This window comes from Rhyacophila brunnea, unplaced genomic scaffold (genome assembly GCF_057557595.1).
Source record: "Rhyacophila brunnea isolate RB1 unplaced genomic scaffold, BYU_Rbru_1.0 scaffold_1, whole genome shotgun sequence".
In the NCBI taxonomy this organism is placed as follows: Eukaryota; Metazoa; Arthropoda; class Insecta; order Trichoptera; family Rhyacophilidae; genus Rhyacophila; species Rhyacophila brunnea.
The window spans coordinates 7,405,805-7,649,597 of record NW_028232751.1 but is presented as its reverse complement, the minus strand read 5'-3'; the positions used below and the strand labels follow the sequence as shown (position 1 = coordinate 7,649,597).

The 243,793-nt window shown below is 33.1% G+C and overlaps 1 protein-coding gene across 1 annotated transcript; it reads left to right on the top strand.

Moving 5' to 3' along the window:
• Positions 1 to 11,329: 11,329 nt before the first annotated feature.
• Positions 11,330 to 172,050, top strand: LOC147079441 (proton-coupled amino acid transporter-like protein acs). The gene is made up of 8 exons (XM_085941074.1): positions 11,330 to 11,687; positions 125,147 to 125,202; positions 131,468 to 131,602; positions 136,320 to 136,592; positions 161,782 to 162,142; positions 165,487 to 165,668; positions 167,723 to 167,892; positions 169,835 to 172,050. Exons 1-8 carry the CDS (start codon positions 11,652 to 11,654, stop codon positions 170,080 to 170,082), a joined length of 1,461 nt encoding a protein of 486 aa, XP_085797200.1. The 5' UTR covers positions 11,330 to 11,651; the 3' UTR covers positions 170,083 to 172,050.
• Positions 172,051 to 243,793: the final 71,743 nt, after the last annotated feature.

Below are 243,793 nucleotides of genomic sequence, written 5' to 3'. Positions count from 1 at the left end.
TATTATTATTATGTCAATACTCAAATAATTATTCTTAAGCCGACAACTAACCATAATTCAAGTGGATGTATTAATAAATACAAAAAATCGCTAAACATACAGTCAATACCATTAATGTTACCTCGAACACCATTTAAAAAACGCTATTTTAGAGTAAGTGGGGTCCATGTTTTGGTGTATAAATTGTTTTACGTGTGGTGTGCCGCGGAATTATGGGAAGACCTTTAGTGTGCCGTGGGTGAGAAAAGGTGCGGAGCACTGCTCTACTTCTTCGGCTCTCACATATAAACTCGCCTCGTCTGCCGCACAGCCATAAATCAAACCTTCTAGGAACGTCGCAATGGTGTTGCATACGACGACCGCGCACATCTACCTAGCGATAGTCGCGCGTAACTTCTCGAAACGTATATACATTTGGATGCGGCGACTGACGAGCCAGTATATGAATGACCGATTTGTAGGTGTCTGTATGCGTTCTGGCATCTTCGAATCGCAGCCCGAAACGCATACGATTTGTTGGTAGCAGCACTAGATGTTTATTCAAATTAAAAAGTTGCATTCGACCAATCAGCGGAGCTCCATCTGGCAACGTATGTTTTGTGAATAACGATGACGTTTCATCGACTTATTCGATACGCTGCAGACAGATGAGCTTAGATGTGCGAGCCGGCCTTAATTTAGTAGCGGCAATATACGGAGAGAGGTTACCTATATTTATATTTGGGTCGTATCGGACGAAAGGTATCAATTTTTTTTGACATCACTACCATTGCGTAACTAAAAATAATTATATTGAAGTAGATACATAAATCAGTGGTATTTAAACTATTTGTAAAAATACAACCGGATAAATTTACAACCAATACTCATTCAATCTCTTGCCTGATATTATATTATAATAAAACATTACATATTGTGATTTTATAAGTGTTCTAAGTTCTTGATATTGTGTAATATCACCGCCATCTTTAGATTAATAAAGCCTGAGCATAACTTTTTGCAGAAGCAACGAGTGGTCCACTTTTCAGCTGCCAAAATCAGATCCCAGATTGCTTGACATATTTATTCGCCCTTTCTCGTTTCAAATTGAATTATAAAAAATTCTCACATCAAATATATTAACTATCAGTGTTATTAATATATAATATACATTCCTGTTATTCATCAGCTGTCAAAGTCAGACTAGTCCTTCACACAAAAACTGGTGGTAATATTGATTTCCAAAAAATATGTAGCATTGACCTATGCATTACATTTTGTATAAGGTGTGTTAATGCTAGTATATTATTTATCATGTAACTCATTTATTCAAATCAAAACATTCCGTGTAAACACGACATACGCGTCAGTATGAGCACTCTATAGAACAATGACAGGCAATGACAGGTCATCCATCGACAACAACGGGAGGGGTGGAAAAAGTAGGACCAGTCGTTGTGAATGTATCGGCTTTCTACTTGGGTCGGCAATGGTTATATTCAATGTTTTGGAAAAGTGATTTTACTTAGAATTAAAAATGATTTTCTCAATTTAAGCTATCTCTACAAATCATAATATCTATTTATTTTTCTTACATGTGACAAAATCTACGATACACAAAAAAGAGCCACATATAGGTAATAAAATCTTAATTTCAGTAAAACTGCGACTTAGGAATTTTACCCTCCAACGACGGATTTATCAATCTATTGTACTTGTCAGTGACGAAAACTCCTTCCTAGGCGATTGATTAAAGCCCGCATTAATAAAAAAATCTTATATGTTCAATTATATCAGTAACTGACTAATCGATACGTAATATACATAATGTAATATACATACAGGTGCACTTTGTCAAATATTAACCATCGATAAACATGGAGTGAAAGGCTGTAATGGTATAGAATATAGTGCACTAGAGTTTAATTAAAGGCTTTTCATTATGAGCTTTCAAACAAATACGGCACATAGAGCGGCTGCCACGATTTCAAGCAAACATCCGCTACGCCATAATTGTAGAGAAAGCTGGATCGTACATATAAACGTGTCTCGACTGCAACACGTCGAATACGTCGATATGATTTTGTTGGTATTCATAAAACACATGTAACTTCCAGACACAGCTCGAATGCGGTATTTTAGTTAGTGGTTGGGCCAATTATACCTCAAATCCTTATTTATTATTGTCGCAATATCAAGACGACCAGCAGTTACGGGTCACGAGACGACCGTGATTGCGACTAACATTTGGTTAGCTCGAGTAACGTCAAGAAAGCGGACGCGTGCAGGCTTGTTATAGTTTAGCCGTCGCTAACTGGAACTTGTGATTTGTTCGTAGACCGCTGTTCGTATAAGGTGATTCGTCCATCGAGTACCCTTACGACGTTATAGGTAGTTACATCCAGAAAGCAGACGCGTGAAGGCGTGTTACAGCTAAGCCGTCGTTAACTGATTAATTCGATTTTCCAGACTGATTCAGAAGTTGTTCATGGACCACGGCCGGGTCAGCTTAGATATAGTGTGACCGTCATCCAAGCTAACTTCTGAATACCGAGCAAGCCGTGATACTGGCTTTCATTATTCATACAAACCTTCATCATCATCATTCATAAACACAAGGGAAAACGTGAGAGTGACATTCCAAACCGACGGTTTACAAGTGCGTGAACACCGAATCGGTTATAGCGCGCGTCAGCCCTCTTAACATAAAATGTCATTGTCTGGCATCCTGTGTAACTCCCCCCCCTAGATCCGTAAACCACAAGCATCTTCGAATTACAGTCCACTGCAAAAGCGCTACCAGTTGGAAAGAATGACTTATCAGACAATTCTATCGAGGTGTATTCAAGAGACGATTGACACTCTGCATAAGAATTCGTCTCGAGTTGACTTCAAAATTAATATTACGTGCAAAGAATCCGTCCAGATCGACATTTCATCATGACCAGCGACAGGCAGAACGTCGAGAGTGTCAATAGTTTTAAATACCTTGGAGCATACATCACGGGAGATCGTACTTCGCAAATAGAACTCGCTATCCAAATGGGAATTAATTATTGGCGCAACATTAATTAATTCAATGCGGAATTGTAAGTTAATCTATTTTTTCAATCAACGAATTATTCAGAAGATTTAAGAAATATTACATTCATTACATGTTTAACATACACAATTAGTTAATTTTGGCGTAATTGTGAATCTATTAGTTTGAGAGTGAATATTTCTTGAATTTGATGCTATTGTTTTCCATTAATTATATATATTAAATAATATCATAATAATATATTAAATCTAGCTTCGTTTGTTAGTTAAACAGAATTAAACCGGATGATGATTGGCTTAGGCAGGGTTTAATTGAATTTTAAAAAAACTAACCAACAATATCTCGCCACACGAAAGCAACAATGTTATGAGTAAAAAATAACAGTTTCAAGATAATTTAACTTCAATGTTTGTGTCAAATAAATCAGTGGCAAAGAGTGGAGGTAGGCTTTTAAGATCCGACATAAATTATTTCAGTCAAACATAATAATATAATATGTTTTCATTAAACTAATAAGCAGATAGTGTTTGGTAGTTTTTAAAGTTAAATTAAACCCAGCCTATTCTACGTCATAGAAGATAATCAGAGTAAAATATTCATGTATCTATAAAATATGTAAAATTGTGCCATACCATAGATCATTTTAAATATTTTATAGATAGAAGAATATTTTTTATCGATAATGGTTTGGTTAAGGCAGGGCTTAATGAATTAAAAAAAACTAACCAACACCATCTGTAATATGTATTCTTAATTTAACGATAACAAATAAGTGTACACTATTTTTGTCGGATCGTACATAGCATAGGTACCTACACTATTATGGTTTGATTTAGACATGGTTTAATTGAATTTTAAAAACAAACCAGTACCATTTGCAATTTGTATTCTTAGTTCAATGCAAACAATAGGTATGACTGACAAAGTTCAGTGTGCACTATTTATGTCGAATCTTAACAGCCTACCTCCACCCCTCGCCACTGATATCAATGTAATAGTTGTATATGATAATATATATACTATACTATCGTCTCTGTTCTGGCAGAACACACTAACTGGAGAATATTAGTTTTGAGTAATTTGACTTTGAAGTTGTTAAAATGTTTGAAATGGTCTATTATGTGAGTTTATTAAGTAATCGTAAAAAGGATGACTTTAAAATAAAGACTGTTTGTTTATTAAGAAGGTTTCCAGACGGTAAAGTTTGAAATAAGCAACATTTTGGTATAACTAACTCAATATGTCATTTTTTCGAATTAGTGTCTTCTGCCAGAACAGTGACGATATTATGTTTATTTTGTTTTTTTTTTGCGGTTGACAATTTTAGGATTTTTTTTTAAATTCCAGTATTAACAGTGGGGTATCTCAGTTACAATTGCTTTGAAATTACAGGAAAATTTTTATAAATGCAATTTTTATTTTTTTAAATGAAGTATTACAGTTTGTCTTTTAAATCGCAATGATTCATCATGCAGGTATTGCTTTCAGCAATCGATTGGTATAATAGTAGTTATGTCAAAATCGACTTTTTTCACTTTATTACTGTGTGCTTGTTGCTTTGAGGTAGCGATTTCAACAATTTTACAACGTTTTTATTATCTCGTATTCTTGTTTTTCCGGTGGTTGTTTGTCCAGTACAAATCTTGCAATTGATTTTTAACTAACTTCCCGACTAGCTAGACATTTGAAACTTTAAAAATATATCATAACACGATTACAATGCATTCTTTTAATACTTTTAGCCATCTTTAAGCAGAATTGAATTCATTTTCAGTTAATTCTGTTTTGTATGGAAAGTTATTTCAGAAAAATCCGTAAAAATGAAAACACTATTAATGGTTGCTAAGGGGGTGGTCCTAGCAACTAAATTATTAATATATACGTGCGTTACTATGTAAATCAAAATGAAATGTCAAAATGACATTTCAGTATTCTATATTTGTTTGTTTTTTATTTACTTCATATCAAGTACAAGTTTAAGGATATTGTGCGTAATAATTCAACAGAAAATTTTAAAACGTTGTATATAAAAAGTTCTTTTTATCTTGTAATTATTGTATATGTATTCTTAGTTCAATGAAAACAAATAAGTATGACTGACAAAGTTGAAAAGTGTGAATTTTTTATATCGGAATTTCCACACTTTGCCACGGATGTGGTATGGTTGAAGCATTGTTTTTCTTTGTAGTGATAAACTCAACATGTAAAAAATAGTTATCTGATATATATATATATATATATATCTATGGTGGGTACTATATAATGTTAACCATTATAATATTATATACTTATATCTTATGGCATTGGTTAATTTGCACACCAATTAAATAACTTAATCAGACTTGAAGAAATACAAATAGTTTTAAAACAAATTAATTATTATTACGTCTTATAATTATTATTTGTCAGGATACCATGGCTGAGGATTGTGACCAGGATGATTTGGCTATCGAACAGCCTATAAACGGATGAGTTTCATGAATAAATAAAACATGAAGAAACAGAACGATGAAAAAACAGAACAGCGATAAACAGAACTATGTCATTTCCGGAAAATTATAACATTTAATATTGAAATTGTCGTATGTCTATATTATATTGTATAGATTTTTAATAACACAGGTTTTCAATACGCCGTCAAAAAAAATCAATATAATATAATTTGTGCATTTCTAATCGCTAGAAAGCCTCAATTAAACGGGACTCAACTCGGTGTTGCCAGCAAGCTAGGTATATCTCGTCTTACACAATCTAATATGTTCAAAATGCTTGGGTTACTATGTACAACGAAATAATGAGTTTATGAGACAAAAAACTACGAAGATCACCTCTCTTTCCAATTAGAATATGGAATCATTTTGAAGACTACAAATTGTTGTGAAGGTTTTTACAACGCCTTAAACTCATTGTTTCATGTAGTCATCCAAGCATTTGGAACCTATTAAAAAGAAGTAATATAGTAAGTAAAAAAAAGTAACATAATTACAAGATAAAAATAACTTTTTATATACAACGTTTTTAAATTTTCTGTTGAATCATATAAACTTGACATACTTACTTATGTATTAATAATAATTAATAATTATACTATGTATTAATAATTTAGGACAAATAAGGCAATTGTCAACACATCATTTTTTTGCTATTTTGTTATATTTACAACAAACAAACAAATATAGAATACTGAAATGTCATTTAGATTTCCATAGTAACTAACGCACGTATATATTAATAATTTAGTTGCTGGGACCACCCTCTTAGCAACCAATAATAGTTTTTTTTACTTTTTACGGATTTTTCTGAAATAACTTTCCATACAAAACAGAATTAACTGAAAATTAATTCAATTCTGCTTAAAGATGGCTAAAAGTATTAAAAGAATGCATTGTAATCGTGTTATGATATATTCTAAAAATTTCAAATGCCTAGCTAGTCGGGAAGTTAGTTACTAAGATTTGTACTGGGCAAACAACCACCGGACAAACAAGAATACGAGCTAATAAAAACGTTGTAAAAATGGTATGAGATCCTTTGTAATCGAGTGGCAATAGTTTTGCATGATTATCAAAATCAAGCAGATAAATTGAGGTTTTTACGCCAAATCGCCGACATGCAGTGATTACAATGTCGACCGTGTTTAGGAAAAAGGACGTAACCCTCACTGAACAAATTTTACAGGAGAGGCAAAAACGTTTTTTGAGAGTTTTTAGTTATGATGATTGATGATTTGGTGTAATATATTTTCGATCTAATAATAAATTAAAGAAGTTATTACAGAAAAATCATTAAAATTGAGGATAAATGCTTTTTTTTTTAAATTAAAAATTAATTAATCTCAATTAAAACCGGAATTTAGACAATAATTCGGCATTTGCGGCTTTCTTCCTTTTTATAGAACGTGTATTTAGTTGTATACATTGTTAATATCTAATAAAGCACTTTTCGAAAAATCGAGGGTTACGCCCCTTTTCCTAATCACAGTCGATATTATAATATATCAAATATTTTATAAGAATTAAATAGGTTAATTAATTAATAGGAGTTAAATAGGTAGGTACGACAAAAATGAATGTTTTATTTTTCCACTGGCTGTTCTGTTTTACCGGGTGGGCTCCACTCTTGCACTTATAATAATTATGAATGCCCCGGACGAATTATTCGTCCGGGGCATTCAATGTTTGCGTATGTCTAAAAGACCAGACAGCGTGGACGATACAAACGGACATTAACTATCCTAATAATTATGACCGTTAAGCCATAAGGGTTCGTCAGCTGGCAATAAGTCTTAAGTGAACACCCTTATTTATACATTCAGCCAGGTGTTTATCGATAGATTCAAAGTATTAATATTTTTATACAAAGTATAGTAGCAATAGACATCTGTTGGCAGCCTTTTCCAGGTCTCCGGCACCCTCTGCCTTTCTTCGCTGATCGCTGCCGTAATCAGTGTCAGGTTGGCCTCCGGGGAATGAGGGCCGAGTTTTTGAAGTTTTCATTTCATGAAGGTTCATTAAAAGTACAAATTTAGTCATCCAGTGGTATCCTAGATGTACAAAACGTCAGCAAGGTAGGCCTAGAGGTCGCTGGATCGATGAAATGATAAAGTTCTGAGGGTGAGTTTAGGTGGGCACTATTTTATAAATTCTTAAAATAGGGTCTCCTTAGCTAACTCGGTGTACTTTTTTGAACTACTATAGATGTATAATTGTATTTTGTATTATGTTGTATGTTTATATTATGTTCTCTTTTTATATTTTCATTTTTATCCCTTTTATTACTTTTCTTTTTCTTTCTTCTTTATAATACTGTTTCATGGCATGTTGTGAACGTCTTAAACTTTTAATTTGTAATGTCCATAATATGTAAAATAAATAAATTGAATTGAATTGAATAAGAACAAAATATTGCATTTAAAATATTGTTTTTTATTATTTAATTTATGGTGACGGCAGGGACTTATTCCGACTTATACGTGGTGTCAATGAGAACTGTGAAATCCTTGAAATGTTCTGTAGTAGTAGTATAGTTGGTTGTTTCCCTAAGGTGTATAATTAATCTGCATTAGTGATGTCAATTGGGAGGGTGATGAGTAGCTATGTTCGAACCAGGGAACACAAAAATAATGGGAAGTGGGTTGCCTACTGCGTGAGGGTGTACGAGGTTGAGTGTGAAAAAATGTGGGATAAACTTAAACACGTGTTAAATATATGTTATTTTCAATAGTTACGTCTGAATTATTAGAATATTAATTAAAGTTTGTCACGTAAACGAGACCCGCATTCAATTTTGGTAATATTTTTAGACAGTTACGTGCAAATATTTCTTGAATTATATGTAATGATAGTCATAAAGTAATAATCCGAATCCGGATTCAAAGTCTTGATACAAAGGCTTCCATATTTATATATTATTAATCTATTCTGCGGTTAGAATAAAATTATTCGGTTATCGATCGGAACGGCGTTCCAATAAGCGGTCCTTTTTCTTGAGTGTGCAATTTAACAAGATAATTAGGGGATTTTGTTTTTTTTGTTACGCTAAAGAAGTATAACTTTTTTTTAAATTTACATAGTAGGTACTTAATTTAAGACTTCATAATGTTATATTATTTATTATAGAATATAAACGATTTTGAAAAACTTAAAGAAACAATACGTCTATTAGAAAAATCCTAACAAAAAACGTTAGACTGATTGGGACTTCGTCTAACCACAGGATCGTGCATTAGATGACTAGCGTTAAAATGTGTAGATTTAACCAGGAGCGGATTTATAAGTTCTATGTGTGTACACAGGAGCAAGGATTCGTACTGACAAATTAAAGAAATGTTTAAAATAATATGTTAATGCTGTTGTTGTTAATGAATGTAAGTATAATTATTATCTTATCTCAAAAGATATCTAATGACGAAAGAATTTTCGAAGCACTGTAAAAGATTCACTGTCTTAGAATAGGTTTGGAGATAATTAAGCGTTTTCATTAGCATTTTTTGATGCTTTCAACATCTTTAAATGTGCTGAAACTAAGCTAGATATTTAGTATATTTATTCAGATATTTAATACATTGGACGCTAAAGACGTGCCTAGCGCGTAACGATTATGTGGCCATTCGATATAATTAACATGATATTTAAATGTGGTAATTAAAAAGTAATTATCTAGTCAGCAGTCAATGTGTTGAGGGTAGGTCGGTACTTGTGAAATAAAACAACACAATGAAACAATAGGAGCATTCTTGGTGTTATAGTGATATAATGATATCAGATATTATAATTTAATGTGTGCTTAGGCATGTGGAATCGCATTAACGATTATCAGGGATTGTACTCTCTGGAATTACCTAATTATTGCTTATCATAGATTGTTAGATTAACTAAATATTTTTTGTCGATTTTGAAATGATTTTCTGGGAAAATGTGGTGTGATTATTTTTGCAGGCTTTTTTCGACAGGCAAAAAAGGGTACCTACTTATTGAAATTTTATTTTCACAAAATCTTGCATTTTTTCCTGCCAAATAGCTTGATTTCTTAACCCGTCTGGCATGTTTTTGTCAACTACTGCATGACATATTGTAATATGTCAGTAAAGTTGTGCAATTTCAGAAGTGAAGGGAATCAAATAAATTGGTATTGGAGCTATTGATTTACGTAATGCGACCATTAAAAACTAAACCTCCCAGCCCACGATGACCGAACGGTGACGTGTTGGCTTATAATGTCGTGGGTCCCGGGTTCAATATATGTTTGGACCCAGAGTATGGATTGAAAAGTTGAGCAAATAACTAAAATGCATTTCGTTTAAAAACAATAATCTGTTAAAGTAGATAACCTCTACTCTATGGAGGTCCACATGATCCTGTGAGGATCGAACATGGTAACGTATTAATTTATTACATCCGTTTAAAATCTGCATTTAAGAATTGATAATAATTATGGAATACAGTTGTAACTAGGGCCGTCATATTGAAAGAAAACGTATCGATACCTACCAAAACTGTTGAATATTACAAAAAAGGCAATGTTTTTTTGACAAACAATATTATTTTATTATTTTTTATTTTTCCATGTCCGATCCTCATAGGATCATATGGGCCTCCACAGAGTGGAGGTTTGTACAGATTTTGTTTTTACGAGAAATGGATGTCAGCCACTTGCTCAACCTATTAGGTCCATACCCTGACTCATACACAAATTGAAAAACAATATGTGTACTTGCCAGACCCAGGATTCGAACCTGGGACCCTCGGCACCACATACCGGCGCTTAAGCCACGCGGCCATCGTGGGTGCAACAATATTCATGATATAATATTAAATTTATATAGTCGTGCTGGATTGACTGTTTAACAAAATTTTAGGGCAAAGTTTTGAAAACAGCATTAGTTTTATCTCACTTTATTTTAAGATACATATTTCTTTATTTATGCATTAAAAATAGTTATAAATAATTACAAGATAAAAAGAATTTTTTATATACCTCGTTTTTAAATTTTCTGTTGAATCATATAAACTTGACTTGACTAGCTTAAACGATCAAAAAAAATTGTATTTGATAGAAATAATACCGAAATGTCATTTTGACACTCATATTGATTTCCATAGTAACGCACGTATATAATAATAATTTCCTAGCAACCAATAATAGTGGATTGGGTTACGGATTTCTTTCGAAATAACTTTTCATACAAAACAGAATTAACTGAAAATTAATTTAATTCTACTTAAAGATGGCTAAAAGTATTAAAAAAAATGCATTTGCATCGTGTTCTGATATATAATAAAAGTTTAAAATGTCTAGCTAGTCGGGAAGTTAGTTAAAAATCGATTGCAAAATTTGTACCGGACAAATAAGAATACGACCTAAGAAAAACGTTGTAAAATGTTACCGATCAGACTCAGTTAAGTTTGCTTAGATAATACTCAAAACAACTGTCAACTTGGTAATCACTTAAATTTCATTTTGTATTTAAATATTCTAACAGGGAAAAATACTGGTATATCTGAAGAAGAATATCAATAACGAACTTCTAACGCGCGTAGTTAAGTACACACACCGATTTTTTTTTCTATGAGGCATTCAATTGATGCTGCAAATAAGGCCTCCGTATAATTAAATTCACCCCTGGACTTAGTAAACCCATTGTTTAAATTAAATACTAATGGATTGGAAAGTTCCACACTGTGTGTGGTTTGAAAAAATGTAGCTACGTTTAATTATGGTGACGTGATAACAGATGTCGCTTCTCATGTGACGCGATGTAGTACGGCGTCCGGCAAAGAGTTGGCAAATTTTCCGATCGGCAGCACCTCAGTCCATTCTTGTATCGGCCGCTAAGTGGTATATACCTCTGATTCGCCGCCGTGCCAAAATCAGTCCCGAGCACATCCGGAAAACTAACGCAACAGTCAGCACCGGACAGTTACTTGTGTCGCATCAGTGGGACATTTCAATTCGAAATAAAAACCAAAAGCAGTGTTCGGCTATTTATTTACTGAAGTTTATTTTATTCAATACAATATTATTATCGCTTTAATAAGTTTCCGTTGTGTTTTCATTACTTTGTGAATTCGGAAGTGAAGGCTGAAATTTTTCCTGTTTTAAACAAAAGCAACACAAGAATTAACTAATCATGGATCACAAACAGCTGACCCGAAGAGATGATCTGGTAAGTAACTTTTTTCCTTTATCCACATAATATCTTCACGTTCAACATTTTTAATATACTTACATTAAAATTATGTTTTCTACCAAAACTTCAGTCACATAATAAATATAACTAAAAACATTTTAAATATTAAATATTTCGTATAATTAAAATAACAAGATTTTATGATCGTAGTAGATTTTTGGGTTTCCATCGTGTGCCTTTCTTCCTTCTTTCCTCGACGAAAGAAGGAAGAAGGACACACGGTGGAAACCCAAAAATCTGCTACGAAAAAAAAACAACCGTGAAAGCCTCAAACATTACACAAGATTTTATTATCATAACTTTTAATTTAATTTAATTTAACTCACATTTGAAATATTTTTCAATAAGTGTTCTTTGAAACATCATATTAAAGTTAATTATTATTTATATAGACACATTTATGCATCATTATTTTTATCAATAGTCCTACTAAAATATGATATATATATATTTATATATGCAAATAATGCATAATTTAAATACATATGTTGTTTCAAAGAACTCTCTTTTAAAATATTTCAATTGTAAGTTAAATTAAATTAAAAGTTTAGAATACCGTTTTTGATAAAATGTATTATTTAAAATGTTTTTAGTTATATATGTGACTGAAGTTTTGGTAGAAAACATAATTTTAATGTGTATAGTTCTGCATTCAGCCGACGACTTGCTTTCACTGCATCATTTTTTTTTAATTTTGGTAATTAAAATTATTGCATTCTAGAATTGACATAATATAATATATTATTGTACATCGGTATCATAATGAAACAGTTTTCTATCGTCTATGATAAATAATAAAACTATATTTTAGTATCAATAAAAAAGTAAACATTTCTAATTGTTTTCAACTGAGATGTACTCCGCTTAGTTTTATTTGTATATAAATACAACAATTGTAGGACACTCACACAAGTTTAAAAAAAAACAGTTCATGCAATATGCTTAGTGATAATCTCATCCGGCCGTTGACGAATGGTAGCCGATAATGATCTTGCATACTATTAAATAAACCAGTTTAGTGACTATCTTATGTTATAATGAGGTGTGGATTCTTTTTTTTTAATTTTTTATTATACAAACTTAACTGCGCCCAACTTCTGGTAACACAATTTTGAGAATCATTTCTCATGCCAATATTATTTTGTTCACTTTTATTTTATGATAGAAATAGACTTACGTATATTTCTCGCCAGCGTTCTCACATAATTTTAATTGTTTATTTATTTACGTTAATTTTATTTAAAATCGAAGGTGTAGTACAATTAAATATATTTATTTTAAAATATATATAAAAGAAATATTCAACAAATCTTCGTCGCGTATTTAACTGAGCCATTATTGCTGTTTTGTTACTTTAAGTGACGCAGGCGTTTTGATTGCAAATATTTCAGTTAATAATATGCACTTCAACTTCTTAATATTTTAGCTATTACTAGAATTATCAATATTATATCTACATACAATGTTATCATTTTAAAAATCGATGTCATTATTCATTAAAAACTTTCCTACTACATTTATCTCTTATTTATATTATCAATCTCGTACGGCAACAGAAAGTGACGATGACCGAAATGGATGGATTTTTTTTAGGACAGTAAAGGAAATGTTTAAAACCTGCTAATGCTAATGGCCGGGTGGCTTATGCGCCGGTCTATAGTGTCCCAGGTTCGAATCCTGGGTCTGGCAAGTACACATATTGTTTTTTCAATTTGTGTATGAGTCAGAGTATGGACCTAATAGGTTGAGTACGTGGCTGACATCCATTTCTCGTAAAAATAAAATCTGTCAATACAAACCTCCACGCTGTCGAGGCTAATATGATTCTATTAGGATCGAACATGGTCGAAAGAAAAGAAAAAGAATATATGTTTGCAAAATTATACAGGAGAGGCAAAACACATTGCGAATTTTAATGACTGAGTCCAAGAACAGAAATATTTTTTTAAACAATTCTTTATGGATAAACACACTAAAATTTGTGATGTTTTTTGTCTCCTTATATAATATAATAAAGTCGGTTTTCAAGATGCATCAGCTAACTAGGTATTATGTTTGTTTTATGAAAATTTTATATACGAGGGTGGGTCAATAATTCCTTAGAAAAAAGCATTAAAACCATAGACTATAGATACATATAGACGCCACCCGTTGCATTGCTAAATGAAGCTACGTGCCGTGCGTTTGGTTTGTGGGCGAGCGAACGCATTCGCCTATAAATGTTCGAGACCATAGACCATTTCGCTAGTGCTCGCCCAAAGTGCTCGCACTAGACGCTCAGAATTAAAATATAATTTTCTGTTTTTTTACGTTATATAGTATTTTTAAGCGGTCAAAATGCAACCAATTAGGTAAATATATCCATAATTTAAGTTATTTTAAAGAAACACTATGTCACTGATATTAAAATAAATAATAATATACAAATAAATTGTCACGAACATGTATCAACTTACCTATGAAACGTAATACCGTCTTCTTGCTTATCAGTACGGCTACCATATTTTAATACAACATGCAGAACCACCTTTCCTACTTAATTAACTAAAAATATTTACCACTGACTTTATGTTTAACACAAAAAATAGCAAATTTAGCAACACGAACAACACGCTACGTGAAGCGATTCAGCACGATTTACCGGCGATATTTTTGGAAACCAACTTAAAAATATGTAGACCTTTTATCTTACTCTAGCGCGTGTCGCAGAGATTATAAGGGTGCCGAATACTTTCTCACTCGCACTCATGCATCGTTTTTGTTCAGGCCTTGATTAAAACAGTTTTTATTTTTGTATTTTTTTTTTATTTCTCAACATAATCTCCTTGGAGCTCAATACACTTGGTTAGACGTTTCTCAATTTTTTTTAAACCGTCAGAAAAATAAGTTTTCGGAAGGTCCTCAAAATAAGCATTTGTCCGATCGATGACTTCTTCATTTGAAAAAAAACGTTGTCCACTTAGCCATTTTTTTAAGTTTGGGAAAAGGAAAAAGTCACTGGGGGCTAAATCTGGCGAATACGGTGGGTGGTCGACCAATTCGAACTTCAATTCTTCAATTTTAGCCATTGATCGTAAACATGTGTGAACACGGGCATTGTCCTGATGAAAGAGGATTTTTTCCTGTTTAAATGAGGCCGTTTTTCTTCAATTTTGTTTTTTAGCTGGTCCAATAAAGATGCATAATAATCCCCTGTTATTGTTTTTCCTTTTTCCAAATAGTCAACGAAAATAATTCCACGTGCATCCCAAAATACAGTAGCCATAACCTTACCAGCTGATTTTACGGTTTTCGCCTTCTTTGGACATGGTTCGCCTTTCGCAATCCACTGCTTTGACTGTTCTTTCGTCTCGGGAGTATAGTGGTGTATCCATGTTTCATCTACAGTCACAAAGCGACGAAAAAATTTATCCGGATTGCGTTGCATGAGCGACAACAGGGCTTTAGAGGCCACCACCCTATTGCGTTTATTGTCGACTGTGAGCAAACGCGGCATCCATCTTGCAGAAATTTTTTTCATGCCCAATTTGTCATGTAAAATAGAAATGACGCTACCTTTTGAGATCCCTGTAACGTCAATTATCTCACTCAACTTTAATCTTCGGTCACTTAACACCATATCGTGGATTTTATTGATCATTTCTGGTGTAGTCACCTCTACAGGACGTCCTGAGCGTGGTTCATCCTTTGTTGATGTACGACCACGTTTAAATTCATTTAACCAGTTATAAATAGTTGCAAGTGAAGGAGCAGATATGCCGTGAACTAAATCCAACTCATTTTTTATTTCCTTTGCTGTTAACCCTTTTATATTAAAATGTTTAATAACAGCTCTAAGCTCAATTTTCTCCATTTTCCATTTTTCCATTTTCCACAATTTTTAAATGTACGAGAAACACACAACAACCCGACCAATCTGATTGAAACTTCGCAGCATACTGAATCGGTAGTGCCGCTGCATGAGAACAAACCGCTTACAGTACTAGTCGCGCCACCTGTCGGCTTTTCTAAGGACTTGTTGACCCACCCTCGTAACAATAAATCATGATTTGTTGTCAAATAAGTGCCGATAAAGATAATAGACATTCTACCATTAATAGGTTCCTCTTAAATTCATTGGTATCGTCGGGACGTCATCGTCACCACGCCATACCGCTTCCAGTGGGATTCATGCCTTAGGATTTTATTATCAAAATATCTTATAGCCTCACGATGGTAATTTGGATACAGAGCAGATCCATGTAGATGCTTTCCGTGATTGTTAGATTTGCGACATCTCAACTGACCCACAAATCAACCAATTATGTCACAGCTGTTTACTTGTCAAAAACCATAAACTATTTTTGTTTTTCAAGGAATAATTCACAAGATTTTAAAATGAAACATTATATTTATTGATAATTAAAAAAACACCTCAGATTTACAACTACTATGTAATGGTTACAAGTCCCGTCGGGTGTCATATTTTGTATCTGCGCATCTATTCTATAGGTACACAAAAATGCCATCGGCAGCTATCGGCGACTATCGAGGGTAGTTCTTCATATTTTTGTATTAAAGTATTATAATTTTTACAATAAGTAAGTTATATTAATACTATCGACCGAAGGTACTTGATGGAATTTGAATTTAAATTCAAATGGATTTGTGTTTTGTACTATTTCATTCGAATCGTTTTTTTGCGACCCGGGTTTCGCCTTTTGGCATCTTCAGGCGCAGTGTACACTCACCAAAGGCAAACACACACTGGCATGGTCAGTTCAGAACACGATTACAATGCATTCTTTTAATACTTTTAGGCATCTTTAAGCAGAATTGAATTCATTTTCAGTTAATGCTGTTTTGTATGGAAAGTTATTTCGGAAAAAAATCGTAAAAAGTAAAACACTATTATTAAATTAAATTATTAGTATATACATGTGCGTTACTACGGAAATATATGAAATGTCAAAATGACAATTCAGTATTCTATATTTATTCAGTATTTCTATCAAGTATATAAAAAGTATTTATTAATACATAGAATTGTCAAGTTTATATGATTCAACAGAAAATTTAAAAACGTGGTATATAAAAAGTTCTTTTTATCTTGTAATTATTTATATATTTATTTTTGTTGTCTAATATAATAATCATTAATATTGCTGGATTTTATAAAGAACATACTTATTTATTAATTTATTCTAATAACCACGATTCTTCTTATCATACCATCTACCAACGGACGTCGGCCACTATCAGGGCGATATTTCCTATCATTTGCAACCCGTAAGGCCCGTTTCAGACAAGACACCGGTGTCGCGCTCGATATAATATAGGATGCCTTTGTATTATGTTTATGAACGCCCCAGAGATAATGAGTCAACGCGTGTCCGGTACACTTTTCCGTCGCCCGCTACATTCTCAATACACTTGTTTTTACTACCGCAGCCAGTTTTATGTTCTAATTTATAACGCGAAATTATACGTTGACTCATTAGCTCTGAGGTGTTCATAAACATAATAAAAAGGCCCATTTATTCGAATTCAACGGCCTCCTATATTATATCGAGCGCGACACCGGTGTCCCGTTTAAAACGGGCCTAACAATAATGATCTCTACCAAAAGAAGTATAACTTCAAAATAATACAAATAACGAAACGTTTTTTAAATTGAATATCGTAAAATGAATCGGAATACATTTAAATGAAGACTGTTTGAATCTTTGTAAATATAAATCGTGCGCGTTAATTATTAATGCTCATTTATTTGTCAATAATAAAGAAGGATTTTCAAAATTTTAAATATGATAATTAAAAAAAAACAATAAAAGTGATATTTTCATTACAATTTTATCTTTACAGCAATAATTAACGTAAGCACGTTTTTTCTTATCTATACTAAATACATTTATTTTACTTAAGTAAGTATTAAGTTTCGCGTATTGAAATACTTATGTAAATGCAAACAATAAAAATTACTATTGTTTTGTTATATAATATGCACTTCTACGTAATATTGAAGTCTTTAGGCCCTAACTAGAACCCTTTGCATTAATTTAGACTATTCATCAATCACCCTTTTCAGTTGTTGGCATTTTTCGTTGACATTCTTTCAGCGACTATCTATGTTTATAAACGTATATTTTCAGATCATTTGTGATCTTAGAATCAATTAATGAATTATAAATTTAAGACACTCACAACATGAACAAGAAACAAACAAAGAATTACTTAACATTATAATATTTTTTTATCAGTAAACCGAAATATCATAAAAGAGTACATGGTTCAACCTCAACAACGTTCACCTTAACTCATTTCAACGCAGGTAGAATGTACTTATCAATATCCGAACAAATTCGTTTGAATAGTTACTGCCACCCCAATTGGCATTACGGATAACAGATTAATTCTGCACCTTAGAAGAAAACACAAATATTACCGATACTCCTGATTTCTACGATCGTTATTGGGGATACAGAGGTCAAGAAAGGCAGAGTTCTTATCAAGTCGGAAAAAATACGTGGCCAAAGATGTCTTCTACAGTCTAGACTGCAGAATGTAAGCATAGTAATAGAAAGTCAGTCGGATAAAACCACGGGTGGAAACTATCCGTGGTATCCTCAAATGAGAGTCTCAAAATATTCTTTTGGTCCCTCTCAACCACAATTCCGCACTTCAACTGATGCGGGACCCGAATAATAAACCCATACTCAAGCCTTCTTCGAGCCTGTTGAGCATGCAGCTCATTTCACACGACTGATTAATTATTACAAGTAAACTTCGCACTACTATCGTTCACTTTTCCAGAAAACCGATTACATTCTAATACAATATTGATTAAATAAACTATTTCTTTTATTCAACGAATAAGACACAAGATTCGAGATTAATATTATGACGCAATTCGATAAGCAATTCACTTAACAACTACTGGTTAAAATCGTCCTAATTTAGTAAGATGCCCGTAACTTAATTGTAAAAGCACACTGGCGCAAATCCACCAGATACAGATTCAAGTCCCGTCGGGTGTCGTATTTTTTCTACATTTTTTTTTCTTGTGTGTATAGGTATATACCCCTACGATGGCCGCGCGGCTTAAGCGTCGGCCTATAGCATCGTGGGTCCCAGGTTCGAATCCTGGGTCTGGCAAGTACACATATTGTTTTTCAATTCGTGTATGAGTCAGAGTATGGAATTACTAGGTTGAGCAAGTGGCTGACATCCATTTCTCGTAAAAACAAAATCTGTTAATACAAAACCTCCGCTCCGCAGGGTCCCATATTATGATCTTATTTGGATTGGACATGGTCGTATCCGATCGGTGGTGTATTTTCAGTTAGATTCAATCGAACAGTCAATTTTATACATTATTAAATGTATTTCTTTCTTTCTTTCTTTCTTTCTTTCGACCATGTCCGATCCTAATAGGATCATATGGGCCTCCACAGACTTTTTACGAGAAATGGATGTCAGCTACTTGGTCAACCTATTACGTTCATACTCTGACTCATACAGAAATTGAAAAAAACAATATGTGTACTTGTCAGACCCAGGATTCAAACCTGGGACACACGATGATATAAGCCGTCGCTTAAGCTGCGTGGCCATCGTAGGGGTATATACCTATACACACAAGAAAAAAAATGTAGAAAAAATACGACACCCGACGGGACTTGAATCTGTATCCGGTGGATTCACGCCAGTGTGCTTTTACAATTAAACTACGGGCATCCTACTAAATTAGGACGATTTTAACTAGTAGTTGTTAAGTGAATTGCTTATCGAATTGCGTTATAATGTTAATCTCGAATCTTGTGTCTTATTCGTTGAGTAAAAGAAATAGTTTATTTAATCAATATTGTGTTAGAATGTAAACGGTTTTCTGGAAAAGCGGACGATAGTCGGACTCATACACAAATTGAAAAAAACAATATGTGTACCTACTTTTAAGACCCAGGATTCGAACCTGCGACGGCCGACGCAATAGGCCAACGCTTAAGCTCCTCGGCCATCGTGGGTGTTATGTTATGTATGTTATATTTCCAAAATAAACGCTGAAACTTATCGTTATTATGCGAGTATGGTTTTATTAATTGTATACTTGCGAATTATAGTCAAGCCGGACTAAAATTGAAACATTCACAATGAACATTTAGTTATATCCGAAAGGGCAACCTATTGCACATAAATATACATTCAAATACACATAACCATTATTATTTATTATAATACTGAAATATCGAAACCACTGCATATGCTAGTGGCTGTTATAAAATATAATAGTATATTGTCGCCATATTATTTCAATAGGCCAAGGTCCAAATTTTTTGTTGTTACTTCCGACGCTGCAAAATCTATATAAAATATAGTAATACTAAAAATGTACGAAACTATAATATTACAGTCCAAACACTGACTCGTGATTTATTAATTACAAGATAAAAAGAACTTTTTTATATACCACGTTTTTAAATTTTCTGTTGAATCATATAAACTTGACAATTCTATGGATTAATAAATACTTTTTTTGTACTTGATAGAAATACTGAATAAATATAGAATAATGAAATGTCATTTTGACATTTTATATTGATTTCCATAGTAACGCACCTATATATTCATAATTTAGTTTCTAGGACCCCCTTAGCAACAAATAATAGTGTTTTACTTTTTAAAATTTTTTTCCGAAATAACTTTCCATACAAAACAGAATTAACTGAAAATGAATTCAATTCTGCTTAAAGATGACTAAAAGTATTAAAAGAATGCATTGTCGTCGTGTTCTGATATATTCTAAAAGTTTCAAATGTCTAGCTAGTCGGGAAGTTAGTTAAAAATCGATTGCAAGATTGGTATTGGACAAACAAGAAATATTTGTACTGGATAAACAAGAATACGAGCTAATAAAAACGTGGTAAAATCGCTATTATTACCATGTATTTGTGGTTCATGTATACAGATGTAAATTATTTTTGTTTTTTTGATAACTTTGACTGTGCTTATATTGCTATCGTATTATTATATGCTTTTGTTTCACTGTATATTATTTACTTATTAAGTACGTTATTAGTAAATCACCATTCTTACATATAATTTATTATTAGTAATGAATTATTGAATAAAACAAACTGAAATGACTAATAGTATGCATAATATATGGTAATACTTTACTTACTGATTTTTAAAGTGTATTTCATGACATAATGACAAATTTAAGCATTCATTTTTATATCTACCACAAATGAGGATATTGGTATATAACCTTTAGCCGGTATATACCTATACGTAATGAAATTTTCGGTAGTTCACTTCAGCAGGTAAATCTTTTCATAAAATTAAGGAAAAATCAAAATATACATACTGACGCAGATTTTTATTTTCTTATTCCAGTGCTATTCAAAGTATGCGCTGATGCCGCAGAAAAAATAGTCCTGAAAAATCTTAATTCAATACACGATTACAACGATAGGTTCGTATGTGTTTGCACCTATCTTAAAGGTTACCTAGTAACCATTTTCACACGGAAGGCGTGATATAAAATTTACTGTCTATCTAAATAATATATATATATATATATATCGATCTTCCAGTTAATTAGTCAGACAACTCCTAGTTTTGAGATAATAGCAAAAGCAATATTCTAATGGTCACCAAAAAATCAAATATTATTGATTTATGCCCGAATTTTATATATTTTATCAACAGGCGTTTAAAGATTAGGCACTTTTAGAGACATTTAGAAATATTCTTTTAATGAACCAGACAATATCAACATTTCGTTTAATTCTTTATAAGTTTATCAGCATTAGCATTTTTTTGGTAGAATTTTGGATATATCTGAGTACTGAACCAGGTGGAATGTAAAATATTACACAAAACTGCATATTTAACTCAAATTTATTTTTTTGGAGTTGTCTGACTAATGAACTGGATTCGATATGTTGGAAGCTTAAAAAAGTGTAGTATAGATTTAAGTACTTAACCATTAATAATAATGAGCAGGTGGCAATTTTTTTTACTATGTTTTGAACAAATTTATTAGAAAAATGAGACAAGATTTGAAATTAAAATTAAAATAATCAGGGAAAAAAATAAATGATTTAGTCTTACTTCACCTTGCAACACAGGAGAGAAAGTATCGAATAACCTCCCTGGTGCCGCGTTGTTGATCCCTGGTTTTAAAACTATTTTCAACAATATATGGTCAGTAGAAGAAGAGAGGCTAATCTATCTTGCGAAAGTACACTAAAAAAAACGTACTCATATGGAAATAAATGCGTTTTGGTTATCTTATCAGTAAAGAAATTCGGTCCGATCCTCAGTTGGATCGGTCGGCCATTGCGACTTTAAAAAATTTGCGGCGTTTTACGGCGAGTGTGAAGGTGTTGTAAATTGAAATAAAAAATGACCGTAATACATTATATAGAAGTAGGAATTACGCACACTATAGTGCACGCCAACCAAGGTCTTAGTAAGTTGCTCCTGGGACACTTTCGGCATGAATTTGAAGAGCGCCTAATGTTCATTACGCCATGGTATACGTCTGCATAACGGGTGTGGAGACGTGGCGGGTGGTGGATGGAAAAGCAAGTAAGGCCCGTTTCAGACGGGACACCGGTGTCGCGCTCGATATAATATAGAAGGACTAAAATTCATCTAATTTTAACTGCGTGTGTGACAACTTTACTAGTCTGATTCCTTGATATGAGAATGGCTTCAAATAAAAATGTTTGTAAACCACTGACTTATTCGATAAAAAATATGTCAACAAAACCACATACTTAGTGCAGGAAATAATATAGGAATCTATTATTACAATTTATAATGTATTCGCCGATTAAGCTATGACCAGTTATTTAATTTTATTGTATTTCCGATGCTCTATAGATAACGAACGCTATATTGTTGGAAACAAAATCAAGGCTGGTTTAAAAGACAAACAAGAATTCAATTAAAAATTAAATGCATTGTCACGTGATATACCTACGTATGTGTGAAAAAAAATAAGTTGAATTGGTCTAAACGCGTTTCCCATGGCGTTTGTTTATTGTGTCCTCACCGGATTTGGAAATTATATTCCCAAATTACTATTTTATTGAAAAAATTGGGCATAATTACGAATTAAAATTTTATACCTACTTAATAAGTTATATTTTCTTTGATTCTCGTAAAAAGAACCTGAAGTTAGGCGCTATTCTTTTACAACGTTTTTCTTAGGTCGCATTCTTACTTGTCCGGTACAAATCTTGCAATCGATTTTTAACAAACTTCTCGACTAGACCCGACTATTTGAAACTTTTAGAATATATCAGAACACGATACCAATGTATTTTTTTTTAAATACTTTTAGCCATCTTTGAGTAGAATTGAATTCATTTGTAGTTAATTCTGTTTTGTATGAAAAGTTATTTCGATACCATTATTGGTTGTTACGGGGTCCTAGCAACTAAATTATTAAATAATATATACGTGCATTATTATGGAAATCAATATGAAATGACATTTCATTATTTAGTATTTCTATCAAGTACAAATATATATGATTCAACAGAAAATTTAAAAACGTTGTATATAAAAAGTTCTTTTTGTCTTGTAATTATTGGTTTTTATTAAGGCTATACTTCAGCTGAGGCATGGTCTAAAAAGATCGTGACTAAGCGATGCGCGGATTGTGCAAATGACGCGAGACGAACGAAAAATAATTTGTCATAAAAAAATCAATATGCGACCTTTTAATGTTGTTCATTATTATATTCGTAATAATAATAGTATATTCATTGACATGTTTTCTTTTTCAAGTACATGCGGAACGTTTTTTAGTCATCAAAGGTAACATACGATATTTGTGATTACCAAGTTTCGTAGGTGTTTATTTTTTGGTTGTGTGAGTAAAGGAATTTATTATTCTTACATTTTTTCTGCCATCTAACTTATTTTCTTACCCTATCTGTCATAATTATGTGAATGATACTTGGCAACACTGCTACAAAGAGAGAATACGTATTTACATAATTATTGTGTAACGATTACCTTGAAAAATAGTTTTATTACACGCATTTATACTTAATACAATCCAAAAGCCACGAATTAGTACCTGGATAATTGACCGTACAGATAATTGCACGCGTGGACATTCACATTCACATTAAAAAAGTATTATAACTTCTTTTTTTTTGACCATGTCTAATAAGATCGTATGGGTGGGTCTTCACAGTGTTGAGGTTTGTATTAACAGAATTTTGTTTTTATGAGGAATGATTGTTAGCCACTTACTTAACCTATTAGCTCCATACTGTGAGTCTAAACACAAATTGAAAAATAATATGTGTATTTGTCAGACCCAGGATTTGAACCTGGGACCCACGACATTATAAGCCGCCGCATAAGATGTTCGGCCATCATAGGTTACATAACTAGTACATTACTAACCACTATGACATTGTTATACGATTATGTACTGTGTATTGCCCATTAGCCATTATATTTTACGACTGATAACAGTAATTAGTGATAACATTTAATAATGCGGTTTCCAGTGTCTCCTTTAACGTGTTGAGTAATAATTCAAGTTAACAGTCAATCAAATGAATTACACTAGTGAATTTTTAATCCATTTTTGAAGAATGTAACAACCCACGTGGTCGTATAAATCAGTGCTCCGCAACCGGTGTGCCGCGGAGCATTGCTTCTAAAAAAAACACAAATAATTTTGTATATTATTATACAATACTTACTTAATAGCCAAATTTGCGTACATGGCTGGTAATAAATACATTTGAGCACCTGCATGAACTTAATAAAACAATGCAAGGTCAGAATGAAAATATATTGACGTGATCTGATAAATTAGAAAGATTTAAGACAAGGATCTCTACAAATGTACCAAAAGACCTACCAGACCACCAATGAAAACAAGAAATTCATTTTTTACCCGTCTCAAAAACATTTAACTTTGCTTCAAAAGAAATTTCATCATTACTTTCATACAATCAATACGACTGGATTCGAAACCCTTTTGCAACCAATGCCAAAAATTCTATAGAACCTCTTATGGTATTTTCTGGATTTCGGTTAATAAAGAATATCCTCGTATTTACTATTTAACACCTCGTATTTCTTAGTTAGGCTACAAAACTAACTAAGTAAGGCTAAAAACTTGTACGATTATTGAAACAAGCTATTTATTGATAATACCAATACATGGGAATAATAATGTACATTTGTTTCTTCGTCGTGTGATATGTTTATTTAATTATTTATCAAATAAGTAGCTATGTAATGTAATGTTCAACGAAGAACTCGTCATTTGATAAAATGTTATACGAACTCATGTTTCACGTACTGCGGCGCACGAATAAGTCTCCTGCGGTGAATTGTTAACGTGCAAAATTCCGGATAGGATTCAGCATAGATTATCTCATAAATGATTTAAATAACTAGCGACATTCATAATTCGTCGATTGTGAATCTGTGGTCAGTTTGACGGTCACATGGGCTGGAAATCAATTTCGATAATTTTTAAGTGTCAATTTACATTAAAATATTTTACGGAGCTGTATAAATCGAAATGAAAGTGTTAAAAAATCAACAAGCAGCGTTTAGATTTAAAAAAAAAGTTAGTTTACTATTCGAAACATCTTAGGGCCAAAGCACACTGCGAGTAGCCTTGTGATGCGCACATGGCGCGAGAGGCGTACAAACATTTGCTTTGCGCACAGCGAAGTATTGCATAATATTACTTATTATAGACGTTGATAGTGATATTCAGTCATTTATACGACCACGTGGGTTGTTACATTCTTCAAAAATGGATTAAAAATTCACTAGTGTAATTCATTTGATTGACTGTCAACTTGAATTATTACTCAACACGTTAAAGGAGACACTGGAAACCGCATTATTAAATGTTATCACTTATTACTGTTATCAGTCGTGAAATATAATGGCTAATGGGCTAATAAGTGTCCCACGATGAATTGCATACGTACAACTTACATGTAACCATGCTGAATAGTGTATGCATATCATGAAAATGAATAATTATTGCCAAAGTCGATCATTGTTGTAAGAAACTCCTACACGTCTTTTAACCGCTTTTGGATTATTATCAGGAATACGAATAAGTCCGAATATAAAAAATAATATTCCGAGTTGCTTGCCATATGCACCTACATACACTGTTGCTTTTAGATTAAGTATTTTCTCTTATTTGTTTTAATTGTACCGAACATATTATTTTTGCTATATCTTCCAAATTATTACAACGTTTCTCTTAGCTCATATTCATTTGCCAGGTGGTTGTTTCTCCGGTACAAATCTTGCAATCGATTTTTAACTAACTTCCCGACTAGCTAGACATTTGTAACTTTTAGGATATATTATCAGAACACAATGCCAATGCATTTTTTTAATACTTTTAGCCATTTGTAAGTAGAATTGATTTCATTTTCAGTTAATTCTGTTTTGTATGAAAAGTTATTTCGGAAGAAATCCGTAATCCGACCCACTGTTATTGGTTGCTAAGTGGGTCGTAGCAACTAAATTATTAATATTGATATATACGTGCGTTACTATGGAAATCAATATGAAGTGGCAAAATGACATTTCAGTATATTTGTTCAGTATTTCTATCAAGTACATTTTTTTTTTGATCGTCTAAGCTAGTCAAGTCAAGTTTATATGATTCAACAGAAAATTTAAAAACGTTGTATATAAAAAGTTCTTCTTATCTTGTAATTATTATAACGGTAATTTCATTGTAAGCACAACAAAACATTTACTGTCACAAATTGTATGTAATTAATTTAGTCTAGTTTCTATCTATTTTATTTAGAAATGTGATATATTATAAATCTGGAATTCTCGTAAAATATTGTCAATGTGAATTTATATATAACTAAGAAAATCTTTTTGATTCCATTGTAAAAACAATTCTCGAATGAGACGTTATCTGTCAACAATACATGAAATGTCTCAAGTTGCATGCTTCGTATTTTTCTTGATTCTGAAAAATCCTTGATTGCATTGTCAAAACAATTCTCAAATGATAAGTCAGTTATCTGTTAAATGTTCAGTTACAGTTATCAGTTATAGTTATGTTAGGCCAGGATAAAATTAATAAAATAACATGGATTTTTATCACAGCTAATTATCTGTTCTCCATAAAACTTAACTTAATAAAACCTATCTAAAGTCAATTTATTTATTAGCTGTTTATAATAATTGAAGACAATAATAATTATTATGTTTCATCACAAAAGCTAATGTCACGTTTCAGTTAAACCGTTAAATAGGCTATGTTTTACTTTTGATTTGTAATAAATTATTATTGTTACCTAACGAAAATAGTTGTACAGTCATCTGTTTAAGCAAAGATGGTCGAAATAGCGGTTTGCTAATTTTTTCAAACACAGGTTTTGAGAATTTGTTTTTCCAAAGTAGGTAGATTCTGCAATAATATTTTGTTTTGTTACGCCAAAGAAGTATAACTTCTAACGCGCGTACATAAGTACACACACCGATTTTTTTTATTGCCGTGTTTTATCTGAGGTTGGTGATCAAAGTTTCAATACTTACATCCCCTATCCTGGACTAGTCATATCAGATCACCGACGACTTGCTAAGCTACTTCCTTAGGTTGCATTGCCGAAAAAAATCTCCTTTTGCTCACGCTTCTCTAGCTTTTCTTGCATTTTGAGCTACAGTAAATAGTACTTTTCACGTCGTAAAATATTACCAAAGTGTGTTGCATTTCTGCGTTTGATAATGGCGATAAGTTCTCTTGGCTTACTGAGTCATCTTTAAACCTCGTTGATAATGTAATCACCTCAGGAAATCGTCATCATACGTCGATACATTAAAGTAAATAATGGTGGAAGAGATGTAGTAGCTGGTGGAAGGCTTCATCCAGCAGTGGATCAACCCCAGCCGATGATATGATGATGATGACAATGATGACATAATAAGATTTTTCAAATGTGCATAATTCTTTTAATTTTTTACCGCTACTACATAATTGCAAAAAAATGATATCGTCTAAATCTACATAATAATAGATTTTAATGTAGGTGCAAAGAAGTTTTTTGAACTTGGACGAGTTTTTCAAAATAGCCACCGATAATGATGCTACAGAAAATAAACATTCAGAAATAACAATGGAGGCTTGACCATGTCCGATGGAAGGTCACCGGCTCGTCTGGTCGATTTCAGTGATTGAAAAAATAATGTCAGTCTTTATTTTTTTTATTTTATTGACTAGGTTTTAAATTTTATATTATTAATTCCCGAGGTGGCTTATTGACAAAACTGTCTACTCTACAATATGTTGTTTTTATAATGAACTAATCACATTCCTAACGACCATTTCTTGTAAGTAATCTGTTAAGAAACCTCATTTTTTTTTAAATTGTTGTGAGCATCAATAAAATAATTGGTTGATAACCTAGATTGACCCAAAGGCTTTCCTTAGTTTTTGTTATATTCAATAACTATTTCGTTTTATTCTCGTACCATCCCTTATAGGCAGTCGACCACCATCAGGCTAACTGTTTTCAAGCCGGAACAGTCCGGTTGAGTTGCACTCGTACCAGTCACGGAAGTTATTAAGCGCATTAAACGCGGCGTCGTCCAATGGTGCATTTACTGTTGATATTTCCTTGCATGACGAGTGAGGGAATGCTGTTCTTTTTTTCTCTCATCATCTGGCCGAGGTAGGTACTGTAGTGTCCTGGTTTTGATACTACACAGCACTTCTTTTGAGTACGTCAACATAATATGTCAACATGTGCAAGGAATGGTATCAACAGGAAAGAAGTTAATGTTAGTTCAATCCACCAGTATAAGTTGTCCGCTGAGTGAGGGCGCCACATGCTAATATTTGACATGTCACTCAAAAAAAATTATCCTGTGATGATCTTATGCATAAAGCCCACCAAAAAAGCGCTCGACGCGCTCACTACTGAGTAGGCCCCCTCCCACCCGCGCATTACCCTTCACCTATGTAATAAGGGGCTCAAGCAGTACAAAATAATTATTATTATCAGCGTCTCTCATAACAAAGCAATAAAAATATTATTAAATTTCTTGGGGCTTGTAATTAAAATCGGACACACAATAACTAAACAAAGAGTTCGCTGTTCTTAAATAATGGCTTCTTGCCCGTCGCATCGACGACGCTTCGAGGAGCGTGATTTTGCTCGCCGTTTTCAATGAATGGATACGTTGTATTTTTGTTCATTCGTATCGCCGAGAAGCCAAAAAACGATGACTCATGGGGCGGGCGCGCATAATGCGTCGTCAAATCCAGTGTGCGCTGGCGTATTTGATTATGTTGTATTTTCGTTGATTTACGCGCCACTTGTGAAATTTTGCGCGAGAGCCCCACTTGCTGCGTTAAGTGGGTTTTACGCCTTAGTTCTAAATTCGAACACCTGACGATTTATGATGGTATATCAGTATTTACTGATATATTTTTAGTTCCACTCTTTGACGCCGCATAGCTATTCTTATTATTTAACACGGTAATACGTTTTCTTTTGAAAATGTAATACGTTTTCTTTTCTTGATCGAAAATAAAACGGATATCACTATGGAGCAATTCGTATACGAGGCGGTTATCTACAAAGCGGACTAAGGGCCGTTTCAGACGGGACACGGGTGTCGCGCTCGTGTATAATAAGCAAGCCTTTGTATTCGAATAAAGAGGCCTTTGTATTATGTTTATGAATGCCGAAGAGCTAATGAGTCAACGCGTGTCCGGTACACTTTTCCATCGGCCGCTACATTCTCAAGCCGCCGATACACTTGTTTTTATTACCGCAGCCAGTTTTATGGTCTAATTTATAACACTAAATTATGCGTTGACTCATTAGCTCTAGGGCGTTCATAAACATAATACAAAGGCCCCTTTATTCGAATACAAAGGCCTCCTATATTATATCGAGCGTGACACCGGTGTCCAGCCAAAAGGCATTGCTTTTCTAAATGCATCTGGTTAGAATCGCCAATTGGGATTTTGGTTATCAATATATAATTTATTGTCATTACATCTCGCTCTACAATATATTAATAGTTCACATGGTTATGACTGTTATAAGCGACCGTGTCAAAAAACATCGCGCCCGATTGTTTACAACCCGGGATAATTAACTGTCTGAATACGATACAGCATATTCATCACATTTTTATGGATTTTGGGATTAAATGATATGTTAGAATAGCCCTGCTTATCATGATCACTGATCATGTGCAATACTAAATGATAAACACAAGAATATAATATGTGTATTCGATTCGCGTTCATCTAATAATTCCAATAGTGATATTTTAATCAAAAACAACTAAACTTTGGCTGGTGGTGATTTTAATGATGAAATAATGTCAATGCTTATTCAATGCAAAAATTCTATGCGTTCGTGAAAGTAGTTTTAATATTTTACAAAAAAATAAACATTCGTCTATCAGCTGATAGATATTTCGGAATAACCAAATGTGAAAGTGTAGACATTGCGAAAACGTAGCGTAAACTTACTTGCACTGTCATGCAAAAAAATATTGTTCAAATTATCACACAGAAGTATCCGTACATTTACTTGTTAATGTGCATAGACATTTTTTTGTTCAATGGTGTATTTATACATAATAAAATGTCTAATTTATTTTAATATATTTTTCTAATTAATGAGACATTGAAACACCACTAATCGTAGAGGTACTTAAATAATAAACAGTGGGACATAAATTACTAGTTGATGCTATCCAATTTTTAGATTGGTTATTTATAAATAATTACAAGATAAAAAGAACGTTTTAAAATTTTCTGTTGAATTATTATGCTCAATATGCTCAAATTTGTACGTGCTATGAAGTAAATAAAAGACAAACAAATATAGAATACTGAAATGTCATTTTGACATTTCATTTTGATTTCCATCTTAGACTATATTATATACAATTTCCATAGTAACGCACGTATATATTAATAATTTAGTTGCTAGGTCCACCCCCTCAGCAAAAAATAATAGTCTTTTACTTTTTATGGATTTTTCTGAAATAACTTTCCATACAAAACAGAATTAACTAACTGAAAATGAATTCAATTCTGCTTAAAGTTGGCATCGTGTTCTGATATATTCTAAAAGTTTCAAATGTCTAGCTAGTCGGGAAGTTAGTTAAAAATCAATTGCAAGATTTGTACTGGACAAACAACCACCGGACAAACAAGAATACGAGCTATTAAAAACGTTGTAATTATAATTCTTCAGGGATACACAGATTATTTATTATATTTGACAAGAATAATTGATTTATGTTATGAGTTATATTAATATTATTAGCATATTATATTTCATACTTTCCAAAAAATGAAGCCTGAAATGCGCACGCAACCACTACGTAATTCCAATTTCAAAAATATTTTGAAGTTAAATTATGACAGATGAATAAAATAAACGAATACAGCTTTACTGTAATTTACATTACGCACTGAAAAAAAATAGTAGTTATTACAATATAACGAATTATGTATGTTGAATATGAGGCAGTGGCGAAGGGTGCAGGTAGGCTGTTGAGATCTGCCATAAATAGTGCACATAAAACTTTGTCAGCAATACGTACTTGTTTTTATTGAAATAAGACTACAATTATTTACAGATGGTTTTGGTTAGTTTTTAAAATAATATTAAACCCGGCGAAAACCAAGCCATAATAGATAATAGTCAAAAAATACTCATCTATCTATAAAATATCTGAAATTATGCAATTAAATCATACATAACTTTGGATATTTTATAGATAGAATAATATTTTTTATCAATTATAGTTTGGTTTAGGCAGGGTTTGGTGAATTAAAAAAAAAATGAACCAACAATATGTGTAATATGTATCTATTCTTAATCCAATGAAAATAAATAAGTATGAATGAAAAAGTGTCCACAATTTTGTCGTATCGCCTAAAATATATCAAAACTATTATATTTTAGTTTTTAGTTGAATTGATTTTTAAAAACTAATCAACACCATCTCTAAATTATTATAGTTTAGTTCAATAAAAACAAATACGTATGACTAACAAATTAAAGTTAAAGTGTACTATTTATGGCGGAACTTAACAGCCTACTTACACTCTTCGCTACTGCTATAAAGAATTTTACATTATATTTTCAAATCGTGTGAATCATTTTTTGAATAAAAGAAATAGTTTATTGGTAATCACTAAATTCAAAACAAGCATTTTTTCTATGATTAAAATGAATGCAATTTTTTTTTGTTAGCTGATAAATTCTACGAAGAATATCATCAACAGGGACACCAATATAATAATAAAATATATGAGCACTATTAAATTCCACGTTTTCACCTGAATGTGTTGGCATGCATGATAAATCTGTTAGCAATGTTAGTGTGCTGTGAGTGTAGTCACATTTTTTGTATTCACTGTAGTTGAAAATCTCAGAAGAATGTGGAAAATGTAGTTTTCTGAAGAAATCATATCGCTCAATTGATTCAGTAGCGAAGGGTGGAGGTAGACTGTTAAGATCCTCCATAAATAGTGCACATTAAACTTTGTTAGTCATACGTATTTGTTTTTATTGAACTAATACTACAATAATTACAGATGGTGTCGGTTAGTTTTTAAAAATCAATAATTAATACCTGCCTAAACCAAACAATAATAGTTTTGGTGTTTTGGGCAATACGAAAAACTTATGCACACTTTTTTATTCATACTTATTTGTTTTCCTTGGATAAAGAATACATATTGTTACCTACACATATTAATGCTTGTAGCGCGGGACCTCTTGCTTGCACCGAATACTTTCTCCCTCGCACCGCGGCCGTCGTCTACGGTCCACACGGGCGCCTCCCATCGAGGCGTTCCCTTCCTGCGCGCGCCGGCGTCTCGGCTGGACAGCGAGGAGAGGGTCGCCCGGATGAGAATATAAGGCGCCACACGGCCTTGAACAAATCAGTGAACCTTGGGCCAGCTTGGCCCTGACTTAGCATACTAGTCTTGCTTGGTTCTGAAAAAGATATACACGGCTTTCCGTAAACTCTATCAGACCACAGTGAGCTATACTTGCTGAACCCTGCTCAACGCAATAGTCTTGTTTACACTGAAAATGGTATAAGCGGCTTCCCGTAACCCTATCAGTGTACAGTGAGCTATTGTGGTGAGGTAGGTACGAGTTCAGGTTTTGCCATAGTTATACTTTCAAAGAATACAACGAACCCTTATAATATTTATTAAGGAAGTACCTACACCTACCCTTATAAATTGGCGCCCAACTAGTGGCTGAAAAATGAAAATGGCGTCCGTAAATCTGACAAGCGATCAGTTTAAGGATTTGATAAAAGAGCTGACAAAAGACGCAAAACATGGAAGTTTTGCGCAGTGTACAGCAAGATATGATGGGACCAACAATAGCAGCCAAGTGGAAGCATTCATCGCAACTGCGACTGTGTTCAGGACGATCGAACACATCGACGAGTATAATTCACTGATTGGATTACAGCTTCTATTGGAGAAACATGCTGCTACATGGTGGATGGGAGTGAAAGATACCATCACTTCCTGGGAGGATGCAATGGCGGGGCTTAGGCACGCTTTTGCACCCAAAAGGCACGCGTACAAGGTATACACAGAGTTATGCACGATCAGTCAGAAAGCAAACGAACTGACTGATCTATTCATCAACCAGAAAAGAGTTCTGTTAGCAGAACTCCCAGCCCCGGCACACGCGGAATCAGTGCAGATTGACATGATATTTGGTCAATTGCACATAAAGATTCGCGATGGAATGCCGCGAAACACTGTCAAAAGTTTCGACGATCTCATCAAAAGGGCTCGAGAGATCGAGGACAAGCTGAGAGAAAAATCACACAAGATGCAACCAGATAAGAATCACCACACGCCAGCTCCATTCTGTTCGTTGTGCTACAGGAAGGGCCATCAAGCTGATACATGCTGGAAAAAGATACAGCATAACAGTAACCCAGCCGAACAGAACATCGATACACGCATAGCCGACAAGTTTGTATGTTACGGATGCGGCAAGCCTGGCGTAATGAGATCCAACTGCCCAAGTTGCCAAAAACAGCAACCATCATCACCGACAAAGCTAAGTTTCTATGCAGTTAATGCACAAGGACTATGTGACACCGAGGCCCGTTGCCGACCAACAACCGCAGACACTCAGATGGCGATGGCCGACCTCTCAACAGAGAAACCAATACCCAGTGAAGAGTTTGGAGTATACGGACCGGACATTCTCCTGAGCCCGATAACCGGTACTCCACAACATCAAGTGGACGCAACAACCTCAAATCTGCTCAAAACTGATGCAAGCAGTAATGCATCAGGAGCTGTTTCACTCCAGGGGGAGGGAAAAGAAGAGCAACCAGTAGAACCTGCTGGTCGTCTCACACACGCAGAGAGAAACTACTCGTTAACGGAGTCAGAGAATGTTATACCCGAGATAGCGTCGAATCTACTCCAACTCACCGACCTCTCAACAGAGAAACCAATACCGAGTGAAGAGTTTGGAGTATACGGACCGGACATTCTACTGAGCCCGATAACCGGTACTCCACAACGCCAAGTGGACGCAACAACCTCAAATCTGCTCAAAACTGATGCAAGCAGTAATGCATCAGGAGCTGTTTCACTCCAGGGGGAGGGAAAAGAAGAGCATCTAGTAGAACCTGCTAGTCGTCTCACACACGCAGAGAGAAACTACTCGATAACGGAGTCAGAGAATGTTATACCCGAGATAACGCCGAATCTACTCCAACTCACCGGAAGTCTCAGACGCACTAGGGTAGTACATGACAATAAGCATGATATCAGGAAGCAATATGCCGACCACAAACGTAGGCCAGACCCTGACCCAGACCCGGAAGACACCGTACTGAATGCGTCACATGCACCCAGCAACGCATCGGAAGGCTTCAATTCCAAGCTTTCCCCTAGTCGCAGACGTGGAAGACCGAAGAAAAGATCAACTAAGAACCAACATCAAGAGACAGATTCTGGATCTTCAGCGGGGCGCTTATCAGATCCAGAGGGGGAGATTGTAGCGCGGGACCTCTTGCTTGCACCGAATACTTTCTCCCTCGCACCGCGGCCGTCGTCTACGGTCCACACGGGCGCCTCCCATCGAGGCGTTCCCTTCCTGCGCGCGCCGGCGTCTCGGCTGGACAGCGAGGAGAGGGTCGCCCGGATGAGAATATAAGGCGCCACACGGCCTTGAACAAATCAGTGAACCTTGGGCCAGCTTGGCCCTGACTTAGCATACTAGTCTTGCTTGGTTCTGAAAAAGATATACACGGCTTTCCGTAAACTCTATCAGACCACAGTGAGCTATACTTGCTGAACCCTGCTCAACGCAATAGTCTTGTTTACACTGAAAATGGTATAAGCGGCTTCCCGTAACCCTATCAGTGTACAGTGAGCTATTGTGGTGAGGTAGGTACGAGTTCAGGTTTTGCCATAGTTATACTTTCAAAGAATACAACGAACCCTTATAATATTTATTAAGGAAGTACCTACACCTACCCTTATATGCTTCATTTTTTTTAATTCATTAAGACCTGCCTAAACCAAACTATAAAAGATAAAGAATATTATTATATCTATAAATATCCAAACGTTATGTATGATTTAATTGTTTAATTTTAGATATGTTATAGATGGACGAGTATTTTTTGACTTTTATCTATTACGGCTTTGGTTTTCGCAGGGTTTAATTGAATTTTAAAAACTAACCAACACTATCGGTAACGTGTAACTTTATTTCAATAAAAACAAATACGTATAACTGACAAAGTTTAGTATGTACTATTTATGGCAGATCTTAACAACCTACCTCCACCCTTCGCCACTGAATTTGATATTAACATTATTTTCATTTTAAAACTATTTTTGGCTGTCACTACATTTCGCATGATTCATATTCTGATGATTTAATCTATGAATCGATGACCTTCTCACTCGTTTATAAAACATAGAGATTGTCCCTCGTGGCCTATTGGTAAAACCGAGAATCGGACTAAAGACGTATAAAAACCACATTAAATACAAATTACATAATTCTGAGGTATAAGGATGTAATGTTTTAATAATTTAGACAAGGAAATAGTGTTTCTAAGATAAAACGACAATATTCGGTTTATATGTACATTATTCCAGCTTCGTGTATTAATTACCACATTTTCGCATGTAAATTTTCAAAATTACAAGTTGTTTCACGTTTTGATATTCAAATCGGAAAATATGCACTTACTATGATTTCACAGTTTTACACTCACGGTGCGAATGAGGATATTCTTAGAATTAATAATACAATAATATAAAATCATTTATGGTAAGTACATTCATAATAATCAGCACAGCACAGATAATAAATAGAATACCGATAGCTTAGATTATAGAAAAATACCGATAGGCTATATGCAATACGCCGCGTGGTGAAGCAGGCTTTTGAATGTGTGAGTGTCCTACGAAAATGAAGCACGCATTATGCACGTGCAATAGTGTGTGTAAAACATCAACATTAAATGAGCGTAAATGCATAAACCGAGAGCAGTTTTCAGTATTCGACGTAAAACTTATTCTAGACACTTGTTTAAGTTTAACCCGTATTCTTCCTTACTCGAGTCGGTTACCTGCTATCGCCTTACCCGTTGTGTATTTTAGTTCCCATTATTTCTGACTTCCCTGATAATCAGTAATATTTTAGGTGTACTTCATGTACATACAGGGAACACAAAAATAAATAAAGCGGATTGTCGTCTGGGTGAGGCAGTAAGAAGTTGAGTGTCTAAGTAATTACCTAATTGGTGTTTTCGCCGACAACATTAAAAAAGTATCCACGCATATGGCGCTTCATAACAATAAAGAGCTTATTATTATTATTAGTTATGAATGCCATCTTGTTTCGGGGATTTTTACGATGGTTTTCAGATTTTTTATGTTATATGCTTAAATAGAAGGTGGCGCGAAAAATGTTATATAACGATATAACGAGCAAATTCAGTCGGTCCCATCTTCCTCGAACCAAGTTCGACTGTATTCATTTAGTATTCGTCACTGAATTACACTAACTAAGGTTAACAAAACTACTCTGTCAGTGACGTCCCTAGACAAAATGCCGCCCCTAGGCAGCGTCAAAATGCCGCCCAATTTTTATATTAGTATTTTTTATCATTTTTTCATGACTCCAATATCGAAGAAATGTGTTATATGGATGCATTACTAACAAAATATTATATACCAAAAGTTAAATCTATACATACTTTCCCCCATTTTTTGATGTGGGTAATACTGTGGCTTCTTACATGTCATCGTTGCGATACAAAGATTTTGGCATAATTAAATTGATTTCTGTGGGTCTATTCTATGCTTATCGACCGCTAAAGTGATAAAGTGAAAAATATTATCAAACTTAGGGTAGGTTTGTATCAAAATATTAGCACTTATTGTAACAATTACACGAAGCCGGTTTTTATTGTTGCAATAAGTGCGATATTTTAACAGCAGCAAGATAGGTGCTGTTAAAATATCGCACTTATTGCAACAATAAAAACCGGCTTCGTGTAATTGTTACAATAAGTGCTAATATTTTGATACAAACCTACCCTAAGTTTGATACTATTTATCAATTTAGTGTTCGATAAGTATAGAATAGACCCACTGGTCACCAAGAACGTCGAAGGATAACGGAAGTAAACTAGACATCGCAAACCTGTCTGTCCTGTTAAACCTTGTATGTTTATTAATACATTTTATGTGAACAAGTGAGCTGATTTTTTTAATGGAAAAATATTTTCGTTATTACTAAGTTTAGGTAGCTATTTCTATATTTATACCAAATGATTTTCCTCGATTTGCCGCCCTTTCAGTAACTGCCGCCCCCGAGCGACGCTCAATCTGCCTACACTGTCACTGTACTCTGTAGTAGCAATAGTCGGTATCACTTGGCCACGTGCCAGGTTATCGGTGCGCCAAAAATCCTCTACTGGTCACGATTGTTTCGCGGTAAAGCTCGATTCATACTTGAGCCATGCGATACTGTCATCACAAGCATCGGGCAGTGCCATCCAAAATTATATCCGGCAGGAAATAAACCAAGACTCCACCAAGGGCGCGCATACTCAGCCAAGAAACGGCGCACGTACCTACCCACTCAGCGTACACAAAAGTATGCTTAGCAATATTTAATTAAAATGTGTGAAATGAACTTAACTATTCATTAGAATTGTTCGATTCTGATTGTAAAAAAAAAATTATATGTCCTCTGCCATTAACAATACATTTTGATAGATAATATTATGCAAGCGCGCACACACGGGGGCGGGGGTGGGTGAGGTTCGGGTCCGGATCCACCTCCAGAAAGGAAAAAAAATCGGTGTGTGTACTTATGTACGCGCTTTGGAAGTTATACTTCTTTGGCGTAACAAAACAAAATAAGCCGTTACCTGAGTAGATATATTAATATTACAGTGGATTAGGTCAGTGCTCCGCAACCTTTTCTCACCCACGGCCAATGACATTATTAATGGACTACGCACTCAGTACAGTAGCTAGCAAGTAAATTCGAACATAGTGATATTCGCACATGCATAGGTAGACGTCACGAAATTTCCATTATGCGATATCCACGCATCGGGAATTTATAGCAATATCACCTTTATTGTAAATGGCGTTAGAACAGATTATGCCATTCGGCAGACCCGACAAAAAAGTGAGTGTCATTTTTTTTTCCAGATGCTTCGTTCATATTAATGTCATTGCCCACGGCACACAAAAGGTCTTCCCAGAATTCCACGGCACACCACACGTAAAACAATGTATATACCAAAACATGGACCCCACATCCTGAAGGGGGACCCCAAGCCAGGATTTTTGGCGCCCCCCTACCTATCGCTAAGGTTAAAGACAGTATGATACTCTAAAATAGAGTTTTCCATATGGTGTTCGAGGTAAAATTAATGGTATTGATATATCAAATGCAGTAATAAACATAGATATTGGCTATTAGTAGGCCGCCACCATCCTAAAATATATTAATTTTACTCCGGCTATCAAATCAAGATCACCAGCGTTTTAAGGCGATGTCTTTACCTACCAGCGGGTTTATTCAATACCCAAATGCCGCTAAAGTGATAAAGTGAAGTATTTTTACGGCTAACTACGGTAGATTTGTAGGGAGTTATTAGCACTTATTGTAACAATTACAAGTTGGTCGATATTGTTGCAATCAGTGCTATATTTTAACAGTGCATCTCTTGGCTGTGATAAAATTTAGATCGAGAGTGAGAGAGAGACAGTTTTGACTGATGAGACGGCTTACTTATTGTAACAATTATAATACCTCAATACATAATGTATGTAATAAATACTATCACTTTATCACTTTAGCGGCCTTGTGTATAGAATAGACCCCCAGAGGCACCTAGCGGAAAATATGAAGCTTGCGATTTGAGACATTTTTTTGATAATTGAAAATTTTAGCTAAGTATATTAATTAATACATATTATTTATCAGAAAACATTAAAAATAAAAAGATTTTTTGGTACTGTTCGGTTATCAGGAATACAGCGGAAAACACATTTTGAAAATACCCGATATACTGGACTATTTGTTAGTTTGGGTTAGTTTAGGTTAGGTTAGGTTGGGTTGGGTTAGGTTAAGTTAGGTTTGGTTAGGTTAACCTAACAAATAATCCAGTTTATCGGCTATTTTCAAAATGTGTTTTCCGCTGTATTCCTGATAACCGAACAGTACCGATTATTTTATTTTAAGTCAAAGATAAACTTACAAATGTATTTTTTTATAAAACGTGAATTTGTCAAAGAACTTTTTCTTATTATTACATATATTTTATGATCATAATATGTATTATTAAAATTTAGTTTATTAAGTTTTCTATGCTCTACCTGAGATTTTTTACTAATTCATAGTTTTAATATTTTTTATATTTATTCCTTTTTATTTATATCAAATCGAAATCGAAATGAAGCTTTCTTTTGTACGATGCACTGTATTGCATAAAGAAGATAAATAATGAATAGTTATGGCACAGCCCAGTGCGCAACATTCATAAAAGCTTCCCGTTCTTTCTGTGACGCTCCCAAACAAACTTTAAAGGAAGCTTTTCGTGTATTACACCATGGTATTAGGTACAAATACCTGAAAGGATACTCACGTAATGATATAGGTGGTAGAGGAAAGCGTGTCTAATGAACAAGACCGTCAGCTGAATGCAGAACTTTACTATTCTAACTGACATTTGAAATATTTTACAGAAGTGTTCTTAGAAACATCTTATTTAAATTATTTATCATTTATATAACCAAATTTATGCATCATTATTTGCATCATTAGTCCTACTTAAATATGGTGTATACATTTATCTGTGAAAATAATAAATAACTTAAGTAAGTTGCTTCAAAGAACTCGCTTCTTTCTTAAAAAAGATGACATCGTCTGCATACTTCCAATGTTATGAAAATATTTGTGTGAAGTCGATAGCAGGTGTGCAAAACAAATGAAAATAGAGTTTCTGTGATTTGCATTGCGACATGAAAAAATATTTATTAATTAAATTATACATGCAAACATTTTATTTATATAACGCGGCGTTTCCTTAAAATAATAGCGAATATTTTGCAAAGCATGAAAAAGATTTGTTAGATTTTTTTAGAAGAAATTCTGCCCGCTTAGACGACTTATTTATCTAATTATTAATTTTGTGCATATTTTCGACCATTTCCGATCCTAATATGATCATATGGGCCTCCACAGAGTGGAGGTTTATACTAATATATTTTATTTTTACGAGAAATGGTTCACTTGTTCAACCTATTAGGTCCATCCTCTGACTCCAAACACAGATGGAATAACAATATGTGTACTTGCCAGACCCAGGATTCGAACCTGGAATCCACAACGATAATACACAAGACAATTTTTTTTTGGCAATCGTAAATAATTCATGATTATGGGATTTGGTACCAACTTTATAAGGGGATTTATCTTTTATCTTTCCTGTTATTTTACATGCGGTACGTTCCTAATTTATACATGCCAGAATATAAGTATAAAGTTCATAAAAATTTTAGATATTTTACCACGTTTTTATTAGCTCGTATTCTTGTTTGTCCACTACAATTTTTTTCATGTTTGTCCAAGTTTTGTATTGGACGATTGAAGATTTTTAACTAACTTCCCGACTAGCTAGACATTTTAAACTTTTAGAATATATCAGAACACGACGACAATGCATTCTTTTAATACTTTTAGCCATCTTTAAGCAGAATTGAATTCATTTTCAGTTAATTCTGTTTTTTATGGAAAGTTATTTCGGAAAAAATTCGTAAAAAGTAAATTTACACTATTATTGGTTGCTAATGAGGGTCCTAACAACTGAATTATTAATATATACGTGCGTTACTATGGAAATCAATATGAAATGTAAAAATGACATTTCAGTATTATATATTTATTCAGTATTTCTATCAAGTACAAAAAAAGTATTTATTAATGAATAGAATTGTCAAGTTTATGTGATTCAACAGAATTTAAAAACGTGGTAAGTATATAAAAAGTTATTTTTATCTTGTAATTATTTCCACATATTATCTTAAATGGGTTTTCCACCTACTATACATATTACGACATAGGAGTAATAATTACCATAGCTTTCAATGTTTTCGCGAAATGTATTTAACTATATTTAGAACCTATGTAGGTAGGCAACGAATTTATTTAATATGCCTACACATTTAAATATATATTATCAACCTTTGAAGATTATATCGTCATTGTTCTGGCAGAAGACACTAATTCAAAAAATGACATATTGAGTTAGTTATACCAAAATGTTCCTTATTTCAAACTTTACCGTCTGGAAACCTTCTTAATAAATAAACAGTCTTTATTTTAAAGTCATCCTTTTTACGATTACTTAATAAACTCACATGATAAACCATTTCAAACATTTTAATAACTTCAAAGTCTAATTACTCAAAACTAGTATTCTCCAGTTAGTGTGTTCTGTCAGAACAGAGACCATATATGGTTCTCAGAATTATGTCTTACTACTATATTTTTTATAAAGATCGTCAAACAGAAATATTGTAAGTAACATAAAAACTATACCTACAATACTTGCATAATACGTATGCAGTCGGACTCGGTTATTGCGATCTCGGACATCGAGATCTCAGATGTAATGAGGAAACATTCGTTGACATTTTAGTTTATGATTTTCTCCATACATTTATTCACTGTTATAACGAGCAACTTATCGAGCTAAAATATCGACAAAAATTTTCTTAAAACTGTTAATGTGTCAATCGTTTAAAAACATTTAGACTCTAAGCAATAACATCCAACCAGTCATGATGCCGCCGGGATCGCATTACGTTTATGACACTAGTTAAGTGTCTATGTACGCACCTATTTGGTGTTTTCACCGACAATATTGAAAAAGTATCCACGCATATGGTTGAAATAAGTAAAAAATCTAAGGTTTGTGAAGTCAGTAGGTACCTACCAGCGTTCATTATAATAAACAACTTATTTTGTAGTTTATGAATGCCATGTTTGTTTCGGGGATTTTCACGATGGTTTTCAGATTTTTTATTTTCGACTTTTTGTGTTATGTGACCGCTCATTTAAAAATACATATTCTCTGATATCACGAGTAACGCTTATAACGAGCAAATTCAGTCGGTCCCATCTTCCTCGTAATAACCAAGTTCGACCGTATTTCTAGGGTTAATACCAGCTGTATTAAAAAGCTCGGGACAGTTAGCATTTTATGTATTATCAAGTTTACCCAATTCTTCGTCTACAATATATAGCAGAGGTATTTTACTGTGTCTTCCATTCCCGCCCAATCCTGCTTCGCTTTATTCTTGTGGATTTATTTCCAGGATATTGTTGATATCGTCGACCCATCTTGTTCGCTAAAGGCCCGATGACATTGAGCTACTGTACAAGCTGCTAGTCGGCGAGTTTAAAATCGGGCGAATCAACTAGTGCGATAGTGATGATGACACACAAAACTTTCCACTCGCTCAGAAACCAATAAGCTAGCGAGTTGAAACCACATGTTGTTTCTTTAATTTGCGGTGAATGTAAATAAAAATGTTAATACAAGTTCATTGGGATTTACGCCAGACCCCAATATTGAAAGGGTACATAGGATATTATACTTTAGGTATCTTAAAACGTAATTTTTGGTACTATTTGACATTTTTTAGTATTGAGTAGTTCGTTTTTTTTTAACGGCTGGTTCGCCACTATCGCTCTACTCCACAGACGTATAACGGCCCACATGCCAGCGAGTAGCGAGTAAAGTAGCCCGGCTTTCAACTTTTCTCGGTAGATACTACAATCTGCTTGTTCGCTAGTTCGATGACGACACTGGGCGAGTTTACTTGCAGATTGTAAATTCGCTGGCTTGTAGCTTGTAAACTAGCTCAATGTCATCGAGCCTTAACAAAGTCAAGGCTTTAACCGTGCACCTTCGTAGTCAGCTTTTATCGACTTACTAGTGGATGCAGCATCTGAAGAACAAAAAGTCCATTGTAAATGACCTCTCTCACAAACTTCCAGTCTACTAATCCAAAATTCATTATTGGGTCATAAGTAGTGTGTATATGGCAAATTCACGTTCATGCCTTTACATTATTGTTGTCCTATTCTGCTACCATATACTTAATCTCAGGGCTCGAAATGGAGCGGAACGCACCGGAGCGCCGTTCCGGTTCATAAAATCCCCAAAACTATCGCTCCTTCTCGTGGAAAAATTTATTCGACCATTTGAGCTAGATAGGCCATATAAAAAAATTAACACAGTTTTTATATTATAAAATACATATAAAATTAAATAACTATAATATTTTTGTCAAGCGCTCCGGTTCATAAAATTTCCCATTTCGAGCGCTGCTTAATCTTAAATATTGTCTCATACAAAATACAATACATCGATGGTTTAGTGCAGATATTGTATGTACAGTTTTTGTCGAAATTGAGTTAACATACACAAAATGTTCGTCTGTATCTTATCTTTATGCTGTAAAAATATTGTACGTTCAAATACGATATTTTAGAAGATACTGTATCAATAAAATGCACAATATGTCCATTTCTCATGCATCTCAAATTTTAAACTTCGATTTTCTCAAAACATACTAAACTGGACATACAATATCTGTGCACTAAGCCATCGACATATTGTACATGCGTAGTTAATTAAATATTAATAGATAAGTGTGCAATACTTCAAAATTAATTATGTTTTTATTGCAATCGGGGTGCATGTTGCAAATTCGCGTTCACCTCTTTGACTTACTCTGCTAACGTGTCCACTTTAATATCGCGATTTTTGTGTTTGAATTAGTGTCCGTTTACAACTCTGGTATATATATATATACATATATCTACAAGGCCGGTAACCATGGAGACGAATAAAATAAGCTATTGAAATTACGGTAATGCCGATGAGATAATACTGTTGTTTATTGATTACGCAACAATAACAACAACATTGAACTCATGAGAAAATAATTGTTTTAAAAAAAAAGTTTCTGACCGAATTATTATCAGAGCATTAAGTACGCCCATGTGTTAAAAAATCAAAACTTCAATAGAACACTTATTCTGATCCGACCTTGGCAAAAAAAATGTTTTCAAATATTTAATTTAAAAATGTTTTCGAACTGCACGTAATACAAGCTGTTCAGGATTTAATGTTACGCTTTAATATTATTATATCTCTTTAATTAAAGTATCAACAGCTAATAATAAGTGTACCATAAAATATTGTTTCAAATGCATATAAAATGTCGCCATTTTTTCGTCTTCAATGTGGATCACGCGTTGTCTTATATCAGTAATATTTCACTCATACAGGACCACAGAACAGATTAATAAATATAATTGAACGTAGTTATACAGAATATAGCCAGTCCACAATAATGTCGAGCTGAGACAATGGCACTTTAGCAACAACATGATATTAAAATGTGTGTAAAATTGTTAATAGTATTTTATTTCAAGAATATTTTTTTTGCGGTTTGGCTATTTTCAGCAGAACGTAGAGAAAACCTTCTCGCATCTGATCTATATAATATCTCATTTATTTTTTATTTTTTGTGTACTGGTTACTTTCTGCATAACTATGTCCAATTCAGATAGGATATACCCCAATACACTACATTTTAAAACAGGGTTTTGAATGTGTGAGTGCCATACGAAAATTAAACATATATTTTATACGTGCAATTATTGTAAGTGTTTCAACCCTCAAAAACCGAAAGCAGTTGTCAGAATGAAGAACAAACTTAGAATGACGTATTCTTGATACGTGTTTAAGTTTATCCCATATTCTTCCACACTCGAGATCGGTTGCCTGTTAGCTGTCTGGTATTTCAGTTCCTATTAATTCTGTGTTCCCTGTACAGGACACTCCCTTATATTCTTGCAATGCAGGTAGAGTGTATTTTTCTAGTCTACCTATAATACAATATGACACCTGCGCATACGTTAGTAGAATATTATAATATCATTGTAAAGACGTGGATGAGAAATATCATTTATTGCAAACTAGGTAGCGTGTAGGGAGTAGTGGTTTCAACAAAAATTTATAATGCAATTATCTTTTTACTTAAGAATTAAACTTGTATGAACTTTATCAAATGTCGTTTGTGAAGGGCATTTTATTTTTCAAATGCCGCTTTTATCAGTAAGTTTTTAATTAATATTAACGTATCCGCTTGGTAAATCGAGGGTCTCGGATAGTCAATGTCTGTTTGGACCCGTAGCTTGTACCTAATAAGATGATTATGTAAGTAGCTAACACGTGTTTCTCGTAAAAAAAAGATTTACAATTTACACAGTATTGTAGAGTAAAAATAAAAAATAAAATAATATACCATATCATAGGTATCTATGAGGATTATTTTACGGGAATTGGTCGATGGGCATTAGCGAAACTATTGTACAACAATATTGATTAAAATGCACACATATATTAGGGAATTAATATATAGCTACACAATAATATCAATAAAAGAGTAAAAGAAAATCACCCACGAAATCATCACACGAAAAAAACGCACTAGATTGGATTCGAACCACCGATTGTTCGGTTATCAGCGGAACGCACTACCTTTACCGTTGATACTGAAATCGTGACAATTATACAGTATAATATTATAGTTTAGAATTGTTACGTTGCCTAGGCAGCGAATTTTTTATTGTCGGTCATTTACAATTCCTTACGAAAACAAACGATTAAACGTCAGAGTGACAGTTGGTACTTAAAAAAAAAACGAGAAACCATTATATAATTCAGTAATATAAGTTAAAGTGTATAGAAATAAACCAACGGCGCTCAAATAAGCAGTCATTTTTCTTGAGTGTGTAATTTAACAAGAGCTAGTCAAAGAATCTAGTTTATCACAAGTTTTGTTTTTGTTTTGTTACGCCAAAGAAGGATAGCTTCTAACGCGCGTACATAAGTACACACACCGATTTTTTTTTGTTTAAACGATATTATTTTTAATTACTATTAAGTAACTACTGTGGTTTATATAAATATTATTTTAATAGTTAAATAAACATGGATTATTTTATTATTTTAAAGAAATAAAATAACCCTCATAATTAACAATTAGCATTTTTCTAAAATTGTTAGAGAAGATTTTCTTTGCAGTTTAGCAGTGTTCTTTGTACTTATCTGATATATTTTACGTTGAAAAATATGTATGTTTTTTTATCGGTAGTCATAACATTATATAATTATATAATTATGGGTTAACGCAAATTGACAATTACACATATATTTATTCTTTATTAATGTACGATATATCTATCTATAATATTAACCAAATTTAAATTATTGTATAAGTACATAATATACAATGACAAACCACAACGCTTCCAAAATACACCTGTCACTAATTTCCACTTTTCAATGCCAATAATTTATCGTCCTACACGCAAACTCTGGTACTTTGTTGTTTGGCATTTTTTCACTTCATCAAAAGACTTCTATCTTTATTTAAGCCATCTCAATTCTAGATAAAATATCAAATAATACATCAAAGAATTTTTCGGATGAAGAGAATATTATTCAATACACACCATTTATGGACACGTTTAATTTTTACCTACTGGGGTGAGTTGAATGTAGAATAAAATTATTATAACATTCATCATTAACTCTATGAAAACTTCACTAACTTAAATGGTGGTCAGTAGTATCTATTGAGATAGAGACCGATACTTAAGTATATATGTTTGTATGTAGATGGAGTTGGACGAGATAGAAGTTACATAAATGAAATATTACTGGACGCGAACGTGAGATTATGATCGCAGATAATGATATACATTAATTTTATTAATGAACTGAGAAACGTAATTCAGGTGGAATAACGGATGTACTATGTCGAGTGAAGAACTCGTGACAACAGTAGTACGTCTCGTGATGGACTCGATGAGTTGAGTGAGGATTCATAGATTGTCCGCATAGATTTAATATAACTCAGATAGTCATGTCTCAGACGGCCATACGAAAAAATGCAACCTTTTCCTTTGTCCTCCCCAATCTCGTGTCCCAAAGCGACCGTGCTTGACATATGAGCCCGGCATGCTAAATCATTACTCAATTATAATCGTATGTGCTACCCGCTTGATTGTCCGTCTTATTTATATTAATGCAGTAGAGTCTGTCTTCTATAAGCTGGCGTGCGGTTTCCCTCGCTTCAGAATCCAGCACTGCATTCCCTCTAGTTCCCTCCCATTGAAAACTTCAACGGTCGAACGCGATGGCACAATGCTTTCCGATCGCGAACATCGTGACGTGAACGCGAGCTTATAGAATATGAACTCTACATAATATATTACAATAGATATTGTCGTAATTACCAATCAAAACACACGCTACTGATCTAGTTATAATTGAGGAAACGCTGACAATTATTAGTGCTCTAATGTTTTGTTTTAACAACAAAACCTACATATTAAGATGTGTCATTCATTTCATGGTGAGTAGTGTGATTGCTACATATGTATATAATATATATTACTTACACACTCCGACCTTATGATCCGCAGTGAAAAATGCTATTTACTCAAATGTATGTAAAGCTGGAGTGCGACAGAGGCGTAGTAGACATGGATAGATTCTCTTGGCTATGCAATCTTGTTAAGTAACTCAATTGTTATTTATTTGCATATTGAAAGCATATCCACACTTGTGACTAGACCAGTGCTTCTTAACCTTTTCGAAGTCACGGTGCACTTTTGACCAAAAGAAAAAAATGCGGTGCGCCAAAATCAAATGGTCATAAAACAAAGAAAATATGCGAACATAACTGTTGTTATAAAATTAACAGATTACAAAACAGTCAAAGAAAAAAATATTAATGAAAAGATATATTATACATACATGGAAGAACTGTAACTAAAGTTACCCATAATGAGCTTGTCGGATCAGAGATTATGTAGAATTTATCTGATATAGCTACCCACAATATTTCTTCGTCTAAATTCGTGTCTTTCTCGTTTTTTTGTTTTATATCAGTTATTGTTGAGAAACCGAGCTCACACAAATGTGTCGCTACATTTCAAAATCAGCTAAGTCCACCTTTAGGTATTTTTGACTTTTTTGTGAATTGCTGAAGAACTACTGCTTTCTAACATTTCTACATTATCAAAATGTGGAATTTATTAATTTTAAATATTATATACTCGAAATAATATAAACTTTCACCCTTGTGACTGTGTATTTGAGAAAAAAAAGAAGCTGTTTTTCTCCTATTCATCTATTATGGACTTGGCTGATTTTGCCAAACAAGATTTTCAGTGTACTTATGTACAGAGCTGGATATTCGTCTTGGACATGAATCCAAAATTTCTCCATAGTTATTTAAATTTAATTTGTAGAGTACGATCCGTTGACAAGGGGACTAATTCTTCTTCTTCTTGGTACGAAAATTCACAAGTTGATGTATCAATCGTAGCAAATGGATCTCGTATCCAGTCATAATTTTCTATATTTAAAGAAGGACAGTAATATGCAATCTTTTCTTCCAATAAAGTTAAATGTTCTGATATAGCGGAAATAATTCCCTCGGCAATGTTTATCACAATTTTTTCGCGGATTTTTCTGCTTTTATAATTTTTTTCGCGGTGCACTTGCAACAAGATAGCGGTGCACCGGTTAAGAACCACTAGGCTAGACGAATGCGTGGCAGCATAATATGTGATGCAAGGGCAAAGGTTTTCCCGAAACCAGTTCAAGGTCACTGTTTTTATTGACATGTGCTTCCACCACCAGTGGATTTCTTTTAAACATTTTGTGCAATTTTACGTATGCGTTGCCATCCGGATGATTCCACGAAAATTGTATACTTAATACTAAGTTATATTATAATTGTATGCCAAATAATTCAAAATATAAACTTAAGAATTGAAAACAAAAAATGTTCTGTGTAATATGTATATTTTTTTTACAGAAATATTTTAGTTTTTCACCTTTTTATTACAATTAGCATTGAAGAAACGGCAGCACTGCTTCACGCTTATACTCTTGAAAAAAGAATGCGTCCAATCATTGCCCACTGAAGAAGAAAGCCGATACAATATACGACTGGTCCTACTTTTCGCCCCTCCCGTTGTATATGGGACCTGTCATTTTATATAGAGTGCTCATACTGACGCGTCTGTTGTGTTCACTTGTTGGAGTGTTCTTTCAGATTGTTTTAACGTATTTATCGGATTTAGTGGTTCTATGTTATTAATATTTGGAAGTAACGATCAAAGTAAGCCTAGACAGGGAATGGTTTTTTTTTTATAATGGGATAGATGAGTTAAATGATACATAATACACTTTCTACAAATGTAATGCATAGATCAATGTTAATTATTTTTTGGAAATCGATATTATTACCGGTTTTTGTGTCAAGGACTAGTCTGACTTTGACAGCTGATGAATAACAGGAATGTATATTATTTATAAATAGCACTGATAGTAAAGTTAATATATTTGATTTGAAAATTTTTCATAATTCAATTTGGAACAAGAAGGGGTGAATCAATATGTCAAGCAATCTGGGATCTGATTTTGACAGCTGAAAAGTGGACCACTCGTTGCTTGTGCACAAATTTATGCTCAGGATTTATTAATCTAAAGATGGCGGTGGTCCAACGTATGCAATCTAATGCATGAATTAAACTACTGGGTGTTAAAAAGCGGAATTTAAAGCTGAAACTAAATGTGAACATAGCAATATAATATATAATATAGAATACGGCACTAACAGAAGAAGAGGAAACATAAATTAAATAATAAATACCGTAATCTAAGGAAATTAAAAATTTACCGTTTTGAAAGTTGACTCATATAATTATTATTCAGAATACTATGTAATAATACTTCTAACATTGTTTAAAATAACACGTTTTGCTTATACAGGTGTCAAAACAATAACAAAATTGTTATTTCCGCATCCGAACATTTTATTTAAATTTAAATATTTAATTCCTTGTCATTGGACAACACGAATATCTTTAAAAAGGGCTTGTTAAAGCTACTTCCACTCTTATCGGTCCCTAGTTATTCAGTGATGCATTCATCCACCGAAGTTCATGAGTTTGTATATCCAGGGGGTTTTAGGGCGTCTCTGTGCTCGTTTAGTGCCGCTTGGGTATGACGGCACGTCCACTCGAAGAGCGACATAATAATATTATACTATATTATAGTCTATCCCCAATTCACTCTTTCATGCCACGTTGTGCTACTTGTATTTCTCTCACATTCTTCTTATTCTTTCACCCTGTCACCATCCAGTATTGAGGAATAGGGCAAGCACAAGTTCGCGCCACTTCCCTCGATCCATCGCCAACTCTTGCGCCTCCCGCCATTCCAGACCTGCAGTGCGTAGATCGCTTTTGTAGCACCACTGCAGGGTGAGGGACGGCTGCCACGACGACGGAACCCTTGAGGCTGCGCCAAAAGGGTACGAAGTGTCGCACTCTTTGGCGGCATCCGGAACACATGTCCCAGCCCAGTAAAACGTCTCTTCGTGATTACGTCAATCACCGAAGGTAATATAAGGCAATGTCGAATACGAAGCTTGCAATTTGAGACATTTTTTTGATAATATACAATATTTCAACTGTGTTAATTAATAAATATGTAGGTATGTAAGTATCTGAAAACATTACAATGAAAAATATTTTTAATTTTAAGTCAAAGATAAACTTAAAATATTGTAATAAAATGTGAATTTGTTGCAGGACTTAATAGGAGACCTTAACAGGAGATTAATAAATCCTGAGCATAAATTTGTGCACAAGCAGCGAGTGGTCCACTTTTCAGCTGTCAAAATCAGATCCCAGATTGCTTGACATATTGATTCACCCTTTCTCGTTCCAAATTGAATTATGAAAAATTCTCAAATTGCAAACTTCGTATTTTTCCGCTGGGTGCCTCTAGTTCTAGTAGGTAGAGGTATCGCCTGAAACTCCTTAAAGCCTCACCCGGAAGGTAACAAAGTAACGGTAAAATGTGCATGTTGGTATTTTTGTTACTTACTAATTCTTGACCTAGGTCAAAACAATATTGTTAAGCCCATTTCATTATGATAGCATCTATATGGATTTGCATTCTGTGAATGAATCAAAAGTGCCATTCACACGTACATAAAAATGTTAAGTAGTAATTTATTTGCGACACGCACAGGACGTGAATCCTCGATGCGGCGAACTGTAAACAGACTGTCCTTAACCCACTGGCCATGCCAATCTGTTGTAACGTTGCAATGAGAAATTTTCCCGTGCACACATTAACACACTCACTATAGGAAACTCGCCAATGCCACAAGCCTTGATATTTTCTTCTGTTGAAGCCTTCAAATGTGAAATGTAGTTACGTATCTGTTTTTGAGATTGAATATACATACAAATGATTACGTATATAACATTATTTTTATTGGTAGATAAATAGTTACAAGATAAAAAGAACTTTTTATATAAGTACAACGTTTTTAAACTTTCTGTTATGAATTATTATGCTCAATATGTTCAAACTTGTACTTGATATGAAGTAAATAAAAAACAAACAAACAAACAAATATAGAAATACTGAATACTGATTGATGTCATTTTGATTTCCATAGTAATGCACGTATATATTAATAATGCTTTCTTCCGAAATAACTTTTCATACAAAACAGAATTAACTGAAAATGAATTCAATTCTACTTAAAGATGGCTAAAAGTATTAAAAGAATGCATTGGCACTGATATATTCTAAAAGTTTCAAATGTTTAGCTAGTCAGGAAGTTAGTTAAAATCGATTGCAAGATTTGTACCGGATAAACAACCACCGGACAAATAAGAATACGAGCTAATAAAAATGTAATCCAATCACCTCAAATATTGTACATATTTTACTTTATTTTTAGATGATTACGATATAACAATGGCTTCAAAGTTTTTTTACATACTTCTATTCTATATTAATAAACTGATGAAATATTAGATATAATTTATTTTAAAAAAAACCTGTGCGTGTACTTATGTACGCGCGTTAGAAGTTATACTTCTTTGGCGTAACAAAACAAAAATAAGAAAACAACTGCTGGCCAGGTGCTTATCACTAAACTCAAAGTGTCTGGGTGTGGGGAATGTACCCAAAAAAAAATCAAGGATCCACGGTTGAAGACGCTATAAATAGTTGGTGAGGTAAATGTTGAGTCAGTAGCACCTGCTAGATTTTGATAAACTCGCCCCCTTCCGCCGCCTTTAACAATCACTATTAAATTATTATGGATATTTTTTTTATTGGACCCCCCTTCACACTATTATTCTGTGTTCGCGCTTGGATTTACAACATACACGTTCATTTCTGAATTTCTCTAATACTGATCAAGTTTCATGTGCAAACGCGAGCACTGGAAACACACTTCGGTTAAATACACTGCGCTCGAGCAGAATGCGACGTATTGCTTGAAAATGACGTTCAGACGTCTGAAATATAATACTATTGAATTTTTGAACGAGGTTCCTAGCTTTATGCTGTCTAAGATTTCTGTTTTGTTTGTAAACTATAAAATCTACACCATACTTACATGACGATCTTTCAGTAATACGATGTACGTGTGCAATGGTGCAACGACAGTATTCTAGAGCAGTGCGTCACTGTTCTGGCAGAAGACACTAATTCGAAAAAATTACATTTGAGTTAGTTATACCAAAATGTTCCTTATTTCAAACTTTACCGTCTGGAAACCTTCTTAATAAATAAACAGTCTTCATTTTAAAGTCATCCTTTTTACGATTACTTAACAAACTCACATGATAGACCATTTCAAACATTTTAACAACTTCAAAATCAAATTACTCAAAACTAGTATTCTCCAGTTAGTGTGTTCTGCCAGAACAGAGATGAGTGGTTCTCACGTGAAATTTAACTGTGGCCGCACAATCGATATTGACAGTTCTATGGAAACGTCTGGTGGCCGAATTAAAGCTAAATTTAATTTACTAAAAAATGAATCAATTTATTTATAGATAATTCCATTTAATAAAATACATTTGAACATTTTAGTACATATCTATTTATTTAAAAAAAAAATGCAAATGAAAATTCCTCAATACTCCTTTTTTCCAATGCGAACCGCATGGCTGTTTCTCTGTTTATATATTCTGTCAACTGGCTTCGATATTTTTTTAAATTAGTGCATTATACTGAATGAATTTTCACAGTATACAGTAGTAGGAAAAACCGACAATATTAATAAAGCAATAATTGTTGCCAATTCTTTGAATTGACTTGATTCTTGGTCAACGTATATCATCGACCAAAATTTTTCAACCGTGGTATTATTAAAATGGTTTTTAAGTACTTGGTCATGACTCATTTCCAAAAACGAATATTTAACGTTAGCCCAGTTAATTAAATTAAATACTGAAAATGATGTTAATCTTGTTTGTGGTCCAATGAAATTTTCATTTGTCATCATCTGAAAAGGCGAAGTTGTTATTCGAGCGTGGAAAGAAATTTAAGAAAAGTCATATTGTGTATTCAACCAATTTCATAATTATACAAATAAATTCTTGAAATATTATTCTGCAAGGCGCTGGTAGCCGCACATGAGGACCACTGTTCTAGAGTATTATATAGTTTCATGTATATTATTGAATATTCCTACTATTTCACAGTAACGCATTGTACCTATATTACTATAGCAAAAATAGTATCGCTTCTCATATCAATGCACCTATTCTATACACAAGGCTGCTAATGGCGGTTATTAAGGGTAGTTTATCATGTTAATGTATTGATGCGGTTAATTGTTACAATAAGTTAAACGTACGAACTGTTAAAAAGTGTTATATTTTAACACCACCTTTCTTGGCTGTGTTAACGTTTAGAGTAACATAGAAAGTTTTGACGGTTTAGAGCAGGGGTAGTCAACCTGGTCCCTGTGAGCGGTAGGGGTTTTAAAACATTTTCATTATGTTTTCATAAAATTCCCCGTAAAATAATTTAATAAATTAAATGTAATTTCATCAGACTGTGCTTCTATGTATGCAAAGCATAAATAAAAAGATAGATTTAACTAGGTACAGTAAGTTGTTTTATAAAGATTTATTCCGCCAAATTTAGCAAAAGTCTGACATGAAGTATTTGGTACCTAAGTAATTATGTAATATTAGATGCTTTAACTTGCTGTAACTAACTGTTATATAAATTTTATAAAATAAAGTTACTTCCCTAGGTACTTTATAAATCACCATTAATAATAAAATTAATATAGTAATCATTACGACCAATGTTCGGATCTGCTTCTTTTTTTAAAAATTTCGTTTGAAAATTAAATATCGAAAAAAATGTGACATTACTCATTATTTACATTTAAATTAATTTTTCAATGTATTTGCTACCAATAGACGTATATTAAAAATAATTACAAGTGAAAAATAACTTTTTATATACCACGTTTTTAAATGTTCTGTTAATAAATACTTTTTTTTGTACTTGATATACTTAATAAATATAGAATACTGAAATGTCATTTTGACATTTCATATTGATTTCCATAGTAACGCACGTATATATTAATAATGATAGGACCCCCTTAGCAACTAATAATAGTGTTTTACTTTTTACGATTTTTTTCCGAAATAACTTTCCATACAAAACAGAATTAACTGAAAATTAATTCAATTCTGCAGATGGCCAAAAGTATTAAAATAATGCATTGTCGTCGTGTTCTCATATATTCTAAAAGTTTCAAATGTCTAGCTAGTCGGGAAGTTAGTTAAAAATCTTCAATCGTCCAATAAAAATCTTGGACAAACAAGAAAAAATGTGTACTGGACAAACAAGAATACGATCTAATAAAAACGTGGTAATAATAAATGAACTGCGCCAATATTTTTTAGATAGTTTGGTACGGAAAGCAAAGTAAACCAAAACTTTGTAAAATGTTCGTATGTAGTCTCTGTAAACATTATGTCAACGATCAATACGATAACATGTAATGCTTTTTTCATGTCAAAAATTAGCATCAATCGAAAACATGTTATTGAAAAAATGAAGCGCTGATAAAGATGTACACATAATAATTTTGAAATCAACATTATTAACACAATATTTCGACATATTATTATATAATATGTAAGTATACTAAAGATTATTAATTTATGAATCCAATTTTTTGCACAAATATTTCAGCATTATTAAAATTTACGATTTAAATATTTTTTTTCGAACATGTCCGATCCTAATAATATCATAAGGGCCTCCACAGAGTAGATGTATGTATTAATAGGTTTTAGTTTTTACGAGACATGGATGTTAGCCGCTTGCTCAACCTTTTAGATGCATACTCTAACTGAAACACAAATTGAAATTATTATGTGTATTTGCCAGATCCAGGATTAGAACCTGGGACCCATGACATTATAAGCCGACGCTTAAGCCACTCGGCCATCGTGGGCATCGGGTATTTACGATGGATTTTAATTATTGGCTAACATTTAAAATGTAAGTATTTTAATTAATTTAGACAGTTCTCAAATAGTGCTATGCGAGAAATGACTGTACGTGGATAATTTATACAATAACACAATATACAAATTTTACTATTCAAAAGTGGTGCGTATTTTCACTGTTATCTTGCAAAATTCGCCTTAACTCTATTAAACTGGGTTGAATTGGGTACAGTGTGAACATATATCCAGTTGCCAACAGACGATATCGGTTTTTTATTGGGAACAAAATAAAAAATATAGTCTTACACATGAAATAGTTTGATGGAGCGCAGTATGAAATTTATGATTTTCGGTGTGTTGATTTGCATTTATGAATAGATTGAGAGCCGCTGATTTAAGTATTCCGAGACTGTGATGGTATATAACAGTACTACCGAACCTATGGCACGCGTGCCACGCGTTTGAAGAGAAAAAAACCCATAATGATATTAAACGACAGATCGCATTGTATAAAAAAAGCAGGAAAGTACTCTTCAAGAATAAGCATTACGTTTAATTTAAATATATAATTGCATATGTCTGTCCTTAGATTTTATGCGTCACATATACTATTATCGCACTAACCTCATCAGGCGGCGGGGAATGCCGCGCCGCGAATCTCTAATTTTGATCGATTTACAATGCTTGAGACCGCTGTAGCGAGTAAATGCCTCATCTGATCGGAGCAATATTCTGCTGTCAATATGTCCGTAAGTAGCCAAACTAATTAATACATTAACAAACAATTAAATTTCTACCCACAAAAAAATACTGCACCAAATAAGAAACAATAACTTGATGAACGTAGGACTTAGTAGTAATTCTGGAAGGCCGTTTAAAAAAACTATTTTTCCCACAAACTGCTCGGTACGTCAGACAGTTGAAAAATAGTATTCGGAAAATTTTGGCACACGTACGTAAAAAGGTTCGCCAACCCTGGTATATAATATAATCTATTCAATGAATGGAGATTTCTATTGGCTTTGACACTTTTAATACAAGGTTGGTTTTCTTATTAATTTATTTTTTTTAGTAACGGTTGTTTTACACCAAATCAACATTTTGATCATTTTTAAATATAATATGTATAGTTTTATATTATTATGTGTTCATTCATAATACTACATATAGAGGTCATAATAGATATAGGTGTACAAATAATAGATGCAATGTGACTTTATATTACAATAAATGTTTTTCTATGAATTTCGTTGACCTCAAGACAAGTTTTTTTTTTACATTTATTAATCATTCTACTATGCGAAATGCATTCGCAAACTGTTTCTTAGAATTATAATATCAAGGCGATCATATAGATAGACTATGAAGTTTTATTATTGAAATATTGTGACTTTAAAAAAACTCAATATGAATGAAGACCTCCGAATTCTTGACAACCTTCAGTTTGTAGGTAATAAATTACATAGATATACATCGTAAATGTAGGTCATCACTCTAGTATGCGAGGATCAAATGGCGGTTACTCAACGCATTTGTACGCCTGTAGGCATTGCCGCGGCGGACAGGGCTCTAGCCTAGGGGACCGGCGTGGCGAGTCGACCAGATATGTGAGTTAAACACACATCACAAATTATCTTTAATAGTGAAAAAAGCGCTACCGTAGATTGGGGTGAATAGAGACTGTGGGGTGAAAAGAGACAAGAACATGGTATGAATTTCAACACAACTTTATTAAGTATCCTACGTATTTATCATGATTATTTATTTATTTATTTATTTATTTATAAAAAAGAGTATTACGGCATTACAGCTTTTGGCCAATGCGCCATAATACATAATACATACAAATATATAAAAATATCTTAATTACAAATAACAATTAATATGACAAGAAAGAGGAAAAGACAGCATGTGTAAATATTAAAGAAATATGATAATATATACAATTATAAATTTATCCTATTTAAAACGTCTACAAACATTATATAATTAATAAAAAACAAATCAACCTTTATGGTGCCATCAAATAAGCTTGATAAATTTTTGACTGCTGGTAATTTCATATTTCGGATGACAACACCAAAGCAACTCTATAATCTGTCAAAATTTAAACAACTGCGTTAGACTTCGGTGTCCATGAATCATACATTTACAGCAAGTGTTTTTTATACTATAAACACAAAGTTTGTATAGTATTTCATCGAATTTTGGCATTATTGAGTTCTTTTTACAGAACTTGAAATTTTCACATATTTTGGGGTGAATAGAGACGACAAGGGGGTGAATAGGGACAGCCTGTGGATGAATAGAGACAGTGATGATACAGAAAACTTAAGTTTAAATAGTTTGAAAAGTGACTATGTTTGGTATAATATTTCTTCTTTTTCTTTTTTTAGAAAGATCACTATACAATATAAACATGCCACGTGTTTTAAACCAGATCCCCGAAGCACCAAAAGACACCTAAAACACAACCCATAGGTTTTGAAGAATGCTGTACAAGCTATTATATTGGAAAAACTTTTAATAATACTAACTAATGTTAATAACTAAATAATAATATTTTTATTAATTGATAAATATCTTTTTAAATAGTGCACATGTAAAATTAATAATTTCATTTATTACCTAAACTCCATAGATTTGAGCATTTTTAATTTTCAATTACCTACGCATCTACCTAATAAACTCACAATATTAATTTTATGTAACTAGATACCTACCTATATTATAATATTTTCATAATTGATTGATAATTATCTTTCAAAAAGAAACCTAGTGCAATAATTGTAAAATAAATATTTTGATTTTATAAATTCCATAAATATATGTAAAATTAGTGTAAGGAAACGAAATGCTTATATTTATATATTGATAAATATTATGTTTTATAAAATTGGACTTGTAACATTATAATTCGATTTAATAATCTCAAATGTATGCATGTTTATAAATGACCTACATCTACCTACCTCCCTATACATTTTGTCTCTATTCACCTTCCAAGTCTCTATTCACCCCAATTCAAGTTAAATAGAGACATCGAACAAAATTGGCTGTTCTTTAATAACCTTAAAGGATATTTGAAAAATATGTCCATAAACATGTAGAAGGACTATAAAAACAAGTTTTAAGCTAATCGTTTTGATATAATTTGGAATAGGTATGCAGATACATTATCGTCAAGGGAAAAAAGTGTCTCTATCCACCCCATTCTACGGTATTTTACTTCAATAGTGTTATATTAAAATATATTATGGTTGTGTGATACACATTTTCATTATGTGTCGATTTGGCAACTCCATAATTAAAATGGGTGTATTAAGAAAATACACCCGAATTTTACTGAATACACAATTTAGAAAACACTACTGTAAAGCGTCACACCCACTTAGGAGGGCCCGCTTCAGGATGTGGGAGCCATGTCTGTAGGTATTCCTGTATGCAGACACGCACGCTAGGAGGGGGTTTCAGGTCTGGATACTGTCATAATTACAGAACAGATAATAAATAGAATACCGATAGGCTATATTTATTCAATACGCCGCATCTTGATGCAGGGTTTGTAATGATAGTGTGTGTAATACACCAACATTAAATGAGTGTAAATGCATAAACCGAGAGCAGTTTTCAGTATTCGACGTAAAACGTATTCTTGACACGTGTGTAAGTTTAACCCGGATTCTTCCTTTCTCGGGTCGGTTACCTGCTATCACCTTACCCGTTATGTATTTCAGTTCCCATTGTTCCCTGGTCATAATAGTGGTTGATACCCAAGTGGCACTAAACGATCACAAAGATGCTCTGAAACCCGCAGGATGGATGAACTCATATAATTCGTGGATAGTGTGGTAGCGTAGAGCTAGGGACCGGGAAAAATTTACGGAGCTAGGGGAGCTTTCATCCAGCCCTCATCGACCCCGGCTGATGATGATGATATAAAAGTTAGATGATGTTAAGTCAGTTAAGTTTACCTATATCTAGCAGCAGGTTCCAGATGATCAATTCGGGTTGAGAGGGGGGAGATTGAAGTTAGAGCAATGTGTTGCAAGTAATTTAACGTATATATGTAAATAATTCCAAAAGATCCACATATCTGTTATTTTGGAATCAATTACTACAAAATTTTGTTGTATTCATAAATAGGTAATACGATTCAGTTTAATTTCCGTTTTATAGTTGGGTGAAGAATATACTCTCAGGTATATATTTGTTTACTTAATGGATGCAGGTTAGAGTCTTACCCGGCGTTTCTGATGTACCTATGTATTTCCAAATTATTTTACATTCTCAAATCTTGTGAAATATTCGTTGAATAAAAAAAAAAGTTTAATAAAATAAAGTGATTTCTGCTCTTACATAATTCTAGTTTATCTATACCAGTGTTTCCCAACCTTATTTGTGCTATGTCCCACTTCAACGCTTCAAAAATCTCCATGCCCTATCAAAATTTCATGTTTAACTAACAAATTCTGAAAAAAATGAATTGCTTCAAATAAAAAAATGTACACAGGGAATACTATTTTTAATTTAACTTTTGTTAGTAAGTGCATATGTATATTATATTAGATGTACATTTCGGAAGAAAATTAGTGCGATCCTTATGCTAGATGTGAGCTGCAAAGTGTTTTTATGTGAGGTACTAATTTGGTCAATTTCAATCTTAAATCTCCACAATTCGTGATGGGAAAAGGATCTCTTTTTTTCAGTAACAAATCGCGCCATGCGAAGTATAACTTAAAAAAAATATAATATATTGTAACAATGTAGAAAAAATGACGGGTCATTATAATAACGGGAGAAAGCACGTAATCGGGTAGGTAAGCAACATTTGTATTCACTTTTAAACATGCTTAAACTGTGGTGGCACCCTGTTGTCATTATCCAGAGTGACAGTTGTAGATACATGAATGTAAGTACACGACAAGTTGTAAAACGCATTTGAATGGATAGTATGATAGCAATCGCATAAATATTTACTTACTGTCAAATAGGTCTATTATGTAATATTGAAAGAGTCATTAAAGCTAACAAATAATATTTGACAATCGAAAATAGTTTCCTGCAAAGTGCCATCAACTGTCCCGGGCTTCTGTTTTAAAAGTTGTACGCGTATATAATGTACATTAAAACACGGTCTAATTTTATTTATTCGTTTATAATTGAATAATTCGCATGACCTCTTTCGGTTTGATTTCCTCCTATCAAAATAATCTGCATATGACCCGATGGAAATACGAATGGGGACTTTCATACACTGGCGGGTGGTTAATATACTGATATTTAAACTGGTCGTGGTTATGTCCGTGGAGCAGTATCTATATAATGCTATACATAAGTCCTTGCGTAGAAGAAAAGTGTGTGAAAATAATTTATTAATTGATCTGGCGTTTACATGATGGAAATACATTCAAATAAACTTAATAAAAACAATAAGATTTTTGCAAAACAAATCTGCAGTTTTTAACAACGTTTTCAATTATTTTTTATTTCTATTCTTCTTCTTGGTCGTACACTTATGGGTGAGGATCGTGACCAAGTTTGAATTTCATCATCCTTTGAGCGACCAAGATCGATCTTCCGCTTCTCTCAGGGAAGAATGGATGGTGAATTGAATTGATGGACTCATTAGCTCTGGGGCGTTCATAAACATAATACAAATGCCTCATATATTATATCGAGCGCGACACCGGTGTCCCGTCTGAAACGGGCCTAACTTTGACAGCGAGTCAAAGATTTTAGAATGTTTGAATTGGTAAATAGAAATTTTAATATTCTTCATATTGATAGATAACCTAAATAAAATCAAAATGGATACCTGCCGTTATCATTACTGGTTATTTACAGACTTACATGATAGTCCACTCAGTGTGTCTTTCTTCCTTATTGTAGTATTCATAACATAACAATAATAATTATAGGGGTATTGAATTGTTATATAGATTCTTATTTATGTTATTACCCATTCATTATCAAGTGAGTAATTGAGTGAGTGAGTAATATCTAATAGCTTAAGCTCTATTTTATTGCGAAAAACTATGATAAATAAAATTACGAAATATATCGTCTCTAGAAATCATGTAATTGGTAGAACTGCAGTAAATTAATGATAAATGCATTATTAATAAATTATAGCCCTCATATAAAGTATAAATGATTAATTATCTTCCACCAATTGTAAATAACTTCCTCTCAATGCTAGAATAGAACTATTTAATTAACATAAATTATTAACCATCCAAGTACTACACAGTGTTGCCAAGTGCTGTTGACAAAAATATGCCAGAACGGGTAGAAAATAGGCTAGTTAGCAGGAAAAAACACTGGTTTTCTTATAATTTAATTAATATTGTCTATAAACTACAGTGACGTCCCGTGGGGGTAGGCAGATTGAGCGTCGCTTGGGGACGGCAGTTACCCGAAGGGCGGCAAATCGAGGAGAATCATTATTTATATAGCAATAGCTACCTAAGCTTAGTAATAACGAAAATATCGTTCCATTAAAAAGTTATTGGTGAATAGCAATAAGACGTGCAGATTTGCAAATAATATTTGAATTATAGATAGGTACATACTTACGTAATTTAAAATTTATCCAAATTTAATATGTTTGCTAGTTACTCACGAGTTTTGGAAGTTGTCTGGCTATTTTTAAAAGTACATATTTGAAATCGTAGACATTGTCTATTGAAGCAGATATGGCATTTAAATTAGATTTAGTGGTTGGTATATATCGTCACTGTTCTGGCAGAAGACACTAATTCGAAAAAATTACATATTGAGTTAGTTATACCAAAATGTTCTTTATTTAAAACTTTACTATCTGGAAACCTTCTTAATAAATAAACAGTCTTTATTTTAAAGTCATCCTTTTTACGATTACTTAATAAACTCACATGATAGACCATTTCAAACATTTTAACAACTTCAAAATCAAATTACTCAAAACTAGTATTCTCCAGTTAGTGTGTTCTGCCAGAACAGAGACGAATTATCATGTTAGTAATGTATCCACCATTCAACACATTTCTATAGAAAAGAAGAAATCACATTTTTGAACATAGTTTTATGAGAATAACACATATTGAAAAAGAATTAAGTATCTAATTGTTTCGCAAGTAATAAATCCCTCAGTCATACAATCAAAAAGTTTTCAGAGACAAAATTTGGTTATCACTTAGGTGAATATTATACATTAACATTATAATATATTGGTAAAAAATTATAAGGCACAAGAGGCGAGCATGTTGATTTTCAAGGAAATTTGTGTAATATTCTAGTTTTTTAAAACATAATCAAAGTGTATCATAAAAAAATGTACGTACTTAAGAGCGTACTTCAGTGAAACGGCAAATAATTTTCAACAGTTAGTAGGTGCGACGAAATTTCGCACTCGTCGCCAATCGGAGACCGACAGTCGAGGTGTGCGTACGTCGATTTATTTTGTCATGGCGTCGGATGAATGTATTCTTAAATCGTGTAAAGATGACTAAAAAACTTTACGTATGTATTTGAAAAAGAAAACATGTCAACGAATATACTATTAGTAATATAACAATAAACGTAACATTAAATGGACGCATGTTGATTTTTTATGACAAATTATATTTTTTTCGGACGCGTCATTTGCACAATCCGTGCATCGCCTAGCCACGATCTTTTTAGACCATGCCTCAACTGAAGTATAGCTTTAAATGTATGATTAATTTCATTTTAAATTGAAAATAACTGTACAAAGAAATTGATAATAACGAAATAACGCCTTCGATATGGATCGTAATTCGAATAAATTGTTTATACTACCTGCCTTCTCATAAAGGCTATAAAATAATATTTTGATTTCTCACCGGCCTTCACCTGTAATCAATAATTGCTATGAAGCATTTAATATTATTCATATTGTTTTGAATGCCAATAACACGTTATATGTCTGTACATTTTGGTAATATTCTATTAAAACACAAAGATTATGATGCAATTATTTTTTCATTAAACTATCTCAAGATCATCCGCAGTCGATGCAATGTTGGATGAAGGCCTCTAGTAACCCTTTCCACTCTTCTCTGTTATTATTTCTTCGCATCCACGTCTATTCGCCGATTTTTGTGAAACCCAGCGGGTTTTATAACGTTTAGTGATACCACTGCGTGACTATATTCCACTCTTCTCGCTTCCTAGTATTTCGCTGCTACATATATTCACCGAGCTCGTCTATCCGGCAGGTTTTAAGGCGAGTCGTTTAGTGCCGCTTGCGTATCACTGTATGGCGGCATTTGTCCAACAGTTGTCTACTCGCCGATCGATATATCTAACCCATGGCCATTTCATCAGTTTGATAATCTTTATCACATCGCCTACTTTTACGGAGGTGTATATGACGAGATTGATCGAAGAACTAGCTGTCATTGGGCCCTTTATAGTATCTTCAAAGGTGACCTCTAATTGTGCCGAGAGCGTGTAAGTGCATGTTGGGCATAAAAAATATTTTACTTTTATTGCAATCCGCGAAGCGATCCGAAATAATCGACTTATTTTATGTCTATTTCCACCCAGCTTATTCAACTCAGTGTAGGTCTCCCATGGGCCCCACATCGTGAAGCGAGCCCCCAGGCTAGGATCTTTGGCGGACCCCCCTACCTATCTATTATTATTATTATTATTATTATTAAACTGGCGCTAGGGGCCGTTCAGGTCCATGGCCGACTGCACAACGTTTTTCCAGGCATCTCTGTCCAGCGCTCTCTCTTCCCAGTTGACTATCCCCAGCCTTTCCGCATCCCTTTGAATGTTGTCCGCCCATCTCCGTCGAGGGCGGCCAAGAGGTCGAGTGCCAGCTGGTGTGCCTTTGTAAATCCTATAGAGAGTTCTAGATCGTTCAGATCGTACAACGTGGCCCGCCCATCTGAGCCTTCTTGACCTCAGAATATTAGTGATTCTAGGTTGGTATCGGTCGAAGAGCTCAGCGTTTGTGCGGATGCGCCACCGGTGGTTCTCATTGACGGGTCCAAGTATTCTCCGGAGGATTCTGTTTTCAAACACTTGGAGCGCCTTTTCTTGTTTTTCTGTTAAACCCCACGTTTCACATCCATACATGACGATTGGCTTGATGACCACGTTATACACCCGGAATTTCGTTTTGATGGACAGCATTTTGGACCTGAACAGACGACTCAGCGCGAAGTACGCTGCATTTCCACTTCTCAGTCGGTCAGAGAGCTCTAGGGACATTTCATTTTTAGAGGTAATGTTGGAGCCCAAGTACTTGAAGAGAGAGGTTCTCTCGAACGAGGAGTTTCTTATTCCAATGTTTCCAGAGGGTTCAATGCCTATCGCCAAGGATAAAGGCAGTGTGACGCTCTACAGTAGCGTTTTCCAAATGGTGTACGCGGTAAAATTAATGTGTACCTATATTTAGTGTTTTACATATACACAATTAAAAATTGTATCGTACAACCACATAACTTTAAATAATAATATTATTGAAGGAAAATATCACCGCAGGCGACTTTTTTTTTTACTATTAAAGTAAATTTTTGATGTGTGTTTATCTCACTTATCTGGTCGACTCGCCTCGCCGGGCCCCTCCTGAGCCCGGGCTCTCAGGCCAAAGCCCTGTCAGTCCCCCCTTGTGGGGGCCATGAGGTCTACCATCACGCCCTTTTCTCCGGACTTATTGCAAGGAAGCCTCTTGGATAGCTGATTTTTGATTTTAATACATTACAATATAATATATTATATAGTTCGTAGTTATACTTCCTCCCATATTACCATGCGGAAGAATGAAATCAGGAAAACTTAGAAATAATGGGAACTGAAATACGTAACGGGTGTGGAGAAACAGGCAACCGATCTCTAGTGTGAAAGCATATGGGAAGACAACTGCTCTCATTTTATGCACCGATGCTCATTTAATATTGGTATATTTGAAATTGGAACACACACTATTGCACGTCTATAATATATGGCTTATTTTTGTAGGACACTCACACATTCAAAACCCTGCATTAAAATATAGTGTATTGGGTTATAGCATATCGGAATTATATTTATTAATCTGTTCTGTGATTGAAATCATTGAAACAAAAATAATATCGAATATATATTATAACCTTGTGTATTTTCTGAAACACTAAATTGTAATTGTGTGGATAATAATTTATTTAAATAGGTACGTATATTATTGGTCCCAGGTTCGAATCCTGGGTCTGGCATGTACACATATTGTTTTTTAATTAGTGTATAAGTCAGAGTATGGACCTTATAGGTTGAGCAAGTGGCTGACATCCATTTCCCGTAAAAACAAAATCTGTTAATACAAACTTCCACTCTGTGCAGGCCCATATGATCTTATTAGGATCGGACATGGTCGGAGGAAGTTGTTTTCACGTCATTACCTTTCCAACTATGATAGCCGATGGGTATTATCGTTATACGTGTTAATTTTTCCCTTTTCCATGATGTAAATGATTACAGTTTATAATAAATTTAGATATCCCCAAAGAGTTAAACTATAACTAGTGTGAATCGTTTGAAATATAATATTACAATACTCGATGACGATTACCCAACCCACGTTTAATGAAAAATATTGAATATTCCACTTCTATGAGATGAGTTTAAGCGGACTCTATTTTATATATTCTTAAAATAGGTTTTACTCAGTTAATTCAGTGTATTTCCATATACTTTTAATGATTTTTGTATTTATTCTTCTTTTTTTTGTTAATATTGCTTTGTAATACTGTTACATATTTCCTTGTTTCCCCCCCATGCCATGTTGTGAACGTCTTAAATTTATAATTTGTAAAGTTTACTATAACCAAGAAAAATGAATAAATAAGAATTCAACATTTAAGTTTGTACATAGTGGGATAGATTTTTTATACTTCTTTGATAGACTAAAAGTGTTTATTGTTTATTGCGGTTGAATTGGTAATGCCTGAGCATTAATATTATGTACGTCGGTGCATTAAAAATGACGCTTATAAATAAAAGTATAAGGCTTATTTTGACGTTTTATAGTTGTGTATAATATTTCACTTTCACAACTGTAATTGTTCATCTGATTATTTTAAATAATGACAGTTATTCACAAATTCGGTTTAAGTTTATGGCAATATGTGCACATTTAATACATATAATTTGTGAAATTGATTGATTGAGTGAATCTAAAGAGAGCGATAACTATGTGATGTGACTTGCGGCTAATTTAATCATTCATTATTTATTTATTTAGAAAAGAGTATTATGGGCATTACAGCGATTGGCCAATGCGCCATAATACACAAAAAAATACAAATTATAAAAATGACTTAATTACAAATAACAAACCAATATAACAATAAAGTATGTACTTATGTAGATATTAAAGTAAAATGATAAATACAATTATAAATTTAATCTATTTAACACGTCCACAAACACGATATAGTTAATAAAAAATAAATCAACCTATATGGCGCCATCAAATAAGTTAATCGCATGATACACAGCATCATGAAACATCACATCCGTCCTGCGACGGGTTATCATGAAGACCGTAGAGTTACGAGTGATATTAGTGGGAACATTAAAATTATTATTTGCCAGTATATACGGATTATAAATGAACCCACGAAGAAGTAAAAAGAAATGCTTTAAAAGAGCAATCACTCTTCGGGTGGACAAGGATTGCATTGATAACATACCTAGAAGAAAACTAGTCGGAAAATTCATTTTATTATCATTATCATAAGGAAAGAAACCGTATGTCCTTAAGTAGAGAAATCTAAGAAATCTATTGTGGACTCGATCCAACTTAATTGCGTGGACGGACCTGAAATAATGCTGGCATATTCAAGAATACTCAACACAAATGATACGTTTATTTTGTTAACTGTTAATTCATGGTGGAACTACATTGTATTATTTGATTGAATAAAGCGCATTTTTTTGTAGTACTTATTCCACTTTTAATCAATAAATTAGGACCGGTTTCGCCTGCCTCAGAGTTGAAAATGTCCCTCTGAGCCGGACAAAACCGGTCCTAATTTATTAATTAAAAGTGGAATAAGTACTACAAAAAATTGCGTTTATTAAATCAAACAATACAAATGTTACGTATAATGTACGTAGCACTCGGACGTTTTCAAATGATCTTGAAACCCTCATAACAAAAGCAAGCATTTTACTAGATCTAGTACTGATGTTAGTCTCAGTAGATGCATTGTCGGTTTTATATACGTCCGTAGCGCAAACTGGTTTATACGGCATAACTCGCCACTGACTTAAAAATAGTTATTTTGTTTGATTTTTTACACTTCGATAAATGTTTGGCTTAAAACGGATCTTTTTAAGATTTGCATACTTTTTGATTAGGCGATCGTGTCACCTGCGTCATGAAACATCGCCACTGAGTACATTCACTTTCATATATTTAGGTGGATGCCATCTATATATCGAAGGGTTTCTTCAACACCTTTGAATATCCTCCACATTGCTTAGTCACGTTCGGTTAACGGGTTCAGCCACTAGAAACGTTTAAAATTCGTATTCTAACATCTAACGCAACTGAATCGTTGTGCCTACCTATGTAGTATAGAGGTAAGTACCTATATGTCTTAGAACTAGTTTTTGATTCTCAATAACTGGTATTTGCGTCACTGTATCCTTGCGTCGTATAAAGAAGTAATCAAATGATTTGCGAGCCAAGTAGCCAACCGTAGTCTTACAAACCAACTATCTACGTTTGTAAGCAGTGTTGCCAACTGTCGTTACCTAAAATATTCCAAACAACATAAGAAAATGGTTATTTGTCTGATAAATACTAAATTTTTCAAAATTATTAAATTTACTAGAAAAACTTCTTCTTTCAACCATGTCCGATCTTAATAGAATCATATGGGCCTCCACAGAGTGGAGGTTTGTATTAAAAGATTTTATTTTTACGAGAAATGGATGTCAGCCACTTGCTCAACCCATTAGGTCCATACTCTGACTCATACACAAATTGAACGACAATATGTGTACTTGCCAGACGCAGGATTCGAACCTGGGACCCTCGACACTAGAAATAAGCATTAAAAAAACGGCAGTGTTAATAATACCATGAGAAAAAAGATTGAAATCAAATCAAAAAATCAAAATCAAAAAATGGTAAGTCTCGAAATCATGTTATGGAGTAAATGCAATTTGAAGTCTGCACTATAAAATCTGCATAATTTATTTATATTTTATGTGCATTGTTTTACATATCGGATGACCTTGATTTCTTTTCTAGCATACATATTTGTATATAGACACATAATCCATTCTTAACTCTAAATAAACAACATAAATTATCGACTTAACAACTTTTGGCAGCAAACACACGAGTATTGTTTCGAAATTAATAAATAAGTAATATAACGAATTAATCTCGTTGTCTTATATTGTCCGATTCGTTAAAATCATCGAAAGGTAAAAATGACTATGAATGAAATTAATTAATTAATTAAATAAATAAATATCCTAAGGGAACGAAAATTAGTATGTTTCCGTTTTCGATCGCACAGGGTAGAGTTTATTTATATTAATATGATCTTTTACGTTGAATGGGTGTTAGCCACTCACCCAATCAATTATATTAAATTATCTTTCAGATAGACCCTTTTAAAGATTCCCTATTAGAAGTGACGTCCCAAGACAAAATGCCGCGCCTAGGCAGCGCCAAAATGCCGTCCCATTTTTTATACTTACCGTATTTTTTATCATCCTTTCATAACACCAATATCTAAGAAATATATACATTACTAGCAAGACGTATATTCTAATTTAAATGCCATCTCTGCTTCAATAGACAAAATATTGCGAGTCCACGGTTTCAGATAGGTGAATTTTAAAATACATGTAACAACTTCCAAAACTCGAGAGTGACTGGAAAAATATTTGGATACATTTTAAATTACGTAAGTATCTACGTCATCGCTGATCATCAAGGATGCGACGTACAAGGATAACGGATGTAAATTAGACATAGCGAACCCGACAAAAAAATTACAGTCCTGTTAAGCCTTTTATAGTAATTAATACACTTTGTTTCCAACCAGTGAGCTGATTTTTTTTAACGGAAAGATATTTCCGATTATACCTAATCATTCTCCTCGATTTGCCGCCCTTCGGGTGACTGCCGCTCTCAAGCGACGCTCAATCTGCCTACCTCTACGGGACGTCACTGCCTATTAGATTCGTGAAGCAACATCCAGTTTGGCGTAATTGTCAAGTGACAAACGAACAACGAATAGAGTACTCGTTATATTGTTTGTCCTCTTTATTTTTGCTTCACTTTCGTCATTATGTTTAACATCTCTATAGAATAAGAGCAGTGACGTCCCGTGGGGGTAGGCAGATTGAGCGTCGCTTGCGGGCGGCAGTTACTCGAAGGGCGGCAAACAGAGGATAATCATTTGGTATATTAGAAATAGCTAAAATTATTTTGTTTACATGTTGTACAATAACAGCATAGTAAAAATGTGTCCGAAATATCCACCGAATAGAACCTCAGACTCTGATGATTTGAGTAAGTGTTCTCTTTTTATATCTAAATTTAATTTTGTATGTTTTAGTGGTATATATTTTATTAGTAATGTATCCATACAATACATTTTATTAGCTGATATTGGAGTCATGAAAGGATTATAAAAAATACCGTATAAAAAATGGGGCGGCATTTTGTCTAGGGACCTCACTGAATAAGGGCTTCTTCAACATATGTGCGCCCAAGCCACAGGATCCTTGCACTGGAATAAATACATTGAAAAAACAACATGCGTTATTTGGTTTGACCCAGCAATGTTTAAATTTCCAGCATGTTTACGTTATCAATAAAATATTAGATCGACCGCCATATGCCAGGTGCGTATTTTGCAAGCTATATGCCTATTCAAAAATACTAGACCTGGCAAGAAAAACTATATGCTGGCAACGTTGTTAGAAAGTACTTATGTGTAAGCGATTAGCCGAAACATATTCAAGGCAAACCATTGATAATACAACTTATTAAATTAACTTGTATCGTCACTTTCCTGTTATTGTTATCTACGTTTTTTTTTTACCTGAAGCGTTGCAATTAATAATAATTATAACGAGGTACATAATAATATTATAACATAACAATGGATCGAATCACAAATTGTACGCCCTTGATTGCCGTAGGTACTATTTCAAATATTCTCAAACACACTTGAATTAACTATGAGTCCCGTCGGGTGCCGTATTTTTTCTACAAAATGATTTTTTTATATTATGTATACGCATGCGATGTTTTCAAATTATCTATGTTAAAACTATGTACCCATAGAATTTATTATAACTAGATATTATTATGAACTTTTTGCATTACCTACAAAATTTGATGGTTATTTTATTACTTATGCCAAAAATTTAAGGTGGTTGAATTAGTAGACATTAAGCAAATGGTATTTTCATTGTCTCATTGAAATAATAATATGTCAGCCTGTTTTGACATCTGATTCTAATATTACATAATCTGGCATGCTGTTGTTTGTTTTTCTTCATCTAAATACGAATGGTACAGCACACATTCATTTATAACAAATTCATGGAATTACGTAGGTTTATATTGGCATAATTTTATTTTCACTTTTATTAATTAATGGATTAATACGGTTTTGACACCGATAACAAGGTTCATTTGGTAATTTAACCATCTGTCTAGTTATCTTTTTCCGTTTTTGTTTCATATATATTACGCAGGGTTTATACTTACATATAAGGCTTTCTAGAATCGAGAACGTCTTTGAATATGATAAATTAGAAATGTCATAAAAATATAACAACCAAAGCAATTTACATAACAATATATTGTTGTTTTTCATTTTGTGCGGTGATTATTTAATTAAATCTTAATGGGTTCATAGTAGATTCAAATTTCAGTGTTTACTTTGGAAATATTTCCACATTTCATATAATTTATAAAGCTTACTACATTTTTTAGTGTAAAGCTTTCTGCAGATACGACCAATAACAGTATAGGTAGATGTAGTGTGTAGCAAATGAATAATTAGCTTCAGTACCATTTTTTTCACGTATGCTTATTTTATGGTTAGTGCTGAGCTCAAACCAGTACCTATCAGAGATTATTGAGCCAGGAGGTTCTTCTTCAATCAGGCCACAAATAGATCAACCCTAATATAATAAAATAATAAACAAATAAAATAAATATTTTTCTTGTTATTTAAGTAGGTCTATTACATAAATATCCTCCAGTTGGCCTCTTGGACATCGACGTCTAAAACATTTACTATTTGGCCCTTCGTTTTACAACCCCTAGTTTAAAACGACATAAGAGGCCAAGCTTCCAATTGAGACGAAGCTCCATTTATGAATAAGAAAAAATATTAGTCACATAAACTGTATGTATACCATAAAATTGATAACCAGTTAAAACGTGTTTTAAAATAAAACGAAAATCATTAGTTAAATGTATTAATTAAACTTATCTAAAACTTCTATTCTATTTTTATGATTAGTAAATCCGTGTCCAGAAACTTATACATATGCAGTTCGCCGTATCACACTTCATCGTGAAATGTTGTATTGGAAATATAATGGCCGTATATTAAAAACCGTCTAACCTCTTTGGGCCGTATAGTACTGACATAAAATTCATGTCTAAATAAAACACGGTTCTTGTCAGTTTACACTTTATAGGAAGTCAGCAGCAAACAAATTTAAAAAATAGTCGATATACTAGATTATTTGTTAGGTTAGGTTAAGTTAAGTTAGATTAGGTTAGGTTTTCATTTTTGAATTCATGATTTTTGCCAAAATCAGCTATGAAAATTGAATTAATATTCATATTGAATCTAATAAAATTGGACACCGTATATACTATATAGTATAGGTCATCTTTTCCTGATAAGAAAGCTCATGGCGAACTGTGCAACGGTGAAATGTTTTACGTACAATTTACATGTAACCTTTTCTAATACCGAAACAAGATTATCATAATATTAACTATGTGCATGTGTATTATCATAAATTAATTCATTGATATCGTGAGAAAATTATTTCCTTTATTTCGATTGTATACAATTTATCTATATATATATATATATATATATATATACCTATATATATATATATATATATATATATTTGGTTTGATTACTTCAGAATCGAATACTTCCTTTCTTTATGATGCTGCCCTGATACTTTATCAGATTTCGTGACGCGATTTTAGGCCTCTAAGTTTTACTTCAAAAAGAGATTCGCGAAGGGATTCCAGGTAGTGAAAACACCTAAACTAAACCTTCGATAAAATCACATATAATAATATACTATATACTAAATTCGTTCGCAAAAAATCTTAATAGCTCGTTTTGTTATAATTTCACCTTGAAGTCGATGAGTCAAATACCCGATGCCACTTTATATATTTTGTTTACATATTTAAGTTTGTCGGACTTTACATAGATATATTTTTTTAGTACATACATAATATAAAGTATCGTTTTTATTTAAAGTATGCCTACCTAATACCTTACTACAGGCACCCACACATAACCGTTTTTATCAAGCCATCTTATATTGATATTTATCTTAAATATTTATCTTAAATAAAGTAAAAGTAAAGTAAGTATAACCCGACGTTCAAGCCGCGCGGCGTTCGTCACAGATCGTCGTAGATACACAGGCATATATTCTTAATTGAACATTATCATCACTTATAAGAAATTTTATAAAGATTTACATGAATTTCTTAAATTTTCAGCAGTTTATTATCATCATACTGCAGATGTATCATATCCAATTGAACATTAGATTAACCCTGCTCAATTATACAGAAAAACAGATTTTTAAATATGAAACTGGTTTTTGGACTTCCATAAAATACGAAAAAACATCGCTGGAAATGCAGTTTGAGGTCAGAAAATAAATCCGCTGCAAATTGTGTGTGAATGCAGATTTCATAGTATAGGAAATGCACTAAGTAGCTTCGCATGATTTGGGCCGTACATAAACAGTTTGAGGGGCGGATTTACCGACCCCTGCTCTATACAGCCTGATTTTATACAGCCAAGTCCTTGACGTTGTACCGGATCGTTGCATCCCTCTCGACAATATCCGCCGAGCGCATCCATGCCTGTTTTCCTATTTTTGCTCACCGAGTGCCTATCATACTTTTATATTTTAGTATCTGAAATAGATAATATTTTTCAACGTTATTTACTTATATCCACACTACTCACAATAAATAGTATTTATTTTTCTTAATAATCTTAATATATTCAAATAATTTTACAGTTTTCGACATTGAGGAAATGTAACATTTGAAAGATATATTATATTGATTTTCCATTTATAAACCACCGATTTGATAAAATATTTTTGCATGATTGTTATTGCATATCACATAAATATACGTATTTCAAAGATATACTTACTATTAAATTATATTTATGTTTCTTGACAATAATTATTGAAATATTATATTAAAATACGCTTTTAACTCAGTGGAAATTTACATATTATATTGTGTATGAGTGGAAATGTGGCATTTTGAAAGATTATTTAGAGTGCCCGAACTATTAGCAACAGGAAAAAACTTACTCAAAAAAACTATCTTAAATAGGTCCTGGCCTCCTCCAACAGCTCACTCCACCTGTCCCTATCCAGTGTGGCCGCTTTCCAATTTGGTACCCCCAGAATACGGCAGTCACTGGCAGCACCATCCAACCAGCGAATCTTTGGCCTCCCTCTTCTTCTACGTCCTATTGGATTGCTGGACATCACTCTCTTTGCCGGTTCATTGTCATTCATATGGTGCACATGACCTAGCCATCGTAGTCTTCCAATCTTAATTGATTGAACTGCGCTGCAATCTTCGTACAGCCCGTAGAGCTCAGCATTATATCTTCTCCTCCAATTGGTGCCATCCCTGATCGGTCCATATATACGGCGGAGAATTTTTCTTTCAAATATGTTCAGGGCTCGTTCATTTCGCAGAGCTAATGTCCAGGTTTCCGATGCGTAGGTGAGCACTGGCTATACAAGTGTCTTGTAAAGAGTGCTTTTAGTTCGGCGAGATAGTATGCGAGACTTAAAATGTCTTAACAGGTCAAAATAGCATTTATTCGCAGACATGATTCTCTTGTTGATTTCTTCTGTAATATCATTATGTCGAGTTACAAGAGATCCAAGGTATATGAAATTGTCGACCGTATCAAACTTGTATGCACCAATATCTAACTTTGGTGCGACTTCTCGTAGTGTGACATAGACAGGCATGTATTTAGTTTTTGCCTCGTTTATTTGTAAACCCATTCTTTTGGCAGAGGCTTCTAGTGCTTTGAATGCCTTTTTCAGTGCCAATTCTGATATGGGAATGATAATGATCTTAAATACATACTCACTGCAATGTTGAAAAATATTAATAATCACTACGACATTATGCAGCATTTTGTTTATCCACAAATAACATTTTAATAAACTACGTCTTTTATTCAACGAATAATTCACAAGATTTTATCCTGTCGTGTGTCGTATATTTTTCAAAAGACATTTTTTATGAGGAGTCTTCAAGTTATGTATATTCAAATATCGTTTTATTACACATTGTAATATTGCGTCCTTTGGAATTTCCATTATTTTGAGTGGTTGAAAAACTAAATTAATTTTACCGGTTAACTGTTTTTTCCTTTCACGAATAATATTGTAACCACAATGGATCATTTAAAACAAATTCAATATTTAATAAATATGTTGTTGCGTGAATATAAAATTATTTTTGAATGCTTGCAATTGAATTTAATACTATTTCCTGGAATATGTTTGAATGCGGAATATTTACATATTTGAACACGAGTGCATAGTAAACAAAAATATATTTGAATTTTCAACATAATTGTTTCACAGAGCGAAAACGTGTTTTGGTACTATACGATGCATGCCTTTTTGCCGTTTTAATGTTTGCTGATTCCACAAAGCACGTGTCCCTGAAAATCAGGTATTAGCACTGGTTTTTGTTTGCTGGTTGCGGTTCACTACCATTTGGAGCAAATTATTGGAGGATCCATTATCCGGCTGCCATCACCGTAATCCGTATTGAACAGCGCACAATATTCGTAGAACAATACTGGAGACTATCAATGGAATTATTATCGTTGCCGATAAGCTCGAAATAGATGCATAATCTCTGCAGAGGGAAGCTGTGCAATTCGGTCAGCTAATCATCAATATCGACCGACGGTGATTTATTGCCGCTAAGTTAAAATTCTAATGCATATGAAATGCGCAATTTAAATAAAGTAGCTAGATTATGCAAAATTTGTTAACGAAGGTAAATTTGGTGTCGAATATTGATTGACTGACACAACTAGTTAGTGTTGATAGGTACTAGATCCATGACAACAATTTTAATGAACATCGTAAGCGTATTAAATTAAATCATTTTTTTTTGTCTTAACTGAAAATGTTTTGGAATACCACAGTTTATTTTTATCATATTCAATAATTATCAATGAGTATAAAAAAGAATTTATTAATTGATTGACAAATATAACTTAAAATACAAATATACAAAATACACAATAATAACAACAAAAAAATGAAAATATGAAAAATATTTTTACATATATTTAATATAATGTATAAATAGCCTCCGGATTATTTTAGGCCTAAATCCAGAAAAATATATTTTTTCGTTTGCTCTTGCTCTTAAATGTAAAAAAAATGCATTTTTAGGCAATGTAAAAATTCTTTTCCTATCATTATTCACTGAGTCAAGTAAGCATCATCACGCTGTAAGATTTATTTATTTAAGAAAACAAAATATTGTGGACATAACAAATTAAAATTCAGGACGTTCACAACATAAGATTTACATTATAACAATAATATTACTGTCAGAGAGAAGAAGAAAAAACAATTTTATACAGTAAAATAAAGTTTTAAAAACAAAATGTATATGTCTTTATGGATCGCATTGACTAATCTTGCACCCCTTGCTTATATAATAATATGGAAAGTGAGAAATACGATTGTAATTGATTTGTGTTTACGGCTAATTATTGAATAAACTGTACAAGACGTATAAGGAAACAGACAAGGGCTTGCGATGTAATAGACTTCGCTAAAAACCTCAAATGGAAATTGACTGGCACATTGCTCAAAGAAGGTATAATTGTTGGACAAATCTAGTCATCCAGTCGTACTCAAGAAGTACAAAACGTCCGCGAGGTTGACCTAGAGACCGCTGGATCGATGAAATGATTAAGTCCTGCGGAAGTATGTGGCAACGCAACGCACAGGAACGAGACAAGTGGATTCAGCTTGGAGATGCCTTCATCCAGCAGTAGATAGATTCAGTCCGATGATGATGATGATACAAGACGTGAATTTATTAAAAACCATTATTGAATAGTGTAGCAACCAAAATTAAACAAAGCAATTATTGAACAAAAAATGGAATTAAAATAATAGGAGACACTAAAATGTACTTTCTATGTGGCGATCAATTTTCCTTGAACGAATAAATATATCTGTAATAATAGTATAATTTGATATTATGTAAAGCAAACCACTAATTAAATGTATAGGTAATTTAAATAGTGAACTACATGACTATTATTTAATATACTCTGTCATAATTACCTGTCAAAGGATTGTTAATGTTCTGCACAGGTAAGCTTAATTGGGAAAGCGATAGTTTCAATATTGAAATATTTCAAATATTATGCAACGTCAATTTCACATACTATTTCCAAAATCAGGCTTTACATACAATATTGATCAGATGGTAACAAACCGCTAATGACCAGTGTGTTAATGGGAAAGTGCATTTATAATGGAAATTCAAAATAATATTGCGCAATACATAATACATATATGTACGTATTATTATTAATATAAGCCCAATACTAGTGGTAAAACTCCCAGGCTTGAGGAATTTACATATTAGATTATGTAAATATATTTGACCTCACTGGGAATCAAACCCAGAACTCCGTGATGGAAGGCCAGCGCCTTATTTGTACTTATTAAAACTAGTAAGTACAAATAAAAGCATGGAAGTACCCACAGTTATTAAGATTCTATGAATTTATTTTACAATGATAATAATTAGATCGATGAAATTCAAGCTAATTAATATATCAGAGGCGAGGGGTGGAGGTAGGCTGTTAAGAAGTGCACACTATGCTTTGTCAGTTATATTTATTTGTTTTCATTGATTTAAGAATACAATTTGTGGATGGTTTTGGTAAGTTTTTAAAATTCAATTAACCCATGCCTAAGCCAAACCATAATTGTATAGCTCAGGGGTAGTCAACCTTTTTATACCTACCGCCCACTTTTGTATCTATGTTTAGTAGTAAAAAAAATTAAACGCCCACCGGTTCCACAGTAATATGATTTATAACAGTATTTAATTATATAATAATAAGTAACTTTACTTTATATAATTTATAAAGTAAGTACAGCAAGTTAAGTTAAAGCATATAATAATAAGACTTATCAAATATTTTATGTCAGACTTTCGCTAAGTTTGGCAGAATAAATCTTTATAAAACAACTTAATGCAGTTTTTTTGTCTTTTTATTTATACTTTGCATACATAGAAGCATGAAGTCTGATGAAATTAAATGAAACTTAAGCGAGGGCGATACAAATAGTATATTTTCTGAAATTTAAATTGTCACGGGGAATTTTATGAAAACACGATGAAAATATTTTTAAAACCCCTACCGCCCACCATGAAAGCTGGAACGCCCACTAGTGGGTGGTCGATCAGGTTGGACCAGGTTGACTACCCCTGGTATAGCTGATATGCTATGGGCACACTTCTTCAGTCAAAGGTACTTTTTTTTTAGTATTATTAATAACCATGACCTTGCTTTTTCGTACACTGTGGTTGGTAGTAATTTTGAAAAATCACAAACACCCAGGCTTTGAGAAAAACACATAAATATTGTGTCCTGATTCTTTAAGTCCTGCCTAACCAAACCATAATCGAAACTAAAAAAATATTCTCTCTATAAAATATCTAAAATGATGTATCTGTCCAGCGCCATCTTTAGATTAATAAAGCCTGAGCATATCTTTTTGCACAAGCAACGAGTTGTCCATTGTTCAGCTGTCAAAATCAGATCCCAGATTGCTTGACATATTCATTCGCCCTTTCTCGTTACAGATTGAATTACTTATAAATAATATACATTCCTGTTATTCGTCAGCTGTCAAAGTCAGACTAGTCCTTCACACAAAAACCGGTGATAATATCGATTTCCAAAAAATATGTAGCATTGATCTAGGCATTATATTTGTAGAAAGTGTATTAATCCTAGTGTATTATTTATCATGTAACTCATCTATCCAAATCAAACCATTCCTTGTGTGAACACGACAGACGCGTCAGTATGAGCACTCTATAGAACAACGACAGGTCATCCATAAACAACAACGGGAAGGGCGGAAAAGTAAGACCAGTCGTTGTGAATGTATCGGCTTTCAACTTGAGTCGGCAATGATCTGTCGCAAACATAGAATTTCGAAGCTTAGAATACCGTTGCTCTGAGCCTTCATACTGTCTTACATCATACATCAGTGGGAAAGGGTGGAGGTAGGCTGTTAAGATCGTTTAAATATTTGTTTATCTATAAAATATTTTAAATTATACCATCATGTCATTAAACCATATATAATTTTAGATGTTCTATGGATATAAGAATATTTTTTGTCGATTATGGTTTGGTTAGGAAGGACTTAATGAATTTTATTTATCATTATTAGGTAATAGTATGTATTCTTAATTCAACGAAAACAAATAAATATTACTGAAAGTGTGTGCACTACTTTGTCGGATCGCTCATAGCATACCTAAACTATTATGGTTTGGTTTAGACAGGGCTTAATTGAAATTTAAAAACTAACCATTACCATCTTAAAATTATTGTACTCTTAATTCAATAAAAACGAATAAGTATGATTGACAAAGTTTAGTGTGCACTCTTTATGTTGAATCTTAACAGCCTACCTCCACCACTCGCCACTGCTGTCGATTTATACTAAAGAAAAAATATACTAAATCTACGCACATTTGTTATGAATATTAGAAATTAAACGTACAACAGGATGACGAAAATGAATAAAATTGTATAGTTAAATTCTGTTTTACATAATACTATCAGTACTCTCGGCTTTAAAAACTGATAAAAAAACCTCTTTGGGAGATCGTTAGGATCCACATTCGATTGTAGACCCGATGAAAGGTGTATTAATTTCCAATATTTTATAAATTTGTGGCAGCCCTAACAAGTAACACCTTGATGTGCGAACATTACAATCAAAATCGAACCGGTGGTCAATAAATTTGTTCCCAGGGACTAATCAAGCAGATAGGGTGGCCCGGAAAGTTATTATTTTTCATAGATAATAACATAAATACTCACGTTATAAAGGTGGATATATAGTCGTTTTGTTGTCATGCACGTGCAGTGTTGCCAACCGTACTATATACTATACGGTATAAAACAGTTCGCCCAAAATACTATAATTTTTAAAATTGGAAAAAATATGTAAAAAGTACTAAAATTTCGATATTTCCGCTCGATAAATTCGTGTAAATTACTATAATTTCGCAATATAAGAAGATTTGGAGAACTTAAAAATAAAAAAGCTCGAATAACGTAAAAAAATCCCTTGACTTTGGTTTAAAATGAAATTTCTTGAATTATTCGGTAAGCATTTTAGGTCGGAAGAGATACCTAAATAAAAAGGGGTCTCGGAGTCTCTCAAATTCTCCGTTATTTTTTTTTTCTGAGAAACAAAAAACTAATACATTTTCAACAGATGACAACGCGTACTATATTTTTTCCCCAAATACTATAATTTTGGAGGCTCTGTACTATATTTCCACTTTGAAAAGATGGCAACACTGTACACGTATGACATACGCAATTTCTTATGATTATTCATCTAAATACTGTAAATAATTATGGTTATGTATATTTCCTGTATATCTATAATTAATGTCCACTAAAATGAATCCTCTTTTTTGATTTGAGCAGGAACCGACTTATGATAGTCTTATAATTAAAATTGCAGGTGTAATAATTAAGATTTAATCTGTATATATGTAAAAATATAACAGACTACTTACTGAGACAAAATGTTCTGACAGTGAGCCATTCTGAGACGACAACTTTAGGAAGAAGGGAAAGAAGTTCCGGGTTCTATCCCCGAGTCTGACAAATTCACATGCTGTTTTTTAATGTTTGTTTGCGTTGGATTAAGTGGCTAAAATTCATTTCTTGGCCCGCGTGATCATTTTTTTTACTTTATGACATTTTGTGTAAAATTATTACTTAGCAGCAGTGTAACAATCATTGAAACACACAGGTTTTCGAAAGACCACACGAATGTATCGTAACTTAACTGAGAATCGAACTCGAAGCCCCGTATAAAAAAAACAAGTGCCTTATGTATTGAATTACGACAAATGAATTGTCATTAAAGCAAATATAATATTCTGTATGTAGATCATATTGATAAAATTCTTTTAATAACCGTCATATTTGGCAGTTGTTTGACGTTTCATTATTATAACGTCCCGGATTTTTTGCGATTGTTTATGTAAATATTCTAAATAATGATTATTCAATGTATAAGGCTGCCTAGCTAATATAATTGACGCAGTATATCTTTTTGGAGTTAGTTAGAGCTACATATGTATATTATTATCTTCTTTCATCTGAATCTTTTGGTTCCTGTATAAATCGACATCGTCAGTGTCTGTACATTTCATATTTTTTTGGAATCAATTGTTTGAATGAACCTAAAATTGAGTTGTATTGCATTGCATTCGGTTTTTAAAGGTTTGCTACAAATTTGCAATGGTAAATTGCTTAAATTTAATTTAATCGTTAGTTGCAATATAATATTATCAATATTTACAATTTCAAATTTTAGGCTAAGTTTTCCATAAAACTATTTTTTAATGACTTTGAAATCTAACATTGATCGTAATAATGAATTCGGATTCAAATTCGGATGGAAATTTTCCAAATTCCTCAATGAGGGGGAAATTTCACTTTTCGAATATATATGGAAATATTCTATAAATGGGTGGGAAGATTATTCATCGTAGATACTTTTCTTTTGTTTCAATATGTATCGTAAAAACAATCTAAAACAAATCTAAAATAACAATCTAAAACAATCAATAATTACAAGATAAAAAGAACTTTTTATATACAACGTTTTTGAATTTTCTGTTGAATTATTATGCTCAATATGCTCAAACTTGTACTTGATATGAAGTAAATAAAAAAAAGCAAACAAACAAAGAATACTGAAATGTCATTTTGATTTCCATAGTAACGCACGTATATATTAATAATTTAGTTGCCAGGACCACCCCCTTAGCAACTAATAATAGTTTTTTTTACTTTTTACGGATTTTTCTGAAATAACTTTCCATACAAAACAGAATTAACTGAAAATGAATTCAATTCTGCTTAAAGATGGCTAAAAGTATTAAAAGAATGCATTGGCATCGTGTTCTGATGTATTCTAAAAGTTTCAAATGTCTAGCTAGTCGGAAAGTTAGTTAAAAATCGATTGCAAGATTTGTACTGGACAAACAAGAGTACGAGCTAATAAAAACGTTGTAAAAATGACCACACCTTCGAAGGGAGAGTGCATCTTACACAAAACCCACCACCACCCTACACGGTTATAATATTATTGTTACCATCACACGGATAAAGTTTCTGCGCACTCAGTGTGTATTATAATAATGTGTAATATAATATTACATACATAATTGAAATCGGAAGGTAATTATGTCACGAAGGTTACTGAAATGCTTTTGCTCAGTTTGCTAGTACACCATATGTACATATTACGAGTATTATACCTTTATTTACCACTTGCCTAACTACTTAGTTGTTTGATTAAATACCTTGCAAGTGAAGTGCATGAAATTATATTCGTTGGCATAGACCAGGGGTAGCCAACCTGTTGCATACCATGCGTCAATTTTCTTCACAGACGAGTTCAGATGCGCCATACAACTCAAGCAGCTTTTCTACCTTCTTACGTTCACGGCTGGAGTTGGAAAATAAGGATCGGATCTGCTTCGCTTAGAGAAGGAAAAAGAATAACGCAATCACGCAATTAAATTTATTAATTGATGCCAGTTCAAAAAACACACGTTTATTGGAGAACCAATCTACAATATTCAGAAATGATCACTTGGACGAGATGGTGCTACAGCTGCCGGAGAGTCTCGTTTGGTGAAGATAACTCTGGACCACAGTTGTTACGTGTGCTGAGAGAAAGAGAGAGAGAGAGAGAGAGAGAGAGAGCTCTGAGCGGGATGGAGCACTGGGAGCTTCAATATCAGCGTTTGGATTTCACTAGTTTTTCAATGTTCGGTGTTAAATTTGTTGCTGATAGCAGCAGAGAATTCTTCAAATTTGAATCAGTTATTCGCGATCTTGTTTTGCTTTTAATCAATTTCATGGATGAAAATGCTTGTTCACATCTGTATGTCGATCCAAAGCGACATATTATGTATTTTTGCAAATTTTCTTATCTCTGGGAAATGTTCACAGGGCAATGAACGCCAGAAATTATTTATGTCAGAAGCATTTTGATCTGGAAAAATCTCATCAAATTTAATTTTCAATGATGAATTTGTTTTAAATCAATCCCATTTGCATGTTACTAGGCATCTGCATTATTTTTTTTTTCACTAAGTGAAAATGGGTTTATAAATGCGAGCATGCAGTTTTTTTCTTTATCAAAATCATGAAAACCACTTTCAAATGACCCCTGCAATATTTTGATATTTTCAATATATTTGGTCAAATTGCTATTATCCGCAGCACATTCTTTCTGCTCTTGCAAGTGTAGAAATTGACTCAAACCTCATTTTCTAACTGAGAGATGAACAGTTTTAATTTCATTTTATTCCTACAGTTGTAAACTGTCAAAAAATGTGACGAACTGATGAGTAAGAAGGCTACGTTAAAGTTTCCACCAAAGAAGTGATTATAAATGCTCATTCCGTCCCGAGACGGAGCCGCACGGTACTGATGCTGCAACCACGCACCGTAGTGCTTAAAGAAGAAAATTAAGAAAGAATTTTTTGTTTTTGTTTTTTGGACTGGCTCTGCTGTCCGCTGACGTTAAGCACTTTGTGTACCTGCATACTTAGTGTCACGAATTGAAATGGATGAGTCTACAGAAGAGTAGGGACTATCCCGCTCCCCATACGATGCTGCAAATTTCTCGAATGCCGCAAAGTTGGCCTCGGTTGCTATCAGATCTCCATGTCCAATTGGGCCCGTGTGAGGACGGACCCTGGCAAACAGCTCCGCTCGTTCGAGTTCCATAAGCGGGCAATCCCAGAGGATGTGTTCAACATCTTGGTGGTCATGCCCACAGGTACAACCCGGCCCATCTACTATCAAGCCAAACTCGTGGAGTCTGGCGACGAAGTTGCCATGGCCGGTGAGGAACTTGTTAATCCAGTGCGACGTATGACTTGAACTGAGAGCACTCAGGTGTTGAAAATATGAAGATTGATTCAGTTATGACGCCTATTTCAGAATAATAAGTAGGCGCAAAGATGCAATGCGCCACGGTTTGGCCACCCCTGGCACAGACGTAGCCATAGGGCTTAGTGCACTATCGTCAAGAGAATGCGTCAAACTATTGGACGACGTGTCTACGAATAAATTTAATTTATTGTTAGTATTACATAGTATTGATCGAAATATAAAATAGAATAGTATGACTGGAAGACATTTTCGTTGCCATCATCACAATTTGAATTAAGTAAAAATGGCATCACACAACAATTAGCAGTTGCCAAACTATTTGAGTTATTACATTTGGTTCAGTTCCAAACAAGTGGTATGTATGGCTTTACATTGCATTTTTAATATTAATAATTAGCCATTGTTACCGGTGATCGTAATCCCTGACAGAAATTTCAATCATGGAATAAATATATTTTTAAACCTGGAAATCTATAACTGAAGAAAACACAAACAAACTGCCATTGTCGGCAACTGCAGGGCGTAAGTCGCACCATCGCAACTAAACTACCACAATCCAAGAAACGTCAAACGTACTACTCCCTATTTCAATTATATTTTGTCAATTTATGGCTACGGCCGTATGTTGTAGCCTAACCACTGGGGAATGACAAAAGAAATGGCGTATTTCAAAAAAACACTACCTGATTTTTAGGTCAATAATTATTATAAAGCAATCATTATTCATAAGATGTTTATCACACTTCAATGGTCAAAAACATAGCTTATAATAAGTATCTTTAGTGTGAGGCCTCAGTGCCAGCGTTCGGCGCAGCGTTGAGCGTTTTGCGCAGCTCAAACGTATAACCGTGTGTGAAAATGTTCGTAGACAATGTCTTTTTTGGTTATACATTTATACGGGTATACGTTTGAGTTGCGCAAAACGCTCAACGCTGCGCCGAACGCTGGCACTCAGGACGTTTAGACTCATCTTCAAATGTGTTAATCTTGCCGATTTTTTGAATAATAAAATGCCTAATTCTTGTCAAATTTGGGATCACAGAGATTATCAATATATTTTTTTATCGTAAATATTTTACTAAAATTATCTCGTCATAAATTATACTAATGGTTTTATAAATGCGATTAAAAATTAATAAATGTAAAAAATCTTAATACCACTGCACATTCATGTACCGAAATATGACTATATTCTAAAACATTAGAGCGAGAGGTTTAAAAGAATACTATGTTATGTAACAAAAATACTTTATGCAGTCATCAAATGTTTGAAATAAATATAAAGGATAATAAGGCTTCAAAATTATATAAATAGATTATCTACAACGTTTAAGGAGTGTCCAGGATCATTGTTTGAAAATACAGTTAAAACTCAATTTTGACCTACGACGAGCATGTGGGCCGTTAAGAGATATGAAATTTTCGGTACACATACTATGAACGATAGACAATGAAACATAGTAATTAACTCAAAACACGTAAATTTGGACTTGTGGCGGTTTATTTGCGAGGGTGCGAAGTATTTGAACCTGGTCACCAGCTCTACGGACTGGCCGAAAACCCGCAGAGTATCGGCGTCAATGCATGCAGCACGGTTACATGTAAATTGTACGTAAAACATTTCACCGTGGCACAGTTCGCCGCGAGCTGTCTTATCCGAAAGGGATGACCGTGTACGATACGGTCTCCAATTTTATTAGATTCAATATGAACATTAGTTCAAATTTCATAGCTGATTTTGGCAAAATTCATGAATTCAAGAATGAAAACCTAACAAATAATCCAGTATATCGGCTATTTTCAAAATTTGTTTGCTGCTGGCTTCCTGTAAAGTATAAACTGACAAGAACCGTGTTTTATTTAGACATGAATTTTATGTCAGCACTATACGATCCAAAAAGTTTGAACGGTCTTTAATATACGGCGATAAATTTCCGATACAACATTTCACGGTGAAGTGTGATACGGTGAACTGCATACGTACAAGTTTCCGGAGGTCAAATGTCACAAAAGACGAATGAGAATTCACTCCAGACTCATGGACTGAATCAAACTTGTATTTAATTATCTACAAACGGCGCAAGTGCATTAGAAAGTCAATTTATAAATTCCACAGGTTTCCACTGACAAGCCCTGCGTGGCGCTAAACCAAGCCATGGAAATGGCTGTCACATTATGGCCAAGTCATCCTACTCACAATCCTCAGTCATAATTACCAACGAAGAAGCTGCTTATCACAATAATTCAGGCGTCTTGAAAAAATATCCATAATATTTTTTATTGTTTTAAAGCGGCTGGAGAAGTGGGGTTAACAAAATCTAGCAAAGCGCCTGTAACAAAAACACCTCTCCCCCGCAGAATACTGCATTTTTTCAGACACATTCCTCATACCCAGATACTCTGCACATTGAGTCTAGCATACCCCCCCGTTATGTGAGCGCCAGCAAAAAATATATAAAATCTCATTCCGAAAGCGTTTTTGCAATTGTAAGGATTGGCGGCTCTCGTGGTGGTGCAGTGGGTAAGGCACTGGCCTTCCGTCCGAGAGTTTTGGGTTCGATCCCTGGTGAGGACACACTATTTATGTGTTTTTCTCAAAGCCTGGGTGTGTTACATTTTTTTACTATTAGTGCATGTTTGTGATGTGTGTTTATCTCACTTGGCTGGTCGATCTCTCACGCCGGGCCCCCCGTAAGCCCGGCCTCCCAGGCTTGAGGCCTGTCAGCCCCCCTTGTGGGAGCCATGACCTATCTAGATACTTGACGTCATAAACATCAGTGGAGATTGATCATCACTCGCCTTTCAATATGAAGTAGATTCTTTAATTATTTTAGTTTTACTTATTTTACTTCCACTTAGTAGAAGATCTTTAAATGTTTTGTAGTGTATAAAGCCTTTCCAAATGGTCACGGAACACCTATTCAGGTTCGGCGGAACATTGGTGTTCCGTGGAACATAGTTTGGGAAACCCTAACTTAGGTAATATTATGATTAAATGATTATATATTTACATCACTTATGTATCAAAATAAATTTGAATATAATTCGAATAATTAGGCTACAAAATTTTGTACCTAACGCATGTCAAGTTGAGGAAAATTTCTTATTTTAGTAATGTTTAAGGAAAAACATACACGACATTATTCTGAAAAACGAATTGGAAAATCTGTCATTAATAAACGAAACCTAAAATCAAGAAGTCTGCCTGTTTTTTAATTATTTTGATGATTCATAATAATAATATTGTTCCGTAGCGCTCAGTTGACCACACAAAATAATACACACACACTAATGACAACATTCCGGTCGCGTTTTGGAGGTCATCGGTAAAAATAATTAGACAAACGTACCTACATAGTTTATGTCTATTAGAATAAAATGCTCGAATGTCGAGTAAGATTTTATGTAATTTGTTTCCGATGTACAGTGGCGTAACTACCAACCGACAAAAGGAGGTACACGTCATGCAGACACGCTTTATCCCAGATCAGGCATATCCAACTCAACGTCGCGGAATGGATTTTGATCGATCACACGTGTCGATAGTCATGACAATATTTAAAAAAAAAAACCTTGTACTTTTATTTGTAATATATTATGATTTTTTTACGATTTTGAAGGGTAAGCATTAACCATTTCTATACAGTTTGCATGAAAGTCGTTTTTAAATTAACTATGATGAAACTCGCGCGACCTCGTCGTATCACTTGATTTGTATTGCATCACTTTTTTCTTGCGGCAGATGTGAGAGAAAGAGAAGATGTGAAACCTGGCACTTAAAATTAGGGCATAGTTTTACATTACCGTCACGCAGTAGGCTCTTTGCACAGAAAATGAATACTTTGATGATACGTACAATGAGTGCCAACGTGAAACCGTTTATTTCATAGGTCAAAAATTTCACCAATAATTATATTCTTCAATTGTTTTCATGACACCATCTCTATATATATAAAAATCTCGTGTCACGATGTTTGTGGTCGAACTCCTCCGAAATGGCTCGACCGATTTTTATGATTTTTTTATGTATATTTGTTAGGTATGAGAATAGGTCAACAAGTATATTTCATACCGCTAGGTGATCAGGGTATCTCTATCCAGAAAAATTTTCTTTTATTTTTTTTGACATTTTTTTTTATTTTTTTTATTATTTGGCATAAAAAAATACCTATAACCCCAAATTTTCACCCTCCTTCCCTTACCCTCCCATTTTTTAATCGCGATTTTATTATTTTTGTATGAACAAATTTAACCGTCGTTCATATTTCAAACAGAACGAAATTGTTTATGTTGTTGAATGACAGATGGCGCTACATCCGAGAAGAATTCAAGAGAAGCGTCGCGTCATTTTGACATTTCATTCGGCATATCACAACGCAGTGCGTGCAAAATTTTGTACGATTTATTTTAATTTATCTATTTTTATGTGCGTGTATTACAGTGCATAATGCCAGCAAGACGCAAGGGGGGCCATTTGGGCCGTCGAACGAATAAAGCAACAAACATGCGAAATAGTAGAGCAGAAAGAACAAACGAACAAATCCAACAAGATAACAAAAACGTGCGTGTAAGCATGTCGCAATTGCGTGCATCTCAACCACAAGAGGCACGAGCTGAACGAAATCAACAACGACAATTGGAACGGAGCCAAGCGCGCCGGTTCGTAGTTAACACACGCAGAGCAAATGACCGACAACGCCAACAAGTACATCGAACATTTACATCCGCTTCGTTCCTTCGTCTCGCATTCGAGTACGAGCCAGATATTAAATATACCGCTCATCCGAAAGTGCTGATTGGTGCTATGGACAAAGAATGTCCCCATTGACATGCGCTCAAATTCAAACATGAGTCAGCCGGGATGTGTTGCGCATCAGGAAAAGTGCAACTACCAGATATTGAGATACCACCAGAACAATTGAACGGCTTGCTCATCGGCACGGTTCCAGATTCAAACCTGTTCATGAAGTCCATTCGCATATTCAATTCATGCTTCCAAATGACTTCGTTCGGAGCAACAGAAATAGTTCACAATACTGCGGCAAATGTTCAACAATTCCATTCTACGTTCAAAATCAAAGGCCAAGTATACCACAAAGTAGGCTCATTGCTGTCAATGCCAAACGAACCACATAATTTTTTACAAATCTACTTCATGGGCGGTGAAGACATCAATCATGTGGATGCACGTTGCGGCTACAATAGCCTCAATTCGCCTAATGCCAGGCGCATCGTCGGCGAACTATACGCCCTGTTGAATGAGCACAATGAATTATTGAAATTCTTCAAAGCACACATGCACGAATTGCAAAGTGACAATCACGCTATTGTCATCAATCCTGATAAAACACTAGCTGGAGAGCACGTGCGTCGATTCAATGCGCCTGTTGTTGACGACATTGCTGGAATCATGGTTGGCGACCGCACATCGACGCGAGAAATCGTGATTCGAAGAAGAAACAATAATCTGGAGTTCATCGCTGACACACACCGTTCATACGACGCTCTCCAATATCCGCTAATTTTCTGGAAGGGACAAGACGGATATTGCATAAACATTAAACAACGAGATCCTGTCACAGGTAATTCATTCATTATGAACATCATTACTCATTTTGAATTGAGAAAGTGAATGATTGATGTTTTTTTTGTTTTTATCGGCGGTCATCGTCTACAGCGCTCTATTCCTCTTTCTGTCATAGATCCCATCCCCACACACTTACGATACATTCGTTATTTTTTATTTAACAACCAAAGTATTCACTAGAAATAATTTATATGGCAGAACAACGTTTGCCGGGTCAGCTAGTTTCTTCATAATATTTCATAATTATTGTAGTTCCTACATATTTCAAAAAAAATAAATAATATAAATAGAATTGCAAGTTTATAATTAGTATGTTTGGAAATGCACAAAATGCGCAGACGTTGGCATTTATTGGTCGTTCCGTACACCCGAACCTTACACAATGTCATTATAATAACGTTGCATTTTTCTGGCAAAATGAAATAATACGAATAAAAAAATCATGCATCACCGAAACTGTTCACAATAATCAATTTGCAACTATTGCAACATAATATAATATTTTGTCACAATAATAATGTATTGGTTTCAATTCAGTGGCGAAGGGTGGAGGTAGGCTGTTAATATCCGACATAAATACTTTGTTTTTATTAAATTAATACTACAATTTACAGATTGTGTTGGTTAGTTTTTAAAAATCAATTAAACCCTGCCTAAGCCAAACCTTAATAGTTTCGGTATACTATGGATAATCCGACCAAATAGTGCACACCTTTTCATTCATTTGTTTTCATTGAATTAACAATACACAATGCACAGTGTGTTGGCTAGTTTTATAAAATTTCTTACACCCTGCCTGAACCAAATCATAATAGATAGAAAATATTATTATATCTATAATATATGCGAATTTATGTATGATTTAATGTCATAATTTTAGATATTTTATAGACAAATGAACACCTTTTGGCTATTATCTATTATGGCTTGGTTTCGCAGGGTTTAATTGAATGTTAAAAACTTACCAACATCTGTAAATATTGTAATCTTACTTAAATGAAAATAATTACGTATGGCCGACAAAGTTTAATGTGCACTATTTATGTCAGATCTTAACAGCCTACCTCTACCCTTCGCCACTGGGTTTCATCGATATATTTTTCACTAATCTCCTACTACATAATGTGTTGTAACATCAAATATCCTTGACCGTAGTTAATGGACAAGACGCTTTAAATTAAATTCTACACACTATAAATAGGCAGGTGTTTCTTCGTCAATACATCATGACTGGATCATGACACAGACGATTTGAACGTCTGACAGCCATCTTCACAGTTTTTCTCTGTCAATATGAAATATGTAGCACTCTTAATATGGTGTGTCCAGTTGGAGTGAGGTTTTCCTCACCTCCTCCGAGCTCTGATTCGGCCCAATATCACGAGATTTTTCAGGTTATCATATTCTCTGCGGGTTGTATGACTAAAAACTCAGACGAAGCTAATCCGTGTCGAATCGTGATTTTCGTGATTATGGAGTTGTCGGTAGGTTTGAACATATAATAGATTCTCAGCATCCGCCTCTAGTTTCTGCATTTCGCTTGTCTTTACCGTCCAGTATAAGTCCAGTCCATCTAATCTATACACAAGACTGCTTCCGGCCTTTACGGCAGCTAAATAGGGTAGGAAAGTATCGAAATATTAACACTTTATTGTAACAATTACAATAAGTTAGCTGTCTGAACTGTCAAAACTGTCTATCTCACTCTAAAATTTATTAAGCCAAGAGAGGTGCTGTTAAAACAAAGCACTTATTGTAACAATTACAACTAACTTATTGTAATTGTTAAAAGAAGTGCTAATACTTGGATACTTTCCTACCCTAGATAGCGGCCGAAAGCAGTCTTGTGTATAGAATAGATGCGCAGAGACATTAGCGGCGAAGGGTGGAGGTGGGCTGTAAACTTCAGCGGTAAATAGTGCACACTAAACTTTTTCAGTCATACGTATTTTGTTTTCATTGAAATAGGACTAAAATTTACAGACGGTGTTGGTTAGTTTTTAAAATTCAATTAAACCTGTCTAACCAAACCATAATACAATAATAGTCAAAAAATAATCGTTTATCTAATTTTAATCTAATCTAATTTCTATAACTATGCCATTAAGCCATACATAAATTTGCATATTTCATAGGTAGAATAATATATTTTATTTATTATGGTTTGGTTTAGGCAGGGCTTAATATAAATTCTTAATCCGATGAAAACAAATAATTATGAATGAAAAAGTGTGCATTATTTTGACAAATCGCCCATAACATACCAGGGTTTAATTGATTTTTAAAAACTAACTAACACCATCTATCTGTAAATTGTAGTCTTAGTTCAATAAAAACAAATACGTATGACTAACATATTTTAATGTGCACTATTAATTGTGGATCTTAACAGCCTACATCCACCTTTCGCCACTGAGAGACATATTATTATAAAAAATCGGGACCTTACCAAACGCATTTTAGTCGTTATGGTAATACTTTTTTTTCTCTTCGAAATTGGTTGCAGCTACGGCATAGTATTTTTTGCTATTTCTCGCACTTATATTTTTCAGATATGCTCGACAAAATGGGTAAGTAGCCCCTTAATTCATATATTATGCCAACATATTCTAGAGCCCAATTTGACTTATCAACACCGATTTTTATCAAATACGTAACATCAGTCTATTATAGTAAGTAGTTGATTAATTATTCTAAATCATTAACATTTTTCTATTGACTGCGAATAGCTAAAAAAATATCTTGCATCAGTTGCCTCGTGTTGCAAATTCTGACACTCTATCAATTGTTGTTATGCACTTTAAAAGAAAATAAACACACGGAAGGTCGATAGTTAGCGAGAATGCAATACCTATGCTCTTTTGTTGTCTTAGACACTATATTATTTGCAGTTGTGACCTGTCGCCTCCTCGGATCAATCGATAGAGTGCTATCTATATACCAGTGCTCCGCAACCGGTGTACCGCGAGATGATGCCAGCTGTGCCGCGGTGCGATAGCCAAATTTGCATACATGGCTGGTAATATATTAATTGAGCACCTGCATGAACATAATAAAACAATGCTAGGTCAGAATGAAAATATATTGACGTTGTGTGATAAATTAGAATAATTCAAAAATATACTCGAACTTTGGCAGAAGGAGTTAAGACAAGGATCTCTACAAATGTTCCAAAGGAACTACCAGACCACCATTAAAAACAAGCAATTAATTTTGGATCCGTCTCAAAAACATTTAACTTTGCTGCAAAAGAAATTTCATCAGTACTTTCATACAATCAATGCGACTGGATACGAAACCCTTTTGCAGTCAATGCCAAGAATTCTATAGAAGCGCCTTTCCTATAATTTCGAGAGGAATTTGTTGAATTGATAAACGATGGGACGCTAAAACTGAACGATGTTCCATTGGCTATTTTCTGGATTTCGGTTAATAAAAAATATCATCAGATTTCTGACAAGGCTATCGCAGTTCAGCTCCCATTTTCGAGTCAAAAAAAGTCTGCGTCCTGCGGCGCTATTTTACTACGCTAATATTAATATTTGAAAACATGAGATTGTAAAATACAATTTATTATTATTGTGTCAATACTCGATAAATAATAATTATTCCTAACCCGACAACTAACCATAATTATATTAATATAATATAACGATACAAAAAAATCGCTAAACATAAAATCAATACCAATAATTTTACCTCAAAAACTATTTGAAAAACGCTATTTTAGAGTATCACACTGTCTTTAACCTTGGCGAAAGGCAGGAAGGCCCGCCAAATATCTTAGCCTGGAGTCTCCCTTCAGGATGTGGGGTCCATGTTTTGGAGTATAAATTGTTTTACGTGTGGTGTGCCGCGGAATTCTGGAAAGACCTTTGGAGTGCCGTGGGTGGGAAAAGGTTGCGGAGCACTGCTTTATACAATGGTAAATAAAGGGAATGGTTTCAAATTATCAACGGAGGCATACGTTTTGAAAATTCCGTGTAGAAACTCCTACTGGGTCTTTGTTTGCCATCTTCGATTGCGAGCTGAGTGAATTGTTTACATTCGATATGTCTATTATGTGACAGAGTTTCTTTGCTACAAAACAACAGGTGGTAATTAAGGCCATGCATTAGTTGAGGCACGGTCTAAAAAGATCGTCGCTAGGCGATGCGCGGATTGCGGGTGGCGGGTGAAAATGACGCCTGTCAAACGAAATATTAATTGTCATATAAATCCAACATACGTCCATTTTATGTTCTGTTTATTGTTCTATTAGTAACAATAATAATATATTCATTGACATGTTTTCTTTTTAAAGTAAATGGGTAACGTTTTTAGTCATCTTTACACGATTTTAGAATTAATTGACCCGTCGCCATCACGCAGCAAAGTGACGTGTTCCTGGGTCAACATTCTCTCAGTGAATGGCAGCGAGTCCAAAATTTCGTCGCGCGTACAGTTGAAAATTATTTGGCGTTTCACTGATGCGTCACCTTAATAATAAAAGTACCTATTGGCACAAGTACTAAATAAATAAATAAATGGACGATATAGTAATTTACGTGTAGGAATGTAGGTATTTATGCGGTTTGGCATCAATTACAATCTTCAATATTTTGCGTGGAAGTGGTCAGCAGAAAGGATAAAAAGGAGGAGCACAAATGTTCAATATGCACCTTTATTTCAATCTAACATAGTAATTCATTTTTCAATCATGTACGATATAAATTATTATATAATATGGTATTTACATCATTCGGAAACACCTGAGAAATATACATACGTATTAGAAAATAATTACAAGATAAAAAGAACTTTTTATATACTTACAACGTTTTTAAATTTTCTGTTGAATCATATAAACTTGACTTGGCTACCTTAAACGATCAAAAAAAATTGTATTTATAATACTGAAATGTCATTTTGACACTCATATTGATTTCAATAGTAACGCACGTATATATTAATAATTTTGTTGTTAGGACCCTAGCAACCAATAATAGTGGATTGGATTACGGATTTCTTCCGAAATAATTTTTCATATAAAACAGAATTAACTGAAAATGAATTTAATTCCATTTAAAAATGGCTAAAAGTATTGGCATCGTGTTCTGATATATTCTAAAAGTTTAAAATGTCTAGCTAGTCGGGATGTTAGTTAAAAATCGATTGCAAGATTTGTACCGGACAAATAAGAATACGACCTAATATAAACGTTGTAAAATCTTGAAAAATATATGGTGTCGAGCGGAATCCGAAGCCGCATCCATCGTATTCCAAAGAACGTGCTTTACAATCTAACCTAATTGCATACCTAATTACGGCGAATTTAACTAAAAGCTATGCAACTTCTTAAATATCGCGAATATTGGCGACTCGCATTTGCCTTTCGAATTAAATCAAGGAATCAATAATAAATGCATAACTTGATTCCTAGTTTTTATTACAAGATTTAAGAATTTGACATTCTTTATTGACAGAGTGGGTCTTTTGTTTGGGCACCTTGTCAGTTGAAGTATGGCCTTATGGTTGAGAGGGCTCAGAATAAATTCTTGAGACTCCTTTACTTGAGGTTATATGGATACTATCCGTGGCTTTATTCAACTGACTTTCTCATAGGTATGTTTACATATTGCAGTCTGCAATTTAGAAGAGATCTTTATCTAGATACGTATTTTTTTCGACTTATACGAGGTATAATTGAGAACTCTGCCATTCTGGGCAGTGTTGACCTGTGTGTCCTTGATAACTATCTTAGAAATAGGGAGCATCAGTCGTTTATTCTCCCAAGGTGCAGAACCAACCTGCCAATGCCTGTTAGGAGGGCGATAACTATGTTCAACCAAATTGCTTCGGGTATTGATATATTCCACTTTCGTGAGGATGAGTTTAGGTGGACGCTATTTTATAAATTCTTAATTTTCTATTCGGTCTCCTTAGCAACCTCGGTGTACTCATTTGAACTTCTATAATATGTATAATTATTGTATTTTCACTGCTTTTGTATATTATGTCCTCTTTTTATATTTTCATTTTATCCCTTTTATTACTTTTCTTTTTCTTTCTTCTTTATAATAATGTTTCATGTCACGTTGTGAACGTCTTAAACTTATAATTTGTAATTTCCACAATATGTAAAAAAAAAAAAAAAAAAAAAAATAAACAATACGTAATTTAGAAACACCTCAAAAACATATCATTTAGGCTTCGGCCACACCGAAGTGCTTCGCTTTGTGCTATGCTCGTCTACTAAAAACACTACTGCCACATTGCACGCTACGTGCTTAGGTACAAATTCAGTTGACATTTGGGAGCGCTCAAGTCAACAACGATGTCACTGTCAAAAAGCTACTTCTCACAGAGAATTTAAGTTTAAAATTTCGAAAATCTCAAATTCGAATTTGTTGGGTGCATAATGTCAAATCATCTAGCTAGAAGTACTCTTGGAGAGTTTCAACTTCTTAGTTATTTGAGGATGAACCAGGAAACATTTTGACTTATTGTTGGGAAAATTAAAAGAGACATTACAAAAGTAAGATACGCATTTCAGATGTTTAACAACCGAGGAGCAACTTTATAATATACTCTATTTTATAAACTGCTCCTATTAAAACTTCCTCCATCTTAAAAAATCACTAGGTGACACAATAAAACTAACCAACACATTTGTTCACCGGTAGACTCACTAGGTGACTAATAATGACGTAGTGAGGCTCGAATCGTGCAGTGTCGCCATTGCGATAGTATAGTCTGCGTCTGTTCACTAGGATATTATGTCACCTAGCACGTAGCGTAGCACTAAGCACCAAGAAAGGCACCTACCTATGTGGCATCGGCCTTAGAAAATAATCTTGAAACAAATATGCTACAACACAACAGACAATGGATACCTTTCTGACTGTTTTGAATTTTATTAAGCCACGGGGTCTTTTTTTTAGATTTTTATTTTCATACATTTAGGCTCCATCTACATAGAAAACGTTTTCTACGATATCTTTGGTTTAGCTAATAATTAGCACGTTTTCTGGAAATAATTCAAACTAACAAAGTGAATGTGTACTCGCTGTCATGCGCATTCATTCTACCTACTTTCGAAACTAAACTTTAAAGTTTTTTTTAAAAACTGTTTCAATTGCTTTACTTTCATGTTTAATTTCAAGAAAACTATTTTTGAAAAAGTTTGCGATTAAATCAGACTACTCCCGTATAAAATGTATACACGAAGCATACATAAAGCATAATATAACACTACTTACAGGTAGCCAAGAATTAATTTTATTCATTCATGTTGGCAGACAGGTAAGTAGGTACATTATTTGCTAATTTAATTAAATTAATTTTATTGTTAACAGGATTAGGCTAAAAAGCAATTAAAAACAATTAAGTTTATGGTTAACTTAACATAATATATTAACAATACAATGATTAGTGATTGTTGACTGATTGATTATGATTATAACTACTTATTAAACTAACAAGGCAAGTCAGTATGATAAAATACATCTTTTTATTTCTTTGTCTACATTTAGTCCTTAATCGGAGCAAATATCTATATACTAATAACTAAATAGTGTCTCCGATAGTAATCACTGTCATTCGCAAAATTTATTGCATATTCCCAGGTCATGCCTACAAACACTCTATGGATGATCTATGCGGCCTTCCATAACTTGGAGACTTTTCAGGACGTGTCTGAGTCAGGTTCAGCATGGCTTCTTAGATGTAATAAGAGGCTGCATGGTATATTAATTCTCTTGACCTGTCCGCTACATCAGTCAATTCTTGGCTGGCCACGGTGAATTCGCTGCCAAACTCTTTGAGCTTCGACTTATCAGCCGACGAACATGTCCATGCGGCGGCGAACTATAGGATGCAAACCACATCCTCTGGGAATATCCGAAAATGTGTTCCAAAGGGGAAGAGATGCTCAAATCGGTCCAACCAGCTGTTGCCCATCCCGTCGTACCTGGTCGCCACAAAAGTGAATTTTGTCGCGTTAAAAAAATGCGGCATCTTATTGTCCAATGAACATTTATTCACTTAGTTTCATATGTTCGTATTGCTTTTTTTGTACTATGTATTTATTAATTAGAATCTTTTATTTTTGTTAGCTCACCCTCTCTGCCATGTATACTTTTCATTAGAAAGTCTCTGCAAACTCAGTCAGTCTCAACATTGTCTTCGTGCTGATTTTCAACTCAATGTGAGTTAAAACTCATTTAGTGCTAACATCGCAACTGACGCGTTTGGAGTAGTTGGCGATTAGATATAATTAACATGATATTTAAATGTGAAAATTAAAAGTTATTTAAAAGGTCAGCAGTTATTGTTTTTAAAACGTTATATAACCTATCGATTCTCATGAATGCACCTGCAGCTTTGTTCAGTACACCCACCGCAAGTTCAATCTACCACACTGAGATTAGCCTTGATTACTCAACGCAATTTGAATCCGTGGCACGGTAATCCATCGCACCATTAACGCAACAGGTTAATTAATATTATAATTATCTAAATAATTGTATTAAAATATATTTACGCTAGTAACAGTAATGAAAACATTATTTTTATCCCAACGCAGCTCTGTTAAATAAATCTCAGTACATAAGTGTAAAATTTGCTACAAATGAATATGCAATGCGAAATGACTTATGACTGATTTAATCAATAGCTTTAGTAACAATATATATACAGACCCATTTTAAATTTGTTTGTCTTCATAGAAGGTTTACTTTAAAAATTTTATCTCATCAATTTATTGTCATTTCTCGATGATTCATAATATAGGTGTGAATACATAAGAAAATATCTATCCACGGGTATTTACCGGTCCATTAAACGTGGAATAAATAAGCATATATGCTAATTTTGTTTTTGTCTGTGGTTTTTTTTCTCAGAATTTGAAGATCATTGAAAAAAACCGTTTTCAATTAGGTGCCTAGTTAAATAATATTTGTTTATGTTTCTTCTAGAGATTGATCAATTACAAAAAAATGATACTGGTTGCAAATTCAGTTAGTTACTCGACAGTTTTTTAATCAGAGATATTGAAAAAAAACCAACAGTAAATAGTGTTATACAAAGGATTGTAAATAAAATATTCATTAGATGCAAATGTCGTAATTTGTTTTGATAGTCATTGAACTGACGCATACTATAAAAGCACTTAATGAACGAAATTCTGTAAAAAAAAAACGTACAGACTTTAAAACTAATACCCTCAAATATTGAACGAAAATTTCTTTTAAGTTTTAATAAATATAGACAAAGTTATTGTTTGCTTTTTTAGCAGTGGTGCACAATCCACCGTGTCAATTATTATGGCTACCTGATTAAATAATAATTACTGCATGTATTTTTTTCCGACCATGTCCGATCCTTATAGGATCATATGGGCCTCCACAGAGTAGAGGTTTGTATTTACAGATTTTTGTTTTTTTACGAGAAATGGATGTCAGCCACTTGCTCAACCTATTAGGTCCATACCCTGACTCACACACAAATTGAAAAACAATATGTGTACTTGCCAGACCCAGGACTCGAACCTGGGACCAACGGCGTGATAGTCCAACGCTTAAGCCGCGCGACCACCGTGGATGTATACCTATATCTAAACTAAATCAGCGAAACTACGTCAAATGATTTTCATTGTTAAGATTATGTTAAGGAAGGTAGGTAGGTACTTGATGGAATTTTAATTTAAATTCTAATGGATTTAAGTTTTGTGCTATTCCATTCGAGTCGTTTTTTAGCGACCCGGGTTTCGCCTTTCGGCATCTTCGGGCACTATGCGCACTCACCAAAAAGTAAATACACACTGACAATGAATACAATTAATCAGTGTGTCCTTTTGGTGAGTGCACATGGTGTATGAAAATGCTGAAAGGCGAAACCGGGGTCGCAAAAAACGACTAAAATGGAATACTAAAAAACTTAAACCCATTAGAATTTATCTAAATATCATTGATATACGTACCTTATATATATTATATGATGTATGACTGAGTTGTAATAGCAGGACGCTATTTTCTTTTTTGTTTCCAAACAATATATTATTCATAATATTTATATAATATAGACATCGATTTTTTTAAGTAATAACATTGTCTCTGGTTGAAATCCTTTCAAAATAACTAAGTACATACGTTACCTTATTCGAATTTTAATTCCGAGGTCCCAGTGTTAGTTTCTCACCACAGTTATAAGTACGTCATCAAAAGCTTGTCTAGTAAAATACTTTCATTGCGTATTAAATAGTGAAATTGACTAGGGTTAGTATTTGTCCAATGATTTATTAATTTCATTAAATTGAATCTGTCAATCAAGAAGTTGCATACATAAGAGGCGCGGGATGGTCCTTAGTTGCGAGTAGGATTCCAATCCCGGGATCCCGGACAATTATCGATACATATTATGAATCCCGGGATTCGTAAACATAATCCCGAAACTTTTGGTATTGATTTTTTAAACAATCAATTATTGGTATTGCAGGCATAATAAATTAGTGATAAGTATGCAAAACAGTATTTGTCAATGAAGATACACACACACGACATTTTTTGATTATAATATCACTGACTGTAAGGATTCATTAAATATTCTCATACAATTTTCCCACAAATATAAATATTATGTAAATGGTCTACAGGTTTAGTCACAACATGGTTGTCCCCTTGAAATTTGCCTATTCAGTAACACTATAATGTTTTATTGTTTTTATTTGTATTTATATATATATTTTTTAATATGAATAAATAAAACCGTTTTATTTCCACATTATTATTTATATTACAATATTATTTACTTCATTAAACCTATGTATGTCCAAGAATTGAACGAACATAATATTAACAATAGATGTCTTAAATAGCATCAATTATACCTACTAGACATTTTTGACTGGCTTTATTCAACGTTATTTGTACATATCATCATCAGCCGGGGTCAATCCACTGCTGGATGACGGCATCCCCTAGTTTCCTCTAACTCTCTCGGTCCTGTGTCGTTCACTGCCACGTATTTCCGAACATTATCAGTTCGTCAATCCAGCGGCTTTTAAGGCGACCCTGTGGCCGTTTCGTGCCCTTTGGGTACCATTAGATGACAGCATTTGTCCAGCGGCCATCCTTTTGACGAGAAATGTGCAATTTGTATTATTATGTAGAAATTTAATATTAACTATCGAAAACAATTCCAATCCCGGGGTCGTCAAATTTTAATCCCGAAATCCCAGGATAAAACTTTTGACTAGGGATTGGATTCCCTAGTTGCGAGATAACAGGTATATAGTATTATGTATCCAGCCAATTGATATAATGATAACGTGGTTACTGCTGCCGCTGTCCGTGAAATGACTTGATTCGCAGGATGTCTGCTGTTTAGTCACTCATAGGTGATTGGGACTGCAATATTGCCGCTGAGTCCCACACAACATGTTACTTATGTGCCCATGTATCTTCATCAGTCACATAATACACGCATATTGAAATTAATATAATATATTATTTAATTATATTGCAACATGGTGTGAGCCAAAGATAGTAAAAGAGTTATTGAAAAAAAAAATAACGAAAATTTATTTGAATTTTATTATTTATTTATTTAAGAAAACACAAAATATTTTGGATATAACAAATCTAAATTCAAGACGTATACAACATTACTACTCTCACAAGACAGAAGAGAATAAGTGCCTATATAAAGTAATAATAATAAAAAATAAAATGAAAATAAAAAAACATAAAAATTTTATACAGAAAAATAAAATTTCAAATACATAGCACGTCACTGAAAATATCTACGTCTTTGGGGATCGCATTGACTAGTCTTGCACCCCTCGCTAATGGCTTGACACGAGGAAACGGTTCCGATCCAGAATAAATCATGGCTGCGACCATATAGATAATTGAAAGGCGCATGTAAATTCAAATTCATTAGGACACCAGGATTGGAAACCATCCCTCGCGATAACAGGCAAAAGTGTGAAGGTTTAAAGTGACCTTTGGAAATATGTAGGCTATGGGAATCATTTACGTATGGATTATTACAGCTTTTGAATGCATGCATAATAAATGGAGATATTATCGTGATTAACATTTCATTTTGATTTGTATTCTTGCTTCTGTTGATAAATTGATAATATAAAATTGATTTTTGCTAAGGTAGGCTCTTAATTAGTTTAAATAATGCCTAATGAGGAGACTTCGCCACTTAACTAAAAATAAAAATGATTTCAAGTTATACCTACACATTTATATTTTTTATAAAAATCGATGTTTTTAAAATAGATATAAAAAATATTGAAACTATGAATTATAACCATAAAAATAATGTAATAATAATGAAACCTATGTACCAAATATGTGACAAATTCATTTTTTTTACAATGGCAAGTTTATCTTTGACTTAAAAAAAAATCTTTTTAATGTTTTCAGATACATATTTATTAATTAATACAGTTGAAATTGTAAATTATCAAAAAGAATTATTCTCAAATTGCAAGCTTCGTATTTTTCCGCTAGGTTCTCTGTTGGCATATATGATCCCCCATAAATTTAACCGATATTAATAATTGATATTTTTTCTTTCGGTATGGCGTCCCTACTCACGACTACTCACGAGACAACTTAATGGGGGATTTCTTTATTTTTGTTTGGGAAAAACAAAATTAAAACTATCGGGGGCGTGTGGTCTGACGCGAGCAAAATAATAATTTAGTACATAATATGCGATACGTACGGTACAGTCTTTTTTAAATACCGTCATTGTTTTTATTTTTAAGTTTTCTTATTTACGACATGCTGATTTACTGTTATTGAATAGTGTTGCCAAAAGTGGACACACACATGCCTACAACATTATTCCATAGATAACCTTCGTTTTATTTTAAATTTTTTTAATTTTCCACTGGCACGAGTAAAATATGAGCTTTATTTAATGATCAAAGTGTTCACTCTAAAAAAACCTACGCATTTGGAGTCCCTTATAAAGAAAGGGTTTGAAAAGTTTGGAGAAAAATATGCGATGCCAATGCATTTTTTTAATACTTTTAGCCATCTTTAAGTAGAATTGAATTCATTTTCAGTTAATTCTGTTTTGTATGAAAAGTTATTTCGACACCATTATTGGTTGTTAAGGGCTGGGGTCCTAGAAACTAAATTATTAATATATACGTGCGTTACTATGGAAATCAATATGACATGTCAACTACAATTTTTTTGATCGTTTAAGCTAGTCAGTTCAAGTTTATATTGTTCAACAGAAAATTTAAAAACGTTGTATATAAAAAGTTCTTTTTGTCTTGAAATTATTTTTATTTAATTTTATTATATTATAAATATATTGTCATAATTTTCGTGAACTTGGTACTTAGCCACTTACCCCTTATTTTGGCAATGATGCGAAAAAAATTTGGAAAATACCAGACTCAATTTCAAATTTAAAAAAAAAATGGAAATCTGATGTCTGCAAACCCACCCACTAATTTTTCATTAGAGAATCTCCCACGCGACATTTTACATCACGTTTTAAATTATATTAGTATGTTATTATAGAATATCTACTAACATGATTATGTATGATATGTTTATATTGTGCATTTATCCTCCAATAGATATCAATACATATGCAGTCACTGCAGTAGCGAGGGGTGGACGTAGGCCTTAAGATTCTACATAAATATTCCACACTAAACTTTGTCAGTAATACTTATTTGAGTACAGTTCGGTTATGAGGAATAGAAATTTTCAAAATGTGTTTTCCGCTGTATTCCTCATAACCGAACTGTACCACACCGTCGTTTTTTGTACTATTTTGACAGGACGTATTGAGTAGTTCGTTTTGTTTACCGGGAAGTCGTTACTATCGCTCTACTACCACACGCCAGCGTGTAGCGTGTAAAGTTGGCCGGCTTTCAACTTTTCTCAGTAGATTGTTTATAATCTGCTTGTTAGCTTGTTCGATGATGACACTGGGCGAGATTACAAGCAGATTGTAAAGTAGCTCAATGTCACTGAGGCTTAAGCTCGCATCGAGCGTAGATGTTCACAATTATCTAATTTCAGAAATCACCTAAAACTTTGCTCCAGTAAAATAGCCTTGAAATTTACGCCGTGTGACATAATGAATAATGATAGTTTCCTGCGAATTATAAACATATTATGCGTCTCTTCCCGTATCTGCTAGGATAACCTTGCAGAAGCAGCACGCGAGCGTTACTATACATACATCCAACCATCTTTAATCTTAATATCAATCATCCTACATCCTAATCATCGCCACCAAGATCCTTCAATCGGTTCTAATCGACTTAGCTGACTCCCCCTCCCGCCGTATTTTGGTTCCGCCAAGCCCACAATCCCGCAAATATTCCACTTGTTTCAGAAAAGCGTTTCACAAATAACTCAATTGACGTCGAAATTGTGAGTGCCAACACAGCATACATTACGAGGCGAATTTTTTTTTTTGAAAATAAGTCGCGCTAAAAAATTGCCTTGGATGCGGTCAGGATTGCGTAGACGTAGAGGTAGATGGGTCTCATGATATCCGTAGGTACATAACACGGTGTTCACGAATAATTGTTTTTGCAAACAATATTAAATATCCACCAATAATTTTACAGCAGCTTTATTATACATTTTCTTCTTCTTTCGACCATGTCCAAATTCAGTTAGTTACTCGACAGTTTTTTAATCAGAGATATTGAAAAAAAGCCAACAGTAAATAGTGTACAAAGGATTGTAAATAAAATATTCATTAGATGCAAATGTCGTAATTTGTTTTGATAGTCATTGAACTGACGCATACTATAAAAGCACTTAATGAACGAAATTCTATAAAAAAAACGTACAGACTTTCAAACTAATACCCTCAAATATTGAATGAAATTTTCTTTTAAGTTTTAATAAATATCGACAAAGTTATTGTTTGCTTTTTTAGCAGTGGTGCACAATCCACCGTGTCATTTATTATGGCTACCTGATTAAATAATAATTATTACTGTATGTATTTTTTTTCCGACCATGTCCGATCCTAATAGGACATATGGGCCTCCACAGCGTAGAGGTTTGTATTAACAGATTTTTGTTTTTACGAGAAATGGATGTCAGCCACTTGCTCAACCTGTTAATAATATAAATTGAAAAACAATATGTGTACTTGCCAGACCCAGGATTCGAACCTGGAACCCATGGCGTTATAGTTCAACGCTAAGCCGCGCGGCCACCGTGGGTGTTACATTGTAATACATTTATTATATTAATATTTAAAATCATTAAAACTATCTACTATAAAGTAATCATGTAGCTTATTCGTATCCGAAAATTTGTACGTAAACAGTTCACCGCAGGACACTTATTAGTGTGCCGCAGTACGTGACCTAACCTAACCTAACCTAGTAAAGACATCTCATAAAATTCGCCACATGTAGCATACGTACAAATGTACTCCACGGTGAAATTTTCAACGAAGAACTCATCATTTGATTAAATGTTATACGAATGTTTCACGTACTGCGGCGCACGAATAAATGTCCCACGATGAACTGCATACGTACAACTTACATGTAACCATTTATCTATACAAACAATAAATAATTTAAGTAAGTTGTTTCAAAGAAGTCCCTTCTAAAATATTTCAAATGTGAGTTGGAATAGTAAGTTCTGCATTCAGCTGACGAGGTGTTCATCGCTCGACCCAAAACAAAGTGTGGGTATAGATCGGAAAATTATGGGGTCCACGGTTGAAGCGACGAGAAGCTATAATTAATAGGTGGATATATTAATTTGTAAGTTAGTGGTACCTGCTAGATTTTGTTAACCCCACTACCTCCCGCCCGCAAATTATTGTTGATATTTTTTTGGAAATGGACCTCCTCCATACTGTGGGAGTTTTTCTGTGTTCTGCGTTCCGGTTTTTCTGTGTGCGCGCTTGCCTCACTGTATTTCCATATTCTTTTGATTTGATGATCAACCTTGATTATAAACACAAAACATTTCACCACGATAGATTACTCACTTTTTTTAAAGCGACCTAATTGAAAGAGCAAAATTTAGCAATATAATAATTCCTATTTCTGAGAAAGAAAACCACAGACAAAAATAAACTGCATATCTACCTACAACATGCATTTATTTCACCTTGAATGGACCGGTGAATACGTATGAGCAATTCTCATATCTATTATAATATCTAATGTCTTATTGAATAAAAAAAAAATTAATTAAAAATCTTACGATAAATTTTAAATTATCTACAATTATTTATTATTCGCGAGTTCAGTTCAGATAGTGAAAGACGCGAATTGAAATCTAACTCGATTCAAATAATGTATATTATGACCTATTATATTACCAATGTAAATATTTTTAGAATATAGAAAACCACCTGCATTACCACATACAGCATACCTAATACTTAATTGGCAGCATGAGAAGAATCCATTAGTCTCTTAAACTCTTCTTCGCCATATCCGCTACTTGGTTGGGCATATGGACACCATGCGGCGCCTCCAAGAATCCCTGTCGCTCGCCAGTCTTCTTGCTTCGTTCCAGGTCAAACCAGCATCCTGTATAGATAGTATTTAACGGCTTTCCAGGGCGCCGGAATCCGGTTGTCTTGAAGAACAGGCAAGCTAGGCTGAAGTTCTTTTCTGGCATCCGCAGTAATTGGCCGAACTAGATCAAACGTCGACTTTCACACTCATCGTGATGAGAGATGATCTGCCCGTTACTCCTGAATTCATACCACTACACACCCAGTACCTATCCGTCACAAACATCTGTTTTCGAAGCTCAGTTTACGGTTGCTCTGAGCCTTCGTAAAGTACAAAAAAACTCTAGGTTGGTAGATATTAATATTATATGTAGCAACTAGTTATCTCCATAATCAAAAGTCACTGCACGTCATTAGTACCTACTACCTAGGTACGTATTTTTTGAGATTTATCAAAATGATAATAAAAATAAACATCTGTACTTCAATAAAATTTGGAAAACATAATATTTTCATTGGATTTAGGACGAAAATTTAATAATAAAAAAACATCCGGAGCAGTTGAGCATTATAAATTTTCGGTTCTCCGGATAAACCCCCATTGCTCTACTGCTCCGTGCTCCAGTGGCGAAGGGTGGAGGTAGGCTGTTAAGATACGCCATAAATGGTGCACAACAAGCTTTGTCAGTCATACGTATTCGTTTTCATTGAATAAGACTACAATTACTTACAGCTGGTGTTGGTTAGTTTTTAAATTTCAATTAAACCTTGCGAACATCAAGCCATAATAGATAATAGTAAAAAAATACTCGTCTATCTATAAAATATTTGAATATTTTATAGATATATTAATATTTTTTATCTATTTAGAATTTAAAAAAATATGTGTAATATGTATTCTTAATCCAACGAAAACAAGTATGTATGAATGAAAAAGTGTGCACAATTTTGTCGTATAGCCCAAAATATACCAAAATTATTATGGTTTAGTTGAGGCAGGGTTCAATTGATTTTTAAAAACTAACCAATACCATCTGTAAATTGTAGTTTCAGTTCAATAAAAATAAATACGTCTCACTAACAAAGTGTAATGTGCACTACTTGCGGCGGATGTTAACAGCCTACCTCCACCTTTCGCTACTGCCATGCTCCTGCTCCGAGCTCCACTCCAATGCTCTGATTGAAACTAATAATATTGAGTGACAGATGCACGTGTGCGTTTCTATTTATATACACGTCTACAGTGCACAACGAGATAGATAGATCGGTATATAAATAATCGGTTATAAAAACTAAACACGGAATTCCATGATTTTCTTTCCCAGAATTGCCAACCTAAAAAAAACGCTTTTTGGGGTTTTTTGGACACGATCCTTTAATTACGTTTTTATTATTAGGCTTACCATACGTCCCGGTTTCACACATTGGTCCCGGCGTCCGGTTTGGCATTTTGTCCCGGCTGTTGTTCCGCGTTCAATAATAAATTGTCATTGTTGTGAAAATATATAAATATTTTCATATCACAAATCGAGTATGTTGTCAAGTGGGTCCAATTATTCAAACATTTTTAAGAGCAACACATCGATGTAACCAATCTAGTAAAAGATATTCAATAGGTACAATATTATGTTATGTCTATCAAGAAAGTCCGCAGCTTTGAAGCGTGCTCGATCGCAAAAATCATTTGGTAGTGTGACCCAGGTCGCATGCAGGAGTCTACGGTACGGGTGGTACTGTACTGCAAACAATGACTGCAGATTGAACTTTTTTGTGAGAAAATTAAAAAAAATCGGTGTGTATGTTTATGTACGCGGGTTAGAACTTATACTTCTTTGGCGTAACCAAACAAAATAAACCGTAACCTGAGTCTATTAATATTACAGTGGATTAGGTTGATGAAAACGTACGCGATTCATATGTGTCTCGTATAGCACATGATAATTGTAATTTATTTATTGTATTGGACCAATACTCATCTTTGCCATACAGCGGCTATAATCGACTCAGAAGTGCCCACGATGAATTAATAAAAAATCAAATTTTAATATTTTTTTTTGAATTATTTACCAACATTCATAAAATTTATTTATTTAGTGATATATAATTTTACTCATAAATAATACTTACATAAATATAGCCTCAAATCTTGATACACAATCTTTACAATGAAAAATAAATAATATACTGACAGAACGCATTAACTCAGTTTTTGCTGTTTTTCTGTTTTAAATGCCAAAATGTATACAATTTTATGCTCTACGTCCTGGTAAAACGCACAAAGGCATAGGATATAATGGTGAGAAAATAGAAACATTATTAAATCATAATGTTATTTTTTTATTCTGATAGAAAGCATGATAATGACCTAATGCGTTCTGCGTATACAAAGTACAGGACTTGTAACATGTCGTATATTGTGTTTGCCAGAAAGGTTAGTCTTTATAATGTAGAAAAAATGTTTTTAAATCATAAAAAAATCTACATGGGAGAACGCTTTGGAAAAAAAATTAAAGTCCTTTTTGCGATTATCTCAGAACTTCTTTTAATGACTTAATGCTTTCTGTCAGTATACCCTCGATAATATACACTCCAATATAAATAAAGTTTTAACAGTGTAGAATGTTATTCTCCGGAAATTTGTTTATAAACATAATTTATTATGACACAATATTGGTTATGTTTACAACACTTGCACTTTACTTGTAGTGAACGACTTACTAAATGACACTATGCGCATTCGCATGTACCCTTAAGACTGAAATGAATATAATCATAATAATAAATTATGTATTGCATCGGCGCGCGCAACTTCGTCTCACGCCAAAAGAAGTATAACTTCAATAATTAAAATTTCTGCTTTCTTCTTTTGTACATAATTTTAATAATACATGGTTAAATTTGTTTGTTTTCCCTATCTCCCGTTCTTGTCCAGGTTTAGAGTTTCATAATTATGGTAGGCCTACTTATTATGGATCAACCTGTATGTAATCGCGCTTTAGTAATGCCAGTAGTCTCTTCCTCGCTACGTCATGGACGCGCGTATGCAGTAAATCTGGCAGTGCCAGTGGCACGGCGAGGTGGTGTGTGGTTCAGGTTAGACAGTCGCCACTAGTGGTTGAGTACGATTGAACAATATGAATGCTGCCAATTTTTTTCGCGCCCACTGCCAGAAATAGCGCGCCGGTGAAAATGTCTCATGTCCGATGTCCGCTCGATGATGCGATAGAAAGCTCGTGACGTAACACCCCGTCTCGCTCACGGCGCTGCTGGCCACATGGAAAACAATAAATTCATGATCACACTGTTTTCGGCCATATTATAAATACCGAACAGCTGATTGGTGGATTTACATTCTGGCCGCGACATATTTAAAGTAAATCAAAATATCATAATAATACATGTGGCATATCGTCACCTCAACACGTTGTCACCATTATTATCCACTGCTTGATAAAGGCCTCTCCCATGCGATTTCACTCTTGTTCTCTAAATTGCGTTACCAATTAATCAGACGTAAAAAAGATAGAAATGCGTTTACAATAATTTAGTTTTACGACTTAATGCCGGCCAGGCCATAAAACATAAGAAATAAAGTCCGCGAATTTTCTCAAATATTACCAATTTTGAATGCGCGCTTCGTTTACGCGACAAACTTTGCAGACACAAATATTAAAAACAACATATTCTTTAACACGTATTTACGTATTTAATTTTCTCCCATATTTCTCCACACTCAAGAATTGTTTCTTCTTACAGCCACACTCAGATGGTGACAATATAACATGTTTATCATCAATTCTTGGCCTACGTCAAAGCAATATTGTTTAGGCCGTGCCATTATCATAGCATCTATATGAATTTGCATTCTGTGAATGAATCAATAGTATCATTCACGCGTACATAAAAATTGGTTAGTATTTTTTGCGACACGCACAGGACGTGAATCCTCGTCGAGGCATAAAACGTAATAAATACAAAGCCCGCCTGAATGTTCTTAAATATTACCAATATTGAATGCGCGTTTCGTTTACTTACTAAATTTTAATGCATATAATGATGAGACGTAACTATTAAAAATAACATATTCCCTGCTGAGAAGGTTACAAGATATACAGGTACAAATCGATACATACGTAATTATCAATGCCCTCGAAAATAAATGCGGCAGCGCTGCCTGGGTATGCACGTGATTTAGTGAATAATAATAACAATCATAGTGGATTAATCCACTGCTGGGTGAAGATCTCTCCAAACTGATTACATTCATCTCGGTTGTGTGCGTTGAATTGCCACATATTTCTGCAATACTTATAATACGTAATATATTCAGCCGATTCTTAATCTAAAAACACTCGCCATCAGTGTTGCCAACTGCCATTGACAAAAACATACCAAATAGGACAAGAAAGTCAGTTAGTTGGTAGAAAAAACGCTTAATTTAGTAGTTCGCTTAGTTCATACTTTAAAATATGTCCAGAAACTTGCATAGCAAAAAATAAATTATAACAAAACATACTGAAGAAAAATCCAAAAATAAGCGGGTACAAAATTAAATTAAATTTTACTTAGATTTCTTAATATATTACAATTCTTGAACATACATAATTTTGCAAAACACTTTCTGAGAATATATATACCTAATAACAAATACTTTTTTCAAAAAAGATTTTTTCTATTGGTTATAATATATTTTTTCAGAAAGTGTTTTTCAAAATTATGTATGTTCAATAATTAGAATGGTACATTCTTAAAATCTTGTGAATTATTCGTTGAATAAAAGAAATAGTTAATTATAAATTATTAGCATGTTCAAGTAAGCTACATCATCAAAAATATTGGAGAAATCCACGACGTCGGTTAGTAATTGAAGTAATAGGTATCTACTTTGATTTAATAAACAAAAACCGATTGCCAAAGTAGCTTGATTTAGAACAGGGGAGGGCAAACTGCGGCCCGCGGGCCGCATGTGGCCCGCCGGGTATTTTTTTGCGGCCTGCCATCATTAATTGTACTTCTGATTACGAATAACTTTTTTATATATTTTTTAAAAAATATTGACAATAGATTAAAATTTGAAGAATTTGTTGTTTCATTAATGTATTATCTCAGTATGTCTTCCTTGCGTCTCGTCTCACACTATGTAACCACTATTTTCTATGTTGAACATCGTGACACATTTAAATACTTTTGACTCTGCGTTGCAAGGAAAAAAAATATATGCCCACGATATGGTGAAGAGTTTGAATGGATTTCAATTAAAACTCAAGTTGTTTCTTCGACAAATATCGAATAAGAACGTGGACCACTTTCCAAATTTGAAGTTGCTGAATATACCAGAATATAAATTTGAAGAATATGGTAAAATTATTAAAGCTCTGAATGACGATTTTTTACAAAGATTTGGTGACTTCCGAAAAATTGTGACAAGTTTAGCAACAGTAGGTACGCCATCCATTTTCAATAGATATTGATAGTGTACTGACAGAGCTACAACTTGAGATTATTGGTCTGCAGTGTGACACTGATTTAAGAGAATTGCATCGTCGTGAAGATATATTCAAATTTTACAATGCCCTTAATTCAGACAAATTCGAACAACTTAAAGATTATGCAAGAAAAATGTTCGTTGTTTTTGGATCAACCTATATATGTGAACAAACATTTTCGATCATGAACCTCAAAAAAAAATTCTTTACGATCAAATATCTCCGGTGCCCATTTACAAGCAGTTTTGAAAATATCAACTACAAAATTAACACCTGAATTTGAAAAAATGTACAACACTTTCATTCTTCTCATTAATTTTTTTGTAATGTTTATTTTTCGTGATAATAAATAGTGTATATCTAAACATGGTATTTTACTTGCGGCCCGCCGCTCATTTTGAATTCTTGAATTTGGCCCTCCATCCAAAAAGTTTGCCCGCCCCTGATTTAGAAGAACGCTGATGAGTGGGTATTAAAAAGGCCAATAGTTAAAATTTGTCGCAATTAGTATGTCACCTTTTAGCATAGAGATAATGCACGGACGGGGCGGGGCGTAAACACAGGAGATGCAGGGTTCGATTCCCTGACGGGCTAGCTTACTTTTTTCAAAAAAGAATTTTTCTATTGTTTATAATATATTTTCTCAGAAAGTGTTTTCAAAATTATGTTTATAAACTTGCATAGCAAAAAATAAATTATAACAAAACATACTGAAGAAAAATCCAAAAATAAGCGGGTACAAAATTAAATTAAATTTTACTTAGATTTCTTAATATATTACAATTCTTGAACATACATAATTTTGCAAAACACTTTCTGAGAATATATATACCTAATAACAAATACTTTTTTCAAAAAAGATTTTTTCTATTGGTTATAATATATTTTTTCAGAAAGTGTTTTTCAAAATTATGTATGTTCAATAATTAGAATGGTACATTCATAAAATCTTGTGAATTATTCGTTGAATAAAAGAAATAGTAAATTATATATTTCAATTCATTTAAGTATTGGTAAGATATTTTAAAGTACAAGAGGCCAGCATGATGATTTGCAGACAACTTGGTGTAGTATTCTAGCTATTTGTTAAAAATATTAAGCGGTCTGCGGTGTCGAAAAACGCTAGATTTAACGCCATACGTATTGGTATTAAAAACAATGCGAGATCTGGCAAGAAAAACGCTAAGTTAGCAACACTGCTTGCCATCCACGCCGGCTTCTTATTTACATACATTTAAGTGTGACGCATCATACATAATGAAAAAAGTGGAGCCCCGTAACCAACCTACGTTAGCATGCACATTGATCGCATTCTTTTAGACCAGTGCTCCGCAACCGGTGTGCGATGATAGGTGTGCCGCGGTGCATTGCTTCCAAAAAATAAAATATTTTAATTGAAATAATTGTAAGTATTGTAGATTATACAAAAAAATTTGAATATATCGTCGGTGTTTTGTCAAAAGGGCGAATTAACGAAAATGCCACTTTACAGGAGGAGGATTTTTAACTTTTGACATTTATTTGTTTTTTACCTGTAGATGATTATAAATATCTAACAAGTTTATAATAAAGCTTAGAAAGAATACTGTCATTATAATAGGTATTATTATATAATATTTTAAAAGGTCCAATATGTCAAATTTGCTTTTTATTTTGTAATTTTAATTAATTTAATTTTAGTTGATTATCGTTTTTAAGTGCTTTCCTGTGGAGATAAAAATTCGATGTTTTTACACAACAAAGCTAGTGGGGTACATAATGTATTTTTATTAAAATCTCGATTTCGCCAAAATGGTTGATTCGCCCTTTTTACAAAACACCGACGAATGTACAGTACTTACAAACAATAGCCAAATTAGCGTACATGGCTGGTAACATATTTTAGCACCTGAATGACCTTAATAAATAAAACAAAATGCAAGGTCAGAATGAAAATGTATTGACATGCTCTGATAAATTAAAAAGATTCACAAATAAACTCGAAATGTATAAATGTATAATTAAATATTATATGTACATATTATATTTAATTTTATTATTTATCAAATAAAATATTTAAGCCCTGACGGCTAAAATTATTAAACATGGAACAAGCTTTGCCTACTGATTCTCTGAATGCTGGTTGTCCAAATTCGAAAGAAAATTTATTTGTCAAAATAACCGAATCCAAAGGATTCAAACAATTTTACTTTTTTGAAAATTATGTAATTACAATAATAAAACTAAATAAGTAATAATAACAGACGAACACTACGTCGCACGATACTTTAGAATATCACACTGTCTTTAACCTAGCGATAGGTAGGGGACCGCCAAAGATCATTGCCTGGGGGCCCACTTCAGGATGTGAGCTCCATGTTTTGATGACACATGTGGTGTGTCGTGGAATTCTGGGAAGAAGTTTTGTATGCCATGGGTGAGAAAAGGTTTCGGAGCACTGCTCACTCACTCACAGTTGGAGACAACTCGTCTCAATCACCTCTTTTAGTCTCGCTCATATCCTAGTGGCTGAGGATCGTAACGGCGGAGACTTTCACGTCTCACAGTCCTCTGCTTCTCTTGTGATGGAGTCACAGTATGATTGTTTACTTGGTATCTCTTGCGAGCCGTCACTTCTCGTCTTTGTCGGCTTTCTATTCAAAACTACCGAATTTTCTGATCGACGGTGAGCGATATGATGTCTGAAGAACTCCAGAATGCGTCTTACACATTATACATTGACAGCCGTTATTTTATTTTGAGTCTTTGGATGACCGGTTGGTTCGTTCTGTACTTTGTCCAAAGAATTCGAAGCATTCGGCGCCAACACATTTTGAAGGCGTAAATTGACGTGCGATCATTTAGATATTTATTAATTAAACTTTAGAAATATATGAATTAACTGTGTAATGCGTAGTTAATTATTATGTCACACAAAAAATGTTTAATTATTTTAATGTTTAATGTGGCATACTACAGTAAAGAAGTACCATATTTTAAATGTTGCTGAAGATCACTGTAAGTGCTTATTTTTAATTAATATGTACATATCTAAAAACATTAAAAGCAGGGAATTCAGAAATAATGGGAACTGAAATACCTAACGGGTGTGGAAGAATATGAGATAAACTTAAACACGTGTCAATAATACGCTTGCCTTCGTTCTGACTACTGCTCTCGGTTTATGCACTGTCGCTCATTCAATATTGGTATAATTGAAGGCTGCAACACACACTATTATGTGTGGCTCATTTTCGTAGGACACTCAAGATTCAAAACCATGTATCAACAAAATGTGTATTGGGGAATAGGTATAATATGTGTAAATGCCCATCTGAATTTTATTTATTATTAATCTATTCTGTGATTAAAAGAAAAATACTTATTGTATACCAATAGTATATATATATACACGATAATATATACGATTAAGTTCAAAGGAAAACCAACAATTAAAAGAAACCGTTAGAAAATGGGAAATCGTTAAAGGATCCTATTTTTTAATAAATATTATTTTATGGTTAGTTTTAGTTTATCTATCATTCAAATTCAGTTTATTACATTTTCTATAAATATATAAATACAACGAAAATATTGTTAAAAGATTTGTAGTTTTAAAATATGTTATATTTATTTTAAAAACATCCATTTTTATAACTCGAAATTCTTTTGAATTATAGCAAACTTCAATGTAGTAACCACACCGTTACAATTTTGTTGATTGTATTTTAAAAGAAGCCGAGTCTATGTTGCAATAGTATAATATGCAATATGCAGGTGTCTTTGGCAACCCTAAATCTGGTAGGTGCATATTGTACAAGAATATTAATTTTTTTGGTCAAAAAATAAGACGTGGATCATATTGTCAGCACACACAAATGACAGCAAAAAATAGCACAGCTCGTATTGTGGTTAGCATAAATGATATTCAAAGAGACAGTAATTCATAATAAGCTGTTGACATTCGTTGGGCGTTTCATGTATCTAGCGGGAATATATATGTCTACTAGGACGCATGCTAATATTGTGTTATTAATAGTCTGACGCCAATGGGAGACAAAAAATGGATGCCTGCTTCACCACCGCCTTTTACACTAATGGTTGATCCCAGACATGGCCCCCACATCCTGAAACCGGCCCCTAGGGTAGGATTTTTGGCGGGTCCCCCTACCTATCGCTAAATATAAAGGCAGTGGGATGCTCTACAGTAGCGTTTGCCAAATGGTGTAGGCGTTAAAATTAATGTGTACCTATATTAAGTGCTATATCGATATACAATTAAATCGACCTTTTTTACTAATAGAGAGAATTTGTGATGTGTGTTTATATAACTTATCTGGTCGAGTCGCCACGCCGGGCCCTTCCTGAGCCCGGGCCCCCAGGCTTGAGCCCTGTCAACCCACCCTTTGTGGGGCCCATGATCCCAGAAATAAAAACTCTTCCACTTTTTTCTAGATCTCTAATTGCAATTGCTCCAAGTATGAGGTTATCCCGATCGATAACCGTTAATTTGATATTTTCGTTGTGGCTTTTTTCCTCTACTCGGTGTAGCAGCTTTGTAAGTTCTCTTTCATCAGACGAAAAGCCTTCATTCTGTAATGGATTGATCCAAGCTGATGATAATCATGATGTTCCATCAATTTTGGATTTAGTACAATATTATCGACATTATAATATGCACATCGTCATTGTCCATAATCCAACTTACCGAAATTCAAATTGTGCAGAAGAGATAAAACAAAAAAAATCGGTGCGTGTACTTATGTTCGCGCGTTAGAAGTCACACTTCTTTGACGCAACAAACCAAAAACAAAACTTGTGATAACCTAGATTCTTCGACTAGCTATTAATTTTATTATCTTGTTAAATTACACTCAAGAAAAAGGGCCGCTTATTAAAGCGCCGTTGGTTTATTTTTATACATCTTAACTTATACTCAATTATATAATTATTTATCGTTGTTTTTATTTTTAAAGTAACAACTGTCACTCTGCCGTTTAATCGCTTGTTTACGTAAGGAATTACAAATGGCCGACAATAAAACACCTAACCTAACCGATTTTTTTTAAACGGTACATGTTCAAACACGCGCGTTAACATCATTTTACTCCCTACTTCAATTATAGTTTGTCAATTTATGGACACGGCCCTATGTTGTAGCTTAACCACTAGGGAATGCTAAAAGAAATGGCGTATTTCGAAAAAACACTACCTTATTCTTAGGTCAATAATTATTATAAAGCAATCATTATCCGTAGGATGTTTATCACACTTGAATGGTCAAAGACATATTATCATATAATGCGTATCTTTATAATTATCTTCAAATGTGTTAATCTTGCCCATTTTTTGAATAATAAAATGCCCAATTCTTGTCAAATTTGGGATCACAGAGATTATCAATATAATTTTTTATCGTAAATATTTCACTATAATAATGTCGACATAAATTATACTAATGGTTTTTTAAATGCGTTTAAAAATTAATAAACGTAAAAAATCTTAACACCACTGCACATGTATGTACTGAAATATGACTATATTCTAAAACATTAGAGCGAGAGGTTTAAAAGAATACTATTTTATGTAATAAAAATACTTTATGCAGTCATCAAATGTTTAAAATAAATATAAAAGATAATAAGGCTTCAAAAATATATAAAAAGATTATCTACAACGTTTAAGGAATGTCCAGGATCATAATTTGAATGTACAATAAAAGCTCCATTTTGACCAACGCTGAGCACGTCCGCCCTTAACTCTTCTCGATTTTAATTGATACTACAGAAACATTAACAATACGAAATAGTTATTGTTGAAATTTACGAATGTTTCAAAACATATAAAATACCCACCTGTTTGTTACATTGAATCGACTAGACAGTTTAATTGTCAATTGTTTATTTTTCTTCCTTTTGGTAACGTCTTCGATCAAAGGTAGTACATTTCCTTATTCGGGACCAGCAGTGACGTCCCTAGGCAAAATGCCGCCCCTAGGCAGCGCCAAAAAACCGCTTCAATTTTTTATACAATATTTCATGACTCCAGTATCTAATAAATGTGTTGTATTGATACATTCCTAACAAAATATACACCAATAAAGCATACAAAATTAAATTTAGATATAAAAAGCGAATAAATATAATTAACTTACCCAAATCATCAAAGTCTGATGTCGTATTTGGTTGATATTTCTGACACATTTGGTTTGTACCATTAAGCAATACACAGATTTGTTATTTCCACACCATTTTTACAAAACTATTATTGTACGTAGGTACCTACAACATGTAAACAAAATATTTTTAGCTATTTCTATAAGTATACCAAATCTCAATTTGCCGCCCTTCGAGTAACTGCCGCTCCCAGGCGACGCTCAATCTGCATACCCCCACGGGACGTCACTGAGAACCAGTCATATCAAATCGCATAAAAGAAAATCTTTCGGCTTATGCCTTCCACTAATGTGCTCGACTTTTCCTTGGTTTATTTTATAATCGGATTGTATTTATAATGTTTACTGTTTTTCCTTATAAATACCGACAGATGATGACGTTATTAGTTATTAGTGTTATTACACATGGTAATGCTTGTTGACGGAATCTGTGAAGTGAATGGAGTGCCCTTGAAAAGAGCACATTCCATTGTAGACTTAGGTTACACACTGGACCCATTAAATTGAAATGCCGAGCCGAGAAAGCCAGGGTTGCTTTTACACGAAAAGAAAATACTATGTAGCCACGACATAATCTTGCAACTCTGAATTTGAACGGTAATATACTATGTAGGTATATCTTTTCAGTTATATCATATGAAGTGGAGTCGTGGAAATCGTACGTAAAATATTTCACCGTGGGACAGTTCACCCTGAGCTTTCTTATTGGAAAGAGATGACCATTATACTATACGGTCTCCAATTTTATTAGATTCAATATGAACATTAATTCAATTTTCATAGCTGATTTTGGCAAAATTCACGAATTCAAGAATGAAAACCTAACCTAACGTAACAAATAATCCAGTATAATATAGGCTATTTAAAAAAAATGTTTGCTGCTGGCTTCCTGTAAAGTGTAAACCGACAAGAACCGTGTTTTATTTAGACATGAATTTTATGTCAGTAGGTACTATATTATGTTCCAAAGAGTTTGGACTGTCTTTAATATACGGCCATATATTTCCGATACAACTTTTCATGGTGAAGTGTGATTCGGCGAATTGTATACGTACAAGTTTCCGGACACGCACAAAAGCAACGCTCAGAAATCTTGTAGCTTTCGAAATCTACAGATGCATGCTCCGTATTAGCTAGAAAGAGAAAGTTACAAATGTCTAGTCAGTGGTGGCCAAACTGTGGCTTATTGCATCTTTGCGCCTACTTATTATTTTCTCCTTTTCGCTTTCATATTTTCAACCTCTAAGTGCTCTCAGTTCAAGTCATATAGCCTTCTTACTCATCAGTTCGTCCAATTTTTTGACAGTTTACAATATTGTAGGATGTGAACAGAAAGAGCAGAATGAAAGTGCTGTGGATAATAGCAATTTGACCAAATATATTGAAAAAATCAAGATATTGCAAGGGTCATTTGAAATTCGTTTTCATGATTTTGCTAAAGAATAAAACTGCACGCTCGCATTTATAAACCCATTTTCACTTAGTGAACTAAATATAATGCAGATGCCTAGTAAGTACCTAACATACACATGGAAGTGATTGGTTTAAAAACAAATTCATTATTGAAAATGAAATTTGATGAGCTTTGTCCAGATCAAAATGCTTCTGACACAATTAATTTCTGGCGTTCATTACCCTGTGAACATTTCCCAGAGCTAAGAATATTTTCATAAAGTTATATAAATGTCGCTTTGGACATACAGATGTGAACAAAAATTTTCATCTATGAAATTGATTAAAAGCAAAATAAGGTCGCAAATTTAATTGCGTGATTGAGTTATTCCTTTTCCTCCCCTAAGCGAAGCAAATCCTACCTCTATCCATATTATCCAACCCCAACCGTGAACGTAAGAAGTTAGAAAAGGTGCTTGAGTTGTATGGCGCATCTGAAATCGTCTGTGAAAAAAATTGGCGCATTGTATGCAAATGACTCTAGGTCATGGGTGGCGAACCTATGGCACGCGTTTGAAGAGAGAAATAATACCTATAGATAAAAATAATAAATGACAGATCGCATTGTATAAAAAATAGCAGACAAATACTCTTCAAATACTACTTCTTCTCAAATAAGCATTACGTTTAATGTAAATATGTATATAATTGCATAGGTCAGTCCATATTCTTTATATGTCACATATAATATAACCACACTAACTTCATCAGGAGGCGGAGAATGCCGTCTTGAGATAACTGTAGTGAGATAATGCCTCCTCTGATCGGAGCAATTCTCAAGTTAATTTGTGCGACAAGAACTAAACTAATTAATACATTAACAAACAATTTCATTTCTACCCACAAAAACTTAGTGAAGCTAGTTGTAGTATTTCTAGGAGACAGTTTCAAAATTGGTGGACCGAAATGTAATTGAAATTAATTGAAAAAAGTGATAGTGACTATACGTGTGCTATATTCTGAGAGTGGTATCCAGAGCATCATCACTAGATAATAGATTTTTTTTAAAACTATTTTTTCTTCATGAAAAACTGCTCGGCACGTCAGTCAGTTGAAAAATAATATTTGGAAAATTTTGGGATGCGTACATAAAAAGGTTCGCCAACCCTGCTCTAGGTGATGCCATCGATGGAAAAGACGAAAAAAATAAATACATGAAAGTTGGCATAGGTGTTTTGTTATTCCAAGAAATATTAACTTCTCCAGTGTCTTGTTCAGTGAAGAAAAATAACGTCCTGGCTCAAGAGTCTCAAAAGAACCCAGGTAGAGAACAAGAGCAGTGACAGTTAGGAAAAAATAGCCAGAATCATCGCTGACGTCCGATAATGGATATTATGGCACTAAAGAAGAGAAATTGAATTATATAATAAATATAGTCAGTAGATTACTAGTCAATGTAATAATAAAACGTTTGATGTTATCCCTCGTATCGCGTTTGTTGGCTAGTATTTGAGTATTAGAACAATTAATTCAAGATCGTCCTGGCTTTTTAATAAACAAGGCAACAGAAATGTAAACAACTTTAGAATGATTAAATTCAGGTGTATGTATTTATGTAATAGAATTATTATACTTCCTTGTGTATTGTACATTTAAATGAATGTGATGTATTAGAATAACACTATGGTAATATATTGTCTCATTTGTGTCACAAAAGAAAAACTATTTTGTCATATTCATGGGCTAAAAAAGATTCAATGAATGGGAGTGGGATCATTTTCGATATAAATAAATAATGTGAAGAGTAGATAAGATTTAGAGACGTTAGAGTCCCTGGCCTCGCACTTCAGACGGCGATATTTACATTCTCAAAGCATTTGGCATTTCAAACGAGTCGCCTCTGCCAAAAATTTATCATCTTCCAACCTGTCAAATACACACAAAAAATTAACAACTCATGATACGTATATGCATAATTTTTGGATGGATTTTCATTATTTACACGCAAGTACCTACAGGAATGTCAATAATATAATTAGGTTGACACCTGACACCATCTAATTCAGTGGCGAAGGGTAGAGGTAGGCTGTTAAGATCCAACATAAATAGTGCTCACTAAACTATGTCAGTCAAACGTATTTGTTTTCATTGAACTAAGACTACAATGTGTAGATAAAGTTTATTAAATTTTCAAATTCAATGAGACTATAAAGAAAATGTGCCAAAGTATGTGGATAGATTTTCACCATAGGGCATCATTAGATAATGGGAAATGGAGTAAATCTATTCTACCATCACCACGAGAGGTGCCCTGGTTTGTAGAGTCTCCTTTGACGAGTAATGAGCTTAAGTTAATACTGAGGCTAAGAATAGGGCACACAATGGACAAAAGATTTGACGTCCTCATGGGAAGAAGCGAATCGCAACTCTGCGATGAATGTCATGTTTTAGAGGACATTGTGCATATAGCACTACAATGCCCTAAATATGAACTTCACAGAGTACAGCTGCGGATATCTATGAGAATGTCGACGAATTGAAAGGTGTCCTGGCGGTGGGTAAGATGGAAGAGCTAGGCAAAATTGTAAAGTTATTTAACAGAATAAGAGTGAGGACCTGATCGACGGTTCCCCTTCTAGAAGAGAAGAGGCGATATGATAGCGAGTCGCAGTCAAAGCCTCGGTAAAATCACAAAAAAAATCAATGAAACATTCATTTATCAAATCAAAAAATATTCACTTATCTATAAAATATCAAACTTATGCTATTAAATTATGCATAATTTTGGATAATATTTAGATAAATTAATATTTTTAATCGATTATGGTTTGGTATAGGCGAGGATTAATGAATATTAAAAAAAACTAATAATCGCCATCTGTAGTATGTATTCTTAATTCAACAAAAACTAATAAGTATGAATAAAAAAGTTTGCACTATTTTTGTCGGATCGCCCATAGCATACCCAAACTATTGGTTACTATATGGTTTGGCTTAGACAGGGCTTAATTGAATTTTAAAAACTAACCAGCACCATCTGCAAATTGTATTATCAGTTCAACGAATACAAATAAGTATAACTGTTGAATCTTAACAGCCTACCTCCACCCTTCGCCGCTGCCATCTATAATTATTACTAACTACTTACTCAGTTACACTCCAGCGTTGAAACATGGCGCAAATACAAGGTCACACCACTTCTCTCAGTCCCTCCATCTACTTGCGCTGATCTCGCTTACCAAAGCCTACCGCACAACTTTTACTGACGCGCTTGCCCTACTCGCGGGGGTGCTACCCCTCGATCTGCACGTCCAAGTCAGAAGATCGATCACCTTCCTCTTGCGACATTGTGTACAAGACCGCATATGCGGCATGGCAGGCAAGGTGGACAGCGTCCCCCAAGGGGCGGCATACTCACCGTTTCTTTCCAGACGCATTCTGCAGGCACCAAATTAGAAGAATCCAACCTTCGCACTGGATTAGCCAGTTCCTCACCGGCCATAGCAACTTTGCCGCCAAACTCCACGAGTTTGACTTGATGGTAGATGGACCGGGTTGTGAATGCGGGCATGACCACCAAGATGTTGAACACGTCCTCTGGGATTGCCCGCTTATGGAACCTGAACGATCGGAGCTGTTTGCCAGGGTCCGTCCTCACACGGGCCCAATTGACCACGCAGATTTGATAGCAAACGAGGCCAACTTTTTTCGCCATTCGAGAAATTTGCAGCGTTGTATGGGGAGCGGGATAGTCCCAACTCCTCTGTAGACTCATCCATTTCAACTTCACGAGTCACTCAGTATGCGGATACATAGGGCGCTTAACGTCAGCGGACAGCAGAGCCAGTCCAAAAAGTTTTTTTTTCGTCCTTTCTTCACTTTCTTCTTTAAACACTACGGTGCATGGTTGTAGCATCGGTCCCGTGTTTTGTATTTCGAAAGAATTGTTATGATAATTCATCGCGACAATTACTTATATAAATATATTTGATGAAATTTGTTTTATTATTTTTTCACCTCTGTTGGATTCACTCAATATATTATTTGCATTTTAGCAGCATATAACTTATAAATCATTTTCAAAAACGTAAACGAGTGTGCTTTCTTAATACCGAAAATTCCGGTATTTTGGATTTGTAAAACCGGTATTTCGGTATTGATAAATACTGGAATACCGGTTTTGAAATACCGGTATTGCAATCCCTAAATCCATCTTTATGTAGACACACTGTATTAAAATCAAAACTTAATTTCCCATCAACGTCATAATATAAAATAACACGTTATTGTATTGGGACGACGATATAATATGATTATCTAGAATAGAAAAATACCCATAGTTATCACTAGTTATACGATACATGCCTATTATGTACTTATCTGTATAAATACTAGTTATTATTTTTATCATTTTAAAACAGTAAATATGTCTATCTTCACCTCAATACTACAACTAGATAACTCTGATTTGGTCATTGTTAGGAAAATGAAATTTAAACTTGACCTAATTAACATAAATCAAGGTTTATAACAAGGGTTATATAACATAAAAATGGAAAATTGTGCTTGTCTAATTGGGAACAATTAAATAATGTTCAATTGTAATGAAAAATATTATAGATATACTATTTGTTTATTTAATGCATTTATGATTTTAAAGTTATCTAATAATTTCAAACACAGAATTAATACAGTTCCCATTAACTTTTGACTTAAGTACCTAATTTTATAATTTTGTTGAGAATGAAATGAAGAATCATATTCGATAGCTATCTCAAAAACAGTGGAAATCAAGTCTAGTTGTAGTATTGAGGTGACGATATACATTTAAAATTTAAACACCATGACATACTTCGTAGGGAAATACACACGATTAAACTTAACAACATCAATTTGAAACAAGTCTAATTGAAAGTATAATTGAACCTGTTCAATAATTATACATTTTCCAAATGTATTTAGATAAGAATCACTGCCCGAAATATAAAACGTTGATTCTTTCTTTCTTTCTTTCTTTCTTTCTTTCTTTCTTTCTTTCTTAGTTTTCTTAGTACACATTATAACCACCCTCTCAATACAGTTTTCATATTATTTTTATGTATAATGGGAAGAAGGAAAATAATGAATGTAATGTATATATCATGAATAACCGTGCACCCTTTGTATTTTAATTCTATGTGCAGTGAGTGACCTGCTTGTCTTGGAGGCAACGTTGTTCACAAGTGACAAATTGTCTATAATCATGCCCGGAAACTTATACGTATGCAGTTCGCCGTATTACACTTCACCGTGAAATGTTGTATCGGGAATATATGGCAGTATATTAAAGATCGTCCAACCTCTCTGAGTCGTACAGTACTGACATAAAATTCATGTCTAAATAAAACACGGTTCTTATCGGTTTACACTTTACAGGATGCCATCAGCAAATATTTTTTTTAAATAGCCGATATACTGGATTATTTGTTAGGTTAGGTTTGGTTTTCATTCTTGTATTCATGAATTTTGCCAAAATCAGCTATGAAAATTGAATTAATGTTCATATTGAATGTAACAAAATTGGAGACCGAAAAGTATACGGTCATCTCTTTCCGATAAGAAATCCCATGGCGAACTGTACCACGGTGAAATGTTTTACGTACAATTTAAATGTAACCGTCTATAACTGGTGACACCAAGGTGTTTTTGTGGTTGGAAATTAATCTGAAAAAAACATCATTCTATATGATTCTCACGAAATACTAATAACAAATCTAACTATGTTTTTCTCTTTATTTGCAGGAGGACAAAGCGGAAGTCAACTTATCATTTGAGCCTGACGAGATCCCGTTCAGCAAGTAAGTCATGTTGAAATTATTCATGAAACATGAGCATCTTCAGACCTAGCGCACGATGAATTGACGAGGAATGGATATAAAATATCGTCGTTCTATCTTGTAAAACTCATAAATCCAATTTTGTTCAAAAATATATTTTTATTGAATACGCTAGTAGGTATTATTGACTAGATGATTATTTAAAGACTACCTTATTAATAAAAATGATTTTTAATTGCATATTGACGCACCTATATTATAATCACTTTATTTTATATTAATAATTTAATTTTACAACGACATCTGTCGTATATGTAGGAAATCAGGATTTTATTATAAATAAATATTTTAAATTAATTACAAGATAAAAAGAACTTTTTATATACAACGTTTTTAAATTTTCTGTTGAATCACATAAACTTGACTTGACTAGCTTAAACGATCAAAAAAAAATGTGTACTTGATAGAAATAATACTGAAATGTCAATTTGACATGTCTTTAATTTTGTTAACTGTCAATTCATGGTGGAACTGCATTGTATTGTTGTTTTTATTTAATAAAACGCAATTTTTTTATATAGTACTTATTCCACTTTAATTAATATATTAGATTAGAATTAATATATTAATTAATATTCTAATTTGACATGTCATATTGTTTTCCATAGTAACGCAAGTATATATTAATAATTTAGTTGCTAGGACCCCAGAGCCCTAGCAACCAATAATAGTGTCGAAATAACTTTTCATACAAAACAGAATTAACTGAAAATGAATTCAATTCTACTTAAAGATGGCTAAAAGTATTTAAAAAATGCATTGGCATCGTGTTCTGATATATTCTAAAAGTTTCAAATGTCTAGCTAGTCGGCGAGTTAGTTAAAAATCGATTGCAAGATTAAAAAAGGGGCAATTAAAATCTCATTATCTATTCAGCAGCGAAAGCGTTAAAGCCGATTTGGCAATATCAAAATCATATTAGGTCTTTTGTCGGCTTTCATAATTTCGCGAAGGACTTTTTCAGTTTTCACTATTTCGAGGATTTTTCTGTTTTATCATTTTTTCGCGGTGCACTTGCAACAAGCAAGCGGTGCACCGGTTAAGAACCAGTGAGGTAATCTAATGATTTTTTATGTATGTAAATAAAGGAAAATACATAATCTATTAGTACTCATTGCTCAATTTTATGTCGTCAGTAAGACATCGAATTATTCATCAGTAGTAATACAGCATTATCTTATTTCCCATAAATATACATGTGTTCTTTCACTCTGATTTCCACAGTCTACCTCGTTCCAAAAGTCACCCTTCGTCACTGATACGTCTAACGCTAACCATTTAAAAATCCACATAAACAGTCTAAATTATGTACAAACCTACATAATATAAAGTGGGAAAAATAAACCACATAAATACCAAGAATCTATTTTGTACAGATATTTTGTCCTATCTTTTCATTTTTTACCACGTTTTTCTTAGCTCGTATTCTTGTTTGGCGGGTGGTTGTTTATCCATTAAAAATCTAGTAATTGATTTTTAACTAACTACCCGTCTAGCTAGACATTTGGAACTTTTAGAATATAACAGAACGCGATGCCAATGCAATCTTTTAATACTTTTAGCCGTCTTTAAGCAGAATTGAATTCATTTTCAGTTAATTCTGTTTTATATGGAAAGTTATTTAAGAAAAATCCGTAAAAAGTAAAATACTATTATTGGTTGCTAAGAGGGTAGTCCTAGCAACTAAATTATTAATATATACGTGCGTTAGTATGGAAATCAAAATGAAATGTCATTTCAGTATTCTTTATTTGTTTGTTTGTTTTTTTATTTACTTCATATCAAGTACAAGTTTGAGCATATTGAGCATAATAATTCAACAGAAAATTTAAAAACGTTATATATAAAAAGTTCTTTTTATCTTGTAATTATTTGATTATTACATTTATATAAAACGACAACTAGACGGTTTTTACTGTAGGTATCTTGAAATTACTTATGTGTTGTTGACTTACGAGGTTGGACAAGATAGTATGACGATACATATATATATATATATATATATATATATATATATTTGTTTTAATTATGAAAGGGAATGTAGGTATTCAGGCAGACAGCTTACTATGAAAATGTGTACACACCGGGCAAAAGCACCATTTTTTTAGTGGCCATAGGTGTACATATAGAATGGCAAGTGTCAATATTATAATACATATGTCATGAGTAATCTTGCTCTCATGGTGTAGTGCGCAAGGTGCTGGCCTTTCATCCGAGAGCTCCGGGTTCGATACCGGTGAGGTCGCAATAATAATAAATGTTTATGTAATTTTTTTCAAAGCCTGGGTGTTTGAGATATTATTATTAAATACACTACTGTTTCACTCCACTACTCTCATTGGGCCTATTAGCCTATTATAGAGAATATAATATATTAAATATATGAACTACTTTGCGTGCCAAAAAGAGATCATCATCAATGAATGGCACTCAGCTCGAACAGGTGAAAAGCCACATCTGTCTATAGATGGATGTATATTTGATGAAATTATTCGCAGAGTAAAGCTAGACTGGAGTTCTTTTGGCCGCCTGAATAATGTGTTCAAAAGCGACCTTCCACTGTGCCTAAAGCGCAAAGTGTTCAACCAGTGTGTGCTTCCCGTAATCACATATGCGTGTAAAACACGGACACTAAGTAAAAGAGAGATCCAGAAACTTAGAGTAGCATAACGTGGTATGGGGAGGTGCATGCTGGGCATAACGCGAAAGGACATAAAGAGGAATGAGTGGATAAGGAAGCCAACAAGGGTTTGCGATGTAATAGAGTTCATTATAATCCTCAAATGGAGATGGGCTGGACACATAGCTCGAAGAAGAGACAATCGTTGGACAAATTTAGTCATCCAGTGGTATCCAAGAGGTAAAAAACATCCGCAAGGTAGACCTAGAGGCAGCTGGATCGATGAAATGATAAAGTTCTGCGGAAGTACGTGGCAGTGCATCGCACAGTCTGCGCGCTGGAGCGACCAAGTGAAAGAGCTGAGTGGGGGGGGGGGGGCACCATCCATTCTGTCCTGAGAGAAGCGGAAGATCGAGAAGGATGGAAAGTCTTGGTCGCTCAGAGGATGGCGAAATTCAAATGTGGTCACGATCCTCAGCCATGAGTGTACGACCAAGAAGAAGAAAACGATGAATTAGTCAAAAATCTAAACGTTAAAAAATTGAAAACTTAATAAACTAAATTTTAATAATGAATATGACCATAAAATATAATGTAATAATAAGATTCGAAACTGCAACAAATTCACATTTTTTTACAATAATAATAATAATTGTAAGTTTATCTTTGACTTAAAAAAATCTTTTTAATGTTTTCAGATACATATTTATTAATTAATACAGTTGAAATTGTAAATTATCAAAAAAACTCAAATTGCAAGCTTCGTATTTTTCCGCTAGGTTCTCTATTGGCATAAGTACCCCCCTTAATTAAAAATAATTAATTCCAATTTTCATACTTTTATCGACTGCAGTTTTTTTTTAAATATATATATTTGAAGACGTCCCTCGGAAAGGTGTATATTTGAAAGAAAAAAAATTATAGGAGAGAAGAAAACACGCCTTGGCTAAATAAATAACAAGAATTTTAGTAATCTATTCTAAGATTTTTAATTTATATCAATAATTAAAAATAATACATTCACTCATTATGTATGTACTGAAAATATTATTTATTTAATTGCGCTTACTCTTTCATGTAAAATTTTCGTTGTTCCATATAAACCACTATTTGAGTAACGCCTTCGTTTATATATTTTTGCCAACATTATAGAGACTAAACCTGTTTTTAAAATTGTCTGAAGAAACGTATTAACGATTTGTAAGAATCTATATTTTCTATATTTCAATCATATTATATGAATATGAATATAATATACAAAGTTACTAAAATATTTATTGTCAAAATTAATACTAGCAACAGATGATACTTGATAGAAATTGAAGTCAATTTTTTTTACTGACAATTTCAATAGCGTTAGTATAATTTTATTTACAATCACTATGTAATAATAAATAAATAGGTACTTCAGTGAAACCCGATTCGTTAAAATCTATCTTTATTAAAAACTGGAAAACTCTTATTTTAGTAATTAGAATAAAATGTTGTCAATAGTATTTTAATTACTACTAGATATTGATACCAAATATCATACTGCCTAAATCCCCCATCAAAAATCCTCCAATCGACAGAGTTGGGAATATGGGTAATGATAATATTATTATTGTAACTGTAAATGATTCAAGGCTAGACCAGGATGCACAGCGAAACAAACAAAAATGAAGTACCGTTATCTGTTTCTGGGCGGACGAAGGATCGAGAGTTCTAGGTACGGTCAGTCGGTAACTTACCCTTGAGCCTTGAACGTCGCCTGTAAATATGATTTGCCATCTTTTTGCGCCAAAGCGCGCGTTTACGAATCTTATTAATAATTAATTGTTACTTGTCAAGCGGAATATATTTAATGTCCTTGAATCAGTGTTTTTAATAAGTGGAAAAGTGTAAATCAACACACTACGTAAACCCATACCTATCAATATGTATTACCAACGAGAATTGACAGTACATACTATACCACCACAGTTAGTATTTCAGATAAGCAAAAGTTATGTACATACTTATTGGAATTATAATACAAATCCGATTAGTGATCAATAATTAACTATACAAAAAACACGACTTGTCAACTCAGGTATTTATACGGCATGTGTTTCCAGTGACGTCCCGTGGGGGTAGGCAGATTGACCGTCGCTTGGAGGAGGCAGTTACTCGAAGGGTGGCAAATCGAGGAGAATCATTTGGTATTAACAGTGGTAGCTAAAATTATTTACATGCCTACAATAATAGTATAATAGCATACTTAGTAAAAATGGTGTGGAGATAATTAATCTGTGTATTGCTAAATTTAAATTTATTCGCGATCAGGTACCGCTGCAGAATATAGACATAGGACAGCATGCATATGAAGGGGTGGACAAGTTCACGTATCTCGGATCCAGCCTAAATACCCAAAATAAGACAGCAGAGGAGATAAAAATCCGCCTTATCTCCGGGAATAAATGGTGGCATGCCTGCAAGCGACTGGTGGGGTCGAAAATTCTAGGCCGAAGAAATAAACTTCTAATTTATAAAACAATTATAAGGCCAGTGGTCACTTATGGCTGTGAGACTTGGTGCTTAACTCAAAACGAGGAAAACAAATTAGCTGTCTTCGAGCGCAAAATACTCCGCAAAATCTTTGGACCCACGTTGGAAAATGGGAACTACAGAATAAAAATGAACCACGAGTTGGAAGAGCTGATTGAACAGCAAACAATCATAAGATACTGTAAGTCCCAAAGACTACGATGGGCGGGACATGTGGAGAGAATGCCTGAAGTTAGAGCGCCAAGGATCATGACGAAGTGGCTACCCCAACGGAAGAGATCCAGAGGCCGTCCAAGAAGGAGATGGGCTGACGCCGTAGAAGTGGACTGGCTTCATATAGGAAGACCCGGTAACTGGAGAAGTATGGCGAGAGACCAGAGTGAGTGGAGAGCGGTTGTGGAGGAGGCCAAATCCCACCCCGGGATGTAGCGCCGTGGAAGAAGGAAGATTGCTAAATTTAATTGTACAAACCTAATGTGTGTAAAATACGAACCACATAGAACTTCAGACTCTGGTCATTTGGGTATATTTATTCGCTTTTTATATCTAAATTTAATTGTGTATGTATTAGTTGTACCTATATATTTTATTAGTATTGTATCCATACAACAGATTTATTAGATATTTTAGTCATGAAAGAATGATAAAAATACTGTATAAAAATGGGGTGGCATTTTGTGCGATGCCTAGGGGCGGCATTTTGTCTAGGGACGTCACTGCATGTTTCGTTTGTATTTTTGTCATATCATGGTGGATTTAGATTATTACCTATTCAAATCGTTTATGCTCAATTGTTACCTAATTTATCTGTCAAGTAGTTCTTTAAATAGGTACTTCTAAATATGATTCCATAATTTAATAAGTAAAATTGTATCAAATGCATTTTGTATTATAATTTAGACGTGGCAAAAGGTAGTTTTAACCTAAATTTTGTAAGAAAAACTTCTACCATGTAAATAAAGTTTTTTTTTTATATATAAAACTTTATTTACATGGTCAGCGTCGCTAAATTTCTAACCGAGAGTTAAATTTTGCACTCATGTTATTAATAACTATTGTTTTATTTTTTTGTTATTCTAGCTTTGCGCCTATAGTCGAGAAATCTGATGGATTGACCAGTACGGCCTTTGATTTGGAGCTTCAAGAAAACGGCGCCTCGAAGCGTACGGAGGAGTATGAACCGTACTCCAACAGGAACGTCGAACATCCAACGTCGTAAGTACTTTCAACATTTATTATCGAATTTGTTACTATACACAGTCAGTCGTGGGTTTAGGGACCTGGAGGCCCGTGCATTGGCTGGTTTTAATTAGAAATTGCAATACCGAATGAAAATACCAACACCCGTATTCGTGAAATACGTGGAAAAAACAGCATCTACCAATAAACATATAAATAACAAAAATCTCTTTAAAACATTAATATTTTATTGCAAAAATATCTATATTATGTAAACCTTTAATACTTACAAGATAAAAAGAATTTTTTATATACCTACCACGTTTTTAAATTTTCTGTTGAATCATATAAACTTGACAATTCTATGTATTAATAATTTAAAACAAATAAGGCAATTGTCAACAAATCTTTTTTTTGCTATTTTGCAACAAAAAAACAAATATAGAATACGGAAATGTCGTTTTGATTTTCACAGTAACGCACGTATATATTAATAATTTAGTTGCTAGGTCCACCAAAATAATTGTGGATTGGACTACGAATTTCTTCCGAAATAACTTTTCATACAAAACAGAATTAACTGAAAATGAATTCAATTCTACTTAAAGATGTCTAAAAGTATTAAAAGAATGCATTGGCATCGTGTTCTGATATATTCTAAAAGTTTCAAATGTCTAGCTAGTCGGGAAGTTAGTTAAAAATCGATTGCAAGATTTGTACTGGATAAACAACCACCGGACAAACAAGAATACGAGCTTAGTAAAACATGGTAAAAAATAGGTAAATGTAAGATATGGCAGATGTGCTGATGTTTATAAATACCTAGTAGTTGAACTATTGGCACTTTCTTCTTCGAATGACCTTCCAATTAATATTATGAAGTATTCTTCGATAATATGAATGTGACCAACTGGTAATTCTACCTGTTTTATTAGTTTATGGCACTTTTAAACTTATCAATTTGTTTCTATTTCTCTCATAAGAAGTAAAACTAAATTGTATTAATATATTCCTCCATTATTGTATAAGTTACTCTTTGGTAGATAAACATCGACAAATTAGGCACATACAATTAATTATTAATTATTAAATGTTTAATTATTATTATTATTATCATTAAATGTTCGCCACTAGTGCTGAGATTACTAATGGTGATAAACCTTTTATGTTAATTGATATATTTGTTTCCACTTTCAATACTGAATAATATATCGCAATTGTCTAATTTTTAATACTGGTATTTCGAAATCGAAAAATACTGGGATAGCGGTATTGCAATCCCTAGTTTTAATAAAGCAATTGCGATAAAAAAATAATTAATTCCAACTGTTTATATGAATTTAAACTCAGTCAAAGCACACTTGAATGCATGAAGATCCTAGTCTTAGTTAAGGCTATACTTCAGCTGGGGCACGGTCTAAAACGATCGTGACTACGCGACGCGAAGATTGTGCAAATGACGCGTGCAGAACAAAACATAATTTGTCATAAAAATTCAACATGCGTCCATTTAATGTTATCTTTATTGTTCTATTAGTAATACTAATAGTATATTGATTGACATGTTTTCTTTTTCAAGTAAATGGGTAACGTTTTTGAGTCATCTTTACACGATTTAAAAATTAATTCCCCCGACGCTATCACAAAACAAATTGACGTGTTCACAGCTCGACTTTCGCTCTCCGATTGGCAGCGAGTCCGAAATTTCGTTGCACCTATAGTTGAAAATTATTTGCCGTTTCACTGAAGTATGCTCTTAACTGCTCCTAAGACATTCACATAGCAAACTACTGATGTTTCTCATCTAAATTTATTGGGGTTTTGTTTGGTGGGTCTATGTTTATGTTGTTCATATGAATAATTACACTCTCTAATTATGTTTGTATCCTTAAACTTAGGTCTTTGTTAGGTTAGTTATGATTCGCAGTATGTACGAATAGCACTAAATATATTATATTTTAATTCGACATTGATTCTAAATTCACACAAAACTAATATATAAAATAAAACCTGGAAAGAAGAATAAATTATAGTACGTCAAATGACCATTGTTCCATACATTGTCTTCGTCTATTCAGCGGTTCTCAAACTTTTTAAAATTTCCTGCGTGGCGGTCCCTTTAAAAATTGTTCGATGACTTGCGGACCTCTTTAATAAAAAAAGAAAATCTATATTATTTTCAAGAAATTGGGATACCACATTACCTACGATGCGGCAGTGATTATGGGTTGTTGTGAATAAAACATTTTTTACTAACAATTATGTACTTATTCAGAAAATATTACATGTTATGCAATGACATTAATATGGACGAATCATCTGGAAAAGAAAATCACACTCACTTTATTGTCGGGTCTGCCGAATGGCATAATCTGTTCTAACGCCATTACACTAAAGGTGATATTGCTATAAATTCCTGATGCTTTTTATTGGGTCTGCCAAATGGTTCGGTTCGAACGGGTTCGCTCAAATGAACATTGACATTAGAAACACTGCTCTAACGCCATTACAATAAAGGTCATATTGCTATAATGCATGCCCGATGCGTGATATCGCATAATGGAAATTGCGTGACGTCTACCTATACATGTGAATTTACTTGCTAGCTACTGTATTGAGTGTGTCGTCCATTAATACTTTGGACCAGTGTTGCCATGTCTACTGAGATTTCAGTAGATTTTTCACTAAATTTGTAAGTGTAAGTGTGTGGTTTAAACGAATACGATCAGATGCTTATAATATGTTTCGTGAAAATATATTTCCATGAACAGAAAAGATAAGCTTACTATGGCACACGGTTCGAAACCGCATTCGGTTTCAGTCCATGGATGGCCTATAAAGTGCTAGCGCACGTAGATCCATTACTGATGGACTTTTTTTCAACATCACGTCAGTGTTGTTAATCTAATGACTCCATAAAAAATGTATATCAATAAATTATACTTGCTTTTCCCTCCACCACCCACCACGTCTCCACACCCGTTATGCGGGCGTATACCGTGGCGTAACGAACGATAGGCGCTGTTCAAATTTGTGCAGAAAGTGTCCCAGGAGCAACTTCCCATGACTTTGGTTGGCGTGCACTAGAGTGTGCGTGATACCTACTTCCATATAATGTATTACGGTCAATTCTCGGTGAGAAAAGACCTTCTCGCTCGCCGTATAATGCCGCAAACTTTTTAAAAGCTGGGAAATTTTTCCTCTTATATACCAAGTCGTAATGGCCGATCGGTCCAACTGAGGGTCGGACCGACTTGAGAAGCTCTTCCCTTTCAACCGACATATGGGGACACTCCCAGAGGATGTGATCGGCATCCTGCAATTCGCCACATAAGCAAGTCGGAGATTCTATTAGGCCAAGCTGACAGAGCTTATATAAAGTGGCGCATGGAGGTAACCAGATTGACTCCAGACCATTGGACTTCTCAGTTCTTAACCGGACAATAAATTATACTATAACTTTTCGTGAAATAAGCCAAAATAATATAATTTTGAAGGATTCAAAACGAAAAATATTGTGAACTATAGTTTTTTCAAAATACTATATTATTTGTATTAAATGTTGTATTGTAAATTGTAATACAGATTTTACTTAAATTTACTAAATACTGCTTTCCGTGAAAAAAATTAAATTGTTAAACGTACAACTGTAGACAGTTGACGAGGTGCGTAATACACACTCAACCTAAAACATGCGCAAAACTACTCAGTGTTAAAAACAGAAATAAAAGTTAAGTGTAAGGTGAAGTGATCAAATGTAGACATAACTATTCAGTTTCAAAGCTTTAATGAGTACATGATTTGAGGTAGGTACTACATATCCACCCGCCGTATATATATGCAGCCGCATATTTTATATTTGTGCACAGCCGCCTTCCATAGCGCTATAAACTTGTCAGAATGAAAAGATTTTAGTTCCACACTTCCTTGTCCCGAAACGATACTGCACGGACTGATGTAGCAACGATTCGCCTTAGTGCTTAAAGAAATAGATTTAGAAAATAATCTTGACTTGTGATGAATCTAAGAAGGGATCAGAATTATTTCGTCCTCCATATAACGCAGCAATTTTTTTCAAATGCCTCAAAGTTATACAGATGTGTTCGGGCATAATAAATTCTTACAAAAGTTCATCCCCACAAAAGTTTATCTACCAAAAATATGCACAGTCATTTATATTCGCCGGTGGCGAAGGGTGGAGGTAGGCTGTTAAGATCCGACATAAATAGTGCACAATACACTTTGTCAGGTATACGTGTTGGTTTTCATTTAACTAAACCTACAATTTACATTTTATTTAAACCATAATAGACAATAGTCAAAAAATATTTGTCTATCTATAAAATATCTAAAATACCCCGGCTGCAGAAAAAGCTTCTTAAATTCAACGCTTGTACAGTCATAAATAAATAAAGAGTTATTGAAGATTGTCACCGATGTTTTCTATTTCGAAATAATATTATGATAATTGATCGCGACAATTATTATTTATATAAATATATTTGATGAAATTTGTTATAATATTATTTCACCTCTGTTGGATTCACTCAATATATTTGCATTTTAGCAGCATATAGCTTACAATTCATTTTCAAAAACGTAATCGAGTGTGCTTTCTTAATACCGAAAATTCTGGTATTTTGGGTTTTGATAACCTTTATTTCGGTATTGATAAATACTGGAATACCGGTTTTGAAATACCGGTGTTGCAATCCCTACTATTGTAGTTACAAATGTTTATTTTTCTTCACAGAAACAATGAAACGCTCATCCATTTGCTGAAGGGCAGCCTCGGAACTGGTATCCTCGCTATGCCGAACGCGTTCTCCCACTCGGGGTACGTAGTCGGCGTGGTAGGCACATTCGTCATCGGTCTTCTCTGCTGCTACTGTATCCACATACTCATAAAGGCCGAGTACGAAATGTGCAAGCGGCGAAGAGTTCCCAGCATGACCTATCCTCAGGTCGCTATCGCTGCCCTGGAAGACGGACCGCCATGGTGCAAGGCATGCGCTCCATACGCTGGGTGAGTTAAACTATCATTTACAAAATTAATAATGTTGACCAGCACTGAATATTAAGCTATTATTTAACTTTTGAAGTTATACTTCTTTAGGCGCGTTTAAGAATTCAGATCAGAGTGTGTTTTTGACGAGTGACATGTAACACATAATTAATTTTTTCACACGAAAAAAAAAACGGTTTCGATTGGATTCGAACCACCGATTGTTCGGCTATCAGCCGAACGCACTACATTTAAGCCACAGTATGATACTACAATCGTGACGATTATACAGTATAATATTATAGTTTAGAATTTTTTAGTTGTTTTTTAGTTTTAGTTGGTCATTTGCAATTCCTTACGTAAACAAACTATTAAACGTCAGAGTAGGTACTTTAAAAATAAAAACAACGAGAAACCATAATATTATTAAGTAATATAAGATAAAGTGTATAGAAATAAACCAACGGTGTTCCAATAAGCGGTCCTTTTTCTTGAGTGTGTAATTTAACAAGATAATTAAGAGATAGTCGAAGAATCTAGGTTATCACAAGTTTTGTTTTTGTTTTGTTACACCAAAGAAGTATAACTTTTAACGCGCGTACGTAAGTAGACACACCAATATTTTCTTTTAAACTACGAGAACTATTCTAACTCACATTTGAAATACACAAATGTTCTTTGGAACATCCTATTTAAGTTGTTTATTATTTATATACCTTAACCTAGGTCTGAGACTGCGTATGGTACGTTGTTATGTTCTCTCTATTCTTTTCAATGGTATGGAAGTATGGACGCTAAACCAAGAGAAGTCACGGAGACTTGAAGCTTTCGAAATGTATCTGCATAGACGCATCCTCAAAATTCCTCGGACTGACCGGGTGACAAATGTTCTCTATCGAATGGGAAAGGACCGAGAAGTTCTACGTAGTATCAAAACCAGGAAACGACAGTACCTCGGCCACAGTGACGTCCCGTGGGGGTAGGCAGATTGAGCATCGCTTGGGGCGGCAGTTACTCGAAGGGCGGCAAATCTAGGAGAATTATTTAATAAAAATGCTGTATAAAAATGGGGTGACATTTTATCTATTGACGCCACTGCTCGACCACATTATGAGAGGACAAAATTACAGCGTTCCCCAACATGTCATTCAAGGAAAGATCATTTGTAAGCGTAACATAAGACGGCGCCGCATTTTGTGGCTTAAGAACCTCCGTGATTGGTACGAGTGCAGCTCCACTAAACTGTTCCGGGTAGCAGACGACAAATCCAAGATCGCCTCTATGGTGGCTAGGGGATCTCCGCTAGGGGATGGCACAATAAGAAGAAGATTATTTATATAGACACATTTATACATACTTTTTTCATCAATTGTCCTACTACGCATGAGTCTCCACAGAGTGGAGGTTGTATTAACAGATTTTTTACGAGAAATGGATGTTATCTAATAACAGAGCGACCAAGTGAAAGAGCTGACTGGGGGCACCATCCATTCTGCCCTGAGAGAAGCGGAAGATCGAGAAGGATGGAAAGTCTTGGTCGCTCAAAGGATGGCGAAATTTAAATGTAGTCACGATCCTCAGCGATGAGTGCACGACTTAAAAAAAAAAAATTACACGCTCGGCTATCATAGGCGAAATAAATAAAAAACAGAGCACACAAAATAATAATAAAGTACTATAGTATGAAATGTACATAAGAAAATAGGTACTAGGTACATACAAGTTATCTCTTAGGAAAAATTTCTTTGCGTTAAACTTAATACTTTGGACGCTGAAGACGCACGTGGAGCGTAATGACCAGGCGGCCGATCGATGTAATTAACGTGCATCTTAAAGGTGGTAATTAAAAAATCATTATCTAGTCAGCAGCGAATGTGGTCGATCATTGGGTATTAAATTTTATTTATTATTATATTATATGTAAAAGAACTTTTTATATACCACGTTTTTAAATTTTCTGTTGAATCATATATACTTGACAATCCTATGCATTAATATTTTTTTTTTGTACTTGATAGAAATACTGAATAAATATAGAATACTGATATGTCATTTTGACATTTCATCTTATATTATAGAAAAAAATATTAAAATATATAGAAAAGCATTTCATATTGATTTCCGTAATAATTGCACGTATATATTAATAATTTAGTTGCTGGGACTCCCTTAGCAACCAATAATAGTGTTTTACTTTTTACGATTTTTTTCCGAAATAACTTTCCATACAAAACAGAATTAACTGAAAATGAATTCAATTCTGCTTAAAGATGGCTAAAAGTATTAAAATAATGCATCGTCTTCGTGTTCTGATATATTCTAAAAGTTTCAAATGTCTAGCTAGGCGGGAAGTTAGTTAACAATCTTCAATCGTCCAATACAAATCTTGGACAAACAAGAAAAAAATTGTACTGGACAAACAAGAATACGAGCTAATAACGTAGTAATAAGACTGGCCACGTAGCCAGGATTTTTATAAATTTTTGATTGTATTCTCTTTGAGATTTTAGTTCTACTTCATAGAAAACAGCCAATGATATACACTAATATTTTAGCGAAAAAAATAAGAAAATATAACTATTCATTGCGTCTACCAATATTAGAGGCGACAATAATAATTCAGTTTGTAACTAACAGCTCGATGAGTCTGCCTAGTGGAAAATCACAAACCCGTTGCAAACCCTCTCATTCACTAGGCATGCCGTATATATTACGACAATTCACGTACATTGGCTGAGTCGCGAAAACTATAGATCCACTAGTATAAGTTATCCGCTGAGTGAAGGCGCCACATACCAAATTTAATAATTAACATATAATATAATTTTTTATACTGTGGCGAGCATAGTTGTAAATTCGCACACCTAGGCGGCTCTCGTGGTGCAGTGCGTAAGGCGCTGGCCTTCCACCCGAGAGTTCTGGGTTCGATTTCCGGTGAGGACACAATATTTACGTGATTTCCCAAAGCCTAGGTGTTTGTGATTGTTTAAAATTACTAACAACATCTTTGTACAAAAAAGCAAGGACATGGTTATTAAGGGCGGACGTGCTCAGCGTGGGTCAAAATGGAGCTTTTATTCTATTTTCAAAGCATGATCCTGGACATTCCTTAAACGTTGTAGATATACTATTTATATAATTTTGAAGCCTTATTATCCTTTATATTAATTTTAAACATTTGATGACTGCATAAAGTATTTTTATTATATAAAATAGTATTCTTTTAAACCTCTCGCTCTAATGTTTTAGAATATAGTCATATTTCAGTACATAAATGTGCAGTGGTGTTAAGATTTTTTACATTTATTAATTTTTAAACGCATTTATAAAACCATCAGTTTAATTTATATCGACATTATTATAGTGAAATATTTACGATAAAAAATTATATTGATAATCTCTGTGATCCCAAATTTGACAAGAATTAGGCATTTTATTATTCAAAAAATGGGCAAGATTAACATTCAAGTGTGATACATATCGTACGAATAATGATTGCTTTATAATAATTATTGACTTAAGAATAAGGTAGTGTTGTTTGAAATACGCAATTTCTTTTGGCATTCCCCAGTGGTTAAGCTACAACATACGGCCGTAGCCATAAATTGACAAACTAAAACTGAAGTAGGGAGTAAGAACATGTTAACGCGCGTGTTTGAACATGTACCGTTAAAAAAAAGATTTTAAGGCTTCAAAATTATATAAATAGATTATCTACAACGTTTAAGGAATGTCCAGAATCATGCTTTGAAAAAATAATAAAAGCTCCATTTTGACCTACGCTGAACAGTCCCTTAATAATTCAAAAAAAAATCGCACACCTGGCGATATAATATGATGGTATATCTATAGCTATAGTGGTTGACCATTTAAATTTCAGTCGCTATAAGATACCCGCTAGCCACTGTAAGATGAAACCATAGAGGTATTAAATTAAAAGAGGGGCAAGGAATCGGCTTTCTCATACAGCTGAATGAAGCAGGCCAACAATAGCCAATAACTTACGAAAAATAGCGACGCGATAAAAAAAAATCAGGGCATCACAGAGGATTTACTTTGGTCATTATAATGTACCCATATAATATAATGTTAACATTCAAATTTTGCCACAAATTGATTACCAGCCCGCCCCACCATACTTTTTCGCCATACTAGCCGGCTTAACCATACTTTCATATAACCTGCCGCCCCTACGATGAAACCTTGTTATACTGTGAAATCGCTATGTGACTGATGCATTATACTGTTTTGATTATTGAACGTTTCTTTTTTTCTTTCGACCTAATATGTTCATATGAGCCTCTACAGAGTGGAGGTTTGCATTTTAACAGATTTTGTTTTTACGAGAAATGGATGTCAGCCACTTGCTCATCCTATTAGGTTCATACTCTGACTCATACACAAATCGAAAAATAATATATTGTGTACTTGTCAGATTTAGGATTCGGACCTGAGACCCATGACGCTATAAGCCGATGCGTAAGCCGCGCGGTAAATTAACTTACCAATCCTGTATTTTTAATGTGATTTTTATTTCAATATAGATATAATAATATAATAAATATATAGATATTGAAAATACGTAACTGTAATAATTACTTACGTACCTACTTACCTCACCCTGTCAGTTCGCACCACTTCTCTCGGTCCATCGCCAACTTTCGCGACTTCCGCCATGACGGAACCGTTAGGCTACGGCCACATAGGTAGGTACTTCGATAGTGCTGAGCTAGGTGCTATGCTTATCTACCAAAAACACTACTGCCACATTGCACGCTATGCGGTTAGGTACAAATTCATTCGCTCAAGTCAACAACGATATGTCACTTTCAAAACTCCAGAAAGCTACTTCTCACAGAGAATTTAAGTTTAAAATTTCAAAATTTTAAAGTCTCAAATTCGAACTTGTTGGGTGCATAATGTTAATTCATCCTATGCCTCATTATTCATAACCTCAAAATATACAGTGTTTGACGTTCGTCATACTGAAAAAACATCCGCCATCTTGCAAAATCACTAGGTGACACTTAACAGTTTAAAACAGTTTGTAGTTTAATTTATTACCATTTCCTATATGTAGTTTACCATTATTTCCTCTTTTTATTAAAAAGGAAAGACAACTTAAGAGTCTTAAGTAAGACAAAGGGTCATTATTTTCAAGGCTATTAATTTTTTACCAGCCAACTTTTTTTTCCATTACTCGAATGGCTGAATAATGGCAAAATATTATATCAAAAGCACAAAAAATGTGTGGAGATATTGTATACTAGCAAGAAAATGTTTCTAAGTTTTTAACACTGTATATCTCAGAACAAGCTTTCGTGGTTACATCAAGGTCCTCAATCTATCACTCACTGCCAATAAGCAAATTTCTATTGAAGTAAGGATGCAAGACGTGTATATCTATTATACATTCAATGCGTCAATGGTAGGCTACTATTATTCTTGTTACGGCGAACGTCTATTCAGCCGACTCCGAATGCAGCTTATTGTGTGTTGTGTGCAACAACAAGCCACCTAATTGATTAACCTATATATACAAACCAAAATACAGCTTATATGGTACATAAGATACACTGCCCAATTATTGATGTATTATATTGTCTACTTCATTGTATATGCAGTATACATAATACACCTGCATACAATGCACATAAATAACATCATGATACTTATACAAATTTAATCATATTTTTTTACTGTGCGTTTGGCTGATTATATCGACGTTGCTAAGCCAAAATGGTGAAAAGATGTTTTTTTGGGAAAATCTTCTATTTATGGAGCTAAGATCAGTTATAAGAAGGGTGGGGGGGGGGGTAGTTGTTGTTTGTTTGGTCAACTACTACATTATTATTTTATAGTCAGAGGGTTGCGATTGTGTGTGAGATGTGATATAATACGGGTCTCATTTACGGAATCACATGTGGGCATTTATATTGTTTTATATTTAGCATGAAGCACTGGGCATGGCAGGATAAAATGACAGTATATTAATTGAATTGACAAGTGAATTATTGTATGATCAGTGCCGTCCCGTGGGAGTAGGCAGACAGAGCGTCGCTTGGGGGGGGAAATTATTCGAAGGGCGGCAAATCGAGGAAAATCATTTGGAATATACAGAAATAGCTACCTAAACTTAGTATGTAGTAAATCTTTACATTAAAAATTTGAACTCACTGGTTTTGTCGGGTTCGCGATATCTAGTTTACAATAATTCATAATAATATAATATTGTTTTATTATCATAAAATTATATGTCATAATATAAGGTAATATTTTTTTTAGTGAGAATGATGCAATTGATTTTGAGAAAGAATTATGTCAATACAAACCTCTAAATTAGATAAAATAATTACAAGTTAAAAAGAAGTTTTTATATACCACGTTTTTAAATTTTCTATTGAATCATATAAACTTGACAATTCTGTCTTAATTAATAACATAATTACAATTAATAAATACATAGAATTATATTATATTTATATTTGGATTTTTAAAACCGGTATTTCGGTATTAATAAATACTGGAATACCGGTTTTGAAATACCGGTATTGTAATCTCTAATACCAAACATCGAGACAAATAATTAATTGTTTTGGGCAAAATTTCACTTGTCATTCTCTAATTTCGTGATTAAAAAATCAGCCCGGTATTACAAATTCTTAGTAATCCCTAATATTTTTTTAACCATGTCCGATCCTAAGAATATCATAACATCGGCCTCTACAGGTTGTATTGTATTGAATTGTGTTACATTTAATAATTTTCCCACCAAAACTCTATTTCCTATTTTAACAAATCTAATTTACCCATTCACTTTGCCTTGGAACACTGGAACACAAGATTGTACCATCTTCCTCACTCCAGTAACACGTCTCGTGAATCTTTCCATTGTGTTTTTTCCAGTTCATAATTCGTAATTCAGTTAGCATTTAATTAATCTTTATTACCTGTTTCTAATTGGTTTCATTCGGTGAAGCATAATATCTTCCTTCAAAACAATAATTTAATAATAATAATACTTAGAAAATGTATGGCGGAAATGTGTCTAGGCTTTTGTGTACAGGTGTTCGCCACCCCTCCCCATAACCTGGAATCAAATGAAAACACTTGATTATGTTTTGAAGGCGCTAATATTATTTTGTAATCTTGAAAACATGTTGACAAAATTTATCTGCTGGCTTGTGTCAATACTCAGTATACTTAATAATTACCGTCAACAAGCAGATAATACATTTATTTGTAAGTAGCTGAATCACATGGGTAAACTCACGGATCATAAAACTAAGATTTTTATTGACATGAGACAAATGAGCTTAGTCAAGGACTCAAATTGAAAATATGGCTATTATTTAACATAATATTATTAGTTATAATATCGTGGCTATCGCTGGTGACATTTGAATTGAACGATTTCATAATAAAGTTTGATATTTTTTAAATTATTGAAAAATTTGTCATACGTACATAACAAAGGGAAAAGGGGTAAAGGCTTAGACTATACATACATCTAGACGCCACCCATTGCATTGCTAAATGAAGCTGCGTGCCGTGCGTTTAGTTTGTGGGCGAGCGAACGCATTCGTATACAAATATTTGAGACCATAGACCATTTCGCTAGTGCTCGCCCAAAGTGCTCGCACTAGACGCTCAGAATTAAAATATAATTTTCTATTTTTTTTTACGTTATATAGTATTTTTAAGCGGTCAAAATGCAACCATTATGTAATAATATCCATAATTTAAGTTATTTTAAAGAAACACTAGGTCACTTGATATTAAAATACATAATAATATACAAATAAATTATCACGAACATGTATCACCTTACCTATGAAACGTAATACCATCGTCTTGCTTATCAGTATGGCTACTACATTTTAATACAGCACACAGAACCATCATTTCTACTTAATTAACTAAAAATATTTACCACTGACTTTATGTTTAACACAAAAAATAGCAATTTTAGCAACACTGTTATCGACGCTTAGTTAAGCAATAAGATAACATTTTGCGGCGACACCGTAGCAAACCATCTACCACATCTGTAACCTTTTATCTTACTCTAGCGCGTGTCGCAGAGATTATAAGGGTGCCGAATACTTTCTCACTCGCACTTATGCATCGTTTTTGTTCAGGCCTTGGGTAAAGGCTTAGACTATATATACATCGGTAAAGGGAATGGAAGGCAATTGATGCCTTTGAGATGTGGTGTTGGCGGCGAACGCTTCGTATTTCTTGGACGGAGTACATGACGAACCAGTCAATAATCCAGAGACTGCAGATAAAGGAACGGCTCTTGACAATATGTCTGAGACAAATTCTGGAGTTTTTTGGACATATTGTCAGGCGCGGACTGGACAACCTGGAGAGACTGGTAGTTTTCGATTGCCTCCAGGGAAGCCGAATCAGAGGAAGAGCGTCTGCGCGCTGGATTGACCAAGTGAAAGAGCTAACTGGGTGCACCATCCATTCTGCCCTGAGAGAAGCGGAAGATCGAGAAGGATGGAAAGTATTGGTCGCTCAAACGATGACAAAATTCAGATGTGGTCACGATCCTCAGCCATGAGTGTACGACCAAGAAGAGACATAATAAGAAGAGGGGGTAGTTTAAATTACCGATAGGTACCTCTTAACTTTAGCGATAGTTAGGTGGCCACCAAAGATCCTGGCCTGGAGGCCCGTTTCGGTATATGGGACCCATGAATATTAGTGACACAAAAAATGATACATCTGTATTGTCCTAGCTTCAATAATAGTCGCGCCATAATAATATTATGTATAAAGTATTAGTACTTTTCTTAGTTATACATATTATATGGGGTCTAGGACGATTCGGCACCGGGACAACTGGGCGCCACGCAATCGAATAAAATTCGAAAATAAGTATACGTTCGTGAATAATTCTTATAGGTCCATTTAAAATATATATTTAATATTTTAATTTAAATTATTACATTAGGTATTATTTAATAATTGGTGAGAATTTAAATATGCACACGTAAATAATGATGTAATTGTGCATATTATGTTTAAGTTCCAACGAGTAGAGAGTTCTTTTATTTTTATATAAAACCTCAGGCATGATAATTCGCAACCTTAAATAAAATAATAATTAGAATCTGACTAAAATTCCTCGTCTACTTTCTGTATCAAATCGTAACGAACGTATATTTATTTTATTCGACAGTGCGGCGCCTAATTGTCCTGGTGCCCAGTTGTCCCATGCCCTTTATATGAGTGCTCTAAAAACAAAAATGGCAGTCTCCATTTTCAAAATATGTTGGCGAATCAATAAAAATGTCTTAAGTATATCTTTCTTAAGGTGTGACTTCTGAAAAAAGTATTTTGAAATGTTTTTTTGTATAGGTACATACTAATACATAATAATATATATAACATCTTATAATACCTTTTTTCAGAATTTATACCTATAAGAAAGATGTTGCTATAAGTTAATGACTCACCAATATATTGCGAAAATGGAGGACTCCGTTTTTGTTTCCAAAGCCCTCGTACATATTCAAAATAGTAAATTAAATTAAGTATTTAGGTACTAATTGATATATTAGAATTAACATTTTCCGTGATTAGTATTTTTAGAACTGTATTTAAATCAGTGATTCTGTTGTCTTCATGGAATCAGTGAAATTAAAATTTATAGATACTTCGATACTTCATATATAAAATAAATATACATTTTCTTAATAAATACATCATTATAAAAAAAATCCAAATAAAATGTAGACCGAGTAAGATTTTAACTCGCATATTTCGGGAATGGGACAACTGGTCGCCAGGACAATTGAACGCCGCACTGTCGTAGACACGTAAACAGAACGTAGTCGAGGAATTTTAATCAGTTTCTATCTACTATTTAGTAGTTTTAATTCATGTTACTCTTAACATAATGGTTTTTATTGCGGATCAGTGCTCGAAATAGAAAATTTTACGAACCGGAGCGCTCGATAATTTTACGAAAATATCGACTATATTATACTATACTACATTAATTGTAAATGTGATTTATAAAAATAAGTGTGTTATTTTTTTATTATATGAAATATCTAGCTCAGACGGTCAAATTAATATTTCCACGAGACGGAGCGATAATTTTGTGGATTTTATGAACCGGAACGGCGCTCCGGTGCGTTCCGGTCCATTTCGAGCCCTGTTGCGGATTGAGAATTACCATGCCTAAAGCTTTATATAGAGATAAAAATACTCTTTTTTCGTTATAACTTAAACATATGCACGATTAAATCATTATTTACGTATGCATATTTAAATTCTCATCAACTATTAAATCATAATATAATAATTTAAATATAAATAATAATATTAAATATTTTTTTCCCTATTAACTATTGCGTGGCGTCCAGTTGTCCCGGCGCCAAATTGTCCTAGAGCATCATACGGGGAGTGCTGTTATCATTGAAGCTACTTATAAGTTTCTGGTTGATATGAAAAATTCTAATAACTACGCTATCCAAACTGTTTGTTTCAGAACATAATATTCGTATAAATATTACAAGAATGCATTAATATAAATAATATTAAATTTGTCGATCAAGCTCCATTTCAGAAAATTTTCGTCATATTTTGCACAAATCCGACTAACCAAATATGAGATCAACTTGAAAAATAAATTAATCCGATACAAGCTTACTAGTAGTGATTTGGAACACAATTTTATTATTTTAGAAAGATTTAATGCAACTTGTGAATCTGTTCAGTATCTAGATCAGGCATGCCCAACCCGCGACCCATGGGCCGCATGCGGCCTAAATGAAGAGTGTTTCCGGCCCAAGGTCCAATTGAAGTTTTCAGCTTTCTATATTTTGCATTTTGGTATTCATACAATAAAAAAAATCTCGTAAATTTACCACATTTATATTATATTTTGTGAAATTAGAACTTTCTTGTGCTGCATGCTAATACCTGTTTTTATACTTATGCCGGCTTCACACACTCCGTACTTCATAGTTACCGTAAAGAATTTTTTTAATATTCTAATGAAGTCAAGTAGGTACCTTCAATATATTGTAACCCTGCAGTCAAAAATGTCGCTTAAGAGTCGGCCTATAATGGCGTGGGCCCCAGTGTCAAATCTTGGGTCTGGCAAAGACACAATATATTGTTATTAATTTTGTTGTGAGTCAGGGTATGGACCTAATAGGTTGAACAAGTGGCTGACATCCATTTCTCGTAAAAAACAAAATCTGTTAATACAAACCTCTACCCTGTGGAGGCCCATATGATCCTATTAGGATCGGACATGGTGAATGAAGCCACAAAATTGATTAAAGAATTCTATACCCGATTCGCGTTTATGCAAAGGTATGAGGAAATGTTCAAAATATTCTTAACTCCATTTAACGTGGAGGTGGAATCAGCACCTCTAATAGCCAATAGAACTGAAATCAAGTAAAGAGTTAAAGTGCATATTCGAAGGGGAAAAGCTTGAGTTTTATCAAAAACATATCCTCGAAGATAAATTTCCAAAATTAAACGACTGGCAATGTACATTACAGCAGCATTTCGGACTAAATATCGCTGCGAATAGTTCTTTCTGAAAATCAATGTAGTAAAAACGAAGTTTCGCAGGAAGTTACTCGATGGAAACACGACCAATCAACTGCGATGCGCGTCAGCTAAATTACAGTTCGATATGAAAAAGATATCAAACAATATACAAAAACTAGTCTCACATTAATTATAATGTAATAAAATATTTTGAATAAGTTCTTTATTTTAATATTTTATATGTGTGACCCACCTAAGGTCAGTAATATTTTTTTTGGCCCACCAAACGATTTGGGTTGGACACACCTGGTCTAGATAATATAATATTGATTTGCTTACATACTGGGAAACGACTTTATAATTCGTTGTCGGAATTCATCAGAAACTTTGATTGCTTCGACGACGTAGAATCCGACGCAAAATAACTGGTATGGTTCATGAATAATATATAGCAGTGATGACGAACCTATGGCACGTATGCCACTAATGGCATGCGAATGTTTTATTTTGAAGAGAGAAAAAATACAAAAAAGTTTGTCAAAAGTTATCTATATTATACAATATTATACAATTTGACTTGACATAGCCATGCTTATTTTTTTCGGTTTTTAATATTACTTTTACCAATAATATTTACCAATCGATGCGCAAACTAAAACAACGAAATCCGTGCATAGAAGATCGCGTTGTATAAATAATGGCATCAAAATATTCTTCAAAAATAAGTATTACGTTTAATGTAAAAATATTATAGTTGCATCAGTTGGTCCTTAGGCTTTATGCGTCACATAATATTATCGCACTGACCTCATCAGGCAATGGGGGAAGCTGCGCAGCGACACAACAAACCTGATGAAATTCACCAGCTGTCATTCAAATATAAGCAGCTTCTTTTTATTTATAAACATGATCACTAAAAATGGAAAATAGTTCTGTGATAATATATATATAATATATATATAATATAAAAGAAGCGGGTTAAAATGCTTTCACAATCTCTTTGATATTTTTAAAACAAGGAAAAAATATTCAAAGAATAAACATATTATGCCTTTCGCTAGAAACACGATAAAAATATAATCTCAATAACTCTTTTAAAAAAGGAAACTTTTTTAAAAGCATTCTTAAAAACCACCCGACAGTCAAAAAATAATATTTGGGAAATTTTGGCACGCTTACGTAATAAGGTTCACAAGCCCTGATATATAGGATAAAAACAAAGGAAAGAGCACGCTAGTATTATATAGTATGTTATTATATTTCGTATTATATTATATAGATGGACCGGAACAGATTTTTTCGTACGTGATACATTTGAGATATAAACATGTTTAGTAAATTGGTAATAAATAACGATTATTGATTGTATGTGTGAGTATATAACAATATTCACAATTTATTTGGGGTTTTTTGCAAATTATGATGATTTGTCCGTGTTAGATATATTATGGGGAACATGCAAAGCTCTCGTAGCCCATTATCCGGAGGATATAACACGAGTTTGTATAATTACAACGTTTTTCTTAGCTCGTATTCTTATTTGTCCGGTGGTTTTTTGTCCGGTGGTTTTTTGTCCGGTACAAATCATGCAATCGATTTTAACTTACTTTCCGACTAGCTAGACATTTTAAACTTTTATAATATATCAGAACACGATGCCAATGCATTTTTTAAAAATACATTTAAAATACAAGTAGAATTGAATTCATTTTCAGTTAATTCTGTTTTGTATGAAAAAATATTTCGACACCATTATTAAATATACGGGCGTTGCTATGGAAATCAATATGACATGTCAAGTACAATTTTTTTGATCGTTTAAGCTAGTCAAGTCAAGTTTATATTATGGTTCAACAGAAAATTTAAAAACGTTGTATATAAAGAGTTTATTTTATCTTGTAATTATTTTATGAATTAATTTACAATGACGTTGGAAAGTCAACCATTGCACAAATTTGCTAACTTTTAAAAGACGTGTATTCAATTCAATTCAATTAAAAGTAAATATCCAAACCTTGTTTAGTTTTGTAGTATGTAGGTACTTAGGTACCTACTTATACCGAAAACTAATTGCTAAGGTGAAACGTCAGTTTCCATATTGTCACGAAATAAAAATTATTTACGTAACACCGTTAGCCAAGTTTGTTAAATTTACCTGCTCTAACATCATGACTATAGTCTTAAATGTAAATAATTACAAGATAAAAAGAACTTTTTATATACAATGTTTTAAAATTTTCTGTTGAATTATCATGCTCAATATGCTCAAACTTGTACTTGATATGAAGTAAATAAAAAACAAACAAACAAACAAATATAGAATACTGAAATGTCATTTTGACATTTCATTTTGATTTCCATAGTAACGCACGTATATATTAATAATTGAGTTGCTAGGACCACCGTCTTAGCAACCAATAATAGTCTTTTACTTTTTACGGATTTTTCTGAAATAACTTTCCATACAAAACAGAATTAACTGAAAATGAGTTCAATTATTCTGTTTAATTAAAAGAATGTATTACCATCGTGTTCTGATATATTCTAAAAGTTTCAAATGTCTAGCTAGTCGGGAAGTTAGTTAAAAATCGATTGCAAGATTCGTACCGGACAAACAACCACCGGAGAAATAAGAATACGAGCTAATACAAACGTTGTAATAAAATAAACAAGCTTGATGAGAAGTGTTTTTTCTCAAGCAGGAGTAGGTAATATGAAACAAAAAATAATATGTTTATAAAATTACGTTTTAATAAGTTGGATATTTAGGGGACCCGATACGTATTAAGCCAAAGGTCATTCAAGTGTAATTTCGGTCTTGGGTATTAATATAATCCTACGATGACGGCGCGTTGGACTATCACGCCGTGGGTCCCAGGTTCGAATCCTGGGTCTGGCAAGTACACATAATGTTTTTCAATTTGTGTGTGAGTCCAGGTGGCAAGCGGCTGACATCCATTTCTCGTAAAAAAACTAAATCTGTTAATGCAAACCTCTACTCTGTGGAGGCCTATATGATCCTATTAGGATCGGACATGGTCGAAAAAAAATAACAGAACAGTCATTAACTCTTGAGAATAGCCTCTCCAATGAGTTCAAAACGTCTGGAAAAAAGTGCAAAAAATACACGGACTGTAAACCCACTAGTATTGCCATTATGTGTCAATATTGTGTTCAGTGTTGCCAACTTAGCATTTTTCTTACCAGATCTAGCATTTTTGAATAAGCATCTAGCATGCAAAATTTCCATCTGGCGTATAGCGTTCGTTAATCATAGGGTTTTTCGACACCGCAAACAGCTTAAAATTTCTCATAATAAATCTAGAATATTACAACAAATTTGCTCAAAAATTAGCATGCTGGTCTAACGTAGTTTATATCTTACTAGGTGACAGCGTCACCTATCAACATTCTTGCCGGTGTGCTCAGTGTGTTCAATGCGCAGACAGATATAGGTAATGTGTTCGCGTATGTGTGTGTCTTGCACTGCGTTGCAGACAAATAAATGACGACAAATATACGTATATTATACTATAATTATAATAATATAATTAATACACTAAATCTTACATACAAAATGACGACTAATTATTTCTTACCTGTATTAATTTAAATTTTATGACTACCCTATTATTTGTAAAGTAGATACTTAATTCTTTTTCGATCTTTGTTACTGTAAAAGCGATGTTTAAAAATTGTGACACATTTTTTTGAAATGATAGTTTGTGGACACTTTTTCAATTTTGAAAAAAAATTAGCATTTTATTCTGACATCTGTCTTATTTTATTACCCTATCTGGCATATTTGGCAATGGTGGAATGACAGTAAAGTTGGCGACGCTGATTATGTTATGCAGATTAGTGTGTTATTTACTAGATAATATTATTGTGTTTACTGTGTCCAAGTGTCGAATATCGTCAGTGAGTTATTAATTATCATGAAATCTGATAGTGTTGCTTAATTTATTAATTAAGGCCCGCTTCAGACGGGACACCGGTGTCGCGCTCGATATAATATAGGAGGCCTTTGTATTATGTTACTATATTTATTATGAACGCCCCTGAGCTAATGAGTCAACGCATAATTTCGCGTTATAAATTAGAACATAAAACTAGCTGCGGTAATAAAAACAAGTGTATCGGCGGCTTGAGAATGTCGCGGCCGACGGAAAAGTGTACCGGACACGCGTTAACTCATTAGGTCTGGGGCGTTCATAAACATATTACAAAGGCACCTTTATTCGAATACAAAGGCCTCTTATATTATATCGAGCGCGACACCGGTGTCCCGTCTGAAACGGGTCTTAGTCACTTTGATTAAGTTTTTAAAGCATCCACATGGTGATAGCGAAATTATAACCGGAAAATAAGTTTATTTGCTTTGGCACCTTTGTTATATCATCATCATCAGCCGGGGTCAATCCACTGCTGGATGAAGGCATCCCCAAGCTTCTTCCAACTCTCTTGGTCATGTGTCGTTCGCTGCCACGTATTTCCGCCGAACTTTACCAGTTCGTCAGTCCAGCGGCCTTTAGGGCGACCCTGTGGCCGTTCGTGCCCCTTGGGTACCACTGGATGACGGCATTTGTCCAGCGGCCGTCCTTTCGGCGAGCAATGTGCCCCGCCCATCTCCATTTCAGCTGTTTGGCAACGTTTATTAGATCGCCTACTCCTGTCTGCTACCTAACCCATTCGTTTCTCTTACGGCCCTTTCGCGCGATGCCCAACATACACCTCTCCATGCCTCGCTGTGCGACTCTTAGCCTTTGGACATCTCTCGTGTTGAGGGTCCACGTCTCGCAGCCATACGTGAGCACGGCTGTGTTATATATAAGATATATAATATTGTTATGCTAGTTTTGAAACTGACGGACTGGAATAATGACGGTGGAGAATTAAATAAAATTACATGTTGCTGTAAACAGTTCTAAAATGATGTCTTTACTGTGTGATAAAATATCCGGCATTATGTTATTATGTGTAGCTAGAAGTGGCTGTGGTTGAATAATTAATTAAGTCTGGTAATTTAATGTCTACTTATCAGATGCTAATAATCCGAACTTAACAATCATGATAATTATTGTCCAGAATTCATTTTTATCGCCCATTGTTTTGCAACTTTATCGTAGTGCAGTGTTTCCCAAACTTTCGACATCTGTGTACCCCTTATATAATTTTCGTAACATTGAGTACACCTCTTCAAAAAAAATGCATACACTTTAATAACTATCGAAATGTATTTATTTTTCCTTTTTTAGTGTAAACAAAATAATAATAAACGAAAAATAAAATTCATTCATAATAAAATATAAATAAAATTAATAATAGTTATATTATAATAATTGCAAGATAAAAAGAACTTTAATATATGCAACGTTTTTAAATTTTCTGTTGAATTATTATGCTCAAACTTGTACTTGATATGAAGTAAATAAAAAACATACAAACAAACAAACAACTTAATATAGAATACTGAAATGTCATTTTGACATTTCATTTTGATTTCCATACTAACGCTCGTATATATTAATAATTTAGTTGCTAGGACCATCATAGACCAATATAGTCTTTTACTTTTTACGGATTTTTATGAAATAACTTTCCATACAAAAGAGAATTAATTGAAAATGAATTAAATTCTGCTTAAAGATTAAAAGAATGCATTGGCACCGTGTTAGGATATATTCTAAAAGTTTCAAATGTCTAGCTAGTCGGGAAGTTAGTTAAAAATCGATTGCAAGATTTGTATTGGACAAACAACCATTGGACAAACAAGAATACGAGCTAATAAAAACGTTGTAAAAATAACATTCATTATAATCAAAGAGAAGTATGAAATTATTTATGCTGAGACAGATCATCATAATTTGGTTACCTGGTTGTTAATTTTAATTTGAGATGCGGTTCCACATCCAAAAGTCTGTTCCTTTTTTTGACTTAATGTCTACAAAATAAATGCTGAAAAAACAACTTCACATAGATATGAAGTTGGAAAAGGCAAGATGTATATCAGGACTTTCTCTCTTAAAACTGAATACACATGTTGCGTTTGCAACCAGAATGATGTTAAAGTACACTCCTTATATTTATTTTTGAAGAAACCGTCTGAAGCCAATTCCAACCATTGCTCTTCTTCCGCATGCGATAAACCTTCTAGCATAGATGTTGTATTGATGTCGTATTAATGTTTATTGCACCAGACGCAGCCAAAGCCCGGTGCAGCGCGTACCCCCACCAAACTCTTCCCGTACCCCAGGGGATACTCGTACCACACTTTGGGAAACACTGTCGTAGTGGATAACGACGCACTGAATTATGACTTAATATTGCGATATAATTACTAATAAATAAGATAATATCATATAGTATATGAAATCGAGGTTGCTAGATCAATTATTAATAGTAAGAGACGTTATCGTGAAAATTATTTATTTATTGGGTTATCGTATAGTGTCATCTTCACCATCCCGCAAGTCAAAAGTCTATCCTAAGCTAACATAGATAACTAAAATAACAAACATAATTTTAAAACATCTTATGCACTAGAAAAAATATTTTGGGAAAAAAAATACGACATCTGGCGGGACTTATTAAAACTGTAACCAGTATGCTTTTCCAAAAATTAAGCTCACTTGCGCATTTCGTGCATGCCTTTGTGCACGGTTAGCGAACCTTTTTACGTACGCGTGCCAAAATTTCCCAAATAATATTTTTCGACTGTCTGGCGTGCCAAGCAGTTTTTTATGGCGAAAAAAAGTTTTTTAAAAATATGGTTTTTATGAATTCTATTAAAAAAGTTACAATTGAGTTCTTTTCTAACCGAAGTCATATCTTTTATTCTTTGGATATTTTTTCCTTGTTTTCTAATTTCTTAAAGAGATCGTGGAAGCATTTATTTAAACCACTCTTCTTTCATATTATATTCTCCATCACTGAACGGTTTTCCAGTTTTAAAGATTATGTTTGAGGCAAAACAACAAGCACTAATTATTATATTTTAATGACTACCGATAATTAATTTAATTAGGTTTGTTGATTAAATATTATAATTTTTAATTGCTCGATACTAAGAACTGATCTATGAAATTGTATAATATTCACATTAAACATAATGATTATTCTTGAAAAAGATTTTCCTGCTATTTTTTATACAGTGCGATTTGTCATTTATGTATGAATTTCATCGTTTCCGTTTGCGCATATATGGGTAAACATAATATGAAAAACCGAAGAAAATACGCATGGCTAACTCGTCATTTTTTTTAATATTATACCTACATTATAATAAAAACACTTTTTAAATATATGTAAAATAGTAATTTCTTCTCTCTTCAAAATGAAACATTCGCGTGCCATGCAAAATCATCTCCCGTGCCATAGGTTCGCCATCCCTGCCATAGTGTTTTCAAACATACTATGAACTTGCATTTCCGTATTATATTTTCTTCGAACTACAATACTTATGAAATATGAAGAAATTGTGTCATGAGAACAATCGAAGAAAATAATTATTAGTTAAATTTTCGACCTATGAAAAAAACGGTTTCAAATCTGGAATATTTGAATTTGGCTATGAAGAAGATACGATGACATAAGTACGTACTATTTTTTCAGAATATGTTAATTTTTCTATACTTAGTTAAAAACTTACGGCGCTAAGGCAATCGACCCACTCTCAAATCTGCTTCGAACCAATGAATTCTAATTAATCTAAGTTTTGTACTAAGTATTCCATTTGAGTGCTTTTTTGCGTGTTTTGCCTTTCGGCATCTTCAGGCACTATGCGCACTCACCAATAGCAAATACACACCGACAACGAATACACATAGTCTAACTGTAAATAAAAAAATATAAAACCGTTAAATTTTTACGTTCTTTTATTGTATTAAAATATTATATACCTAATCAATAATTAATATTCATTTGAAATTCATTACTTCGAAACAGATTTTAATTCAAATTCCATCAAGTACGGCTTAGTTCAGCGATTTCCAAACTGGGAGGCGCGGAGTGTTGCAAAGGGAGGCGCGAAAAGTTTAACATAAATGTAGCCACAGGTTTGCAGTTTGCAAGTGCATTGTTTATAAAACGGTCGCTAGTTATAAACTAGATAAAAAAAACAGTTCTATAAAAGGTTGTATTCAAACCTGTCTGTAGATATGGAGACTAATTTGATTATACTTACCTCACTTCTATACTATTGTGAAGTCTCTTGAAAAAATGATATTAAAGGGTCAAATCATAATATTGAAATTTGAGGCAAATTTATTTAGGAACGATAACTTTGTTGTTAAACTTGTCTATTTGGTAGAAATTAAAAAAAATGAGTCAGTAAATCAATGCAAGGACCACTAATGCGTTCACTGATTTAGTGGAGGCATTCATAAAAAAATGGAGCTCTGGAAATCAAAATTACAAAAAAATAAGTTCGTCATGTTTCCACTTTTAATTAATGATTTCTGCGCCAGATATATAGAAGCAAACAAAAATCTATTTACTGAGCACTTGGATAGTTTGCTAATGCACTTTTCACATTATTTATTAATAAGATTTTGCTTTTACAATGTTCGCGTGGATATAGAATCCTTTTGTCTATGAATTATGATGAATTTGGATTCACTACTATTGAAAAGGAAAAAATGATAAAATTATTATACGATAATTCATTGAAGTAAAGTAGTGCTACCATTCGTATCATCATATTTCGCACCCTCGCGACTAAACTGCCACAATCCAAAAAACGTCAAACAGAGAAAATCAGCATTGCAGTTTTTACCTTTCGCATTTTTGTACTGTGTTTTTTTTAGATATTGAATGAAGTTTTGACTTGAATTTGATGACTTAGAGATATGAAATTTTTGGTACATATACTATGAACGATAGACAATGAAACGTAGTAATTTAATCAAAAAACGTAAATTTGGACTAGTGGCGGTTTAGTTGGGAGAGTGCGATTAATGCGAAACGGGATTTTCTGCATTAGCTGCAATGAAATCCAAATATCGATCCCGTTCACTAGAAAAAGAGCAATTTGTGCTAATAAACAAGCACATCCATCGTGTGAAAAACAGATTAATTTAAAAATGAATATAATATGGAAAAACCTTATTTATTTTTATAATTATGTTTTTTTCTTTACATTTTTTGTATTAGTACATTTTTGACTATTTAAAAAGGTGCCTGTATTATTTAATGAAATAAAGTCGGGGGAGGCGCCAAGATTACATTTTTTTTTTTAAAAAGGAGGCATAGTAACATAAAGTTTGGAAACCACCTTAGTTTACAGTATTAATTATAAAAAAAAACATATGTATGGTAACGTATGTACGCTAAACCTGTCAAGGAGACTTGAAGCTATCAAGATGTGGCTGTATAGACGCATCCTCAAAATTTATTGGACTGACCGGGTGACAAATGTTGAAGTTCTCAATTAAATGTGGAAGGACCGAGAAGTTCTACGTAGTATCAAAACCAGGAAACTACAGTACCTCGGCCACATTATGAGAGGACAAAAATACAGCATTCTCCAACTTGTCATTCAAGGAAAGATCAATGGTAAGCGTAGCAAAGGACGGCGCCGCATTTCGTGGCTTAAGAACCTCCGTGATTGGTACGAGTGCAGCTCCACTGAACTGTTCCGGGTAGCAGACGACAAAGATAGGATTGCCTTGATGGTGGCCGACGTCCGCTAGCGGATGGCACAATAAGAAGAAGATAAAAAACATAATTTGAAAACATTTTATGCATATACCCGCTAGAAAAAATACGACACCCGACGGAACTTGAACCTGTATCTGCAAGATTCGCGCCAGTACGCTTTTCCAATTAAGCTACGGGCATCTTACTAAATTACGACGATTTAAACTAGTAGTTATTTCATGAAATGCTTATCGAATTGCGTTATAATGTTGGCTATCGGTTTTAGTATATTAAATTAAGGTAGGTATCCATTTATTCCTTAATGCATAACCGACGTCGCGGATCACTCCATTATTTAGTTATTTTTATAAGGTACTTAGATTTATTAATTTAATAAACTATTTCTTTTATTTAAAGAATGAGGCACAAGACTTGAATATGTAACATTTTATATTGAACATTCTATACATAATTCTCGTAAAAAAAAATCTGTTAATACAAACCTTCACTCTGTGGAGGCTCATAATAATCTTATTAGAATCGGACATAGTCAAATATAAAAAAAATAACATACATCATGTATAACTTTAAATTATCATGAATATCAATTAACTCTTCTAAACAATTTAACCTTTAATAGGTAGCTCATTATCGCTAAAATGCTACCTACGCTCTATTGGTGTAACATATTTGATATATTATTTTCTCTATACATGTGGGGTTATAATTAAACAGTTTTAAAATTCATATTTAGTAGATACATACATATTATTAATCGATTGACTAACTACTGCTATCCGCGCGGCAAACCAGTCAAGGTGAAAATTTACTTTACATTGAAACTTTTCCTATTATAAAGAAAAGACAACTTTTTAAAAGGTCTTATATGCAAACTAAATTAATTTAAATTCTTATAAAATATTCATAATCAAACATTCTTTTAAAACTGTTCTAAGTTACTAGATATTATATAAACTATGTAGGCAGGTATTTACAATTAGTTACTAATAATTATCATAGCTACATGTTTTTCTTTTTCATTGTGAAACATGTACTGCATATTTTACTATTATTATTATTATGAAAATGGAAAACGTATAGTGATGTAATAGTATTGGATTAATATTACCGTGCTTTTTTTGAATCCACAGCGACATCTGTGAATTAACCGCTGAAACATTTATCAGTTATATCTCATAATAAAATTGTTCCGACCTTCTAATTATTTTAAATTTTTATGATTCGAAACCTTGCAATAAAATATTTGTTTTTATTTAATAAAACGCAATTTTTTTTTGTAGTGCTTATTCCACTTTTAATCAATAGATTAGGACCGGTTTCGTCCGCCTCAGAGGGAAATTTTCAACTGAATACATTTTTTTAAAACAATATTTATCATACAAAATCCAAAGCGATAGAAATAATATAACAGTAGGTGCATAAATATTATATTATTTCTATCGCTTTGGATTTTGTTTGATAAATATTGTTTTAAAAAAATGTATTCAGTTGAAAATGTCCCTCTGAGGCGGACGAAACCGGTCCTAATCTATTGATTAAAAGTGGAATATTAAGTACTACAAAAAAAATGCGTTTTATTAAATAAAAACAACAATACAATGCAGTTCCACCATGAATTGACAGTTAACAAAATAAAAGAAATTTGCAATAAAATTTAATTCAACATTAAACTATTTATAATATTAATACTATCGACTGAATGTACTTGATGGAATTTGAATTTAAATTCTAATAGATTCAAGCTCTGTACTGCGACCCGGGTTTAGGTTTTTTACTGAGACTTCAACTATTCATAAGTTGTTTATTGTATTTTTTGTAACATTTGACTTGATAGGTAGGTAATGGAGTTTTTACCTACTTTATTGTATTGATTTATTATATAAGCTAGAGTAAAGCGAGTTCGTTGTCAGTATGTGTTTACCTTTGGTGAGTGTACACGGCGCCTGAAGATGCCGAAAGGCGAAACCCGGGTCGCAAAAAGCGACTTAAATGGAAAAGTACAGAGCTTGAATCCATTAGAATTAAACTATTTATTCTCTTTACTGTCTTCTCATTTTGGCTCATAATAAAATTACCACAGTAAGAAAATGATAGGCATCCAGCTAATTATTATCAAAATTTAAGTTAATCACTTTAAAAACACGACGTTTAGTTTATTTTCCATAATATTATGCTCTCTATGATATAAAATCCAAAATAATATCTTGGTTGAACTTTTAAAATCAACATCAATACTGGTGTAACAATCTAGTCAGTATATTTTCTCTTCGTTTATTTTAGACAGCATAGTTTAATAAAACACACCAAAAATTTCATGTAACTTCTCTTATTTTAATAAGCTCGTAATGTACGTAGTCGTCACAATTAGTGAATCCAATCCCGAGCCAAAATCTTGATCCCGGGATTTCGCGATTACGATTTGACGATCCCGGGATCGCGGGATTGGTCCCGGGATTGGCATTTTTTCAATAGTTAATATAAAATTTCTATATATACAAATAACGTTGATAAAATCGGTCAAAAATAATTGTAGTATAGTTTATACTATTTAAGAAATTTATTGTTAATAGTGTGTACGTTCAATCTTTGGAAATACATAGGTTTAATGGAGTAAATAATATTGTAATATGTATAAATAATAATGTGGAAGTAAAACAGTTTTATTTATTTATGAAAATATAACAAATACAAGTTCAATTAAAATTTAAAAAAAAATGACAAATGCATTAAAAAACATGATGGAATCACTTTGTTAAAAGTGCGAAGCACTGTTTTTTCCAATTTTTCTCATTTTTATTAATGTATGTGAAAAAATAAAATGAATTGGCAACACATGGGTAATAAATCAAACTTCATTCAAACTCAGTTTATTTCAAATGTATTCGTATGTTATTAAAAGTATTTTTTCTGTTATATTTTCGTTTTTATTTTATTTTCCATAAAAATTGATAAAAAAACTCAATCCCGAAAGTTTCGGGATTATGTTTATCAATCCCGGGATTCATAGGTATCGAAAATAGTTCGGGATCCCTAGTCACAATATTAACGATAGTCTTGAGCTCCTCACTAGTCTTGTTAAAATCTAACTTAATTTTTTTTACGTATAAAGCAGTTTTTTTGTTTCTCAATACCTAGTCAATTTTTATTTTTGTCACATAAGGGGTTTTAACACACCAACAATAATTTATTTATGCAACTACAACAAAGTCTCGACTATTCAGTATTCGGTCTAGAATTGAGGAAGGTCAAGTAACCGAGAATTACATTTATATACCTTTTACAGTTTGATTGAGGTCTATCAATCCGGAATATTGAATAATCGGGACTTTACAATAAAACACTTCTAATTGATTAATGGTAATATATTATTACCACAGAACAGATAATAAATAGCATACCAATAGGCTATATTCAATACGCCGCATCTTGATGCAGGGTTTTTTGAATGTGTGAGTGTCCTACGAAAATGAATCACGCATTATGCACGTGCAATAGTGTGTGTAATACACCAACATTAAATGAGCAGTTTTCAGTATTTGACGTAAAACATATTCTTGACACGTGTATAAGATTAGCCCGGATTCTTCCTTACTCTAGTCGGTTACCTGCTATCGCCTTACCCGTTATGTATTTCAGTTCCCATTATTTCTGAGTTCCCTGATTATTACCTACTCTACATAAAATGCACCCCTAACTATAATATCATCACTGTTCTGGCAGAAGACACTAATTCGAAAAAATGAAATATTGAGTTAGTTATACTCAAATGTTCCTTATTTCAAACTTTACCGTCTGGAAACCTTGTTAATAAATAAACAGTCTTTATTTTAAAGCCATCCTTTTTACGATTACTTAATAGACTCACATGATAGACCATTTCAAACATTTTAACAACTTCAAAGTCAAATTACTCAAAACTGGTATTCTCCAGTTAGTGTGTTCTGCCAGAACAGAGTCGATATTATACTACTATATTTACTTTACATGTAATAATTTTATTTACCAAACGTAATAATTTCAGACATGTGGTGAACACCTTCCTGTTGATCTACCAAATTGGTACGTGCTGCGTGTACGTGGTGTTCGTGTCCGAAAACATTAAATCCGTCGCTGATGAGTACACCGGCTACGTCATGAATGTGAAGATATACATGATCATCATCCTCCTGCCTCTGATATTGATCAACTGGGTGCGAAACCTCAAGTTCCTGGCGCCTTTCTCCACGGCTGCAAATGCAATAACTATTGTCAGCTTTGGGATCATTCTATACTACGTCTTCAGAGAGACGCCATCGTTCGAGGGAAAGGTGGCTTTCGGCAACATCACCGAATTCCCTCTCTTCTTCGGAACAGTGTTGTTTGCGCTGGAAGCCATCGGTGTGGTAAGATACACAACCAATTTAATATTTATTTCTAAATAATGTTGATAATATTATGATTAGGGATTGCAATACCGGTATTTCAAAACCGGTATTCCAGTATTTATCAATACCAAAATACCGGTTTTAAAAATCCAAAATACCGGAATTTTCGGTATTAAGAAAGCACACTCGTTTCTGTTTTTGAAAATGAAATTATAAGTTGCTAAAATGCAAATATATCGAGTGAATCCAACAGGATGAAAAAATAAAAAAACAAATTTCATCAAATAAATTTACATAAGTAATTGTCGCGATGAATAATTATCATAATAATATTTTGAAATAGAAAACATCCATGACAAAATTAATGTTCAATTATTATTCTATCATAATTATTGATGACTGTACTGTACAAGCATTGAATTTAACAAGCTTTTCCTGCAGCCGGGACTTATTTGCACTATGTGAAAATTATCAATGTATTCAAATTATTTGTAAAAAATCACTAGTAATCAATACATATTTTTTAATGTCTTTTAAAAGGTTCTTGCTATAGAGCATTTTTTTTTAATTTTAATAGCTATATTTATTGATAAGCACTTACTTCTGTTTTTTTATGTTTAAGAAATACCGGCATTAATACCGATATTCAATAAGAAATACCGAACAACCGGTATTGACATTTTCATTCGGTATTGTAATCCCTAATTAGGATGTCAAGATCAGTGGTGTGCGGCCCATATATGCTGTATATGAGAAGCATCCTTATTAGTAATCGATCAAGTCGTATGTTATGTGCAATTATAATATGGTAAATTTTACATAACCGTGCTTGTTCGAAATATTCTACAGTATTAAAATAACCACTATACTACCTCATCGATTTCCAGCCAGTAGCAAATATTATGTACTGGTTAAATGAGTAAACAGTCCGGAATCATAACTTACATTATAAAAAAATCAAGATTTGAGAAAATCGCACAAAACCACTATTGCACTATTTTTCGTTATTACAAAAAAATAATGAACCGCCAATCGCCCGCCCAGCGCGTAACGATTAAGGTGGCCATTCGATATAATTAGAATGCTATTTAAATATGGTAATTATCTAGTCAGCAGTTAATGTGAGATGCAATGATGCAAAATCTATATTGAGATCCAGAGTGTGATAAATACGGATTTCTGAATAGTTACAAAGGCATTAGTGCTTATACAGAATTCACCGAATAGTGATCTACGGAAATGATTTTTTCAACATTGTTTAAAGTGATTTTAGATACTCAACTATGTGTACGATGCATTTAAAATCACTTGCTTAATTAAAAAATGATAAAAAATATAATAATAAAATTATAACTGTGGGCAACTTAAATATGTAATTTTCAAGCTGGTTAAGAGCGTACATAAGTGAAACGGCAAATAATTTTCAACAGTATGTGGAAAGAAATTTCGGCCGCGTTGCCAGTCGGAGAGCGATAGTCGACCTGTGAGCACGTCAATTTGTTTTGTGATGGCGTCGGAGGAATATATTCTTAAATCGTGTAAAGATGACTAAAAAACGTTCCGCATGTACTTGAAAAAGAAAACATGTCAATGAATATACTGTTATTATTACGAATATAATAATAAAAATTACAATAAAAGGACGCATGTTGAATTTTTATGACAAATTATATTTCGTTTGGCTCGCGTCATTTGCACAATCCGCACATCGCCTAGTCACGATCTTTTTAAACCATGCTTCAGCTGAGGTATAGCCTTAAGATACGAGAAGTACTTACATATACCCTTTTAATCGATATACCTATTCGTGTCAGTACTATATATTTAGGTTGAATACCGATATCAACGACACTTTATATTTCGATATGAAATATTTTTTTCTTTTTAAATAAGTTACGCGTAGATTAAAATAAATACACAGATTATACACACCGATACTTCAGTGAAACGGCAAATAATTTTGAACTATAGGCGCGACAAAATTTTGGACTCGCTGGCAGTCTGAGAGCGAACGTCGAGGTGTCTATGCGTCATTTTGTTTCGTGATAGCGACGCGGGTATTAATTCTTAAATCGTGTTAAGATGACTAAAAACGTTACCCATATACTTTGAAAAGAAAACATGTCAATGAATATATTATTATTGTTACTAATAGAACAATAAACAGAACATTCAATGGACGCATGTTGGATTTATATGACAAATTATATTTCGGTCGGCATGCGTCATTTGCACCCGCGAACCGCAATCCGCGCATCGCCTAGCCACGATCTTTTTAGACCATGCCTCAACTGAGGTATGGCCTTAATTTAAAAAAATATATATTTATCAAGTAAAATTTTAAGTTGGTTAAGAGGTCGATGCAGGTGAATGTGATTAAATCCATAGTAAATTTAGATACGCGGCGGACTGACAAGTTTGGAGGCCCCCTTACAAAAATCTTACCAATCCGATACAACTATATTGATTGTTAAAAACACAGCAATGCTCATGTGGTCGGGATTTTTTGTATACGATAATTTTGTTTTTCACTGAACATTGTAAAATTACCCATATTTTGAAGATTTTTGTAGAAGCGACCGCCTCGTCTACTTCATGGAAACCAATCACTGTTGATAATTAATTATGATAGGATAGCACAAAAGAGCTTTATCTACAATCATAATAATTACATACGTGTATAATAAATAGTTACTAGTATCTATTATTAATTGAATGTATATTTTCCATTACCTCTCTGATGAAAATATGAACCTCACAATGTTGTGTTATACCTATATATATGGAGAAGAAAAAGTCCAAATTATTATTTGACACGTCAATGTAAAGTCGACTGAGATTTGAGCCCAGTACCTTTATCGGCTACGTAAAATATTTCACCGTGGCACAGTTCGCCGTGAGCTTTCTTATCGGTAAGAGATGATACGGTCTCCAATTTTATTAGATTCAATATGAACATTAATTCAATTTTCATGGCTGATTTTGGAAAAAAATCATGAATTCAAGAATGAAAACTAACCTAACAAATAATCCAGTATATTGGCTATTTTTTAAATTTGTTTGCTGCTGGCTTCCTGTAAAGAGTAAACCGACAAGAACTGTGTTTTATTTAGACATGAATTGTATGTCAGTACTATACGACCCAAAGATGTTGGACGGTCTTTAATATACGGCCATATATTTCTGATACAATATTTCCCGGCCAACTGCATACGTACAAATTTCCGGACATGACCTTTATCATGCTAGATTAGTTATAATATAAAGTAAATCATACAATATTCCTTTACTAGTTTAATTAATTATTAGGTACAATGATATTTCAACAGTACGTATTAATCAATCGTGTGATTTGCAATCAGATGCTTCCCCTGGAGAACGAGATGCGTCAACCCCAGGCATTCGGAGGCACCACTGGAGTTCTGAACAGGGGCATGTCCGTCATTATCATCCTCTACGTGCTGATGGGTCTCTTTGGATATCTGCAGTACGGAAATAAGTCTGCCGGAAGCATCACTCTCAACCTCCCCAGCAAGACCGAAGTGTAAGTTTACTCATGAAAGTCATACATATGTAAGTAATTGGGCTCATTTGAAGTTCAAGTTACTTGGGTCTCTGTAACATTCTGTAATAATTCAAATTGTTAAATTTTTCAAATTTTGTGTTGCCATGTTAAATTTACTGGTTTAGCAGTGTCGATTTCAACCCATTTTTTATGCATAATAATATGTACAATATGATTAATTTGGCATTTAACTACTTTTTTCAGTATTTTAGACTTATCTCCCTTTTCATTTTGCACACAACTCTTGGTTATGAACCGTTTTACACAACGTACTAACCAGCGTTGCGAACATTTTTCATTTCATTTTTTAATAAGTACCTAGCTTTGTATTTGTCATATTATGGCGTTAAATTTTGCATTTTTCAATTTTCATTATTCATGTAAAGGCAGAATATCATAACAGATTTACTTCAAAATTAACATGATTGTCTTTTGTACTGTATTTATTACCAATAAAATAAATTTTGAACACATTATTTTAGTGATCAGCAAAATATGGTACATTCAATACCTAGTTTTTAACTGTATTTATTGGTTGTGAAACAATCAATCCTTTTTAGGATGTTATATTTTTACAACGTTTTTATTAGCTTCTATTCTTATTTGTCCGGTACAAATCTTGCAATCGATTTTTAACTAACTTCCCGACTAGCTAGACATTTGAAACTTTTAGAATATATCATTAATCAATGCATTATTTTAATACTTTTAGCCATCTTTAAGCAGAATTGAATTCATTTTCAGTTAATTCTGTTTTGTATGGAAAGTTATTTCAGAAAAATCCGTAAAAAGTTAAAGACTATTATTGGTTGCTAAGGGGGTGGTCCTAGCAACTAAATTATTAATATATACGTGCGTTACTATGGAAATCAAAATGAATTGTCATAATGACATTTCAGTATTCTATATTATTTGTTTGTTTTTTATTTACTTCATATCAAGTACAAGTTTGAGCATATTGATCATAATAATTCAACAGAAAATTTTAAAAAGTTGTATATAAAAAGTTCTTTTTATCTTGTAATTATTACATATTTTCTAGCCATTTTATATTTTGTGAAAATCATCTGGCTTATTATATTACCCTATTCGGAATATTTGTTTGAATGACTTGCAACTTGCAACCTATCTAGGATTTTTTATTGTACTGACTGAATAAAAATTAATTGTTTTATAAAATAGTCGGTATAGATAATAACACAAAAAATATAGCCTAATCCAAATGAAAATACATCGGTTCAGTAAACAAATAAACATTGTATACTAACTGTTCGAAAGTTGTATCAAAATTGTTTCCGAATATAAATTCCAATAACGTCATGTTATCGTGCCGTCCCCTAACGGAAATCGGCCACCATCAGAACAATCTTTGCTTTACCGTCTCCGCCACTCAGCGCAGTTCGGTAGAGCTGCACTCATACCAAACGCGGCGTCCTATTCTGCGTCGTTTACTAATGATCTTTCCTTGGAAAACAATTTAATATTTAATACAGTATAGTACTTTCAGTATACAGTCGAACTTGGTTATTACGATCACGGAAATAGCAAGACCTCGGATGTAATGAGGAAACATTCGTTAACATTTTAGTTAATTACACGATTTATAACGATCTACTTATCAGGTATACCGAGCAAAACTGTTAATGTGTCCATCGTTTTTCGCCGACAACATTGAAAAAGTATCCACGCATATGGTTGAAATTGCATGTAAAAAATTCAAACTTTGTGAAACGAGCAAATTCAGTTGGTCCCATCTTCCTAGTAAAAACCAAGTTCGACTGTAATTATTTAAAATGTTCTTATTAAAGTGTCCATTTTTCACCATATACGGAAAACATTGTTAATTTAATGATGTTTTTTTTGTCTGGATTAAGCTTAATTATATAAGTGGGGATTCCACAATGTTTTTACTATGAAATTTGGGCCTTTCGAAGATACATGTTGCTTATCACAGGTCTAATCGTTTCTGTTTCACCTGTGTATCCGTGCATTCCATACTCTATCAAAAATGTATTTTTTTTTACTAATTTCAGATTGGCCCAAGTCGTCCAAATCACCCTGGCCATAGCCATCTACATCACCCACGCTTTGGCTTGCTACGTAGCAATTGACATCACCTGGAACAATTATGTCGGCCCCAATATCTCCAAGAAACGTCTGCTCTGGGAGTATGTGGTCCGCACGTGCATCGTTATTGTAACATGTAAGTTATTTCGTTAGGTTACGCTATTTTTGTTGTAAAGGGTGTTTTTTTTTAGAGGTATAGAACTTTGAAATGGAATAAAACAAAGATGACTTTATATATTGACATGAAATTTACTTTATTCGAAAGATGCTCTTCTGGCATTATAATTTAAATATGATTTCTGGCATATGACCGCCACGGCTGGCTCGGACGTAGTCTAATCTGGAAGTCCAATTTTCGATGACTTTTCCCAACATTTGTGGCCGTATATCGGCAATAACGCGGCGAATGTTGTCCTCCAAGTGGTCAATCGTTTTGGACTTATCGGCGTAGACTAGCGACTTTACATATCCCTACAGAAAATAGTCAAGCGGCGTTAAATCGCACGATCTTGGAGGCCAATTCACGGGTCCGAAACGTGAAACTATGCGGTTACCAAACGTTTCCTTCAATAAATCAATTGTGGCACAAGCTGTGTGACATGTTGCGCCGTCTTGTTGAAACCACAGCTCCTGCACATCATGGTTGTTCAATTGATGAACGAAAAAGTCAGTAATCGTGGCTCTATAGCGGTCACCATTGACTGTAACGTTCTGGCCAGCATCGTTTTTAAAGAAGTACGGACCAATTATTCCACCAGCCCATAAAGCACACCAAACAGTCAATTTTTCTGGATGTAACGGTGTCTCAACATACACCTGAAGATTATCATCACTCCAAATACGGCAGTTTTGTTTATTGACGTATCCATTCAACCAAAAGTGAGTTTCATCGCTAAACAAAATTTGCTTATGAAAATCGGGATCAACGGCAATCTTGTTTTAAAATAAATTTTCACAATTAGGAAGCGTTGTTCAGGCGTCAGTCTATTCATGTTGAAATGCCAAACCAAACTAAACATAAATCACTTAACAGCTGACAAAATGGCCGCCAATTAAAAAAGTGCTGCCAGCTTAAAGTTCTATACCTCTAAAAAACACCCGTTACTAGAGTGTTTCATTTACGTGATAAACTTCATTCGATACCTTTTAAGAAACACGCGTAACTAACTACTGTTGAAAATAAAATATTCCTTAACATGTATTTAAATAAATTTATCCCATGTTTTCCGCAATCGAGAAATAAACCTTCTTACAGCCTCACCCATAAAATAACCCACTTCCCTTTTTTGTGCTCTCTGAGAATCAAGGGACAAATAACGAATTGTATGACAATCAGATACGATGTTTTAATCAAATTCCGAATAATCAAAGTTGTCCTTATATTTTTCTCGTTTTATAGTCTTTAATAGATTTTAAATACAGCTGATTTTTTTTTCGGATAGGTGTACCATATCATACGTATATAAATATCATGAAAGAGTGGATTATTTATCAACATTCGTCATCTCTATTTAAAAGTTTATAATTATTTTCCTTTTGACACCTTCTCAAACGAGTCTTTTCCGACTAACTTTCTTCAAGGCATTCTCGCCTTTCATTCTCTTGAAGCATTTTTCCCTGCTCTCACGTGGTATCATTTTCAATCCCGATATTCTAGAAAATTTAAATTTTTACGCACCCATCAATTACATGTGTGGTCGCAGCAGCTGTTTCCTCATGTCAGGCTCACCAGGCACCAATAGCGAGGGCAGTGCGGTTGTTCCATGCACTCCCTAGAGATGTAGATATTTTTGGCGATCCATTATATATTCTGTTTTTTAAATTCTATTTTATTGATTAATTTGTACTTTTTAAATCATTGTTGTTCTTTTTCATTTTATTTCTTTTGTATAAAACTATTTTTGCTTTCTTTTTTTCCTCCACTTGTTTTTTCTGATTTTCCGAATTGATTACCTGTAATTTTTATTCTAAATTTCATGCTGTGAACGTCCTGAATTAATAATTTGTTATGTACTCAACGTGTCTTTTTCAAATAAATAAATAAATAAATTATTTACTATTCCTATTATCGTTTTCAGTTCTGTTGGCCGTAGCTGTTCCTGCACTGGACCTCTTCATTTCCTTATTTGGAGCTCTCTGCCTGTCCGCTTTGGGGTTGGCCTTCCCAGCTCTCATTCAATCGTCAATCTACTGGTATGAGCTGAACAGGGCTGACCGTATTAAAATGACTCTGAAGAACGGATTCCTGGTCATTTTTGGCTGCGTGGGACTGGTTGTAGGCACCTACACGAGCTTGTCTGCAATCGTTCACGAGTTTTCATCATAAGCGCCATATGGCCAAGACTGACGACGATGCTGGAGCTCGAAGACTATTATTTCACTGACTCTCCAAATAGAGATGATATTTTTTAATGATAAGTTGATGTTAGTTCATGTATGTTAATATTTAGGTAGATGTAGGGGTATTGTGTACTCCTCAAAACTGCATTTTTTTAAATGTCAATCGTCCGCGCGCTTTCAACGCCATTGACAAATAAATATGGAATTATTTTCAGTCAGTAAAGAAGCTTTAGTGTTATAACTGTTTGTAATAGTGACGAAAAAAGTCTTAAATGTTCAAAGTAATAATTGTTGTTTCAATATTCTATCAAAGATTTATTATGCATGCTTATACTATGTACCTATAGATATACACAGTTCAAAACATATTTGCGGTATGAATCTAAAAATGCAGCTATTTTTAGTAGGTATAGTTTTAAAACCTCACAAAGTATAATTAACACTTCTGAATTCGTTTTTATGGTAGGTACGATTCATTTTATTTAAAAAAAATACTGACTGGAATTATCACTTGAATTTATGTCAATTATATTTGATAAAAGATATTGAAAATACATAGGAATCATGTAATATCTGTAAAGCTATTTTAATAGTATTATATTTTTCGTCATATGATGATTTATTTTTAATTTCTATTATCAATTATTGCGCCTGGCGAATAGTGGTGTATTTTTTTAAAAGAATAAATGCGTGTTTTTTTGCATAATATGTTTTAAGATAATTAGTTAGTAGCAATATTTCGATAGAATTGTTTATCACAATATGTTTTCATCTATATCATTGACAACAATTATTTAATAAATGCGACCAATCTCTTCTGTTTGCTGATTTTATGTGCGAAATCTCCTTGTTGTTTTATGTATTAGATGTTAAGTTTTAATTAGGTGAATTTGATCCTAAAAAACCGTGAAATGTTTATTTTTTATCATATAGCCAACTTCATGTAATTTCAATTTCAATTAACAATTAATTATTGTTGTGTTGATCTTTATAATGTAGGCGTACAAGTCAAATTTATACATATAAGTTTTGCTCAAATCATACATTCAGAAATGTACATACATATCTACCAATAATAACTTAATACAAACAAATTTATTAACCAATCCCAGACTAATTTCACGTTATGTATAGTTGTCATCTAGCAGCGATATATACAATAGAAGTGAATTATTAAATTTCTTTATTGTTATTTCTTTGTGAAAGGCTACTTGTAATAAATGTTGACTTATAGGGATCTACCATTTAGTTAAATAAATGAAGATACAATTGTTTTTTTTTTTTAAATTTTAATTGTTAGTTGGAAATGTCTCAATACAAAACTGGTATTGGTATATATAGGTAGATTGTTATTTATTTAACTATGCATAATATTAGCATATTATTGCAAGTTCAATGCCATGTATTGAAAGGCAGCTATGAAGGTCTTTCTCTTTAATATAATATATACTTTGCAATTAGTTTATATACCTGCTATATGGGTATGCGTCATCAGTAATAACATTTGTAATCAGAAGTAAATATTAAACACGATGTATCATTTAAAACAATTCAAAAATCTATTACTTACCAACTACTTGAAAGCTAATCACTGTTTAATAACGTAAATTTGCACATTCATTTCTAACAATGTAATCATTTTCTTTACAATTTTTTTAGAATAAAAACTTATTTCAAGAGAAAATAAAGTAAGTTATTTAAAAAAATATTTATTACCATGGAAAATTATAATATGTTAAACACATTCATACATTGACATAAATAACTATAAAGACAGACTAAGTATGTTGAGATTTTTTTCTGGCAGCCAATATTTGTACCTATATATTCAAAGATATATATACTTATATATAAACTACCTGCGTATACTCATATTTGTTTGGCTGATAGATGGGTGACTTATATCTTACAAATTTATTTCTAAATTTAACTGTTTCATTTTACGTTGTTTCAGATTACTTTTTTTTTAATTTACTGATTACTGATTTACATACCGTTTATTATCAATACTATATAAATACATGCCGAATTATTTTGTCGAGTCAAAATATTATTGTGATTCTATAGCCTGTATGTGGCAAGAAAAGCTGTTTTACTTGACGTGTATTTTTATAAATTATATCTAAATTAAAGGTACAACTAGGTTTTTTTGTTTTAGGGTCTTTGTGACAGAGTTGTTTTCAAAATATGTATGCCCTTTACACCCCTAATTTATTTAACTTCTTCAAATAGATCTCAGCTTTTCTGCACTACATATTAAGAGGCTTCGTTGAAGTATTAATTCAAAAGTATTATTGTTTCAATCATTTATTTTGTATATTTATGTTATTCGTACCTACCTACCTACTCCATTAAAGTACATACGTATTTAAATAACATTGAAAAATGGAGTAGGTATTTAATTACAAACAATACCTACTTGCTGACAATATATTTATACTGGAACTATTAAATATAAAAAAAAACATTTAATTACTTAGTGTTAAATTGAGGTGTTATATTTAATTAAAACCAACACATGAGTACCAAAACATATCATTAATAGTGTATTAAATATATCAGCTAATTTCTTAATTTTGTTAAAATTATATAATTTAAATTAAGGCGCTTTTATCAATATCATATACTTACGTAAAATGTATTGACCTGTTTTGCAAAAGTTTCAAATTATAAAGACTTGTCCACTATAAATTTTCTTGATGATTACCTACTTATTGCTAATTCATCGATGTTGTACTTGTGGGTAAACGTAGAGTAATATTTGTGGTCAAAATTGAGTTGTCTATCCGGCTGTTATAATTGTGTAGGTATATTCTAAAAATAAAATATTGCATGATAGTTAGGTATCTATTTTTTTCTAATAATATTAACAGCGTATAGCGTTATAATATATGTATGTAATCAATTAACGTTACCATCTCTAAACCAGGGTTATCCCATTTATTCAATTACATGTATTCATATTATGGAGTGATTTTCGCATACGAGGTCTGCATACATTCGTACTCTCGTACCGAAGCACAGACATGTTGGTTTCAACACCTTTCTGGAGAGTCACAAATGTTTGAGATTTTAAAAGTATTCTCAATGTTAGATTAATTATAAGATTAAATATATAAAACGTAGTCATACTACATATTGTTGTGATTGTTAGATAAATGTGTCGCACAGCTAAAAGCAAACTATATCTATGTACATTAGCTAATGATCATAATGTAACTATATCTATACTTAAAAATAAAGACATTTCGCAATATGTTTTCCACTGTAAATCATTTGACACACGTAAATTGTTTTTAGTTATATTGAAAACTTTATAATTTAAAAGTAATAATTATGCAATAATAATATAATTTGTAAGAATTACGTCAAAATAAAAATATAATAATGTTACCTTATGCAGATACCATTTACTTGCCAATGAAATTGCGCGTTTTTTTTTCGTTGACATATTAAATAAATGAAACAAAAGTCTAAAATAAATATTTTCCTACTAACATACACAATATACTTAAGTATTCACTGAAATGACATATTTATGGACATTTTTTTGTTTATTCAAAGGGTATCTATGCTTAGTTATAAAGCCTGCTGAATTGTGATATAGAATTTAATGGAAATTATGCAGGAAATTGAAAAATTTGAAAAATACAGCAAATGCGATCGTATATTTTTGTATAACAAAATATGAATATATAATATTATGTAAAATATTTACAGAAGAAGATCAACTTTTGATTGCTGATATGATTGTGCTAGTTATGCTGAGGCAGTTTTTCTGTCCTTATTTATACGAATGTCATTTTGGTAGGTTTTGAAACTAGGCGCACTGTAGGTCTGTATTTGGGATAATTTATTAACAAATGCCATACGTAGCACTGCAGATTATGTAATACATTTTCAGAAAAATGACATATTATATATCATTCATATTAATTATTGCATTATTAATTATGAAAATTTCGATTAATAACATTTACATTTTTGAGCAGTTAACATCTCTAGCCCTTCTTGGCGGCTCTAGGTAACTCATATATGTTCGTAAACCACTTTTTCGAGCCTACATTGCAAATTGGCGTAATCAAACCGATTGACAATAGAGAGAAAAGTATATGAATTTTTAATCATTCTTTTTCAATCTAGAATCATCTAATTGTTATGGATTAAATTTGTCTTCTATTGGTGACGTTTTTTGATCAATATTGGTAATCAAATCGCAATCGATATATTTCGCTATCTACTTAAAGGGTTACTTCCGACTGCATTATAAATTTTAGTAGATAAATCATATTTCTCGTTCGTCGAAATATAAAACATTTCTGCATCTGGTGGTAGCATTAAATTGTAATATGTAGCTCATTGGCTCATGTTAAAACCTCCTTAATAATGACGTGAATAATTCATTGTCGACAAGTATAATAATATTGCCGGACTTGCAGAAAATATGCTTAATTTTTGTTCTTAATTTCTTATCACTTACAAGGTTTCTATCTTTCTGAAGATAAATATAGTTTAACAAAAATTGAACGAATATGACTGTGGAGAGCGTTCACAGTAACTTGTTTGTTATTAACGCTTGTCTCTCTATTATAATTTGGTTTGATTTTTACCGCCAATTTATATTATTTGTACAAATTACCTGATACGCCCTTTAAGGACTGACCTGAGTTGGTCGATAATATGAGTACCTAGTTATGTGATTATTTTTAACATTCAAAATATCGCTTTACGCTTGACAAAAATTTAACTAAACGAATGTAGTTGATGTTTGAAACAGAAATTAATAGCTTTCGTAGAGCACTAGGAAATTTGTTGTTGTTGTTTTTAAATATAATTAGTATTTAATCATTATAATAATTGTGCCATCTGGCGTAGTATTTATGTCGATAAAAAACATTCTTTAGATGTTAGTTGCTGTATGTTTAAATAGAATACGTAGTTAGAATATATGCGTTATTTACCTAAATTAGCCATTTATTTATTGATTTGCAACCATAATTTTTTTTAATAATACTATTTGCTTGTATTTTTTTAATTGCAAAGAAAGTTTAATAATTACCATAGTACATTCAAAATTTGGTTTTAATTTCAATCACTGAAATATGTGTATCTGTTTATGCCTAGAGATTTAAAAATCTCCTTTTTAGGTGGCATTTATGATCTGAATATCTCAAGTTGATCACATCAGAAATTAATAAATGTTCAAATAAATTATTTACCCGTATTTAGACTAGTCAAATTTTTATTTTCCGATTTATATTATACTTTTAATTATAATAGTAGGTTACTAAGTGTATTTCATCTTCAATATAAATGTTATATACGTATATATGTGTACTAAATGTATGTTTGATTCATTATGAGAATAAAGTTTAAAGTAGAATATACAAGTGTTTTCACTAAACTCAAGAATCACCTTCAAGTATGTGTATTATATATTTTAGTTTAAATTAAAAAAGTATTAATTACTTATTGAACCAAAATAGTATCGTTGCAATTATCACACGTTAAAAAAACTGTGATAAAAATATAACCACGTGTATAAAGGTTTTTTTAAATATCGTATCAGAGGTATATGACCACCGCAATATATTGGTAAACCGATGTCCGTTACTGGCAAAATCATGATATAACTATCTACCTATATAATATATAAATATATTTCTTCATAATATATACAAACATTAGCGCACGCTATATCGTTGGTTGAAAGGTAAGTAAAGTCATTGCAAGATTATATCATGTTATGTACGTTCTAACTATTTTTGATTTTTTACACCTTACTTATTTGATTATTACATTTACCATTTTTTTTAAATACTCTATGATTTACCTTTAAACTAACTGAGATCATCGCAACCCTCCCTCTTCTCACAATGAAACTGTCACAATTAAAAAAAAATAATAGGCAAAATATATACTTTTTAATTTATTTATATTACATAGCATATTATGTCATTATTGTCAATTCATTTTCAAATGTCGAGTCTTAATTAGACATAAATGAAGGAGTAATCAATAAGCTGTCTAGTATATAGTTCGACATACGACTTTTAACTGTTGAAGCTTGTTGTGACCATAATTATTTTTATAATCATTTAAAGATATTTGAATGAGTTTAACAATTATTTTATTAAGTATATGTGCCATATTTCAATTGCAAAAATGATGAGAAAAATTGTATCTTTCTTTTGACCATGTCCAATCCTAATAGGATCATATAGGCCTCTACAGAGTGGAGGTTTACATTAACTGATTTTTTTTACGAGAAACGGATGTTGGCCACTTGTTCAACCTATTAGGTCTATACTCTGACTCCAAACACAAAATTAAAAACATGTGTCTTTGCCAGACCCAAGATTTGAAACTGGGACCCACGCCATTATAGGCCGATGCTTAAGTCGTTCGTAACTTGCGACACTTTTGACTGCAGGGGTACAATATATTGAAGGACATTATAATATTACCTATTTGCTTATTTATTACACTCAACAACAAAAAATGACATCATCAATAGCTATATTATATTATGTAAGTATATTCAAAATTTTATACTCCACAATATTTGTTTTTGCGCGATTAAAATAATAAAATGTTGCTGCAAACTGTCCAATATTTTAGTTTCGCATATTATGACGTTTTTCTTTTCCACACATTACAGAGTAAAATAGGAGAAGAATAATTCGATGTTGAAAACCTAAAAAGGTAGGTATATGGGATCATTTACATTTATAACAAAATTTAAAAAAAAATCTCATAAGTAATTAATTAAAAAAAAAAAAAAACATCCTGTCCTTTCCGCCTATTTGGGTTACCAACATCGAATTATAAACAATTCCTACCCAGGACAAGTAACCTATTGACGAATTAAAAACTCCAGGATATTTTGTGGTGCCTTGAAAGTGTGAAGGAAAATGTGAAGTAACTACTGAAAAGATTTTTAAGTATATTAGCTACAACTTACAGCTTCTGCGATTGTATTTAACTTAATACACATAAAATGATATCATTTACCAAGTTATATATTTATTCTGGTATGGTAAATTTATATTAGGTAATTTAAAAAAGCAATTGGTTTGCTTATATTCCAAGCGAGCGAAATCACAGCATTTTTGCATTGACAGGGACAGCTTGGCAGTTTTCTCGCCTTGTCAATATTTGAATAATAATCTTTAAAAAATCGAATTGAACATAAATAATTACAAGATAAAAAGAACTTTTTATATACAAAGTTTTTAATTTTATGTTGAATTATTATGCTCAATATGCCCAAACTTGTACTTTATATAAAGTAAATAAAAAACAAACAAACAAATATAGAATACTGAAATGTCATTTTGACATTTCATTTTGATTTCCATAGTAATGCACGTATATATTAATAATCTAGAACCACCCCTTTAGCAACCAATAATAGACTTTTACTTTTTACGGATTTTTCTGAAATAACTTTCCATACAAAATAGAATTAACTGAAAATGAATTCAATTCTGCTTAAAGATGGCTAAAAGTATTAAAATAATGCATTGATTAATGATATATTCTAAAAGTTTCAAATGTCTAGCTAGTCGGGAAGTTAGTTAAAAATCGATTGAAAGATTTTTACTGGACAAACAACCACCGGACAAACAAGAATACGAGGTAATAAAAACGTTATAAAAAGTGACATACATTATTGTGAAGTATAATTATCGCAAAGACTCCTTCCCCGTGGAGTACAAAAACCAGTTGCCATAGACCAAAAATTAAGAAAATATTAAAGATGAAAAAATGAAGAGAGTGACTTAATGACAGTCACTGGTCTGCCCATAAAATCCATGAAATGCAAAGCTTCCGGAACAGTGTTGCCGACTGTCGTTGACAAAAACATGCCAGACAGGATACGAAAAGAAGCTATTTGGCAGGAAAAACGCTAAATTTTGTGAAAATAAAATTTCAATACATTTTTTTTCCTATCGGAAAAATTCGGTACACTGGTAAAAATCACAGCACATTTTCGCAGAAACTCATTTAAAAATTGATAAAAAATAATTTATTATTCTAATCTACAGAGTGGAGTCCCCGATAATCGTTAATACGATGCCACATACCTAAGCATACATTACATAATTATAATATATGATTTTTCCGACCATGTCCGATCCTAATAACCTAATAAGATCATTATGGGCCTCCACAGAGTGGAGACAGATTTTGTTTGTACGAGAAATGGATGTCAGCCACTTGCTCAACCTATTAGGTCCATACTTTGTCAGATCCAGGATTTGAACCTGGGACCCACGACACTACAGACCGACGTTTAAGTCATTCGGCCATCGTGGGGTTGTCAATATATGATAGGTACCATTGTATTACTATAACTCCAAGAATGCTCCCACTTTTTCATTTTTTATTGTACATTGGTTATAGTACCGACCTGGACACGGTGGCCGCGCGGCATAAGCGTTTGACTATAAAGCCGTGGGTCCCAGGTTCGAATCCTGGGTCTGGCAAGTACACATATTGTTTTTCAATTTATGTGTCAGGGTATGGTCCTAATAGGTTGAGCAAGTGGCTGACATCCATTTCTCGTAAAAAACAAAAATCTGTCAATACAAACCTCCAAGGCCCATATGATCCTATCAGGATCGGACATGGTCGAAAAAAAAATAGTACCGACCTACCTTCATTAAATGTCAAAGTACATAAACTAAATATCCAGCTTATTTTCAGTATATTTAAAGCTGTTGAAGGCAACAAAAAACGCTAATAAAAACGGCATAAGCTAGATGCATTTTTGCAAGCTAGATGTCTATCGACCAATGCTAGATCTGGCAAGAAAATCGCAAAGTTGGCAACGCTGCTCCGGGATTTCCTCAAATATTATCAATATTTAATGTGTGTTTCATTTAAGTGACACAAATAATACACGACATTATGATCCAGTCCTGTTTAAGTTTATCCCATATTTATTAGTAGAATTATTGTACCTTCTTACAGCCACATCCCCACTTTATTTTGTGTTCCCTAACAAAAACTAACTGGTTACTTTTATTTTGTTCTGTGGTATTTATTCCCTTTAATTTTATGGTGCATATGGATCGCAAAAACAATGCGAATGTGGACTCTAATTTATTAAAGTAAAATCACGTACAGATTTTAATTGACATTTTATTTTTGAATTCACATAATATTTATATTTTAATTCGATTGAACTGCGCAAGGCAATCGATTATATATGTAAGCTTGACGGACATACTTCTTATTAACTTAAGGTACAAAGTTCACAGAAGGTGGAGGGGGACTGCGCGGGCGCCATATTTAGAGCGCTGTGATAACTCAAGCAAAATATAATGTAATTCTGTAACACTTCAAGCATACTAATATTTAATGATACGTGGTTGTGCGAAGCAATTTTTGATTATATTGATATTCGACAAGTCCATGTTATTGTGCATAATAACATAAAAGTGAGTGTATTAAAAATACAAAAAAATCGCTAAAAATACCCTTCATTTTAACCTAAAGCATTTGGAATATGCAACTGTAGATCGTCGCACTGTCTTTAACCTTAGCGATAGTTAGGGGGGCCGCCAAAGATCCTAGTCTGGGGATCTTTTCTGTGAAACTGTCATGAAGTCGTATTTGTGGTCATTAATTAAATTATGATAAATAAAGTAACAAGTTAAGAATTTTGAGTTTTTTCTGAGCTTTTTTAAAAATGGTCAATCTAAACTATGTAAATAATAAGAGCATGGCCCCCACAAGGGAGGGGCTGACAGGGCTCTGGCCTAGGGGCCCGGGCTCAGAGGGGGCCCGGCGTGGCGGATCGACCTCATAATTGAGATAAACACACATCTTAAATTTGCTCTAATTGTAAAAAAGTCGTCTGCGGCGCTATTTTACTTCAGGGTTATTACCATTTTAAAATAGGTATATGATTGTACTATGCAATTTTTGGTTCTTGTGTGTTCTCTATAATTCGTCTCCATGTGTTAAAAATCGCTAAAAATACACTGAACTTTTATTGACCTTTAACACCATTTAGAAAACGCCTGTGTAGAGCGTCAGAGTGCCATTAACCTTAGTGGTAGGTAGGGAGACCCGCTAAAGATCATGGCGTGTGGGCCCGCTTCAGGATGTGGGGGCCATGAATAATAGCATTTGGTGGTTAATTGTAGTCAATTTACCTGTAAAGTTTCTTTTTTCAGTTTTTTAATTAAATCCTCTAATAAAATTTTCAGTTTGTCATAAATAAATCGGGATATGTCGGATACAAAATGTGAAAAACAAAACTTGTATAAGTAACTTTGTACATATTATATGCACGAACGGGGAAATATAAAGCAATGGACACCTATTTTCATTCTAGACTGAAATTAAATTTCATCGTGATACTAGTCAAGATAAATGGTGTTACTTAGGGAGCAAAAAATTAATGGACACTAGCTTACTCTACCGGGTGTCGTAGCAGTTTTGAAGCAGGACACGCTTAAGTTGAGACTATTAGACTAAAATACACAATGCATGTTAATTTTACGTGACAAATTGTAATGCATACTATAAGACATACCTACGCAACTATTGAAAATATCACATTCTTTACCACGTGTTTAGTGCATCTCATATTTTTCACATTGGAGATACGTACCCTGTTATACCACACCTAGTAGGGTACCTTAAGTCAGTTCTCATTAATTTTGTGTTTCCGGGAGTTGCTTTTTTATAACTTCTGGAGAGATATCCTGCGTAAATTTATTATCGATTATGGTAAATAATTAATTGACCAAAAACTGCAGAAATATAATTAAAATAAAAATTTACGTAACCTATTCAATATTGGAGTAAAGAAAAAAAAAATGTCTTGCACAAACACAAAAAAAAATTTGGTGTCAAATTATAGTTCAATAATAGCATAGTTTTTAAACAATTTGAACAATGTGTCCAGTACCAATCATTACCATCATAACCCGGGGCTGATCCACTGTTGCTGCTAATTCCATCCATCAAACGAATTTGATGAGTTTGCCGGCACGGCGTGTTTTTGTATGGACGTTTATTGCCCTTAGGCATAAAGCCCACCAAAGCGGCGCTCTCTGCGAAGTAAGCCCCTCCCACACGCGCATTACCCTTCACCTATGTAATAAGGGGCTCAAGAAGCACAAAATAATTATTATTATCAGCGTCTCTCATAACAAAGCAATAAAAATATTATAAAATTTTTCGGGGCTTGTAATTAATATTCACGATGACATCATTCTACCAGCAAAATATTGGACACGCAATAACTAAACAAAGAGTTCACTGTTATTAAATAATGCCTTTTCGCCCGTCTATCGACGACGCTTCCGAAGCGTGATTTTGCTTGCCGTGTCCAATGAATGGACTACGTTGTATTTTCGTTAATTTGTATCGCTGAGAAGCCAAAAAACGATTAATCATGGAGTAGGCGGGCACAATGCGTCGGCAAATCCAGTGTGCGCTCTCGTATTTGATTACGTTGTATTTTCGATGATTCACATTGAATATGCGCGAGCGCCCCGCAAACCCGATTCTATGTGCACGACGCCTTAGGATAACAATGCATGACTGCATTTGTTTAACCAGTTATCATTTCATCAGCTTGGCGACCTCTATCATATCGCGTACTCTTATTTATCTTTCTACCGCTTTATTCATCGGTTTCTTTTGTAGTCTCTGTGTTCTGTGTCTAACATGCACCTTTCCATGCCAATGCTTATGTGTAATAACTATCTCACAGAGGGGTGTCCGATATGACTGATACCGTGAACTATAAAGACACTAATTATCTTGCTCTACTCCAATACTTAACGGCTTCGGCCACATAGGCAGATGCTTCGCTGGTGCTGAGCTAGGTGCTATGCTTGTCTACTAAAAACACTACTGCCACATTGCACGCTACTGCTCAGCTACAAATTCATTTGAGATTTGTAAGCGCTCAAGTCAACAATGATATGCCATTCTCAAAACTAACCAGAAAGCTACTTCCCACAGAGATTTTAAGTTTAAAATTTCGAAAATCTCAAATTCGAACTTGCTGGGTGCATAATGTTAATTCATCCCATGCGTCATTATTCATAACCTCAAAATATACGGTGTTTGACGTTTATCATAGTGAAGAAACATTCGCCATCTTGAAAAATCCATAGATAATGGCATAATCACTATTAAATTATTAAACTGGCGCTAGACGCCGTTCAGGTCCATGGCCGAGGCCGACGATCTCTCTTCCCAGTTGACTATCCCCAGCCTTTCCGCATCCCTTTGAATGTTGTTCGCCCATCTCCGTCGAGGGCGGCCAAGAGGTCGAGTGCCAGCTGGTGTTTGTTCGCCGGGAGACTGACTTGGTGACTCATAATCACGTAGCGAGGCGCGAAGCGTGTAATGTGGCCATTGCGATAGTATAGTGTGTGTCCGTTCGCTAGGATATGTCACCTAGCACGTAGCCACCAATCAAGGCACCTGCCTATGTGGCTTCAGCCTAATAGATCGCCGGAGAAGTGAGTGATTATATTATTTAGAGTTATCACCTATTTGAATTTTATTTTAATTTTCTAAATTGAACTGTCCCACATATTTTAGTTGTGTACGATCGTACGATCAGAATATTATGTTATTTTTATTAAAATAATAATCTTGACTTACTGTTAAATTACATCAATGAATAAATCTCTAACAAAAATATTATTTGTTAATAAGTTAATGACATCCTCTTTTGAAGTGTGGTCGGTACCTATTTTTGTATTACCATATATATACCACAAATATTTTTTCAAGTCCCAATCGAATAGGTTATAATAATTGTATATTATATTATAATTAACTGGAGGATATCAATTTAATGTAACTGTGATAGATATAATATATTATTATGTCTACTTTGTAATCCACAAGAAAATCAAATCAATATATTTTATAAGTATATAACAATAAACCGCATGTGTGTAAGTGTATATTTTAGATGACATTGTATCTAAAATATTGTGCGTATGTACGATAGTATTTTAATTAGATAATAAGTTTTGTTAAGTAAAGTAAAGTTGTACGTGTATTTATTATAAATGAAAATAAATGTTTATCATATTTTGAGTGTTCACAAATTAAACAGACGTTTTTTTTAGAAACTCGTTTCTGCGTTTTTATTTTATTCATGTAATATATTTTTTGTTACTAAATAAATACCTTCCAATATACACATTTTTTGCATATCCTATTTATAAAATTACCATAGTGCTAAAACATATTTTTAATATTCTTCGGTCCCGACCTACGAATAAAAAAGAAGGAATCAGCTTATATGTACATAATTACAAGAGAAAAAGAACTTTTTATACACAACGTTTATAAATTTTCTGTTGAATTATGCTCAATATGCTCAAATTTGTACTTGATATGAAATAAACAAAAAAAAACAAACAAACAAACAAATATAGAATACTGAAATGTCATTTTGATTTCCATATTAACGCACGTATATATTAATAATTTAGTTGCTAGGACCACCCCATTAGCAACCAATAATAGTCTTTACTTTTTACGGATTTTTCTGAATTAACTTTCCATACAAAACAGAATTAACTGAAAATGAATTCAATTCTGCTTAAAGATGGCTAAAAGTATTAAAACAATGCATTGGCATCGTGTTCTGATATATTCTAAAAGTTACGAATGTCTTACTAGTCGGGAAGTAAGTTAAAAATCGATTGCAAGATTTATACTCATAAAATAGACAAAACTACAAACACATACGAAGTTAATAAGCACACGTGTTACAGATCACGTGATATTCTTTTACGGAAAATCGTCGCTTTCCAAAATGGCGAATTTGGTTGCCCGTTTTTATACTGCGATGAAACAATATGTTCCTTCCTTTCTTTTTTTATTCGTTGGTTTCGACTGACATTGGTCTATTGAAGACGTAAAAAATTATATCGATGTTTTATTTTCTGTCTACACAATTCTTTCTTTCGACTATGTCCGATCCTAACAGGATCATATTATGGGCCTCCACTGAGTGGAGGTTTGTATTGACAATTTTTGTTTTTTTACGGGAAATGGATGTCAGCCACTTGCTCAACCTATTAGGTTCATACCCTGACACACACAAATTGAAAAACAATATGTGTACTTGCCAGACCCAGGATTCGAACCTGGGACCCACGGCGTTATAGTTCAATGCTTAAGCCGCGCGGCCACCATGGGCGTTACAGCATGATAATATCAAGGGTATACTGACAGAAAGCATTAACTCATTAAAACAAGTTCTGAGATAATCGCAAAAAGGACTTTAATTTTTTTTTCAAAGCGTTCTCCCACGTAGATTTTTTTATAATTTAAAAACATTTTTTCTACATTATAAAGACTAACCTTTATGGCAAACACAATATACAACATGTTACAAGTCCTGTATTTTGTATACGCAGAACGCATTAGGTCATTATCATGCTTTCTATCAGAATAAAAAAATAACAATATGATTTAATAATATTTCTATTTTCTCACCATTATATCCTATGCCTTTGTGCGTTTTGCCAGGACGTAGAGCGTAAAATTGTATACATTTTGGCATTTAAAACAGAAAAACAGCAAAAACTGAAATAATGCGTTCTGTCAGTATACCCTCGATATTTTCGCCGTGTCCGGAAACTTGTACGTATGCAGTTCACCGCATCACAATTCACCGTGAAATGTTGTATCTGAAATATAAGGCCGTATATTAAAGACCGTCCAACCTCTTTGGACCGTATAGTACTGACGTACAATTTATGTCTAAATAAAACACGGTTACTTACACTTTACAGGAAGCCAGCAGCAAACAAGTTTAGAAAATAGCCAATATACTGGATTATTTGTTAGGTTAGGTTTTCATTCTTGAATTCATGATTTTTTTCCAAAATCAGCCATCAAAATTGAATTAATGTTCATATTGAATCGAATAAAATTGATCATCTCTTTCCAATAAGAAAGTTCACGGCGAAATGTGCCACGGTGAAAGGTTTTACGTACAATTAACATGTAGCCGATGTACTGGGCTCAAATCTCAGTCGAATTTACATTGTCGTGTCAAATAATAATTTGGACTTTCTCTTCTTCATATGGGTAGGTAATAACACAACATTGTGAGGTTTCAACATTTTGAAAATAGACGATATACTGGATTGTTTGTTAGGTTAGGTTAGGTTTTCATTTAATTAATAGTTACTTTAATTCTTACTTATATTTTTACATTATAACTTTGTCGGCCTTATAGGTCACAATTTTCCCAGCATCTTTGACGGGCCCACCTACCTATCATTACGGTTAAAGGAAGCGTGACGATACAGTGAAACGTGTTTCAGGTAAAATAATTACAAGAAGAACATTTTATATACAACGTTTTTAAATTTTCTGTTGAATCATATAAACTTGACTTGACTAGCTAAACGATCAAAAAAAATTGTACTCGATAAAAACAATACTGAAATGTCATTTTGACATGTCATATTGATTTTCATAGTAACGCACGTATATATTAATAGTTTAGTTGCTAGGACCCCAGACCCCTAGAAACCAATAATAGTGTTTTGCTTTTAACGGATTTCTTCCGAAATAACTTTTCATAAAAAACATAATTAACTGAAAATGAATTCAATTCTACTTAAAGATGGCTAAAAGTATTAAAAAAATGCATTGACATCATGTTCTGATATATTATAAATGTTTCATATATCTAGCCAGTCGGGAATTTAGTTAAAAATCGATTGCAAGATTTGTACCGGACAAAGAACCACCGGACAAATAAGAATACAAGCTAAGAAAAACGTTGTAATTAAGGGTATTCGGTGTATTTTTAGCGGTTTTTTGTATTTACACCGCATACTCAATTTGGAAAACGCAATTGCAGCGCGTTTGCCCTTAGCGATAGGTAGGGGGCTCGCCAAACATCATTACCTGGGGGCCCGCTTCAGGATGTGGGGGCCATGCGTCGGTGTCAATGTCAGAACCTGATTCTGTCAAAGAATAATGATAATAATTATTGTACTAAGAAATAAAATATAGCTTGAAAAGAAAGAATGCTGCATCCAATGTACTAAATAAATGAAAACTGAATCACACAATGTTTGATATCGTAATGGATTCTGCAATGATCCCGAAACGTCGAGAAAACAAGGAGTAAGCATCATGGCCCCCACATCCTGAAGCGGGCCCCCAGGCTAGGATCTTTGACGGGCCCTTTGAATTCGTCTATTTGAATTATGGAGTTGTCGAGTTATCGATACACAATTAAAAATTGTATCTTACAACCACATCATTTTAAATAATAATAATATTGAAGATAAATAGCGCTTTTTTTTTACTATTCGAGAGAATTTGTGATGTGTGTTTAAATCACTTATCTGGTCGATTCGCCACGCCGGGCCGTTCCTGAGCCCAGGCCCCTCTTTGTGGGGGCCATGGACTAAGCATATACGGTGACAATCCAAAAATCTATTATAAAATTGATTTTATAAAGGTGATGATTGTCTACAAATTAAGTTTTTTTTATAATGCAGAGAAACGGATGGTTTTAAAATTCTCTTAATACGCATGCGTGACATTTTAGCTCGTTTTCAACATCGATCTACCTGTATACATACATTTACTAACTTAACACCTGCATCAATAAATTGCAGCTAGATAGGTGACCTATAAAATATCTATAGAGGGAACTAAAAGAAAACATTTTATATTGTGTTTCACCTGTCAAATCATTGTTAAAAAATAAACGATACACCTGATCTGACAAAAATCATTACGGTTACTTTATAAAGAAAATATAATGAGTATTGTAATCTTTCGTCCGATTGTGCACAAATAATACTACACAAATACTAAGAGACCAATGTACTACTTCAAAAATAAATGAATCCGATCATTGCCGACTCAAGTAGAAAGCCGATACATTCACAACGACTGGTCTTACCTTTTCCGCCTCTCTCGTTGTTGTCTATGGATGACCTTTCATTGTTCTATATAGAGTGCTCATACTGACGCGCCTGTCGTGTTCACACAGGGAATGGTTTGATTTGGATAGATGAGTTACATGATAAATAATTTACTAACATTAACACACCTTCTGCAAATGTAATGCATAGATCAATGCTACATATTTTTTGGAAATCGATATTACCATCGGTTTTTGTGTGAAGGACTAGTCTGACTTTGACAGCTGATGAATAAGAGGAATGTATATTATTCATAAATAATACTGATAGTTAGATTGTTTTTATAATTCAATTTGAAACGAGAAAGGGCGAATCAATATATTGTCAAGCAATCTGGTATCTGATTTTGACAGCTGAAAAGTGGACCACCCGTTGCTTGTGCAAAAAGTTAAGCTCAGGCTTTATTAATCTAAAGATGGCGGTAATCTGATACAAGTTTAATAGTACAGCGTTGGTAATTTAGCATTTTTTCTTGCCAGATCTAGCATTTTTCGATAGGCATCTAGCTAGCACAAAACGCATTTGGCTTGGGCATTTTTACTAGCATTTTTGATGCCTCCAACAGCTTTAAGTGTGCCAGCGATCGAAATGGAAAAGTTTACGAACCGGAGCGCTCGACAAGTTTTTGAAGATATTTACATAGTTATCAAAATTTATCTGTGTTTTATAAAAATAAGTGTGTTAGATATTTTATTATAATTATGGTCTATCCTCAAACGGTCAAAATAAATGTTTTCTACGAGACGGAGCGATAATTTTATCGATGTCACAAACCGGAACGGCACTCTTATTTATTTTCATGCGCATCAAATTTCTGACTATCAGATACCTACTTTAGTAGAGTGAGAAATAAAACAACATAATTTAACACTTGAAACAATAGGAGCATCCATGGCCTTATAGTGAAGTGGTATATAATTTAATGTGTGCTTAGGTTTGTGACATCAGTTTAACGATTATCGGAATGATATGAAACGAGACGCACCGCGATTTCCTAACTATCGACTCGGGTGTCAGCCGACGACATGACGTAATTGTGACGTCAGCCAATACACGCTCGAGGCATGTCACCCAGCGCACAGTGCTCACCGTAGATATTATTATGATGAAACACGTATATGTGTATGGTGACAATGAATAACGCCGCTGTCTGACCAGCGTTATTTTCTCGGGTACTATTATCACTCCGGTAGTACGTCACAATGATGTCATATGACGTCATGTCGACCGGGCGGCTTGCACTCGCAAGTTCTAACATAGGGCCCTTGAACGCCGTTGACACTATATATTCATTTATCAATTTCAAAATATATTTCTATTAAAATCGGTGGTTTTTACACGTATAGACATTGTTTCGATTTTTGCACTTTTTTCGATATGCTAAAGGAAAGGTATTGACTTCGTTCTTGGTAGAATAAGTAAATTTACTTACAATATTATTTTCACAGCTTGTTTTCGTATACCATCTGACATGTATTTCTCAACGACAATAGGTTACACTGATTAGTAGTGATTTGGTACATAATTTTATAAAGATTAAATGCAACTACTGAATCTGTTCAACTTTATATCAAATTATGTAATATTGATTTCCTTACTGTACATCGAATTTATAATTGGCTATCATCAAAAACTTTAGAGATTACTTCGACGATGTAGAATCCGACGCAAAATGCCTGGTAAGGTAGACAGTCATGAATATAAAGGATGAAAATACATGAAAAAGCATGCTAGTATCAGTGACGAAGGGTGAAGGTGGGCTGTTAAGATACGACATGAATAGTGCATAGAAAACTTTGTCATTTAAACTTTTTTTTCATCGAAACATCACAACAATGACGTGTAGATAGTGTTTTTAAAATTCAGTTAAACCCTGCCTAATTCAATCCCTAATAGATAATAATCAAAAAAATATTTGTTTATCTATAAAATATTTTTTATCGATTATGGTTTGATTTAGGCAGGGATTAATGACTTTTAAAATACTAACCGACTCAATCTGTAATAATATGTATTCTTAATTCAACGAAAACATATTGTAAGTATGACTGAACACTATTTTTGTAGTGTGCACTATTTTTGGCGGATCGCCGATAGCATACCAAAAATATTATGGTTTGGTTTAGGTAGGGTTTATTGATTTTTTTAAAACTAACCAATATTTTTGTATTGTAGTATTAGTTCAATGAAAACAAATACGTTTGACCGACAAAGTTTAGTGTGCACTTTTTATGTCGCATATTAACAGCCTACCTTCTCCTTCTCCACTGGCTAGTATTAGGAAGATTAACAGGAACAGATATGTTCATACGTGACACATTTGAGATACAAATGTGTCACGTAAGTAATAAATAATAATTATTAATTTACCTATGAGTCAGCATAATACAACAATATTCACAATTTATTTATTTGGGGTTTTTTTGCAAAATTTTAATGACATATCTATGTTAAATATACACGGAAATTTAAAGCTCTCGTAACGCATTATGCGGATGATGTAGAAATTGGTTTAGAGCAGAAGTTTATATAGTTTTACGACTTAATTTTGGACGACGTTGAAATGTTAAAAATTGCACAAATTTCTGAACTTGTAGAAAACGTGTGTTCAATTGTAAGTACATTTCCAAAATTTCAAATTAATATCTACAATATACCTGCAAATAATTGAAGACCCGAGAATGAGAGCAGGATATAAACCAAAAAGTCTAAAACGGGTTTTCGGTTATTTCATATTTTAAAAAAACCTCTAACGATGAGTTGGAGAACGAGATATAACGAACTCTTACCTTTGCCACACGATGGCAACAGTAGTATCAAATTAAGCTAAAAGCTAACTTTATTTAGAATGAGAAAGATATTATATAAACCACTTATTTCTCGTGTTCATTCTAATTCTAAAGTCAGTGATATTTTTGTAAGCTATCAATTCAGAAGTGTTTTCTTAATAAAGAAAGTGAATAAAGAAAGTTAAAGCGAATAAATGTTCAAGACTATGGAAGATGGTGAATCTGAGTACATCTTAGAAAGTGAGGAAGAAGAAATTAGTACTCCTCGTCGTCCTAGGAAGACTAAAAAACAACTGGCAAAAATGTTGAAGATGTTGATCCCAAAAATGAATGAAAAATATTTTTGATACTCATATTTTGTAACATTTTTACTTATAAATGATAAAAAAACATTTATGTAAATAAATAAGCCAAAAAACGAAATTCATATTCATTTACTTGGTATTTAAAAATAAAATAAAATTTATATTGAAAACAGGATAAAGACCAATCCCAATTTAATTGATAAAAAATATGTATCTGTAAATATTTAATTATTTTTATTATAACATGTTCAAAACCATTGTAACTATCACGTTACATTCACTTTTTGAATGATAGGATCACACATATATTTTTTTTAAATCAGTTTATAGGCTCTCCTGTAAAATTCACTATTTGGTCTTTGTATAGTTTTCATTCTCATGTCTTCAATTTCTAATACGACAGGTTATTTACCACATTATCACGAAATAAAATATATCTACCCAACACCATTAGCGTAATATCAATACATAGTTAAAAATAATATTTTTTTTCATTTCTCAAGAAAAATAATAAGAAATAAGAAAAGAAATAATATTTTTCTTAGCTCAGTATAAATCCGTCTCTAAATAAAACGATAAAAATGTTTATTATAATATTATATACATCCAGAGACTGATGCGAGATTTAGTATAATCACTGACGGAATATCTTGAAACAAATTTTCTTGTAGATTAAGATTTGAACCCATTTCTTTGACAACAACATATTTAAACCGTCGCATAGATGTCAGTGGTAACGTGGAAATGTTGAAATGGCGCGCATGTCTGATAACCCCCGATATTTTGACATATAGATTTTCCCGCGTCTCACGCCGGTATTCGGAAAACTGGAGCGCCGCCACGCGGAGTTTTCTACAAACACGTCGACCGCATATTTTCATTTTCTAATACATTTCACATAACAACGCTTAACCTACATTTCTGACACACTCCTTTTACCTATTTCGGCAGGATAATGCACCTATGAAAAGTATAAGAATCATCTGCATAGCCATAACCAACATAACATAGTTTATTTGAAAAAAAATATGTTTAATATTATTGTTTATAAAATAAAGGTTTAGTTACCTTGAATGTATGCGTAATTGTGCGAATTAGTGACTGATGTTAAACTATACTTACACTTGACTTAAATAAGGCGTTTATTTTAAATAATTATCAGAATAATACTTGTGATTATGTATTACTTGGATGATACTTAAAATACGATGACATTGCTCGAATTGAGCTGTAACTTATTTTGTAGTGAGTGGCATTGTAAATGGATTCTGTACATGGCCAATTATTGGTGAATTGGTGAGTTATTGTCAGCCAATTATAAGCTTGTGTAGTAAGTTCGCTTATGATATAGAATGAGTATTATATTAGATTATATAACGGAATATTTATGATTTCTCCACGTGCTAGTAGGCCTATTGGAATCGCGGTAGTAGGTACTAGGTCATAGCGAACTTTAATACTCATCACGCTTAGTTACCATATCGTAAATCATCCTACACTCAATTTAAATTATCATTCTCATAAATTGGCATGAATTTAAAATTTATTAATAGATTTTCAATATACTACAAAAGTCTATATGGTGTACTAGTTTCATTTTCAGTCATGATTTGATGTTTACATAACCGCTTGTTGTTTTCACAGGTTTTCGTATTACGTAAGTAACTGTTCTATATATTATATTCAGGTAAGTATTAAATAGATATTTAGAAATAGAGTAGACAACATATATCATGGAATGCTACAATAATTCATTGGAAAATCATATTTTTAGAGATTCACTAATTCCATACTAGTCTTAGTTTTCAAACATATATGTAAGCATCCATTCGTATATTTATACTATATTATACTTCTTCATCATTATTATGTAGACATTTATTTTGTATGATATTATAGTCAAATATATACTTAGTCAATTCTTTTAACGTTAAGATGTGTTCTAAGTGAAATACGAAGGATGCGATATAAAATCTTCAGTATGGAGGAAGTGGGTACTATGTATATAAATATCGTGTTGGGGAAGGTTGTTCGCACTACATGTGATTTTGACAGCCATCACGCGAGTTGTATGTGTCCTAATGGAAATGAAAACGATTCTCTTAGGTTGCTATATTTACGATATAACCAGTAATATGTATCAGTACAAAGGTATTTAATCGAAAATGAATATTCGATAAGACATATTCATTTTCTTTAGAAAATTATATCTAAGCTAAGCCATGTAGATACTTATACTTAGGTAATATACTGTAAAGCGTAAATTACATTGAGCTACTTTACGAGCTGCTTGTTGGCAAATTTACAATCTGCCTGTAAAGTCGCCTTGTGTAATCATTGAACAAGCTAACAAGCAGATTGTAAACAATATACAGAGAAAAGTTGAAAGCCGGCCAACTTTACACGATACACGCTGGCGTGTGGGCTTATTGCGTCTGCGCAGTGGTGCGTAGTAGCAATCTCCCGGTAAAAAACGAACTACGTTCTGTCAAAGTTTTGTATGTCATCATCACAATCGCAGTAGCTGAATCGCCCGCTTTTAAATTCGCCAACAAACAGCTCGTAAAGTAGCTCAATGTAATTGACGCTTTATACTGTTTTCTTATGATGCATAGACTTTCCATCATGGCCCCCACAAGGGGGGGCTGACAGGGCTCTAGCCTGGGGGCCCGGGCTCAGGAGGGACCCAGCAAGGCTAGACGACTAGATAAGTGAGATAAACACACATCAAAAATATTCTTTAATAGTAAAAAAGTCACCTGCTATTTTCCTTCAGTAATATTAATATTTAAAGTTATGTGGTTGTACGATACAATTTTGAATTGTGTATCAATACTCGACGTCTCCATAATTCAAATGGATGTATTAAAATATACAATAAAACACTAAACATACACATTAATTTTACCGCGTCACACTGCCTTTATCCTTAGCGATAGGTAGGGGGGCCCGCCAAAGATCCTAGCCTGGGGGCCCGCTTCACGATGTGGGGCGCATGCTTACCATACGTCCCGGTTTGACACATTGGCCCCGGCGTCCCGGCCGGTTTGGCATTTTTTCCCGGCTGTTCTTCTGCGTATGAATGATTGTGCTAATAGTAAATTATTATTAATTTAATTTAATACAACGCAATTTTGTATCCTACTTATTCCACTTTTATTTAATATCTGGACCAGTTTCGTCCGCCTCAGAGGGACATTTTCGAGGGTTTCACAGTAAATAAATAAAATAATTCTAATTTATGCTGCAGCAGACCTTTTGCATTCTTTTTTTGTACATACTTTAATTTATTATAAACAATAATTATTGGTGGTTAAATTTGTTTCATTGCCCTATCTCCCGTTTCTGTCCCGGTTTAGATAGAGTTTCATAATAATTATTAAGGTAAGCCTAATTATTATACAGATATATTTTTTTCCTAATAGAGGAAAACCAAAGTCATTAGAATTGCAACATTTTTTCACATTATCCGCTCCAGATGAAGCATTGGGACCTTAGACCTTACATCCAGACGCCACGCATTGCATTGCTAAATGAAGCTGCGTGCCGTGCGTTTGGTTTGTGGGCGAGCGAACGAATTCGTATACAAATGTTTGAGACCATAGACAATTTCGCTAGTGCTCGTCCAAAGTGCTCGCACTAGACGCTCAGAATTAATTTATAATTTTCTATTTTTTACCATTACGTAAAGATATCCATAATTTAAGGTATTTTAAAGAAACACTAGGTTACTTGATATTAAAATATATAATAATATACAAATAAATTATCACGAATATCAACTTACATATCATATCTTATTGCTTGTCAGTACGGCTACCATATTAATACAGTACACACAAACATCTTTTCTGCCTAATTAACTAAAAATATTTACCATTAACTTTATATTTAACACAAAAAATATAAATTTTAGCAACACGTGCTCGCAGGTTATCGACACTTAGCTATGCAACAAACTAAGATTTGGCGGCGACACCATAGCAAACGATCTCACACATCTGTAAACCTTTTATCTTACTCTAGCGCGTGACGCAGAGATTATAAGGGTGCCGAATACTCTCTCACTCGCACTAATGCATCGTTTTTGTTCAGACCTTGATTGGTACTGATTCACGGAAAATTGACCGCCGTGGACAATTATTGGTTGCAAACGAAAAACAAAGTAATTTTAATACCAATATTTATTTAATAATATAGTTATTTTATTAACCATTTTTTCCACTCTATGTTTACGTAATTAAAAGTTAAAAAATAATATTATAGATTCCAACTCAATTAATAAATTATTTACTATACGTAAGACTAATTCAAAATTAATATTATTCATTCAAAAGATATTATCAATTTTTTATGAAATATGGTGGTCAATCACAATAATTATTAATCTGTACTTCAGACCCAGTGTTTCATAATATGTAAGATTTTGCAGGGAAGTTCAATTTTGTATATTTAAGTTACAAAAGTTATACAATTTATATATTATAATTAACTATTTCTTTTATTCAACGAATAATTCACAAGATTTGTGAGATTGTGAATTATTCGTTGAATAAAAGAAATAGTTAGTTAACAATTATTAGCAAGTTCGAGTAAGTTACAACATAAAATATTGGAGAGATCCGTGACGTCGGTTAGTAATTAAAGTAGTAGGTTTGATTACTTTGATTTAATAAACAAAAACCGATTGCCGACAGTAGCTTGATTTCGAAGAGCGCTGATGAGCAGGTATTATAAAGGCCAATAGTTAAAATTTGTCGTAATTAGTACCTATTTCACCTAGTAAGTAGCATAGTGGACAATGCGCACGGGGCGTAAACCCAAGAGATGCAGGTTCGATTCCTGCCGCTTGTCTTACTTTTTTCAAAAAGATTTTTTTTATTGGTTATAATATATTTTTTCAAAATTATGTATGTTCAATTTTATATAATAATATGTACCTACCTAAGTATTGTTATTTTTCAGAGCCAATTCAATTTTTGAGTAGGTATATGAGAAACAGAAATCTAAAATTCAATTAATAAAAAAAGTCAATAGATTTTTAAATTTATTTTGGACATATTATAGTAGGTACACTGGCTCTCGGATATAGTTATTAATTGTACCATTTTACCGGTTATTTTGACAGACTTGACTCTTAACAATAGTAAACTACAATATCTTGCCACGTAGGAGTTAACTGAGCCTACAAAAAATGTATATTGTTATGAAAGACTAGTATGGCCAGCAGTGGCGAAGGGTGGAGGTAGGCTGTTAAGGTCCGCCATAAATGGTGCACACTAAACTTTGTCAGTCATGCGTATTTGTTTTCATTAAAATAAGAATACAATTATTTACAGATGGTATTGGTTAGTTTTTTAAATTCAATTAAAAACTGCGAAAACCAAGCCATAACAGATAATAGTAAAAAAAAATACTCGTCTCCCTATAAAATATCTAAAATTATGCAATTAAATCATATATAACCTTGAATATTTTATAGATAGAATAATATTTTTTATCTATTATATATAGTTCGGTTTAGGCAGGGCTTAATGAATTAAAAAAATGTACCAACAATATGTATTCTTAATTCAAAAGTATGCATAAAAAAGTGTGCACAATTTTATTGTATCGCCCAAAATATGCCAAAACTATAATGGTTTGGTTTAGGCAGGGTTTAATTTATTTTTAAATACTCACCAATACCATCTGTAAATAATTAATTGTAGTCTTATTTCAATAAAAACAAATACGTACGCATAACAAAGTGTAATGTGCACTATTTTATGGCTGATCTTAAAGGCCTACATCCACCCTTCGCTACTGATGGCCAGACATCTCTTGAACAAAGACTTAAGGAAACATCAGCAATGCTAACTCTAGATTCTTCAAAGTCTGCAGAGTCTTGGATCAGCAGTCTTGGAGACGTCGTCGGTGACTGGCAGAAGATAATCGCTTGTTCCTGTCATAATCGAATGCCTAATAATAATTATCGTCTCATGGAAGCACTTGATAACTGATTTATCGATCACAACTAATATTTCGATCACAATCATATTTAGGGATTGCAATACCGAATGAATATATCATTACCGGTATTTCGGTATTTCTTATTGAATACCGGTATTAATACCGGTATTCGTCAAAACATATTATAGAAAAAAAAGAAGTACCTATCAATAAATATAACTATTTAAATCAATTTTAAAACATTATTTTAAGGCAACCTAAAGTAACTAATTTACTTATTATGTTGACTTTATCAATATATTGTATTGATCATAATATTTTAGTACTGCTATTTTTGTGAAATGTTTGCCATGAATAATTTCTCTTTCGAAACATGTTAACTTATCGGGATAATTCCATAAGTAGGTATGTTTGAAGAATTTTGTTTTAATTTTATTTAACTTTTTGTGGCTCAAGTCAATTTATTTGCATTCCAACAACATAAAACTTATATGGTTAATTTAATATACAATAAATAGTAGTAAGTAATGTAAAATAACATTAAATTCATTTTCGAAAAACATAAACGTGTATGTTTTTTTAACACCGAAAATACCGGCATTTTGGATTTTTGAAACCGGTATTTCGATATCGATAAATAAGTAAATACCGGGTTTTAAATACCGGTATTGCAATCCCTAATCATATTCAGATGGAAATGTAGTAGGTAAGTAATTAGATAGATGTTTTCATTATTTATTATTAAAAGCTATGTTCCGTAATCTGACCTTTCTTCGCGATAGCCTTATTACGATAGGTAACCATGGGAGTAGTAATACTTCTATTTAAAGAATCGACCCACGTGCCGTGTAAAGGTCAAAAAGAAAATTAACAATTCTAGGTATCTTTAAGAGTTAATTCTGAAAAATATGTCGACTTTCTTTCTTTCTAAATTCAGTCTTAATCACTTTAAGTGAGACTTTAAAATCTTTTCTTTCTGGCACCTTTTAACTGTCATGGGATATCACCATTCTTAAATTTTTATATTAAAAGAAATCGATGTGTGTACTTTTATGTACGCGCGTTAGAAGAGAAGTCAAAATTCACATCAACCATACATATTCAAACAGCTAGAAAATAGTTTTCAAATAAACTAAATAATACGTAATACCAAACAAAAGTAACGAACCTATCACACTTAAAAATATTAAGCGTAGTTTTGACAACTAATCACATATTAAAAGGAGTAGGTAAAATTATTCACAACGCGAAATAATCCATACTCCTTATTCTATGGTCACTATGGTCGGCTATGATCACATCATTGCGCGAGACGTCATGTTTCAGATCTGTCAAATAATAAAGGATGATATAAGATAGAATTGACGTTTTAATAGCACCATATCAATAAAAACTAGAATAAAGGAGGGCCGCTTATTGGAGTGCCGCTGGTTTAGTTCTAGACACTTTAACTTATATCACTAAATAAATTATTTAATTATTTCTCGTTGTTTTTATTTTATTTTGGCCAACAATAATAAATTCGTTTCCTAGGCAACGGAATATACTATAATATTATACTGTATAATCGTCACGATTACAGTATCATACTATGTCGTAAAGGTAGTGCGTTCGGCTGATAACCGAACAATCGGTGGTTCGAATCCAATCGAATGCGTTTTTTTTTCGGGTGAAAAAATAAATTATACACACGCCAAATATACACACAAAATATTAAACGCACGCCAAAAATACACTCTGGTCTGATTTCCCAAATGCGCCAAAAGAAGTATAACTTCAAAAAATATCATATACTTACATATTATACATTCTTAACACTACAACAGGCACATAGGCCCAATGACCGTAGTGCAGTGAAACAGTAACGTGATCAGTAATATAAATGAAACAATACCAAACACCCAGGCTTTGAGAAAATCACATAAATATATTGTGTACTCACCGGGAATCAAACCCGGAGCTCCAGTATGAAAAGCTAGCGTCTTACGCACTTCACCATGAAAGTCGCATAAAACATGCCATAATATAGGAGACAAGGTAACTTTAAATATTATTATAATATCTTTACAAGAGTTAATGGGTCTATTTACTGTTAATTCATGGTTTGTCAAATTAAAATTCCTGAAAAAATGATGGATACCCACTGTGAAAATTCTGTAAATTTCGATCGTAGTGATAGTTATTGTTTCGAATGCAATATGGTAAATTGTTCAAATTGTAAACAGGTAATTGGATTGCATTCTAAGTTAAGCAATAACTAGCACTATCGTCGGAACTCACAATTTAGTGCGACGACCTGACTGGTGAAAACCGAATGGATATTATATTAGTAGAAAAGTGGTCGACATTATAGGTACTTAAACTAATAATTAAATAATACAATATACAAATAATGCATAGTATAATTGGATCGATTTTCTTCTAACCTAACCTAGCCCTTATTGAAGCTGGTACCTAATAATAATTGTATTAGTTGGATGCCCTTGAAAATAAATTCGTGTTTTCCCCAAAGATTGACTTGCGTATGTTCCAAAGTAATGTAATTTATCATTATAGACCAGGGATGGCGAACCTATGGCACGCAAATGTTTCATTTTGAAGAGAAAGAAATTACTATTATATATATATTTAAAAAAATGTTTTCTTTAAAGGTTTACAAATAAATATATAGTACCCTCTTACTTATATAATATTTTAAAATAATGACGACATAGCCATGCTTATTTTCTTCGGTTTTTTATATTATGTTTACTAATCGATGCGGAAACGGAAACTACGAAATTCATGCATAAATATGACAAATCGCATTGTTTAAAAAATTGCAGGCAAATATTTTTCAAGAATAATCATTACGCTTAATGTAAAAATCAGGGAACTCAGAAATAATGGGAACTGAAATACATAACGGGTAAGGCGATAGCAGGTAACCGACTCGAGTAAGGAATAATCCGGTTTAAACCTCCACACGTGTCAATAATACGTTTTACGTCGAATACTGAAAACTGCTCTCGGTTTATGCATTTACGCTCATTTAATGTTGGTGTATTACACACACCATTGCACGTGCATAATGCGTGCTTCATTTTCGTAGGACACTCACACATTCAAAATCCTGCTTCACCATGCGGCGTATTGAATATGGCCTATCGGTATTCTGTTTATTATCTGTTCTGTGGTAAAAATAAATTTCATAGGTCGGTCCTTAGGATCGGGGAATTAAAAATAAAAATATTCAATCAACACACCTTATGAAATTAATTATCGGCAGTCATTCAAATAATATAATAACCTTCTTGTTATTTTTCCTCAAACATATCAAATCTCTAAAAATGGAAAACCGTTCAGTGATGGAGAATATAATATGAAATAAGAGTGGTTTAAATGCTACCACGACAAATCAAAGAACAAAAGATATGCCTTTGGCTACAAATACGATAAAAGATAGAATATTATCAAGAACTCAATTGTAATTTTAAAACATTTTTAATAGAATTCTTAAAAACTATTTTTTAGAAAGCTTTAAAAAAAAAACTTTTTTAACGCTGCTAAAAAACTGCCTGGTACGTCAGACAGTCGAAAAATATTATTTGGGAAATTTTGGCACGCGTACGCAAAAAGGTTCGCCAACCCTGTTATAGACCTATTTAATAATTAGAGTTGGGCATTGGTAACTGCTAAGGCGTATTTATAATATTCGTCATTCGCCGTATTATTAGTAGGAAACTATTGGAATACAAAATTATACAAGTGCGAATAAGCGAACGGCCCTGAGCTCTTTGCGCGATGTGCGTCGATACGGTTATAACTCGTGGAAAATGCCATTCGTTTTGATTAGATTATGTGACAATAAAATCAGCGAATGTCTTATTGCTCATAATTGTACAGATTGACTTAAAAGCAAGACAGTAATAGATATTTTTTTTTAATATTTGCACATTTTTTTCTGTTTATTATTCAGATATAGTAATTGAAATGCCGAGGATTGAAAGAGTGTATAATTGAGTCGCCTAGAGTCATAACTCACATTTTGTAATTTTGTCATTTTTGAGTTAAATATACCAAATTCTATAGGTATTAATCTATAAAATAAATAAATAAAATAAAAAAGCCTTTTTATTTCGCTACAAGTCTTTGAGCGTGGATTAGAGCGTCTGTGGCTTTTGAAATATTTCTTATTTTTGTGTCTTATTTTTTGTCTTTTGTTGATATTTAGCATACTACGTTCCATACCGCGTTGGCAGCTGGTGATTTTGTTCTTTACTATGCTAGAGTATCTCCAGGTCTGACAGGCATATGTTAAGCATGGTAGGAGACATGAGTTCATCACTCTAGTTTTTATCTTTGCTGTCATATCGCCTTTAAATATTATTTATTACAAGAATTTTGTATTCTTCTTTCTAATTCCAGCTCATTGTTTTTCCGGTCAAAACAAATTTGTTTTCTATATAAAGAATAATAGTTGGGTATCGAAAGTCACTTTAAATCATGTGAAAATCGTTGACATAACTCACATTTTTCAATGAATAATGTGAGTTCTGTCACCAAGGACTTTCTATCTAATCAAGTAGGTAGCTCTATCTTTCATAGTGTGCTATGTGTCTAGCCTTAGGAGTAGTAGGTATACATATTTTTTTTAAATAGTGTAAATCGACTTAGGTACTCATTAATATTCAAGGGAGTTCTATACTGTTTTCTAATAATTCTTCTAAAACAGTGCTCAGGTAGTTATTTGTGATTATATCAAAACTCGACTTTTGGAATATGTGAGTTATGACTCTAATCCAGGGATAGGAAATAGCAGGAGTGGCTCTACCTTAAGGGTTCGTGGGGTCCATCCCCACATCGTTATCATCGCAAAAATATACGTCCGAAATTTTTATCATTGTTATAATATACATACTTAATTACATGATTACATGAACTACTTATTTAATTTATTTTATCCATCTAAACCCGTGGATATTTTATAGAGATATTTATTATTACTATTGTACAAATACCTAAATAAAGCAAATATTGTAAATTATGCAATAACATAATGATGATTATGCGGTATTAAAATAATAAATTAAATTAAATAGGCTCTATTTCACGGTGACACTTATATACAAATTAAGAAAGCTATGGCACTGACCGGGGTCACTCAGTCCTATCCCGTCCCCGCGGTATAAACCTCGTTCTACAAAGGATTCGAATGCGTTAGCATTAGTATACGCGTACTGGGCAGCAAATAAAATGACCCTTAGATGAGTAAAAACGCTCGCTGCTAGTCGTTGTTCAAAACTGATATTGTCTAAAATAATAATAATTATTAATTAACTTAATATTTTTAAACACGCTTTCTGCATGTGACTCAGATAATTATATTATTTATTCTGAAAAATTACTCATTTCCTCATTAAGGCTATAACTCTATAATAACGCGTGCTGAACGAAATATAATTTGTCATAAAAATCCAACATGCGTCCATTTAATGTTCTGTTTATTGTTATATTTGTAACAATAATAATATATTCATTGACATATTTTCTTTTTCAAGTAAATGGGTAACGTTCTCAGTCATCTTTACAAGATTTAAGAATTAATACCCCGTCGCCATCACAAAACAAATTGACATGTTCACAGCTCGACTTTCGCTCTCCTATTGCCAGCGAGTCCAAAATTTCGTCGCACCTACAGTTGAAAATTATTTGCCGTTTCACTGAAGTATGCTCTTAATAAAATCATATTATTATAAGTAGCTTGGTACTGTATGGTAATGTATAATATGAGAAAGTAGGTAGGTATACATATTTAATAATTGATGGCTAAACTCCACCACCACCGAGACTGTCGTCGAGCCGCCACTGGAAAATAGGATTTGATCGGCGTGCCAAAATAAGCCGATTTTGTTTTTAATTCGTGGCACGTGTCACTTCTTTTTAGGTGTTTAGGATATAATCTAAATCATATTTACTGAATATAAAAAAAACAATTGGGTACCATGGTAACTATATTGTTTATTGAACATATAAAAAAACGATACCTACGCATAAAATGAAAGAAAACAAGGAAATATATAAAAACATTTAATAACACACTTATTTTTGTTTAAGGTTTTCTGTTTCATGTTATTCGCTTTTTATATCAGGCTGATATGTCGTTGATTGTGAATTAATACATGCTGCTAAATCTTCCTTTGTCAACATATTTCTAGTCTTTGAATATAGAAATTCAATATAGAAAAAATACTTTCATATGAGTACGTGGAGTAAAAAAATACGGTCAACAACGAGATTGATAGTTTTTTAACAGACATAAAAATATCAGGCATGCTTTTCCATGTTTTCAATTTGGCATTCCGATTCATCAATTTTAGAAACCCGATGACATTCTAATTCTTCAATACATTTTCACATGCTTAAAAAATTTCAGTCCAAATAGAATTAGATTGAAAATAAATAATTTCAGTACAAATACATAAACACGATTTTATATTTTCCCGCTAGGTATAAACGTTTTGAATATTAAAAAATAAAAGGAATTATTTTTTTGGCGTGCCGTCGAAAACTATTTGCCATCGTTGCTCTAGGCAACTCAATTGACATATTATAATTACTAGCAGTTTGCACATTATCTGAATTATAATATGCAAAGATGTTTGCATTTTTTTTTATATATTAGTCTTAACTGACAATTCTTGGCGGAAAGACATTGTATCAGTGGCGAAGGCCGGAGGTAGTCTGTTAAGATCCAACATAAATAGTGCATATTATGTGTCGCTAGATTTCAAAATCAGCCAAGTCCATAATAGATGAATAAGAGAAAAACAGCTTTTTGTTTTCTCAAGTACACAGTCACAAGGGTGAAAGTTTATATTATGTCAAGTACAGAATATTTAAAATTAATATGTTCCACATTTTGATAATGCAGAAATGTTAGAAAGTAGTAGTTCTTTCAAGAACTACTTTCTTCAGCAATTCACAAAAAAGTCAAAAATAGCTAAAGGTGGACTTGGCTGAAATCTAGCGACACATATATTAAACTTTGTCAGTCATACGTATTTATTTTTATTGAACTAAGACTACAATTTACAGATGGAGTTGGTTAATTTAAAAAAATCAATTCAGCCCTGCCTAAACCAAACCATAATAGTTTTGGTATGCTTTGAGCGATCTGACAAAATTGTGCACACTTTTTGATTCATACTTATTTGTTTTCGTTGAATTAGGAATACATATTACACATGTTGTAGGTCAGTTTTTTTTAAATTCATCAGCCCTGCTTAAACCACCCATATTATGTATAATTAATTATGTATGATTTAATACCATCACTCATCATTAGAGATATTTTACAGATATACGAGTATTTTTTACTAATCTCTTATGGCTTGGTTTTCGCGAGGTTTAATTGAATTTTAAAAACTAACCAACACAATCTGTTAATTGTAGTCTTAGTTCAATGAAAACAAATACGTATAACTGACAAAGTTTTGTATGCACTATTTATATCGAATCTTAACAGCCTACCTTCACCCTTCACCACTGCAATGTATTAATTAAAATATAACACAATGTGTCGTAGATACGTTGCTTATAATAATAATAACCAGGGTTTCTTTTAGAAAAGAGAACTTAATACAATTTTATTTAATTATTTATGTTCAATAAATCATTTTATTAATTGAGTAAGCATTTACTTGGTAGAATTCTATTTTACAAGAAATGATAATATAATTAATAATAAATTCTAAATGTTTTTTCGATAGCTATTTCGGTTGTAACATCATTATAAAGTCTTGATAATGGCGTTACAACCGAAATAGCTATCGACGAAACCTTTTAAAAACCTGTAGAATTTAATATTAATTATATTTTCATTTCTTGTAAATCATTTTGTCTTTAAATTTTTGGTATAAATAGGTACCTGTAAATGTATAAGTTGATGATGTCCTACTGAATCATGTGAAACCGGTTCTGATTACTATTAAACATTGTGGAATAAGCAACCACTACATATTGTGTTTTATTTTATTGCCAATGGGGTATAATCCCGTAGATATGGTGTGTGAAGTTATTGTCATGGCAATCGTATACAATAATAATTATAGTATGAATGTTTTAACTAACTTGTCCTCCTTCGAACACAAAAAAAATTAATTAATGTAAAGAAGTATTAGTTATTTATAGAATATTTAAAACTGTTAAGTATCTATGTATAGTTTACAATAGTATATTTGACTTTTAAGTCGATTCACTCAACTCAACAGAACACATGTTTTATTTATTTATTTATAAAAAAGAGTATTACGGCATTACAGCTTTTGGCCAATGCGCCATAATACATAATACATACAAATATATAAAAATATCTTAATTACAAATAACAACTAATATGACAAGAAAGTGGAAAAGACAGCATGTGTAAATATTAAAGAAATATGATAATATATACAATTATAAATTTATCCTATTTAAAACGTCTACAAACATTATATAATTAATAAAAAACAAATCAACCTTTATGGTGCCATCATGTAAGCTAATTGCACGATACACAGCATCATGAAACATAACATCTGTCCTGCGACGAGGTATCTTGAAGACCGTGGAGCTGCGAGTGATATTGGTGGGAACATGAAAATTAATATTTGCCAGTATATGCGGATTGTAAATGAACCCACGAAGAAGTAAAAAGAAATGCTTTAAAAGAACAATCACTCTTTGGGTAGACAGGGATTGCATTGATAGCATACTCAGAAGAAAACGAGTCGGGACATTCATTTTATTGTCATTATCATAAGAAAAGAACCCGTATGTTCTTAAGTAGAGAAATCTAAGAAATCTATTGTGGACTCGATCCAGCTTAATTGTGTGCATGAACCTATTAGGACTCCAAATAATGCTGGCATATTCAAGAATACTCAACACAAATGATACGTATAATGTACGTAGCACTCGGACGTTTTCGAATGATTTTGAAACCCTCATAACAAAACCAAGCATTTTGCTAGATCTAGTACTGATGTTAAGAATATGCTGATGTTCATAATGAAAACTCAATGTTTCCATTGAAAATGAGGGTCAGGGATATTTTTTTTTATGTTTAAAAACTAGTGCACGCGCAGTATGAGCAATAACGTTTATGGAATAAAAAATCTGAATAAATAAATTAAATAACTATGTAGGTAATGTAATTACAATTTGCCCCATTCTGTACACGCGTCTGTAATATCTGCACATATCTAATATATCGAATACGTACCATATCATCTACTGCTGCTTTGACTTGTATTACGATACAATTTCAATCTACACGTTTTGTCAATCGGGCTCAATAATTATATTTCAAAAACTTTCAATAGGAAATGCAACGACGCTTTTCTTACAGGAAATTTTAATTTACTTGGGAATATCAAAAACAATACAGTCAATTCGGGTTTGATTGGTTTTTGGAAATAGTCAGCTACATTTATTTAGATTATATTCTTGTAAGTTCGTTAAATTAATTTTGATATTAAAATCTTCCGAAATATAGATAACATAACTATAATGCTGTGAAACTGAAATGGTCCAATGTTAAATGAATAATTGGGTAACTTTGGACTTTAGTATTTTCGATGACCAAATTTCCTGATTTTTAGCTGAATACGGGGTAACATTGGAATGTATTTTTTATTTTAAAATTCTAATCTAAAAGAAAACATCAAAATATCACAACTTTGTATCTATTACCTCATACTTACTGTCTGGTTTAGGCGAAGGTACCTATAACAAGAGTGATGATGCTTTGAAAATGACCTTTCGAATACAGAATACTGCTCTTGCTACAATAACGGTTGTTTTAAAATAGTTTGACAGGTTAGTGTGGTTTGTTATAAAATCCATAGAAAGAAAGTAGATTGGGTGTGCTTTTTTATCAATTGTATTAATGTCTCCTAATGGCGGCCACCAGATAAAAAAAATTAAATGCAGTTGCTTAGATGTTGTCCAATGTTACATTGAATTCCAATGTTACCCAAAATGACTGTAATTTCTCATTTGACTAAACACAGATTCCAATTTACCGAATACCTTCTTCAATATATTAGTAGGTAGGTACATGGGATTGAGAATATTGTCGATTGAGTATTAAACATTAATAAGTCATTCACTGCTGGCCAGTTAATTACCACTACTCGGTCAGTGCTTAAGGCCATGCATTAGTTGAGGCACGGTCTAAAAAGATCGTTGCTAGGCGATGTGCGGATTGCGGGTCGCGGGTGAAAATGACGCCTGTCAAACGAAATATTATTTCTCATATAAATCCAACATACGTCCATTTTATGTTCTGTTTATTATTCTATTAGTATCAATAATAATATATTCATTGACATGTTTGCTTTTTAAAGTAAATGGGTAAAGTTTTTAGTCATCTTTACACGATTTTAGAATTAATTGGCCCGTCGCCATCACGCAGCAAAGTGACGTGCGTCCGACTCCACGTTCTCTCAATGAATGCAAAGCAAGTACAAATTTTCGTCGCGCGTACAGTTGAACATTATTTGGCGTTTCACTGATGCGTCACCTTAAGACACGCCTGGCGTGTAGCAATTAGCATGATAATTAAATGTGGTAATTAGCTAGCAGTGAATGCATCTAATGGCCACACGCTAGTCGTGTTTTGAGCATTGACTGTGTTAACCTTTAAAAAATATCAACATATAACATATTATAATATTAAAAAAAATGTACGCAGTCAATATTCCATGGTATTTTGTAGGCTGTGTTACAAGGGTAAGAAGTGTCGCATTCTTTGACGGCATCCGGAATACGCATCCCAGCCACGTAAAGCGTCTCTTCGTGATAACCTCAATCACCGAAGGCTGCTGTGTCTGCTCACGAATTCAGGTGTTTGTGACGCGGTCGTACCAATGCCAACCGTAACAATAATCACATTAGACCTGTATATTCCGTATGCAAACATAGTACAGTTTTTGTGTCTTATATAAAATTTAAATTCGGCAACACACCAACGGTGATTTTATAAAAAACTAATTGTTATAATTAAGAATTAGTACCATTAAAGTCGTCAAGGCTGTGACAAGGGTGAGTGCCGCCCAAGTGTTAAAATATGTATTTTAATCTCATCAAAATATCCATATCATAACAAAATTTATGACGTATTTTACATTTATATATTATGTGCAGTATAGATATACAATATCATTGACTGAAAACCGCTCCACGAAGGCCCACTATAGTCAGGCCGTGACACGAAACTGTAAATTTGGATGGTGGTGCTAATTATTGCTCATACTTCTAATGCGATATGGTAAACATAATAAAACATTTATTTTTCGTGTTTTGCAAAATGTTCCCTATTATTTAAAGGAACCGCTCAATATATTATAGATAATAATTGCGTATAATTTAATTCACAGATAACTGTTTTTTCCGGTACTTAATGCGAATGGCAATAACTCTATGGTATTTTTTAGTTCATCTGTCATCGACTTAAAAAATATCTTTTTATTGGAACTGCGCAGAAAACCCATGCTCGTTTCAGGTTTAAAAAAAGAAAACTATTAAATATTTATTTATTTATAAAAAGAGTATTACGGCATTACAGCTATTGTCCAATGCGCCATAATACATAATAAATACAAATGTATAAAAATATCTTAATTACAAATAACAATAAAAAGACAGCATGTGTAAATATTAATGAATAATATGATAATTTATACAATTATAAATTTAGCCTATTTAATACGTCCACAAACATTATATATTTAATAAAAAACAAATCAACCTTTATGGTGCCATCAAATAAGCTAATTGCACGATACACAGCATCATGAAACATAACATCTGTCCTGCGACGAGGTATCTTGAAGACCGTGGAGCTACGAGTGATATTAGTGGGAACATGAAAATTAATATTTGCCAGTATATACGGATTGTAAATGAACCCACGAAGAAGTAAAAAGAAATGTTTTAAAAGAACAATCACTCTACGGGTAGACAGGGATTGCATTGATAGCATACCCAGAAGAAAACGAGTCGGGACATTCATTTTATTGTCATTATCATAAGGAAAGGACCCGTATGTTCTTAAGTAGAGAAATCTAAGAAATCTATTGTGGACTCGATCCAACTTAATTGTGTAGATGGACCTATTAGGACTCCAAATAATGCTGGCATATTCAAGAATACTGAACACAAATGATACGTATAATGTACGTAGCACTCGGACGTTTTCGAATGATTTTGAAACCATGTAAGATATTTCTTTTTCATAACCGGTAGATACGCTTTATATTGAAACTTGACTCATACGTAAAGTGAACATTTTAGTAATACACCATCCATATACTTAACTCTCGACCCGATATTGTTAGTGGCGTGCTGCAACTTTTATTTGTAGGGATACTGTTGTTTGATTAAAAAAAACGCATTTTTTTGTAGTACTTATTCCAATTTAATAATTAAATTTGGACCGGTTTCGTCCGCCTCAGAGGGACATTTTCAACTGAATACATTTTTAAAAACAGTATTTATCAAACAAAATCAAAAGCGACAGAAATAATATAAGAATAGGTAAGTACATAAATTATCTGCCCAATAATACCTTCCCAATAACAAATTAATTTAAAATTAATGAAGTCGGACATTAATATTTCACACTATATCAGGGGCATTAAACAAATTATTGTAAAATATTAACAAAACACAAAATATGACACGATCAACACTTACAATTAACATTAATACCAACAAATATTTATGATTAGTCAAAATTTACAATAAAAAATAAACAATATTATCAATTGAAGTAAGATTAAATACAGATACAACCGAAATATGAGTCAAAATTAAATAACAATTAAAATAATAAATAATGGTCAATATATAAAGTTATGTTACAACAATATAACAATCCCAAACATTAAATAGGCTATAATAACGGAGAAGACACAAAATATAATTTATCATTTAACAAATTAGAATTGGGCAACAATTTATACATATTAATCTCTAGAATTTCGTGTTTATCCAATCTTATAAAGACTCACAATGCTTACGGGCCCTTTTCATTAATATTGTAATTAACGTGTTAATTTGCATTTGAAAAGTAATTAGCAAAAACACAATTTTGTGCGGCCTGTAAGCATTGGGTTAAATGCAGAAGTACTACAAAATAAAATGCGTTTTAATAAATCAAACAATACAATGCAGTTCCACCATGAATTGACAGTTAACAAAATAAAAGAAATTTAGGAAAAAAAATGTAGAGATACTGTTGAGAAAAATACACATAATATACTCACTGTTTGTTATTATTGACTACATCTGGTTTTATAGCAAACTTAATGTTGGTGTATAGTGTGTACTATTGCGGTTTGATAGCTCTGCGACATTCTACTATGTAATTGCATAATAAATACTTAATGTTATTTTTAAGTACTTTATCTATTATTTACCAAGATGCTCTGCTTCTACAGCATCTATAGATCATACGCCACTGATATATATGTTTATATAAGAATAGTGAGGCTTATGATTAAATTAACTGCAGACAGTTGCAGATTCGTTTGTACTACGATCATAAAACAAACATATAATATATGCCAGACCCACACTGTGATGGCCATGTTGTACAATCGACAACTAATTTTGATTATTTCATTATTCAATAAGTTCTAGGCTTAAATAATATGAGGTTTAAGAATGTTGGATTCATCAGTATAGAAATCATTTCGAAGGTTAGATAGTTTAAAATCGAGAGCACTTAGACGAAAGTGAATGAAGTGAGTTCGAGACCAACTTTTGTTTTAGTTTTTTTTCTAATATATATATATATATATAAAAAATTTTCAAAATTATATTTCTTCACTATTTTTCCGATTGATAATCACAAAAATCTGAAATGTGAATAAAGTAGAATCCCGATATAACGAACTAATGCGGGTGAAGGGATGTCCGTTAAAGTCAAAAGTCCGTTAGTAGTTAAGTATATAAAAATGCAAACGAAATCATGTCTATTTGTCTTTGGAAGATATACCCAGATACACCCGCTGTGTAGTGCCTATAATGTTCGATAACGATGCGCGTGCTTTACACCAGAGTATGATAATGCAATCGTAACGATAATACAGTATAATATTATAGTTTAGAATTGTTCCGTTGCCTAGGCAGCGAATTTATTATTGTCGTTCATTTGCAATTCCTTATGTTAACAAACTATTAAAAGTCATAGTGGCAGTTGTTACTTTAAATATAAAAATAACGATAAATAATTATATAATTTAGTAATATAAGTTAAAGTGTATAGAAATAAACCAACGGTGTTCCAATAAGCGGTTCTTCTTCTTGAGCGTGTAATTTAACAAGATAATTTAGACCTAGTCGAAGAATCTAGGTTATCACAAGTTTTGTTTTTGTTTTGTTACGCCAAAGAAGTATAACTTCTAACGCGGGTACATAAGTACACACACCGATATTTTTATATATAAAAATCTCTAAAATTAGTACGAAAATGCGTGTAATATAGTTAAATTTCGTTAGGTGACGAATAGTTAATAAATTTTATTAGACTATCATATGTAGAACATTCTTTACAAGCGGTGGCTTTTGGATTTAAACAGGTATAGCTTTAACGGGATGTTTTTATCAATATTTTAAAATTTGAACGGATATTTTTGTATGTTATGCCGTGTCCACACTGGCAACCTCATTAAATTTCGTTTAAAATATTTTTAGTCAAACAAATTTTGATAATTATCGTGAAATTTAATGAGGTTGCCAGCAATTTGTTGCCAGTGTGGACAAGGCGTTATATCGAGGTTCTGGTGTAGTAAGTAACATGAAAATATTTTTAACAAACAAAAAATATTTTATTATTATTATGTTCTTATTTATTTTTGGATTATTAGATAAAAAATATAAAATTATCCACATATTACAATGATTTTAATTATGCAAAAACAGTATTATAACAATTTATATTCGCTGAAACTGTAGCAATCCTAGTCAAATAATATCCTCCCGAATATAAAGTTGTTCATGTCGAGATAGTAAGATATACTTATACAAGTAGCTAAATATAATATAATAAATATATATACATAATATAGGTATAAATAATATATTTTACTTAGCAGTAACCTCAATGTTCACTACAATTGGATAAGTTGGTAAATTTAATTTTAAGCTCAGCACAGTGAATATAACTCGGTTTAAACAAGTTCACTTCAACATGGTAATATTCAGTTATCATAGAAATGTCAAAAAGTAAGTAATAACTCAAAGTATTAGTTGTTAGGAGATGGGTAACTGTAGATCCCAAAGTGTATAATTTAGACATTTTTCTCATAATATCGTCTCTGTTCTGGCAGAACACACTAACTGGAGAATACTAGTTTTGAGTAATTTGACTTTGAAGTTGTTAAAATGTTTGAAATGGTCTATCATGTGAGTTTATTAAGTAATCGTTAAAAGGATGACTTTAAAATAAAGACTGTTTATTTATTAAGACGGTAAAGTTTGAAATAAGGAACATTTTGGTATCACTAACTCAATATGTAATTTTTTCGAATTAGTGTCTTCTGCCAGAACAGTGACGATATGAACTTTACTGTTCTGTTTAAGTTATGAGTCAATAATTCTGTAGTAAGATGGAGAAACGTGATAATATCTCCGTTTTTTTAACAAAATGAGTTATGTCTTCAGACCCGACTCAGTGAGATCTAATTCAAATTCAATTTTTTTTTTTTTTTTTTTTACATACGGTGAACACTACAAATTATAAATTTAAGACGTTCACAATATGACAATTAAAAACAAAGAAATATTAGTAAAATAGTAGTAAGTCTAAGTAAAGTAAAAGGTACAAAAATTATAAAAATAATAGGGTAAGAGCAACAATTATTGGCCAGTTAAGGATTTTTTCAACTTTGTTACTTTTTTGTGGACACATATCATTCGGAAGGTGAAATAAAAAAAATATAATTTGTTAAATTGTTTATTTGTTTATAATAATCACTTATCATAACATTAAAAAAAATATATTTTACATCATAAAAAAAATCATCAACAAAAAGGCAGAAATCTACAATTATTGGCCACTTTTTTCAATTATTGGCCACCAGAAGATGCAGTTATTGGCCACCCCAAAATTGCTGTAATAACATTATTTAAACAAAAATTAAAAAAACAGTTTATTTAATATTATGATCACACATCATTATTAAGTGTTCAATCAAGTACTTAATGCAACTTTATCGTCATTTTAGTAGACATACGTAACACATTACTTAAAAGAACACATTGAGTTACAGTGAGAGAGGCATATTTAATTAAATACGTAGAGCTTGTTGGAAATTGATTTCAAAAATTCAAAAGAAATCTTATACCTACCTGATAGAAGTTAACAAACACCTTGACGTAGCATAGAGGATAAATGAGAATCATAGAAGTTTTCCCACAGTCGGAATAGCATACAAAACTTTTCAGTAGAGGATTTTTGCGGAAGGACTTTTAGTTTTGAATTTTAGCGTGCTTCTTGGTATTTCAAATCTTCTTGTTACTGAATGCAAAGACTCTTCACTATGGTATTTCATAATATACTCTATAGCTTCTTTTATGCTTCCGTTCTTGACTATATTTCATTTGTTTATTTTGATGCATTTTTATTCTGGAAAAATCAAGAAAAAAGTTTCTGTTATCGGCCATCAAAACTACAATTATGGACCAGGTGGCCAACACTTATCTACGAATGTCGGAGACAAAGATGATTAATAATACTGTTAAAACACTATTCAACTAATAAAAATAAATGTAATACTTTACAAATTAGTCACATATTCTATTATTAGCCAGGCCGGCCGATAAAGGAAAATCGAGGTATTTTGGAATCAGTTATTGGCCACCATCATAATGTACCTACCCAACTATTTTTTTCCAAAATATATATCTAATGATGTATACATAAATCAAATACATAGATACTTTTTAGTTGGATTAGCATTTTGTATGATATTAAATGTTTAACATACCTTTTAACAGAAGTCATATCCTTGTACAATTTACAACAAATCCCACTTATTTCACGGTTTCGCTCGAACTGTCAGATAAAAATGCGGTTTTAGGGTTGTTTTATAATGGTAAAAATATCAGTTATCTGTTTTACCAACGGAGAAACAATTGACAAGATTTCTTAATAAGTTAACCGCTGGCAATGTTGATTTAATATCATAAAAAAACTAGATTTTATCTGCAAGTGGCAAATAATTGAAGCTCGCCCATAATAGTAGCTCTTACCTATATAAATTATAAATTATCAAGCATGGAAGCACACCAAATGAGCTAACTGGAACGTATTTTAGGAATTTATAAAACAACCCCCACCTATAATCATCCTCACGTAGATGGAATATATCAATATCCGGAGCGATTTGGTGAACAGAATTATTGCCCTCCCAATTGGCATCACCAATGGCAGGTTAGTTCTGCACCTTGGAATAACATACAACTGATGCTCCAAATTTCTAAGATACTTATTAGGGACTCACAAGTCAATACCACCAATACTGGCAGACACCACGTATAAGTCGAAAAAAAATACGTGGCCAAATATTGATTTTTTCTAGCATTTAAAGTACAGTATGTAAGCATACCTAAGAGAAAGTCAGTTGACATTATCTAGAGTTGATATATCTACAAGATATATGTAGAAATATAGTACCTATATCTAAGTCTTATAAGTTTGGAGAAATAAGCTGTGTCAATATGTGATTTGTTCATTGTCAGAATATTTTCCGAAGTTTAAAATTTCTCTCCTGAACAATTTAGAAAAACAGACATATCGTGTTTTGCCATCTTACTACATAATTGGTAATTTAATTATACATTGCTCTGGAAATCCAACGAATTGTGCACTAAACCACGGAGTACCTAAATACCAAGTTTAACTGAAAATCAATCAAATCAGACAGTATTTATAGAAAATTTAAATTTTCTTCACAATTTTTGAATTTATGGACTCCTGGGTAAATTTTGAAGTGACTCAATATGTTAAAAATTACCCTTGTGGTAAATCCTATTCAGTATTCACAATGCTAAGTTTATTATTTTATACAAAATTGCATTATTTTCCTATGCCGTTGGACTATATGCAGATAAGGATATAATGTTTCATACACACAAGGTAATATTCTCAGAACCACCATAAATCAAGTTACCTAGTATCACAATAATATACTATACCTACATATATACAGTGTATGATACTGTGTACATATGAATATACATATATCAGTAAGGCATGCTCACAAGTGTTCGCTCCACCTACTAATTAGTAGCAGACGCTTAATCTTACTTGTCTACGATGTATACAGGGTGGCTGAAATGATCACATACTAAAAAAAATCTAAATTTATGTATACGTAATTTCTTTTAATATGCGATTTCCTACAGGTACACATACTCTTATAATTTTTTTGATAGAAAATAAAATTATAGGTAGGTACTTAAAAGAAACTGTTAGATATATTTAATATATTATCATATACCAAACGCGTTGAAGAAAATCTTCTCATATAAACAGATTGACAAAATAATATTTCATAACATATGTTATTATTGAGTTAGCATTTACTTGGTAGAATTCCATTTTACAAGAAATGAAAATATAATTAATATTAAATTCTACAGGTTTTTAAAAGGTTTCGTCGATAGCTATTTCGGTTGTAACACCATTATCAAGACTTTATAATGGTGTTACAACCGAAATAGCTATCGAAAAAACCTTTAGAATTTAATATTAACTATATTTTCATTTCTTGTAAAATAGAATTCTACCAAGTAAATGCTAACTCAATTAATAAAATGATTTATTGAACATAAATAATTAAATAAAATTCTAATAAGTTCTATTTTCTAAAAGAAGCCCTGGTTATTGTTATTATAAGCAACGTGGAATAAGTATCTACGACACATTGTGTTATATTTTAATTAATACAGTGCAGTGGTGAAGGGTGAAGGTAGGCTGTTAAGATTCGATATAAATAGTGCATACAAAACTTTGTCAGTTATACGTATTTGTTTTCATTGAACTAAGACTACAATTAACTGATTGTGTTGGTTAGTTTTTAAAATTCAATTAAACCTCGCGAAAACCAAGCCATAAGAGATTAGTAAAAAATACTCGTATATCTGTAAAATATCTCTAATGATGAGTGATGGTATTAAATCATACATAATTAATTATACATAATATGGGTGGTTTAAGCAGGGCTGATGAATTTAAAAAAAACTGACCTACAACATGTGTAATATGTATTCTTAATTCAACGAAAACAAATAAGTATGAATCAAAAAGTGTGCACAATTTTGTCAGATCGCTCAAAGCATACCAAAACTATTATGGTTAAATTCGGTTAGGTACATGTTCAAACACGCGCGTTAACATAATTTTACTCCCTACTTTAATTATAGTTTGTCAATTTATGGCTACGGCCGTATGTTGTAGCTTAACCACTGGGGAATGACAAAAAAATGGCGTATTTCAAAAAAAACACTACCTTATTCTTAGGTCAATAATTATTATAAACGAATCATTCATAAGATGTTTATCACACTTGAATGGTCAAAAACATAGCTTATAATAAATATCTTTAGAATCATCTTCAAATTTGTTAATCTTGCCGATTTTTTGAATAATAAAATGCCTAATTCTTGTCAAATTTGGGATCACAGAGATTATCAATATAATTTTTTATCGTAAATATTTTACAAAAATTATCTCGTAATAAATTATTTTAATGGTTTTATAAATGCGTTTAAAAATTAATAAATGTAAAAAATCTTAACACCACTGCACAGTTATGTACGGAAATATGACTATATTCTAAAACATTAGAGCGAGAGGTTTAAAAGAATACTATTTTTTGTAACAAAAATACTTTATGCAGTCATCAAATGTTTAAAATAATTATTAAGGATAATAAGGCTTCAAAATTATATAAACAGAATATCTACAACGTTTAAGGAGTGTCCAGGATCATGGTTTGAAAATACAATAAAAACTCAATTTTGACCTTCGACGAGCATGTCCCCCCTTAAACAACAATTTTATTTATTTACCCTGGCGCGAATCCAGCGGTTACAGGTTCGAGCCCGTCGGGTGTCGTATTTTTTTCTAGAAGGTGGTATATGCATGGGATGATTTTAAATTATATATTTTCAATATAAGTACATAATGTTACATTGTCAAATATTGTGAATTATTCGTTGAATAAAGGAAAAAATACTAAAAATAGTAAATCACTTTGTAGTTAAGTAGGTTTAATATAATGTGTAGAAATTCTGGAATTTGAATTACTTTTATAGGTGCTTGGTTCGAATCTGGACCACTGATTCTGATACTCTTATAAGATGTCCATTGACAAACCAATATGCGCATTTCAACAATCCAGCGAAAATCAAATATATTCTCACACTACAGCCCAAATTTAGCCTAACATTATCCAGATACCACCTACCTCTAAATGTTCTAAACGGAGCTAATAATATAATTGAATCACGAGTAGGTAAATTGGTTAGATGGCAGCAGTGAAAAGCTGAGGTGAGGTGCTCGCGCAGTGGTGTAGTTAGAAATATTGAGTCCATTTTGCAAAAATCGTATAAAATAAAAATTACTTATTATTAGCTCTTTAGTTCAATTATTTTATCCTCCGATCCAACCGGTATAATACTATCGAACTGAGGTTTTAAGAAATCTTTTCCGACTGGGTGCCAACGCTTTACATACTCTTGCAATAAGATCCCTGTATTCTATATGCTTTCGTCTATATTCACGCGATGTCCATCAATTATTTGAAAAACAAATCAAATCGAATCAGGCTTTTTTTTCATATCGACTGTGTTTCGGAAAAAGGGCGTAAACCTCTATTTTTCGAAAAGTGCTTTATTAGGTATTAACAATGTATACAACTAAAATCACGTTTTATAAAAAGGAAGTAAGCCGCAGATGCCGAATTATTATCTAAATTCAGGTTTTAATTGAGATTAATTAAAGCGTTTACCCTCAATTTTAATGAATTTTCTGTAATAACTTCTTTAATTATTATAAGATCGAAAATATATTTCACCAAATCATCAATCATCATGCACCCAATATCTGTACCTTTTTTTAAATATGAAATTTCCCCTTCTGTAGAATTTGTTCTGTGAGGGTTACGCCCCTTTTTCCTAAACACGGTCGATATGTATTTCGCGTGGACAAAGTCCCGGGCTATTACTAACTAATGTATTAATAAAACTATGCATTTTGGGAAAAATAACGGGGGAGGATTCCGAATGAGTGTTGTGACAGTTGACGGGCCGGGCCTATGGTAGACGATAACAATAAAATACTTACTTATAATAAATAATGGATGGTCCAAGGATTCAGAAGGTCGAGAAGATTTTATAAATAATAAGATAAAAAAAGAAACACGTTTTTAAATTTTCTGTTGAATCATATAAACTTGACAATTCTATGTATTAATAATTTAGGACAAATAAGGCAATTGTTAACAAATCATTTTTTTGCTATTTTGCAACAAACAAACAAATATAGAATACTGAAATGTCATTTTGATTTCCATAGTAACGCACGTATATATTAAAATTTAGTGGCTAGGACCACCCCCTTAGCAACCAATAGTAATGGATTAGATTACGGATTTCTTCCGAAATAACTTTGCATACAATACCGTTATAATACAGAGTTATTATTAACTATTTCTTTTATTCAACTAATAATTCACCAGATTTAAGAATGTACCATTCTGATTATTGATATATTCAATAATCAGGATGGTACATTCTTAAATCTTGTGAATTATTCGTCGAATAAAAGAAATAGTTAAATATAAATTATTAGCAAGTTCAAGTAAGTTACATCATAAAAAATATTGGAGAAATCCTCGACGTCGGTTAATTGAAGTAATTTTGATTAATAAAAACAAAAACCGATTGCCAAAGTAACTTGATTTCGAAGAACGCTGATGAGTGGGTATTTAAAAGGCCAATAGTATGTCACTGCGTAGCATATTGGTAAATGCGACGGACGGGGCGTAAACCCGGGAGATGCAGGGTTCGATTCCCGGCCGGGGTGGCTTACTTTTTCCAAAAAAGATTTTTTCTATTGGTTATAATATTAAATTCTCTCAGAACATGTTCAAAAAAGAGTTAACTGAAAATTAATTCAATTCTACTTAAAAGAATGCATTGGCATCGTGTTCTGATATATTTTAAAAGCTTTAAATGTCTAGCTAGTTGGTAAGTTAGTTGAAAATCGATTGCAAGATTTGTACTGGATAAACAACCACCGGACAAACAAGAATACGAGCTAAAAAAAACGTAGTAAAAGACGTATTGACACAATATCGCTATGGTTCTATTAACTAAAGCTTAGCGGTACACTGCAATTTATTAATATTGAATAAATTATGTCTCATCCAGACCAATATACACATATGCGTGAACAAATGAACATTGTAATAGAACTAATGACGTTTTCAAGCTATGTATGTTTAATAAAATATGGAATGTTACATTCTCAAAATCTTGTGAATTATTCGTTGAATAAAAGAATTGGTTCATTAAAAGTTGTTAGCAAGTTCAAGTAGACGTTATAACTAAAAATATTTGGCGAGAGCCAGGCGTCGCGACGCGTCGGTTAGTAATTAAGGTAATTAATATTCCTTGATTTAATACACAAAAAACCAATAGTCAATAATAGCGCAATCTGTTAAGCATTTCATTTATGGCCTACTAGTTTAAATTGTCGTAATTAGATAGAAGGTTCGTAAAACAATATGTTTATGTGCCAGACCCATGATTTGAACCTGGGACTCACGAAATTATAAGGCGCTTGCCCATCGTGACCATACTTACATAAATTTAAGATGTATAATACCTACTAGAAAAATTCGGTGTGTGTACTTATGTATGCGCGTTAGAAGTTATACTTATTTGGCGTAACAAAAAAATAACAAAACAAAAAAAAATTTGCAAACCGCTATTTCGACCATCTTTGCTTAAACAGATGACTGTACAACTATTTTCGTTAACAATAATAATTTATTACAAATCAAAAGGAAAACATAGCATATTTAATGGTTTAACTGAAACGTGATATTGGCTTTTGTGATGAAACATAATAATTATTATTGTCTTCAATTTTAATAAACCGCTAATAAATAAATTTGCATAGGATATACCTACGACAAATATTATCCTGAACTGTAAAAATATGTATTTTTGTGTATGAAGTGTCTAAATATTGTAAATTTACAACATAGGTACCATTATTTGAATTATTTACCAACTCAACATTCACAAAATTTATTATCTATTTTTTGATATATAAGTTTACTCATAAATAATACTTAGATATACATAAATATAGCCTCAAATCTTGATACACAACCTTTACAATGAAAAATAAATATAGACTCCAATATAAATAAAGTTTTATGAATATGAATTAACAGTGTAGACTGTTAGTCTCCAGAAATTTGTTTATAAATATATATTTTTATAATGACACAATATTGGTCGTGTTTACAACACTAACTAAATGACATTTTGCGCATATGCATGTACCCTTGCGACCGAAATGAATATAATCATAATAATAAATTATGTGTTACATCGGCGCGCGCAACTTCGTCACACGCCAAAAATACACTCTGATCTGTTTTCTCAAACGCGCTAAAAGAAGTATAACTTCAAAAATCTTTTTGAAACAAATACGACGACCGATAGGACATAGAATTCAAATGTGTTTTGCCAACTAAGTCAACTACAGACTTACAAACTTATTTGTAGAATGGCCAAAAATAGAACTACGAACTACCATAGGATGCCATTTTGTAAATTTCATTCGAATGTCAGATTTTGTCCAGTTATGAGTCTTGATTGGGTAGTTTTCGACAGTGGCTCCCCCACCCCATTCTTTAGATAAGTTTGTAGGTCTATAGTTGCAAAATTGGTCCAGACATTTTGAAAACCCCTCTTTTTATTAATTCCATGACATTTCCTTGCGATATAGGTTATTTGTTAGTAAATTTGATGAAAAAGTAAAATAATTTATATTGACGTAATATGTATGAAGTGAAAATCTTTTGTAATTTTTGTAGGTAGAAAAGGTGTTTGAGAGTAAAAAGTCCCCAGAGTGGGGTTTGTTACTCGACGACTCGACTGAGCCACGTGCGTATTATATTATAATCACGACGAAATTAACTAGAAGTGTTTAAATTGAATTAATTTTTCTTTTTTAAGTATAGTTATAATGTATAATTTACGTATACCAGTGGCGAAGACTCCATACTAGGCGATTATTTAAAGTCTACCTTCTTACGAAAAATATTTTTAAATTGCATATTGACTTATTCATATAATCACATGATTATATTATATTCTATAAAATAATTTATTTTGCCAACGAGAGATGCCGTATGTGTAGGAATGTATTACACAGATAATCAAAAAACAATCTGCAAATGTTTTAAAAAATATACCACAGCGCGCCATCTGTCTTGACGTAAATAAAGGTCGGATTATGTTTCAAATAATTTTCAATTTTTTTCATGTGGACTTTACGACACGTAGCCCCGCCCAGTCTCTCGAATTGTATGAACTAAAATAAGCTTCGATTGCAGAGCCTAAAACTAAATAAATAATAATTAAAAAAAAAAAATCTAATTTGTTTAATCGAAAACTGTTTTTAAAAATAAAAAGAACTTTTATCTAATGATTTTTGATGTGTATAAATGTTTTGAAAACATACGTAATTTAAATTGATCGCTTAAGTTTATGTCGTCAGTGAGTTTTTGAAGTTTCATTAAATTAGTGTGTCGTTGTCATTAGTGTGTACCTATTCATAGGTATTCATATTCATATCGTATTATCTTCTTATTTCTCGTAAGTAGGTATACCTGATAAGTGTGTTCTTTTTATCAGATCTCCACAGCCTACCTCTTTCCAAAAGTCACCCTTCGCCACTGACGTATACGTACACGAAAACAATTAAAGACCTTCAGATTATTTATAAAAAAAAATCGTGGTTTATATTGGCAATATCTACAAATTTAACAATCATCAGTATAATGAGTATCCACAAATCTCTTGAATAACACACTAATTTCTTATTTAAATGTCACTTGATTTTTAAGTTTCGATTTCGATGTGTGCACTCCCTTTAAATCGAGTATATCCTTTAAGTAATTTATTATTTTCGGAGATATATATTATTTTCAAAATCATGTTTCCTATCCAACACTTTTCTGTCAATCTGTCACAAATTAATTGTGTATAAATTCAGTCTGAATACTGTATTACATTCAATATTATTCTTCCAAAAAATCACATATTTTTGTGGACATTCGGAAACACTAAAATCTACTATAAGCTTAATAAACAGTCTTTATAGGTGAATTATGAAATATTTTTAGCAATCAGATCCACCCATGGCCCCCATATCCTGAAGCGGGTCCCCAGGCTAGGATTTTTGGAGGGCCCCCTACCTATCGCTAAAGATAAAAGCAGTATGACGCACGCTACACAGTATGATGTAAAAATTGTACCGTACTCGTACAACCACATTTTAAATAATTGAAGAAAAATAGCGGTGCAGGCGACTTTTTTTACTATTAGAGAGAATTTGTGATGTGTGTTTAATTATCTGATTGGCTCGCCACGCCGGGCCCTTCCTGAGCCCGGACCCCCAGGCTAGAGCCCTGTCAGCCCCCCCTTTGTGGGGGCCATGGATCCACCATATATTAAATGATTTTAAATTTAATGATTATTCTTAGACTTTGCATATCGATGGTTTATGTATAATTATCTACATTCTACATGACTGATATTAAAAACATAAACAATACCTCAACTAGTAAAGTTTCACCAAACTATTTAGAGGGTCATACTTAGCGTAATTTTGAGGCTAGCGGTCTATGCAGAAAGCTGAACTATTAACCAAGTATTCTCTTCCCTAATATAATATGTATTGTTGTACTTAAAAGCAAATTTCTATCAATATATTGATATACTATATAACATAATTCAGGGGTAGCCAATATGTTGGTTGAGATCAACTTCTAGCATAAAAATATCGTAGCGAGCTACAGAACAAAATGTAATAATAAAAATGACCAAATATTGTATTTATGTGTTATCTGATTACTGTCAAAATGACTAAGAAACTGATATTTAATTGAATAAATATCGCATCATATCAGTTTATGTTTTTGACATTTAAATATCTATAGTATGTAAAGTTTCAAGCGATATGTTTTTAATATGTCGGTATTGTGGGCATTTTATGACTGTTTATTATGATTAAGGATAGATTCAATAATCAAATTTGTGACAGAGAACAGTTTTTATTTTTAAAGTACAACTACAACGTAACCACCTTTAATGATCATAGTGTCGAAAATAAAATAAAATGTTATACGAACTCATACTTCACGTACTGCGGCGCACGAATAAGTGTCCCACGATGAACTGCATACGTACAACTTACATGAAACCGTAGCTTATTAAATCTTTGAGACTTTAACGGTAGTGTGTTATCGTAATAGATTTTTGGGTTTTTTTTTGTTTTAGAATTATTAATGGTGGTTGTTAGTAATTTTGTACAATCACAAACAGCCAGGCTTTGAGAAAAACACATAAATATTGTGCCTTCACCGGAATCGAACCCAGAACTCTCGGGTGGAAGGCCAACGCCAAACGCACTGCACCACGAGAGCCGCCTAAATTTTTGGATTGCCACCGCGTGTCTTTTTCCCTTTTTCCACGACGTTTCAGGCTCGTTGCAGAGGCCATTCTTAAAAGAATGAATGAAGATAATCAATCTTGAAAATGGCCTCTGGAAAACTTCAAGGAAAGTAGGAGGAACAACACGTGGTGAAATCCCAAAAAATCGATTACGATGTCAATTATTATCTTATTTTTTTGTCACAATTAAAAATTCAAAATGTTCAATTTATATTTAAGCTGCCAGTCTTTTAGATATCCAGATGACAGATAATACATATATTAGATATTTTAAAATTAGTAATACGGTCGCGATCGACCTGTTGGACACACCTGCCATAAATAAAATGGCTAACAATAGGTGTTTTTCTTACTAAATAAATTATGTGTTGATTGTTTATAGATAATTGACATCTAACCAGATAGTATATATTAACGATTCTATGATATAAAGTAATGCGTGGGATGACATATAATGTACATAAATGTCTTCTTTTGACATGGAAATAGACAACATTGAGCTTTGTAAGCTAGTCTAAATATCAACTTAGTTAAAGTCATATTCGAAAGAATTAAGTTATCTATTTCAAAAGAAGATATTTTATTATTTCAGATAAATGCATAAGTAGTTATTAACATCTTTAAAAAATCTAATTTTTGATTTCCTTAAAGTCATATAAACTCATATAATGTTTGAGACTACCACGGTTGTTTGTTGCAGTAATTGATTTTTTGGTTGTCATCAAGTGAACTTTTTCCTCCTTTCCTCGACGTTTCGGGCTCGTTGCAGAGGCCATTCTCCAGATGGGGGTAGCTTAATTGGAAAAGCTCACTGGCGCGAATCCAACGGTTACAGATTAAACTACCGTCGGGTGTAGTATTTTTTTTCTTAAAAATACTACACTTCTTTTTCTTGTGGGTACATATTATTTAGATATTTTTTAATTGTCTATGGTCAATATATAGAATGTTACATTCTCAAATGTCTTGTGAATTATTCGTCCAATAAAAGAAATATTTTATTACATTCTAAAATTATGTTAAAATGTGGATATTTCTCACAAATTGAGTGGGTATAAAATTAAAAAAATCAATATAAACAATAAACTAACATCAAAGACGCCTATAACATAAAAATAAAACATTTAAAAAAAACAATATCTAACATCATAATTATTGTGTTATCACTTTCATGGTTTTTATTTAATTTTTTATCGTGGGGGGGAGCTTAAAAGCAATCAGTCCCTAGGGCATCGACGTATCCGAACTCGCCAACGAATAAAATGATAATAATATTCGACTGAGCTGATAATATTATAATCTCGGGCGTTTTTCTTCGCACACACAGTAGGATTGTCAATTTGGTGACATGGTCTGGAAGAAATCCGGCGCGAACCAGAATAAATAATTTCATCGCATACCTAAGCGCCTGCGCCTTGAATGAGCTTCCTAGACTTCAATTGTGATGACATGAGACGAGATTGTATATCACAACTGATGTGTGGACTGGCTGCCCAACTTATAACTCATGAGCGATGACGAATGATATGAATAGCAATAATTTGGTTACATGTAAGTTGTACGTATGCAGTTCATCGTGGGACACTTATTCGTGCGCCGCAGTACGGGAAACGAGCTCGTATAACATTTGATCAAATGACTTGTTCTTCGTTGAACATTTCACCGTGGAATACATTTGTACGTATCTTACAAAATGCGGCGATAGTTTGCAAATAGTACTGTTTTAATTAGATTAACCCTAACCTAGCCTAGTAAAGGCATCTCATAAAATTCGCCACATGTTGTAGCATGCGTACAAATATACTCCACGGTGAAATGTTCAACGAAGAACTCGTCATTATTTGATTAAAATGTTACACGAACTCATGTTTCCTGTACTGCGGCGCACGAATAAGTGTCCTGCGGTGAACTGTTTACGTACAAATTTCCGGATACGCAATAATTTAAGAGCCAAAGTGCTGCGTGTCGATCTATAATTATGAAGAATTCGTATTATAGGTATAATGCAAGCTTAATCTAAGTATATTATAGATTTAATAGATAGTTTTATATGTCGCCATGATCGAGAGGAGCGGCTTTTATAATCTTAAAAATTACCATCTTTATTATTAGCTATCTCAAAAAAAATTGATTGGCATGTTTTTATTTATTTATTTAAGAAAACAAAACATTGTGGACATAACAAATCTAAATTCAAGTCGTTCATAACCTGAGATTTACTTTATAATAAATATAACCCTCACAAGAGAGAAGGGAATATATTAAAAAAAAAAACATACAATTTTATACAGAAAAATAAAATTTCGAAAACAAAATACATTATGTAGCACATCACTGAAAATGTCTATGGCTTTGGGGAGCGCATTTACTAGTCTTGCACCCTTCGTCAATGGTGCTTGATAGGTTTGCTGCGACCACGTATATAATTGACAGGCGAATGTAAATTCAAGTTCTTTAAGACACCAGGATTGGAAACCATCCCTCGCGATAACAGGCAAAAATGTCTCAAGAGCAGAAGTGGTCTACGAGATTCAAGAGAGTGAAAAGTAAGCATCTCTTGTAGAAAGGCAGTCGGAAAATAATCATTTGACGAATTATTGAAAGGAAAATATTTATATGTCTTAAATAAAGATATCAAAGAAAATTCTTCTGGACGCGCTCTAAAATAAGTTTGTAGAAAACTGCATAAGTACTCCAGGTAATAGACCCATATTCAAGAATGCTATGACGTATCAAGACGTAGAATTTATTGAACATAGATAATTTAGAAATACCTTAGCAACCTATTGGGAAAAAATCAGCTAATGTGTTTTACAAATTTAGCCAAGTGCGTGTTACCTAACTGCGATGAAATTGGTTAGTGGAGGGACTAATAATAGGTATCTACTTTCCTTGATTGCGCTTAGTCTTAAAATAAAGACATCGATGAAATTTCTTCTGGACGCGTTCTAAAATAAGCTTGTAATATGGGCTGATATAAAAATATCTTGAAAAAGTGATACAACCTTGAATGATGTACCGAATATCACTTTATTCTCACGATTAGAATAATTGTACTCGTTTTCGGTATTAATATATTTTTCATGAGATCATGAAATATTAAATTATAAGATGAAAAAAGATACGGAATTATAACGACATATAATATATTTATATTTCCTACAAAGACTTTTTTTTCCGACTATTTCCAATCCTAATATAATACTTAACTTATAGAATATTTGTAAATATTTACCACGAATGTTTTCTATTTATAAATATGTTATTAATTCATCGCGTCAATAAGTATATTTGAAGGATTTTGATTTTTTTTGGTTTCAGTCCAATATATTATTATTTGCGTTTTGGCAGCATTAATCTTATACATCAATAAATTTAATATACGATAATATGGCAGTAAGTAATGAAAAATTCATTTCCAAAAAACATAAATGTGTATTCTTTCTTAGTACCAAAAATACCGATATTTTGGATTTTAATCGGTATTTCGGTATCGATAGATAATTTAATACCGATTTTGAAAAACGGTATTGCAATCCCTGTTTGTAAAAAAAAATTGTACATTTTTTTCACAAATCAATTACTATGGTCTACACCAGTGCTCCGCAACCGGTGTGCCGTGGCACACTGGTGTGCCGCGAGACGATGCTAGGTGTGGCGCGATGCAATAGCTAAATTTGCGTACATGGCTAGTAATATATTTGAGCACCTGCATGAACTTAATAAAACAATGCAAGGTCAGAATGAAAATATCTTGACGTTCTCTGATAAATTAAAAGAATTCAAAAATAAGCTCGAACTTCGGCAGAAGAAGTTAAGACAAGGATCTCTACAAATGGTCCATGGGAACTACCAGACCACCATTGAAAACAAGCAAAAAATTTTGGATCCGTCTCAAAAACATTTAACTTTGCTGCCAAATAAATTTCATCAGTACATTCATACAATCAATTGCAACTGGAGACAAAACCCTTTTGCAACCAATGCCGAAAATTCTATAGAAGCGCTTTTCCTATAAATTCGAGAAGAATTTGTTGAATTGATAAATGACGGGACGCTAAAACTGAACTTCGCCGATGTTCCATTGGCTGTTTTCTGGATTTCGTTTAATAAAAAATATCCTCGGATTTCAGACAAGGCTATCGCAGTTCAGTTCCCATTGTAGAGTCAAAAAAAGTCGCCTGCGGTGCTATTTTACTACCTTAGTATTAATATTTTAAAATATCTGATTGTAGGATACAATTATTATTATTGTGTCAAATACTCGACAAATAATTATTCCTTACCCGACAACTAACTATAATTATATTAATATAATATAATCATACGAAAAATCGGTAAACATAAAATCAATACCATTAATTTTACCTCGAACACTATTTGAAAAACGCTATTTTAGAGTATCACGCTGTCTTTAACCTTAGCGATAGGTAGGGGGTCTCGCCAAAGATCTCAGGATGTGGGGTCCATGTTTTGGTGTATAAATTGTTTTACGTGTGGTGTGCCGCGGAATTCTGGGAAGACCTTTGGTGTGCCGTGGTTGGGAAAAGGTTGCGGAGCACTGGTCTACACGACCAAAATCCATCCTGCAATCGATGTGTTGGACTTGCTTGATACAGGTACTAGATAGAACTTGTAACTGTAATTTACTAGTCCCACCATTACAAAGAAATTTCCCATTCGCCTTGAAAACAGAGTGTTGGAGCAGATCCTTTTTTGAGATGCTTCGCTCCAGCTCCGCTCCAGGGTCTGCTCCGCTCCGGGTAAAAATTCTTAATATGTATTCAAATGTTATTTTTTTTAAATAAATCGTTTTGAAATAAGGTTTATTTTTCGTCCTTTTCCTTATTAATTCTATTAAACAAGATCGTCAGCAAATCGTCTATCATTAAAGTTTTCTGACAAAAAAGTGAGGTTATTTATCACTCGGCAGTGTAACTGTATTTCAAATAATTCCAGTATTGCAAAGTGTAAATATAACGATACCACAGTTCAATAGGGGAACAACTCAAAATTTAAAGGTTTTGAGTTAAGAATGCCATTCGATGTAGAATAATCCTCTCTTTATAATTCAACAAAAAAAATAATCAAAAATTTCTTAAATGTGTCATAAAATCGAATAACCCTTTCCGAGATTAATCAGTAATTCCGTTATATAATCAAATTTATTGGTTAATTCTTTATTAAAATGTACAATTTCATTGTCCATTGATGAATTCCACTAAAGTAAATATAAAAAAACATACACTTTCATCGAAATCAAGGTTTTAAAATTAAAATGAGAATTACTGCAAAAAATTAAAACGCCATTATCTTGGGTTTATGGTTTTATATGAAGGTTTTATGAGTTGTTCCCCTATTGAATCGAATTAATATTTGCATTGGATTTTAGGACGAAATTTTTATAATAAAAAAAACATCCGGAGCAGTGGAGCACCACAAATATTCGGTGCTCCGGCTCCGCTTCTGCTCCGGGAATACCCCATTGCTCCACTGATCCGTGATCCTGCTCCAACGCTCTGCTTGAAAACGATAAGTTTAGATCTTCACTTAGTCACTCATTGCACTCATGGTCGAACTATTATCCTACTGTATAAAATGCTTACTTCGAGGCGATAAGGGGAAAATAATGTAAAGCGCAGGAACTCATGCCATATCTTTCTCTCACTCATGCGGCAGGCCGTAACTTGCTTTTCCCTCCACCACCCGCCACGTCTCCACATCCGTTATGCAAGCGTATACAATGGCGTAACGACCGTTAGGCGCTCTTAAAAGTTGTGCCGAAAGTGTCCCAGGAGTAACTTTCAAAGACCTTGGCTGGCGTGCTGATTCCTACTTCGATATAAAGTATTACGGTCAATAATTCTCGATGAGAAAAGACCTTCCGCTCGCCGTAAAATGCGCAAACTTCTTAAAGGCTGAGAAATTTTTCCTCGCAGATAGCAAGTCGCAATGAGCGACCGGTCCATTGAAGGTCGGACCGACTTGAGAAGCTCTTCCCTTTCAACACGACATATGGGGAGACTCCCGGAGGATGTGATCGGCATCCTGCAATTCGCCACATAAGCAAATCGGAGATTATATTAGGCCAAGCTGACAGAGCTGTGCCCGGTTAAGAACCGAGAAGTAGTTACGTCCTCTCCAGACTGTAATTTAGGTCCCTGATAGCCAGTGACGTTCCGTGGGGGTAGGCAGATTGAGCATCGCTTGGGGGTGGCAGTTACTCGAAGGGCGGCAAATCGAGGAGAATCATTTGTATATATAGAAATGACTACCTAAACTTTCGATTAAAAAAATCGGCTCACTGATTGGAAACAAAATGTATTAATTAATATAAAGGTTTAACAGGACTGTAATTTTTTGTCGGGTTCGCGATTTCTAGTTTACTTCCGTTTCTCTTCGACGTCGACGTTCGAAGATGCACCCCCCTCTTACTGAGCGTATCACCTGGCCGTCAGTATATCGATTATCGATTTAATAATATATAAACCTTTGCGGTATCCGGCTAAAAACATGATTACAAATGTTGCCAAGTTTTGTGAAGAAGAAAAGCGACACGGATCGCCCTGTATTCCTTAAAACATGGCAAATAATTATTATTATATCGCAAAAATGACAAGTTAGAAGTCACTGAATCACTAACGTCATGACAACATCTTCAAAAAATGGGGCGGCATTTTTGCGTTGCCTAGGGGCGGCACTTTGTCTTGGGACGTCACTGCTGACGGCAAACATTGCATTGTAGGCACTCGGCATAGATACTTATATCTACGTAAATATTCGATACTCTTGATGTCAATTGCAGTACGCTACACGTCGTTAAAAAGTTTGCATCGGGAAAACTTTCATCCGCTAGAAGCTCGATTACCAATGTTAGTAAACTTTTAGTAGGTATGCCAATTATTTTATACAAGTTCGACAATTTTTTCAAAGCAAAGTTCTACTTATTTTGGTGTGTTAGTTATAGAGTTAAATTGAGAGCCGCTACGAAAATAATTGACAGTGATTTTAGCTGCAAATTAATCAGCTGTACAGAAACGCAAGTTTGATAGTAGAATAATTCCGTTGCCTACGAAACGAATTTATTATTGTTGGCCAAAATAAAATAAAAAAACAACGAGAAATAATTATATAATAATTTATTTAGTGGTATAAGTTAACGTGTATAGAAATAAACCAGCGGCACTCCAATAAGCGGTTCTCCTTTATTCTAGTTTTTATTGATATGGGGCTATTAAAACGTCAATAATTGACCAGTTTCAGACCTGTCAAATAAAGTATGATACTAGATAGAATTATTCTATCCAATATCATTCTTTATTTGACAGGTCTGAAACATGACGTCTCGCGCAATGATGTGATCATAGTGACCATAGACGAAGGAGTATGGATTAATTTGCTTGGTGAAAAATATTGTTTCGCATTGTGAATTTCACTCTCTTTTCTATGTGATTAGCTGTCAAAACTAATCTTACTTACATTTTTAACTGTTAGGTACGTTACCTTTGTTTTGTATTATTTAGTTTATGTGAAAACTATTTTCTAACTGTTTGGTTGATGTGAATTTTGACTAACGCGGTATGCGATTATTTTGTTTTGTTACGCCAAAGAAGTATAACTTCTACCGATTACTACTTTCACTGACTTTTTTAAAAATTTTATTTCCCCAAACTATTTCACGAGCAGTTGCATCATTAAATTGTTTGAACTGTAACGGATGGAAGCCTTGTGTACTTGAAAGTGAAGAAACTTAGAGCTCTCACAGACGGGATTCCGGTGTCGAGCCACCGAAGAATCCAGCCACTCTACACTGCAGTGGCTATGGCAGCCACTAAATTCATATCGCACCATCACAACTAAGCCGCCACAAGTGCAAAATTATATGATTTGAGTTAATTATTACGTTTAATCGCTTCACCGCGGAACATTTAATTACTATTTAAATACCACGTTTAAATAGCATGCTAATTATGTATAATGGCCACCAAATGAGGATACAACAGCTGTGCTGTCAGCGCTGTAAGGATTAATAGTATATCATTCATAGTAGGGGAAATGTGTTCAAAATGGCACAGTGGGGGAAAATAAACTTTTGCTCTACTGGCGAAATGGTGCAGTCTAACATGATGCAACTAGCTCAGGAACAATGCATGACCCTTCTTTTAAATATTCAGCCATATTGAGTTTACTCAAAACAGCCGTACAAGAAGATACAGTGGAAAGATTTGTGAACCAAACGAATATTTTTGCAGCTTGTCGACAAAAGGTAATATTACATGTATTTTATATTATTAAATCTATATATATATATATAGATTTAATATAAACCAGCTTAAGTAGCCGTTATTAGTGTTCATGTACGATGTAAATTTATCATAATTACTGAAGTGTAAACTGCATTTTTTTTAACGAATTTGCCAAATTCATTTGATTGGGATAAAATGGCATACATTATGATAGGCTAAAACGGCATATTATGTGATTTATGATTTTATTGTTTCTGAAAGATTATGTTCCGAAATTACCTACGTAAAACTCTGTAAGAGACATGGGATACAATGAAAATAAATCAGGCAGTTTTAGCTGTGAAAATGAATGGAAAAACTTAAAGAAGGCATTTTTTAAATAGAAATAAAACAATAAAAACGGACATAAACATCTTGGAAGATTTATGACTACTTTTCCAGTGGAAATTGAATGTCAAAATATGAAATTTTTATTTGATAATATATTTTTGTTTCTATTTTTGGCAAATATTTATGTCGTTTGCTATTTTGTACAACCGGAGGGGTGAAATGATTTTTAACTACACGTTTTTACTTCTTTTTTTTAAGGTAGTTTTACTTTATTCATGCTCCGTTTTTATAATAAATTATACGTTTTGATATTCTTTTTTTCATTAAACTAAACACTATGCCATTTTGTACACCCTTCTCCTACATGTACCGAAAATTTCATATCTTTAAATCAAAAGATCGTTCAATTTCTAAATATATTTCGAAAACACAGTACAAAAAAAATGAAAGGTAAAACCAATTTTGCGTTAGGCGGTTTAATTTAAATGGTGCGGTTTCATTTCGATCGTCTAATTAATAATAATATAATAATAATCACATGTTGGTCGACGAATACAATACTATTATTATTATTACGTATTATTATTATGACGGTGAATCTAGCCGCAATAAAAATGTTCTTTGGTCGATGCAGTAATAACAAACCATTTATTTTATACAATGCGTATAGAATACGTTGTTTAATAATTATATGATATCTAATAGCGTTTTCGCAGGTACCTATAACTAATATAGATACATACAAATACCAACTAATATATACCTAAAGTAATACTATAACTAACTAAAATATACTAAACGTTAATTTATTTAGATTTAGAATATTTTATATCTACTTATCCGAAATGCCACACTATACCACTTACCGTGATTAAATTAGTTATAAGACCTTAAATAGATAAAATGCAGACTAACGTTTATTTCTAAAAGAACACACGCCCGTTCTATTCAATCATGTATTTAGGTATTACAGGAGCGAAGGGTGAAGGTAGGCTGTTAAGATCCGCCATAATTAGTGCACATTAAACTTTTTTAGTCATACGTATTTGTTTTTATTGAACAATTTACAGATATTATTGGTTAGATTTTTAAAATCAATTAAACCCTGCCTAAACCAAACCATACTAATTTTAGTATATTTTGGGCGTTACGACAAAATTGTGCATACCTTTTCATTCATACTTATTTGTTTTCGTTGGATTAAGAATAAATATCATTACACATTTTGTTGGTTGTTTTTTTTAATTCATTAAGCCTTGTCTAAACCAAACTATAAAAGATTAAAAAAAAATTATTCTATCTTTAAAATATTCAAAGTTATGTATGGTTTAATTGCATAATTTTAGATATTTTATAGATAGGTATTTTTTTACTATTATCTATTATGGCTTGGTTTCGCAGGGTTTAATTGAATTAAAAAAACGAAACAACAGCTTCTGTAAATTGTGGTGTTATTTCAATGAAAAAAATACTAATACCTGATAAAGTTTAGTGTGCACTATATATAGTGGATCTTAACAGCCTACCTCCACCCTTCGCTACTGAGGTATTATTATTTGATTTAAATATATATAACGTGGAAAGACAAATGATTCATGACATGCAACGGCAGGTACCTTCCTACATATTTCATTCAAAAAACACTTTTAGAAAATAAAAGGTTTTTATTTTTTTTACTTTTTCCACATTTTATTTCATAATTTTGATATACAAGCGCTTTTATCCTAGCGTAAATTTTCAATTGAATGACAGTAAAAAATATAGGTACATATTATTGAATAAAAAAATTATAGAGAACGTCGGTTTCGATTGTTTACTTAAATTAATACTAACTTGTTGGTGATATTTGTACTTATTTATATACATTATGAGATTGCCTAATTTTATCATAGAAAAATTTGCTGTGTTTAAAATTCACCTACCGTATGTTAAAAAAAAGGTTCCCTATCAATGACAAATTTTGTATTGTACATTGTAGTTCTGTTATGAATGCTCGATAAATACAAACTTCATTATTCCCATCCTAACCAAATAATAAAAAAATATATTTCCTATCTATAAAATATCCAAAGTTGTGTACCTATAATTTAATCGCATAATTTTAGAGTATTTTTTACTATTAGCTATGGTTTTCGCAGGTTTCATCGAATTTAAAAAAACTTAGTACACCATCTGCAAATTGTAGTTTTTTTTAATGAAAACAGAATAATATTAAATACGATTTAATAACAATAAACAATAATTTAAAATTTATTCTGCTCATTATGCTCTGCCTAATCAAATAATAAAAAATATTATCATATCAATAAAATAACCAAAGTTATGTACCTACCTATAATTTAATCACATAATTTTAGATATTTTAGATGCCTATTAATATTAATTATGCGTCAATGATAAATTAAAATTTACAAAATAAATAGCGCCGAGGAGTTCAATGAAAAGACAATAGGTAATTAGACCTGGCTTCAGCAATAAAAATAATTACACGACAAAGTATGGCAAATACATTGAGAGAAAAACTTGTTAGTATTTATTTCTTTACATACCTACTTAAGTAGGTATTTTGAAGATGCTCGACCAAACTGATCTATTTGATTATAAACTATTGTCAATAATGAATTTCATCAAATCGATCGTAAGAAATTTTCACACCAACACCACCATCTGTAAATTGTCTTTTTTATTGAAAACAGAATAATATTATTTTTTTTTTCAGAATCTGGATCAGTATGAAACACTGTTTTCATTTATGCATTTTATTTTGAAGAAATTTCTATTTAGCTAAAAAACATGCCTATTAATATGAATTATGTGTCAATGATAAATTCTATTTCAATAATAATAATAGCACACGTGTCGCCGCATCAAAGCGGTCTTTGTATTAATTATTATTATTATTACGATCGCCGGAGTTTCGGCCGAGGCGATGCATAAAAAAAGGTAATAAAAACCGCGCTCGCAAATAATAATGAGTTCGAGCGGCTTGACATTGTGGCGGGCAAAGGAAAAGTGTGCGATTCTCGTAAACACGAGTATCTTCCGTCTGAACGCTCCCATTTAGTTATGTGTAAATGCGGAATCTCCGCCACACAGGTGGCTTAAAAAAAGTGCGATACGGGTGTCTTCCGTCTGAACGCTCCCATTCAGTTATGTGTAAATGCGGAATCCCGTCTGAAAGAGGGCTTAGTGTTGTTGAAATGGTACCTAGTCAAAGAAAAAAATAGTATTTTATATGTTGGTGTATTAAAAGAGAACCTCCTAATTTATTTGTCTCGAATAATGCGAAAATGGGGTTTGGGTCCAAATCCCGAAGGCCGGAATCCCGAAGGCCGAAATCCTGAATGCTAAAATCACGAATGGCCGAAATCCCGAAAGCCGAAATCCCGAATACCGAAATCCCAAACGCTGAAATCCCTAATGGCCCAAATCCCGAATGGTCGGAATCCCGAAGGCCGAAATCCCGAAAAATAAAAATATACAAACACCAATAATTGCGCAATTTTTACAAGAGAAACAAAAGCCCATTTTTTGCGGAAAATGGGTTTTGCATATTGCGCAATTTTTTTCAGGAGATACAATTTTGTAGAAATTGAATTGTCCCCCCCCCCCCCCCCCCTTACAAAATTGCGCAATTATTGGTGTTTGTATTTTTTTATTTTTCGGGATTTCGGCCTTCGGGATTCCGGCCATTCGGGATTTCGGCCATTCGGGATTTCAGCGTTCGGGATTTCGGTATTCGGGATTTCGGCTTTCGGGATTTAGGCTTTCGGGATTTCGGCCATTCGGGATTTCGGCCATTCGGGATTTCAGCATTCGGGATTTCGGCCTTCGGGATTTCGTCCGGCACCCGCGAAAATGTGCTTCTTGATATTCGCATGACTTTTTCCAATTTTTCATTGTTTCAACTTTCGGTTTCATCTTCTTTTGGTGTTCCCATACAACCTACTTCCAAAAAAAGAAACTTTCTACTTAATAAGATATCAATCTGAATGCTTCACTCTGTACCAATTTTGTTGAGTTTTATTACAAGTTAGAAGATAAAACGTTTCAAAAATAACGCAATACATAGAGTGCTCAGATAGCAACTCTGCGCATCTATTCTACACACAAGACTGCTTTCGACCGCTACGGCAGCTATATAGGGTAAGTTTGTATCAAAGTATTAGCACTAAATAAATACTAATAATTGTTAAAATAAGTGCTATGTTTTAACAGTACCTCTCTTGGGTTTGCTAAATTTGTACAGTTTTGACTATTTAGACGGCTAACTTATTGTAATTGTTACAATAAGTTCTAATACTTCGATAATTTTCTACCCTAGATAGCTGCCGTAGCGGCCGAAAGCAGTATTGTGTATAGAATAGATGCGCTGTAGTGGTGAGGTAAGACGCGAGTAAAGTGGCGAATATCTACATCCAAACGTTGTCGTATAACGCACATACAACAATCAAATTCATCAGCAGCGGTGGACTGGTGAAGTGAGCTGCACATAGATGGACATAATCCTAAATCCAACCATTGCCTACCTTTATCATTGATTTGAAAGAATTCAAATCGAATCAGTTTATTTTTCATCAGTCTGTATCTGTTAGTATTGCATGCATATTATACTACAATTAGGTAATAAAACAATTACATAACTTCGTAATAAATGCAAGAATCTGGTAATTTTTACACATTTAATAATTTATGCAGATACTCGTACCTCAGAGCCAGAAAGCATTAAATACAATTTAACCGAAAATGAGTCAGGTAAAAATATTATACCTACTCTCTAACGAGAAGATTTAGACAAAAGCCGGAAGGCGCTGTTGTCGACTAAATGGGAGGAGCTTGTTAGTTGACAGTTTTAACAGGTAGCCAAGAAGATGGTGTTCGAGTATATATTATCATGTTTTATGCCCAAATTTTACTTTGAATCAATTCATAAAGTAAATCCAAAAATCTTAAAATAATAAACCCACAAAAATACATTAATATTACATCCTAAGGGAGTCATATTGGCCTCGACAAAGTAAAGGTTCTATTAACAGATTTTACGATAAATTGATGTTATCCGTTTACTCAACCTATTAAGTCCATACTATAGGTCCAACGCATATTGAAAAACAACATGTGAATTTTCCAGACCCGGGATTTGAGCCCGGAACTCATAACATTATAAGCCAACTGCATTCTTTTCAGATCAGGCATGCTCTTCAAAAGCATACGCCTACATCGCTACCTGAAAGCAACAGTGGAATAAGTCAAAAATTGTACTTTCTAAATAATTAACCTAAATATTATTTGTTTCATACAAATCAAATCGTTAACTGTATATTTAATTTTCTTTTTTTGCTGTTTATAATAAGATGGTAATGGTAAGATTTTGATGTCTTACATTATTAACAATGAGTCATTTCAGTTATCCCACTGTTGCCTTAGTAGCTTAAGACATTTTTGTTGTATTTCTCTTTTAAATTGGGTATTGGAACATTGAACTTTGATTGGAACAGTGATTCATTATTTATTTATTTATTTGAAAAAGACACGTTGAGTACAAAACAAATTATGAATTCAGGACGTTCACAACATGACATTTAGAATAAAAATTACAAGTAATCAGTTAGAGATAAAACAAGGTATCGAAAAAAAAGAAAGCAAAAATAGTTTTATACAAAAGAAATAAAATAAAAAAACAACATTAATTCAAAAAATACAAAAATAAACAATGAAATAGAATTTAAAAAACAGAATATAATATAATGGATCGCCAAAAATATCTACATCTCTAGGGAGTGCATTGACCAGCCGCACAGCCCCCGCTATTGGTGCCTGGTGAGCCTGACATGAGAAAACAGCTTTCACCCAAAATACATGACCACGCATGTAATTGACGGGTGCATAAAAAATTAAATTTTCTAGAATATCGTGATTGAAAACGATACCACGTCAGAGCAGGGAAAAATGCTTTAAGAGCAGAAGTGACATACGAGCTTCAAGAGAATGAAAGGCGAGCATGCCTTGAAGAAAGTTAGTAGGAAAATACTCGTTTGAGAAGGTGTCAAAAGGAAAATAATAATAAACTTTAAAATAAAGGTGACGAAGAACTTTTTTCTAAAAGCTTCTAGGAAACCTCATAAGGACTACATTATGTAGGTGTTGCTTTCAGTAATCGATTTGCACACTTCATCTCACTGTTGCCTTCAAATAGCGATTAAATTACATATTGTGTATTTTGAGATACCCATAACATTGTTGTCACAGTAGATATTCGTATTCTTAAATACATCGTTTCTACTGAATACTAGGTAGGTACATGACGAATTTTCAAAACAAATGACCATTAGTTTCTACAGAACCAGAGAACTGACTAGGTAGCTAATATGTCATTAAATTTATTTTATCATGGATACATTCTTTTGCCTTGACCTCCCATTCGTTACGAAAAATCGCACAGGCGTAACGAAAAATAAAGTCACAAAAGTAGCGCGGCCGCGACGGACTCTAGTCGGCCGCGAAAGGCGCTTCGGGAATGACGTATAAACCCACGCCCCGCAATTTACTTTATTTTCTTTCAAATTTAGACAACCAGCATTCAGAGAATCAGTATCCAAAGCATGTTCCATGTTAAATAATTTTAGCCGTCAACGTTTTATTTTTTAAATATTCATTTAAACTTAAAATAAAACAATAAAATCAAAGCCAAAAGACTGAGATTCTGATTCAGTCATTGTTTTTACCATAACACACACAGTTACTCAATATATTTAAAATAAACACGAAAATGTGGCACTATTTGACCCCAGTTTACGGTGTCTAATTGTAAATTCTCTTATGGAGTTTCATATACTTATCTAAATTAAATTTTGAGTGTTAAATAAAATACTACAGAAAAATAATACAATAAAGAATGTAATAATTTTAATACCATATTATTATGAACGTCTTGGAATAGTAAATAGGGCATGCGCCACATCCAAATCATCTATCTATACACCGTACGCCACTGCTCAATATAACTACAAAGTATAAACGGGCCAATGCTATTTTTTTTTTTTTCCGACCATGTCCGATCCTGATAGGATCATATGGGCCTCCACAGAGTGGAGGTTTGTATTGACAGATTTTGTTTTTTACGAGAAATGGATGTCAGCCACTTGCTCAACCTATTAGGTCCATACCCTGACACACACAAATTGAAAAACAATTTTTGTACTTGCCAGACCCAGGATTCGAACCTGGGACCCACGGCTTTGTAGTCCAACGCTTATGCCGCGCGGCCACCGTGGCTATTATACCGATTATCAATTCTCTGAACGTAAAATGAGAGGAAATCGTGCGGCGTATTTCCACATGAATAGCAGACTGATTATTGCAATGCCATTGCCGAGTTTACCCCCCCCCCCCCCCGTAAGGTTGCATAGTGAATCAACATGATATCGGAAAATTGTGCACAAAATTACTGACCAACCCCTACTGTGATATTGATATCACAAGCCTAATAAGGGCTGTATTTCTGCCAATAGCAAGAAATACATTTTGCAATCGTTATCAATACGTAAAAAATATAACAGAGAAAATACCCTGCGTTATTACTTTATCGTGGTTTATTATTAAGTCTGTATCATTTAACCTGAATCAAACAAACAAAATGAAACCGGTTGGTTTGGGACCGTTTGGTAAATGTCCACGGCAACGCTTTTCTGACGACTAATTATTAGTGTTGCCAGTACTTAAAATTAATTCATAACATATTAGTCTCTAAAACAGAAACATATTTATTGAAACGTCAAGTTGTTATGAAATTCTAACCTCCTATCGTTGTCTACAATAATACAAATTCGTATGCATTCATTTTAAATGTACAAAATATAAAGTATGCTTCGTGAATAGGTAGCCATTTAGTTAATTTATAAGATTTATAGGTATGACAAGTTTTTAAAAATTACTTTTGTTAAGAGCTTTTTATAATTGACCACTTGTTCATGTCGACAGTATAATTTTGTGACTTAGACGACAATCGAACATATTATTACTTATTAGATTTTGAGATAATAAGACCAAAAGCGACTTCTTGTTCGCGTATGGTTACTTATGAATAATATTAGGTATTGATTATTAATCTATAATATACATAATTCAAGTAAACTTCTATGGTGTAAATGTCTAACATATTAATATGTACACCTCACGATATATAAATGCCGAATAATGCTTATCAACACTTTGACAGATTGCCATTAGTCTATGGATCGTCCGAATCGGTTTGACGTTTCATGTCAAACCATTTCTGATGGTCCGAGAACGGTTTGATTTGCAATGATACACTGAACCAAACGTCAAATCTCAAACCATTTCCGGTCAACTTTCTACTCATACAATTTGTATGTATATTGTCTATGGTTTAATTTGATTTGTTTCGTTCAGGTTGAAAGAAACGAACCTATTATAACCACATAACAGATAATAAATAGAATACCGATGGGCAATATTCAATACACCGCATGGTGACGCAGGCTTTTGAATGTGTGAGTGTCCTACAAAAATGAAGCACGCATTATGCACGTGCAATAGTGTGTATTATACAGCAACATTAAATGAGCGTAAATGCATAAACCGAGAGCAGTTTTTAGTATTCGACGTAAAACGTATTCTTAACACGTATGTAAGTTTAACCCGGATTCTTCCTTACTCGAGTCGGTTACCGGCTATCGCCTTACCCGTTGTGTATTTCAGTTCCCATTATTTCTGAGTTCCCTGATTATAACACATAAGATGATGCTGAGTACCTCCGCTACACGGAAATACATTGAAACATGTATATGTATGAAACCGATTGTTTCTCCTATAGTCGGGCGGCTCTCGAAAAATTCGAACGTTCGCAGTTAATATTCATACCGTAAAATTGTCGCTATTGCCGCGGCAACCGTTGGTGCAAATGCATAGCGTTCGGCTACTAGCCGAAAGGTCGGTGGTTTGAATCCACCCGAGCGCATTATGTTTTCATGTGAAAAAAATAACTAAAATCATGCTATAAACAAACAATTTTAAAAGAATATTTTTATCGTCAATTATTGTTTAGTCTAAGCAGGTCTTGATGAATTATATCATTAACATATTAATAATAAAATGTCAAAATGTTATTTTGCATATTACAATAGCGGTAACCTATCCAAGTAGGTATTATCCGCGCCCAATGTAGCTTAACTTCGGTGATCGGACGAGAACCTTCAGCCGCTCGGCTGGTAACATTCTGCGCTACATTTGAATTTTGTGCACAGAATTTTATTTTTATTCCAATGTCACGGCGAGCGGTAAAACATATACATGTTAATATGTTTTTTAATTATTTAACCTAAATGTGCTCCCAGTTTAGACCGCTTACAATTAAAACCTCCAGATAGCATAGACCAATAGGATGCAGATCCAGTCACATGCAGGTAACAGGAACGCAAAGTTTAGATAACTGCATGAGACTCTCTTTCATTTTGTGTCGTATCCGTTACGTCACCTTTTCCGTGTCTGACGCTGCTTTAAATAAATATGAAGTGCTCAGTTCAAATCAGTGCATTCTTTTTCTATCAGACCCATGCTTGCCGGAAACCCACCCTTGAATGAAACGATACAGAAGTTGATATCTCTCGGGAAGTACCGGTAATATGTTTTCATAGCCAGCGTCAGGATGTCGCAAAATTTTAGTCCTAACGTACTTACACATACATAATTTGAAAACATCTCATGCATATACACACTAAAAAAAATCGTTTATGTAGAAAAAAAATACGACGCCCGGAACTTGAACCAGTATCTGCTGGATTCGCGCCAGTATGTTTTACCATTAAACTACGGGCGCCTTAGATAATTACGACGATTTGAACTAGTAGTTGTTACATGAAATGCTTATCGAATTGCGTAAATGATAATAAAAATTTTAAAAAAATTGGAAAAACATACTGGCTATATGACTATTTTCAAATTATGTATATTAAGTATATAGAATGTTACATTCTCAAATCTTGTGTCTTATTCGTTGAATAAAAAAAAGTAAGTTATAAATATATATATATATATAATTTATCTCATCGAACGTTACGCCATGGCTGAAGATCATGACGATTCCAAAATGCAGTCATCTTCTAAGAGACCAACGCAAACACAGACCCATCCAAACCAACCCACCTCGCACTACACTTGGTCTCAATCGAGCGTTCACGAGGCCCTACGTTTTGGTGTGAAGTATCAGCAGTTTTCCGCACTGGTAATGTCTCAGGAGCAGATACCCAAGACTGAAGTCTCCATGCTCTCAAGTGAGCTTAGACTCATTCTAATGATGTTATTCTAATATAAAATGCCGTGGTAGAGAAAGGCACGGAGAATTAACAAAAATAAAATGAATTCAATAATATATAATATAACAAAAAACGAAGCTAATCAATACGGACAGCAAAATGTATGTGATCACGCCTGTAAGACACCATATTTTTTTTAAAGCAATAAAACTGGACTATATGGTGACCAAGTCGGACGGCCCAATGGGTCCAACAGCTGGTTGGACCGACTTGAGCATCTCTTCCCTTTCAGAGCACATTTCCAGACATTCCCTGAGGATTTGGTTTACATCCTGTTTTTCTCCGCCGCATGGACAATTGTCATGTCGGTCGGGTAACAAGTCCAAACTCAAAGAACTTGTAGCGAACCCACCATGGCCTGTCAAAAGTTGACTGGTGTAGTGGTCAGGAGTCAGCTTGGTTATCTCCATAGTACTTTAGGAAAGAACAAATATGTGTGCCTACCCTTGGTCGTTCCATCCCACTTTCGTCTGAGTGACCAAGACTTCTCTTATGATCCTTTGCCTCTGTCAGGGAAGAGTGAAGGCTTCCCCCAATAAGCTCATTCACTCGTTCGCTCCAGTGTCCTCTATTCCGCCTTCCTTGGAGGCTGCCCAACAATGTGTCTAAAAACTGCAGAATGTGTCTCAGACAATGTCATATTGCTAATAGCCTTTCATGTAGGGATTGCAATACCGGTATTTCAAAACCGGTATTCCAGTATTTATCAATACCGAAATACCGGAATTTTCGCACACTCGTTTACGTTTTTGAAAATGAATTATAAGTTATGTGCTGCTAAAATGCAAATATATTGAGTGAATCTAACAGAGGTGAAAAACTAATAAAACAAAATTCATCAAATATATTTCAAACATCCGAAAACATCCGTGACAAAAATGTACAATTATTCTATAATTATTGATGACTGTACAAACGTTGAATTTCAGAAGCTTTTCCTGCAGCCGGACTTATTTGTACTTGATGAACTTTTGAGAGCTTTAGTTAAACTTATCAATATATTCAAATTGTAAAAAAAATCACTAGTTCTACAATATTATGATCACTACATATTTTTAAATGTTAACATAATAAATATATGTATGTAGGTTTTTGCTATAAAATAATATTTTAAAAAGATTTTAATAGCTATATTTATTGATAAGCACCTACTTCTGTATTTTTAATGTTTAAGAAATACCGGTATTCAATTAGAAATACCGAAAAACCGGTATTGACATTTTCATTCGGTATTGCAATCCTTACCTCTGGATGATTGTCTGGTTTGCCCTGTGCTCTGTCCAAGAAACACGAATCATTCAGTAATCATCCAATACCACAGATTTAAGAATGTAACATTATTGTGTTTCCGAATTATGTATATCACTCAGTGTATCGTGTGAATCGGAGATTATCCCGCATGCTATACTTTCATATCAGTTACAACTCTGGCAGTAGCGAAGGGTAGATGTAGGCTATGGAGATTCGACACAAACAGTGCACACTAAATTATGTCAGTCATACTTATTTGTTTTCATTGAACGAAGAATACAATTGCGGATGGTTTTAAAAAAAATAAGTAAACCTCGTTTAAAGCAAATCATAATAGATAAAAAATATTCTCTTCTATAAAATATCTAAAATTATGCATGATTTATTATTTTACAATAATAATTAGATCGACTAAATTCAATCCAATTAAAATTTTAAATGATACTATTAATTATTATGTATGTATTATGTAGTTACCTACCATTCCTAATTTACATCTTCACTATTCTATATATATATATATATCAGTGGCGAGGGATGGAGGTTGGCTTAAAGAGTGTACGCAAACTTTGAACGTAAACTTTATCATAGTACTTATTTGTTTTCATTGTATCAAGAATATAATTGTCAGATGGTGCTGGTTAGTTTTTAAAATGAAATTTAAATCTGCCTAAACCAAATCATCATAGTTTAGGTATTCTAAGGGCGATCCAACAAAAATAGTGGA

Excerpts from the sequence above, each read along its gene's own strand:
- LOC147079441 (XM_085941074.1), top strand. The coding sequence starts at position 11,652 with ATGGATCACAAACAGCTGACCCGAAGAGATGATCTG. Across the intron at positions 11,688-125,146 it reads TGACCCGAAGAGATGATCTG|GAGGACAAAGCGGAAGTCAA; the intron begins GTAAGTAACTTT and ends CTTTATTTGCAG. Across the intron at positions 125,203-131,467 it reads GACGAGATCCCGTTCAGCAA|CTTTGCGCCTATAGTCGAGA; the intron begins GTAAGTCATGTT and ends TTGTTATTCTAG.